At 41.9% G+C, this 288,358-nt stretch overlaps 6 protein-coding genes across 17 annotated transcripts in view; 2 read left to right on the top strand and 4 right to left on the bottom strand.

Moving 5' to 3' along the window:
- Positions 1-4,223, top strand: part of LOC109855550 — a 6,370-nt gene extending 2,147 nt beyond the window's left edge. The window contains exons 2-4 of the mRNA XM_020429951.1: positions 38-339; positions 646-2,228; positions 2,428-4,223. Of these exons, the coding sequence (XP_020285540.1) occupies positions 38-339; positions 646-2,228; positions 2,428-3,396 (2,854 nt within the window). The 3' untranslated portion in view covers positions 3,397-4,223. The remainder of the gene's footprint in view (positions 1-37; positions 340-645; positions 2,229-2,427) is intronic.
- LOC109855546 (CAD protein) overlaps positions 1-11,613 on the bottom strand; it is a 21,101-nt gene extending 9,488 nt beyond the window's left edge. The window contains exons 1-13 of the mRNA XM_020429937.1: positions 11,427-11,613; positions 10,019-10,157; positions 9,158-9,440; positions 8,724-9,040; positions 7,999-8,563; positions 7,667-7,900; positions 6,884-7,528; positions 6,256-6,808; positions 5,779-6,154; positions 5,188-5,614; positions 4,927-5,125; positions 4,668-4,819; positions 4,419-4,523 (exon numbers count right to left, since the gene is read on the bottom strand). Of these exons, the coding sequence (XP_020285526.1) occupies positions 4,419-4,523; positions 4,668-4,819; positions 4,927-5,125; positions 5,188-5,614; positions 5,779-6,154; positions 6,256-6,808; positions 6,884-7,528; positions 7,667-7,900; positions 7,999-8,563; positions 8,724-9,040; positions 9,158-9,440; positions 10,019-10,157; positions 11,427-11,547 (4,116 nt within the window). The 5' untranslated portion in view covers positions 11,548-11,613. The remainder of the gene's footprint in view (positions 1-4,418; positions 4,524-4,667; positions 4,820-4,926; positions 5,126-5,187; positions 5,615-5,778; positions 6,155-6,255; positions 6,809-6,883; positions 7,529-7,666; positions 7,901-7,998; positions 8,564-8,723; positions 9,041-9,157; positions 9,441-10,018; positions 10,158-11,426) is intronic.
- Positions 11,614-12,044: 431 nt separating this feature from the next.
- LOC109855047 (atrial natriuretic peptide-converting enzyme) lies at positions 12,045-28,147 on the bottom strand. 3 transcript variants are annotated; one of them, XM_020428861.1, is made up of 13 exons: positions 27,756-28,147; positions 25,223-25,550; positions 18,969-19,152; positions 16,321-16,534; positions 15,332-15,703; positions 14,813-15,045; positions 14,505-14,711; positions 14,098-14,311; positions 13,866-14,011; positions 13,590-13,764; positions 13,166-13,410; positions 12,848-12,966; positions 12,045-12,700 (listed from the first exon to the last, which is right to left on the bottom strand). In XM_020428861.1, exons 2-13 carry the CDS (start codon positions 25,268-25,270, stop codon positions 12,527-12,529), a joined length of 2,331 nt encoding a protein of 776 aa, XP_020284450.1. In that variant the 5' UTR covers positions 25,271-25,550; positions 27,756-28,147; the 3' UTR covers positions 12,045-12,526. The 3 variants fall into 3 exon arrangements, with proteins under 3 accessions (XP_020284450.1, XP_020284440.1, XP_020284459.1); XM_020428851.1 differs by lacking the exon at positions 27,756-28,147 and adding an exon at positions 26,044-26,582; XM_020428870.1 differs by lacking the exon at positions 27,756-28,147 and adding an exon at positions 26,044-26,576 and having other exon boundaries at positions 13,590-13,761.
- A 569-nt stretch (positions 28,148-28,716) lies between these two features.
- Positions 28,717-36,047, bottom strand: LOC109855144 (armadillo segment polarity protein). Of its 5 annotated transcripts, none has more exons than XM_020429027.1 (10): positions 35,871-36,047; positions 34,648-34,711; positions 34,359-34,577; positions 33,488-34,285; positions 33,081-33,349; positions 32,666-33,007; positions 32,396-32,569; positions 31,986-32,288; positions 30,840-30,936; positions 28,717-29,635 (listed from the first exon to the last, which is right to left on the bottom strand). In XM_020429027.1, the coding sequence occupies exons 2-10, from the start codon at positions 34,682-34,684 to the stop codon at positions 29,451-29,453; spliced, it is 2,424 nt and encodes an 807-aa protein (XP_020284616.1). In that variant the 5' UTR covers positions 34,685-34,711; positions 35,871-36,047; the 3' UTR covers positions 28,717-29,450. The 5 variants fall into 5 exon arrangements, with proteins under 5 accessions (XP_020284616.1, XP_020284641.1, XP_020284632.1 ...); XM_020429052.1 differs by having other exon boundaries at positions 33,488-34,279; XM_020429043.1 differs by lacking the exon at positions 35,871-36,047 and adding an exon at positions 35,015-35,341.
- Positions 36,048-61,689: 25,642 nt separating this feature from the next.
- Positions 61,690-97,741, bottom strand: LOC109855827 (zinc finger protein 729). Of its 3 annotated transcripts, none has more exons than XM_020430466.1 (9): positions 97,598-97,741; positions 86,095-86,970; positions 85,675-85,974; positions 85,072-85,401; positions 84,230-84,837; positions 83,645-84,127; positions 67,695-67,889; positions 64,952-65,117; positions 61,690-62,340 (listed from the first exon to the last, which is right to left on the bottom strand). In XM_020430466.1, exons 2-9 carry the CDS (start codon positions 86,941-86,943, stop codon positions 62,131-62,133), a joined length of 3,141 nt encoding a protein of 1,046 aa, XP_020286055.1. In that variant the 5' UTR covers positions 86,944-86,970; positions 97,598-97,741; the 3' UTR covers positions 61,690-62,130. The 3 variants fall into 3 exon arrangements, with proteins under 3 accessions (XP_020286055.1, XP_020286074.1, XP_020286065.1); XM_020430485.1 differs by having other exon boundaries at positions 85,675-85,950; XM_020430476.1 differs by lacking the exon at positions 97,598-97,741 and adding an exon at positions 87,366-87,448.
- Positions 97,742-98,571: 830 nt separating this feature from the next.
- Positions 98,572-229,628, top strand: LOC109855031 (protein tiptop). Of its 4 annotated transcripts, XM_020428809.1 has the most exons (5): positions 98,572-98,611; positions 99,123-99,825; positions 183,316-183,447; positions 220,158-220,404; positions 222,891-229,628. In XM_020428809.1, the coding sequence occupies exons 3-5, from the start codon at positions 183,381-183,383 to the stop codon at positions 226,570-226,572; spliced, it is 3,996 nt and encodes a 1,331-aa protein (XP_020284398.1). In that variant the 5' UTR covers positions 98,572-98,611; positions 99,123-99,825; positions 183,316-183,380; the 3' UTR covers positions 226,573-229,628. The 4 variants fall into 4 exon arrangements, with proteins under 4 accessions (XP_020284398.1, XP_020284427.1, XP_020284407.1 ...); XM_020428838.1 differs by lacking the exon at positions 183,316-183,447; XM_020428818.1 differs by lacking the exon at positions 98,572-98,611 and having other exon boundaries at positions 98,775-99,825.
- Positions 229,629-288,358: the final 58,730 nt, after the last annotated feature.

The raw sequence follows: 288,358 nt of genomic DNA, 5'->3' as shown, positions 1-288,358 counted from the left end.
TAAAATTGTACAAAAGTTTTTGTTGAATTTTTTTCAGAGATATGAATCGCATAAAAGAAACTCTAGCATCAGCTTACGAGGACAAACTAAATAAAATGTTGCCTCCTTCAAAACACGTTCTGTTACCGGACGTTCTTCAGAAGTATATCGCGCGCAATATCGACTTCACTTCGAAGAGACAGACCGGTGAACCTGTTATCGAACCGCTGCAACCTATTCGCATGTATATTGTACATGACAATATTGAAGTTACAGAACAATATTATTTACCGGAATACAGTAGTCTAAATAGCGGAGTTACATACAGCATGATGGTTCAACCGATCGAAAACCAACCAGGTGAAAAAAATTTGTTCTAAAAATTAAATTATTATTTATTATCAATAATTGTTAATTATTTGACATTTATTAGTTCTTTAAATTATGAATTATTTGCTTATTTTTCCTATTTATTTTATAAACTTTGATTTTCCTCCCACTTGCTTTTCTTTCTGCAATGCGTTCTTTATTTGTTTTGAAGTAAATTATCTGTAAATAAATGCTAATGTTGTGTGAATTTTAAATATAAAGAAGAGAGAGAGAGAGAGAGAGAGAAAGAGATAACGTTTTCTTATTGCGAAATAAGATATATTATTTTGTTATCAGGATATGTTCGACTGCGATGTCTCGATGAAACACCGTACATGAAAAATATTAATCCTTCATCGACAACGGACAGTACATACGATGGCGATGACGAACTTTATGATCAAAATACAAACACAAAATTTCTTCAACAAATCAAGAAAAACGATCGTTCGGGTTATTCGAAGTTTGGCGCGAAATCTTCGTCCATTTTGCAAGATAACGAGACGATATACGAGGATCAAGCATACATCTCGCGTGGAAATCTTCACGGAAGCCGAATCATTTGTGACACGTCGTCTTCGACGTCGAAAGCAATTTGCGAAGAAATCAATTCAAGTTCCGGTTATAATAGTGACAGTTCTAACTACCTTTACAATAAAACGACTACGGATACGTCGAGAAAAGTTTGTTCGACAAACATTCCATCGGATTGTTTCAAAGAAGTGCGTATCAACAGTGAAGGTAAAATTTATTCGAGAGAGAAGCTGAACAGAAAACCGCAGAACAGCAAGCAGTTTCATCTCATAATGGCCGACAGACAATACGATAGCAACGTTTTTTTTATGAGCAGCAAGATGTTCATGAATTACTTCGTCCGTCTTTTCATAGATCAGCTAGCGGAATCGCTGAGTTTTAAAAAACAGAAAGATGGATTGGATTTTGTGGAAAATTCAGTGATTCATTGCTACAAGATGTTAGAGTCGCACATTCCCAAACAACGCAGGATCGACTCTTACGAGATCACACCGACGATCTGGCTACAATGGCCGGAATTCGCCCAGGAATGGTTATATCGGCCGAGAAGTACTTGGCCCAATGAAAACGACGTTAACAAAATAAAAGATTTCGGTTGTTACATAATACCTGAAAACTCTCTGCCAAAGCAAAACAACTCATCGTCGAGTAGATTGCAAAATCAAACTACAAAAAAGAATATTTATCAAGAAATCGAATGGCAGTTGGCATTTCCGGCCGCGGAGCGATATCTGGAGACCTGCATGACGCACTCACAAGTGCAAGTGTACCTGATCGCGCTAATGCTTCACAAAACCTTCTTAAGACCGGTGCAAGAGAGGATATATGGTCTGACGATCAATCATATCAGAAACAAATTGTTCTGGCTGATCGAGGAGAATGACAGACCGTCCTCGTGGCCCGACAATAGGACAGGAGATTGTCTAATCAAACTACTAAAGAGTCTCTACGACTGCATCAGTCAGACCGAGCCGATTCTGGAGGACTACTTTGTTCATAACAAAAATATGTTTCAACAGATATCAAACGCTTATCTGTTGCATAGCCAGAAACAGCTGAAGAGAATAATCGAGAATCCGGTGATGTATGTGTTCAACACGTTGGAGTACATTAACTATAGAGACCAGTTCTTTCCGAAGTTAGATCTTGAGTATCTACTGAAGATATTAACAAATCCGGGTCTGAGCATTCAAGTGCCGACGCAGAGAAAGCCGATCGAGAGAGAGAAGTACGAAAAGACCGGCGGATTGTGGAGCGAAACGAAAAAGAGTCCGCAGATCTATTGGCGAGTGAACGCAAACCGAACAGTGACCACGCGCGCCACAGACAATATCGTCGAGATCTCGGTAAGTTCCTCAAGCGATAAGATTGTTATCGATTCGTTCGCAATGAGCGAGCCGGTGCGGCACATCAGTTAACCGGACAGAAAGTGCGAAGTCAATCCGTGATGCCATACTTCCCAACGAATCTAATCTTATCGTCCTTTTGTTTTGCGATTAGTGGATCAAGAGTCACGGCTAACTCATTCGCGTTTTTCTTTTCCAGGAACGATGCGCCGATTTGGAGGGGCCAAGGCTGGCCAAGCTGTTAGAGTTCTTTGTCAGACATTTCATAAAAATGGCGGACTACTGTCACAGGTATCGTGCTTATTCGCAAAAAATGGTTTATCTTGATCAAGCAGATCGACTCTCGATCATCCTATCGGAGCAGAATGACAGGTACATAGACGACGCTAAAGCTTATCGCGACAAAATTAAGGCTCTGAGGAAGAGAGAAAAAGCAACGAATTCAACGGTGAGATTACAAAACGAACTGCCGAAAACACCGAAGAGAAACATATTGGGACCGATATTTGCCGGCAACTTGAAAGATCGTTTCACGCCACACGTTGCAGAAGTTCATGTAAAACCGTCGAAGGACGAACAATCACATTCTAGTCGTGAAGATTACGCGGATAACAAGATCGCGAAAGCAAAGAATGCGACCGCTAGTTCGTATGACAAAAATCCGTACACGGGAAATCCTGTATCGACGGACCAAAGTGACGACGATGAATATAGAAAAAATCCTATGTCAATGAGAAGCAAAAGTGACGATGATCTATATCCGAGACGTTCTATATCGAAGAATCAAGATAACGAAAATTCATACAAGAGAAGTCCAACATCGATGAGTAAAAGTAACGAAGATCTATGTACAGGAAATTCTAGTTCATATGACAAAGATACGTACACGGGAAATCCTATATCGACGGACCAAAGTGACGACGATGAATATAAGAGAAATCCTATGTTGATGAGGAGCAAAAGTGACGATGATCTATATCCGAGACGTTCTATATCGAAAAACCGGGATAACGAAACTCCATACAGAAAAAATCCAACATCAATGAGTAAAAGTGACAAAGGACATTCTATATCAACGGACCAAAGTGACGACTCGGCCTCGGGTATATCGATAACGCAAAAAGTGGTTTCTTTAACGGACAATTTAACAGAAACGACATATATATGATGTATGTCTTTGTTAAAAATAAAATGTAGATGAGATCTGTTGCGATGTATAAGATATAGGAATGTTTATGTTTTCGACAAACAAACATTGAAACGATTACATTGAAAACGAAATTGATTTTGAGAAACGATAATAAATTTGAGAAGAGGTCTCCCTGATATTTAGTTGATTTTAAAATAAAAGATGAAGAAAAATGATAAATTTTTAGCAAGTATTTTTAAGGAAGACTGAATGTGTTTACTGCCTTGCGCGAGTTGTCGATATTCGATTATCGCGTTATGCAAAAGCGAACAGAGTGATTTTTTTAGCAGTTTAGTAAAATAAATTATGAAATATTGCCGCAGTTAGATTAAAACTAGTAGAGTAAAATAGCAATATTGTAAAATACTTTGTAAGTATATTTAAAACAGTAGAATTACACATAGAACATATTTCGAGAAGAGAGGGAAATATTTTGTTTTTTTGGGGGGAAATATATAAATACATATAAATTTATTAATTTAAATAACGTCACCGTATTTATATTTTAAAAAAAGATATCTGTTAGATATTTTCCTCTTTTCTTGAATCTTTCATATTCCTGTGCGCCAATGAAATTCAAGCATATAAATCTCTAATATCGCTATCTTTCATCTTTTATCATTGATCTATCTTTTGCATCTACTTATTATTTCGTTTATTAAATGCTTGTCACGATTAAACACGATATCTTTTTAATGAAATATTTATATTATAAGTCACGCACATTATCGTCAAAAAATTGATCTAATATATATTACATAATATCGCGCTTCATCATTTTATAATTTAAAATTGTAAAATTTTATTTCAGACTCAAAAATATGAATTAAGTTTTATGAAAGCATTTGTCAAAAATATTTTTTCTTAAAAATCATATCTTTGTAAATACATTGTGTACATAATTATTCGTTTTGTGTACGTGATTGTCATACTTATAAATATATTAATATTGTATTTTAACCAATATTAACAATCAATAAATATATTTGTTTTTTACTTACCTCGATTCCATGCTCAGTATAAAAATCAGCAGTACCCATACTAGCATACAGTTTATAACCCATGTTCTTCAAGTTTCTGATGGATTCAAGTAATTCCATTTTGTGCTAAAAACAATTGTTTTTATTTGTATATTTACTTTGTTGTTAAAAGAAAAACGCATATAATTTTCAAACTTTTAGAAAACATGAAGCATATTATAAATTTATTCTTTTTATAAAAAAGCGATGTGTCTCAATATTTATAATTACCTTGAAACTTCCTATGGAAAGCAAAATACCTCTTTGAGGTATATGAAAACCAGTACTTAACATACCCTTAAGGTAAGCTTCATATCGGTTTTCACCGAAACAAGCTACTTCTCCAGTAGATACCATTTCCACACCCAGCATCACATCAGCGCCTTTAATTAAAGCACACAATAGTATAAACACATAACATAAATAGAATTTTTTAAATTACAAAAACATGCTCATTAGTAAATGTATTAAACATTGATAACATTCTTACCGGCAAGACGAGAGAATGAAAATTGTGGTACTTTTACTCCAACTTTTCCACATCCAGCTAAAACATCTACAGGTTCAACTACTTCACCGACAATTAGACGAGTGGCTGTTGCGACAAAGTCGTGATCTAAAGTTTTTGAGACAAAAGGAAAAGATCTGGATACTCGCACGTTGCACTCGATTACCTTTAACTCATTGTCCTGCGAAAAATAATACGATAATTTAAAAATCAACACGTTTTCGAATAAACTGCAATATTTACTTTTGCAATCAGCTGCATGTTGAAAGGACCAGTGACACACAGAGACAACGCTATTGCTTTCGAAATGCTCTTTATCTTTGCCAGAGTTTGCTCATTGATGTCCTGCGGTGGTGTTACTAAGGTAGCATCGCCTGAATGAACTCCAGCATTCTCCACATGTTCGGACACAGCCATGCACAAGATAATTCCTTCGTAAGCCACGGCATCAACGTCGATTTCCTTCGCTTCGAGAATAAACTTTGATATTACAACGGGATGCTCTTTGCTAACTTCGCTCGCACTTTTTAAATAAGATTCGAGATCCTGATTTGAGTGCGCGACGTTCATCGCCGCTCCGCTCAATACGTACGAAGGCCGTACGAGACACGGATAGCCGACTTCTTCACAAAACTCAATGGCGGATTTCAAGTTTGTCAATTCCTTCCACCTAAAATGTAACACCAAAAGTGCAGCAAAGAGAAAGCAAGAGATATAAGTGTGTTATCGATTTATATATTTTTATATATTTTATAATACATATATTTATATTACTTTATTTTTTATATATTTTTTATATATTTTATTTTATATTCGTATATATTTGATAAATACCTTGGCTGCGATATTGCGATGTTATCGAGCATACGGCTGAATTTGAAACGATTTTCAGCATTATCGACAGACTCCGGTGAAGTCCCGAGGATACGGGCCTGTTGTCTATGTAGATCCATGGCAATATTGTTAGGTAACTGCCCACCCATGGACAATATGATACCTTCAGGACACTCACAATCATATATGTCCATCACGACCTCGAAAGAAATCTCCTCGAAGTACAGCCTATCGCTCATATCATAGTCTGTGCTGACTGTTTCTGGATTGTAATTCACCATGATGGTTTTGCGTCCGAGATTTCGCAATTCGCGCAGACAACTTACGGCGCACCAATCAAACTCCACTGAACTACCGATTCTATATACACCGGAACCTGAACAAAAATATTATGTGTCATATTTACGTATTTAAAAATACGTACATTTATTATTTCAATACAATATATAGCGATAAGAATTCACGAAGACGCTGTACCTATGACCATCGTATATCCACCAGAAAATTCCATATCGTGAGTAATGCCATTGTACGTGAGATAAAGGTAGTTTGTGGTGGCCGGCCACTCAGCGGCCACCGTGTCAATTTGCTTGACCATGGGTCGGATGAAATTCTCCTGTCTCTGTATTCTAACACCTAATTCGGAGCACTTCACCAAGGCGGCGATCTGTTTGTCCGAGAAGCCGATCTGTTTCGCGCCCAGTAATAATTCGCGCGTGAGCTTCGTATGATCGATATTCTCCAAGAGCGAATAATAATCAATAATATTCTTCATCTTCTTGAGGAACCAGCGGTCTATTTTGGTGAGCTCGTACAATCGATCGATCGTATAACCAGCCTTAATTGAAGCTGCGAGAACGAACATTCTCTTGTCGGTTGGTTTTTCCAGTTCCTCGTCATCGATCACCTTCACGTACGGATCGAAACCATTTACGTTCTCGTTAACCATTCTGAGTGCTTTTTGAAAAGCTTCCTCAAATTTTCGACCAATTGCCATTACTTCGCCCACACTTTTCATGGAACTGCCAATCTGCAAGAAAAGTTTTTTTTAAATTGAGATTTTGAAACATATTAAAAAGAGCAATTAAATTGAAGTATCTCGTACCTTTGTGCTGACGCGATGGAATTTGCTCAGATCCCATCTTGGTATCTTGACCACGCAGTAATCAAGACTTGGCTCGAAGCAAGCCGTCGTTTCTCCAGTGACAGAATTACGAATATCCGACAGGCGTATTCCAAGCGCCAGTTTAGCAGCGACATAAGCCAAAGGATAACCGGTGGCTTTGCTGGCTAAAGCTGAACTTCTGCTTAATCTCGCGTTCACTTCAATGATGTAATATTCCTCGGACGAAGGATTCAACGCGTATTGAATGTTACATTCTCCAACGATGCCGAAATGCCTGATGACCTTAATCGCGGTGGTTCGTAGCATGTTGTACTCTTTATTCGATAGAGTCTGACTCGGCGCGACCACGATCGACTCGCCGGTGTGGATACCAAGAGGATCAACATTTTCCATGTTGCACACAGTAATGCAATTGTCATATGCGTCGCGTACGACTTCGTATTCAACCTCCTTCCAACCCTTCAGAGATTTATCGATGATCAATTGGCTGGAGTGAGCAAATGCTTGTTGCGAAAGTGTCCTTAGTTCTTCTTCTGTATTAGCAAAACCTGATCCAAGACCACCAAGTGAGAACGCAGCGCGCGCCATTACGGGATATCCTAGCTTGTTAGCAGCTTCTAAGGCCTGTTCAGAAAGAAATTTATTTATAGAAATAATAACAATAACACATTAATGTTGAAAAAAATCTTGATTTTAATCTTAAACTATTGTTTTTAGGCCTAAAAGTGAACAATGAATTAACTTACAAAAATAAAAAGTTACCTCTTGAACGGAATATACAGCGGCACTTGGTGCAACTTTTTCATTTATCTCGCTAATACGATCCGCGAACAGCTTTCTGTCTTCAGTTTGTATAATAGATTCAATTGGTGTTCCTAGAATTCTAATATTGTACTTTGTGAATACACCGTTCTTCTCAAGTTCCACGCCACAGTTAAGAGCGGTTTGTCCGCCGAATGTTAATAGTACGCCGTCCGGTCTCTCTGATTGTATTACCTAAAATAAATAATTGATAAAGTTATTTCAATATAGGAAAGATTATAGTAATTATTGCAATGTTATTAATTATACAAGCTACAAAGCAGTGAGTTCACCTGCTCAACATATTCCGGTGTAATCGGCAAAAAGTACACTTTGTCGGCCATGCCTTTTGACGTCTGTACCGTGGCAATGTTGGGATTGATCAAAAGAGTCTGTATCGATTCTTCTTTCAACGCTTTAATGGCTTGCGAGCCCGAATAATCAAATTCTCCCGCCTGACCGATACTGAGTCCTCCCGAGCCTAAAATCAATACTTTTTTCGGCTGCTCAGTTACAATTGGAATTAAAGGCGTATAGGCCAGTTTCTGAGCAATTCTGTCCTTTATCGAGATTCGAGAACCCTCGACTTCGGCCTTTACACTTTCCAGAAATACATCAAAGAGACATTCGAGATCTTCAGGTCCTGCTGTGTGTTCCGGATGAAATTGAACAGAAAAATACGGCAAATTAGAGTGAACTAAGCCCTCGTTGCTGTTGTCGTTGGTGTTAGTGAAGAGCACTTCCCAATCAGGTGGCAACATAACTGTATCGACGCAAAATCCGTGATTCTGCGAGGTCATGTAGCAACGTCCGGTGCCATGATGCGTCACGGTTTGATTGTGACCTCTATTGCCGTATCTGAAAGTAAACACATCGCCTGTAATGTTGAGCTATTGTAACTTGTGTTTACACAGAATCAAAATATATTTAAAAAATGATCAGTATAAGGGTCAAGAACTGGATGTACGTGCAAAATATTTTTACGCGAAATTTATTTACACACATGCGTAACACCTACTTCATTTTATATGTCTCACAATAAGCAGCTATGGATAGCAGTTGATGCCCAAGACATATGCCAAAGATAGGTCTTTTCTTGTTTTGTGCAATGACTTTCCGGATGTTTTCTATGGTTGTTGTGCACAGAGTGGGATCACCCGGACCGTTGCTAAGAAATAAACCTTCGAACTGCATATTTGTGAAATCATAGTTCCACGGTACAACGTCTATACGAGCACCGCGTTTTAATAGGCATCTTAATTGATTGTTTTTCAATCCGCAGTCAACTACGCATATATGAGGAGATCCGGCTGGATTGTACGTAGTTGTTTTTGTCTGAAAGAGTAAGATGCAATTACGTAATAATTATAAAAAGATTTTAAAAAATCGCAGAACATTAAATAAATTTCTTGTCCTTAACTACAGAAATATAGAAAAAAGTAATATTTTTACTTGAGAGACTTCCGCAACGAGATTTCTTTTGTTGGGATCTTCTATAAGAGGCATTACAGACAGAGTGTTCGACGATGGTTTTCCAAACCCTATCTTTCCCAAAATCGAACCTTTTTCCCGGATAATCTTTGTTAATGCTCGTGTGTCAATGTCGCAAATTCCGGGTATATTTTGTTCCTTCATCCATTTAGATAATGTCTTGATATTGCGCCAGTGACTGGGATAATCACACACTTCGCCTACGACAAGTCCTGCGACCCAAATGCGACGAGATTCAAACCAACTGCAATGTTAATTGTTAAATTGAATATTTTATTAATTTCTTTATATATCTTTATATATAGATTTATATATATAAATATTATAAAAATTTTCAAATCAAAGATTTTGTATGTAAATATAATACAAAAAATATTATCTTTTTGTTTTAAAAAATAATAGTTTTATTTATTTTAAAATGATATTTTTATTTTGATATAAATCAGTCATTTTATTGGCAGTAATTTGCTGCCACTCTGCTGGCTTTGCGTCAATTGCTGCCAATTTACGACATTGAGTTTGTTGAGTGTATATATACTTATTTAAAAGATCTCCATTTATAGTTATTTTTTATTTACATTTATCATTTACAGTGTTTTGTATCTCGTATTTTACATAATTATAAGTATAAAAACGTGTTTTATATATATATTCAATGCAATTTACTCATACACACACTCTCTCTCTCTCTCTTTTTTCTTTTTCTCTTTCTCTTTGCAAGCTATATAACAGTTAATTTGCTCAATTCACATGCAACTGTTAAAGATTGCAATACTATTACTGTGTACATTCGTTGAGTTAAGTCTTGTTGCAACCACTTACCGAGGTAGGTCATATTGGTCCTTTTCATCATTGAAAACACCATAATTTCCAATCAGCGGATATGTAAGCACCAAAATTTGAGCATGATAAGAAGGATCGGTAAGTGATTCCGGATAACCGACCATACCAGTCTGGAAGACTGGAAAAATATAACAATTTAGGAAAAAAATAAATTAAGAGCAGATGTATCTTATACGTAGTAAATATATAGTATATATTTTATAACAGATATATTTGAAATGATAAAATCGGCAAATATATAAAATATTTAATATTAACAAAGAAGGTCAATACACAAACAATTAATTGTTCCTATTCTCATCTCAGAAATTTTTTCCAAAGCATTTATTACGGCACTGTCATGCTAATTTCATACGTTAGACTTTATGACGATTCGCGTCTGTTGAAGTTACCATGCGATGTATAATCGAGTGTGTGAGGATTTATACGTGAAATCTTATTACATGTGTGCAATCATTCAGCATCAGAAATTTACATCAATTATTTTTGTTACTCTCTAAGAGATATTAAATATCAGGTTTGTTTTAAAAGACTCGCTACTCTTTTTTTCATATGAAGTATATTTACATGTCATATTGTAATTTATCATATTAATTTATAAAATCCAGTGAAATCTAACCAAGAACATGACGAAATACCCGCACCTACTACTTTCGTAACATAATTATTCGTAAGGCTTATCATCGGCAACCGGTAGCTCGAAAGAAAACAACAAATGTAAAAATAGTAACCTTAGCTTAAGTATCGGAAATATATATTATAAACAACATAATTTAAAATTAAAGCAGAGAGAGTACTAATTTTGGCAGTTATAAAATTATTAAAAAATTGTTTGATAACTATTCTCGAGAAGAAAAAGTTATAACTAAATTCTTATTATTTTAATAATTAATTTTAGTTATCTTTAGTTACTTTGAGCAATTTAACAAATAACTTGTCTCTAAAAGCATTCATGTCATTATAAAATATATAATTATATTTTTTGACACCTAGATCAGATTTAATTCTGATAATACAGTTTGGTAGCAATCTTCTTTCATAAAGTAGGTTTTAATTAATAATCGTGTTGCGATATTTTCCGGCATTTAAAGAATTTAAATTTTTTTACACATTCTACTCTTTAAACGATATTCAAAATAAACTCGCAAAGTGATAGAATAGTGAAAGCGGAACGTTCAAGTCGTACAAGATCTACATAAAAAATTAATATCAGTAATACGTCGCTATGCGATATCGATAGTCTTTATCATCTAAAATAAAAGAGACAACACATGGTACGCCTCGTGCGTTCGTTGCGGAAGTTGATTCAGAAAGCGTGCACGTGTACGTATATGTTCACATCTCTAACCCGTGAGAAACATGTGTTCGATTCGATTTACGAACTCACCGATTTCACCGTCGATCGATACATCAGCGCCGAAAGATTTTCCAAAAAAGATACTACCATCTTCTAAAAGAAGATAAGTATTAGTTGCTTGATTAAATTCGGAGGCTGTACAGCCGGACATATTTTATAATTTTTTCTCCGCGTCTTTCTCATACACGTGCTTCGACACACACTGCTTGCGTCGCAAACCAGTCGAGCCTATAAAAGAGTCCAAAGCCGTGCGCATTGTGAGAGTCGAGAACGTCGTTTACGACCAATTGGCGTGCAACATTCCCGCTTTGTTGCGCAGCGCTAACTGCGCAAATTACGTGCCGAGAATCGCTGCGAGGTAATTGGTCCTCTCGTTTGAAATCTATATACGTCACATGCGCCGTTTGTTGGCGGGAAGATTTATTGATCAATGCGTAAGTCATGACGCGTATTCTTCGCCCGAACGCATGTTATATAAGTCACCATCGTAAAACTTGTTATTCTTCATTAACAACTTTTAAGTAATAATCTTGAGTTTCCAATGCTTGCGTCTTGTTGACAAGTTAAGTTTCTTGTGTATGAAATTACACAGAAATGATAAGAAGTGGTATTTCAAAACGTTATTGTTTTAAGAAACTTTAATGTGTAAATAATTTTACAATAACGTACATACGTTAATCTAAATATTAAAATAATGGTGTGACTTAAAAATAAAAGTACAAATAAACTACATGTACGTATAGTAAAGTAACTGTAGAGAATGAGGGAAATAAGTTAAAAATTATGCCACGGTAACGAGAAGGACTCTTCTAAATTAAGAAGATACTTATATTTACAAAAAGAACGGAATTGCACTTTTATCGATAGCAGGGCACATGTGCTTGTCACGCCTGACAAAATTATGTAATGCAGACGCAACATGTGTACTTTTCTCCTACAAAACAGATTAAGTCTATCATTTTATCAAACACATCGCACGATAGTAATCACAATTCAGATATCGGTTGCAGTTGTGAAATATAATAGGGATATACATTTTTTCCATCTAGTTTTTATTATATATTCTTCAAGAATATCTTGTTTATCAGCGGTACGATGTCTGTCTCGGATGTTGAATTCGACGAAAGTTTTCAACCAATAGTAGATTTGATCCAGTCAATATGCGACGAAATTTTGTCGTACATTCGAGGTCTCTCCATGCCGGCTTTAGAGCAAGCTATCCTCCAACTGCCGATACCCATCAGCATCCATTTTCGACCATCTGCTTGAAGACACAGCATTGGACTGCCAGCAAGTTCTTCCTCCTGAATTTTATAAAATGCTACTTTGTGTTATTAGGTCCACTTGTGTGTATTTAAAATTCATTTATATTTTAATAATCGATAAAATAAGGTTTTTCAGAAACGGAACTATATTTTGTGCATACTGTAATTTAAAAAATTTTGACTTACATTACAATCGTCTGCGGAATATGCTTGCTCGGTGCAAACGCTGTTTACCGAGGGAATGCTGATATTTTCGCACTTCTCCATCGCGCTATGTTTGAGCTGTACCCTTTGAAGTAAATCTCCTGTGAAAGAAGCACATAGTTGCATCAAATATATCTTTCTCTTGTATTCAATTAGAACATTAACATTATGTCATAATTTTTAACATACATAGTTTAAATATGTACAATTTCTTTAGTTTATAAGGGAAGAAGATTCTCTAAACAAATACAATTAGATTTTAACAAACAACCAGCTAAATAATGACGATTGCCAACGTACGGTTTCTCGCCCAACCGAGAGTGTTGCAGTGCGATGCGTTGCTCGGTGGGTCCTCGCTGGAGGGCAGACAAACCGGTCTCACAAAGTCCGAAAAGGTCGTTACCGGTCTATCCAACTTCACGAGAACAGTCGTGCCTTCCACCGGTGATTTGACCATGCCAACGATTCTGCGTTCTTGTTGCCACGGTGATGTACTTGAAAGGCGCACGACGCCAAGTCTAGCAGACCATTCAGCTTTCGGTTGACTTGCAAAAATAACGGAAAGACGTTATATAACATTAAAATTAATTATATTTTATTTTCGCTCGATTATAAATCACTTTTACTTTATATTTTTTGTGCTTTTATTTCAATAAAACAAACAGCGTATGCAAAAACATATTTGCATGCATTATTGTATTCTGAGTCAAGATATTAAATTTACCCTTGAAAACAATACGCTGTTGTAAGCAACCAATTATCTGCCACAAGTGTGGCATCGCAAACATGAACTCCTTCCTTGAACAGTGCAACATGCCAAGGCCAGTCGCCAGGTTCTGCCATTTTATTGAGGCCTTGAATGCCACCGTTAGTACGTAAAGGTTGTACTCCACATTCTACTTTTTCAAAAAAAAAAAAAAAACAAGTCAACAAATTTATATGTGCGTACGTCAAAAGTTACAATAACAATTAATAATATTATTATAGAATCTGTATGTACCGAGATCGGAGCAGCGGACGTACAGAACTTCTTTACTCGGACAAGGAGCTCTGACAAAAGTGATTTCCGGTGCTGATGGATCCTCCATGTACACGTACGGGACATCTTCTTCGTCATCAATTCTCACTTCAACGGAAGCTACGCCACTGCGTTAAAAAGTTGCAAAACTTTTAAATTGTGCTTCAACAACTTTGTTTTTAATTGCGCAAAGTAAATATTTATAAAAAAATACCTATACGTAAGTAAAGTGCATAATGAGCTCGCTGCTGTTTGGAGAACATTATCCATTTCCGTTTCCGGTAAGGTAGCGTTTAAGTTGGCCGTGCAAAGTTTGCCGATGGTACCTTTCTCGTTGAACACAACATAGCCCTCTTTGTTATATTTAGCAACATGCGGTGTGCTCCAAGATTGTGATTTGAACGCCTGAACACTCGGCGCCAAAGATACTGTAACAAACATATTTACTTTTTTAATTTAAATTAAATAAATTTAAAACAATTTAATATAACATATAAAAATATATAAAATTTAAATATTTTTCTCGAAACTCAATAAGCAGAACTTTATTTTTTTATTCTCTCATCAAGAGGCACGGCAGTGCTTCGCGCCAAATTCACAATTTATTACAATATTACTTACGACAGTCTTTCTCATCGCTACCGTTCGGGCAATCCGCCTTGCCGTCACATCGCTTTGCATGCGGTATGCAAGTTCTTCCTACTCCGCAATGCATGTAACCGTCTCGACAGTAAGCGCAATTCTTCTCGTCCGAGAGATCCGGACAATCGATCACGCCGTCGCATATTCTCGGAGACAGAGCTTTTGATTGAAGCGCTTGCACGCATCCTGCGATAATTTACATATTAATTAGTCACTGCACTTGGTAAAGAAAAACTTTCTTTAACATTAGCAATACTAACGTATTAGTACACAACACTCAATCGCACCTGGTTTTGGCCTACAGCTACCGGGATCGACGTATTCCGGAAAATTGGAGCAATCTAAGGCACGTTTTATCTTCTCGGAAAGACGATTGCCACATCCTTGCCAGAACTCCCTGCAGAAACTTCTGCAAGGCAATTGCAACAGATCTTCCGGTTGACTCGACCGACACGCAGGCTGCAACACCTGGCAGACGAAATCGTAGGCCAACGAGTAGCATTCCGCGTCCACTAGTTCTCTAATTTTAGTGTGTTAATTAAATTGTAACACAATATTATTTTCTTTCGTAATTTCGAAAGAAGTAATATGTATATAAGATGTATGTGTATGTATTTCTCGCTGTGTATCCTCGAACATTAAAGTTTACATAACTGACATAATCTCTAACACGACTGCGTTTAATATTCTATTTGTAGTAAAGATAAACTTCTCTGAAGATAATGTAAGATATAAGATCTCAAATTACTGGTCCCCAATAAACCGACTACAGGCTCTTTCAAGAATGTATGCTTAGGCAAACCTACCTAAAAGCGATAACATCCTCCTCGACGTCGACCAACGATTTATGTCCCAGTAGATTAGGGTACGAAGTGATGTTATAAGGGAGATGTTTGCAGTAGGACAAGTCCAACTTGCCGCATCTTCTTGGCGGAGGAGCCGTTGTTGTTGGCGGCAACGTCGAAATGGTCGATTGCGAACTGAACTGCGCATTAAGGGCCGTAAGACTCTCCTGTACCTCGAGACTCTTTGCTTCTATTGTCAGATTTGTCAGATACCGCGATGTTTCGGAATTCAGCTCTCGCGAAAGAATATCCACGATATTCCCGGTGGTTATAGTCTGGTATCGCGGATCGAATCTCACGTCGAAGTGCACCACCAAATCGCGACCCTCCACTCTACAAGCATGCAATCATGTATATATGTACGCGTATATATATATATATATATATATTTTAAGAGAGAAATAAAGACAATGTAAAATTCATTTTCTGTAACTTTGGTTGCTGGAATAATGACGGTAATATTTTATTGCGAGTACGTTGTGAGCTGAAAGGAGCAAACGTGAAATCATGAGAAAGCTGCGAAACGATCTTTGCCCGATTTCTCTCCCGCGCATAGCGCTTCGAGCTATTTTCATCGTTTCCCTGATTGGCTACCTTTATCCGACCGTGTGATTTTCTAACGAAAATCGATTAGAAGGCACAAACCCAGCCGAAAGAGAGTTCATGTTTTATACACATACGCAAATATATATGTGTACATTTCGTAATCAGATAATCTCACGATCTCACGTGATATATCAGGTGTTATTGCATAATTTATTTTGAAGATTTTTTTTGAAGGTATTTCTTTTTTTCTGTATTTCAATTTTTTGTGAGATCACGCAATATATAGTTTTTAAATTTATGATAAAAATATATTTATTTCTATTATCTATATTTACAAAGTTTCAATGTTAAATGTTAGAAAAGAAAATAACACAATGTGAGATGTAATAATAAAATTTGGTTACCCATCGAGTGCCAAAACATCTGCCGCAAGGAACGGTAACTTCAGCCAGCTGCGACGGAAGATAAGATTAAGACGATCGCGGTACTCCCTTGACCGTATCCGAAAGGCCTCGGTTGAAGGATCAGCAAGTTCGGCGGTAAAGGAATCACCTTTGATAACTCGAAATGTGGCGAGAAACACTTGATCACCAGGTGGGTCCGAAGTGAGAAACGTGTCTAAGATAAAATTGTTTGATTGTTACTATCAACAAATGATTATAAATGCGTAGAAATGCGTCGTGGAGTTTAACGGCGATACAAAATAAAACGAAATGTCATACACATTTAAAAAAGTTTACTAATTAAAAATGAGATAAAATGCTACGAGAAGAAAAATTTAGAATAGCACAGCGCGCATGTTGTCTGACTATATTTCTCAGCGTATCAGAAACCGGCTTTCTAATATATGTATGATCGGCAAATGATAGAGTTGAATGTGCGGAACGTGCCAACAACGTTGTGCCGCGCCGCGCCGGAGCAAAACGGATTTCGCTCTTCGGAGCGCTATGCTATCATTATACAACGTCAGTACGCGGTCAATTTTCCGCGCGCCAAGTAAAACGAGGCAAATCGGGAGCATGCAGCCACCCGCAGGGATCTCGAGTTTCGTTTAGGAATCACCTTTCACCGGTTGTGTGTGTGTCCCGATTCGACGTGATTTGCTTATAGAAAACACTTTTTTTGACCTTAATATAATAAGCGACAAAATTCTGTATCTTACAAATAACTATTGTTCTTCTCTCTTAATTTATTTCTTTTCATCAAAGAGTTTTCTACACAAAAATTGTTTTTAATAAAACTAAACCGATCTTCAGCCTTTTTGTGAAACAAGAAACCGGTTTTCAAAGCAGTTGTCACGTTGTTCTGTTACTAATTTACAAAATAGGTAATAGTTACGATGTGCAGGATCAAAATGTTTCAAGGACATGAATCCCCACCTTTAAGGTCGAGTATGGACTGAGCGTATAGCCGTCGGCTCGGCAACTTGGACAGACCGTTATAACAGCTGGAAGACCTCAATGGATCGGCACGTTCGTGTGCAAACAACTTCCGTGACCTCTTATTCCTCTCGATCGTAAACACGAATTAAGCGCCGATGAGAATTACCAAGTTTACGCCGTTCATCGTAGACATCGCATGGCCACAACGTGCGTCTGTGTTACTCGGTAACTAGTTAAGTTTATAAGTGCTGTATAAATCGTCGCTTAGTCTCGCGATAGCCTTTAGCAATGTATTTGCCGGATAAATCGCGCTAAAACAAAACATGAGCAGCGAATACGTGATATATATTTACTGATCAAAGTCGAGCGGACGAGGCGTACAAGCAAAAGAGTAGAGAATGAAAGGCAGGAAGAAGACGCGGCCAAAGCCCATTGAGGTCTTTCAGCACGCACGTATAACGGTCTGACCGAGTTACCGAGTACTCGAAGAACCGCTGATGTATATTCCTGACAGAACTTTTTCCTAGATAAGTTAGAGATGTAAAAATGTTTATTCTTACAAAATTCAATCAAAGAACATATACATGTGTATAAATGTTGAACATCGCGAACTACTCTCGAAAATTTCTACAACTCGAATTCTCATCAATTCTTTACTTCTCTAAGTCGAAGAAAAATAGGAAAATAACTCGAAGTATTTTTTGAATATACTAACTACCTTAGTTTATTTCAATTCGAATACAACTCGAATTATTATTTTCAGAATTGATCTCTATATCTCTCGAAAGGAGTCTGTACATTTAATCAGTCGCGACTGATTAACTTCAAAATAAGTAACAACAAAAAGTAATGGATTCTAACGTAACGTGACGTATATACAAGATAACAGTTACTTCCTTCGCATCATTTCGCTTGACGTGATGCGCAATGCGTGTACATGGTGTGTGCATCGAGCGTGATATCAAGGTGAAGTGCACGCGCTTACAAGGAAACGCCATTCATTCGAACAAAGCGATCGCACTTCACAGTCCGCGAAACGCTCATCCACCGTAAACGCGTCCTGGCGAACGATCACGGTGCGTTGCCGGGATCATTTCATGCCTGCTAGGCCGCCGATTGCTGGTTAACCGTGAAATTATTTCATTTATGTCCTCCGCGAGTGTACGTCAGAACGGCGAAGTGAAAGCGGCGAAGCGCTCGCGTGACGAAAATGTTTCGATAATCGACATGCCGCATTTAATAAACTTAATGCAATGACGTATCAGAATCGACAATGACGCAGATCTCGAATAATGCGCGAATAATTCATCATCGCTACAATGTGTATCCAATTAAATCGCCACGTTTACTTTCTAAAAAAAAACTTACAGACCTGAAATGTCGAGTGAATTATTATCCAACTTTTTAAATTACAAAAAGAAGACATTGACATGATTTTTAGACTTTCAGTATCTCTTGCTTTCTCTTTTCAAAAAACTCGCAAACACGTGAATATTGAGAATCTTTGTAAGTATAATAAGAAAACCTAGTTTGATACTTACGCTTTCTTGTAAAACGACAATTTCTTTAGAAACCTCTTTCAAGTATATAGTATGCGCGACTACGTGTTTAAAATATTTTATTCTATATGTACCGCTTGTGAAAGCTGGTTTTAGCGAGAATGTACTTACAGCCGAGGTAAATGGAAACACCCGAGAACAGCAGGAAGAACAAGAAAGCTGCGAGGACACAGCATCCGCAACGATACTGGCCGCCGAGCTTTCTCGTGAAGCGGATATCGCTATCGGACGACAGAATTGAGCTTGGTGTTCCAGCGCGACTGAATCTTCTAGTACTCACTGTACTCACCGAGATCTAGGCAAAAAATGCATTCGTGTTTTGTATTGACAAGTTTATCACAGAGATTTCAATGCTTGATATACAACATCTAATTAAAATCTAAGAGTTTTACTCCTCTGATATATTAATAAATAATAAAAATAATAGATATTAATAGATTTAATACCTACTTTCTAAATTTTCATTTAGAAACGAGCACTGAAACGCAGCACTGAAAATTGCATTAAATTTTTGTTAAAAGTTTGGAAAAACACGATATACTTCCCGTGTATTTCAGACAATATTTTATTTCTAATGAAAGAAAGTCTTAAAGTAACAGCAGAACGTGTTACGAAAGCAAGATTGCTGAAACCATCCAGTAAATAATAGTGGGCGGTATCACTCCGCTGATGAAACGTTCTGCTCCCTCGTGTACTATCAATAAATTTTTGTCAATTTAAAAGAAAAGGGGAAAGAACTTATTACCGTGATGTCTTATTGCGGCACGACTAGTATTAACGATCGGATCGCTTCCGTCTCAGAGCCGAGACAAAGCAAAACGATCCGAGCGGTCGCAATTCAATCGTGAGTGCAAAACTCTCTAATACAAGTTAGGTCATCTTGAGATAAACAATATAAAAGGAATAATTCTTGTTAATAAAAATAAAATACAGCCTTTAAAAAGTGTTAAAAACAATTATCTAAATAAAAATAAAAATCATAACTTCGACATTTTCTATCTTTCTTTGTAATTGAAACTCTATTATGCAACGACGGTATTAACTAAATTGTGTTTGTACATGATCGACACGCATTGTCGCTGTTGCGTGCGAGACGGACACGCGTTGCGGCTCGTACGTGTCTGTCTGCGAATCCACGCGACTTAGTCGGCTCGTAAATTCGCGAGTATGCAAGCGTCCGTGTAATCGTTCTTTGTCGCGTACGCGATGCACTTTTCCTGTTCATTCAGCGCGCAATAAGACATTAAAGCACCACGAGATATGCCTACGCCTTCGTCTGTTCTTTCAAATGCTACGCCCGGCACACGCTCTAGCGCGAAGGATTGCGCTTGCAAATAAGATGAGTAATACTTCGATACGCGCGATCGCAAAGGTCGGTCCAGAATTAAAGTCTAAAATGCGAGATATTTCTGTGAAATATGAAACGGGCGATTCATTTTACACATGCAACACGTCAAATTTGATATCGCGAGTATAGTAAATTTTTTTGAATATGTAAAAAAATAATTTTTCTCATTTTATAACAAAACCATATAATTAAAAAAAAGAGAGAAGAGACATGTCACGCGCGAATATATGTATATAGTAGTAGATACTCCAATAAACGTCATGAGAGTTTCGACCGATTTTCTCACGCCGATTGGCATGCATATGGGAACCAAGTTTAAACACAAAGTGTATTACGTAGCTTCTAACTAAGCAAGATATTATCTCAGTCTATTTTCAATCACTTCCGCAGTACAATACATAAGCGCAACTATTACCTAATTGCGTGATTTAATGCGTTACGGATACACTCTAATAATTGCAGGATATAGATGTGTTATTAAACTAGCAAAAGATTCATGATTTAATGACTTCGGTCTACTTTTATTAAAATATCTAAATTAAAGAAATAATAATTTTACAAAAACAATATACTATAAGCTGTAATAAAACAACGATAGTTTTTATACGTAAAGTTAAAAGCATTTCGTTTGATCGTTACGTAAGATTTGCGATAGTGGTAAAAAAAAAGACTAACTTTAGCGAACAATCGTGCGAAAGACATTACGAAAGGCGAACGAAAGTTTGCGCGTCGTATCTTTGCCTATTTTAGCTTAGTTTGGCGTTCAATGTTTTTGCTACAAAGTCTCACCCACTTTTGTGCAACGTATCGAATGCACGTTCAAGTAAAACAATTGCGAATCAAGTGTGGTATGTAATAATGTTTTTTTGGTAAAATAAGCAAATATTAACAAATGTCTTCGTATAAACTCTCTCTCTCTCTCTCTTTTTCTCAAGTAAAAGTATCACAAACTTCTTTTCCAGAGTTCAAGCAAACGAAAAGGTCAGGAGAACCGATCCTCTGAGAAGAAAGGAACCTTTTCTCGAGAAATATCCAATTAATGACGCGAAAATAATGTGTCATAAAAATTAAATGTTAACATTTAAAAGAAAAAGTTTTTTCGAGAAAAACTTTTATTTAAAAAAATTAAATAAACACGTGTGTAACAATAAATTCGACAAATAAAACTTGGACGATCACATTCCGTGCTAATGTAGCGTAAAATAAAGGTTACGAATGCGGACTTCCTTCTTGCGCGTCTTGAACTAAATTCCTACAAAATGATTACTGCAACGAAAGCGCGTCAGCGCGTTATTTATGGATTTGCGGCGGCGTATATAAAGACAATCATCATTCTTCGGGGAAAGAAAGTTTACAAAGAAGAAAATGCAAATGCAGGTAGATCGCCACGGTTGACCGCAGTTGTAAGTTTCATGCCGATCTCGATAATGGGCCGTTTCGCGCTTGAGACGAACTGATCCGATCTAAGACGCAGCAGATTGGAAAGTAGAATTCAAAGTGGATATTAAACGCAGTGCTTCGGTAGCGATTGCAGGAAGAGATTAAGACACGCTCGGACTGGCTAACGTTCTTCCGTTAATAGGCGCGGTCAATGACTTCAAGGCCGGGAAAAATCGGATCTCGCGTTAGAATAGAAAAGTGCTTTCCACGATTAGAAAATGTCTTGGAAGACTGTACAAACTTGCGCGTAATTGTGCCTCTGGCTCCAAAAACAACGAATAATAATAATAATAATAATGCAATGCATGATAATCGTTAAAAATAGATACCGATCTGTTCTTTCAACGAGAGCTGAGATTATCTTCGCTTGTAATGAGACGATAAGTCAAATTTTTGTTTCGTGTAAAGTCGCGTGTGAAGAGAAATCTCGTGTTTATGTATGTAAAAACTTATGCGCGTTATGGAAAGAAGCGTTTCTACATAATGATTAGGAAGATAATTTAGGTTGATCGGTTATCATTAAAATATAATGAAGCACTTGTTAGAGGTAAAAGTGTGCATTTCAATGAGGTCAATTTAGAAAGAGATCTTTTTGAAGAAAATTGTCTTCTCAATATTTTTTATTTTTCCCACACGGGACAATAATGTATAAAAAATAATTTAATTGATAATTTCTAATTTAGAAAAATTGAATATTACACATGTGCATTAAAATCAACTTAGAAATGTTGCATGTAAATAAAAGTTAGAATCGTTGAAGCACCGTATATAGCGACATGTCATCATTAGCCGTTTTCTTGTTGCCGTTAGAAAACATGTTGGCCGATTGTCAACTGTGAAAAGAGTCAGTGCCAATGACCGGCCAAAAGAATCTATAGAACGTCATTGGAGCTACTGTTCTCTCGTGACTTCCTTGACCGTTATAACCGTTATACCAAACGCCGGGTCACCTTTCCAGAAGAGCAACAGAATCTAGGAACGAGTTTCCGAGCATCATCAAATTACAATCCGCGCTCAGTCACATCGTCCACGTGATATTACACTCCCGGAACGCCGTATTACTCAGCAAAAAAACTACAGTCAACAGAGATGATCTCTATAATTTGTCATGGTCATTTATTACGAGCTTGATATCTTTGTCACAGCAAATGGAGAAAATAAAAAAAAAAATGTTATAATTGTCATTAAATGTACTCAATCCTCAATCATTAAACAAATAACAAGAAAAAGCATCGATATAGATAAAGAAATTATCTAAGAAAAGACGCTTCTCAGTATCCAATCACGGCTAAACAGATCGCATTACCGTCATGAGATAGACAAGATGTGACGAGCGTCGTTACGCGTGATTTGTAAGCGTACCAAGTGCGATCGAGTGTTCTGAAACTAACGGTAAATCGAAGATAGAGCAGATGACGACAGGCCCAACCCAAGAGACCCAACCCACCTAACGCATCGTTCTCCATCCCGGGTTAGCCTAGTTCCTCAATCGTCAACTCGCTGCCGAGTGCGTACGTACTCGTGGCGTATGTACGCGGGGTCATTGGAGAACAAGGTCAATCGGTCTGGAGATGAAAGCCAGATGAATATAAGTTAGACTCGTGGCATCGCGACGAGAAAGAGAGAGAAAGATCAGGCAGCGCGACACAGTTACTCGCGTATAAACGTGCTCGCACTTATGTTAATCCCTTTTAATTAGCAACATCGACGAAGATATCTGGCAAATTAATTTTCTCTTTAATTAAATCTCCACAATTATTTAGTACACGGAAATTTCTCCGTTTTCTGTACGGGAGGTGAATCATTGAAACGAGTAATGTGTCAGCGTTTTCGCGTTGGATTATCTAGTGAGGTTTTAGAAATGTTATTACTGTCATCAATCTTATTATTTTTGTAAAAAAGTGTAAAATACATATTTAAAAAAACATAATGGAAAATACAAAGTTGGACACATCTTCGTCTTTCGAGTAATCTATGACTCATTTAACTTGTTTTATACACTTGGTCGTTTGACAACTTTGCCATACGCGACGGTTTCGCATAATTTATCGTTAGTGAAGGACAGCGCGTCTATGATAATTTAGCACAGCGGTAACAAACATGACCGCAAAAATAATCTGTACGGTGTCGGTTTGCAACATGCAACCCGCGAAGGCGTCTCGATGCGTCTCGCATTTCACTCGTTCTCGCACGCAGCGCTGAATTTAAAGTCAGTGCAGATCAGTTCCATGTCAAACCACGATACGTCTGGATTTTTTAGGGATTTCTTGTGTTCACTAACACAGCATGTATAGTACGTATATTATAATGAAAATAAATATTGAACTTGCAAAAATCCCATCGGTAGAATAAATAAATTGTGTTTTTAATAAAATTTTTTATCATATAAAATCTATCGAAACTTTTACATTTACTCAATAGTAGAATAAGATAGAACATACATATCTGCCAAATAATTGTGCCAAATACTTGCATAAGTTCAAGGTTATTATTACTTTCTCGCAACAATCCCGTTGGCCTTTCGTTGACCTTTCTACACACATCGCCGTTATAGTGCAAGAAAATTGATCAAAGAAATTAATCGAAGGACGGAGAGGCGCGAGTACATCAACACGCGCGACTTTCACCGAAGTTACTGTGCAGTTAATTCATTCGAACAATCAACTCACTCTGGCTGAAAACGGTCTCTTCTAGAATAACAGAATTATAACTCCGTTCAATTTCACGAGCGAAAAAAAAACATTGTAATATCACGCGAAAGTTAATTAAATTAATCAGAATTGTGGGCGCTTTCTCGCGCCATGAGTGATATGTTCCATCAAATGTCAGCTTGAATGCAACGAGTTATGGGAGCGATTATTTTCATCCCGCAATTGTTCCACCGTCTGCAGCGTCCACGATCATTTCTAGATAATAGCTGAAGAGACGGGTATCTTATTCTACAATGATTGTCTGCGAAGTCTATAAAACACCAACCACGGGACGAAAACAACGCTATACACTGAGCAATAAGACTACAGTACGCCATTTCATGTTCTCTGCTCGCACAAGATTTGTAATAAAACTGAAAGGATGCCGGTATATGATTAACCAACCTTTAAGCTCAAAACAAAGAAACTTTTATCTAAGGTATTTTTTGCAATTATTTTTTTAAATTAAATGCAGAGAAGTAAAGAGGTTTTTCATAAATAAAATATGCAAATAAAGCATCCAACGTAGATTTTTTGAACTCTTTGATCTGAAATCTATTTGAATTTGAAATAGAATACTCGAAGGCTTGATAATCAATTCCGCAAAAGTGGAAAGTGCCTCGAGCACACACGATGCTCTCCGTTATTCATATCTTCGCCGCAACAAAACAATACGTTCTTTCTTCCACGCGTGATTCATACTATATCCAGCACTTTGCATTTTCATTCGATTTCTGACTCCGAGTCGCGATGTTTTCGCACGTTTTCGCTCACATTAGGACTCGCTCATTAATTAACGACGCGACGGGATAACGAAGAAGAAAGCATATGCGTGTACGTATCACGAAGGGAAAGTGCGTCACGTATACGTATTCGTCGAATCTCACCTTCGAGTCCCACGAACTCTTCCGCTTGTGCTCCATCGCGACGGTCATTTTTCTGCCTGCGACTTGCACTCGCGGCTTCGTCAGCACTCCTTCAGAACTTGGCTGGTTCGAGGAGTCGCGAGTATCATTTTCGTCTTGTTCTCTCGGGAACGCGCGTATTATCGACGATCGTCTCTGGATGCTGGATGTTTTCTCGGAAGCGACTATTTTGCTGTGCGGCTATTTCCGGTATCCGAGAACTGCAAACTTGGATATTGGTACAAGATGCATTTCCTGTAGTTTTATCTTTCGATATTATCGGAGTTACCAGCGTCTCCCGGTAGCAATTCTGTAAAGAAGAAACATTTAAAAGCGGCTGGTGCAATTGATTTCCAGGAAGCGTTACAGATCGGCTATTTTTTTTAATGAATACGTCGACCGTGTCTATTGTGAAGGAAACGCGTAAATAATATGATCAGTTTTAGCGCCGTTAAAAACTTCCGCTTTCTCACACAAAGCGTTGTTTTTTGCGTACTAATGTGAGAACTAAATACTTTATGATTCCGAAATCAAAAAAATGTAATAAATAAATAAATAACAAAATTGTGTGCTGTTAATTTTTTATTTTTTATCATATCAGCGCCTACCCAATCATCATACCCAACCTGACATAAACGTTTATGTAAAACCTAGAAGATTCTATATGACATAAACGCTAATTTAAACATGTAACGTTTATGTAATGTATTTTCTTATTATGAAACTTAGAGAAAATAAATAACGTGTAGTGACAAATTGGTTCTCTTTCATTCTGGCACCTAAATTGTCAAAGCGTTACGCACATGGAATTCCAGTAGATCCAAAAATGCACTGCGTTTCTCATAAATTTCCGCTGAAATCACTTTGCACGGACAACTGCTCGAAGATATATCACCGATCTAAGTTCTCGCGTGTCTGAAACGCAGGTGCGAAAACGCAACCGAGGAAAGGAGGCGACTGAAACGGTCGAGACGTTCGCCGCCTCGGTCAGGCGAACACTTAGATCGTCGAGGCAGACAATTTCTCCAGCCGCGGTCGGCCACAATTCCAGGGGATTGTCCTGGACGAGGAGAGACTGCTAGGAGAACGGTGGCTTTGCCTGCATGCTCGCGCGCCTGCCTCCTCGCTCGTGGATGCACTTTCACGTCATTACCGGTTCTCCACGGCGCCCGTGCTCACGAGGGCACAGTTACAGACTAGTCCGGAGCAAGGACGCCTGTCTCTCATCTCTCTCTCTGGCTCTCCCTCATCTTTTCCCGTGTCTCTCGCCCATTTCTTCCTTCTGTTCTCCGTTGCATTCCTCTTTCAGCTTCCGATTCTTCGCTTTTTAATTTCATCTTCAGTTTTTTTTTTATTCTGTATTTCTTTACTTGTGTTTCTGTTTATTTCTTCTTTTCAAAAGAATTAAAATTGGCTTTAACCATTCATCAATGGTTTCTCAGTCACTCGAAAAGTATTTGTTAAATTATAATTAAAACTAAATATACTTGAATATATAATAATAAATAAACTAAAAACTGAATACGTCGTATCCTCTTTTTCATCAACTTGTTCCTGTTAATCGTACGCCGCGGGCGTTACAAACGGCATTTGTAACTTTTGATGTGTCGGAAATATAACGGCGAATCTCGAACAGGTGTTCCTCTGAGACATTTAAAGAGACAAGTAACGATGTCGCAACAGGATCGGCCTGCTGATCGACCAGAGACTTCGCAGCAATTTACTCCCACGATCTCAAGCGAGGCGCGACGTAAGATTGTTCTGGAGCGGTGTTGTAGATGCACTTTCACGTCATTATCGCTGATGTCCTGACATATATGTGCAGAGGCACGTATTTAAGCAAGATACTCTTTCGAATCTAACTGATTCTCTAACTACAAACATCGTACAGCACACGATATTCCAATGGATATCTACTGGATATTGCATCTCTTGATAATCTGTTGAAAAACTTTCAATTTCTTTTCCAAAAATTCTTGCTCATATATTTAATAAACTTTACATATTTTAATAGAATATTTTTTTAAACATGTACTGATGAAAAGTCACAAAACAGGTGAATTTCTTAGTCAACAGCGCGTTTGTTGTGCTCGAAAAGAAAACTAGTCTTGTTTTTGTCAGAAAAATATTTCTCTTTCCATTCCTTCTCTCTTTTTCTTTTAAATATCAACATTTTATTAATACATCTTGCTGTATTTTCAAGGGTAACAGGACAAGTTTTGAATTCAATGAACTTAATATATGCGTGTTTCTCGTTGTCCAGATAACATATCGAAGTGTTAAATTAGGCGTAAAAAAACCACCCACTATGACAAATATTGTTGAAATAAAAACGAGTTATTTTTAGGTCATTGATAATGATATTGTTTTAAAAGAAAAGAGAAAAAAAAGAAATGTTGGTTCTTTTGTAAGTCACAAAACCATTCCCGTGACAAAGAATGTGGAAAGATGAGTGGAAGGAACCCTAAAGGAATATAACAGACATCAGATAACGAACCTCTATTTTTAGACTTACCTGTTTACTAAAGAAAGTTCTTCAGTCCTTCAAAAACCTTCATTCTCATTTCTTTCGTAAAAACACAAATTTTATTTTTTAAAAAAAGATAATTTTCTTAAAAAAGATATTTCTTGTGTATTTAGTCAAGACGTTTTTCCAAGACGTTTTACGGTAATTAAGTTTTTCATGAATGTAAAACACTATCCACGTTTGGATAACGGCTACCCTCAACGACAGATGTTCAGAAATAATTGTCTTAACCAGCGATTCAATGTTTAACACGTTTTCCACACTCCAAGAAATAAACTCAAGAGTCTTGTTCGTGTCACACACAGAAGACTTAAGAAACAACCGTTAACGTGAGAATTGTGCTCCGCGCGAGAGTCGACCAGCGATTGATGACCTGACGGTGCCGTACGCGGCACCCTTCTCTTCGGAAGAGGGAACGAAGGATTATGCCCCGCGACAAATTGTGCGTGTCGACGCCGTGTAACGTCTTACCTCGAAATCACTGAATATGGCAAGTGAAAGTCACTATTTTCTTCTTTTAAAATATTAATATCAACACGTGGATATTTCAATATTTGTTGGTCAACACTGCGTATAATTGTTCATAATACAATCACATTTCAGTATTTGATAAAATTAACATTTCTTTATGTATAATTTAAGATATATATAAATTATTTTAATGTTTCTTTTGAAAACTAAGTAAATTTCTTGTCTGAGATTTATATGCAATATAAAGTTTATTTAAAAATATATATATATAATTTTTGTGTACTTATTAAAACGAATGATTTTCATATTCGGTGTTTCATAAACATTTCAGTTTACTTTATCAGAATTAAAAAATGTTTAAGATGCTCTTTATCGGGTGTTCCGTTTATATAGTGCTGAGTTGAGAAGGTGGCGTAATAGAAAAGAATGATGCAGTGTGTATAGTAGGAACTTTATGCGTAAGTAATGCAAGTAGTACTTATCGGTTATTCGTTCAGTTTATTTTTATGGACAAGTAAACGATACATAATACTTGTGTGTACGAATTACATGTGTTTTTCTTAATTCTAATACATCAATATAATGTATACATATATATATATATATATATGTTCGGGTGAATAATTATGTTAGGCGATTACATACATATTTTCTTGGGTTGATATGGATTAGCGAATGTTTCATGTTTTCTGTTCGACGAAACGAACGTGGACTACAGGAAGCTGACAACTATAGCGCGACTAAAACAATCTTTTATATGCAAAGACGATGTTTCGCGACGCGCTAATCCTCGATCGCTAAAGTATTTCATGTGTTTGAAGAAATGAGTTTTTTATAAATACAGTAAACTATCGATTATTCAAACCTTCGAACTTTATTTCATCAAATGTTCAAATACAAAGTTTTGTACTCAACTGGCAGCTTTTAGATAATTATGGAACTTCTACGTCGTCTGTAAATCAATTGTGTATGCAAATGCAATAATAGTTTGGTCGAATACTCAAAGACATAGAAGATCTATAAAAAAAAAACAAGCTGCAGATTTGCAACAAGAATAGCAATAAGCATTGCTTCCTTGTTTGCTTACACTGTGTATATTGTTCGAATAAAGTTGAGCATTATTTAATTTTTGTAGAATGATAATACTATTTAAATAATCGAAGTTATACTGTAAATCCGTATGATATTTTAAAACAATATGATGGCACGGACTCAGAGATCGGTGTCGTACCAGGCCGCAACCTGATTGTTGCCTCCCGGCGGTGCAGGAAGCTCTCCCAAATGATTGAAACTTAAATCACCTTCGTGTGCCACGTCCATAGTGTCCATTGCACCGTATGTTGACCCACCACCTATCTCCAACCCTTGCATTGAATCTACTGGTATCTGGTCATAACCTGTTATACGGAAAAAAAACATATTTCGTGTATCTTAAAAAAAGCTATATTACATATCGCTGAGGCAGTAATTACATCGATACAAAACATTATACTGCACACGAAGCGCAGAATTTTATTAATTACTGAAGCAGAACTAGTGAAGTATGTGGCAGTATTTTAGCGTTACAAGACAGAGTTTGCTACACGTCATCAAAGTGATTACATTTTTTCTAATGATATATCGTAACTAATTACTGTGATAGAACCTTGTAACATTAATTTATTTATTACTCTTAATGATGTTATTAGTTTGTTTATAAAATATATTTGTTCCTAAAAAATATTGTTTGCCTAACAGAAAGATAACCATTATTTAGTATGCGCGAGATAAAAATCACTTAAAATTTACTAACAATATTGTGATCTCTCACAGATATGGTGAAACACAGAATATTTTCTTAGAATTTTCGTGCAATCCCATATACAAGTTAACTTTTTTAATTATAAAAGTCTCTTAAATTTTAATTATGAAAAACAAGAAATTTATAACTATTTTTATACAATACTTCCTTTTGGAGAAAAACATTGCATTGGAAAATTCTTAGTTTTAATTACTTACAAATATAATTCTTCTATGTGACTCCTCCACCATAAAGCGCATATCGGAAGAAAGAGACAGAGAAGTAAATACATGCATGCAAAAAAGAGTAAAAAAATATACAAGCGCGTATTAGGTGACTTAGACTGTAATATTGTTGGCTCTCTACGCATACATTATGCATAAAAAAACTGACTCATGAAATATAACAGTGAACATGCAGTTGAAATCGACTGTCAAGTAGATCGTCAATCAGATAACGAAAACACGAACAAGACATAAATCAAGTGTCACCTATGTTACTGCGAGATACTGTTGATAGCCTGTATTTTAATTTAAGTCCATGGGTTAAGCTGCTGTTAAAATAACATACAATTAAATGCATTATTAGAAGAACATCGAAGAGAAAGATGAATTTATTGAGCTTCCTTGTATTTTTTTTATATTGCTTGTCATTAAATTATATGTACAAAACATTTACACGTGTACACATTTTATGGATAGAGAGTGATATTCATTTTTGTGATCCTATACAATTCCGTCTATTCCCCAATCGAGTAGCAAGTCGATTGTTCGAAAGCAGCATTCGCGCGATGAACGAAGTAGGTAACATTTATAAATTACCTTGTTGTTGATAACCCCGGCCGCCATGGCTGCTGTGTACACTAGGAGGTCCTTGGCCATACATACCGTCATAGCCCTGCTCGGCACTAAGCACGTCCTGAAGAGTAGGTTGCACAGATCAAAACAAAGCATATTTTCTAAGGGAACGCGTGTCATAACAGCCCGAGATACATGGCGGAAATACGCGCTATATTTAGTCTAGTACAATAATAAAAAGGGAATTGCGCAAAAAATAATACTGACAAAAAAAAATTTAGAGTAAACATCTGCAGAAGGGGCAAAAAGGGACATTCTCATGCACATTATAATCTTGCAAACTGTCAAAAAAAGATTAAAATTGTATCTAAGTACGCCTCGTGATCCATTACTCCATACGACTCTGTTGCTTCTTCTTTAATGCTTCGAGTTTTATTTAATAAATATATTGATATATAAATTCGTATCATGAAAATATTAAAACTTCGAACGTAAAGTTTGTTATAAAGCTTAAGCATGAGATTATTTCAAATTCAGTTATGTATGCGCATAAAAGTTAATATAAATAACAATGTATTATAAGGTGCATTTTTACGCGAGATAAGCACAACTGCCCATTAGCACATATCTCTACAATTTCCATTAAATGTAAATGACAAAAAGTCTAAAGCGCAAAACTTTGATAAACAACGAAAACTGTGTGAAACACAAACTAATACTGCAGATGCCTTTTCATAGTGGTGCACTTTGAAATAATTGTATATGTGGCTTATAAACAGCTGTGTGCGTGAGATTAAATTTACACGCGGGGAAAACAACCTTGTATATAAATACCTGGAATTATAACTAGAAAGGGGATGTCTGTGTACGACCAATAAGAAATATTTATTTCAAAACGTGGCACAAATTTACCGAACACAATGTAACCTATAAATGTTTAGCGTGTTTACTTTTACGCTACGATAGGAAAAAATATTTCCATTTATGACACATTACTAACCTGATCTGACCTGGAGAGAAAGAACCGACAATAAAGACGAAACCTTTGATCTAGTTACATAAAATGAAATCTTGTGCTATGTTACATAGTGTTTGCAAGTAAATCTATTTCGCCACGGCATGGAAAGATATATTAGTGCATTAAATATATCGACTGTGTTTTTAGGATACCTGAAGATCTGGTGGCATGCTGAAATCAGCGTTGTTCCACAAGTTCGTGTCTTCGCGGAATAAGGAATTCGTTAGTTCCATGGAAAGTCGTTTTTTGTACTCTTGCGGCTTATCTTCGCTCATACGAAACAGAACTGCCGCCGCGTAAGTAGCGACGCCTTCATTTCTAGAGTGAAGCAATTCTGTCAGCGGAGCGGTGGCGCCTTCTTGTTCTATGATTTCAGCGCCTTCCTTGTCGGCCGCAAGTTCGCAAAGTACGCCAGCTGCTACACGCTGTATATTTTCAATCTCGTTAAATAGTAACTGTGAAAAAATTAGGACATTAAGTAGACGGTTATATTAAATTCTTTTTTGAAAAAAGGAACAATATATATGCATATTTACAAAGTTATATTCGAGAAAATATGTACCTGTACGAAAATTGGAATCACGTTCTGTGCCCGAATAATTGCTCTATTGTGGGATTCTCTGGCCAAAATATGAAGAGCTCCCACTGAACCCTCCACTATCTCTTCCATGCGTACTCCATCTGCATATGCGCCCGATGTCTGTTGGCTGCCGATACTAGCAACAGATGACCGTTGCTGCGAACAAAAAGTATAAATACACGTATGTAAATGCTTACAAAATTGTATTGACAAACTAAGCGAAAAAAATATTTTTCTTTCATTGTTACTCACTCGTTGCGTGTCTTGGAATGCGCGCATTAGAAGTTTCACAAGATGATGTATTGCGCCATGATCGCGTAATGGGCTGTGATTTGCAGGACAAAGAGCCAAATTGCGGATTAATCCGATAACAGCCTTCACCAAAGGCCAACGCGACGGTGGATGAAGTAATTTGACTATAACTTGAATGCCATAATTTGCCCGAACAGAATTCTGTGCCATTTCTGCTTCACTGTGACGCGACGTCAAGTGACGTAAGGCGCATACTGCCGGTTCGGTTATTTCTTCTCGATCGCCGGCATTGATGATGGTCCGTACTAGAGCGTCCACGCCGCCATAATTACATACTGCAACCTGAAAAAAAATTTAAAAATTTTTGCTTTCTGCCAGATAGTAAATTAAAACAGATACGTTCATTTTGACGTACTTTATTACGTTGATTGTTACAAGTCAAGTTTGACAAAATGCCAGCTGCACACGTAACAACGTTTACGTCTGTCGAGCCGAGCACAAGTACGAGGCTCTGCAACAAGTTGTCAAGTCCATCAACCTTTGTGCCAGCATCTGATAAGTTACGAAGTGTCCACAAACAATTCTGCACTAATCTTGAACTCGGATTTGCAAGATGCATAGCAAGTGCTTGCATACCACCCGCCTCCACAATAGCTGGTTTGTTGCTTGCACATACAGATAACACTAAAAACAAAATATACAAATCATTTATTTACATTATTTTATTGATACAATTTTTATTACTATCATAGTTCTCAAATGTTTCGCATGCAAAATATTTTAATTTTGACTTCACCTTTTGTCTTTAAATTTTGTCCTTACCTTTCAACACTCTTGAAGTGGTCCATAATAGCTTCTCGTATTCGTAAGAACGCATAATGCGTACTAGTTCTATCGGTCCTTGTGAAGCAAGAATTATTAGTTTGCTCTCTTGATTTCCGTATGCCAAAATCTGTAAACAATCCGTGACGATAGCCAAAAATTTGACGTTATTTCGTTGAAGCAGAGCCACCATTTTTTGTAAACCACCGGCAAGACGCACGGCCATCTTTGAACCGTCTTGATGCAATAAGAGATTGTGCAATGTAGTTATACCATAAAATAATATAGCTTCAACTGGAGAGCTTAACAATTTGACGAGTGCTGGAATGCCTCCACTTTTGAAAATTGCCAAAAGTCCCTGTCTATGATGAGATAAGTTGTGGAGAGTTCCAACGGCAGCTTTTGTTGACTCCAAGTCATCGCTATTGGAAATAGCGCGCACTAAAGCAGCCACCATTTGCGAGCTGTTCATAATAGCGTGACGAGAAGCTTCTTTCTTCGATAACTGATGTACCATCATAGCTGCTTGAGATACTACTACTTGATCTTCGTCATTTAAAAGCTTTATTAATTCTGGAATAGCTCGAGTGGCTAGGTCAGCGTCATCCTGATAATTGATCAAATTAACGACAGCATGTTTGAGCATCTGGCTTGGTTCGGCCAATCTTTGTACGGCGGTGGGTTGTGCCGAAAACTGTGTTGAAGGAATTTCCACACCTTCTTCAAGAGTTTCAGGAAACATAGCCGCACGTACACGCTGTGACCTGGTATGGCTCAGTTGATGATTTATTTCTGAAACTTAATATAATGTTAACTTAGTGTTCACACTTGTAGTGTTACTATCTAACATAATAATGATGTAGTACAGTACCATCGACTTGGTCCTGTGTAAATCCTTGGTCTAGATCAAACATCAATTGATCCCCTTCCATCTCTTCATCTTCTTTGCCGGATAGAGATGGTGCTTGAGTGACAGCACCAGAATGTATTCCTGAATCATTCATATAGGAGTTTTGCTGCCACATCAGTGTTTGCTCTGTAGCAGAGCCCATGGGTAAGTCACCCGGGCCCTGATAATTTCCTTGTGACACTGAAATCCAAAATAAAGTAACAATCTAATTCCATATGTACTTAAAATGAAAAACTATACTGCAACTCACTCGTTCTGGACTGATTTGTTGGCATTGGGTAACTCATGTCTCCGATAAATGAGCCTTTTCACACCTGCAATAAATAAAACAAAGCTTCATAAGCTTCTCAACACATATACTTTGCCAAGATCTGTCAGTCTCAACACCCTCCTCAATTATTTCAGTTATGCAAAAGAAAATAATACTTGGAACAATGCAAAAAAATTAGACATGAGATGCGTCTTCTATTCATTTGGTCTGCAAAGTAGAAATAAATCACTCACAAGCTCTCTAAATAATAGAAATAAATTTAAAAGTGTCACACTTGCAATTTATTTGCACATACCAACACGTTCGCAACAATACGAAAACGTGTGATACTATAGTGAGTTAGTACATTTCAACGCGGAAAGATGCACTCGTGTGGAATGTGGGTGCGATCGAAGATTAATTTTTCTTTCTCTTTCTTCCTTCTCTCTCGCTCTCACTCTCACGGGATTGTGGGTGTCGCGTGGCCGGCCGCGATCAACGGCATTTCTTGGCACGTCGTGCCGTTGCACTCATCAATCACGCCGAAGCGGATACTCCAAGACGGGGCTCTTCTCTTAGACAACGTGAGTAAAGAAAGACGCCGAAGCGCGTCTCCTCGATATTGCTAAGCTCCGAGAAATGCGATGTATCACCATTTTCTGACAATCGATGGAACTGCATGGGAAAGGGAGGGGAGCGGATCAGAGCAGCGAAGGGAGAGGCATTTGTCATGTATGCGTGCAGCATACATGAAGGAGAAAGAGAGTAAGACAGATATAACAAAGTAACGAGGAACAGAGAAGGAAGATGCAATGTATCGATAAAAGACTGGCTGTCAGACAAAGATGAAATGTAGAACGAAAACTTGTCGAAGTTGAACATTATATCCAAAATAATTCATCTCACACGGAGATTAGCCGACATCGATGCGCATGTCGTGTCCAGTAATCGACTCGGAATCTAGAGTTAAAAGTGAACTCTTTTAAACATTTCACTCTCGTCTAGCGAAACTGGAACGACGCTGAAGTCAAGATTCTTTCACGGAGTTTGAATAAAGACGTCCTTGCCCGTATACAAAGTGATGCGATGTTCAGCCGGATGTTGTAAATTCCTTTCAAAGCGCGCACGAATAACTTTGACCCACCCAGTGTAAACACTTGCGATCTTTCTGTCCGAAGCAAGCTGCAGGATTTCACGGCGTGCGATCACGGTAGACAACTTACCGTGTTACGACGCGATTCCGCGGCTCGATTCGGTTACTACCGAATCCTGGTTTCCTATATGACAGCACTGTCAGCACTCGCTTCGACGATGGCTCGTCGTTACAACACAACAGACTTCACAAATGAAAGATGGCGGAAGGCGACGCCGCATCGAGGTGACGCCAGCGCCATGTGCCCGCCTGCGCCGATCCAGAAATGCAGCAGCAAACCGATAGAAGGACTGGATAGAACGAATGGAGCAAGAGATGAGAGAATTTTTCTCTTTTTCCCTCCCACTCATAGCGTCGGTTGTTTTAGGGCATCGAACCGATGTCTCTTTGTACATACGTTCGCTTTGGAGCAAAATGACGTGTTCAAAAAAAAAAAAGATTACAAAAAAATTGAACTTGCAGTATCTACTGGAATAAGAGAGTAAGAAACACATGTCGTGTATTATGTAATAATTTCTTCACCGAAGAGAGTTTTAAAAAAGATTAATAAGATTTTTTTACAAAACTATTTATTATAACATTAATATTTTGTATACTTATTAGAAAGAAATTTATCCATAAAGTCACAAATAATTTAATAAAAACTATAATAAGTTATTGATATTATAATGATAGTATATACGTCAACTTCTCTCTTCGCTACTATACTTGTTTGTTATCACAGATAGATGGATAACTTCATTTTTTTACGTATACATTAAGCCACGTTTAGATCTGACTCAACATTGTTGTTACTTATGTGTGACAACACATTTTATCTCACTTTTTTGCCAACAATGTTACACCGATCTAAACCAAGCGTTAGAAAGAAAAAATAGCTGTTTATATTTTTAAAAATATTAATTTAAATTACACACACACGTATATGTGTATATTATAATGCGCCTGTATCTCGCAACTCGATGAACAGGTCGACTTACCGGGTAAAGATGCACAAGGGGCAGAAATAAACTGGGAAGTGCAAGAAAAACAACGCGACGTAAGAAGATACAAAGAAACCTTTAAGGTAAAAGTAAATTTATAAAGTAATTAATCGATAATTCACGATTAAATTACAAAGCGACATTAGTTTGTCAATAATTGAAGAATCTCATATTGAAAATCGCGAGTTTCAACGAAGGAAGGAACCGTCATCATCATGCGCGAGCGCGCGACAAGCAGCAATTTTTTAATGGATTCATGGATATTTGTCCGGCCTCGCGCGCGCGCGCGACTCGAAAATTCTTCGATCGAGACCGGCGAGTAAATCGTGCCGGGTGGACAGCCAGAATGCGCGCAAAATAACAGACACTGGAGAGCAAAGTAAAATATACTGGCCGTTTGGCGGGAACACCATTCGTTATCGGCTGCGCCCACGCCGATTAATTTTCGGATGCGTGATGGCGGTAGCGTTCCTTCCGTTTCGAGCGGTGATGATACATTTTATGTCTGCGCTGATATTGAGCGGATAACTGAAAAAAAGTGGAAAAATTTCCTTCGAAATATACGGCGGTCGAGCGGTGAAATACAGCCGCGAAGCGCACGATAAATCTGTGCGGATCCGTCGCCGTAATTAATGATAAATATCGATTAAGTTCTTTTATAAGCGCGAGATCTCGCCACTCGAAATGCGCGGTAGATCAAAACTCGCGTTTTTAATTATTCCAAGCGTATTCGATGAACGATGCGCATCACTATTGTACGCGTGTGATTCTGTTATTGTCGCTCTGTCGATAGGACGTGCATCGATGCTTCTAAAGCTCGATAAAATATTGTGGGAATATCAATGTTTTATTTGAACAATTTATCATACGGTCTACATGCTAAAGGTAATATATATACTTGAACTGTACTTTTAACCAACAACATACATTTAGCATGTACATACATTTGTAAGGTAAGTAGAACAATGTTATTTTGTGAAACGCACGAGTCGTGATTACGAGAAGCAATCTATTAGATTAAACATTAGGCAAATATTTATCATGTACTTCTCATCAAGTATTTATCATGTATTGATTGGTGACAATCCGACTTGTTTATGACATTGCTATTGAGCAGAAAGACTCACCTCTCATCTCTCTTTGTGCGCGTATATTTTCATCGAGCGTAAAAATGTTTGATCGGAAAGACTTAGCGCGTTGTCGGATGTAATTATATACCTGTTAACAAATGAAATATCACCGAGTCGAGGAAAGACACTTTCTGATTTATGAGCGGGGTCTTATTTGAGAGGGTAGAACTTCGCGCGGCGCCCTGATAAGTGTCGCCGATAATATGCTAATAATGATTTGTGGTGATGGGGACTTCCGCGTTAATCTACGTAAACGCCACGGAGTCGATCCGCTCTGGGAATTTAAAGTGTTGGAACGTCGACGGTGAAAAATACCGCGGCATTCTTCATGTCTAATTCAAGCAGATCGTTCATCATCGATGTACGTTTACCGCGTCTCGAGGCTTCTTCTTCTTGGACTCACAAAGGAACGGTCACAAGTGTCCATCGTCGATTTCATCTTAACTAAAATACGTTGTCAATTGCAAAATGTTTGCAGGAACAAAAATCGAACGGGACGTTATATCACATGTATTGGTATATAATACACGTCTTTCCTGAAATTGCAATTGTAAAAGTGTGAATTGTGAGTGGGAAAAATACACGCATTTTTTTGATACAAAACGGCCTATTTATGCGAGCGCCTTTCTGCCATGGTATCTTCTCGTAGATTTCATTTATTTACGATGGTCTATATATATAAGAGGGAAAACGATCTAGAGCCCACGCTTCGCCGTATCGAGCGCATTATTTCCTTTATTCAGATTGGCAAAGTCGCGCGTTGCCTACTTTAAATTCGGTGTGGTGACACGGGATAAAATCATCGCGGTCGTTTGTTATCCCGTATGTGTTTTACCAGGCTTGATCGTTTGTGCATCTTTCGCGTCGAAGGACATCTCGATAATAATATCGTCGGAAAGACGTAACAATGAAAATACACGTCGGTTTTTTAGCTCGTTATTGCAGTTTCGCGCGACGCTTTTACTCTCCATCCGTGGATTGTATAAATTAATATTTAAACACAACAATTTTGTACGTATAACCAATATTCAATTACTACTTTTGTGATTGTTTACAATTATAATTTTTATGAACATAAACAAAAGTAATATTTTGATATTTAGTTGGAAATTTTTTGATTACTCGCGAACTGTCGCCAGAGAAATTCAACAAACATATATCACCAAACCGAGTGACTCTTTCGCGAATGAAGTACACTTTACTACGGTGTCGACATTTCTCTCGTAGGACTTTCTGCGACAAGAACTCGCAGGCCGGCTGACCTTCTGTCCAGTGATAGATGCCTGTTCAACGGTGTCTCCCCACCTACGCGGAACGCGTTGCTGACACGAGCGTTTATGTCTGCATAAATTCTCATTTGAGCTCCGATAATAAAGTAAGCATACGAAGGAAAGAGGAAACGTACACGCGTTGACCGGTTCGGTGGACAAGTCCGATCTATAGATCACCGCAAAGCGCGCATAAGAAATCAGGATCGTCCCGGAAAACTTCTACATTCTTTAATATTTCATTTTATACATGCATAAACTTCTAATCATAGAATCATAGAATTCTAATCACAGAAATTTAGTTAAAAACAAATTTTTTCTCTAAACATATATTTTTTTAAATTATTCAGAGAGAGAGAAAGAGAGAGAGAGAGAGAGAGAGAGAGAGAAAGAGGAAAAGAGAAAGAGTATATTGGTTCCAGAATGAACAAATGAAAGTTGGTGAGGATGGCAGATCCTATCGATGAAAGTCTAGGCATATATTTACTCACCACTGTACAAGGTACACGTAAGAGCGTTTGCGCGCACGCCACACAAAGATATCGTTCCGCATGCACGTGCATACGCGAGTTCGCAGCAAGACGCATCGTGCTTAATTATATGCGTTCTCGGAATCTGCATGGATCCGCCTTACCTCTAATGCCCGTGTACGTGGCAACGCTTCGTGTTTACGCGTTGAAAGGGAAAAAGGGACAGCGTGCCGCGCCTTATTTACTGCTCCCGGCAGCATAATTCGAGAATATCGTGGCGGCCTTATACTCTTGCCTCAAAATTGCAAACTATATAATGTCTCGATCTCCAAATGTTTAAAAGTGCAAAGTTATTAAAATAATACAAGAGGAGATTTTATATTACAATCTGAATTTAATAATCAATTAAAAGAAATTTTTTATGGCTGAGAACGGGTAGATGCTAACATCTTGTTTCTAACAGTCGGTTAATTATTTTTACGGCTTCGCAGTCCTTTCCACGATGAGCGAAGCGAGAGACGGTCATTTTTACAGTGTAAGTCTCGGACGCGGGACTAGGTAGAAATGACCACTGCTCTCCCGTGGGAGACGAGGACGAAGGAGTCGAGGGGGTGAGCCTCCAACGGGCGCGCAGTCGTATCGTCTGGCGCGCTTGATGGAGTAGTCTCGCGGCTAATGTCGAGCCAGGGTGAGTACAGGCCACGACGTGGACGACGAACGATGCCTGATTCATCACCTCGACCGGTAGACGGTGCGCTCACGCTACTCCCAAGACGCAGACAAATCAACGTACATTCGAAAATCGGAAGAGGAAGCGCGCACAGTAGAACCAAGCGGGATACCTCCGTCAGGATCGATTGTAACTGGCGCTCCCGCGGGATAAAATCTGACTGTCCTTGAAGAGGAACACTGATATCGAGAGATTTCAACTATAGATTCCACTGCACGGAGACAGGATTGTTTCTAATTTTTATTTTTATTTTTTTTGATAAATTAAAAATTCAGAGAGAAGAGTGTTTCACCTTAATTATTATATTAATTATCATAGTTTTTACTACTTTTTTTAAACTGTTATCGATACACCAACGTAATCCTACAAGACACATCGATGAAGATGCATTCTATTCTGTAGATAATGTAAACTATATAATATAATATAAACTATATAATATTATGCAATCGGAGATGAGACGCATTTATATTAGAAACCACTTTTGGCAGTAAATTGGAATCACAGCTGTGATCAAAGCACAATCACCGCCCGACCAATTAAATGCAGATAATTACGGCGGATCGCGATCCCCGTCTGAATGAAAATCAGGAATGTATCCGAGCTAAGTACTCGAGAGTATTAGAGTTCATTATCCGCGATCACACACATAACGTCCGAGAACTTTCCCCTGGATCGCTCTCGTGCACTCTTTGTGGCGCAACGTCGTCGTTATTGTCATTGAACGGGAAAATCCTCAGCGAAGGTTATCGAGATCAGTGCACTCGGCACGTCGATCAGACGATTTTGTGCGACACACCTGCGCTTATCCGGCGCTCTCGTAACGCCGTGCGGCAGCTTCGCGACGTGTGGGTGCGGGGCTGACAGCTCCTATCGCAATGGTACGGATAGGTTATTGGAGGTTCTGAAATGGTATCGAACAAGGCTCTGGCCGTGGCAGTACGAGGAGGGGTGATAAGAGGGAGCGGTTTCTCTAAGTATCGTGAAAGTCACACACACACACACACACACACACACATACACATTGTCACACCGACGAGGTTGCCTGTACATGCAAACACACCGCGTACAACGTGAACGCGATGTGAAGTTTTCTGGTAGCTATCAAGTGATATTTTCAAAAAGATCTTGATCGGAGAAAATAAATCTATCCTGAGTTTTTTTTTCCATAACTTCGAAATTTTTTTTTTAATATCAATTTAGAAATCGGCGAATAGTTGCCGAGCGCAGACGCACGCACAGACGTGGATCTCGCGCCACAAGTTCGAGATCGGCTGGTCCTCGGGCCGGTGTGTCGAGGGAAAAGATACTGCAGGACGCGGCCATCACTGATGAGCCAACCCACACCGTGTGCGACAGCGACAAACAGGACAGCACCGGGACAGGACAGGACCGTCTTGCTCGGTATCAGGACTGTAAATCCGGGATTTTATTCGCCCGGTATCGAGGTTTATAGTGTCCTCAGTTCGCCGCGGCCGTGTGTGTCGTGCCCCTCGCGTACGTGTGCCTGAGTTATGCTCAACTGTCGTGCGGCAAGACGTTTGCATATCTCCGCTTCTCTATACGGCGTCGACCGGAGGGAGTGGATGAGGGGAGTGCAGGAAAGCCGCCCTCCTCATTCGCCCGTCGTTCTCCATGGACCCTCGTCGATTTCTCTGTTCAGTCCGTCATCCTTCGGTCTCTCTGTCTCGCAAAACGAGACCTTCCTGAAAAAAACGCGCGGTTTATCTTGGCCCCCGTGCACTCCCTCTTCTATATACTCTCTCCGTTCTGCGGGTATTAACCAGCTGTCCGGCGAATTGAATTTATCGGACGGTCCCGCTTTATCGAACGCCCCCACTTAACGTCTCGCTTAATTAGACACCGGCCGCACCGGTGTGCTTAATGACGTAGAGGAGTCCCGGTGACGCCGGGACGATCGTGGCTTCCTCGACAACGCTCGAGAAATCAGCAGTTTTCACAGCCGAGGAATATCGTTCGCAGCAGCTCGAGTGTAAAATAAAATGAAGAAGGCACAATAAATTATATACTGTTGCAATCTTTACTCTTAAATAATTTTCAAGTAATTTTCTTGGTTTTTTTCTGTGATATAGAATAAAATACGGATGTAAATAAACGACATTGAAAAAACCAATTATAAATGAGGATAAAAACTTTTCAAATAGAGAAAGAGAAAAGTAGTAGTAGTTTATCACTTATCAGAAAAACAAACTTTGTGATACAGAAAAGATATATTTGTTTGAAAATATTTACATATAAATTATATATTCTTTTGTAAAAATTTATTTAATTACACGTGTATTTTATCGTATCAATGTTATCGATTTCAAGTTTACGAACAGGAATCCCGCGTTGATAGAGAATAATTGATTAGAATGCTTATTACGTGTTAGACGAACGTTTAATATGTTCGCGTTTATTGACTGTCGTCGAAACTAGTTTGACCGCGTAGACGTTACCGCCGAGTAATCTCCGTGGGAAAAGACCGGACGAGAGTTGGCAAAAAGGTGGCATCAACTCGCATCTGTACGTTCTCATAGTGTTTTACGACACGCCGGAGAAATGATGGAAAAATAATACAGATTGCCCATAAATATCGAACCTATCGGAAGGACTGGTAATCAGAAACAAATTTAGTCAGTTCGTGTAGACGAAGAAATTGTTGGAGTCAAGAGACTTGACGACCGTTACGGTACGACGATTCCTGTTCACTCCGACTTCTGCCATTTAGTCTTAACTCGGGATCTTGTGATAAGACCGATCGTATCGAACTAAGGCGGAAGTATCTAAGGCAGTTTCTGAAATTATCGAAACATAGTCTCCGATTAAACACACCGTTATATTCTATAACATAATTTTCGAACGATGTCATTATCGAGTTTTTTCTATATTCGTTGCGCAGTTCATCAACTTTGATAACGTCAAACCTCGCCTAGTAATTTCAAGATTAATTCACGTCATTTCACACATGCTTGTTTATTTAATTTTTCTTGATGAATCAATAATCGTTCGAGATTAACTTAAGTTCTCTTAGTTCCTCTGGTTAACTTCTCTGAGTGCGTTCTTAATTCCTTTTATCGCGAATCCCCGCTGCGCATCTTAAAATACTATATGCTAATTGTAAGTAACTTCCAGAAATCTTCATTGTGTGTCTACACACGTGCGCTTCTATGGACGAGCGTTTATATGATAATAATACTTGGAGACCATTCGTACCGAGGCGAAAGTGCATATTCGATAGGAGAATCCGGGAATCACACCGCGATCGTTTGTAATATCGAACTGCTATCGTCCATGCGCGATTGAAAATGGATTCCCGCGATTTCTCGGCAATTGGCAAGACTATACGAATCGTTACGTCAATGCAGCAGCGATGCTAAAGCTTTGGCCGCTGGTGGTTTTACAGCCGACGATGAAATAATCGTACGTGGTTGCGCTACCGGGCGGTTTTAATAAGACGAGACGAAGTCGAACGCCTCGTCGTCGAGACGCATTTACGCGGCAATCAGAGAACGATAATTTTCGCGTTACGTTGACAGCGATTGGCCAGCGGCGGCGGCTCCAGAAGAGAATCTTTTTCTGTTACGGTCCGAAGTCCTCTTCGTTGGCAAGCAACGGCGACCTAACGTCGGTAATCAGAGGCGATGGCAGCGGTATTAAAATTATTGGACGTGTGTATGCACCGCGCCGATTCCTTTGATCGTCCCTGGCAATATGATAGTCTGTTATGATCGCGAACTCGGGGAAACACCGCGATCGCCAATCAGAAAAATTCACAGGTATGTTTCTATAACGCGTGCGAATTAGCGAAGAACAGTTTGAAAGTATAATTATATGTGGAAATCACGGTGTTTACTTTTAATAATAATGTTTTTGTTAATTGCAGTGAAGAGTGAACACAAAATTATATTTTTCGTGGAGGTTTTTATCATGCACCTAATGAAAGTTATAAAATATATAAAAGATCCATGCAAGATGTAAATTTATATTACATTAGTATATCTATATCTTCTAATACTTTTAAATGATTAATAGGACATTTATTTTGTGTTGTTCGTGTACTATTAAATTATTTTCTTTGACAATGTTGATTCTCATTATCTTCGCGTATTCGATTTTGCTCATTATTCGCATTGACATTTTGTAAACTGCAGAATTGATATCTCAACGAATAAATATTAATGCGGCAATCATGAAACGCGTCTCGCTGCTTTAATCTTCAGTTTCTCGCTCTCATCGCTATTCATTTCTATCAAATTCCACCAGCGGCTATTGAGAATTCGTGAATCGATAGTAGTCTGGCAAGACCTATATGCATCGCACGACCGCTGGCTCAATACCTTATAATGAATAGTAAAACATGAACGAGATGGTTATCATAAAACTTTTTAACACGAAACGAAGACAGAAAGATTATCACGCGGAAGCGTAACAAATACACTTGCGATAATTAGTGCGCCCGATTCCAATTGGTGACGTTAAATTATTACACCGGTATTGGCGATTGATTGCGCGCTGTTAATTATTGAAACACCAGCAAATACCGGTTGCACCGCGATAAATTATAGGAGATTAGTAGCAGTCCTGCTTTTCCTGTTCCCGAGTATTTGCTACGATTTGGCTTCGCTGGCAGAACTTCGTCAAGAATTCTACACGTCGCGCTGTTTCGCACTGGGAGTCCTTTAGAGAACCGCGTAAAAATTTCTCGCTACATCTCGGCCGGGATGGGTCTTAGCACGCGACGCTGCGCGTTGCGACGGGGGTTGAACGATCGGTGCGTATATCGGTGACTGCTCGCGCGAGCGCAAGCGCGCGAAGGAAACGAGACTTATAGAAATAAATTCAATTGCAAGAATAATTATCGTCGCTTATCCGCGAATAAAGTAGGATATCCTACGGCAGGCCTCGTGACAGGTACCAATTACCTTCATAAATGAGAAGCATTCAATTCAATTTTCATAAATAAGGGCTATTCAAATGAGCGGGGCAAAGCGGGGCGGCGGTAACTTCGATGGGAAGGAGGAGAAAGATGAAGAAGGAGAAGAAGAAGAAACAGCTGCTGCAAAAGAAGAAGAAGAAGAACAAGAAGAAGAAGAAACTAAGGTAGAGAACGATGACGCGGGGGAAGGGTGCGTTGAAACGGCCGCGCGCGTGAAGGAAAGAGGACAGGGGGTACGGGAGACGAGAGAATCGGTCCCGAAGAAGAGGAAAGGTGGAGAATGAAGGAGGCGGGCTGGCAGGGAGTTTTGGTGGCGGGGAAGTGATCTAAGCGATGCGACAGCGGGGAGTAAGCTGGATATATTGCCGCCTGAGAGCGCGCTGTTTTCAACCAATTATTTCTACTTGTGGTTGCATGACGGGTACGGGCATGGCCGCGGCGGGGTTGGTCGGGGGCGGCAGCGTACGAGAAAGAGGCGAGTTAATGCCATAAATACATCAGCGTTATGGATGCCAGCAATTATATGAGCCCCGGCCGAGGTTGAGCGCCTCTCTTTCTCTCTCCCTCTTCCTTGGTGCGTACACATACATAGATATGCACGCGCGTGTACATATATAAAGTGTACAAATATACATCTATATAGAAATATGTACATACATATGTCGGTACACAGAAATGAGTCGGCATGTGCGTGCACCCGTGTGTGTCCTTGTATGTGCACGTGTGTGCATGTGTGTGACACGATTCTTCGGCGTTGGATATATCTCAGCCTCACCTCGGTTCGCGACTGGTCCGGTTCTCACGTTAGATCTAATCCACCTCCGATCAAATTATTTCCTTCGGTCGTTCCTTCATATCTGATCGCGCACGTGCGTACGCGTGATCTTTCGCGGTGACGAAATCGGCCGCACAACAGAGTGACTTATATATCATCCTACATTGAGATATTGTCTTACCTCGTTCGCTAAATGGTTCATTTACATAGAAAGTCATGTGTATAATAATGCGATGCGATTGCAACGAACATTCGCTCATTTTTTTCGAAATTGAATTTATTACCTGGTCGACAGATCTGCGCGCGCGTGTATTTTTTCTTTTGGAAACGAAATATAAACGCTTCCGCACAAAGTTCCACGTGAAATTATATGAGAATATTATCAGCGTAATGTTATACGATTGCGGCAAGAGAGTATATTCATTTTCCTTTAACTGAAATTTATTATCCGGGACAAATTCGCGCATTCCTTTCACATGAAAATAAATATTCAAAATTCTTCGTTTAAATTATTGAATTCTGATGTATATCATCTGCGCGTCTCTTTTTTATTCCGTCTTATTCTTACACTCTTATACAGGTTCTATAAAATCTGCAAAGATATTTGGTTTCCGTAGAAAACGGCAGATATCGAAATCGACAAAATCTCAATAAACTTGAAGAATCACGAGCATTGCCTGACGGCTGAAAATTACCTCGGAGGACCGTGCGATACGATATCGCGGTCATTTCGGGGCTAATATATCCGGAATCGAATCCGCCCGACGTGAATTTAAGGCCGCCTGTAGGCGGTCACGACCGAATGAATATTTTCGACAACATTGCGAGCGTTGAATCGCGACGGAGACGTCAGACTTCCGATCGTTTCCCGGGGAGCAGCGTGCGCGCGAGATAAGGCGCGAGCCGCGACCGCGGACGAGTATGAATCGTGCGATTTTATTCATGGCACAAATCAGAAGATTATTTCCTCCAAACGGGAGAAGTTGGTCCCGTTCGTAACGCCGAGCCAGGCTGCCGTGCGATCTTGTGAAATTGAATCGTTGCGTTCGCGGCAGCCTTAAATTATACGTCGTCGCCGATACACCCACGCGCAGTACCTGCCACCCCGCCCTGTATACTCACGCCTCAATTCGCGATGAGGGTCTCAATTCGTGCTAGAATAGAGAGCGAGAAAGAGGAGAGCCGCGTCGCGCGTCACGGCTTTCCGGATTAAAACGTTTGTTTCGACGGGATTGCCTATAGCTCTGCAAACCCTTTCATTATACTTCACTACTCCGGTGTGACTACTTCTCGTTTCTATTCGTTTCTTTGATACGCGCGTATATATACGCGCTCTCTTTCATTTGTAGTGTAGCCTTCGGAGAGGAAGAGGCTGGAATGTTCTTGGCTCTCGTCAGACTTTATTTTGTTTAGCTAAAACATTATTACACGCTATTAATTATCCGAATATTAATTACTCTTTTCAGTCATGTCATACGTAAGAAAAAGTATAAAGAAAAGTTCTCGGTTAATTAATAGCTAGTTTTCTCTTTCTCTTTCTCTCTCGACAATATCTGCGGCCTGGTCCGCGCCGCTCGATAAATTAACATCCCCTTCATGTGCTCTTCGCGCGCGAGTGATTGCAAAAATGACCGACCGGTATAACGGACTCTTCGTTCGAACACTCGGCGATAACTCAGCCATTATCTCGCGGGATCTCCCTCCATCGCGCTCGCGCCATAGTGGCTTGCCGCGCTTTTGCCGGGGCGTTCCATCAGTCAATCCCGGCAGAAGTGCCGCTCGATGGGCATAAATTTACGTCTCGCTGGCGCGCGAAACCTCGCGAGAGAGAGCGAGACGAGAGAGCGCGCGAGTTGTTTGTGAGCGCGAGATTCTCGTGCGAGGAGCCTATATTTTCTGATCCGTCCATCGGTGCTCAGGCCTCCATCCGCGGAGGCGATTGGCCGTAGCCGCGGGTGTTCCCCGCTGCTCTCTCTCTCTCTGGGCCTCTTTCCCTCCTTCGTTCCCTCACGCGGCCACTTCGCTTTCCCTCCAGCCCCTCCATGACTATCGTTCTCTATCGGGCCTCTACGCCCCTTCCGAAGATCTCTCTTTTAATTCTCGACTGCTCAATTAAATCAGAGCCGGCTTTCTTGTTCCACCTCTCGTCCGTCGTTTTCTTTTTTCCTTTTTCTCTTACTCTCTCCCCCGCGTGCTCGATTTCCTGACCGCACTTATCGGTATTATCTGGGAGGTGTCGTGCGCTTTTCATGGATCCCGCGGATACTCCCGACTACTATAAACCGTCCCGCGAGCTAGATCCACGATTCCGTGGAAGCGATTCCGTGGTCTCGTAGATAAGTGCTCTCCAATTAGTGCGAAAACATTTCTCCGCTGCTTTTTGCCATGGCCGCACGGCCACAGCGCCGGGGAGAGAGAGAGAGCCTCGATAACGATCTCGGAAACGAGGATTTCGTGACCCCGGTTAACTCCCGTGAACCGCCTTGCTTCTAGCGGTAGCGGGTAAGTAGCTGTTGGTGTACCTGTCGAAATCGGTTACTGCGATGTTCTGTCGCTGTTTGCGAATTTATTATCTTCGGGTCACTTGATTTTAAAGGACTTTCCTGGCCAGTATCTGAGCGTTAAATTGTGTGAAAGATTCTGTATCTACAAACGAGCAAATCATCACGGAAAGTTCTAACAGATCGAAGCAGCCTCTTCGCGCAACTTCGTAAAGCAAAGTGCAATAAAAATTATATAAAATAATTTTGTCTTTTCATCAATTTCTTATGTTAAATCTCTTTTTTTACAAAGACGAAAGACTCATCATCGACAAGATATATACCGACGGTCGGTGGTGCGTCGTAAATCCCTAAGACGCGACCATTGAGCACCGGGAAGACCTGGCTATTAGGGCCATCACCGGTATGCTAAATGACATCGGTGGAGAGCGCTTAGTCGGGCTAAGGACGACATAAAGTTGCGTGTACGAAAATGAATGTTTGCTGGAATTTATTATTGCCGGGCCCAGCTCGTAACTCAAAGGAGGCTGGCGTTATCTTCATCAGGGGCTGCAACGGCCCCGGCCGGAACGCCGCGTGAAGCCCTCGCGATGCTCAGCATCATTCGTATTAGGAACATTCGTGCACACTCTCGCGCCCGTGCGAATCTCCACGCGAGCGGACATTAGTCTGCGTAAGCGCTCGCATATATCTGTGGCTGATGCGTGTCCGTCCGCCATAGTCCCGCAAGAACGTTCTTCGACGCTCGTTCTCTTTGCATCGCATCCCAAAATTTCATCAAACGGAGTTATCGTTTTCCCAGACACGAATTATCACGTTTGCAAATATGTGCAATAAAATATATTTGATACATGTTCTCTTCAAATTTTCTTTTATATCTTCTTAAAATCAATTGTGAACAATTTTCATCATATATGCGTGCGCATATTTTAAATTTATATTATTTATACATGATAGAAATCACAGTTAAATCGTTACTGTGAAAAATATCTATCTTGCTAAAATACGATCTTAAAAATAAATAATTATGTACTTAATAAACATATAGGGATGTATACATGCGAGCGATAGAAGCGTGCGTACTAAATTATGAAAACAGTCTTATGTGCTCGATTCCTGATGTGTAGAGAGATGCTTTTCCACAGGTATTCTGTCGATAAGCGGAAGGGATGCAAGTGGACTTGGCAGCCGCTTCGCGGAAATGCTCAATATTTACGTCGCCGTTCGATCGGCCGTCAGGAACAGGTAAGGCCAGTAGAAAATAAGAGCAGCGGAAGGCAAACTGACATGGGAGTTATCCGCGGTAGAAGAGAAGCGGATGCATCAGGCGAGCAAGCCACAGGTTGGTCGACTTTTGTTAAGATGGCGCCAAAAGTGCTTCAAGGGGTATAAAGTGAATTCCCAATTCGAATACGATTATTATTTTTATAACAATCTTTTTTTTAATAACCATTTTATTTGAATCTTCAATGTATATTGAGTTTTTCCAAAATTTGTTGTATCAAAAAATAGTATCAACAGATTAGAGAAAAAAAGAGATATTATTTACAAACTTTTGGACAAATATGATTCAAGAGTTTTTAAAACAAGCAGAAAATGCAAAAAAAAGCAGACTTATATATATATATAAAACTTGAATATTATTTTAATAATAAATCAATAAGAAAACAAAATTAAAAAAGACAGAATTGATGCACAGTAAATTGAATATTCACACAAAAGATCGAAAATAAAACTTGTTTTATTTACAATTTATACGTGAGCGTTGCATTTCCGAACAGTGCTTAGATAATCAGATTGATCGAACTCTTAAATCTCGACGAAAAAGTCTCAACAAAAAGAATATCTGTTATATCTGTTGACGAATAAGCGGCGGTAACTCACGATAAGTAGATGCACGCAGAAGATCGGTCTTTCGAACAATGGAGACGAGCTTCCATATGGAAGTGGTGCGATATCAGAACGTTACAAGACGCCAGAGTGCCCGGCAGAAAAGGCAACGGCGTCGAAGCAGAAGAGAGAAGAAGTGGAAGAAGTAAAAGAAAGAGAACGAAAGGGAAGAAAGTGGTGGAAGAATAGGCAGCAACAGACGAGAGAACTGGCGAGCTTGAGGAAGGCGAGAGCGAGGCGCGGCGGGACAGCAGGTGCTTTGTCACCGCGCGAGTAAATCCGGCCAGTTCTGGTGCGCCTTCACATGGCACTTTGCGAGAGTCGCGCGGTCCCGCAACCCTCTACAGACGCGCTTTTGTACCGATGACGTCATTGAAATATGGTTGCCTCTTTCTCGGGGGCGCGCGCACAAGTTAGGTGGGGGAAGAAGAGAGGACCGTAGATTCGCGCGGGGCCCGTGCGTCGAGCAGTACGGATCTGCGAGGCGCGGGCCTACGGATAAAAGAGAAAGAGAGAGACAACCAAGTGAAGAGGGGGGAACGTTTTTGTTTCCTGGTGACATTTATTTGGGCGCTGGGGGACGTCGGGGTCTGCGCTTTGCATAAGTCAGGTGTAGCTGTATGCGAGTGCAGGCACCGTGATATAAATCCTGGCGCGAGGAGACTGCCCAGTGGCTACATCCTCCTTCCGTTCTTCTTCTCCTCCTCCTCCGTCTGTTTCTCCTGCACACCTCCTTCGTCGCTCGCTGTTGTCCTTTCTTAGTCCCTCTTTTTCACTCTCGCTCGTATGCCTTCCCGCACTTATCTCTGTGTATTCTCTTCTTCTTCTTCTTTCTCTTCTTTCTCTTCTGTCCTCGTCTTATGTCGCGAGACTCTCGAACGCAGTATGGTGCATCCTGTTCTGCATATAATGTATCCACCGTTTTATCCACTCTTTCTGCACTTCTCTTTACTGAATTCGATCTTTACTCCTCGCGTGTACGTCAGTGCGACATTGATGACTCACGAAAGAATCATTACTAAGCCAACAAGTAACAAAGTGTCTTTTTTAAGTTTCCGAAGAAAACACGTCTCTCTTTCAAAGAGAGAAAGATGTGTTCAGAAGTCCCGAAAATTAACGAGCTGATAAGACGCCGTATCTATTCGAATGGCCGAGCACATTCAGTCGCACAATTTCATGATTTAATACGAATGGATACGGAATTTATGAAGCATCTCCGTGCGCAGGTACATCGTTTGAGTCAATAAGGTTTTAACGTTTAGATAGTACACAAAACACCGGCAGATAAATATTTTTACCATGATAGCGACAAACATTCAAAATTATTGATTAGCATAGTCATTCTATAAAAAAGCTATGTTTGATCAATATCAATTCCTTTTAAAAAGAAAAATTATCTGTATAAGACTATACATTATACATACATATGTACGCATGATACATGTAAAAATATAAAATCAGAGATATTTCAAGATCGTACGTCTTTCCTCAAAAGTCTATTGATAAATATGTTGATTTTTTTATAAATACACACTTTGATGTAGTTTTTTGAATTGAAATTAATTCTAATTAATGTGTATAATTTATACTAAAAAGACATTTCGCGCATACATCCAGCGATTTTTAAGACTTTAATATTTCTCTAGTTGGAAATTATCAGAGTCTTATTTTGATTGTTTATTTTAATATAAAATGATTTCTCTTGAGTATAATTTTGAAAGGCTGGTGAAATATCGCAAAAACTTGATTCCACAGATCGATCGACGAACGAATTGCGGTAATCTTAAATCGATCGCGGAGTGTTTAGTAGATTTACCGAGGAAGTCGACGCACATATAATCCCATCGTAACAGCCGATGGTTCATCGTAACGAACGGTCGCCACGCTACCGCTGCACTCTACGTAATACGTTTCAGATAAGAACGCAGTAACTCTCGCGTCGTAATCATTCTAACAGACGTGCGAGAACCATGCCGGATTCGAGTTTCTTAAGTAAGTATATTGCCGTCTAAAGCGATCGACGATGGCTGCCGAACACCGACGCGGTGTTGAACGAACGAAACAGATGGCCGCAATTAAGCCCCTGTTATTTTGAGTCTTAAAGAACATTCTGAACCACTATTTTTTCATACACGCATATAAAACGTGTGTTTTAGTTTGTAAGGACCTGAATTAAATAACTTCCGACGACGTTTAATCGCGATATTATACAATGTTTTATAGAGTCCAAATAATCAAGATGTGTATACTCTTCCGCATAACATTAAAAAAACACGAAGTCGCAAGTAAAGATTGCTCACTAAAATGTATATATTTCTTCTTGTTTTGCGAAGAATGCTACTATATAATTCAGAAGCGTCTTTTTATAATGACATGTTTGATTACTCAATGAATATAAAATTTCGTCGACGTGTGATAAGCCGGACAGTTCATACGTTTTTTTAATGAGATCGAAACGCACATGTTTTGCATATTATTTGGTGAGATATCGATTACAAGAGAGAGAAAGAGAGATGAGAGGGGAGAAGAGAGAAAGAGAGACAAAAGAGAGAAAGAGGCGCCTGCCTCGAAAAAAGAGGTGCTCGACGATGGCACTTTCGGTCGCGAATAATTTAGACGGGGGAGTCGTTTAAACGTCCAAGCACGTCGCTCGACAGGTGTAGGCATCGATTAGCATAAAGTAACGACGCCAGCGAACACGTAAACACGTCTCGATCGAGCGATCGATGGATCACGATCGTGCTGATCTTTCCAGCGATCATGATTAAAGTGGGTCCTTCGAGTGCTCGACGTATCGAAAGCTGGCTTTCTTTGAGGAACAAAACCCCGTGTATTCTCGGACCGATCGTCCTGTGCGTGCGGTCCTCTTTCACTTGTGTGAAGAGCCCGGGTAACCTTGGCTGTGATTAACACCCAGGCGAGTAGAAACACCGACGTATATATATGTGTCGACCTGCCGAGCAGGTTCAAGGTCTTCTTCAGATCGATCAACGAATTTTCAGGAAATTCCGCACATTAAAAAAATAACTTTTTATATGTTCGTGGAAGGATCCCGACTATGATTATTAAGTAATTAAAAGTTCCTTGTTTCTTCTTAGTTTACTGTATTATTTCTGTACAATTGCTCATCAATATTTATCGCAGACTAAAAACAAATCCTATTTTTATCCTAATTTTAAACCGTTGGATTATTTTTTGGATCCGGCATCTTTCAAAACTCCTCAAAAATTATTAAAAATAATTTATATAAAGCTGAATTTTTGTTACAGATTTACGGTTTTTACTTTCAGAGTGTCGAAAAAAAAGAATTAGAGTTAATTATATATTAGTTCTATTAAATCAGTCCTTACGTGTGTTCAAACATTTGCCACAGTTTTCAAACTGTAACCTCGAACCAGCTCAGGTGGTCATATTGAATTTATGCGCCGCTCGACATAATGGCCTATTACCGGCGCCCATTGTAATGATCAGATCGACTGATGCTAATGGGAATAGCAGGATTTTTTAGCAATCGTGCGTAGCAACCGCGAAACCGCGCGGCTTTACTACCAAGTTGCTGCGGCCTCACGCGTGTACTGCGCAGCACGGCAATCCTTATAAGGGTTGTCACCGTGGTCGCCTGGATAGGATAATAAGATACTACCTTCTTGCTCCTGGATCCTGGACAACGGGCGGTGGCTATCCCGATCGTGACCATCCTGTCACGAAACAACACACAGCCGTGCTCGCGCAAGCATCTTCCTTTTCCTGTCCAGACTCTCCTAAGATGGGTTTTCTTAATATTCCTCGCGTCTTTAAATCACACTCGACATCTTACCAAGAAAAATTGACTCAGTCTCGTTTGACAAATTCGAGATACAAAAATCAAGCATGTGTGTGTATGTTGTTATATAAATAAAAATTAATGTATTTATGTAACAACATGTTATTATGATTATTTAAAAATTTGCATTATTTCGAAATAATTACATTATATTTTTTTTATTGATAATTTTAATTCGATTTTCAAGTGTCCTAATATTACAAATTGTAAAATATATACACGAGTATTTGTTTCGCAATATCTGACAAAGCACCAATAGTCCCGAGAGCGACCTAATCCCGCATGTTACACACATAGGCGAGCAAACATCGAAGTTCACGAGGATCGAACGCACCGGGACCCCGCAGATCGTATCTGGAGAGCGAGTTTACGTAGAAATCCGCGTTCTGCCGATGGAGAGCAAGCACACAGCTCGAGCTGCTGGACTAACTTTACTGTTCTCTAGAAGTCAGCCCCCTCGGCTGCTAGTATCGCACTACGAATCGTCTCTCATGTATCTCTTGCCGCATACATTATCGTTCCGATTGCGGCGAAAACTTGTTAGTGGGAATCGGGGAAATAATTTTGGTCACATTTTGCACGAAAATACTTAGATCTAAAAAAATGTTGATTTGCAAATTACTTTTGCTACATATCGAGGTATCAGCTGTATCAATTGCGAATATTATTTTTTTTTTTTTTTTTAACTTATTACATATTTTTCCTTTTCTCTATCATATTCGCATCGACCGCAGTTGCTCAATTGGCGCGACGCTTATCCGAAAGCCGACGACGTTTATGGGCCCATACGGCGCTCGGAGCGAACCGATCGGTTCATAAAGCATCTGAACCACGATTCTCTGGTAGTCACAAATCAACTCAACTGGATCGTTTGGGTCCAGTGTTTCAGCAAGATCTCTGCGATGCAGAAACCCGGAGAGAACATATCGCTGGAACGTATGGGGGCCCGTGCTACTGCACCAAGACGTACGGAAGAAGACGAAGAAGAGGGACGGAAGAAAGAAACTCACACATGTCCGTGTTTAGGAGCTCGTCGTGGAAGCACCGAATCTTCGTCTTCTTCGTGGTTGCAATGGACGCGGTGTGATACACGTAATGCGACGTCCTTAAATCACTACGGGCCCAAACCCTCCTTTTCTCTCTCACTCTCCTCTTCTCCCTCTCATTCTCTCTAACCTTTGAAGAAGTTCTCGGCGCGGAGTAAAAAAAGATAGATTTATAAGGGACCGCGAGCAGCCTGGCGTTTTGGAGATTCTTCTCGTTTGCAATTCCGGGACGTATCGCCCTCGGTCTGTGCCTTATGCTCTCTCTGTGAACGCCCTATCGATCCGAGGATTATGCGAGATCTTAGGTCCCAACTGCCGTAGAATGTCAGACTCGGTGGTTTTTAAAAAGACGCATGGGGCGCGTCGTTCCTCTTGCATTTAAATTTATCAACGCAAGTCTCAAGAATTTGACAAAGCGTTTTGAATAAATACACAAATTAGACACCCAAATCACATACATTTTTGTCTTGTCTTTATTTCGAGCACAGTTCTATTTTGGAACATCCGTAGTTCACAAAGAAACATTTGACTTTTTTAACAAGAAATTTTGTACAATGTTGTCTACTCACCAAAGGCGTCGTGACATTTAATGATCATTCTCGCCAGAACGCGAGACGCAATTATTGCGGTCGGCGCAGGATGCACTCTGCATGTTGCGTACATGCCTGCACGTATGTCGCGCAACCCCCTGCGGACCCCACTCTCTTCAAGAGGGAGAAGCTATATTGCGCGGTCTTGATATTTACGATTGAAACAAATCAAACGTTATCAAGCATTCCCGACCGGCGATAAAGAACACAGAGGAAACGCGTAGGCATTCAAGGCTCCCGGGGGAAACGTAATCGGGAAATCCTCTCCGGTGGCATCTCGCGCGGTTAACCACGCGTCATATTTGCGGCACGCGTTATACGTTGTTGACGATTATTAGATGATAACAAACGTGTTATTGCATCTTTCAAAAATTTACGAGAATTATCGTTCGTGTGTCTTATATCGGCGTGCGCAAAATGCACGAGTATTATCGTAAATTGTTCCACGATAATAATAAATTAATTTATAGAAGGGATCGCGATATAAAAAAATTAGTAATTAAGTGATGAATCATGTGAGTTACATTATTAGACAATTATATCGGAGCATGTCTGCACTGTCATCTCGAGATTTGTAGACAGTTGTTACGAGATCGACGATGGATTTCCACGATCTGCCTAAAGTGAACACGCAACGTTTGTCCCGAGAACGTTAACCGGCACTCGATAATTCACGATTAGCGTAACACGTTCGGAACAAGATATCGTCGTCGCACATAAAGAGCGCGAAAAGCAAAAAGTCCAAGCTGTTTCGGCGCGAACGCGCTCTTAAATCCTGCAGGAGGAACGGCAGAGATGCGAGAGAGCAGCAAAACGAGCAGGAAGCTGAAAGAGCAGAACGCGGCGAGAAGGAAAAAGACGAATGTACACCACGCGCGCGCATCGTGGTTTTTCAATCGGGTTTCGGCAAGTTCTTTAATTCGTCGTGGATAACGCCTCACCCTCCCGTGGGCTCGCACACGCTCGCGAGTTTCTGCATTTGCATTCTCGATGCACTCGCGCACACACGCACGCCGACAAGTAGACAGCGGGCATCGAATGTTTAATTCAAGATACGCGAGAGACGGAGCCGGTGCGTGAGAATGAGGGAGAACGTTACGTGCGTGCGGAAGCACGTAAGAGAGACGAAACGAGCGGGAGAGAGCGTAGGGTAGCAATTGATGGGACAGGGTGGCGCGTTTGTTGAGCTAATTACTGTAAGGCGAGGCGCTTACTCGCGCCGCTACATACAAACGGCATTAAAGGTGGTGGTCATCAATCCCCGGTAAGGCCGCTTTGCCCGCCCGGCGAGTCGGCCCTTCGCCTTGCCTCGGAGGACTCTTCTGTTCTCACGTCCTTCGGTTTTCTCCCCTCGCGTTTTCTTGAGACGCGACGTGAAGAAAAACGCGACCGAATCAATACATGAATTAGACCTTAATCGAATAATAAACTTTCATAAATAAACAAATGCTTTTTAACTTATCAAAATTTACATATAAAAGATAAATGAATAAAAACCAACTTTGTCACGTGGTTTAAAAATAAATAAATTTAGCCAGTGCTATCTGAAAACACTTTATGAAAAAATATTATTTTATGCGATTTTACTCGGTCAGAAATAACATATTGAGGAAGTACGCACTTATTGGTAAGTGCTAATTTAAATACACATCTATTTTAGTATTTGAATCTAGTCAGAATCGAGATCTTATAATTAAAGTAATATATACAACACCACCAATAATAATTGTTACATTTGCGCAGATTTGAATACTTCTCGCATAGCTTGATTCGATAAATGACTTTTGCGAGATGTGAATAGCGCGCGTTTAATTTTAACCAGCTTCTACGATGTCTGCAATCTTTCCTCGAGGAAGTGGGCATCAATATTTTTGACGCTACGGTAATTAATACCGTTGTTTAATTGTATAAACTACACCAAGGAAAGAGGATGCGCATTTATTTTGCATTTGTTTAACGTCAAAATGGATTATTATTGGTGTTACAACCTGATAGGTATGCGTTGCTGCGGGATACAAATGATGCAATATTAATTGGTCGAGTCTGTCGATTTCTATCCAGCTACACATGCACTAGATTAAACAAATTAATATCCCTCCATGTAGTTAATCGTTTCCTAGCTTAGTTTGTAGTTACTTGTAATTATCTCGCACATTATGTGTAAGTATAAAACATATTATGTCATTAATATCATTTTAACATGTTGTTGAAATATAAAACGACATATTTTAACTTAAACACGTTTAAATTATTGTTAAACATTTGTTCAATAAATTTATTAAATTTCACTCAAATTGGAACACATGACGGTGTGCAAATAATCGTGTCTCGCGTTCGTGAGTCGAATAAATATATCATTAACAATGATTCATTAAACTTTCGGTTCTCGCAATCTGCGGGACCAAGCGTTGCTTGATAATTTTCGAAGTCTCTACCTCAAGAAAGAACTTCATTAACCAACGTCGGCGCTCCGGGATGAGGCTCGTTCGAAAACTGGTGCGTACATCATCGCGTCATTGGTGTGGGTGAACACGGGATCCGGTACCACTCGCCGCGGGCGAGTTGCCCGCGAGGGTGTCGCGGTGTTATAAGGCCCGGAGCGTTTCGAACCAGCGGCGCGGCGATACGACGCGGCATAAATAATAGCAGCTGATAATTAAGACGGCGTTTCGGCGCGAGGCCGACACCCGCTGTCTTCCTCGCGACATGACATCGCGTGTAGAGACACACGAGGCCGCATCCACGAATAAGGCAAGATACACGTCTCGGAGTTGCGACCACGATGGAATTCCAGCGATTCGCGCGGGGGTGCGGGCTTCGTGTATATCAGTACGAGTTCACGGGCTTTGTGTCCGTTTTCTCGAGGAAGAAGAAAGCGACAACGCGATGAATACGCGAGGAAGTCGAAGAAGGAGAGAGCGGGAAAAATAAAAAAAAGATGCAGAGAAGAATCGCGCCATGTGCGAGAGTCTTCGCCGCGGTAGAAAGTATTGCGTGGATTCATCTGGATAAACCGCGGCGCGATCAATCACCCCGGTGATTAACTGCGCTACCTACGGAATCGAAATCGCTCTGTAATTTATGGCGGTTTTTCTAGATAAGATATATAAAGGACGCGTCAAGACTGTGTGACACAGGTGTTCATGTAGAAAGTGCGCTCGTTATTAAACAAAATAACGCGCGATCGTATAAACGATTTCTCAAAATGTGTATAACACGTGTCTCGAACGTTTGGCTATGACACTATAATATATGATAGAAACGTGTTAGTCAACTAGCTCGAACAGATCAACGTCACAAAACAAATTATCGATGAAGAATAATATCTCAATTATCTCGAGTAATACTTTAATAAAGAAACACGATTATGTTTTAAATAAAATGTCATCCGAAATTTTGTTCTCTTCTAAAAAATTAAACGAGAGGAGAAAAAGGATTCAGTTTTTCGCGATCAAACGAGACAAGGACGGGGGTTAACTATCGCACGAGCGCTCGGGTGAGCACTATTGTGAATGCGCGGCTCCCGACGCCATCGATATAACTTTCCAAGTGTAATTGAGGGAATAAAGTCCGCGAAATTTCGCGAGCCACGACGCTGGCGAGGATCGTAAAGAGGATGAGCATGTCCCGGCGTAACCTGAGGCTGCAGAAGGGGCTGCAGAAACGCGACGAGGACACGTCGGGAAATGAAAACGAGGAGCGTCCCGGCGACGTCCTACCAACCCCACGGGGAGCCGGCACGTTATATCTTCATTAAGCAGTATACCTAACCGCCCTGTCGCGACTTCTTAGCACTTCGCAGCTCGCGCTAATTCCACGTTACTATTTCTTTCTACATATCGGTTTCTTCGTTCCGCGTGACGCAATTGCGTAAAGATGTCCGACGAACGAGCGGAGACCGTCCTTTTTCATGTTTAATCGCAACGACGACTATATCTTTTTAAGACGTTTTTTCTAGCAAATTTAATACTTTATTTACCGCTATTAATATCTTCCGCAAAAATACAAGAGATGTTCTCTTCCATGAGCGCAACATGTCAGAAAAGAAAACAATCAAAAAGTTAACTCCGACAGATCCCTGCGTAAATCTGCTCCAATTAGGCGCCATAAAAGGATCAAAAGTAGAACGTATAAAAAAATGTATCCCCTAAAATCGTGTTTTTTACAGCCAATCTTGAGCTATTATTGAGCCGGACAATTTCTCGATATTTCTCAACGAAAGAGAAGGCAACGGTGTGAGAGAAGCCTCCTTAAGATTTAACCGCGACCCTTTGTCCGACGAGTAACGCCCGCGAGTTTCAGGGCCGTGTCGACACCGAAGGGTCTCCCTCTTCACGGCATGGCCGGGTCCATCCGATTGCAAAGAAAATTCCAGGTCCCCGAATCGCCGTAAGATCAGGACACATCGTTATAGGTTCGCGCACTCCTTCGTTCGTCTCGTTCGCTCTCGGTATCGGGACGGAGGGCCCAGTCCAGAAAGAAGACGCGGTCGTAAATATTCGGACGCCAAATAATGCCGGTTCTCTGCAGCAAGCAAGAGAGCAAGCGACCACGACCGACTGCCGCCCGACTGCCGTAATGAAGGACATCCTCGTTAATTAGTCAATAAATTATCCTTCACGCTCACGACGCCCGTGGTCGACCACCTCTCTCCCTCTCCCTCCTTTCCCGTTTGCTCGCCTCGTCCGGGAGCGCTCGAAAGGACCCGCATACTTTACGACACCTATCTCGCGCGACAGCACGATGCATTTCTCACAATCAGCAGCCCCGAAGACGGAAAACGCGTCTTGAGAGAGACGATCTATGAGGTGGTCCACCGCGTCTCTCGAATCTCCGCTGTCGGCTCGCCTCATGTTAAATTCCTCCCGAGGCTTCCTGGCGTCTCGCGGGAATGCGAGCTGTCTGATACCGAGGTTGACGGTCAATCACGACAAAAATAGATCCTCGAGAGACGAGAATCGAGCGCGAACCTGTTTCGACAAAAGTGTTCGAATGGATGGCAATAACGTCAAAGAAAAATCCAAGCAAGAAACGGTATATTGTTAAGAATTAAAAATGAAGTAAAAACATTTTATGTGTTTGTGAAGTGATTTACGGATTTACGGATAATTGAAAACTCTATTCAATTTTACGTGCCTACGTCTACATCCATACGGAGTCTCCTTGAAAAGGTGTAATTGCATTTAGCTTCAAGTTTTACGTTTACTTATGGTAACACGCACGTGCTGCATCACGCAGAGATAGACAGCAGTGGTATACTCGTAATGTTTTGCTCCGTGCACCAAGCGTAAAGATTCGATTCTATACGTGTCCAAGTTACATATCGTGCCAAGTGATCATACATCACTCTAACTACTTCCTGGTACAATTCTATGCCGAGCTCACGCGGCCGCGAGGGACGATGCTTCTCTTCCAAGAAATAGACGTAGAAGAACCGATGCAAACGTATATGATGCTGTGATGTATTAATGATTTGAATTTAGATGTGTATGTGTTTTTTTTAGTCCTCTATATTACAAAATCGTCGAATACTTTAGAATCAAGAATTTTATGAGAGACAAGACTATTTCCTTCAATTTATCTGCATATTTTATTGCCTTGTTTGAAAAAAAAATACTGCACCGGTTTTATTTTATATTAACAAAAATTAAATTCCGTGATCGATCAAGTGCACGGCCTTGCTAATAAATACACGCATTTAATTTATTAATTTCAATATATATTTATTATAGTAATCCGTTTACAATAGATGTACATGTATGTTTAATATTCTCACATGTATAATATATGTTTAACGTTCTTAAACCGAAGTCTCACGGTACGTAACTTGTGGCTTTGGCTTGCGAAAAAAATGAACGAAAGAACGAAACTAATTGCATTTGCAGCAACATATTTTTTCTCAAAGGGAACATTAATAAAAAGTAAAAGCAATATAACAAGCAAAAGAAAACGCATAACGGTGATTATTTTGTAACAAACATCGACATAAACAATAGTTCACGATTTTAGATGAGTAGACAACCGGTGGGAAAGACAAACCAAACATGTGTGACGAGCCTCAGAGCACCGTGAGACTTTGGCTTTACATAATTTGTTTGATTCGTTGGACACTTGTAAAAAAATAGCTTATAAATAAACAGCTTATATCAATATTTGGTACTTTTTGGTTAATTGGCACGTTGACATTATGAACATTGTTGATAATGGTAGACGTAACGATTCGCTTCAAATGGCGATTGAAACATCTCCGAGTGTGCTTTCAACAAATGAGCGCAGAGTTCCTTGGCAAAATTTGTTTCGAACGGATTCGTCGTTCTTTTGTCACAAAGATTACATTCGTATACCGTCATACCTGGATGCAAATTTGTACATAATATATGCTTCCGGAGATTTTCCTGTAAAAAAGAAAAAATTTATAATCTTCATTTAAATATCCATTATAATTTTTCGTAACGCCGTCTGTTAGAACAAGCGAATAAAAATCTCCACTTGTTCTCTCAGCAGCTAACGCAATTGATGGCCGATCAGTAATCGATATTCTCATATTTCTAACGGCTTTTATTAGACAGTCAAGCACGTTTTACGAGCGTACACTCGATCGCTTTACGCGACTCTCCAATTCCTATCGAGTACCGCAAATGGATCTATATATGATGTTCACGCGTTGCTATTAAAATTTCATTTCAGCTAAAAGCTTATACAAAGAAACCTTTCACCGCGATTTCAAGCGTAAAGAACGAAATCTCTGCGCCGCGCCGCGCCTCACGCCAACTCGAATCTCGAGCTTCTCTGTTTGTAGTCGTTCGACAGTAGATGTATCCAGTGGTGACCGGGGAATCGGTTCGCCGCAAAACCGGACGCTCGCGTTTATTGGCTACGCCGTTGGCGCATTTAAAGGCGCTTTACCCTCTCGAGCTAAGTAGCCGGCTGTAGTCGTAAACATCTTTCTACCAGGCGGGCTTATACGAGCCGTTGATGGCAACGGCAACATCAAATTTAATTTCCCATAAGTAAATCTTTTCGCGGGCAGCGCTTCGTGACGTGCACAGATTAAGCCTCGTTCACACCGCCATGGGCGGTCGCGAGATTTTTATAGCGGATCCCACGGATCGTAGTAACATGGAACAGTGTTGTCACGCAAATCTGCTATGAGCGTTTCGTTTAAGCCAACCGATTCGGACTTTCATAAGTGTAATTACTTTTATATTGAAAAACTAGAAGTAGTATCACAAGTGCCGAGAAAGAAAACATTGTAATTGCAACATATACATCCCGATGGATGTACAAAAATCGTCGAGAATAGCGAACAAATATCCTCAGCAAGTGGATCGTAAAACTGCGGAGAGAAACGAGGAGACTTTAACCCAGATCAACGTTTTATCGAAGATCTTTTGATCCGTTCGCTATTTCCCTTTTTGTTTTTTTCATTGCATCAAATATTTTTTGAAACAAATAAACTTTTCAGACAAGTGTCTCGTCATAAAATTGCGCCGACCAGCAATAAAATGTTAATATCATTCTTTAATTTTATATCAACTCGAGATTTGTCGATCGCGGAATGTACATTCGCGAAGAGCACGAAAGATTAAAACTTGCGGAGATAAGCAGAGATTGCACTTGAGTCACGCAAGACATTTACGTAATAAGAGCGTCCAGTATTTTACATGTGTATCAAACTATTAGAATTAAATATAAGTTGAAAAAGAAACGTTAATTAAACTGAAAAAACTTTTATTATTAATTTTTTATATTTTTATATAAAATTTTTATTATTAAAAATGCGAGAGACATGTAGTATTTGTTTTCATATTTATTTATTATTACGTTTTGACTTCTATCAAAACGGGAGAAGTAGGGAGTGACTTTTCAATGACTGTCGACGAACGATGCAGGAAACAGGACGCAAGTTTCGGATTCAGCGTTAACCGGTGTCAGCTTGAGGAGTTGCCACCCTCGAGGAAAGTTTTCCAAGTGTCGATGATGGCTATCCGGAGCGTAAGGGAGAGACGGCTTCGAAGCAAGGGCGGAAGTGTTGGTCGGCAAAAAGAGGCGTGTAACCGTCCGAGGTAAATCATAACGTGGAGGGAAGAAGGAAGGAAGGAAGGAAAGAAAGTGGCGCGCGTAATCTCGTCGACGCAAGGCGAGCCGTCTGCTCTACGTGGAAGAGAATTCCCTCGTTAAATCGTCCCGTGCGCTGCTTGCACGTTTCTTCCTTATTAAAGTATCGTGCAAACAGCTATCATCAGGCCCTAATATTTCCCATAGTCACGACGCGTCTCTCCCAATAGATTACTTTTTCCATCTCCGTACAAATGTCATCGGCAATTTATCGATATTAGAAAACGAATAATCAAACAACGGCAGTTTTACAAACAGAAAGAAAACTTAACTTTTTCAGTAAAAAATTAAAAAGTTATTTTATAGTTAAAAATTTTACACGAAACACACACATATATGATCGATGCTTTCGCGAACACGACTGAGAACCACTGGAATGAGTTTATGTCGCTATCAAAGAGACACGGAGACCTCGTATGCGAGTCGCATCCCAACTCAAGCTTCAAAGGACATTAGCATACCGGCCGCTCAGTATGACTGGGCTGTGCGTGTGTGGGCATCCAGTGAGCACAATTAACTCGTTATCTTATCGCGCCTCGGCGGCAGCAGAGGCGGCGGCGCGGTCCAAACGTTAAGGCGTACTTTGCTTAATTTACGCCACAGAATCACCGGCGGGATAAAAATTGGACTACGTCGGGATTACGGAGAATCAACCTTAGGACACCGCCACTCTACTAAGGGGAGCAAACTTTCGAGTCCGGATGACATGCATACATAAACATCGGACTTGTAATGTGCACGATATAAAATCTCGTATATGTATGCAAACGAATGACGTGTGTGTGTGTTATTGATTAAAATTTACTAAAATTAAAAGTACAATTTCGCGATTTTTATCTCACTAACGTATAAAATCGTACAAAAGGAATATCTAAAACTGTCACTTACCGAAATGTTACAAGCGTAGTCACAAAATCGACACTTGTATTTTTTCTGAACCTCGTGCGTCCGCAAGTGTCGCTTCACGTGGCTCTCACTTTTTCCCTTATAAGAGCAATGCTCATCATAAGTACAGCTGAAGGTTTGCTTCTGAGTGTGCATTCTCAATTTGTGTCTGAAATAAACACGATTACTTTAAATTGGAAATACACTAATGATAATCGGTAATCGTGAGAGTTTCTTGCAAACTCGCGCAATTTTATGGAAGCGATATGTTCTCTTCGTTAATTAGACCTTTTCGGCGTTGAACCACTGACATATATAATTAAAGCATAATGATAAAGATTTACGTATCCGATATACGGGCGCGATTAATACCATTAAATGAAAATTCCCATTGGAATCGAGCGAACGTTCGAAATTTATTGGAGCGAATCGAAGCATTTTATGAAAGTCTGATTAACGCTCAGGCGTTAATACCGGTCAACGCGGCCATTAACGCCAGATAAACTTTCTACGTTGAGGTAAAGTCAGTGTTAAGAGTATCTCTAACCGATGCTGTGCATAACGCGTAGATGTTACTGCGGTAATTGAAAGGAAAGAGATACGCGAGTTTGATGTCGAAAAAAAAGTTAGACGTGCAACAGACGAAAAGATATGTGTGTGTATAAAAATTCTCTATAAATTTTACTAAAATATTTCAACGTTGTATTCAATTTACGAAAAATGTTAGATTTACAGAGTAACAAACTGATTTATTACATCTGCGATAACATGCGAGCCTCACGTGTCCAACATCTGAATCGAAGATATCTTTATAATCATGCCGCGGTCCAAAGTATATACTTTTTCAGAGTGGAAGGTACAAGATCGCATCAGAGGTGTGTCCCTCTTTCTCTGTACTTTACGAAGTTCATCGTCGCAGTCGCGGCCCGGTGATTATGAACGATGTGATATGCGTGCGCGATATTACGAGGGAGCCGTTGACCGCGCGCGGCTACGTGTATATCAGGTTCGAGATGCGTGACACGTTTAATTAAAATCCCGCGTGATTTACTCCGCCGGGAGGAAGCGGGTGGACGAGAAAAGGGGAGAAAAAAAAGAGAGAAAGAAAAAGAGAGAGAGAGAGAGAAAGAGAAAGAACAAGAGAGAACGACGAGTGAACACACGCGGAAGAGAAGCGTCGGTGGAAGAGAGTCCGTGCGAGACACACTCTGCGGCTGCGTTGAGTTCGGCTCACGTAGGTAAGTACTCAATTCGCAATGAAATATCGCGGCGACCATCGCCATGCGCGGACGATCATAACGGGTTGCCCGCACTTAGCCGGCTGCTGCACGCAACTTCCGCTTTCGCGGTCCTCCAACCCCGATCTTTCTCTCACCGCCGCTTCGCCGTTTCTCTCATTCGTTCTCTCGTCCTCCTCTCCCTGTCGCGACATTCGCGTATTTCTTCTCTACTTCGGGAGAGACGTCGGTAGCGCGGGGGAAAAAAGCGCGGCATCAAACGAGGCGAAATTTATTAGAGGCGCTTCCCATGCCACAATGGTCTTAATAAGGCTTAATTTAAATCGAATCTCTCGCTTTCGCACGAATCTGTCTGTTGGAAAAGAGAAGATGTGATCGATCGCACAGATGTTACGAGAGATCGAATTTCGATCGAAGAAAAATAGTGGGGATTTGTCGAAATAGAATTTTCACATATGTACTCTGATTAATTAGTACGTTGCAACATGTGTGTGATATATGTGTATCATGTGATGGACATCCAACAGATAATCCGACAGATAATCATCGAGTCGTAAAGATTAATTCAGATACAGATTATCCCGTCGTAAATGTCCGAATCTTGAAATAATAACTGAGAGACTAAATCTGGAAGATAAAAGGCGAACGTACGAAAATTGCCAAGCGTACATCGCGTACCATGCCGCCGCCCGCGCGCAGAGATGCAATCAGATTTTCGATAAATTACTCTTCAAATTATATCCTCCCCCATTGTCTCTATCAATAATCCGTGAAGATTGATTCTTTCGCTGTCCGCGTCCTCGCAATTATGTATGCGTGGCGGCGCGCGCGACGCGAGTACTTGCGTCCTCGCAATTAATTCTCCGCTTCCTCGAAGGCATCGATCATACGCGGAGCCGTGAGCCGCGCGATTAATGGCGCAGGAATGCGTCGTTCCCGCTGGGGACCTCGATTAAAATTAATGTCAATAATATCGGCAATCCGAGAAGTCGTGCCGCAGCCTCTGCGAGATGGAGCCGTGGATTGCACGCCAACTGAATTGTTAAAAAGACTTTTGCGCGTCGAAGAACTGAGCTTTATCTTATTTCGTTTCGACGATTCGAGTTGAAATATCTATCGCGATAAAAAGTAGATATAATTAATCATTATTGCACTTCTGACGCAATTATCAGTCGATGTTTAATTTCTTCTTCTTCTTTTTATTTTTAACTATTATACGTTTTTTTTTTAACTATTATACGCGTGTTTTTATGTTGAAAGTTTTTGTCGCAAAATTAATAGTTCACGATTTATTCAACATTTCAAAGTTTTCTAGACTTCGACAATTTATTTCGTAAGATATGTCTTTATTTTTTGTCGATATCGGACTCATGTTTTTTTTGTACGTATAAACTTCATATCTGTTTTAAAGTAAGATTCGTAGAGTAATCATATGCGTACATTGCGTATAATTTAGCATTTTGTTTATACAATACTCATCTGTTTAATTTCATTGTGTTTTTACATACCTGGTTAAATCCTGCCTCGTCTTAGCGAAGTACAGGCACTCGGTACAATTGTGTATTTCCTTTTTTATGGTGTCGTGGACCAGCATTTGGTGTTTGTTCAATTCGTTTTTCGTGCGTAGGACGGTAGGGCACCCCGGTTGTCCACACTTGAATTTCTTACCGGCGTGTCGCAGGATGTGCTGTCGAAGGCAGTGTCTGTGTGTGCACATAACATATTGATATTACTGTAACATATATTCCACATCTTCGAACTTACATAATTTCAAAACACACGTGGGTAAGTCTCGTGACTTTCACTAGCAATTCCTACGTTTTACTACTCAGAAGTGAGAAAATATGAACACAGTCGCTATATTTTTCTTTCAGAGACTACCAAGTGTGAAAAAGTAACCTTTAAAATTAAAACGTCTGCATCTGGAAATTTAAACGCTTTTAGGAAATATTGTCTGAGGAAAATCATAATATATCTTATTCTTATATTCCATTTGTAACTTTTTTACTATCAAGAACAATCATATACTTTATAATATACATACATATATAATGTGTGTGCGATATAAAAATGACGTAAAACGTCTCGCGGTGGTGTCGCGATTTTTGGAATACCGGTATCGAGCGGCGCGACCATGTTGCGAATAATGATTTTGCGGCGGCTCGAGAGAGCGCCGCGCTTTCGTTAAATCTTCAACTTGTAATAAGACAGAACAATGGTCTCGCGTATGCCTGGTACGCGTGTGACCATCGGCCCGTTCGCACGCCGCGCGATCCGATCGCAGCTGTTGCATCTTATATCAAGTGTGGCTGGCGAAGCACAGGGCAAGGCACAACCGCACTTTAAATAGTTCCCGTCACGAGGTGACGATCTATACGGTTAGTGAACTTGCCATGTTGCGCTAAGTAAGTCAACAAGACGTATTGAGGGTCGGATCTAGTTGCGCGAACGCAAATCTTGCTTCCCCGCCGCGCTCGCGGAATTCCCCATCTTTTAAGCGCAAGTGAAATACGAGTGCAATACGGCTTACTTTATAATTAGATGGAAACGAACATTCCGCTCTCCGCATCGTTCGAAAGCAACTTGAATTGGCGGAGGCTGGGGCTTAAGGGGAAACTCGTAAATGCGATAAACACGTGGCGGTACTTTTAATTAACGGCTGTCTCGCGATTGCGACGATATAAATGCGCGTCGATTCGCTTCATCGCTTGACGTACTTTAAATCTAACAAATGTCATCAATGTACACCTTAATTGTAATCATACGTAGGTAAATAAAAAAATTAATATTGTATTAAAACTATTATAGCAAATTTAAAAGTGAAAATCGACGCATTTAATTTAATTTTAATTATATTAAACAAATTTTGCAAAAACTCTTCTGCTTACTATCATAATACAGCTTGCTGTTTAACAAAACAGTTTTGTATAATCTAATTGTAATGATTTTTTAAGACAATTTCGAAAGTAATGGACAAAAAAGATCAAAAAGATTCTAAAAAGAATTAGGGTTAACCCGACCACGCAGATATTAAAATCTGCGACGTGTTCGCAGTTGTTATTTTCCTTTACCGCGTATCTCTAGTAATCTCTGTCTTGCACTTCCGTCGACGGATCTCGAAGTCGGTCGTGACTGAAACGAAAAGGCCTCCGCGAAGAACAACGGATTTTTCGAGATGGCAGTTTAACGATATATCGGGAAAAGCTCGGATCACAGTGCACGTAAAAAAGAAAGGAAAGAATGAGACGAAACAGATCTGGGCCGTCCTAGAGTCAAACCGGCCTGTCCAATTGGCTACGCAAGTTGAGTTTTACAATGTCAAGATATACACGCCCTCGCACGAGCCTGCGGATGCGTCCTGCAGGGTCGCACCTGCGGCACAGGTAGTCTCGCGCGAGAGCCGCGTGTAAGGTGTAGCTATGGATACCTGCGGAGAGAAACAGGTATACTCGCTGCACACACGCGTGTTATGCGTCTCTCGCGCGTTTTCGCTTGCGTGCGAAGCGCACCACGAAGAAGCGACAACCGGATAAAGATAAGAGTCCTCGGAGGCGTGTGATCTTACTTCGTCATATCGGATTTCGGGCTTCCTTGGCGAAGATATCTCGCGATTGGCTAATCCAGCCATGTATCGCGGCTTCTGTTCGCTGTGCTGGCACGTTTCTTCGTCGGTATCTTTTTCGTAGAAAAGTGTAGAACGAAATAATCGAATTGAGACGAGTTTTAATATTGCGACGTGTCACGACAATATTTAGACGTGAAAATGTTCGAGATGCGACATTCTTTAGCAATCCAGAAATTTAAGAAAACAAATGCCACGTACAATGCAGATAAACAAATTTGTGGTAAACATGTGGGTGGATAAAGTCTCGCGTTTCGTTGTCGGGTGAAGATTCCTTAAAATATGCTCTGCCGAGATGTTAAACCCTTCCCAATGTTAAGCTGTTTGGCGCCATAATGTTTGGAAGTTTATGTCCAATGGGATTAAGGGTTTTCGGCTCTTTTGACTGTACACGTATTTTAGTTCTCGATTACACATGCATACACATACATATTTTATTATTGATACTTTCAAACAAAATCTAAATCCAAACACATAAGAAAAGTAAAGAAGCTAATAAATGCAAACAATTTATTAAATTCGAACATACATCAAGAATGATTTTCGATAAATATAGAAATTGCATATAAATGGCAAAACTTAGCAAATCAGTAACTTTTTGTATCAGATACATTTCTAATCAAATACAAGTTCCTGAATTTAATTGTAATTACAACCGCCAATTAGTACATTTGCTTCCAGCTTCTTGAGCTATCAAACAAGAAAATAAATGTTGATGCGCGACTCATTTCGTGCAATATTCTTGAAGTTCGCGAGAAAGATGCATAATTTAGTTAGTCATGGAAGCGGCCGTTTCCTATCATATGCCACGGAAGGAATAAAATTCTCGTTACAGTAAAATCAAAGAGACTGCTCGGGACTTGTGCAAACCGCTTCCTTGATAGGAATTAATGACAGGCGTGACTACATCGGAGTTTCTACGTGTAGCGGCCGTATAGAATCGGTTCAAGGACCGCTTCATGAAAGCTGTAATTGCACTGAATTATGACAGCCGAGGATGTATCCGAAGACAAGACTTTTCCGGTGGATCGACGTCGGCGATAAAAATGACAGCACAAACGATGTACGTGTATAAAGTCATATTTTTTCGCATCACACCGTGAGGAATAAATTCCTATCGCGATAATTCACTCCTGAGAAGAAAAAAAGAACTATGCTTGAATTATTTTTTACCCATGTTGAATAATCAAAAAGTCGCTATCATTAAACAAATATAGCGTATTAAACGTGTATTTTTTAAGTTTTAAAAAATGTTTCTTATATTTTATTTACTATTTAAATATAATTTTAGTTATGATAACTTAACAAATATCTATCGAGTCTCAAATGACCCTGCCATTACTAACGAAGAATCAATGTATATAGAAAGAGAGAGAAAGAGCGCAGAAAAAATATTTTTATCTTAGCTATTGATATTATCGATTTTCTTCAGTAACAGACTTACAACCAGTGATATAAAAGCTACTTTATTCTCAATAAAGAGAGCAGTTTCTGCGTGTGTATATGTGTGTGTGTGTGTGTGTGTGGATACTTGAAAAGAAATATATCTGTAATTTATTAAGGCTATATATTACATTCTTAGTACAAGGTCTTGCATGAAAAAATTCGTGCACTACGGACGTTTTTAATTTAAATGACAGAATTGTCCGACGGAATATATATAGTTTTCATAAAGCCGTTTATAAGCTTATGGGCAACATTTATACGAAAGCCTCAGCGATTAATTGATTTCAATCGGCCGCGCAAGACGTCGATCTCGCGTGAGAGAACTCAGATCTATTCAAAAATGTACAACCATCCATATCGATCGTCCGGTACAGCCGGCGCTTGAATTATGACGTTGAGAAATCCCGAGGCACGAGAGGTGAGCGTGCAACCCCGCGCGCTGGAATTCCGATAGAACAATATTAATATCAGCGCGCCGAGATGAAAGCGCGACGCGTGACACGTACGCACACACAGCGAGAACTAGCGATAATAACGAGATGAAGAAAAACAAGAAGAAAGAACAAGTCTTTTTCTCAGATTTTTTTCAGAGGAATGTTGCGAGCGTGACAAGCGGTCGTTAAGAGGATCTTCGGTTGTTCCGATTGGGCAAACGAACGGCGGTCACCGGCGGCGGATGATTTAGCGCGACGTTCTCCGTCATCTCTTGAAATACGTACCGAACTGCCGGCTTACAGAACCGACCGCCATTTAAAAGTCTAATTCACGTCGGCGCGTGATCGTCGTTATATCCGCGTCAATAAACGACCGCGGTGACGCGCGAGGAGAAACGATCGTCTTGCGGGTGAGGTGAGCGCGATTTCCGGGCGGTCTCTCGCGGGCCGCCTCATCTCTTCAGGGTCACGCGATCCCTTCGGAGGATCGGATCGTTGCGGCCGTTAACGGCCTGACGACTTTATAGCGCTCCGCGCGAGTTTTTAACGCTTTTTATTCCGCCCGAGTCCTTGTGGCAGTAAAAGCGCGATGACGGGCGAAAGCTAAGGTTTCACTTAACTTCGCGCGCCCGTTGATCGGCATTTGTGGCCGCACGTAGCACAAATGATCTTTGTGTCGTTCCAAAGTGCGAGCTAATAAGTTTGATCGATTTACAGAATACAATGAACAGATATATAAAAATAATTCTCTAGTATTTTTATCTTTCAATACTAAAAATAGGTTAAAAGTTTGAAGTTTTAAATGTGTAATAAAATATATTGAATCTCTATAATTAATTAGATTTTGTCATCAATTGGATATTGCGTTATGATTTGCGAAATTGATACTAGCGTTGTTAATTAATTTAATATACTTATATTTTTGTTTCTATCAAATTGACATATTTATCTTATTTGTCAAACGTCGATTTCCCGCACGTCGAAACATTGCGCATCATTGGCGAAGAATTCAACGAGCTTCTCTTCCTAATTACGCGAGTCGTGTAACCGGTTTATCATCTCATATCAGAAATTAGCTCGAACAAATCTAATATATATGTTTGTTGCAACCGCGTGCCGAAGGCACGTAGGTAACTGTGATACCCCGTAAAAAGACGCGAGTAACATTTACGGTTTCGAATAAACGGTAATAATTTTACAATCTTCCCTCCGTCTATGTCGGTACTTCAGCTTTATGATCGCGGAACCTCATAAGACGATTAAGATCTCGGCATCCGCAACTTGTACGAAGTCCACATTTAAAAGCTATTAATCAGCAGCAGTTTTGTAAAAAGAAATCAGAATTATTTTAATTCAGTTACGATATTTCATTTAAAACCTAATAAGTACATATCTAAAAGTTATTTTTATCTCATTGCAGTTAAAATGTGTAAAAATTTATAAAGAAAAAAACGCTAATCTTTGCTCGAGAACGTATCACATATTTGAGGTGATATCCTCAGCTCGCGGATCGACAAATAAAAAATCGCGACATCGCTTGCGTGTGTTGCTCGTATCTAGTCCGCGGCTAATAAATATAAATCTCGTCGATGCAGGCTGATCGAAGCTATACTCGAACGGGATGAAAGAAAGGGAGAGAGAGAAGTGAACGAACGACGTGGGAAAAAAGCGCGTAGCTCGTAACGTTGGTATAAGCGAAAATTCGTGTAATTAAAATCAAGTAGCCAAGTATAGTAAGCTCGCTAGATTGGCTCGCCTTCGGTCAGGATTGCTCGTCGGATTATGGCGATCGCTGGCGTATACATCGCGCAAGGAGAGAGAGATACAGTCAGGCGGGATATAGTGACGTATAGGTTAATATAGCTCTCTCCGATCGCTCTGGGATGGGAATGGCAGAGAACCGCGGCTGATACTCGTGTACTACGCGAGGAGGTGGGAAGCGGATGGGAGCGAGCGAGCACGGGCATTAATTAAAAAGGTTGCGCATTAAAATGATTTGTTTTAATTGGCTGAACGCGCTGAGGTATTTATGGCCTCGCGGTCCTTCGCTCGGTCTGTCGGTCTGCGGCCTCTTACAACAACTACGTCGACTTCTTCTTCTCTTCTCCTCCCTCGACCCTCTTTTTCCTCACCCGCCCCCTTATGGCCCTCTTCCTCCCTTGTCCGCTCTACCCCTTTCCGCCTATCTGCGTCTTCCTGAGCGCTAAGTCTCCGCGCCCTAGTCCCCTCCGCCCCTGACCTCTTCGATTATCTCGAAATCGGACGATCGTTCATCCGGACCGACGCGAGAGCTAAAAGCTGATTCTCTTCTGGCGCGCGGAGAACCGAGGGCGATTCATAAATATCCGGCCACGACAAGTGGATCTTTATTACCGCGGATGATTTATGCATGACTTCGCCGTATTGTTCGACTTCGACTCGACTGTGTCACTGACGTATCTTTGCGCTTAGAAACGGCCCGTTTTTTCGTTGCTTCGCCTTCGGCCGCGTTCGCAATTTCGGCGACTCGGACGACCGACGAAACTCGAATGACGAGGTATAAATCGGGAGATATCGCGAGAAGGCGCGGCTAATTAATGTCCAAGTCCCTGGAACTCTACACGCATGTCCTCGGAACACACATTTATGATATATAACTTGTGCTCTGTCGTATAGTTCTTTTTTAAATCTTTTAATTTTCTATGTAAATGTCGCAGCGCGCGCTTAAAAAGTGAACGACGACGCGTTTGTGAGAGAACGTTTTCATTGTTATGTTTCTCTTTTACTTTCGGCACTTTAAATCTCACGCGAATGCTTCTTCAATCAAATTTTGTTTTTCGTTTTCTTTCTTGAGATCAAAATGAGTATAAAATATTGTTAAAAGAATTCCACTTAATAACAGCACATTGTCAGAGCGTTTATTGCGAAAACCACAAAAATCTCGCGCGCAACATATATTATAATCCTCTTCGGTTCTGCCTCGTCGTAACGAGAAAGTCAAGAAAAAAAAAGAGCACCGATGGAATCTAATGAGCAAGGAGGCAGATCCCGATGGCTCCACGTCGAGCTCGTACTTCGCCATGATCAAGATCAGCCCTCGACGAGAGAAGAGAGATACGACACAAGAGAAGTGCGCGGGGGAGGGAGACGCGAGGCGGGAGGATGACGGCTGCGGGGAGAGAGACAAATGCAGGTGCAACCTGCACCGGTGCAGGACGGACGTACGGACGTACGAGCGGACGAAGGTGGGATTGAGTTATGACAGCGTTTGCTCCAGGGGGCCGGCTCTGGACCCGGCGAAGCGGATATTCTTCTTATTCTTTATTTCTTCGTCTGCGAGGGCCCCGCCGTAGGAACCGTCGGCCATGCATCACCTTCGGTTCAACTCCGGTCCGGCCTCCTCTTCGGCATCGTTGCACGACCACACCGCCATCACGGCCCATCACGATCCCACCTCAGCCATCGTCCTGGCTGGAATCGTCGATTCCACCCACCTTAGCAGGTCGAGAGTGCTCGGCCAGCTCCAAGTATTTACGTTTCGTGCATCGTCCATCTCGCTTCTTTATTCCTTCGTCTTCTCTTCCTCCTCTTCCACCTCACTTGCATCTTCTTCTTCTTCTTGTTCTTCTTTTCCTCACCGTTGTCGTTCTTTATAGTCGAATGAAACGATCCGGACGACTCTCTTCGTTAATTGCATCTCAAGTGACGCTTCGCGCGAGGCCTTGACCTTCGGCAGTTTTTTCTCTCAGGGTTCGGCGACAGAATCACGACAGTGTTCCTCTCTAATGCTTTAAGACTTGATGCAAAAAAGCTCCAATGTAGCTTAAGAATATAAAATCTCAAAGATATATTTTCTCCATGTGTAGATTTACTATAGACGTACATTTGGAGAAGCGATTTCATTTTTCTCTGAAGTTTTTTGTTATTTATTATAAATTTGTTAATAAAACGGAATAGTGTTTTTACATATAATGTAAATGATTTTGCAAATATTATTTAAATTTAAATAATGATGAAATTTGAAACATCATTTTAATTTTATTTTAATTTGAAACATTGTTTTTCCCATCAAGATTTATGTATATTGCACAGTTATAAATATATTCTGGCTCTCTCTCTCAAAAAATATTTGCCAAATATAATATCAACATTTTATTCGAATTTTATTTTCTACCGAGAGAGCTACCCAACGCACTCATTTCGTCATCTTTGCTGCCATCGCTCCGCAAAACCGGTTTAATCAATGATTCACGGGCGTTACTGAAACTGTATATATATATATATGCTCGTTTCGCGATAAACTAAAACTTGAAAAGATGAATCACTCGATTAATTATCAATTTCCAAAAAATTTTTACATACGTATATATAAACAAACAAATAAAAATTATTACACCGATATTATAATTGTCAATCTATTTCACGAATCTATTCAATCTTTATATAAAAGTATGTTTTTCGAGCTAAAAAGACGATTATGTATAATTGCATAATTTTAAACAAACTGAGTTTTCGTTCCGTATGCCGGTTGTCCGCATAATCGCAACTGCTTGCAAAAATCCACGTCTCTGAAAGTATAACGATAACGATTCTCTGCATAATCGTAAATCACGATGCAAAAGCCGTGTCAACGCGCCGCGCATGCCCTTTCAACGAAAAGTAGGTTTCATTAGTGCACGCGTGACCGCGCGTCGGAATAACTTGGAATTAACGCGAGTCTCCCAATCAAAGACGGCCGCGCCGGAACAAACAAAACGGAACTTCGTTCCCGACGATCCCCCGGGGGAGCGGTTGGTTAGCAAAGCCAACCCCGGCATTGGCGTGCTGATGCTGAAAGTCGAGGCGAGAGCTCCGGCCTTGCCGCGTCAGGAAGATTAGGGGGTTGCGCGGGGTAGCCGTAGCGTGGCGGGACGGAACGCGGAACGGGGAGGCGAAACGGAGGGGTGGTTAACGCTTCGCAGTCGGGGCTCAGAATAAACAACAATATTATAACACGAGCTTAATTGCGCCAGAGGGCTCGGTAACGGGCGCATAAATCGGAGCAGCGAGCGCGCGCCCGCGCGCGAATGCCCTCGAATCTACCCCTCATGTCGTCTCTCTCATTCTTCCTCGATGGTTCTCTCTTTCGTTCTCGTTCTCTCTCTCTTTCTCTTTCTGTTCGTTGTTGCTACTACCGCTTTCACCCCGCCACTCTGTGTCCCCGGGACACGTAGCAGTTCTCCACGAGTCGCCTCCGGAGTAGGATTCATTTACAATAAACATGTCCCCCGCTAATTTCGTCGGCGGAAAAGGAGGAATCTCCGGAACAGAGAAGCGTCTTAAGTACGAAATATGTTGACGGTTCCCGCTGTTCTGCTTCGAAATGACGATCGCTTTCGTAAAAACCAGGTCCCGAGCCATGATCTTTGTCTCCAAAGCCATCGACGACAACTACTGATTTAATGTATGCTCGCGGTCAATCTTTGTTTCTCTTTCTATCACCGCTTCTCGGCCTTTTCATAAAAAATGAGTCAACTCTTTTTTTCGACAATTTCGCTGAAAAGATCAACAATTTTAGGCTTCCATCTATTTTTAATGTGATATTTTGATGGCCCGCCTTTTTAACAAACCCGCGATGACGATGGGAAAAAGAATCAGACTAGATCGACGGTTAGCAAACTGTGTTTTAAGATTCACTCGACCATTTTGAACGGCGATTTCGAATACGTAATACGATTTCAATACGTAACAGACAAACGTATTACACATATGAGACAAATTTATTATACAATATCAATTTTGATTCAAATATACTTGTATCATACTTCTGCCTCGGTTCTTATGCAATGTATGTGGTATTTTTATAAGAGCCTCTACTCGACAGTAAGCCACGTTTTGTAACCACTTCTCTAGTGTACATCCCACAAGTGCGGATTCCGCGACGAGACGTCGCAGCGGTGGCCGAAAAATTTGGACGCGCGAGAAAAGCCGGCGTTACGACGCTTGTGGCTTGGCGGCGTTTCAGCCGACCATGGATAAATGTACGAACACATACGGAAAGAGGAGGCTGAAGAGAAAAAGATGAAAAAAAAAAAAAAAAAAAATAACAGAAAACACGAAGGGCTAAAATGATACAAAGTGCACGTAAGCAGATTCGAATTACTCGATTACGCGTATAATTCGTATCTTGACACTTCTAACTAGTTTAATGACGCTTATATAAAACATCTGATAATGTATGACATTTCATGGCAATATTTAATTTAAAAAAACCAAATCTACACAAATAATTTCCAAAAAAGCGTATTTTCAAAAAAATATTCTACGAAAAGCAAAACTTCTCACACAAACAGAAATAAAATCCAATGATAAAGCAATATAACAAAACGATGTCAGTCTGTTAATTCATCGTAAATGTAATACAAAGCAAATTGCGTAGCAAAAGCTTTCATGTTAATGCCGGTATTACGACAATATTACTAATTATCTTTTGCGTTAGCGAGCAAATTCCTCAATTAACATCGACGGAACGTCGAGCGGTGGAAAACGACATTCCGAAAATTTACGCACCACGGCTATTTTATACCATACCGTCCCGAAATATTTTCGATCACGCGCTCTTTTTACGATTCCCCGGGAACCTTCGTACCCATTGTGCCCAATGGATAATCCAGCGACGGAAAGAAAGATAAAGAGCCGGGGTACAGAGCGATGCAGTCGGTGGGCCGAGGAAGGAGAGAAACGAACGGAGACAGAGGGAGAGAAAAAAAAAGAGCAAAAGGGGGTGAAGGGAGTGTCGCAGCAATCGAGCAGGGAGAAGAGCCACGCTAGAAGGAAGAGAACGCGACGGAGAGAAAGGGTGGGAAGGGCGAGAAGAGGAGGAGGCGGCGAGCCGGGGCAGCAAGGGTGGCGGCAAGGGGATGAGGGTTAGGACGGTTAGCGGCCGGCGGCTATATGTATGTACGCGTCCTCGACCGCAGGCCTGTTTTATTTTATGAATCGCAATATTTCACGCGACAACTGGACTCGCGGGGCGGCCACCACTAAACTGTCTGCATACGGGGCCGTGTGCTTACCGCGTGCCACACCATACCGTACGACGCGCCACACTACCGCACCACCATCGCATCGCAACGCGACCACCACTGCCGCCGCTGCGTTGCCACTACGTCGACGAGGACACACGCGAGGCATCGGCTTGTCGAATTGCATAAAGATCTAATAAACGTCCGAAAGACGTTTAAAACTCAGAATACGTCATTGCTTGAGTTCGCATACGCTCAAATGTCGCAATTTTTAGTTTTGAATGAAAACAAATAAATTACACTGTTTTTTTGAATAAATTATGATGGCTGTAATAAGTCATGTTTTAGTAGTAAATTATTTTTGTTTTAAATTTAATAAAAACTCAAATTATTAAAACAAGTTTAATTTACGTTAAAAATTAAAAAAATCGTTTTTTTAACAAAATAAATGTAAAAAGTGTAATTCTTTCTCTCTCTCTCTCTCTCTCTCTCTCGATTATGTGCCAACGAGAAAAAGACCGGTCGATGCATTCAAACGCAACGAAATACGGCGCAACAGCGTCTCATTGTTTCGGCGCAGGAAAAGAGCGTGCGGAGATCTCTTCCCGCCTTTCTCCCTTTCTACGTGAATCCTCCGGTAAAGCTTCTCGCGCCGGAACGGTCGCGCACGAGCGGCCCTATGGGATGTGTCTACGGGGTGATTCGTAAAGACAATTCTCGCGCGCCGTTAACGATGCTCGGTGCATCGTGTAAAAGATAAAAAGATATTATTGAGAGTTTATTGTGAATTTGTATAACTGTAATTAGAAAATTAATAATAAATCGAAGATATATAAAGAAAGTAAAGAAGCAAACGTACGGCATTCTTTACACATTACATATTTGCGTCTACTTTCTACAATCTTCCGTCACACAGCGGGTTTTCCTCGATATCGGAACTGTCGTCCGACAGGATGTCAATCGACCGCGACAGAGGTTGTGCCAATCTCACCCAGTATGCCTATCTACGCGGTGTTTACCTGACCAGGTACGAAGGAGGTAGACGCGCCATTACTGCTACGGGAGATAAAAGATACGTGCGCGCGCGCGGTCCATATATGTAAATACCTCTGGGGATCTCGCGTACACGTCGTGAGGCCGTGGAAGAGAGGGTTGCGGATAGAAACCGGGAGAGAAAGAGAACCGGGGGAAGTGTCCGGTGGGCCTCCGTCGTCGGGCGGAGAAAGAGAGTGCGCGGGGGTGGACGAAGGAGCGAAACGTACGGTCAGTAGCTCGCGTATGTAACATACTATCTTGAATATGCGCATACATCGCGAGCTGGCCACGTATTCTGAGAATCGGTTAGGCGATCGAGTGCGCGCGCGCGCGATCGCGCGGGAGCTGCCCGTTTCTCCCGCCGTAATTACCTTCTTTCTTTCTTTCTTTCTTTCTTTCTTTCTGGATTCCCCTTCGTTCGCCACCCGTAGCGCGACGTCGTGCTCTTTTTCTATCTCCGCGCGACTCCGCTCTCGCGGACTCCGCCATCGTCACGTTCGCCCTGGCTCTCTCTCTGCTTGCCTTTTATTCCTGCGCTGCTGCGTCGTCCTCTCGCATACAGCAGCTACGCGAGCACGCGTCTTGTTCTACAGGTAACGAACCGAGCGAACCGAAGGAAGGGGATATCGTGCTATCGTCCGAGCAGAAACGATCGATCGTGAGGCACCCGGACGTTTCGTAGCGAGTTAATTAGATTATTCGGACTTATCGGATTGCACGGAGCACACGACGAAGACGCACGTAAAATAAATAATAACGTAACAATTCAGATGTTTATGTTAAACTGTCGTAATGAGCAAAAAACTACATAAATTTTGAGAAAAACTAAATGTAAAAGAATAAATAAGAATTTTAAATGTAGAAAACTGCACTGTATTAATATCCCTGAACTAAAATAAAATATGATCCAACTTTAAACAAATGTCAAATATTGAAAGCTTTGTTTTAAATTGCTGAATTAATTACATTTCTTCAATGAAAAGTTCAAAAGATATAAAAATTGTCTTAGGAGCATAATATGCTTTTTCTATTCTTGTTGCTCTTTCCCATTTCTTGCTGCGAGACGAAATAAATCGTGTAGTTAGTAGCACGTTAGCTCGCACGTATGACATACTATCTAGAATATGCGCATACATCGTGAGACACATGCGTATTCTGGGAATTGCTTAATGCGCGATCCATCGCTATGTAAGCTCGTCTTCTCGTAATTGCTTTCTTCCTTTTATTTCCTTCTCTAAACCTCCTCTCGATTCATTACAATTTTTTTATCCTCTATATACCGCAGCGCTGACCTGACTGATATGACTCGTATGTCTTCGACTGCATATGCGTATGTGTTTTTAGTGTGAAAAAATTTTTACAATTAGCGCGTTTTTACAAACATAAAAAAAGCAAAAGAAACGTGCTAAAGTTCTGTGCAAAGTTTGCACGTAAAAGGCATATTTCGAGAGTAAAGGTCAAAGTATGAGACTTCCTAATTCTTCCTGTACATGGTTTTTCTCTCGCCGTCATTGCGTCTCTCTATACTACAGTGGCGTGTTACTCTTCCGCGAACACGCCTCATCTTGGAGCTAACGAACGAGCTTGCCAACTGGCCCTCGTAAGAGATGACGCATATCCTCCTTCCTGGCTTTCCCCTTTTCTATTACAAGACGAAGTGGAAGCGACAAGAAGAGGTGGAGAGAGGGTTCTCTAATCAAGGTACCTTGCTGGGAACTTCTAACTCCTTTCGCTCGGAACAGGATGTCGAGTTCCAGGTACGTCGATCTTATGTTCCGAGCTACAGGAAGCTAAGCTCTAAGGAAGATTATAGGGTGTCTGCATAGAGATGGTCCGAGTTTGCGCAAAGGTGATACCGAGAGTCTTGTCGGGATGGCGGTGGAGAGTGATTTTCCAGGATAAGCCGGGCAGGATCGTAAAATTTGTCGATTAAATAATTTGAAGACTCGTCGAAACTTCACAAAACTAGTTTTGACTTTCTTGAAGCGCCGCCATGTAATCGCGGTCTCTATCGTAAAATACCCGCGCGCGAGATAGAACGTGTAAAGGTAAAATTGTTTTAAAAAACTATTTTTAAAACAAAACCTGAAGAAAAACCTCAAAACCAGAAGACAAATCAGATTTGCATAGAGAATAAATAAAAAATCGCAAGAAGATCGGAGTGTGCATTCGGAGTGTCTCGAACACAACGACGATCAAATGTAATCCTTTGAAACGATTTGGAATCAAGGCATTAAGCGAAACCCTCGTGGTTCGAACTGCATGTCGAGACTTCTGGCCGGTCGTTCGGTTCCTGAGGCGCTGGATGTGAGAATAGAACGGTGGCTGGGTGTTGAATAGGCGCTGTTACAGAAGGTAATGCGTGTATATGGCGAGGACTTGGACGAGAGAAGCAGCGGAGACGGAGGAAATATACGGAGAGGAGACCGAGGCGGCGGAGCCAAGGTGTTAACATTTGCTTTATAGCGACCGCTCTACAACCGGGCAATGGTTTAATACTTACTGTCGGCAGCGTGCGCTGCACGAGCGACACAAACATTACCGAAGACGCCGTGAAGGCGCCCACCTGCACACATGGTATTAAAGAGACACGAAGTACAATATATATCCGCCGTAATGCAAGCTCGTTAAACACCGAAATGATCCATGCACTAGCAACCGGACGCAGCACGTGCGCGTTCTTCGCATCTATTGGCAGTGTGTTGTTTTGCCATTGACACTCAATAAATTTGTAAATGTATTTTCGACGAAGTAAAATTATATTTTTTCTATCTTTTTAAATAGAGAAACATGCTTTCTAGATCACTATATATTTTACGGTGATAAACAAATATTTTTATCTTAATATACATATATAAATGTGACGAAATTATTTTATTAAAAATTACAGAATCAAAGATTCGTAATAAATCTCTGTAGCGTTAAAAGATAAAAGTGCGATAAAAATATTAAGTTCTGTCGACCTGTCAATCTCTGTGTATAATTTTATGGTACTTCGTGTTAATGTGCGTGAAGATATCGCGCTTCCATATGTTGGCACCACAGAAATATACGATGCGTACTATCGCGAGCTATATAATGGGAAGACTCGTTAAATAGTGAAATGACCGGCGGGTTTATACACATTGCTATGAGATGTTAATACGACACCCTCTTCTCTCTTCTTTCTCACTCTTTTCCGTTGTTGGACACAAGCGCATGCATCTCTTCTTTCTCTTATTTCTCTCCTACTCTCTTTCCAACTCGCGACACCTTATTCTCTCGCTTCTTTCCTCGCGCGTTTTCGATCTGCTCCATCTAACCGACTCCATCGGGCCACGCTCCTTTATTTTATAGTTATGCAGCGAAGACACTTTTACTACACAACCGCGCAAACATTTCGCGGTTCTAGCTCGTGGCGAGCGTTTTTATTGCCGTGGACAATTTTACTCCTGAATACGCTATCTTTTATTTATTACGAGCCGCTCGTGGCTGCGGAAAGAGCGTGTAACACATCGAAGAAAAGACAAACTCAAAATACGCAAACATAAAAAAAACTTTATTTTGATGGATATTTCAAATAATTCTATAAATAACACACGATTCCATAAAAAGATTATTAATTTGTGTGTGATTTCTGTACGTTCGTAAGTTTCGAACTACGCGGACATCTGTTTAATTCTCAAGTATCTTTCCAAGAGAAAACTGTGGCTGTGTCACTTCTGACATTTTACTAAATAATCAAAAAATTGCTTTGCATACAGCGTATTACATATATTTTTTAAGTTTTTATAATGTTTATTTTATTAATTATTATATATTAATTATTAATTATTATAAATATATATGTTTAGTCATGGTTATACTTTAACAAAAACTATTCATCGATTCTTGAGTGACCCAGCCAATGAAAGTCTAAAAAACCGATAAGAATAATTAACAAATTAAGTTGTACTCACTTAGTGTAAAAAGCTTCTCCGCATTCTCCGCAAATGAAAGTTCGCGCACGGCCAGTTTTATCCAGCTTCGATGATTCCGAGGATTTGCACAGTTTCTGATGAATGATGATGTCCGATCTTTTCGCGAACGAGACCGAACACTTCTTACAAGAAAACGGTTTTTCTCCAGTATGTTGCGTGATGTGATTTGCCAGTGAAGCTCTCGAAACGAGTTTGTTGCATATCAGACAGCAATATTTCACACAATTTGTCTTTAATTTGGCTATTCCGTTCGTAGTTATAACAGGTCCGTTATGGAGAATCTTGTGATACATAAAATCAGATTGTGAATTCGTCGAGTAGACACAAATGTGACACTTCCATTCTTTTCTCTCGCGTATCATTTCAACCATGTTTAACTCGTCTTTTTTCACACACTTGCCCTCACGTGTGTGTCCGCTGACGTCTTGTGACAAGGCAAAAAGCATGTTGCATTGAGGACATCTGTTCAAAAGAAAATGTGCGCATCTCTTTAAGTACTTTTTAAAATATTTAAAAAAAATTGTTTTTATTGTTTAAATATTTTTCACTACAGTGTGGAATTACCTGTGGCATAGTTCCGGATGATGATCGAGTAGATGAGTTTTATGTTCTATGATGTTAGGTTGTTTTTCGTCGCAATGAGGACACACTCTCTCCATTTCTTTTCCTGACTGTCCATTCTTATTCTTGTGTGCTCTAACGACTTCTTTGTGAATAAATGATCTTCGGTGTTCATTCGCCTCATTTCTAGTAGCGAAGTTTATTGAGCAATATGAGCAGTAGTACAGTGCCAGTTGAGTGGTTTCGCTCTTATTTACATCCGCGTCATCGTGTTTGGTTTTGTGCGCGAGCAACTGATGACGTTGAAGCGCGAACTGAGACCGAAAAGCTTTAGAACACCAATTGCATTTAAGATATTGCTGATATGCATCCGAAGCAGTGTGGCTCTCGTGACCAGTTTGCTTGATGTGCAATCGCAGCTGCAAGTTGTATTGAAATTGACGGTCGCAAGTGGTGCAAGACAACACTAGGTGACGACCAATTACTACCGGCACAGAACCGTTCATCATCGATACTACGTCACGATGAGCCGTACTCAAAAGATGAGACTCCATTGCGTTATTGTTTTTGCAGCAAAAATTGCAAGAAACACATCGCAAATCACTTTCATTCTAAAAAGAAAAAGAAAAAAAAATCATGTATATAAAAAGTAATTTTGCTCGAAATATTTTTTTCATATCTGTTATCGTTTGAATGATATCCACTTTAAAAGAAAACAATTAGTTTTTTTTCAAAAAGATGTTTCATATCTTTTAAAACTCAAAGGTTGCGTATTTTAAAAAATATGTCTTCTAAACTCGCGTGTTTTATGCAAATCGTTCATACTTTTAATTCGACTTACTCACCATTTTTATGGTCTCAATATGAAGATTGGAACGCCAATGGAGCAGGAATGTTTCCTCAGTGTTACAATAAAAACGACAAGACGCGCATTGAAAAGGACACTGTCGAACCACGTACGCCATGTTTTCCAGCAGGAAACGGCGCTCCCTTCGATTGCGTGGATTTACTCCCGCCACACGGCAATGGTAATGGGAGAGCAAATGTTTACCAACTTGGAGCTTCCTCACGCGCGCGTGGCACATCTCACAATTGATGTACAATATTCTCTGGCTCACGTCATATTTTCTTTTTCTTTTTTTTCCTTTCTTTATCTCTGGCTCTTCCGGTATTTTCTGACAATATAGATTAATTAACCGGTCTTTATGGTTTAGAAAGTTAAAACTTTTCTTCGTGTCTTTTTACGTATATGTTTTGAAGTATGATATTCATGTGTTATTGTGTCGATATTGTATAATTGAACATAAAAAAATGACTAAACAAAGTAAAAAATCTAATATATGAGAGATATACAAGGTATTCCGCAATATACGCTTTTATATTATATATCTTTTATATCAGTAGAGCAATAAAAATAAAAAAGGTTCGTAACATGTCCTTAGGATTACCTTTACTGCTGTCTGTCGGGCAGCCAGTCTTCTACTACGCAAATTTATTTCACTCAATGGAATGATATCTCTGTCAATCTCTCTTATACTCCTTCTGGCGTGTAGATCGGAGAGCAGATGCCGATTGTAGACCACTCGTGAGGCAAGCTTCCTACCGCAAGGATTACACCAATATCCCGATTCGATATCCGTTCGCGCACCCGGCACCCATTTCCCTCGCGTGTGCTCCGGCGGCGGCTGTCCGGACGTGTCCTTGCTCTCATATTCCTCATCCTTCTGTAATGGTCGATATCTTTTTGTCTAACACATCATCATCATTGCTTGCGTCTCATGAGTATGCACTTATAGAAAAATTTCAAATTTATAACAATTAATTTTTCTCTAGAATTTCATTTTCTAAAATTAAGTTTTTCTTCTTACTTGCGATGTCTCCGCAGGTTTCCATTTGCCGCCGGTGTACGTCGGTGGAGGATGTTCTTGATGATCATCCTCGAGATCCACGTCGTCCTCATGCATATGTGCCATGTCCTGCGGCAAATCGTCGAGCTCGGGCTTCCACTTACCGCCGGTATGGCCTCGCGGCGGACGCTCCCGATTTTCACCGTCGTCAGAATCCGAATAAGAATCGTCTTCTTCTAAATCGTCGTCCTCCAAATCTTCCTCGTCGTCGTCGGAGTCTTCCCCGACGCTGCCCTGTTGAAACCTAAACCCGAATTTCGGTATCTCTTTGTTCTCGCTATTCAGATTCAGGTCTTCGAGAATGACACTTGTGTCTTCCAACCAGTTCTGCTGATCGGACTCCATTCGTTGAACATTTTCTTGTCTTTTTCGATCGGTCTGCTTGAGAGATTGGATGCATAATTGATCAGTTGGATCATCCAAGTCGCTGACAGCGGGCAGCATGCTGTGAAGTTTATCCTTCACGCTGGATTCGTCGGAATCCATCTGACTTTTCTTTTCGTCTTTTTTTTCTCTATCATCTTTCTTAAATTTTTCCAACAATGTCAAAGCAGATTCTTCGGCGTCACGTCGATTATTCGATTTCGCGCTACTCTTTAATTCTAGCGAACTGAAGAAAGCGTCTGCGTTTAAGATTTCGGGATAGGACACTGTTGTCGGCGTTGAAGGTGACTCGTGAAAGGTCTCTTTTTTATCGTCAGGCGGTCGACAGCCCGAGCGCCGATGCCGCACGTAATTGTCGAGGCCGTGTATTGTCATACTGCATTTGATACAATAGTGCGTGTCATCGTCATCTTCGTAGTCTTCCATTGGCTCTGATTATAGGTGACAACAAATCTAAAATAATGAGAATAATGCTGCTTACGTAATTTAAAAAAAAAAAAAAACTACAAAAGAACTACTTTTTATAACGCACAATAGTGAACACTTATACATCGAATTACATTAAGATAAAAAAAACACTTTTTAATTACTACTATATGTATGAATACTCTAAAATTCATGGAAAAAGATGCATTCTATCGCACAAAAATAATTGCAGCTTTTAAAAATACTATTTAATTTTGAATTTCAACAATATATTGTAAAAGCAACAACGATCACGCAAAATCGACGCTATTTAATTATTGTTTCGCTGTGTTTGCTTATTCGACAACAGGAATTTATTTGTTCGCGATTTCAGGCATATGCATCCCCGAAGTAAATTCGAGAACCCGTTTAGTCCGTCATACCCCGATCACGCGTCACGCAACAACCGCGTCATGGACAGCTCGCTGAGGACAATCGCGTTAGCGGACCGCAGTGGGCAAATTGAAGGTCCGATATTCGCGCAGCAGAAGGGAAACAAGTTGACGCTTCGTGCGGGCCGGGGGCAGGAAGATCGGTCGATGCCGCTTGGCCGTTATTCGGACGACGACACTTCGCCTCCCAGTCCTGGCCGCCCCTCTGCAACCCCCCGCCGCTCTCTCGTGGCTCCTACCCTTCCTCCCTCCCGCCGCGCGTTTTCCCTCTTTCCCGCACCGGCAGCCCGTGTGCGTCTCTCCACGTCACCCCCGCCCTTGTTGCGCCCTTTCTGTTTCCCCTTTCCGAAGTCTGCGAACCGGCAGCGACCTCGTGGCTCCGTCTCTCGTCTTATTAAGCGGAGAAAACTAGCGAATGAAATTTCCATCCGGCTCCGAAACATGCTCGTCGGTACCGTCTCTTCTCCTCCTCCCCTTGTCCTCTCCTTTTCTCTGCCATTTCTCGCCCTTTCCCCATCCCCCTTCCCTCTTCGTCTGATCGAGGCTAATATCCCGGATCCCGGTTTCGTCGACGTTCGTAGTCTACCTTTGACGTGACTAAAATTCGATTTGCGTATAGTTGAGAGAAGTTGCAAAAATGTTTCCGCTATACGGCAAAACCAACTTAGCGCCCGGGTTAACCGCGCTTGATCGGATGTCGCGTATCACGCGCGGCCGCATAACAGAAGGGATGGAACGAGAACCCTTCGTGGATTATTCCCTCGTTGCCGATACACCTGTGCGAGAAGAAGTAAACTTCAAATAAAATTCTTCGGAGAATTTTTTGTAATTTTTGTTTCTTCGATATTCGAGGGAGATGTAACGGAAACTACTGAAGTAAGGAAAAACATATTGTAATCTTATATAATACAACCGTAATATTCAATAACGAATTTTCCTGAATGCAAAATACCTTCTCTTCGCGATTCTACAATATGTGTGGTATTTCACATTTTTCTCGAAAGAAAACATTTGCAAATCTATATATATGTATTTTCTCGTCACTATATGGTGCGTGGAGAATACTGACTAAATGTAGCAAATTCTAATAACGAAAAACACGATGATACGACAAATTAGATCCTTCGAAATCCGAACGCTTTCGTAGAAATCCGTCGTATCACGTATGTAACACGTGTACGACATTAATAAAGAATACGATTGCGCGCTGCGAGTATTATGGAGGGTAGATAAATTGTACGGTCAGTTTCGCCAAGATTTACGAGTATTTGTCGGAAAAACAAGGACGAAGCCGTTAATTGGGCAATGCTCGTGAACACCGCTGAGACATCGATACGTCAATATAATATCCATGGTTGACGCATCGTGCGCCACTATCAGCTAACTGTTCATGTCGTCGTTGATCGAGGATCGTCGATGACTAATCCCTAATTACCGATTGCAGCGCGGAAAAAGGATGCGCACCTGCTGCTAACAAGATTCGCGTAAACACGAGATAGCGCCTTAAAACGAGCTTACAATCTAATCGAAAAGAAAAAAATCGAAAAATCGCGGCAAGTAATGTGACGACTTTGAATGTTTTTGTAACATTTTGTTGCATGATAATATATCACAATTGTAAAAAAATCGCAAATGTAACAATGCGTAATTAAGTTTATATAAGATAGATGCCTCTCATTGCATAAAAAAGATCTGCAATATACAGAGAACAACAATTTTCCTTTTGTCTGTATTCGTAAGTAATTAACACAACAGGCTAAAGATTACCATAATCTCTAAGGAGAACAGCATTACCGTGCTTTCAATCAGCATGACTAATCTGAATGATCGAAGGATCTGACGACCTCTCTCTTTCTCTCTTAACGTCCGCTATAATTGACAATAATCAACGCAATCCCTAATACAATAATGTATTTTGTACAACTTCGTCACGGAAGCTGAAGCCTGTAGAAGCGAGCGGAAGACGAAGAAAAGAGGAGAAGACGACAGATAGAAGGATCCTTGCGGGACTCGTCGAACGAAATTAGACGATCTCGATCCGAAGCCGTAAGCGGCCACGACTCCATTCCCGCAGACTCTCTTAACCTCCTTTTCATCGCTCTCCTCTTCCCGGTTCAGGAACGATGAGATCTACCGAGTGATCGTATGAAATCGACCGGATCTCCCTAATGTAATTCTGCTTGACTTGTTTGTATTTGTAAGTAGAAATGTCAACGTTCGTTCTCTTTATCTTCAATTACAATTTCTAATAAGTCTTTTACTACTTTGATCTTTTGTTATTAAAAACGGAATTTCATTAAAAGGACATGTGAGAGATAAATGTTCCTCAATTGTTTAGTTTATCATGTTTCATTATTATCATTCTGATTTTTTTTAAATCATTATGGTTCAAATATTATATTTGCGTTTCTTTTCTCTCTCTCTTTCTAAACGAAATTTAATTCTACTTTAGAAAAACTAAGTGACTTCTCGGACAAAAGCCTGCATTATCGGGTAGATGGACTCTTGTATTCGAAAACTGGTTACGCTGCAGGTAGCATTCAATGTTTCGCGCGTTTGCTAAGAAGTGACGAGTACACCCTTTCGACTTCGGGCATCCGAGGCATACCAACTAGGTAACCCTTCGTAGGGTCAACGAAGGACCCGGAAACCGTAGCAAGATGAGCTTGTCGTATGCGAGCGTCCAGCAAGCAATGTGGGGTGAGGGAGAGATGGCTTGCCCGAGAAGGGAGATGGACCAGAGGTAGACGCAGGGGGATGCAAGGTCCGGGGAATATTGAGCCGCTCCGTTAATGTTTATAACGACGTTAGACGATGGTGTCCCCAACGGCGTGTGTGTAGGTGCTACGGAATAGGGATAGAGAAAGAAAGAGAGGGAGAGAGGTGGCTTTGGCCACCCTTCGTCGTATAGCCGCTGTCTCTTTTTCACCCCGGATCCACCGACTCTCACCCGCCGATGCCATCTCTCTATCTCCCTCTCGTTCTCTCCTCTTCGCAACGGTGGCGGCAGTGGCAGCGCCGGCAGCAGGACAGGAACTGACATAAGCGCGCGAGTGTGTATGTAGAGCACGTACTCGGGGGCTCTCCAGTTCGACGGAGTGGGTGGAGGTGGGTGGTCGTGGGGACCCCTGTGTGGGTGGAAGTGGGTGGTTGAAGGTGGCAGAGAGGAGGTGGTAGGTGGGCTGCATTCTAGCAATGGGATGAGGGAGCTTCTGTCTAATCGATGCCGCGGCGGTGCGCGCTCGCCCCGCTGGCTATTACGCACCTTAATGTCCTTTTCCCTCGGTCCCCCTTCCCGCCGCCCTCGTCCGGCCAGCCACCTACTCGACGGCCCCCGCGTCGTCCTCCTCCACCTTCGACGCCGCGCCACCCGCCGCTATGCCGCCACCGCCGCTCCTTCTCTCGCTCCCTCTCTCTTATTCCGCGGCTTCTCACGGCGGCTCCCGTCCTTCTTCCTCGTCCGCCTGCCTTCCTTCCTTTCGTTCTCTCCCGGCACCGAGAGAGGCGGCCATGACACGTGTCAATCTACCGCAGACGCCCGATCGATACCGACGGACCTCGGCTTCTCTCTCGACGTTCCTCCGCCTCTTCCTTCGCCCTACTGCCGACAACTGCCACCCCCTTCGTCTCCCTTCTCACCCGCCCCCTCCCCCCAGTAGCCGCCGCACACCCTGCAACGAACCTTCTACGAATGTTGGCGCTGTATGCTAGGCTAGCACTCAACGTCTGACCTGCTGTCTCCATCGGGATCCTCGGTATATCCGGACATGCGAAGCAACTTCAAATTCGGTCCAAATGTTTTCGATTGTTTGACCAATCGGAACGATCCCATCGTCCGAGATCTCCCTCGCTTGAGATCTTTGATGAGACAATTGCATTTTGTAGCTGGGATAAGAGAAGATTTCTTACGTGCAAGGCGTTTAAAGATATTCGAGTTTTAAAAACCAATTTGATACTGACGAGCACTATGATTGTGTTGTTGACGTATTTAATAGGATTACCTGAAGGATTCTAAGTTAAAAAGATGTTAAAGAGGGGGTCAATAACTTCGTGAAACAAACTTCTCGCGTGGCCAGAACTTTCTCGTAAAGTGCACGATTATTATTCATAGCGAGTCTAAAAAAACAGAATTGCATAAACAAGTTACTTCAAATACGTTTGGATCACACTTGCGAAGGTTTGTGACAAACTATTAAATGATGTCACACTGTCAAAAGTTTACAATTACGAGAGAATATTTTCTTGATATTTTTTCATAAGTACACAATGTAGAATAAAAGCCGTACTATGTTAAGTAGAGGTATTTATGTATCTTTTTTTCATTTTTTATATATAATGCACATTAATTAACCCTGTCGGTTTTAATACACAATTTACTGACTGCAATCAACACATTATAAAGTAACGTCTAGATTTCTCTGTCTATAATCCTTGTTAAAAAAAATAAAACGCGCGATCTGGACTACCCTCGCAATCCAGGAACGACCCCTCGATCGAGTCATAAAACTTTTATTCCGTCTAACGAGCGCGTAACGCTTTTTTATAACGGTGCGAAGAGAAAGAGAAAGAAGATGCATTACTAGATAATAATTTAACTATTTAAGAATTTTTTAAACATTAAAGTGTTAATGTTTATAAATGCAAATATTAAACAATACTTTTAACAATACAAATTCAAAAGCATTATTTTCCAAAATTACATTAACAGATTATAACATTCAATATGAACTTCAAATGCGATATATATTATAACCAAGTTCTTGACAGCATAGATAAAAGATTAATAAAGCAATAGTTGAATAAAATTCCTGTCTTTCTTTTACCGTGTAAATTAACTTTCATATCTCACTTAAATTGCCACTTTGCAGTATCATAATTAAGCGGCGTGAAATAATTTTTCTTTGATATCGAAGTGTTCCTTGCACAAGTAGCTGGATTAATTACGTTAAGAGAATGTCGACGTGCGTGAACGAATTACAGTGCGATAACGTTTCTTACAAAAGTGGGGAGATAAATTAACGTCTTCCATCCACACCAGCAGTCCGCGCGCTTGCGTTTCTGGTACTTTACACTCGCCAAGTTCACAATATTATCGCTCGCATCACTATGAAAAATTGTACCGTGTCGCACACGAGCTCGGGTAAAGTCTGTTACAGCCGTAACTTTTTAACACGGACAGAAATATGTTAGTGTCCGAGAATCGAAATAATAAACCACAAAAATAAAAGATAAGAAATAATCAATAAAAATGTAAGAATTTAACGCGGTTATATAGTGTTTTCTCCCTACATGCTTTATCTGATAAATTACATATCGTAGATATACCTATAGAGTAAGAGAGTAACTGCTGTTCAAAAATTATCATCTTAAAACATATGCAAAATTGCATTTTTTACCGGAAGAAAGAAAGAGCATGCGTATAAGAAAATCTTTTTTTTTCTCTCTCTCTCTTTCTCTCTCTCACTTTCTCTCTTCTATCTTCTTTCAGTTAAAAAGTGTAATATTTGGTAGGATGTTGCATCCTACCAAATGGTTGGATTAACTTTGTACATCTTACAGTTTCATCCAAAAATAAAAGTTCAAGAAATTTAAAAAACAATTACACTAATTAGTATTCTCCAATAAAAGTGTTTTTCTCTCGATGTCGAGATGTAGCTTATGAACTTTTAGACTGGAAGTTAAAAGTGACGCGATAGACGAGGTCTATCAGCATTCTAAAAAAAAGCAGTCTTAACAAACGGACCGTGGGGGGTTTGTCTGCGACTTCTCCACGTCGAAACATCGCGGCAATTATTTTCAAACAGGCCGCCTCCGGTCTCGGTCAATCTTCTCTCATCCGGCACCCGAAGGTATTCTAATCGCCGACTCGATCGCTCGCTCGAGCTATTTTCGAGAACTACGTGAAGGTTACTTTGTTGAAGAAATGCGACCTCCGCATCTCATCCCGCTTCTAGTCCCTCCTTTCGAATCCGACAAACCTTTCTATTCTCTTCGCCCTTCTCGCTTACCGACTTTCTTTTCGCCGCTCGAGAGAAACGAGTGCGGGATAATTCATGGAGGTCTCGGGGAAAAGGTGGAATTTGAGGGGAAAAGAAAAAAAGGGGAGAGGAATCCTCGCGACGCTTCCTTCACGCGATGCGTTGGACGGAAGAAAAACCCTCATCCTTCGTCTTCTTGTTCAATTGGCGCGCGTTACTACAAGTCTGAAAATTATTCCTCCGTGAACGATTCTTTCACAAATTCTTCTATCATCAGAGTATTTGCTTCATTACAAATTTAAGAATAAAAAATATGTAACATCAAAAAATTCTTCTTGACAAAATTGACAAAACTTTAAAAATATAATAGAAAAGAGAAGAGAGAAAGAGAAAAAAAGACAAGTAGAGAGAAAAAAAGAAAAAAAGAAAAAAAAACAACAAGTACACATGCTGAACATGATAAAAAAAAAATAAATGTAAAAGCCTGTAACTCGCGCAGATGCAATTCAACTCGGCAACAAACGCGGAGTATTTAAACGGCGGCAATCGACGTCTGTAAACTATTTCGTATACGCAATTTTTTCGGCCGAATTTATGGCCGCGAGAAGCGAAATGTCGATAGTAGATCTATTTTCAAGCGTGTACACGCGAATCGTGTACGTTGCGTTCGTCGTATAGTGTTATGCGTGGATCACGCACATAGAGACACGTACACAAACATGACCACCTACGCAAATGTCAGTTCGCTATTCGCTAGGCGATACTTATTGCGCCGTTGCGTTAGGAGTTTTTTAAACATTGAAAAATATGTCGCATCGCGAATGTGAACATTCTCAGAATAAATTCTTATTAATAACTTCCTCAAATAAATGTTTAACTTGTTTTTTTGTCAGTTTGCGATAACTTTTCTCTCTCTCAATGACAAAATCGTATATTATCCAAAACACCGGCGTTACATCAAATAAATCTCCTGTCATTGTCTGACAGATTGACGAATCAGACTGACGGTCTACATACGCTTGCTACATTCACGCGAAATTGGACATATTTAAGATCTAAAATTGTCGCGTTATTGTCGAGAGATAGGCGCTAGCCGCCGCGATAGCTCTTAAAAAAGACATACAGTATTAGTTGATTTTACGAGGCGCACTTATTTCGATCCCGCAGGGAAGCTGGTTGTACAGACCAAGTACGTATGCACACATAGTTACACATGGAACCATACGCGCGCACGACGGACTTGTGCAGTGACCCACATTGTCGGTTGCATAACGGGACGCCTTTCGAAATATTCGTAAGTTTAGTATCTCCGGATGCGTCCACCGACATTGGTAGCGCGCTCGTAAAAGGAACCCCCGCAGTCAGCAAAAGGAGACACAGATGCATTTCACTCCTTGTACATGCACACGAAACCGTTTTTCAGCCGCTCATCGCTGACCATGACGTTGCGGAATTGCACAAAAAGGTTTATTTTGTCGTTGATTAACAAAAAAAATATTGTTTTTAGGAATACTTGTAATCGTGAAGATAAAACAACAAATATATATTTCAGAGAGACCATTCTCTACTGAGGTTTTAAAAATAATTTTATGTTTCAAAAAGACACCAAAAATATTAAACTAGAACGTGCATGCATAATCATAATTGTAGTTGTCTTTTTTTGGGAAACGCGTTCATATTATTTTTTGACTCGTACTGATCGTATACAATGCTGTGAGTTGTGCGCTGGCTAGATAAAGTTTGCTATTGGTAAGACGTCCGAAGAAATATTAGCCTGGACAGAACGTTCCGCGCAGAGAAAAGTTATTGCAAAGTTATGAGAGCAGTCAAACATACAAGTTAATGATTTATTGAGGAATTTATTTCATGAATCTAAGGTGACTGCGAGATACGTACTTTCTTCGACAAGCGGACGTTGTTGTCGACACACTCGGCTAGCCTTTCACCTCTTTGAGCCAAATACGAATTCTGTATTGCGAATGAATCTTACATTGCAACACTCGAGAAATTCGTATAGAACTTATATGTTTTGTACGAGATGGTCTCTTAGAAACTGAGACTTTCTTTTGATAAAAATAAAATAACGAAAAATTATGTGCCCGCTTCAATTTTAATTTTGTAAATAAATAATATTAATCAAACATTTGAAAATAAAATATAAGTTATAAAATTAATAATATTTTTTCATTTTTTATATCTTATAAAAACTTGGTGCTAGAAAATTTCTGCAAGTGGATAAGCGAAAGTTTTTACATTCGGCCGTGATTTATGCCTCCATATTTATTGTCTCTGACTACTACTTTGTTTGTCTCGCAAACTTTGCCGATATTTGGTCAAGTTTTGCGATCAAATATGGCATGGATCTCAGTCGGGAAAACGGTTTCTAGAAAGAACAAGCGAATGTTCACTCCGCAGCCAAGTTGCCCGATGAGAACATCACCTAATAAACGATCTCGTAAATGTCGCGTCGCGAACGTCGCCGTCGTCGAATTGGCTTGATGCGAGTAGGAACCTCTGCTGTGAAAACGACACGACTGTCGCTGAAATAAAGTATTCTTTGTAATATCCTATTTGTCAGAATTTTAAAGATGATCCCAAAAGCTAAGATATATAAATGTTTGCCGACAAACAATTTTAAAATGAAACTTACGCGATCTCACAATTAGAAATAATAACTCGAGTGTGATTTGCTCTTATGTATGCAGTTTGTGTTCACAAAACAAATATAAACGTTTGGAAAAATTCTATCTCTAGTGCTTGTATCTATATTTCAAAACTAATAAAAAGAAGAATTTTTTCGCTATGTAAAACAAAGAATCATATCTATACGTGAGAATTCACGTCAGTATAAGTCTCAGTTATATGATAAAATTACAAGAATATAAACTACGAATAAGTTAACTATTTTATATAACTTTCCATGAAAACATAGTTGCATATCTATCGACATATCGCCCCTTAAAAAAGTAATATTGCATTGCGGGAAAGAAATACCCCCCTGTGTGGAACTCTTTGGTCTCCGCGAAAATGAGAGCCAACGCCATAATCGTAAACCAAGGTACATCTGCATGCGCGCGCTAACGAAAAGCCCATAAGTACGACTATGCCCTTCTGCCCGGGAATCCGAGTAGAAAGAGTGCTAAAAAACAAAAAAAGAAGAACAAAACATCCATGGCTAGCATCGTTAATATCCGATCCGCGGAGCAAGCTCGCTGCAAGAACGACAGACGACCGCCGGTAAATTGGGCGTCGGAGCACTTTTAATTGACAAGAATGTTTAGCAGTAATGAACGCGTGCGCCGAATGGTAGGAGCGAAGGATAAGCCAGCGTATGCCGACGATAGCAATAGCGGTGTCGTCGTCGTCGTCGTCGTCGACGACGACAAGAGGAGAGAAACAGCACAGTGCCAGGGCCACAACTAGATAGAGACGCGGCAGCAAAAGCATAAACATCCTCGGCCCCCGGTGGTGGCGGCAACGACGGCAGCGGGGGTGCAGCGCGCACGTTCCAAGCCGTGGGCGTTGCCGTTCGATTCCTACCACAGCGGCAGGGATGTTCTATGACGCTATAGATCATGCGAGCTCCGCCTAGTAGGCGGGAACTGCCCGCCAGTTGGTACGGTTCACTCCGCAACACCGCTGCAATGTTGCCAGCGCCTCCACCGGTACCCGCCAAAACGAGTTTTGCTGTGCCAGAAATGTGCATCGTGGACTTCTTTAAAAATAGTGCTTTTTCTGGGATTGTTTTGGGGTTTAAAAGAGATTTGGGAAAAATCACAAAGAAAAAACAAGTAATTGAAAAAGAAAGAAACGGAATGATAAGGTCAAAAATGAAGAATGAATCTTCTTAAGAAATCATAGATTAGAAAGTGTTTTTCATAAGAAAACTCAAATATATATAATTTATTTAAGATTGTAAACACTTGTTAACAATTCCCTATTTTTTGACAGTCGGTAACAATGAAGAATCACACATAACGATCGATATTCAGGTTTTTAATAAATGTTTCCTAGTACTATAGTAACATCCATTACATCATCTATATATAAATCAAAGATAATGTTATGTCGCTCACTATATCAAAATTACGCTTATATACGCAACGTGTATGAAGACAATTTGTACTTTATATTTTAGAGGTTAGGTTTAAAAATACTCGAAATATAATCAATAACAAAGTTCCTTAATCCTTTCCTGAAATACAGTTTTATTTCGGTAACAGACAACACTGATCGAGTACTTACCCCGACCAGTAGTAGCTTACGACGCGAAAGTTCCCGAGGAAATGAACGAGAAACTCCTAGGTGCGGCTTGCGTCACCGTAGCACCGTAACTGCACGTGCAGTAGCGCCTCCTGTGTCGATGATAGGAACTATTGTAGCCAGAACAGCGTTTCCCCGTGCACCTCCCTCGCGCAGGCCGATGTAGTAGAGAACCCCGCCTCCTTTTCCGACCTCCCCCTGTATGCGCGAGCGCGATTGTAGTCCCATAGATTTGTCATGGGGCCCTGTCTCATATAGAAATCGACTTTTTTCTTTCAGTATCTCTCATAGTTCTCTTCGAAATATCTACGAGTTGCGAAACGTCCTGTAAAAAAAGCGGGAACGTGGAAAATCGCGGGATCCGTCACGAGGGACGCGTGGGTGCCACGTTGCGGCGAGCAGCGCATCCGCCAGCGTTCGGTGCATCCACAGACGAGAGTGGCTGGCTTTTGCGCCGCCGCTGCAACAGCGTAAGTCCCCTCGCGCGTCGCGATGTGCATGTATGGATAAACCGAGAACGAGACGGAGAACGAGGCGCACGATTCCTCCTCCCCCACGGCTTCACTCATTCACTACGCGCACTCTTCGCCGTGGTGCATGGTCCCACCGTCGTTTCTTCCCGTGCCCCTTCCACTCTTCGTCGTGACCACCGCGGCCTCGTCGGCCGCTTCGTTCGCGAGCCGCACGCCGCGAACGCGATCGCGACCGCGTACATGAGAAAGAACGAGGGCGACGGAAGGCGGGAAGGAGAGGTCGCCGAGCGCAAGTGATGCCAGCAAGGAAGAACGGGCAAGCGAGGAAACGAGAACGAGCGGCGGAGGAGGCGGTGGAGGAGGAGGAGGAGGAGGAGGAGGAAGAGGAGGAGGGGGAGGAGGGAAAGAGGACTACTACTACTCCTGGAGTCTCCCCCACCACACGGCCTGCCGCCGCGACGCCAGTCCGTAGTCAGTCAGCGCTGGACCGCCGCCCGCTCGATTTCGCGATCCACGAACGACGGTAGCCTCCACCTCCACCTCCTCCCCGCTTCTTTTCCGTCTGCTGCGTTCCGAATCTTTCTTTCTTTCCCTCCCTCTCACTCACTCACTCACTCGTTTTCTCTCTCTTTCTCTCTCTCTCTCTCTCTCTCTCTCTCTTTCTCTCTCTCTCTCTCTCTGTCTCACCCTATCTCTCTGTTCTACAAATCTTTTTCTTTTCTTTCGCTCTTTCTGCCACCGCGTTTTCTTGCTTTCTATCACATGCATGTGCATTCGCTTGTTTCGTTATCTATCCAGTTTTTTCATTTTTTTCAATTTTTTCTGTTTTTTATTTAAAATCTTTTGCATTCACGTACGCGGAGCGGTTCACACGTTTTGTAGAGGCTATCACGCGATAATCTGGATTTTACCGATCTATTCGCGAGATAGCTTTGACGCAATTTCGATAGCGGTCGTCGGAAGCGAGGATCGCGTATCGGTATGAATGGCGTCCGATCGGGAAAGTGACGAGTGAGACTGATGATTACTTACAGAGAAAAGTGTTGAGCCACAAGGATCGGTGCACAATAGAGATGGTCCACGTTTTGGAGTGATTGCTCCGATATCACGAGACAAAGAATTATTCATACTTCAGTGTGATAATATTGGCAAAGAATGTAGTGACGAACACAATAAGCGCGGGAATAATTAATATTTATTTGCCAATATATATATGTGAACGTGCGGGGTCATCAACATTGGTTGCTCCGAAATACAACGCGAGCATAGATGAAATCGCAAGAGTGAGAGAGAGAGAGAAAGAATTAAAGAGATCCTGGAACTTCATGTTCCCCGGTCGCACTACACGTGTTTTTGTCGTTTCGGTTTGCAATTAGTTCCGCGTGAACGTATCGCAGATACACAGGTGCTGGTAGGCTCTGAATAGAATGACGACAATCGCAACAATTACGTCATTGACGACGAGCGGGTCGTCAGCTATCACAATGAGGTAGTGGGACACGTGCCCGGTTGGCTGACCACAAGTGTGTAACAGAAGAGAAGGCGAACTATCCTAGGTAGTTATTTCGGAGGAAAACACTTTTTGAAGTAGTGTCGGTGCTCTCAACTGCCTGACTTCTTGGGGACCAACCGATTCGCAGCCAAGGCGAAGAGAACTGGAGGCCGCACGGATACTCGAGCACTCCCGAAGGACGCAGATGCCCCGAAGGAAACAGCACGCACCGCAACGCATGAAATGTGAGTGGACAGATGCCAACACAGATTTAGCAGCGACGGTGGAACGTGGAAGAAATTTGCCGATTAAATCAAACGGAAAGGCGATGATCCAAAAATCCAATAAAGTTCCTCAAGTTTCTTCTTCGAGTAAGAATACTTAAGTAGTTACCAATGCATCTTTGTAAAATAAGAAATTTGTTGATTACTTAAAATTTAATCGGATTAAAATTGTTGATTGTTTTTATTGTGTAAAATGAAAAAATTCAAGACTGACAAAGTTCGACCAAGACGTTCCACTGTCGTTGATTCGTCAACAAAACTCGTGAAGCCACCACGTGGAATACCACGTGGAATGCGGCGTGATTTCGAGAATAATCGCGGGAAATTCCACGCGCTGGATTAGCCATTTATCTCTACCTGATATGATTTACGTTTTGCTTAAAAAAATAGTTGACACGAAACTTTAATTAGCGTGACACAGCGAGATTGATTGAACTGCTAGTCGATGACTATCATAAGTATTATTGTGCCAAGGAAAAAGTTTTGATGCGCATGACAGCAATTTATTGTATTTCTGTACAGCGTGTGTTTATGGATTAATTAAAACAAGAAAAAAAACAAAGAAAATGTCTAGACGATCGTAAGAGAGTTTTCATAAAGTCGTAGAATGCCTTTTACGGCCAATTTAGCGTTCACGCGTCCTTCATTGCCAGAGTTCCTAAGTTACACCGCTGTCGTACATGGTGGATATTATCCCACGGAAAATGTTTAATGTAAGGATTAAAAAACATGAAATATCTTTTTTGCGTTGCGGTGATGTGTACTCAACACAAAAAATTTTATATAATTTATTGGCAAGTTATAATTTTAACCTATTAAAACATATTTCATCTAAAATATATATGTATGTACATGTGATATGAGATATTTCTCTGTATACATATTTTTTCTATAAATCTATGTTTCTCTCAATCGCTGATAATAAATTAAGAATTGAATAAAATGCTATTTTGTTGTTTATAGATGTAATTTGTACAGCTTTGTTTGTTGAGTAAATTTGGTACACGCGAAATGCAACATATAAATTTATGCGACTTAGTGAGGTCAGGACTTTTTAGAATGCTTTTATAATAGGAAAAAATATCAATAAAACTCGTTTTCTTGAGTACACCTTTGTATTTTCGGATTTTATGAGCAACTTGTGAAATGTAGATTTGAAAAAATATATAAAATGTTTATTTTGGGTACAAGATAACATTCTGAGTTTAGACAAAAAATAGTGCCAGATATATTAGATGAGTGAAAATAGAGTCATTATATTTTCTCTTAAAATTTGAGTACTTCCTTCAATCTATTCTGTATATAGAATTACATAACTATATATAAAATAAACAACACTAAAATACGCAATAAAAAAGGAATAAATTGTTGCTTCTTTCTATGAGACTTGTTCGAATAAAAGTCTTATCAGCTTCTTTTTACAATATTTTACGACATCTATTGTCCGAAAAACTGAAAGCTTACTATCTTCACCTTTGTTGAGTAAGGTCGAAGACGCGCACGCCATTGCGTTGAATCTCCCGACAGATGGGTGAAGCGGCCGAGGCCGCATCAGGCTGAGACGATTTGTGCGTTTGAAGCCGTGACGCGCGCCATGCTGTCTTTCCCACGTGGGGAGTCATGAGGCGTAAACAAACTCGCCCTCGTCGGTGGAGGTACGCCATCTTGGTGTGAAGTTCTCTTGCCGGAAACATTTACAATTCACTCAACTTACCTAAACTCGGCCAGGCGCCGATAAATCTCGTGTGCGCGCGTATCCCAACGCGATGCCGGCGTACATAAATTTGCGGTAGTCCACGAAGTTTTGCTATGTGTTACGGTTTTTCGCATCTCCAGTTTCAGGCATCTTCGGCAGCTTCCTAAGTATCGAGACGATCCGGTCTTCTTCCTGAGGTAATCGTTGTACTTTACGTACACTCATTCGGGGACTGTTCATCCCAAGTCATGTTGCAATATTTTATGAGATTGCTAAACAAAATAAGGGAGAAAAGAAAGCAAAAAAGACGATTCGACGCAGTGTTGTCACGATACAAGGTTTAAATGAAACTTTTTTTGTGCAATTTCACTCAATGTAATACATTACATGGTAAACACAATCTCCTCCCAAAACAATCAAGTGAGCACCACTGATCTATTAACAAGTAAAACATCAAGTTTTTACGACATGTAGATTTCTCTTTCCCAAATTTTACGACTTGTTTAGTTATTATTTCTAGATAACATACATTTACAACCAAGATTTATACGCTGATATTTCTTTCAAATTTGGAAGTTGCTGATCAACAGCTTGTCCGAACCGAAGAAAAATGCGAAAGTTTCTAATCATGCAAAACGATGAAGCGATCAGCGAAAGTAGACATGCACGGGTTAGGAAATAACAAAATATAGCTAGCAAAGTCGTCGAGCTACAACGCGCTGCTAATTTCCCCGTTTAATTTACGATATTCCGGTGAAAGCATCTGAGAAACGTTGATTCCTATGAATCGATCTATCGATCGTGCGATCAAGCTTTTGATATGGCGAGAGATCTAATTAGCAATATATTGTGAAGTAATCATCGCCATGTTCTTGCCAATGAATATATTTTATTTTGTACAAATATATTGGCAAGTAGTAGTAATGTACAAAAAACCGATATTTCTAATTGCTCTAACTAGGAGTAAAGTTAAAAAATGAATGTATTGTATGTGTGGCGTATTGCGCGCACGCATATATTTGTGAATTTATGGTTTTTATAATGTTGGAAGTTGGTGATCTATTTATGTTTATAAAAATGTAGTTTTTGACTGACGAATTTTCCGATAACGACTGTTGCAGTTCAATCAATATTAATAGAAACATTCTGCGATTTTAATACATTTTTAAACTGTACTGTGCATTTAAATAGCGTTTATATAGCTATATTATAATATTAGTTTAGTATTTATAACATTTATATCTATACATTAATTAAAGCTATCACATCAATTTATATTAGGGTTACATTTGCATTGATAAGTGCGCTACAACGCGTTCTTTTGATGTCTTAAAATTATTATTGGTTTGATACGTTGTATTTTTAAATACTAGAATCGATCATAAGCCACAATTTTCCGAACTACTTGTTAGGACTTGGTGAAGGAGATATACAACATTTACTAACATTCGCATTCGATGCAACAGGTGCAGCCTCGATGCATCCTTCGGGCTTCCATGCCCGAAATTTGCATCAGCAATACCTCATCACGTCTTCATTGGTTTGTTTGATCGAAAAAGAGTAATCACACCGTGCTTAACATCGAAAATAACGTCAATACGAAAGGACAGAACTGTTTATTAAGATCTCATTTCCTTTGATCTTTTTGTCGAAATGCACTAAATCTTTTTATTTCGCAATTAGAAGAATAAAGATAATAAGCATGTCTTTCTCGCCTCGACTTTCCAGCTTCATTCATAAAGAAGGAAATGTGCAAACTATTTTTGGCGGTCGCGGAAAGTTGAAAACAGCGGGGCAATGTAGCACGATGCTCTCGTCGACGAGACTTATCGTGGACTACGAAATCGGGATAACTAAATGAAGATGATTGATTCGCCGACAGACATATCTCATTTATTCAATGTGCTGAAGTCGGACTCCAATTATATTTAGAATGTCTCGTCGCGCCGCTATCACTTCGTTTGTCGTCCTCTATCTCTATCTCTCTCTTTCTCTCTTACGTAGAACAATCGATTTTTGACCGTTCCTGAAAAAGCAACACTGCATCCGATTTCGAAAGACTTTACGAGACGTATCGATTTGCCGTATGTAGCCGCGGGCAAACCGATCTAAAAACTTGTTTGTGATCCAGACCCAAAGTTCACGTCTTTTCTTTTGCAATTTTAATGAGACGCATTCCTGACTCACACGCGAATCATCTAGACATTTCCAAATTAATACTTCACCTGCCACGTCCTTGAAAACAGTAGCTCACATTTCTTTGTTATTAGTTGCACATCAAAAATTCTTTCAATATATTATATCAAGACAGTTGAAAGTTTTTAATGTTTTTTTACGTAGTAAAAAGTTTATTTAACTTCGTATATGTGTGCGTTTATGTAAAATTATTTCTGAGTAATAAGTAGCTTTATAAATAGTGTGTTTTGTCTTTTGTTTCATAAAAACAAATTGATATTTTTCTTCTAAATTTTAACCTGTTTTGCTTAAGATGCGCTAACCTATTGCATAAAGATCGAATAACAAGTTGAAATTTGTTCATGCAAATCCCATGAAGTTTGGCTATTATTTCTAGAATATAATTTTCCCACAATATCTTTTTACTATCTTTTAGAATTTATATTAATTATTTATTCTATAATTTTGTATACTTTGACTCAATAAAATAGGAAAAAAATATATTTTATGACGCAAAAATAAAATATATTTATAATTTAATGAGAGAAAGAGAGAGAGAGAGAGAGAGAGAGAGAGAGAAAGAGAGAGAGAGAGAGAGAGAGAGAGAGAGAGANATAATTTAATGAGAGAAAGAGAGAGAGAGAGAGAGAGAGAAAGAGAGAGAGAGAGAGAGAGAGAGAGAGAGAGAGAGAGAGTAATAAAACAATTTATAAAGACGTTAAGAAAACGCAAAATTTAGATTTAGGAGACTATAACATAAAATGACATAAGTTCCCTATTCGAACTGAACATATACCTAAACTACTAAAGTACTAAATGACCACATCCGGAACCTTTGCACATTAAGAAAATAAACGTCCTGCTGCACTAATAAATGCTCCGAAAAGAATTATCCAAGCTAAAAAAAAGATCTTCTCGAAAATTTTCGTCAAGAACGTTTTGCTGGTTGATTTGTAGAGTGCGTTGTCTCCATTACGTTGTTTCCGTTTATCTGAGATAAACAAATTGCTGCAAAATGCATAGTTGTTTTATTATGGACATGCATACGTACCTGCGTTCCACATAAGAATTTCATTCGTTTAGGTGAAGCCCGTCTGACAAGCATAGTTTTCAGCATAGTTGACACCTATTGCGCAACTTTCACTCAAACAAGGCTGCCTGTAAGACCATAAACTATCCTTATCCTATAAATCCTTCAGATCGATGAAAAAGATGTGATTTTTCGGTCGCATTTGTGAGCAAGGCAGGAAAAATTTATTATTTAGTTCAAAATGGGAGAAACTTTCGCATATCGTGTTTCGTTTGTAATGCTTTACGTTTTTGTGTTAATGGAGATTGAATTGTTACGGGTAAGAATAAAAACAAGCAATCTAATATATTAATTAAATCGAACAATGCATAACACATTCGATACGGATCTTAGCGTTTTCATTTTAAATTAAAACAATTTTAAATTTTGTGTTCTTTACAATATGTAATTTGTGTAGAAAATATTCATGAGTTTGTAAAACTATTTGTTTTACGCAAAAGTTCTTTAGGATGTATATTGAAATAAAATGTTTTAGGGAAGAAAGGAATTACGTGTAATTAGGATTAACGTATATTTATCCACTCTGCAACGTATGAAAGGCTAAACAGACAGCGTCATATTTAAGACGCGATTAATTTTATGCTTTTTATAATGGAACACTGGCATTAATTGTGTGAAAGTCAACAGACATACCTAATGCAATCTTTATAAAGTATCCCACGCGCTTTTATTACTGTTATATCATATTCAGTACATTGTGCACATACACGTGTACTTTTTATTTTTTGTTGCAAATTTGACCGTAATATATAATAAATTCAAATTTATAAAATAAATTAAATAATATTTACGTACAAATGATAAAAATTGACATGTAATAGCAAGGATAAAACTGAACATACACAGATTGAGAAGTGAAATGATTTTTTTTTGCGGGAGAAAAAGAGACGTGAGAATGCCGTTAGACGCGTTCAGTTACTGCTGCAATCATGCACTTTTGTACGCGCCTGGCAGAAGCTGGTTCTTAAGATTTTTGCGCGCGGAAGAAACGATGACGAATGGAAGAGCTATCTTCGGCAGATATTAAAGACGTATCCGCGTGCGAAACGGTTCGGCGCTTAGATTTCCGCGTTATGCCCATAGATCAGGCACGGAGTCAGCTTTCTAATCGGCTCCCATTATTTCCGGTGATCATGATTTACACGCAATGCCGCATCGACGGGCAAATACGCCGAATACGATATATCTCGAGATAAATGAGACTTCGCTCAAGAACTCCGTGCTTTTCATTTTATAGTCCTTCGGCCGCGACGATATCTCGTGACTAACATTTGAATTTCGCCAGTAACGCAAACTATAAGTGTGATCGATGACGGCCGCTCAAGAATTCATGCGGCAGAAACAGACACTTTACAAGTTTCATTGCGACGTCATACAGAGTCGGGTCATCTGGTACACGTGTACTTAAACCACGAGTTGCGGTTATCATGTTTATTGATAGAATCTCTGAGGAACAATAGACAGACTGATGTGTCCCACATCATATTTGTACGATATGCTGATTTCGTGTATGAGAGACTTGCTAACTGTACTCGAGAGAAAAGTATTCTCATTTCAAAAGAACTGTAGGATTGCACGATTATAACGTGCATTTAATCTGCGCAATATTTTTTACAATTTTATTTTTGGAAATGCAATTATTTTATAAAATATATCGCTTATGCGAAAGAAAAGATGCGAAAAATTACAATAATATAATCTCAATAATTAAAAATTAATAAATAAACAATTCGATTTCTTTTATAAAAAGCAACGTTGTTTCGTAATCTCTGCGTAAGAAGAAACTCTTTGAGTCACCGCTGCGCATCATAACACACGCGTTCACAGGTGTTAAAAGTATCATTCCTTTGCGAACAATGCGAATAAATTACGATGTTATAATTATCGACGTGGAAAATATGATTCCGTGGACATTTATCGTCGATATCTCGATTTGAGAACGAGTCGGTTAACGGCCTCAAGACTTCTCGTCGTCTCGCAATGGATGCGCGGGCACGAAACAACAAACGTGTGCGCGTTTCTCGCACCCTATTTTCGAGACTCGTAAAATCCGTCGTATTCGACCGATCCGTCTCTCGATTTACGTCTTGGTCGACGACGTCGTTGCTTACGCTTGCTGCCGCTCATCTTTCTTATGCTGGATCTTTTTCTCGTTTTCTCTTTCTGTCTCTCCGTCTCTCTCTCTCTCTCTCTCTCTCTCTCTCATTCTCTGTAAGAAGCGCTAATAAATTAGCCGTAGAAAAAGACGGTTGCATGACAGATGTCCGATGGCTGCCATAAAGGAAGTTCTGGTGACGCTTGCGGGTGATGGTAGTAGGTTGACATCAAAGCGCATCCGCACAGCTTCATGCCAATTCATATGGATCCGTAGTTTTATGTTTACCAGGTGATTTGTTGCTTCTCCATTCGACTGACAAGTACGTCAGAAAAGTCACCGTTATTCGCCAAGGAAATATGTTAAAAATACATGTGCTATTCTTATGACGCGGTAGAGTGGAAGTTTTGAAAGAACTGAAATCTTCGTAAGATTTTTCACACAATAACTCTAGCCGATATTTACGATTTTGTAGACATTGTGCTCGAGCGATGTTAGAGCATATTAGAAACGGTTCAAAAACCTGACCTAGAATATCCTAATTTCACCCTTTTATTATTAAGTTCGAGAGCGAATGTTTTTACGCCGGACTAAATACTCTTCTCTTTCTGTGCTTACAATATTACGTTAACTAAATTTTTCACTAGATCGCACCGCAAAATATTGAATAAAATTAATTATATAAGTTATATACATATTACAAAAATAACTGTTTTTAGATTAGTGGAGCGTGTACATAAATTTGTAATGCTTGAAGAGAAACACATATTGATAAAAGCTCTACTTTTATCCGGTATGTCTCTCGATACGTCAAAGGCAAACGTTATCAGCGATCATTCTCGTTTGAGGCTGCGAACAACTCGCGCTGATCACCGAAGAGGAATGCGCCGGTGCTTTCGCGTAAAAGTTGACAAGCCATGCCACTCGAAAACGAAACACCGTTCGAGGGCGCTGGCAAGACACGCTTAAGTGACTTTCGGTGTTTAGCCTTTGCACGCAGCGAGAGCCTTTTGCCTTCGCGACAAGTCCCGCGGCGCGAGACCGGCCGCACGGAGGAAGTAAGTAGATGAGAAGGCGAGATGTGGTGGTATGTCGGAGAGAGTTCTCTCTCTTCCTCTGCCTCTTTATGCGAGCACTCCCTTCGTCTCTACGTGCCACCCTCCGCGCGGGAGGCGCGCATCGTAATTCAACGCTACCAGCAGATAGCTAAATCACAACGACAAACCGCCGGTAAATGCGCGAAACAAGACTCAATGCCCGCAAGATACGCCGCGAACTGGAAAACACGACCGACCCGCAACCGTCTCACGCTCGCCTCTCACGTTTGTCGCATTTTTCCAGAGTTTGAACAGAATTAAGAAACATACTCGGGATTTAAAATTGCATTATTGTTCAACAGACGGTACATACACAATAAATACACGCGTGTGTTGTTAGTGCCATCTAGTAGTCGCTAGCGGATTTTACAACTTGGGGAAGATTCAGTCGAAGTTCGTCGAAGGTAGTCGTGCATGAAGCCAAAGTAGCGTCATGAGTTCCCTTTTATCCCATACAAATGAATTTCTTTGTTAGTATGTATTGTTAGTAGTGTATTCTTCTCCTTTCTGAAGTATTTTATTTCTGTTAATTTCAAATTCTCAAATTTGGTAGAAATGAAAAAAATTATTATTAAAAAATCGCGCGTATAAATATAAAGTTTATATATTTGGAAATATTTGAAAATAATTTAAAAATAAATAATATGTATAACACATTATACATATGTAAATGTAACATTTAAATGTAAAATATAAAAAGTTTGTTTATAAAAACTACCCCCAACGTGATAATAAAGCATGCGAATAATACTGCCGGTAATGCGCGAAACGAAGATCGTGGTTCGCGATATTCAGACAAGGACGCTTCAGGGTGGTGGAAAAGAGCACGGTAGAAAGAGAAACGGGGACGCGAAGGAGTTGGTTAGTCTTGAGGGGTGGCAGAGAGAGTGGGAAAGTAGAGAGCGAGCCGCCGCACGTCGGTGGCTTTTGAGATGAACTTCACAGACGAGCAGACGCACGGTCAGCACGCACGCACAGCGGCCTCTAACGATAAGTCGCAGAGTCTGACAAAGCCGGGTTCTGGGTATCCTCCAACCCGGGTGAGCGGCTTTTGAGAGTGATTGCATTTGACATTCGCCCTGAGACCTCGCGCGTCTGGAGACTTATTCTGTATCGGACGCTAATGCACGCAACGTCGACTCGATGAGACTCCGAATTTTTCTATCGTGACCCATCTTTGATGTAGAATATTTCAAAGAGGGACAAATTTGAATAACAACGCAAGCTTACAAAACTTTTTCAAAGAGAGAAAGAATGTTATATATTACAATGTTTTTTTTATACTTTTACTTTTTTAATGTTTTTAGAATATAAAATAATTGTATTTGAGTTTTACTCCAAAATAATAATATTTGTATTAATACGTCTACAGCGATGATGTTTTTGCCAGTAATCTGACTTTTTGAAAAAATAAATCAATGAGTGGTTTAAGTGTTGACAAGAGAGCCATGTCAGAATAAGCTTGTCAAAAGCTTTCTCACAAGAAAAAGATACACTCACACTTGCACTGACAGCGCGATGTATACAGAGAGAAAGAGAACGGTATACGTAGCCAAACCTATAAACGTGAACCCCTATGGGGAGTCCGAAGGGTGAAATGCGCCTCGCGTCTAAAGTACTCCCTACACACGCACACATACGTGAACACATTGCCACGTACAAGGTGTGCTTCAGAATTTTCTAATTAAAGAAAACAATAGTAACGTTTAACTGTTTTTTTTAGAATGAATGAAATAAATATTTATGTTTGAAACATATTGTACAATATTGTACATAACCGTTTTGAAAACAAAACAACTTTAGATATTTTAAATATAATTAATAATAACATTATAAATATCATATGTAGAATTTGATATAGTTACTGATGAACTACATTTCACAATTTGCTTGTATGTATGCGTATGTGATTTCTCATTTTTCTTCTTTCTCTTTTTTTCTTTTTTTCTCATTAACCAAAACAGAATTTTTCATAGCTCGAATAAAATCTTTATGTTTGAATCTCTAATGAGAAATTTGTATATGCAACAGAATTTTGAAAATGTCAAATATCTAGAGCTTTTTTAAATATCAAAAAAATTTATGATGCAAAGGTGTTTTACTTCAATATTTATTTAATTATTGGCGATAAGAAACGATATCGAAATAAAAAAAGAAATACAAATGTTGAGATAAGGCAAGAACAAGACAGTCCACCCATGTATGTTATTTCATTTACACTGACGCGACTTTTCCGACACCTTGTACACGCGCGCGTGTACGAAACGCGTGTCGCAACGGCATCGACAGCACGGCTACGACGGCGAGCCGTTCGGCCGTGTATAGTATGTACAATCTAGATACTGTTTCGCGGCGAGGAGGCCCCGAAGGGGAAGTAAGCAGTATCTCTCGTACGCCCCTGCGTCTCACCGTCGTCCTCCTCAGAGGGCGACCTACCCCGCCGACTCACTCCTCCAGAAGCTGTCGGGTGAAAGAGGGGCGCCGCGGGGGTGCGGTACAGGGAGGGGGCCTTCTCCGTCCGTCCGTCTCGTCTCGACTCGTCTCGCGTGACGGCCTCGTCAGCCGTCAGCCAAGCTCCGTCCGGATCGATACGCCTGCCACCCTTACGACCCCAACTTCCTCCACCTTCTACTGCGAAAAGCAATGCACCTACCGCCCCCGCGTCCGCGTTCCCCCAGTGTCTCCCTGCCTCGCGTTGCTCTCACCTCCTCCGCGTAAACCTTCTCTCGCTTCCCTCGCCTCTTCCTCTTCTCGCACTGGCTGCTGCCTCCTGCCAGCGCGCGCTGAGTCTAGTTGAGTCGAGTTGAGCCACCGGCCGGGTCAGAAGACGTCTGCTGCCCGGGCGAGCGACAGCTAACCCCCTGTCCCCCCCGAGGACCTCTCCTTGCCGTACCGACTCCCTCTCCCCCCCGGGTTCGGCCACCCAAACACCCTCATTTTACCACCCGCTTTCCTCCGTCCACCTTCGACCAACCAAGCACCCTCCGCCTGCACCCTGTAACCCCCCCGGCTGTCCTCCACGACTCCATTCTACCGCGACGTGCCGCGAGATGGACAGCCTCGCCTCTACGTCGAATCCGCACTACACACATACACACGTATAGACACGGATCCGTTCTCGCGTATACACGCGCACACATACACACGCGCGTGTATCGCGGACTTCGTCTCGTATTCCGGCCTCGGTGTTGGTGAACCGCCACCGACGTTCTCTACGACCACCTTCTCTCCCTCCGTGTCCCCCTTTTCGTTTCCCTTCCTACGAACGCGCGTATCTCGAGTCCGCACTTTTCGCGAGTACTCCCTCGGTATCGAGCGGGTTCTCTTCGGTACAACGCTGCCGGAAACCATCGCCGCGTCATCGGTGCCGCGGCCTGGATGGACAATGGGTTCAACGGACGGCTGTCTACTTTTCGTGGACCGAGACGACGACGTCGTTGATACTCTCCGTTTCTTCTCTGCGCTTTTTTAAAGCTCACGTGCTTTAAGAATTACAATCCTTTTCGCGAGCGCAAAGAAGCGAATAATCGAGAAGCGTGTTTGGATTTTTTTTATTATGTCCTGGGCTCTGGAAATTGTCGGACTATGATGACGATTAGTCAGTCTCGCAACACAGAGTTAGAAGTCGAGTCGAGCGATAGGCTCGATGCGGGCAAACGAAGTCGCTCCGCAACTAGTTTTTAGGTCAAGAAAATTAATCCCTTTAATCTGGAGATGTGTGCGATCTTCAAAAAACGAAGTGAGAAAAGTCATCAGAAATGCTCAAGATTTATGAAAACAAAGATACAAAGATATCTTTGTTTGTTTTTTGATCATTAGTTATATAATAGTTGAAAAAAAATATACAATTATTGTGAGGAATCGTAAAGTCTATACACACATCAGACGTAACAGTTTTACTCTTTCAAGATGCACAGTAGAAATGTAAAAAAAAACGATTCTATGAATTCTCTTACATATTTCTGAATAGAATTCTGATCTTTCTTAAATAAGTGACGACTTAATGTGCATCAAAGTATGCTTTTTATTGGACGCAGATAAAAATTTGTTATATCGTTCACACATTAAACACGTACCTCAATTACAGTCGTTGCTTTTGAACGGTATCTAATAAGGCAACATTTAACAGTTCACAGTTTTTTTCTCTCTTTAATAGCGGATGTATTAAAATGTTATTTATAATGTACATTTGTAGTAACAAAAGAATTGAATCACAACTGCTCTTTGCACGCGACGCATCGAGGCATTATGATTCTACTTTAAATGTGTGCTTCCGCATTTTTATTACACGATATCGTTTATGCTCAGTCAACTATTATTTTTTCTGATAAGATCGGTTTCCACACCCCATGTTTACGATGACGTTTAAGTAATATTCGAAATGCACAGAGCGGGTATAATTTGATGATGGAAGGAGGTAAAAAAGTAGGAGATATATACGTGCAGAAAAGTAAATTCTCTCTTCTCCTCTTCTTACAAATGCTTGAAAGAAGTGTGAAAGCGTCGTGTATAGACCGAAGGAAGCAACCACAGTCAATACTGCCAGCAGTCTATAATTTATACAGTAAAAAAAAGCGATATACAAGCGATGTATAATTATTCTTACGCCGTATGTTTATATAACTAAAGTAACACACTGCACACTTTATCGATACAAGCAATCGATTTCACTTCATAAAATTATAAACGATACCGAATATGGAATGTAAATGCACGATATATTGTATTTTGATATGTAACCCTTTAATTTCGAATAAAAGTGTATTACTTTTGAATAAAAGTATAAATACACAACATATCGCATATACACAAATGGTGTTTTGTGTTCAATTTATATACATAAACAGAGACGATTGATTGTTCGATGTGTCGTGGATAGAAAGGGCAAATAAAACGGTAACATAAAGTTCATTTCAATGCCTCGCGATTTCAAAGCGAGACGAGACGGGAAATCGTGCGGATGGAAAATATTTGTGAAAATTGTAAAGAGGTGAATAGACTTTTCTGCGATTCGCGCATTAAGCGCATTATAACGCGATTATTGCCGCGAGCTTATAATCGCGTTCCTCGAGACAATGTATGCGACAATGAACGCCATGAGGTTCTCGCCAGAAGTAATTAAAATTATTCCAACTTTATTTGTGTGTGTGTGTGTGTGTATTTTTTGCTCTCTTGTAATATTGAAACCGCATCGTTAGGAGGTACGATTTCCTATCCTCGATTTCTTTCCTGTCGAGCACCTCTTCTGTGCAAAGACAAAGATCCCCGATAATGAATCATTAGTAGTCGAGAGTCAATCGAAGATTAATTAATCGTTCGGATTCGAGAGCCAATTAAAGTTTCCTCGACAACAAACCCAGCCGGTCGCAGCTACTGGACGGTATAATGCGCCCCCGTATAGATTCTCGCTTGTGTTTCTCACTTCATTCCTTCGTTTCCGGTTCGCGTTCGCGCGAATTCATATAATGACGCCGCGCTTAATACCGGCAATTAAGATCCTTCGAACTCCGAACATCTTTGGCGAAGATTTGCGTTTATGGTTTGTGCGCCAATGCAAAATGTGCCTTTTATTATTGATTTAATCCTCGAGTGTCATATTGGGATTAATTAAACGAATAAATTAAACTGGATTGACAGAAATAAACAAGAATCGATAATTACACGATAGACACCATATCTTCTTTTAACGATTTTCAGTTTAAGACTTGTTTATCTCTAGTGTTACTAATAATTTTTGTTATTATATAGTTCTTATTTTAAAATCTTTTCATACACGTAATTTTGGCAATCTCCAATCACTATATATTTTTATTGTATTCGACAGTTACCACTGAAGAAGATCCAAACCCAGGATCGAAACGTTTGGTTTTTTAAAAATAAATCTACATTCAATACCCGAACAGCTTGTATCCCCTCGTATTGGCCTTCTATTATTTACTTTGAATTTATCACGAGGACTTTATCATCTTTTACCAATAATAATAATTGCGTAAACAGTAAAAATAAACTTGATCAAAATATTTTGATACGTATTCTCTATCTTACTAAATTTTTTATTGAGAAAATAGTTGTACAAGACAAATATTGGCTTACCATCTGCTCTCGGAGCATGCAAAATACATCTAGCAGTAAAAACAAATATTACACGACTGCGAGTTCAACCAACAATGAATTTTGGCTAGGATTTTTGAAGCGACAATGGTGACGAAATGAGATGAAGAAAGACGCAGAGAGGAGAACAAACGACAAGTAGCGTGAAAAGAGAGAGGTGGCGTTGAAGAGTGGAACATATTTGGCACGTTGACAGTTCGGCGCACTTGTCGCTCTCCCTGCCAAGAGAGCAAGGAGATCGGAGGGTACGGGAACAGTGGATGGCGCGAGCGGGATTCGTGGGCAGGATGGCGGACGCGGTCGGCGATTGACAGTGACGCGGGGCGACGTTGTGCGCTTAGCCAGCGCACGTGTAAGCGTGTCTGAGGCGTGTAACGATGACGGTCTCCCGCGCAGACACCGCCAATCAATCAGCTCATTACACCGATTCAATCGACGTCGTCGACCCTGACGTCGGCTAGCGCTCGATAATCGTCGCGTCGCGTCGCACTCGCCCTCTTCTCGGACTCCTGGAATTCTCTCGCGCTCTCGTCACTTTCCGGGTCAAATTTGTCGTCACTCGTTACGCCGCGCGTTCGCTTCCGAGCGATGATTTCGCAAATTAGCTATCCACAGCGGCTTACAGTTGTTATCTATACACGGTCTTTAATAAACGTTGAACGTAAAATGTGCTTATTTGAAAAAATGTTTTGATGAAAAACGATGTCGCTTTTGCGGGAGTTTCTAATATCAATCTCAGAAGTTTTGAATAATTTTATTTTAATTTAAATGTGAAAAAATGCAAATACCGAGATATTGAAAAGAGATAGAAAAGTGCTTCGATGACGTGCGAATGGCTATTTTACTGACAAATCGCGAATGATCAGTGGTGTCTGGTTTTTTACCGGCATATATACCAAAAGTTCAGCAACGAAGTATTGCCAATATTAATAGCATTCCCAGTCTTGAGATACAACCGATCGATCCTGTGTTCCACTCCAACGCGCACGACTAAATCTAATATTGTTTAAAAGTACCGCCACGCCGGCGCGGCGCGGCAATAAATACCTATCAGCCGCGTTCGGTAATTAATAACCTAACCTAACGTCCGCATTCAAAAGCCACCGCGTACAGGTCGAAACACGGTCGGACTCCGTGGAGGGGTCAGCCCGGAACCGTCTGTGTGATCCTCCGTGGCTGGTATCCACTTTTCTTTTTTTTTTCTTTCCCCGCCATGACATACGCTGAAAATTATTGCCGTCGTCCGCGCTGTCCCGTCGCCCTCCTCTTGCCCGGCCATCCGCCAATCCTCCCCCAGCCTTCTTGCGCTCCGTGGACGAGTCGGAGGCGATCCCGGACTCCCGCGATACGGCACTGACGCCATCGTGGAGATGGGTGCCAGAGCTATCTAAGGGGTGATTTCTAATTTATGAGACTGGGGCGATGTGATGAACAGACGTCATAAAGCATGTCGCGCCCCGCGTCTGCAGCCTGCCACCCTCCCTCACTCCCTCTTTCCTGCCGCCAACGGTGCTTCTCGTCCTCGACCACCCCTGTTATCGCTGCGCCTCCCGCGCTCAACCTCCCTTACACCTCCCTGGCCCCCTGCACCTCTCCCACGGCGCCCACGCGGCTCTCTCTCTCTTCCACCTTCTAGCAAATCCTCCTTCCAACTACTGACACCCCCGGCCTGTGATTTGTGGCCTCTCGAATTCTCCTCGCGAGCTCTTCTCCTTCGCGAAACTTGAAATTCCGTCCTTCGCTTCTCTTCCACCGCCCGCTTCTCTTCGTCAACATTTATGGCCGGACGTTCATCGGAGACTCGCTCGGATCCTTTTCGGTGATCGAATGAATCTTTTTTTAGTCGACAATTCTGTACATTCTTTTTAAGATGGTAGTTTGATTCGATTGCTGTGTAACTTGATGAGAGTATGTGATAAGATGTTCAGGATTATATACGCTGTGAAGTAATGGATCGATATTTAGAGAGGAGAAGAGTTTTTTTCTATATATATATATCGGTATTTATATATTTATTCTTTCAATTGCTGTCCACCGGTTAGCTGCTACCACTGGAATGAAATAGCGAATAGAAGAAGAAAAAAGCTTTATTTTCTTGCGAAATCGATTTATTGCTCTGCATATGTACTCCAATGATTTTGGAGTAAGTTGTTAATATAATATATATTATAGACACACATGTAGAAATTTTATATATATTGTTAATTTGCTATAATTATCACAATAGAATTATATGTGTGTCTTTATATAATTGTTTTTCTTTATATAGAATATAATTGTGTGATACTACTACAATTTCACTAATTGTTCACTAAAGTTAGAGTAAATTTTTTTTTAAATAGAGTATCAAACTTGTGCAGATGAGCATTTTCAATGAGAATAAAAAAAGCATTGTGTGCCAGATATTTTTTTACATCTCGTGTTGACGCGCAGTTTCTATTTTTCAAAATTGGAATCTTTTCAGAAAGCGTCAGACGTCGTGTCAATTTTCACCTTAATTTTCTGCCGATCCACGAGACGGGGATATATTTAATGTCTGACCTTAATATCCATGTCTGGATATACCGATGTATATCATTACAACTGTCCATCACAATTGACCTGTGATCAAGTGCTGCTTGCATCTTATATACATATATATATATATGTATATGTATATCAATGATTAGTAAAATATTGTACAGACATATTTCACTGAATTTTGCGCGCGCAAAATATATCTATTTTTCTCTTTCATATAAAGTTTCAACCGGATACATGTATATTGAATTATCTTTATGAGATTCCAATTTTTCACAACTGCAAACACGCTAGTTTGATGTAGATCGTACTAGATACAGAAAATATTTATGTTTTTATATAAATGCAATATAACATATAGACGGTTAAATTAGTCTAAACAAAATATTGACATATTTTGAGTGACACCCGTTGCTCTTTTAAAACTCTTGCAAATTGTGTTTGTAAAGAATACACATTTATAGGTGGTATAGCTAAATCTATCGCAGACACAAGACTGTCCTATTATCGTGAAAGGTTGCATGCATTATTTCGCGAACGATCATTGCTGACTGCCATCTAGACAGACCGCCAATAATACTCGCTCTCGATTAACAACTAACCTGGAGCCAATTTAGGAAAAATCGAAGCCAGACACAGCAACAAGATATAAAGCAGTAAATTGCCATAGTTTCGGAATTGAACAGACGACTAGTATCACCACCGTCACACATATCACCACGAAGTTATACTATTTGTGTTTTTTTCTTTCTCTTTTTTTTGTATTTAATACTGACTTATAGTAAATTTTTTTATTATGGCAGTAAAATAAAAATCGAAGAGACAGAGAAGACTATATGAAGATTCACAATTAAAGAAAAAGAGAAGGAGAAATCTCTTTTATATTTAAAAAAATGTGTCGTCTGTATTTATCGATCTGTCGCGGCGAGAGAATAGAAGCGCACAACAAATCAAATATCGTTGGTAAGGAGTGAAATAAAAAAAAGTTCTTTAATATAACATCGGAGATCGCTACATTCATTCTCGAAAGTTAATTCACGCTTCATCTGTACAAGGAATTGATCGGGATACACGCGACGCCAATAGACCGAAGAAACGGAAACGACATGGCGTTTCGTCCAAGTCACGGCGCCGCACCTGGCGCGACTTTACGCCCGCGAAAATCTGCCGAGTAATCGACTCTCTAACATGGCTGTAACATCGTGCAAATTGTCGTGCTATACCGCGCGCCAGCGCCGGCCACTCGAGATGCGATGAAACGATCACGATCAGATCACGGTCCAGGTATCATCGAGAGGCAGGTAGTCGTTGGCACGGCGGGGAAAAGAGGCTGAAAAGGGGGAAGAGGGAGAAAGAGGGCACGAAAAAGACGTTCTGGAGGGGGGGCGGGCAGTTTGAACGTGCGGCGCGGCCCACGGAACCTTTGTGAAAAATCGTGTTATAACCCTAATTTAATTTTATGGCCGGCATTACGGCGGATTGTGTTGTATATCGGGGCCCGAGCATAATGGCCGTATATGGCCGCGTATAATAATGGTGAAAGAGCAAGCGAGATGGCAGAAGAGGAGAGGTAAAGCGCAAACGACCGACGGATGGAGAGAACGAAAGCAAGAGAGAGCGAGAAAGAGAGAAAGCCGATGATGCGGAAGAGAGCGGGAGGGAGAAGGCAGGAAAGGGGGCTAATAATCAGTTGTAACGCGAACCGTCGTAAACCGCAAAACAACGAGAATCGAAGGAGAGTGCGGAGGAGAGAGAGAAAAAAAGAGGAAGTGCGGCTGGACAGCAGCGACGGCGGCAGCGAACGGTAAGAGGGATTGTATGTTTATATATTTACGGGGTTATAGCCGAGGAGTAGGGAATATCATTATCTCCAACTTTTTCGTTTACTTCTTACCCCAGACCGCCTTGCCCTCTCGGTCAGGTTCTAGTTTCGTTCCCTCGATAGCCGTCAAACGTGACCACTTGGCGCCGCCAATCGTAAAGCTCTCCCGCCAATCAAACCTCAACTCGTCTTGTTCGAGACGTTATCCTCTTGCGAGCTACGTATAATTTATAATTACACAGCTTGAGAGCGCAGGCAAAGAAGAATGCAATGTTAGCCAATTTCCCGAATGAGAGTTTTTTGCCTACAATTTTATCTCAATAATTTTATGTAATGAGCTGTTTGTCTCCTTCTTGTAACAATAATCTATATTTAAAAACGTTGTTTTCTTTTGTATGTAATAAAGGAGCTTGAGAACCTTAAGAGACTAGGATACGTGCGACAAATTTTATTCTGTACCGTGTGCTCTGCTATCTTCTTTTTCTTGTAAGACGCAATGCGAAAAGCCAGCGTGTTCTTGCGAACTCTCGATTTCCAGCGCATCGATCGTGGCGACCGTGAAAACAGCCGATAAACTCGTCGTGTTGTGACTTCGGATTTTTGCTAACCCTTCGTTCATTCACAGATGTAAAACATTAAATGTAAGTTTTTTTCTCAAATTCTTGTTTTTAGTCATATTTCGATTTTCATATAGGTATAATTCATCAGAATTATTTTTTAGAATCACTTTAACAGAATCGCATTTGAAAAACTACAAGTTTCTGTTTTCAACTTACACAATTAATATAAATAATTATAAATTCACAAAGAGAGTATAATTGCATTTGATTACTTGGAATTGACAAATAGTCCGATGATAGTCGGTTTCGGTGCTCAGGATAGAAAAAAGTGGTGACGGTTCGTAACGTCTTCGGGACGTCTTCTATGTGACCTTCTAAGGGCATCATCGCGTCCGACCGAAGAGAAAACCGTGCTACGAAATTACTATAATACGTCGCTCGTATCGGCGTCGGGACAAGAGAACTGCGTATATTCCGTTATTATTATTGATCGGCTCGGACCGATATTAAAGTGGTCAGAGGACCATTCTCTATGTTTACGCCGGTTCATCCAAAAAACCATGAAATTACTGATAATCGACTTAAGCGGCCGCCACGCGGCGACGACGCGCCCTTAACAATAACCCCTCTAGCGCTATAATTACTCCCTTCTTCTTCTTCTCTCCCTCTCTCTTTCAGCATATTTCTATCTACGCGCAAATTCACTTCCTGACTTTCACTATCTCTATCTTCCTTCTGGAAAAAGTAAAAGGAGTAATTTTCGCGCGACCATTTTTACGTGTTTTTTATATTATGTTAGTATTATGTTGTGATTTTAACTTTTTATTGTTAATATTAACAAAATCTATCACCAATTTAATCGATTCATTAACGTGATAAATAACGCAATTATTTATTACGCATACGTGCTTATTTTACCGTATGTATATATATAGATAAGCGAGAAAAAATGTATAATTATATCTAATTTTGTATATGAAAAATATCTACATATACTACTATATTCTTTATATCATAAAATGTTATTTTTTTATATTCGTTCTAATATCAGGATTATTTAAATATCTCGACTTATATGAGCACTTCCAAATCTGAGATTGATCGATTTTAATCAATCACAAGATAAATCTAATACGATTTGAGTAAATTTCAACTGCGTCAAGGCAGATACATAAAAAGAGTCTCTTTATTTATTTATCGAAAAGCAGAAGATTGACACAGTTTTTCTGCATCTATATATAGCATCGAAGATCGAAACCGTCAAAATAAACTGGTTTTTTTAATCTTATGACCGGTAAAAAACCAGTTATACATTCTTAATGTAAATTTCTAGAGAAAAAACGTAAAAGAGGACGGTAAGGAAGAAAGAAAGACTATAGAGAGAAAAGTTTGACTTGAAAGAAAACTTCGCTATTTCACGGTGCTCGAATGCGGGGCAACATCGAGAGAGGTCGCTTTTTCCTCGATCACGAGGGAGCGACTTGGAGAAAATAAAGTGAGCAGGGCAAAGAAAAAGAGACACGACCCCGTAGCGGGGAAAAGAACGTCGTGCGTGTACATGCGTTATTCCTCCACGCGTAATTCCTGCGAGCGAACAAGGCGGCGGTTGCGACGGCGGCGGCGGGTCAGGCCGGGTGTAGGCAGGAGTTCGACTTCGGCTGCCGGCCGCCGTAAAAACGTCAATTAAAGTGTTTTATTTGATCCTTCGTTAGAACGTTGAAATGGAATTTTGATTTATAGCTGCGCCGCGCGCTGTCTCTCTCTCTCTCTTTTTCTCCTTCTTCTCTTTCTCCGCTTGACTCGATGCGTGTATATTACAAGAGTGGAGAGAGAAAGAGAGTAATAGTGCGCATACGCGTAAATAAAATAAATAGAAGGCTATAATTAGTCGGAAAGGGTAGGAAGAGGAAAGGAAGAAGCAAGTACCGGCCGGCCACTCCACCGCGATCGGTATACACGACCGGTTTTGTGAGCTCGGTTAAGTTCGACAAACAAATTCCTCGACTCGTTTTACGCCGATCTTCCGAAAATTCGAGCCGACAAACAAGAACCTTCGATGTACCTTGACACTCGACCCCGTAGAATCGAACTTTCTTTCGCGTCTTTAGTATTCTTTCGATCGTTAAGTCGTTCTAACTGCTGCTTAAATGCAAATTTAATAAAAAAAAAAGTTTTTAAGAAATCTTTGTTCTAAACCTGTATATTGTTCACAGATAACAAATTTAGTATATTGATTAGTGGAAATATTATCTTTTTTAATTTGACGAAATATTTAAATAGATTTAAAGTATCTAATCGCGACTATTAAATAAAAGTTAATCCACAAAGATTTTATTAGATTTCTGTTTAAATTCATTTCTATTTAAATTTTCAGAACGCTATCTCAAAGATTATTAATTTTTTTCTAATATCACAATCTTCGATTTTTAATATTTGATGTTTCCGCAATTATATAGCATCGACAATTTGAACGTTTGACGTACAAATCTTCAATTTATCTTGATTTTAGTTAAATTGTTATTTAAGATCAATTAAAAACATATACATATATATATGATATACGCGTAGAAATATTTACACATATCAACTTTTATATTGTACAGTAAATATTTGCGTTTTGTATAAGTTTAAAAAGTTTTATCAGTAAACAAGAAAGAAACATTTGTGAAGATCAATCACTGCGAAATGTATAACATGTAGAAAATCGATCCTCTTGCGTATTTTGCACCATCGGAACGTCGAACGTGGCGCATTCCCGTGAAATTCTTGCGCGCGTCCGTTGCGGTGTCGCTTGTCGATCGATCGATTTATTATCGCGCGAAAACGGCACGCATTCAGAAAGACCGGGGGACTGGCGAAATAACACGCGCCGATCGTTGCGCTCTGCGCAAGCGAATGACCGAGTTAAGTGAAGAAGAGTCGCACCAGCCGTCCCGCCAGCCGGCCGTCCAAATGTTATTGTTTATTGTGGCCGAACGACAGCTTGATTTATCATGTGAGCCGGCCATATCCATGTGTGAAATAGTGGCATAATCCCGTTGATTTGTGGCGACCATTGTTCGCATCGGCACTCCGCTGAAGGTATTTTTTGTCTCTTTTTGCTTTATTTCGGATTATTGTCTCTTTTCGCGTCGCTTCGACGATTTCCGCTTTTCGCGCATCGTTCACGAGACGCGTTTAAAGGTCGCATTAAATTGAATGGTTGGTTACACATCCTACCTCTCCCCCTTCTTTCTCTCTTTCTCTTTCCTCCGGATAAGAACTCTATCAAATACGTATAAGCAGAAATCATATGCATTTGTAATCACATTTTGTGGAATTTTAATCTTAATATACTTTTGTTTTTTGTTTTTTACTTTTTGTTTTTTTGTTGAATTTCTCAAATTTTTTGAAGAATTTTGAATGTGAAATACGCGATGATGAATATTTCTCTTGTGAGATATTTTATGTATCTTTAACTACAAATGATTAGAAATACACAGTTTGTGCATTGATAATCACGATACTACATCGAATCGTTGTTAAATATCATCTTGATCTCAGACCTTTAAAACTCAAAATGTCATTGTCACTGTAAAGAATGTCGACGTTCGTCTTAAATAACGTACGATCTAAGGTTTTTTACAAAAAATAATTAAACAGTCAAAGTCAGGGATTTTTTTATACAACTATGATTTCTATCGGCGAATGTTATTTTATTTACTTGTTACTTTGTCTAGACCGAAAAAAAAAGTTTAGTCGATTTGAATAGCGTTGGAAATTTCAGCTATATACAAAATAAGATGACCGCGGCGTAAATTTTGTCGTTTTACGAGGTGTTAAATGTGAAAATGTTTTCCTGCCAAGACAGACACACTTCCTGTTTTTGCCTGAGAGATTTTCTATCGATTTCTTTTTCCCCGTTCATGTCATCGCTCTCGCGGCCGCGATGTCGCTGCTTAATTCCCCAATTAGTATTCGCGTACTGATAAATTGTCGAGATAACGTGATAATGATAGAGCGACGTCGAATAAAAGGAAGTACGCCGTAATTTCTCGATGATAGATGCCGGGACATTATCGTCACGGGATCTCCACCAAGAGTTCTCCGTTTCGATAACATAAACGCGTAGATCGCGCACAAAGTACGTTCTCAAAGCACGTTTATGACGCGTGTCGAAATCGATACGCAATTAAAAAGCATCTCGCGGAATTACGCGCCACGCGCTTTCAGTCGTCAAACTCGAACGGATTTACCGCAACAATTTTTTCTCCGTGTAATTTTTTCTTCTTCTTGCGTGCGAGAATGCGACTGGCACGCGGAAAATAATATGCGAGAAAGATCGCCCGCGATTAACGCTTTCACGGCCGAGGAAGTCGGGGAGTTTTATAAAGATAACGTGTCCGGTTTCACGATGACGCGAGGGGGAGTCAATAAACGCGGCGAATGTAGGCGTAGCATCAAACAATTTATTGCACGAAAGATATATAATCATCGCGTATTTATCACTGTATGTTTGAACACTCTCGGCGCACTCGGTTCTTTTTACGAGGCTGAAAATGTTAAGTCTCACTCATAAATAAGCGCGCGAAAAAGATTCTTGGTGTCCAATAATATTTTCTACTGCGCGCGTGTCGAAGTCGTCAGCTCTATTGTCTTGCAAAAATATATAGATGGAAAGCTAAATTAAGTTCCATATCGCTGTATTTTTCAGAAGGTGCAATTAAAAATATATGTTTCTACGATTGTTTTATATTCCTTACAATAACATTTATATAAAAAGAGTGAGACGCACAATCATTTTAATTCATAAATAGTTAAAATTAAATTTTATGCCAATTCTCTTAAAATCATGTTTACGAAAGATACGAAGAGATCTAAAAGTCTGAGTGACAGACTATATTACTCACTGGGTCTCTCGAATCTCTCGGTAAATATCTTGTTCTCTCGTAGGTAAGTAGCCGCGTGGTCATCAATAAGCCGACCTACTATGCCTCTTACGCGGACGAGTATTATGGCGCGAAACGGCGGGCGGTCCCTTCCGTTTGACGAGAGCCATTCATCCTCATCCACCTACGTTGATACCCACACATCCGGACGCGGCGGTAACACGCACGCGCGCACGCGTGTTCTTCCATTGTGCATCCATCTATCACGTGTCAGAAGTAACGCGGCTTAGGTGGGTCGATCGGGGCCGAAGGTAGAGAGGCCCTGTATATATCCTACGGAGCGAAGTCGCACTGGCAAACTCGTCGATCAGACCTGTCGCTAAATGCGCGGGGAAACACTCGCGTGTAAGCAAATGCGAGTAAACAACGGTGGATTTATGACAGCTGCCGAAGCACGATTTCACGATTAGATTGGCCTTTTGACAGCTTTTATCAGATTGAAGGTACTATTATTTTTATTTTAAACATCGCGATTGAATTGAACAAATAAAAACGGTCACAAAAACTCAAAACTCAACTTTAAGAAAAATTTGATATAATATTGTAAGAGAATATATTTCATACATATAATTAAAATTATTTTAATTATAATTAAAAATAATTAAAAACAAAAGTTTCTATAAGACGCTAGAATTGCAGAGATTTTAATAATGCTCTATTAAATATCACGCACAATTTCAGTAACATTAATTTTCATTCAATACTCTCGTGTCTAATCGTTTCTGCGAACATAGGAAAACGCAGTAGCATTTGCGCTGCGTTAACGGGATCGCATATTCGACCTTAGCTCCCGGCGTTGTCCCTGACGCGGAAGGGGCTCTAGTGGCAGGAAACTCAGGGCCCTTTGGCGATGACCTGCCAACGGCTCGCGCATTAGCTCGACAGATAGCGGTGCCTAATCGGGCCTCATAAATTACCAAATTAATATCCCGCGTTGCCGACGCCAGGCTATCCGTCAGGTGTCAGCCACGGTGCAGATAGCAGCCGCCTCCACCCTACTGTGTGCTCTCTGTCTCCCTGTACTATACTCTAACGTCATCTTCCGCGCTTGTTACTGACGCGGACGGACGTTCTCTTAACGAACGCCCGCGCCGAGACCGACGTGACGACGACGCACATCGCAAGAAATATGAAAGTATTCTTGACCGATAACGGAGTTAGACGTCGATCATAATTACGAATATTGTACACTCCCGGGATACCGCTTTACTCCGCGTTGTGTAGTAATTCTAAAACAAGCTTGAAATACGTTAATTGGCACATTGTGAAAAAAAATTATAAATTTACATTTTTTAAATTTTTATCTTGTTTAATAACATAATAATACAGTACGTAAACAGAGTATATAAACAGAAACGATTATAATTTCTAACTGAACGCTTAGGAAAGGGGAAGGAAGTAATTATTCTTTTAGTTTTACCAAATTTCATATGAGAAATTTTAATAGAATTCAGTTTTAATTGTACACAAACACGGAGTAAGTATCACTAGACAAAAATAATCATCGGCCAACACGTACAGTGAGCTCGTGTCACGCGGACTTGAAATTAACGGCGAGAGTAGTTCCACGCTGGACCGCGCGAAGGCTTAAAGGTTTCTATCAATCTTAAGTTGCCGACGACAGGCTATCCGTCCAAAGCCAGCACAGCACACTGAAGTAGCCACCTCTACCTCTGCTTTCTATATACTGTATGGTCCAACGTCATCTTCCGCCTCTGTCGGTGACGTTCGAAGTTCTTCGAGCGAGCACTCTCCCGTTGCACGCACATTATAGTATTGAGAGAGATGCATGAAAGCTTCGCCGAAGTTTCGAGATAAAAAAAAATCGCTCTTGCTGTTTCCGATGCATCGCGCTCCGACAAACGAAGGATGACGGACAAATTACTCTTTCATTAATGACTCGTCTAATACTCGATACGCGCCGAGCGGCATTAACAAAAGGTGCTTAAAGGTACCCGTCAATCTCAAGTCGCGAACATCCGAACATCCATCAGCTTTCAGGCACACGCTGCAGAAGCGGTTTCAACGTATCAGCTGCTGCCTTCCTACGAGAGGGCTCTCTCACATTTTCCACAGCCAAATCAATACCGACGTGTAACAATATATATTCAATCATCTTCTCAAGTATATTTTCCAATTGGTAATTTTCAATTTGTCGATATATTAGAAATGGATTTAATAGTTTTTATTTTTAAACATCGCAAATCAATATACTTTTCTCGCGTGTACATATAATTATTAATCGCATTCAAGAAAAATGTAAGTCTTACTTACATTCTACACATAAATATGTATATGAATATAATATTTTTAAGTAGAAAACGAGTTTGATCGCGCTTGAACCACGATATTTATATGATGATTCTATGGAATATCGGCGACAGAAGGATACTTAAAACGTTCCGCGTCAACTTTGAGTTACGATTGATAGAAAAAGCATCTCGTGTGACCAGGAAAGACACTCGCGCATGCACGTACGTGGACACGGACACGAGGGGACCACCCAGGGTGTCCCGATGTTCTACACAAACTAACGGCTTTCGTAGGTATGCGAGCGGGAATACGTCGTCTTGTCAGCCAGCGTCTGTTCCCCTCACATCATTCGTTCCGTTGGAGTCGCCCACGCATAAACGCGTAGAGAGAAACGTCGTGGAAAGGTGTTTGGTAGGTCATTAGACCGCTGTTTCAGGATATTTAAGAAACTCGAAGTGTGTAAGCAAAATCTTAAGATAGTGTAAAACGGTTAAGCCACAATATTACTTAAATGATCTATACAAGTTTGTATCGATGTTATTTGATAGAAAAAGTCCGCTGCAAAAAGTATCTTGAACTTGGGTTAAAAATAATGCAAAAATTGTGAAACGTTTTATTTTTTATGGCACATGTTTAATGTGTCGTCAAAGTTGTGCCTTTTGGGCACAAAACCACCGACGAGATTCGAGTCCGGTTTCGTGGCCGGTGTTACCACGCCACTACCGATTTACGGAGCTAACTCCTGCCTCTGGAATTTTGTGTACAGGCTTTCCAAATATGTTGCATTTTGCGTTGTAACAACGATATTTGTCCGTTTCATTTGTCATCGGAAACTGTTACGTATGATAATGATACTATAAATCGATGACAATAATTAATTTTGCATATCCCGGATAATCGAAAGACACGGGCTCAGATTGAATTGCTGCTGTCGTTGCCGCAAGTTTAAATCATTCAAAGTTCTATATGTATGTGCGCGTGTATGTATGTGTGTATCTACGTGTGGATTCGGATCGTAAAATGTAGATAATTAGACGCGATTATCATCTAACTCCTCCGTTCCTAACGGTTACACTATATTTTGTGATCGATGGCTAATTTCGTAACGCGACTGTCGAACTGTAAAGCTAACGAAGCCGGTTTTATGAGGATTGTTTATGGATTCATATTTGTGAGTCAGCATTTCGCGAAGCGATATTGGCGTTAAATATTACAATCCTTTCACTTCGCAATGCTTTACATTACTCGCGCTCCGAATGTTACATTTAATTTTCATTCCTAATTAATTTTAATAATTTCACCGTACTAACTTGACACTCTTCAATTCTGATTTTTTTCGAAAAGATTCATCGTCATATCTCGCTGACATTATTTAAAACACATCTACTTGTTTAGTTTCTTTTTAATTATTCCATAGAATACGAGTCAAAAGTAATCTAGTCATAATTTTCCGAAAAGTATGTTCTCCAAGAGTTAAAATGCACATCTTATTTTAATCTTTTGCACGCGCACACGAAATCATACCGTTGGAGGTAGCCAAAGCGGAATATAGAGGCACATTATGGCGAAGAGTAAGGTGAAGGAAAGTGGGAGGTGAAGTTGGCGGTAGCCAAAGAAAGTCGGCAGAAGAGACAGGGAGAGAGAAAAAGAGAAAGAGAGAGACCCGCCACGAAAGAAGGGGCAAGAACCGCTTACGAATTACGCGACGAGCAGCCAAGCTACACAAACCGGCTTCGGGCTACCTCTATGCGACACGGCTGCCAATTAGCGAGCTGACATCGACCTGACTGACCACCGTGCACTGCCGACCAGTGGTTTCTTCGGCTCCTTCTTCGAGATTTCGTGTCCTACCATCGCCACTATCATCACTACCACCTTCTTCTCTTCTTCCTTCTCCACCTTCTCTTCACCACCTCCTTCTCTGCCGAATCTTTTTCACCTTTTCCTTCTTTATTCTCTTTTTTTTCTTTTTCATCTTCTCTCCCGTCATCGGCGCGCGTACTCGTTTTGTTGCTTCGCTCTTTCGGACCCCTTTCAATTTTTCTGTCTTTACGCATCCCCTGCCTTCGCGTCACTGTGCTGTCGCGTGTGATCAGCGAGGTGTTGCGGCGCCGAGGCTTTTTATGTGCATACCACGGACGTGCACAGCTTTGAAATGCGGGGTCCGTTTCGGGCCCGAACTTCACGCCCCGAGTTCGATAGCTGACGTGATCGAACAATGAACGCGCGTCTGAATAAACTTAAACGTCGGTTATTTTTAAAATATGTGTGTTTACAGCAAACTTACAAGATTGGCTTATTTATTGTACGTTTATTTCTTTCCTCCAGTTGCAACTTTGATGGTATTCAAATTGATGTTTTTTTATTTTATGCAAAAGACCGATGTAATATAGCAGAATTTGTGTTGCGCTCGACCCAATTTAGACTCAATTTTTGCATTTTGAATATTCGTTACAACTCCCCTCCCCTTTAAAATATCTTCATTAAATCCACCAATTAACGCAGCCTAAAAGTTGTAGTTGTAGTAAAAGTGATACTTGTATTTTAGAAACTTCAGGACGAAGTCACCGCCATATTTTTTGTTAAATATGCGCAAAATGCAAATCTCGGGTTGCTTGCGCTGGAATAAATTATAATGCGCGATTCCAAAAGCAGCAGCATCCATACGAGAAGAATTCAATTAAAAGTCACCCTTCAGTCCACTCCCGAATCAGCGAAAGGTCCGATCGGAGTCGGATCAAATAATGAGCCGCGTGGTATAATTATCAACCGCGTTTGGTGCGCGTTGCAAGAAAACGCTAAAAAAAAATGAAGGAGCCGTCTAATAAATTGTTTCCGGCGTTGGTCGGAGCTAGCTTGAAAATTCGCGATATCAGTAGACGACGCGATCGGGGCCGGATCGACGAGTTTCTCGGTGCGACACCTCGACCGATAAAAATGGTAATGAAAGAAGATACAATCGACGGGTGCCGATTGTGCGCTCGTCCAATCGATTCGCGTTTCTTCTCTGAAGCAGAAGTCACTTTATGAATATTAACGACCTCCGGTTTTGCGACGGCGGTACGCACGGCGCTACTCCCGCGATAATTGTTTCCTCGCTCATTACGTCGTGCGTGAGGTATTTACGCGATTCGGCCGTGGCTGCTCGTCCGTAGTAAAAGGGGGCACACAATGGGCATAAATAAACTTAATTCGCACGAGAGGCGCATTCGCACCTTCGCTGCGACTTTCGTGCAACCGACGTTGCGCCTTCCGGGAACTCGCATCGCAGCAACGCGCTTAAGTAATTGACCGTTACATATGTAATTTACAATGCGTGTATACTGTCGACCGTACATGCGCGCTTCGATGTTCGGCGAGCTTCGGAATTTGCCGCCAGCGCGCTTTTAAACCGTTGGATCGATGCGCGCTTTTTCGATGTGGTTTTCTTCCGCATGTGTCGTATATCGATGCGCGCGGCGGCGTGCGTCGTCGCGATCGGTAGCGATGCACTGCGGCAATAATTATTACGTATGTCAGCTGGCATTATGTCCGTGGTCTGCTAAAAGAGGAGTGAGAATAAAAATTTCGCGCGCAGCCGTTATCTCCCTTCCCCGGCTCTCTTCGTTTCTTCCCCCGCGTCGACTTTTTCTTCCTTCGGTTTTTTCGATGCCGATGCAGCTGCACACTTTTCAGAGGAGAGTCCGCGTCACGATGCATTACGGAATGATATTTGCTAATTGAGCACGAAGATAAAACGACAACAGCGCCCGGCTAATAACCGACCCCGGTCCTTCTCGTTCCTCTCATCCTCCACCACCTCGTCCCGGGTTCTCCGACTCCCGGGGGAGCGGATAATCATACGTTGAACCATGTCGCACCTAGCTGCGACACTTCGGGATACTGCGCGGCTTCTGTCCCCGGATATCTCCGCGTTTTATCGCTTCGTTTCCTTGCGCGACTCGTCCGTAACTAGCTTCGCGCATGAATAACGCGCCGGTTCATGTGCGATGACCGGCTCGCGAAATGCACAAACGTGCATTTCAAAAATAAATTCCAAGAAATATGCTGTAACAAAACTTAATTCGCTTCAAATACACACCAAGTCATATATTGCGTTATATCAGTGAGAGTTTTATGTAATAACTACTTTCTTCAATATCTTTTAACCATATATTGCAATAATGGCATTTAATAAAAAGACACTTGTATACTTTATGACATCAAATTATATCGTTCGAATAACATCCTTGGTCTTGAAAGCGATTTTGTTCCTGCGAATGATTAGTGCCCACGTATCGCAAGAGCAATGTTACTGCGACGGAACACGCGATGGATATCGCGATCGTATGAATCTATAAATTATTGACTTAAATAGGTCATGGATCGAACAAGACGCCGAGTGTCGACGCTAGAAACGAGTGAGCTGCACAAAGTGAATGAAACGGAAGTTGGCGCGTGCGTCGTTATCGGCACGTTGTTTTTTGTCCTACAAGCTCATCTATGTTGATTAATTATAATTGCTCTACTGAGATATATATGTACGCGCAAAAGTGTAGGCGTAATCGACGTCTATTTCGCGCGTTTTCGCATTAAAAGATGTCACACTTTATGAGTTTTAAGTGAGAAATATTACATACATAGATATTTTAAAAAATTGAAGATTTATAAATTACAGATAAGCAATATTTTACATCGACTTTTTAAATATTTGTCGTTGGTGTTTCCGATCTCATTTTGAGTGAAATGATTATTCTTAATGTTTGTTGTAATATATATATTTAAATTTCTTTTCACATTTAAATCTAAAAACACTTTTATCAGAAATGCACACGTATCGCGGCCTCTTATTCTTCCCTCGAAAAATGCAAGTCAAGCTTTCAGAATGCATTACGGATGCATCAATCGAGCGATGGTGTGACTTAATACCGTCTTACTTAACTATGCCGTCCATACTTAAACCGACAGGCGCCGAGAGTCGCTACGGTCCTGAAGCGGTAATAAAAATGAGAGGAGCGAGAGAAGCGTGTTGCTCGATCTGACGGCTGATGGAGACGTCTTCGTTCCAGACAGACGCCTCGGACGCTCACGACGTTTGATCGACAGTTTCTTTCCTCCTTTCGCATGCGTCGCGCCCGATCGAGTTCTCTGGCTTCCACCTCTTTCTCTTTCTCTCTCTCGTCCCACTTTCGTCGTCGTCGTCCTCCTCCTTCTCCTCTTTCTCCACCTTTTCTTCCTACTCCTCCGCGTCCTCTCCTCGCACAATCTTCTTCAGTTTCTTCCGAAGTCCAAAGGAGGCACTTTGCGCCCCGCGTCGTCATCATTCGTGTTTTTGTCGGGGCGCCTATAAATAGGTTTCATCGCGCAGCGCCTCTGGACCAGCCGGGGCCAACTTCCTCGCGTCGCATGGTCGTCATAAGATTCAAGGTCGCATCACTGACGGACCGGAGATCGCCCTTTGTCTCAAACAAATCTTTCCGCAGACTTGAGTTTAGAGCATTAATGTGGCACGGGATCTTATTAATTGCTCAATAATGTGCCTTAATATATTGTTTTTATATTAGTTTAATTTCCTATCTAGTGTTCTTTTTTCTGTAACATAATATTACCTTAACTTGTCAGTTTCTCTTGATTTTAAATTATTCATATTTTAATTAAAAGACAAGTTTCCTCTTGTGCGTTTGAGGAAAACGACAATTGAAACTTTGATTTTCTAGAAGAACAAACCCCTATTTGGTAGGTTTTTGATCTTCACTGCATATATGTTGTATAGCTTTCGAATGAAGTTTGTCGAGTTTCAATTGGCTGGTATTTGGGAAAAGTGACTACTGTTGTAGAATTGGAGATCGCGCGAATGTGTCTTGATAGCTCCATAGTTGAAATTTATAGAAGGGAACACTCTTGTGGATTTTTTTACGTAAAGAGTTTTTTATATGTAAAATAAGATAGCAATGAGTACACGCATTCATAACGTGATATGATACTTTGATGTTGTTATTTTTGATTCACTGATTGCAATTATAATAGGACATTATACTGTTACATCTTATCTATTTGCTAATTATGAATCTGATTAATCAGTAATAATAATTCACACTTATTATAAATAATATTTTTTTATATTCACACTTATGTGTGTATATTCTACTTGGTCGCTTATCGATGTCCTAAGCGTTTATTACAAACCTTGCATAACGACAAATTGCAAAATAACTTAACACACTCGAGTTAGGAAAGAGATCTAATGCTTCCGTCATATGATCAACACTTTCTATTTTACTATCATATGGAAATACGATCGTGAGATTTATTATTATTTTAATAGGTAAACGTTCAAGCAATATAATTATATCATAAAAACGTGAAAAAACACTTAAAAGTAGGATGAAAATATGCAAAGTGATTCACTTTTGTTACAACACACACGTTTCTAATGTTATTACGAAGAACAAAAACTACGTCTGACGAGAATAGCAGTTTACGCGAGGCGAGGCTTAAACGTCGGTTATTAAGAATTCACTTTCCTCTCTTTCTCTCTTTCTTTCTCTCTTTCTCTAAATTTTCAACGAAACGACGCGCGCTTCTATCCCGCGGTGCTATCTGCCTCAATGCTACGACGTCGTCTTTCAACCTGTCGTGAAAACGGGAACGTGATGCTGCCTCCTGTTTCATTCAAAATCTTTCCAAAAGAAAGACAGAAGAGATCCGTTTCTCTCCTTTTTCTCCCTGCTGCTCAAAAAATCAGGAATGCTCGATAATCATCGATAAATCATTCGTCCTGGTATGCGTGCGCTCGTCCACGTACATGCTCGCGGTCTTACCTGTGCGTATCCACTACGTGGGTCAATCTTTATGGCGGACATAACTCGCCTGATTTCACTGGAGATTATCTCGTTATTTATTGGAAAGGTGGACACACGATGTCTGCGGCTGCCCGAAAAACCTCCTCTTCATCGTTTCCTCGGCTCTCCTTATTTATATCAAACGCGTACATCCAGTGACAGATAGAAGCCGATCACGAATGATTCACGGTGACGCGGGGCTGTAAGTATAAAATCACAAGCGGCTTTCACACGCGCGCACAGCAGAAAGAGAGAAATTTTCCTCCCGGAGAGCTCTCGCCCCAGTTCGTTATAATTATTTTTACCCGGTCGTAAAGTTCGGTAGAATTATTACACGAGACTCTCGTGAGCTTGTTAAGATTTCTGAAATTCAGTGCGTGCAGGAAAAGATTTCAATTATGAAACAGACATCTCTCTCTCTTTCTCTCTCATTTAGAAAGTAATATTATAAAATTTGAATATAAATGTTTGCTTGTAACATTAATCTTACGCAAGTTGCAGTTCCAGCATGTGTAAATCACGATAATTAGAATGTGAAATCGTAGCGAAACAAACAAATCATCGCGTTCGATTGACATCTGTCGTGATGGAAAGACCTCGGAAACCGGGTATGTGCATTGCAACAACGACAGCCTCCCGCTCGTACTTGGGTAAACATCAGGCGTTAATTCTCATAACGGAAACTTCCTAAACGCGAAGTTACGAATACAGTTCTACGAGCCGCGTAGGAGCAACACGGAGATGAAGGAAGCGCGGTGGGGTTGGTCTTAGTGTGTTATACATGCCTAAGGCGCCGCCGCGGCATCTTCGGGGGTAGATACGGAATGAAGCAAAAGGATGGACGAGGGACGAGCAGCGGAGGCCGCGAGCGGAGAATGCAGGCTGCACAACTTGATAATAATAAACTGAAAAAGGAGCAAAGGGCGTTATTTTAAAAGGGAAATGCAGCGCCGCATTTTTATGTCTTCGCCAGAACTTTTCATCTCCCGTGCCCTCGCTAAAAGGTATTGCGGGAGGGGGCGACCGAGGGCCGCGAGATGGGCGATGAGGAGGGTAGTCGACGCGGTAACGGCCAGGCCGGCTCGTAGAAGACAAGATGAAGAGGAGGATGTAGGAGAGACAAGGCAAAGGCGAGGGGCCGTCAGGGGAAGCTGAAACGCGGAATGAAACGGCAGACTGCCGCTGATGAAATTCATAATTTAGATCCAATGCGCTCTCTGTACCTCGTTTAGAATACACTGCTATTTATAGTCGAAATTTTCCTTCGGTACGATCCGCCCCGCCCGTCCAACCCCTCGAAAGTGCGCGCGAAATCATCCCTCGCCTACCGCCGCTTTTCCTTCCGTCTTTTCCTCAGATTCACTCACTGCAAGACGACGATGCGCGCCACGTGGATCCCCAAACCACGCTACGAGGAAGATAAATGTTCGCGGATTGCGCTACGATAGCGAGTTATCGACGTGTATATGATGTTAAGGGGAAATATTGATTATTCCGCTAAACATGTTCTCTCTTTAAATAAAAAGTTTTAAAAGATAATAAAAACCTAACTATATATATAAATTTCAAGATTAATTATAGTTGGAAGTGTTACAAGTAAACAACTTTTTAATGATTCAGTATACGAAGGTCAGAAGCGACTCAATCATAGTTCTTTTGAAAGTTAAAAAATTGTTTAATTCTTGTAAAGTAAATTCAAAGCCATTCGTCGGTTTATAAAAACTCTTTACTGACACCAGAGAAGAATAAAATCGGTGCGTTCCGTACGACATTGGTAGTGAGGGTGCAAAAGTAATTGAACGTTGGCGAGACACACGGCTGGCGCGAGCACTCGAGTTCTCTCAAAACCAAGGCGAAGAGGTATTCTGCCGCGCGCGGCGAACGCATAATGCCGGTATCCGAACCGTAATGCACGCTAAATAGGCGGATAGCGGGGCCATACGTTAGCCGCGAAACGTCATATTATTCCACGTGTGACGGCTGGGTGGCACGCATCTTGAGGCACTGCCCCTTCCGTTTATCGTTCGCTGTCGCGTTTCGCCCGGCAGTTACTCCAGGTCCCTAATAGGATGTAATATTATACGGAGAGTCACGTCCACTCGAATCCGCGGGCTTTAACGGTGACTGGGCACGAAACGGCCTATGCGCTCGACGCCGACTATCCCGACAATGTGGCCCCGCCGCACGATCGCGCTCACCTCGAAAGAGAGAGGAAGAGAGAAAGAGAACGCGCGACTCAAACAACTCTGAGGGCTCTCCTCGGAATCCGTCGATACTGAACATGATTGAAAGGAGTCAAGATGAAAATTACGGATTGCGTTGGCGCGCCCAATACGAGTTTTGCGACTCGCGCGTATACAAGATGAGATGACAGGTGTCGCATTAATGGATGTTCCTTCGATGACTTTTGTCCACTGACTTAAACAGATAACTCGCATTTGAATATGAAAGACTTAATTTTATACGCAGTATTTCAGAAGTGAAAAAAAAAAAAAACAAACTCCATTATTATTGTGATAAAATTATCATGATCAAAAATCATTTCGGGCGTACGCATCATTTTTGCGCGAAGTCATTTTTTTTCCAAAGTTGCATTTCTTGTTGAATCTTTTGGTTATAACTTCATCGGAGTTAGTTACACTCTGCTGAAGCGTTGATTCACGTTAGATGACCTATTCAATGCGAGCTGCGCTTAACGGACCGCCGCGTTCTATGAAAAATCATAACGGCCGCGGTCGCGCTCGCGGACGCGATGTGCAACAACGCCCACGCTGCGCTCGCGTGCCGGCGCGTTAATTGGTTGCGTACACGGAGTATCGGATGGAATCCCGAAGCAATCGATACGCGGCCCTATCCACCTACGGGCGATTACCAGACCGGCCGGCGAACGGCGCGGTCTCTGGAGAGAGAGAGGAGAGGAAGCATTGTAAATTGACCGTAATTGCGTTCAATGTTACGCGCGCACACGGACGGATCAAAGTCAATTGCTCGAAGTGACGGTGTGCCGCAAGAAACGCAGCCAATTGGCTTTGCGCACTCGTGCGATCATCGCGAGAGATCTGCTGCTAGTCGTACAAACGGAAACGGAAAAGTTCAAAGAAAATAAAAAAATTATATCATTTTATTGTTATTAATTTATTCTTTATCTGTTTTAATGAGATATATTTATTAGTACATATTTATTTCTAAATTACTCGCAACTGTTAAAATAATTTGTATAAATTTTTATAAATTTAGATAATTTCAAGTATTTTAAAAAATGTTTATAATAACATTTTCAGTCAATATTCTCGCACTATTAACACATTATATTATATATGTACACTATAGTAATTTTTTGTAAAATACATTTTCTTTCTTTCTTTCTTTCTTATTGTAATCGAACTGTTCTTTCGTTCTGAGATTTATCTAACAATAACTCCATCGATTTCAAAACGATAACCATCTCTTGTCGCGGAAGTGATAGGACACTTTTCTTAACGCGAGTCGGCTGTGAATGCCGCGCTAGAGATAATCCGTGAAACAAGTTGAGTTAGCGAGTACAGCCGGGACGAGCGTATACAATAAGCGTCGAATGCCCATTGGTTGACGTTTCTAAACCCGGTTTGGAGAGGAGAGAATCCCAGATCGAGAGACCTGAGTATCTCGAAGTGAGACGACGACGCGTCGATCAAACGGCCTATCGTATCGGTATTGAAAGCCGCGGTCTTTTTCTCCGGTAGGCAGCTTACCGATCATTAGGAAGCCGAGTGTCAAAGTGTCCGGCTTGTCACGGCTTGCACGTCCAAGGCGATATCGTCGCATTTACACGTCGCTTGTAAAAGGTAAGCGCGTGAGATTTGCGGCACGCCACCGGAAGATGAACCACGTCCGATGATAGCTCGGTGTTGCGTTGTTGCAGCAGCGTTAAACGCACAAAAGCTTGGGAACTGGTTTTCGTGCGTAAGGACATTTAACTGCAAAAAATAGCCAATCAGTTAATTACTGATATTAGCAAATAGCGAATGTACATATACACCCGCTACATATATATATATTTCCGTCGATAACCGCGAGCTAAAATAAAATTTTCCCTAAACGATAGTCGGCCGTGGACAAGAATTAAACCCGATTGTTACTCGATTGTTGTGCCAACCATATCATATTTTGTTAGCGGGTGGGGGAGAGGGAAGTGGACACAATTCTTTTGACAGTTTCAAATTGGTATATCTATCTGCGCGTGAAGCCTATTGGCTGTTTATACTGACGACGAAACGCAACATACACATATGTATATATGACTATCTATCCGCAGAAATTAAAAACTGAACTGACATGTACAGTAGAATGCAATTTTAATTGTCATCAACAGCAACGTATTTTAATATTCAAAAGTTAAAAATAATCAAATATTCTCGCGCATAGAATGATTATTGCTGTTTTTATCGAAAAACAGTCCAAAACATTCGGTTTTAATTAAATAAATGACCAAAATACATATTCTAAACGACGTACAAACAACCTATGTTAAACATGACAGATTGTATGGTATGAATGACTTCAAAATATCTTGGTTTGTATGACTAAGAGAGCTAACTTGCAAAGACAACCGCAAGTGGCCAGTGCACGCCGCACTTCAGAAATCAACGCGCCGCCCACGCCAGTTAAATCGTTTCCGGATAACAAGGCCGCAACCGATACTTCCGTACGTCAGTTCATCATTTTCGCTCTCTCAGAAAAACATTGCGTTTAACGATGTGGTCAATGCGAGTAAATTCTTACAAAAAACAGATNNAGAGAGAGAGAGAGAGAGAGAGAGAGAGAGAGAGAGAGAGAGAGAGNGAGAGACAGANAGACAGACGGAAAGAAAAGGAAAATCGCAGATACATAAAAAAACGCTAGCAAAGCGGGAACGTGACACGTGGATCGTATGATATAAATTAACATGCAAATTTTCACGCAACACTGCTAACGCGCTCTCATATAGATGCGTACTGTCGAGCCTTACTATTGACCTTCTTCTTTTACGTGCGCGGGAATTACTCTTTCGTCGGACAAGCTATCAATCTTGCGGTGAGACAACGATAGGTTGCCATTACGGTTTAAAACCGCTTGCCGCACCGCGCCACGCCTTGACTCGCTTCGCCTTGCTAATCTCGACAATTGACACGAAAAAATCGGCTTGGCACCTTGTACGAGAGTTGCGCTCGCGCGATCCGAGCCGCCCGATCACACGGCGTGAGCGCCGCAGCATTACTAACGAACCGGTAACCGACGATCGAGGCAGCCAGCGCGAGAAGTCAGTGTAATCTGGGATGGGCATATTATAACTCAATTATTCATTCGACGATAATGAGCCGCTGACAGTGGTGCAGTCGGCGCGGCGCTCAATCTGTTTAATCTGTGTGAGAGGCGGTTTTTATCTCGCGGCTGTTTTCGCCGGGGATGATTCAAGTGGGTACCGACGCGTCGCGCGAACAATGCATCCGGGGAACATTTTCGTACGGGACGCGACACGGCGGATTGAATATGATGTACGAGCAGGTCCGTTTGTAACACACATATAACCCGACAAGTCGCGCAATTCGATAATATCAATTTTTTTGCTGTTCCCGTTGTATGAAAAATTACGACGCGAACGTCAAAATGCACACAAGCTATTTGAGAAAACGCTGTTGACCGGGAAGATGAAGACTTTGAACATCGGTTGAACCGAGAGTTGCACGAGACAAATTACATTCACACTATGTATCGCAACAAAAGAGTACGACGCAAATGTTAAAATACATAAGACGCGCGATAGCGTTCCGCGCTCTGGGAAGATAAAGACTTTAAACGGCGTTGTGATCGCGCGGGATAATTGCAGTCGCATGACTTCTACTATAAATCTACTTCCACATCGAATCGCGTTACATACACGCCGCATGTTAACACGCATTGCCGCGATTCCAATCTTTCTCCTCGATGGGATAGACGTGATCGAAGTTACCGGTCAGCGCCGCGTTCTATTCTGAAGCGCTCATACGTCAGCCTGTGATTCCAGATTGAATCGTGTCTTTTTTTATGTTTGCATTTTAGCCAAGACTCCGTTCTAAGATTGTCGTACGAAACATTTTCTCTGTTCATATAGACACATTCTTATTTTCTGTGTAATATATTTTTTAATGATTTCTTTTGTGTAATTTTGTTAATTAGACGTATCCTTTTCGGAAAACGATTGCCTTTTCTGACTTGTAATCTAAGTAATCAAACAATTGCTCTGCGTACAAAACTATATAGCTTACTAAATATATTTACTTTATTTATTATTATTTAATTATTTAATGATATATAACTTAACAAACATCCACCGCATCTCGAGTGATTCAGTCATCGCCAACAAAGGATTAAACAAAATTATAATTATGTACGTACACATAGCATTTCTATCGCATTTTGCGGTAATTATCGCAGCGAATATTTTCTCCGATAAACAACCTGCTAATTACTGTTTTTCTCAGCCGTCTAGCCGTTGCAAAGACGCCTGGATGACAGACGGAACCTCGTAGATGTACCCACGATAAATCTTGTGACCAGGTATACGAGAGAGACCCTCGCTTGAACGATAATATTCACTGTGCTCGTTCCCTTCCACCGTGCTCTTTTCAACCCTTTCGGTTAGCGTATATAGGCATTGCTTTCTTCTCTGCGCTCGCTTTATCACGCGCACTCGCGTCTTCATGTCTTCTATATTACGGGAGGAGAAGAATCTTCGGACGAAATTGAGGAGAGGTATATATCGCGCGGCGAGGAGCCTACGGAGAATCGGAGAAAAGAGAGCAGCTCGAAAGATGCAAGAAAGGGTTGTTGGAGATTGGGCAAGGCGATAACGCTCATAATGAAAGGCATTCATTCCACTGCGAGGCCGACGACGACGGTGAGCTTGAGTGACGTGGTTGCAGACAGCTGCCTAAACCTGATCGGTCCGCACGCACGTCCATCCATCCGTCCGCTCACTCTCTCTCGCGCACGTGTGATTTCTTTTATGATATCGTATAACCGGCCAGGGACCAGCGGCGCGGGCGCTTCCTTCGATTCGGGCTCATGGGACAATCTTCATGTACTCATCTTACCTATATAACAAATATACGAATTGCACAAATCTCATGGCTTTAGCGTTCAATTATATAAGAGAAATAACAAGCAAGAGTCAAACGTTTTTTTTAAGTGTGAATTAATACACATTATAATTTAAAGTAAATTCAAATTCGAAATTCTCGCATGTAGAAACAACCTTCTTTACTCATTTATAAAGTGTAAAAAACTTTATAGCGCAAAAAAAACCTTTGAGAACATAGACTTTTCGTATTTGCGGTCGCTTTATCTGTATGTTACGATTACGTAACTGGTTGATTCGTATCTTCCACAGAGGAAGATGCTGTTGCGCGCGCGCGCGCGGTAATCGCTTGTGATGGAATTAGTTTCGAATAATTCGTCGCGACAGGCAATTCCGACAAATAAGCGTCACATCACAGAATAGATCACCGGATTTCTGTTTGTTTTCGCCCGCGCGGCGGAAATCGACGTCGCGATAATTTTTCGCGTGCGCGGCACCGCTCGCCCGACAGTTCCCATTCAAAACGGTATACACAGTAACTCGAAATTAATTAATGGCTCGAATTCTCGCGCAGCGATACACGGGAAATATTAAAAATAATATTTCATCGACAGGGAGGCGGTCTGATACACGAGATTTTCGGCTGGCAATGACATATATACACGATGTATTTTCTAAACCGTCAACATGCAATGTTCAGTAATGTCTTTTGAGATCACCAATGCAATTTTACCGCTTTGTTTTATCACATTACTGTCATATCCTCGAGAAATTATGTTCATCAAATTAATAATATCAAACGTATTGCCGAAAATTAGAGACCATCTGAGATTTCATTGAATAAACATTTTTTTTATTTGCATGTGTGATTATAAAAGAAAAATTTAATTTTTATTTATATTCTCTGGAAAGAGGAGCAAAACAATGACTGTATTCATGAAAACAAAGATAAACATTAGAAGTTTTATTATTACTGCATTTCTCTCTTTCACTTCAATTTCGAAACGATAAGAAACCAGAAGTTTGAACTTCGATACCGCGTTTATTGGAAAATTGAACTTGTTGAAAGTAACGACGAGTTTTTTTTAGGAAGCTTGTTGAATTAATAATAAGCTACAAGAGTTGACAGTATAGCAGTCGTCACAAGGAGTACTACGTACCTGTTTCCAGCTCCTAGACGTAGGTAAGCTACACGCGTTTGTGTGAGCGCGGCACCAACACACAGCGACGACAGTCGCTCTCACTCTCGTTCGCTGTTTATGTCGGTTATAAAACGTTTTACGATATTTTCATCGGAGTATCCTTTTCCTCTCGTGAATGCTTTCTCTGGTGAACGTGGCGGCCTTCTCGCTCCACCCACTTAATAATTAAAACGAACCTCGAAAACTTGAAAACACGCGGATTAACGTATGTCATCGTGTTATTTGTGATGTGGCACACCGTTTCATAAATTGACACGAAATAATATATCGTGATCGTATTTGTTTAAGGAGATATCGTGGTTAAAAATGACATTGTGCGAAAAAACTTATATATGTATTTATATATGTGACAGATAACAAATTTATTCTCAATGAAATTAATTCTCTTATAGAGACACAAATAAAACACAATGTTGATACATAATTTAATTTGATATAATTCTTAAAATTAATTATATTAATACAGTTCTTCCAAAACATTAACTTAAGTAACAAGTTCACGATGCGCTTCGTGTGTTTTAAGGAAAAATAAATGTCCGTCTTACAGCGCCGCATTATTTCACAGACGCGGTATGTTTTTGAGAAACGGGTTCCTCCCGTGTGGAAAGATGCCACGAGATGACGATTCCGTCATCGCGACATTTAGTTAACCCACCCACGATGTGCAACTCGTTTCTCATACCTATAATAAGCGGCGAGCGATAAATCTCTCAGCTCCTTGGACCTCCTCGAAGTGCGCGCTTCGTAAGCTATGTCGTATATGATTTCTAGTAGAAATTAACAAAAGCGTCGTTTCGAAGGACGACGCTTTCATGTTCGTTAGCGGTTGAATTTCGATTGCAATCTAAACTGGATCGCGTGTTTCCAAACGTAACTAACATGACTGTCACTCGAAACAGGAAGCTTCAGCGTTTTGAAGGCCAATGAGCTCGGGATACTTAATGCGTAACGCGCATATACCTCGGTCTCACCACCTGTCTGGCAGGCTTTTCCAGCCTCGCGATTTAAAAGGGTTGTGTGAACTCCGTCGAGCTATAGGATGTAATCTTATATACCTACTTTATCCGCGCAGGTGCTCGTTTTATTTGCGCGCTGATATCGAATTAGCGAAAAGGTAAACGTAAATGAAATTCGGCCTCATCAAAATCATTTGCAATTTTATTTGAAGAAAATATAATAATCTAAACAAGAACCTAAATAAAAAGATGAACAGTAAGTGAGAAAAAATCAGTATTATTAATTAGAAACTGTTTAACTTTAATTTTCAGGTTTTTGATTGTCTTATTGCAGACATACGATATTTCTTTTGTTTTTTTTTTTAGAAGGATTATCACTTGACAGACGAATTGACAATGTCGTTCAATGACAGTGACCTTTATTCGTGTTAATTAATGCGTGCTCGCGTGCCACGTAATCCTAGACGGTCATAAAGAAGACGCTAAAGGACTGAGTGCAAGTGCTGTGTAAATTTGCGAGGGTTAACGCCGCTGTGTTACCTCAATGGACAATAACCTTGACTGGTGATATCAAGGGCTCGCTGTTACTGTCTTACCGCAGCTGTCCTCTCATTCGCTAACGCTGCTGCATTGCTGGAAACGTTCCAGTGTTTTTTTTCTCTTCTTGGTTTCTTTTTCATCTTTTCCGCATGTGATCTCTTTTCAACACCTTGATCTCTCTCTCTCTCTCTCTCTCCCTGCGAGTTTCTCCCTTCTTTTGCATCATTCTTACTAAGAAAGTTTCCTACAAAGAGCAAGCGTGACACTAACCAAATTGGGTCCTGCTTCTGCTCTTCGCTATGTAACAAGTCGAAACCCTTCGGCCCTCTATGGCTGGCCATAAATATCGACGGTGACGTTTAGAGAGAAAAAAGAAACTGACCGTTGGAAGCCGTAGATGACCCCATATATGACCGGCAGTCAGTTACGGCGCGTCGGAAAGAATCAACTACCGTTCGTTCTTCACGAAACTGTGTACCGTCTATTACATAGCGTCAGAAGACACCGCTAGATAAATTCATTTAACCGCAGCGTAATTATCTAGCGATATTGTCTATCCGCGTAATCTTGTTTTCTTTTTGTTTTCGAGAAAAGATTCTATTATAGTGTTTTTTATTTGCGTGTTATTAAAAATTATTTACAAGAAATCGTCGACGCAACATATGTAGTGAATTTCTTCAAAGCATTTTATTATTATTATTATTATATTTTTCGATGATGCAAGAAATTTGTAGCGACTTGCATTGTTCCGATTGAAGTATAGCTTTGACGTGGCGCCAGAAGAACTCTGTCGTGACACTTTCGGCGAGACCATTGAAACGCTCGAAAGGTTAAAGCGTCGACCAAGCCCGGCGTTCCTTGCATTTGTCCGATGCATCCACGGTGACGAGATAAACGATAAGCAGCGTCGCGTTGCGAAGTTCGAGCGACGATGCAGTGATCGATAGCAGAAAGAGTTATACGCCGGCGACGACGACGACTACGAGGGTTACACGACCGAGGTCGCGTCTTAATGATTCGAAGAATCAGCATGACGAGGCTGTGCTCTCCGTCATGCACATCGCTTCGGTGCATCATACACACGTCTCGTTGAACGACGCCGATTTGTTATTCTGCAATGTCGCCGCAGAAGCAAAGAAAACCGCTTTCACGAACTGATTTAATATTAGATACAATATCGATTACATCTTACACAATGTCGCGCAATTAAAATCAATAGTCACACTTTGACAATTCTGATTTTAACAGAAGTTTGCGAAAAGAAAAAATTGATCATTTTTGACTTATAATATTTTATGCCAAAACCGAACAAGAACCGTCTTTAAATCACTTTGAATACGATATAAATTTTATGCTGCATAAATTCTAGCAAACGCGATGTTTATATGAAAGATAGAAAAATCAAGATTATAATTCACACTGTCTTAATTATATTTTTTGTCGTCTGTCCGAAGATACAGACGACAAAATTTCTTGTGACGTGACTTGCAGTAAAAAATTGTGTTTTAAATTACAATATTCTGATATTTAAAAGAGAGAGAGAGAGAGAAAGAACATATAGGTACTCATGTACATATTAACATCAATCTTGACAACTGAAAAAAGTATTCTAACATAGAAGCGTATGATTCTTTAAGCAATGTTAAATAAATAATCACATAAAATTATTTTTATTAAATCATACACTCGACCTTTAAATGTTTTACATCTTTTCTCTGATCTCCATTTAATATTTGTCATTCGCACAGAAGAACGTAGCACGATGATTGTAGTCTTTTGCACGATAACTCCAAGTCGGTAGGCCTGCACGCGGATACGTGTCGCTTCAGAATCGTCGCTGAATAAGCGACAATTTGTATGACAATTCCTCGATGGTCTGGTGTATTGTGCCGGCATGTGAAAGTATGGACGTAAAGGCACGCTGCCATCCCACTGCGGCGGTTCTTGCTATTCCTTCGGTTCTTTCTCTCTCCGTCATCACGGGAACCACGAGTGGGTGAAAAGAGCTGCCGGATCGGGCATCGGAGCGAGGAAAAAGGACGGAGGAGAGTTCCTCGAGAGATCACGATCCGTGAAGCAAAAGCAAAGGTCGATCCGTGTGCTGCAGCACGACATCGTACCACGACGAGGACGGTAGGACGAACGTTTATTAGAAGCCGAGGAAGCGCCTCTGTGACAAATGGCGTGGTTTCATTGTTGCGCGCGAGGATCTCCGGACCCGCTCGGCAACCGGAGGCTCCCTCACGCGACGTCGTAAATCTGACCGACGCTGACGGACAGAAATCAGAACGGACGGCCGCGCGCGTGAGTTTCACGGGTGAAGCGGGCGAAAGAAACAGCCGCTGCTGGCGAGGAGCGAGCGGCAGCTAGAGTTACGCCGACACCGGCCAAATATTTACGAGCTGGGTGCAATTGGGAGATCCGCGCAGCACCGGCATCTGGATCCGATGCAACGCGTAACCGTTGTAAAAATTTGACGGCTCTTGTTGACGAGATCCACTCGTGAAATATGTCTGCGGAACGTCAGGCATTTTCAATTGCACGAACCGTTCGAGCAGAATTGTGGCAATGGTGTGTGACCAGATATACAAATACTCAAAAAGAAGTAAAAGTTTCCAGAAGATGTCATAAAAATCCCTTGAGGCTCCTTAGGAGGTTTGCGAAATTGTATATCATTCTGAGTAATATTGTCCGAAGCAGATATTAATGTCGTAATAAAATTTCGGTGAACCGGATATTTCAGCGTTTTTTTCACAAAAAGTGAAATTCTCGAGATAATCATATTCTTGTAAATTTCTGTTTTCTTAAGCTCGATTTCTTTTGTTATTAATATAATCCTTTATTATACACTTTTCTAGTTTGTGAAATTTTGACTCCGCTTCGCTTTTGACTAAAACAACATAAATTTCATTTTCCAATCATAAGTGAAACAATTTTCTATGCGCAATACTCTACTCAGCATTTGTTTTTAAATGTGGATGCTCGAGTAACCTAGAAGATAAAAAAGTGTCGACGCGAGAAGCACAGAGGAAGGGGGAATATTTTAACCCCGCGAGGAATTAACTTCTACAAGTCATTCCCGATCCTTGCTTTCGAGCCGAAAGGTTAACATCAATTGCCAGCGGCTTCATAAAAAGTCGAATATCAATTTCCTCCTGCTGCGAGAAGGGCGATGACTAACAGAAACTCAGAAGTAATCGAAGAGATAGAGTAGAGACGATAGAGAAGCAGAGAAGACGAAGAGAATGGAAGGTGTCTTATTGTTGGAAGATGGGGTAGGAGGAAAGGGAGGTGGAAAAGGACACCGGTAGTGGTGAGCGAGAAAGCGTCAGGAGCGGAAGAAAGGGGGAGTTCGTTAAGCGGCGATCGACCGCGGGTCTGTCAATCGGTTCGAGGGCCCCGGAGAAACGAGGGGAGTCCAAGATGGCCGACCGGCAGCGTGTACACCGGGGCCCCTGCTTCGCCTCAGCATCAGCGACTTAGCATAAATCACTCCCGCTCCGCTTCGCTCGCTCTCCCGTTTGCTCGCGCGTTTGTTCGCTCGTTCTCTCGCTAACAGCCTACAGAAATGCGACCACACCGCAAATACGAGTTTGTCTTTGCGTCTACGTGGCTCATTCCGCGACTATGATCACATTTTGCGGCTCGTTGCGGTCGCTCGCGAGGGTTTGCGAATGCGTTATCTCGGTCCTTACACTTCTTATGTCGATGTGGCGCAACAAACTCTGACAACATTAATTAAATTTCAACATTAAAGCATTGCGCTTATACAAGCCGGATTTGGTTTCTAGTTGAATAACAGACACATCGACGGTCATGAGTTTACTGGCGTAGATAAAGCACAATATATACATCTCGCTTTTTAACAATGTTTTCTTTGTCAAGGAATTGGAGCAGAATGTTTTAAGATAAAACATTTTAGAATAAATGGATTTAAGAGTCCGTATAAGCGGTATATGCACCAATAACTCGGTACTATATAAATGCATATTATTTGCGCAATCGCCGGCAATCATGATTGCGCAAGTATCGACGCCAGACTGTAAAAAAAAAAACGCGGAGAGAGAAAGGATAAGCGCAACGGGAAAGGAAAGAGCGAGAGAGAGAGAAAGAGAGAGAGAGAGAGAGAGAAAAAGCGAGCAAACCAGTCGGTCAATCAATCACGGGAATTGATCTCGGTGGCAAGTGCAGTCACGATCAGCCAACCTGAAATATGTCGGACGTAAGAATTGATTTCGTAGAACGTGCACAGTCCGTCGTGGATTCTCTATCCTTCTCCTCCTCCTCTTCCTCCTTTTCCTCCTCCTGCTCTTTTTCCCTCCCTTCTCGATAGCCCGTCCCTTCTCCCTTGCATTCTGCAATGCCGTTGACACGCACGATCACTCGAAGGAGTTGGACGAGATGGAAAAGGAGAAAGAAAGAGGAGGAGGAGGGAAGTTCCCTGTGATTTTTCCTTCTTCTGTGCGTTGGTGAAATACTTTCTTCGGCAACTGGCTCGCTTCGCATAGATCCGATATTACGACTGCAGGAAATTCAGGGGCGGAAAAGGAGGCGGTGGAGGAGGAGTAAAAGGTGAAAGAGAAAGACAGACAATCCACGACGTTGCGGAGAAGAAGCCGAGGAAGAAAGAACGAGCGAGATCCGCGAGGAGGGTCGGGCGAACAGAGCAAACGGACAGGTCGCTTATTTATGGCGACCATACTTCAGATATATGAACTGGTTCCCGTCGAAAGTTCGGGACGCCGCGTCTTTCCAGTTCAAAATGTATAGAGAGGTGTCCCGCCGCTCGCCTTCAACGGGAAGATTTGCGAGGGGTCACCCTATCATACGAGCTTAATTCCGTCTTCCTACTGTCGCGCCAACGGTAGGAACGCTAGTCTCTCTCGGTGTGTGGAACTACCGGTTTTATGGCGGGACGATGGGACGACGAACGCTTGAATATTTGATTACAGTAACCCCGCGTCTCACCTTGGCCCACGGGCGGAAGTGACCGCGGTGATTTAAGCGTTACTTGAAGCGTCATTGTTGCATCGCAATTTCTCATTGTCTCGTGAGAACAGCCGTGACACTTTGAATGCTCTTTGAATGTAATCTATAGGATGTTGTATTTTCCGAGACCTTTAAACGATATAAATAACAAATTTAGAACAGGTTTTTGTTTCTAGCAAACACGAAATTTTCATATGAAAATAACTACAAACGACTATTTGAAAAAAATTCTGCCATATAAGACATAAGCAGTAAAAGCTAAAAACAATTTCTGTTTAATTAATCTATGAAAATAAAAATAATTATACACTATCAAATATATAAATTATTAAATACAAATCTAAGTCGAAATTTATATATATCGGTGGTGGCTTTTAAATGAAAATAGTGTTTTCACGTTTCTGCAATTCCGCGATAAAATTCAAACTGTGTGTGTTTCTCGACCGAAACCAATATGAACACAATGCAGTTCAACCATCACTCTTGCGTGTCAGCGATCACGCAAATCCGCGCGTACGACAAATCGTGCCGCCATGCGATCGTGTCCCCCTCGTCGAGGATCGACGAATCTCCGTAGGATCACAGTGGCCAGGAGAATCGACCCCTTTGTCCTGAGAGTATCCCTCGTGTGCAGCACGACGTCGGTTAATTTATATTTATCCTCTTCTTCGGTATATATTCGGTGGAATCCTGCAGATCGTTTCCGATATTCGAGCAGCGTGTGGAAGAGAAGCGTTTAACGTACCGGGAAGAGAAGCCGGGAGAGGGAGAGAAAGCAGCCGCGAAAAGGGGCGAGTCGACGAAACCGAGCGGAGAGGAGAAAGAGGAGAACACACGATGGAGTAGATAAATAGATGGATGGGCAATATTATAACTCACCGGCTGTCATCCTGTACGGCCGAGTCAGGCTGCTAATCAGACCCCGGCGCGCTCTCGCCCCTCGACCGACCCTTCACGAAAAATGGATTTATTGCCGTTCGCCTCGACTTCGGCACGCTATCGAGCTCTCTGATCCATAGAATGTAACCATCGTCGTACTATTCGCGTCGGATCCTCCCTCCGAACCCTCCCTCTGGCCTGAGTCTCTTTCCCTGGGCCCTCCCTGCCCTCTCGATCTCTCTGCCGAAAACCGCCTCCTAGAGTCCTTCGGTTTTAATGTCGCGGAAAACGTTACGCTCAAAAACCTCGATTTCACATTTCTTTTTGCACGACTGTCGCAGATAAACGCAGAGACGTAACGATACTGTCAATCATCGTAGTGTGAAAAAAATAACATATACAAGTGTTTTTTGAGGTTAAATAAAATACTATGGTTGAAAGAATTAAAACAATATTATAAAAAAGATTTCTATAACAATTTGTAGATATAAGATTTATCACACCAAAAAAAAAACAGAAAAATAATAATACTAAATTTTATTTATTTATCTATTCCGCGACATAGTCGTATAATTTTCAATTAATTACATATACATATTTGTCTTAGCAAATCAGGAAATCGCTCTGTTGTTCCGTGTGGCGCGCGTTCCCGGTGCATTCTTATGCAGCGCGTAACCCATTCTCTCTTTCCCGTCACCCTTCAACGGGCCTCTCATCTCGCGCCCGACTTATGTGCACGTGGGTGTACTCGGTTTCCACGAGAACGCGCTGCTTTCACCGCGGTCGATGAGGACGAGAGGGTTGGATCGCGTGTAGGTGAGAGGGAGGCAGCCGCGGAACGACAGGAGGAAGAATGGCGCGGAGCGGCGGACGACGGGACGGAAGGGGAAGGAGTAAGGGGTCAAGTGAGGACCAATGCATCAAGCAAACCGTGACACTCGCCTCCGCATGGCGTGCATAGATCATGCCGACCTCGTCGGCGTGCGACGAGGACGGCGCGCAGCAGGAGGAGGCCGTGCAATGCCGAGAGAAAGAGAGAAAGACGAAGATTCCTCTTCTCGCGTCTCCTGTACCATCCCGTCCCTTCGATCACCCTTCCGTCTTTCTCTTTCCCGTCGCGACTGTGGCGGGAGAGCACAGATGTACGAGCCGAACGAGATAGACGCGAAGAAGAGAGCAGAAGTGCCTGAGACCCCCGGTACGCGTGAGCATGTGCACGTGTGTGTGTTTGTGAGTGTGAGTGCGCGCGAGCGTTTTTTCAACGAGATTTATTACCGAACTCCTAATGCTCCGGGACAAGGGAAAGGGGCCCCGGAGTCCCTTCTCCACCTCCGCCTACTCCTGCCGTTGCCGTCGCCGACGACGTCGTCGTGTCGACAGTACTTCGTACCTTCTCGCCATGCTTCTGCTCGTCTCTGCGCGTCGCTTAATCCCCGGCTGCCATGCTATTACGAGTTGATTTACATTCTCGCGCTAACAAGGGTTGGGAGGATAGGGCCCGGAGGATTTCATGGTCTTCTCGATAGGTCGTCGATACGCAAACCGGACGGAACGATTCGAATATAGTTCGAGAATAGTCCGGAATAGGCCGAAATGACGCGTCGATCTATTGGTCTTCAGGCGCGAATGATCAGATCACTCGTCACTTCAGGAAATTCTAGTAATTGACTTTGATCGCACATCGTCAATTCAATGAGAAGCTTGATGAGAATACGATCTCAAAAGATAATAGTTACTAACGATAAATCATTATGTTTAATTTATTATGAAAAAATAGAGTAACAATATTACATAAATAAAACATTAATGTATTGATTCTTTTCTTTTAATAAAGATTAACTATTGTTTTTGACTCTGACATTTTGAAGCTGGCATAGCATCCTTAAAAAAATCACAATTTTGATACGAGTTCTGTGCGAGCTCGTTCTACAGTTTCTGATAAGTTTTAGATCAATTTGATCTAGAACCGTTAGAAACGGTAAAGAGATCATATATAGGCTCGAGTTACGCCGGTGTAATAAATGTCTTTGCTAGAAAATTTACGACTACAAACGGCGTCATAAGTTCGAAATAAATCATTATTAAGTAAATCGCATTAGTGTTTGCAAATTCTACTTTTAACTGACCTAACTTTAATGAGATCATTATAAAAGGATTATAATATTGCGATGTGCGTGTATCGGAATGCAAGTGCGTCTGATTGCGCCTATATAATTATTATAGGCCCAATAGATCAAAATATCCGATTACTGTTCGATCGAAGATTAAAAAAATTCAACCAAAGAAGTACGGAGCTGCACTTCGTGCGGCTAAATGTTATGAGAAGCGGGAAGTTGGTTAAATAGAAGCTGCTACATCATTGTCAGACAAGAGAACGTTCCTACTGAATCATTTTACATGTAGGATATCAAAGAACGCCATGCAATGAGTACAAAATATATTTGTTATACAAATGACGAAGCATATATTCGTATGTAGGTTAAATGGTTTCAACAAAAATGTTTAGGAAGAATTATGAAAACAAATAATGAAATTTCATTTTTTTCGTTTCAATTTCAAGTAAATTTTATTTTGATCGATTTTTAATTTGAGACATTAATTATTTTTGTATATTATTTATGATATTGATACTTTTTATACTAAAACTATAATTTAGTAATACATGTTTATTTGCGCACACAAACGCATTTTGCAAAAAATTGTACAATTATCAAATTAATAATCTTATATTGAAATGTTATATATCATACCTTCACTTTGTAACTTTCACTAAACACTTTTCGCAAGATGTTCTCGATATATTATCACACCATTTATTGTTATTTACACATGCATTGCACTTAGCAATTGTGAATCTCATTTTTATCAAGACACTAAATAATCTTCAAATAATCAGACGACACGAACACGCGCGCGTGTCCTTACGAAGAGATCGCGAATGGCTGGACGTGAGAGAAGACGCGAATGGAAGGACCGGGGCAAGACTCGGTTGAAAGTAAAAAAAAAAAAGTCTCGTTCGCGGGACACATCGCCGCAGAAGACGAGTAGAGGGTGACTCGTGAGGAAGAAAGACTCTCGGGAACTCCAAAGAGTGGGATGGGGGCGTGGGTGGAATGGACGAGATGGTGGGGTACCGGAGAAGCACGGCGCCCCGCTATTTCTATCAAAAGAGTAGTGGGGATATTTCAGGGCCGTAGGAAGGGGACGCAGAATGTCGCGCGGCTTTGGCGCGGCAGGGACGTGCTAGAAGGGGTAGACAAGTCGTGTTGGAGGGGGCAGAAGTGGGGAAGATTCTCGGAGCCGTCAGTGCGCCACGTGCTGCCGTTGTGAGTGGGTCTTTGCTCGTCTTCGTTTCGCCGGTTCATGCACGTTATTCGCGTAATCGTGATTTTTTGCCGATAATGAAACGTCTAACTCGAGGAACACGTTGACAATCAAGTGCACAAATCGTTGTAACGATGATCGTTTCTGTACGGTGACGAATGAGTCGAATGTGGGAGCGAACGTTCTGTGCGTTCGACACAAGTGATCCGAAGAACGTAAGAGTTGAGCAGTGAGTGTTAACAAACGCGATATTGTCGACGATCGCTCCCGATCGTTACGTATTATACAAATCATCGTGGGAATGATGTAGTGACATGGTGTTCATCCCAACGACTCGTTCTTCCTGTTGCAACTGCTTGACGAAGATCGACGCGTCACAGATTAGGTGGTCGGCGGTGATATCACGCCGATACAAACGTATTCTGCTCGGTGGAACCACTACTTCGTGGTGAGTGTGCTATGTGATTCATGTTTTCGTGATATCATGCGATGATTGTCACGATGCTCGATAACCGAAAACTCGCGCAATCTGTCAAAAGTTATGCGCGAACAAATCCGAATGTTTTGAGTGTGTCCCTTGAGTGTGTCTGTGGCACGAACAATGAAGCTATTTATATATGGTTTATGATATTAAAGTGATAAGCGATACGTTAATGAGTATGTTTATTTTGAAAAACGAACAAATTAGGTTGTGAAGTGTCAATGTCTCATACATATTGCTTCAAACTTCAAAGCGTATTGTTTTTGTTCAGTGTCTATAAATGAATTTTATATTTCACAAATTGGAAGAAAAAAAACCCATGCACACACTTGCGTTATTTTGAGTAATGTTAGGAGTGAATGGTTTACTACCGAGGAACATGTGGTTTCTACGAAAATTTGTTTTGAAGAGAGCAAAGTGTCATAAAATCTTAGTTTAATTTTTTTTTTTTTAAATCCTTCAGTTTTCTAAACTTGTTTTGTTGAATTTATTTTTGTGTCACAATCACTTATATTACATTTATTATAAAAGAAGTTCGTGCAAACTTGTTCGCACGTAAACAATTCTTAGGGAAATTAACGGGAAATTTCACTTTTCTGTGACGAAGAAAACCTTGACGAAACATGAAAAGTACATAAAGTTTTCGCTTAACCCTAACCAGACAAGCTTGGAAAAAAACCGTCGCGACACGGATTCGCGTGAGCGCATGGCTTGCATAAACAAAAGTGCTGTGCGCGCAGCAGGTGGCGGAATCGCGTGTAATCCTCGTGCACATTCGTCTACGGACCGCGTCATTTCTAACCCTCGGAAAATTAACGTCGCGCCGCATTAACCTCGATCGAGCATGCCGGGCATCGTCAAAGTGAAGTTGCGAATTAAATCGCAACGCGCGCGATTCTATTTTCGCCGTGTCCTCGTGCCGCGGTTCGGATTTTCTCTCTTGCGCGCCCTTCTCTCGTCTTTGCCTGTCTCCCCCACTCTCTGTCGCTTTAACTCCGATTCTGGAATATCCGACGAGCTGTCAGAATAAGAACCATCCGATTTCTTATATAGCAAGTGATGGAATAGAAAGAGTGCAAATCTTGTAAAATGTGATATATCAATGTGTGCGTTACATGATATGTGAGATTATTGACATATATTTGACGGGTTAATTTCGATTTAGGTCGAATTTTGATTCGTAAAAATGTCAGTACATGACTATAAATGTGACGTTATCGAACATGACGTACGTCAATTAAAATAAAAATTACGTAACATTAAACTATTATTAGAACGAATAAAACGGAAGAGACAGTTGTAATTAGTACACCAGTAAAAAACATTGTTTACTAATATCACAATTTATGGGTACTTGTGTAAATATTTGACAATCACATTTTTTCCGTAATATGAATAATATGTAAATGTCATTTTCGTGTTCTTTTTTATTTATTATTTGTGTTTACAGAAAATGCCAAGTGATAGTTTATATTTAATCAAACGAGTTTTTTTTGTAAAAAATTTGCATGTATAGTAATATACACAATATTATAAATTTTTATGACAGTTTGAAAACCCCAAACCTCTCAATGTCACGTAGAGTTTTTTTTTCTTTTTTTTGTACGGTCAGATATATTGTCTATCTCTATAATAAAAATAAACATAAAAATATGAATAGGAGTAATAAAATAATCTCGCGCAGATCTTCATTGCGTGTGAGAGCAAAATAAAAGTTGTTTCGAAATTTATCTTTAATTCGATGTGTGTTTTAAAAATCCTTTTGTCTTCAATTGTCCTTGCTTCGTATTTGCGTCGTCCATGACGCGGCGCACGCAAGAGAGTGAGCATAGCTTTGTATCCTCCATCTGTGTGTATGTGTGGTTTACCCCATATCCGCGCTAATTGTCAGTTCATCAATATCACGCCTGAAAAATGCATTTTTGAGCGAACGCACTCCGGGGGCGCGCGCTCGAGTGGACGCTACCACCCTTTTGCTACGCTTCCCATAGAACGAGAGAGTGGGAGATGGGAGAGAGGGACCGCTTCTTGACACGCTTTCCATCTTCTGTCTGATGGATGCGGTAAACGCTGGCGTTGACAGTGCGTTTTAATTGCGAAGTCCGCGTTACTGAAGCCACCCGAAGTGGGCCCCCGAGCCCCGGTGACGGGATTGAAAGCGCGTCATCGACGAGAGAGAGATTTTTCGCCGCGTTGCTGTACTGGATGCAGCAGCGCGATGGATCACTTCGATCGTGATCTCACCGCGACGTCAGACCGCGGCCTTCGATTACGGACGACAGTTCGGCCTGGTTTTTACCGGGTAGTATTTATTTTGCTCTCTCGCGAACCTGCACACTGCAAATCGCACGCGGATGCTCGAACAGCGAAAGGAACACGACGCGTCTCTGTCGTCTCTTTATCGTTAACCTTATTTCGGGCCGAGAGAGTCCGCGACGCAATTAACGGGATGCACACAACGAGTCGAATAAGGCGCGGGCAGCGCGATCGGTGAGAGCCGGCCTGTCAATCTTCTCGCTCCATCTTTGTAGAAGTGGTGCATTAATGCGCCAAGATGTTGGTGTGCGCGCGCGCTACCTGCACACGATGATTCGCAGTTATTCGTGCGGATATCCAGTGTTATGCTTTTTCTTTCTACCAGTGAGTAATCTTGAACTCAATTCAACAGTCGGACACAAATATACTTTGTGCGAAAACGCCCATTAAAATTTGACATTAAGAATTTTAAGTAAAAAGAATTTAATTGAGATTTTGCTTTAAAAATTATTGCGTCAGTGTTTATGGCATTCCGTGTTTGAGATGCATCGAAAGATTGAGAATTCGAAAAAATATAAATCATGAAGGAAAGACAACTTCCATCTGCGTATGTGTTATTTTAACTACTGTGCTTACACTTGCGCTTGACGTTTGAATGTAAACGTTAACGCGAATTAGTTTATTATTTTTAGTTCCGGACACCTAAAGAGAGAAAATTCTTTCTGAGTTGTGTGTGCGAGCAAAGTATGCTCGCATATTGCGTTTGTATTAATATAGATGTTTGTTGCATGCACGTAAAATACGACAGGTTGTGTTTTCACAAGTATAACATTTAGTAATTTCTGTCGATTTAACACCAAAATTGTACGCGTATAAAAAAAATCAGGTTTAGCTACTTGCGGTAACGCATGTATGTATGCACTCGATTAAAATTTCCCAGTGATTTACATAATAAAGTTTTTTATACACGATATAAAACAAAATTGTTTTATATATTGGTAAGATAAAATAACAAAAAGTATAGTATTTTGTTGAAATTTGTTTGCTACTTTACGGAAATTATATATAAAACGTACAAGCATGTGTTATGACATGTATATCTTATAAATATTTTTTACATGTTTTCATTGATTATATACTGACCTGCTATAAACGATTCGTTTTATTGCACGTATGTGGTGGCAATTGCTGGTTATTTACGAGACGATCCGATGTGACAAACATCGTACTGGATAAATTCCCTCGCGTGTCTTTCATCATTAATTAAATAACAACTTTTTAACAGACAAGCACTTAAACAGTTAACCGGCTTTATCGCAATTGGATATCGAGAGTTTTCTCAGCGATTAGAAGAAAAATAACCGGTACGATTCATTAACGTGCTTACATAAGTACTCACATAATATGTATACATAAAGTTTTATTCTTCCTGTATCAGTCATGCAGCTTGAAATTCATCGGCTCGAAATAAACCGGACATGACGTCATCGGATAACGATGACGGATTAAATCCGTCATTGTCATTATGAGATGGTCCCGCTCTACACATGTATAACGAGTCATTATGAATTCACGCGGGAATCGACAAGACCTCATCGAAACTATTGGTTACTGCGTCTTGCTAGTTCTCGGTTTTATTTATGAAATTATTCATTTTGTTATTATCCACATCACGTAATTATTTCCATGATTTTTTTACGATTAATCAAGCAATCCGACAGGATAAGTGTAGACTTGAATTAAAATCGAAATGCAAGTAATAACTAGCAATTAATAATGAGTGTAAGACGTAATTAGAAAATTAACTTTCTCATAGCCAGTATTTAACTTTCTAAAATTTTTTTACTTGAAACAGATGCTTTTCAACATGCTATTATTTTCTGCGTTTTTATTCTATATTCCGTCGCTCAATTTACTCCGTTTGGTCGCCGTGAATTTCGACAAATCGTTGTCTAATCGCGGAGCGGCGATCGGTTCGCGCGAGAATGCAGAGTGAAAATTTGTCGTCGTCGTAAATCCACGTCAGCGCGTAGTCGTTCTTCCACGGAGGTTCGCGTTGCATCACGTTCCGTCCGCGTTTGCGATAGGGAGTGCTACGAGTCTGTTGATTTATGAGTCGGTTTCGTAAGCGTAATGATGGGAGGATTAAGATTCCGCTTTTATGTGTCGGCGGATAACAGCGGATCGAAGGTAATTATTGCGCGTTCTTTTTTTTGTCGTGAGACAGGCTTCATCAAGGTGCCGTCGTTATAATTTAACACAAGAACGACTGCTAATAATATTGCGAGAAATATCTGTTCTTGTCATCGTTCCGATTTCGCGTTGCTCGCTCACACTTGGATTCAGTCGCGAAGGAGATAAGCGAAACGTTTGCATCTATAATCGCGAACGGATTAAATCTTTTTTTAATAAAGTTAAACAAATTAATTTTCTTAAGAAATCTTATATATTTGATGCAAAGATTAAGCGATGTCATTTAATATACCTGGGTTTCTTTCGAAACGTAAACTTTAAGACAGTGAAAAATTTCAGCTATAATAGATCTGTGCCTTGACATGTATAAATGAACAGATGGCGTGATACATCAGATTCCGTCAATCTGGTTTGACAGATCTATTCTGACAGGTCCGACGGTGCCAGGATCTGATCTGTCCTGTATCTAAAAAGGTACTCTCTCTCTGATTTTTAAGAGCGCGGTAGAGAAAACGAGTATATAGGAAGGATAAGGGAACACATACATAGAGTGAGAAGGATAAGAGTAGAGCGGGGGAGAAGAGAAAAAGAACAACATCTTTCCGTCCCCTCTTCTCTTGTAGCTATTTGCTTGTCAACTCGTCTATCCATCCATGAAGACCCGTCAGGATGCTCGCCGGGATATAGCAAGCTCGCTCCCCTTATTCTCCCTGAACGGATTAGTAATAAAATCGTTGTAAGCTCACCTGCCAATGTCGCTAGGATAAAAGGTACTCTTTGAAGTTCGCCCGGAGAATTTCAAACGCGAACAAAAGAAGCTCTCCCGCGCTGAACCGACATGACATTATGAAACGTTAACGAGACACGTGTGTATGCAAATAAGTAATAATTAATATAGATATCGTTAAAGGTGTTCAGCACAAAAGCGTGAAAAAATTATATTAATTTCACTTAAATTACAAGTCTCTTCCGCGAAACCGCTTCATAATTATTAAAGCCGTGTTAACATCATGTACGTTCATGAATATTTTACATGTATTTTAAATTAGAGGTGTTCGCGCAACATTCGCTTCAAATTTTACACGGAAGAAATATTTCATATATTTTATGCGTTTTAACACATGATACACGCATCAACATGTTTTAAGAGTTAAGTTTAATATTCTAATCAGTTTCCAATCATTTATTTATCCGTCCCTTCTTATCATATTGATGAACTCTCTGAAATCGTCGGTACAGGCGGCACAACTTCCAGATAGCTAATGCGAAATGCAAAAGGGAGTAGTTTTACCGCGTGCATGTAAGTGTGTGCACCGACACGTGTAGACACGCGTCTAACGAGAACGCGAGTGCGCGCAAATGCGAGGATCTGTAAACAGACTTCTCTCTCTCCTTCGTTTTCGTATACGTGAGAGTGCGATACACAGGCCGATGTGGATACACATGCGCGAGAAAAACACATACGCACTTACACACAAACACACTTAAGCACGTACATGTCAATAGCACACCCCCGCGATCCAGTACCGCCTATTGAAGTCCGCGATGACGGGGCCCGTCTGTCAGCAGATCAAAGCTGAAGTAAGCTCTCTTTGTGATGCTTTGCTGGGTTGGTATTTAATTATGTATGAGATCGATATTCGGGCCTTCGGGGGCTCTCTGTCTCTCTCACCCTCTTCCTCTCTCGCTCCCTCTTTTGCGATCTCTCCTTTCTGCTTTTCGCCCGTTCATTTTCCTCATCTTCTCTTCTCAGCTCGTTGATCGCGACCAAACTCGAAGCTCGGCCAAGCAAATCTATACCTTCAGCTTGGTTTTGTTGTGCGATCATCAAGAGCGAGAAGGAGAAAGAAAGAGAGAGGTAGAACGTGCGAGTTATTTACAAAAGTATGTGAAATTCACCAATGCGACTGCGGTAAATTTGTTTGAAGTCGACTTTTTTAGAGAGAGTTGTGGGATAATACTATATTGTCTCATTTAATCTCATTTACGTATTTAATGTAGTTTTAAATTCTATAAAGATTTCATTTCCTTTTGTATTGATAAAAAATTAGCATTGTGAGAAATGCGTTGCAAATATTTAATTATATTCTCAGAAAATATAATTTTCGGTAACAATAATAAAACGTTTATGTTTGTTCTTTTATACCTAAGTTTTTAGCAAATTTATCGCGAATTACAATTTTCTGAAATACGATAACGCGACAGATTGTTCCGGCTTCTCTCCCAACTCTCTCTTTTCTGCTTCCTTCCAACAAAATGATGAAACTACGACTAATAATAAACTTTTGAAGAGTTACTTAAAATTATTCAATCTTCTTCAATTATATTGTTATTTTTAAAGTAGCTTCATAGTACTTTGAACAGACACGAGACGATATAAAGAGAAAATACTAAAAAGATAGAAAAAAGAGAGGAAAATATGAGATTGATCTTTGATGAATAGCTTATCACACACACACCAAACGTAAGGAGGGAGAGCGGCAACTTTACATGTTGTTTTTTTGTTTTTCTTAGTAACAATTACATATATATGTGACCCTTTTTATCAAAACCTCCAGAATGAACTATCAAATATCATCAAACTATCATTAAACGAATAGTTCGATGGATGTAATTTACATTTCTCAGTAGGGGGCCATTTTCATAGTTACGTATACTTTCCATGCGTTCGCTCCTTCGTAAAGGTTTCTAAGTGCCGAATGAATACATGTCGAAAAGTGGTACGAAGCAGTCTCGAGAGGAAAAGACGAGATTATTGCCAAGGTAAACAAACGAGACCGCTAGCTGTAAAACCGGCGAGAAACGACGCTGCCCTGCCAGCCTTGCACGTAATGTTTCAATGAAAGCAAACATGTGTTCGTGTCGCTCATGTGTACGTATACCTTTGTGATACTCGTCTTAGTGTTTGCTAATAAGCATAATGAAAAGTCAGGTCTTAGTGCAACGATACAGATCTCTCTTTAATGGTTTTCATACTTACCAACATTCGTTGCATTTAATTAAACGTGTCTTGAAAGCCGAAAATACTTTTAAAACTTAACACTTGGAGAAAAGTTTTTAAAACGTTTATATTACGCATAACGTATTGAAAATACTCTCGACGAACGAGCGATCTGTTTTCATCGCAATACATACATCACGGAAAAAATGTATTCAAAATGTGCCGCCGTCCTTCGTGAAAAAAAAACCAACCGTGATGGCGCTAATTTGGTGCGACCGGTGGCGCTTCAATAATTCAGCATCTCTGTTGCACGCAGGCGAACTTCTCTTTCATCCCTTTCTCCTCCTTCCTCCCGCGCGCTTTTTCTGAGCGAGCGAATCCATTTCGCTCGATTTCCATTTTCACGCACCGATTGCGCGTGTGTGCAATCGCGCCGCACGACGAATGGCCGCGAAAGGTTATCGCTGCACTTCGAATTACGATCAATGTGTACCTTTCGATCTGACGACTCTGTTTTCGCCCGGCGCGCGCTCCAGCGCCGAATGAAAAGTGCAGTCGGCCCGGCTCTCGCTCGTGATAATCTGAATAAAATGGGGGCTAATAAAACGCTTTTGATTTACACGCGGTTCTCACCCTCGCTGCTGTTCGATTTTTCACAATGTTGCCTCGCACTCTTCACTCCTCTTGCATTTCTCTTTTTTTCTTTCCCATCTCCATTCGTGATAATCGAACTTCGCATATTAACTAACATTGCTCCGCTTCAGTTTTTAAATCCTGCATTAACGTTTTTATAGTCGTTTAGAAACGGAATAAATTCTTTAATTTACTTGTAATTGGAATAATTAAATCAATATTTTTCAAATCCTTTGTACAATCTGACAATTGTATTGGAAATTTATGTGGTAAAGATAGATATAAATATTTATTAAAAATATATATGCGTTTTATTGTTATCTTTTTCTCTCGCTTCTCTCGAAAAATTGATAATATTTTCAATACAAAACACTTCTCTCTTTTTTTTTTTATGCAAACATATATCGTTGCTACGTCTCATTGCGGATTTTATTATTTTGCCTTTATCATCGTCGCAGGGGTGATATCGAAGGTTTATTTTCCGTTTCATACGATCTGTTCGTTAGAGCGCCCTCGTCGGGGCGATTCAAACTATCGTGTGCGAGTCTAAACGGAAAAGCAAACGCTAGAGGCACGCTGATATGTAGACACACGCAGTGAAGCATAACGAGGCATAACGCGGTCAGGACGGGGTCAGAGTAGTAGGCGGCAGCGCGGCGTTTTGATCATTCGCACAGAAAATTGTATTTTCGAAATCAATTAATATCCGTGCGAGTAATAATACACTGGCTAATGATTGCGCAACTGTACACACCAGGCCGCGAAGCCCCGGCCGCTCCATCCCCTTCACCCTCCGGTTAGTACCCCGACGATGACCCCCGGGCTACTTCCAACTAGGCTCCGCGCGCCGGTTGTGATGCGCTGTGCCGGCCAAAGTGCATTTGACAATTTTTAATTATCGATAACGAGCCCCCGACCACGCAACGGTACGTTCGCTGAAAAACAATGCGTCGACGGCTAACTGAAAAGCCAGCCGTCCCCTCCCCTGTGACCGTCTCCACATCCCGATAATTCAATATTAATTCTATTACTTGCCGATGAGCGGCGCGAATTTTACATGTAGCTTACCGATGTTTAATTTTTATCCGTCCCCCGTGGTCCGTCGTTTAATTCAAATGGAAACGTGATGGATTGCTGTTGTGGTTTGATAGAATTTCCGACGCGTTATATTTCTTGTCAAATTGTGAAGTTTATGTAGAAAAGTATATTTTGTGCAATTACATAAACGTGCTATTATACTTTTAACCGGAGAGAAAGAAAAAAAAGGAATAAAAACTTACATGTTAACAGCACGCGCGCGTTATACAACTTTATAAATTTAACACTACAACTCTACTGCTATGCGTTCGTATGAATGCACGTACTTACAATTGAAATACATTGTAGAAGAAAAATAATGTGGATTAATTAATAAAGTTATTATACCGTTAATTGTGACATTAACGAGTACGTATGTATTTCTTTCTTTCTGTGTTGATTAACATAATTATAGGTTCGCTTTAATTATCTCTTTTGCTGCACGTATAGTAGCGCAGCCGTGTAAACAAATGTATACGACTGAATAAGAAGTAAGTGTGTGTACGAGGTGACAATGCAATGTATCGGAATCATACGCTTTACATGTGTGCGTGACATGTATAAGCTATTTCAATTCTGTTTTTCTCGGATAAGATACGACTTATACTCTTTAAATGCAGTAAACCGTGTCATTTTATTGTTAAGCTTTAAAATTGATAAATGATAGAATGTTGCGCGCGTGCATGTGTGTGTGTGTGTGTATTGCAATACCATAGTTTAATAATGACATGTCATTAATAATATCAAAGATACAAGATATCTAGATTACAGGATTGATTTTAACTGACATCTCAACCCTATAAAACTATTCTTAGTTTACAAATTGAATTAAATGAAAAGGACGATTATATTATCATGACAAGTTCACGAAACTTCTTTCGATATTAAAATTTCTGCTTTTTGTTATGTTTTAGTTTAACTTTCTAGTTTTCTTGTAATTATAATTTTTTGGTAAAATTATTAAGATCAACATTTAGCTTCTTTTACCGACAAGGTTTAACAGTGGGATGTCTGATTAGCGCGAAAGAAATGGCGAGCACAAAAGCGACGAATTGTGTTTGCGTTCCTTCTTGTTCGCGGCGGGAAGTTCCGCAAAATTTCATGGAGAAATCGCCGCGTCTTATATGCGGGAACATTTGATACAGGACGGCTGCAGCGCGTAGCGGGCGCCACATCGATCAAAAGAGCCGCCAAGTTGACGGGCTCTTCGTCGTAACTTACGCGTTACACGAGAATTTACATAAAACTGGCGCCTACTACTGTCGCATGCTTCCGGTGCTTTTCTCTCCTTTGTCTTTGTCGTGTTTTTTGTGCCTAAAAAATTACCGTCTCTCTTTCGGACTTCGAGTGCTCAAGTGCATTTGCCTTTCGTATGTTTGTCACGTTCTCGCAACCGTCATCGTCGCTTGCTCTCTGTTTTACGTAACGATATTTGACGCAGATCCTTCTTGTTATTTTGATGTACTGCTTTTTGACGTCTTGCCGAGTTAGTATAGAGGCATTGCCAGTAGTTCCGGTTTCAGATACGTATCAAGATTTGAAAGTAAATGCGGAATATTTGACGTAGTGAAGTTTAGCATTTATATACGTGCGTGCTACTCTCTGTTGAAGAAACTTTTAATTCCATATCTTTGTATCTAATTATTGATATTATAATTTTATTTCCATTAGATAAATCGCTGTCGGCGATCAACGTTATATCGATTTGTCATCGGTCTTTTCGCTCACGTAGGTTGAACATTTTTAACGCACTGACGTAAGCACTCGACGAAACCACTTTCTTCGTCACAGCTTTCCCGTCCGTCTACGAACGTAAGGTTGCGTAAAAGAGTTTAATGCACAAAAACGAGAGTGGCGATTTCGTATGCACGCGTGCTCGCGAGAACACGCACCAATATCATTGTGGCACCGCGTGACGCGGTGCGATACATTTATTAATTAATTAATAGTGAGTTATAATTATCACACTGCTGAGTTTTCTAACCGGTAATTTTTTATTATCTATTCTCTCTCTTTCTCTCTTTTTGCTTCTCTGTCTCTCTATCTTCGAACATTTGCCTTGCCCGATGGCAAACAACGCCATTCCTTAACGGCACTAGTCAAAATTTTAAGTAAAACCAGGGAAAAGATTACGTTTTGCCATCGAAAGAACACGCCTGGCATACTTCACAATGGACGATAAATCTACGGCCGCCTTCACGGCGTAGGAAAAATTCCTTCGTGAATCACTCACTAGATTACTCACATCACTGCCTTCCAGATTTCGCATGACAGAAGTGTTTCGCTATGCGAAAGCGGGGAATTGCGCTGCCAACGCAACGCTGCCCGTGTCTCTACGGTGACTTCGTCATAAATCATTCTCGAGCTGATCCGCGAGCGCGCTCAGTGTACTTGCAGCGAATATCGCTATTTTCCTTAATTTTGGTTGATGGTCACACTGAAAGTAACGTGGCAATTTCTCGCTGTCTTAAAATCTCACTGACAATGTTTTTTTTCAAAAAACGAACAAACAGTCATTTGAGTTATCTCACTTGCACAAGACAGCATGTCTGCGTAAACGTGCGATAACGCAATGAATCACGCGTCAACTCTGTGTAGTCAAAGTCTCTCTTACGAGTTGTGCGTAAACTATGTGTTACGTCTTTGAGATAACATAATTGACCAATCGTGTTGTATTTTATCAGTCTAAGAAAGAATCGATAATATTAGCAAACAATATTTAGAATATATTTGTTTATAATGTAATTAATATTTGTTTTTAAATAAATTTAACTATTTTGTGTGTGTAAAGTGTGTGTTCAACTCTCCGTTGAAAAACAAAAGACATTTGATATTTGTAACTACTTCACATGTTTCGTCGTGTCTGTACACTACACACTGATGACTCAATCTACGTGTAAGATTATAATATCCACCTGTTTCTTATACGGAATGATACGATACGGTCTATGCGCTCGCTGCGCATTAAGCGTGATAAGTGGTTTTATAGTGTATTGAAGGAACGTAGCGCGCGAAATTGACAAAGAATTACAACGTACAAAATCATGAATATTTATTTTTCCATTGTTAAAACCTGTTTTCAGAATAGTGAACTAAGAAATTGTTCTCACTTGTAGAGACACAATCGAATGTTTTATACACATTTAATGATAATTTAATTCACACCTTGGGAGCGTGAAATAGCAGAAAATCGCAAAACAACACGTGACATCGGCTAATTTCCGAAGTTATCGATTGGTTGTTGACGGTAACGTTAACGATTGTTGAAAGATCGACCGGCTTCTATTGCGCTGCACTGCGCACACGCGTAGTAATTATCCCGCGCACCACCGATATGGTAATTCTACTCATAAAACGTCGCCAAGACGTTGCAGAGTATTCATTCACGCTTTTCCTCGCGGTGATCGTACGCGACGGCGCGGTTACGCATTTCGCATATATATATATATATATATGTNTATACGAACAGGGAAGCGCGCACTGATAACACCGGATAATAATTGCGCGCGTTATGTCAGTGCGGTGCATACGGCGCCAGGAGTGCAGCCCATAGCGTAGATCACGCTTCCTTCTTCTCTCTCCCTCTCTCACGCTTCTTCTCCATGTGACGGACGGTATTCTAAGGAGAATCTAGAATCTTACAGCGACGTGAAGGAAGAGAGAAGGGGAATGTCTTGAGCTGGTGTGTACAGTATCAGCCAGAAATTACAGATCGCAAGAAACACGTACGTTACGAAAAACTAGATATCGTAAAGTGTGCGTACAATGTTGAAATGTATACTCGTGAAAAAAACAATTGTGATTAGTAAGAGAGAATGTTTATAGAAATATAAATTATTTATACATTGAAAAAGTAAAATATTGTTCAAATATACTATACAGTATACGAGACTATTCAAAATACACAAAAAATATATCGTGAAAAGAGATAAATAAATGAAATTTATTTATTTATTAAAATCGATTATATGCGATCTCAGACTTTCTGTCGACATTGTAGACGAGCGTGCCTACATGACGCTACTACCGCCTTCAACGATCCTACCGGTGTGCTTTCAGCGAAGCGCACACGTGTTAGCCCGGTGTTGCCCACACACGTGTAACGGTACCGAAGTCGCGTGTAAGCCGGTGAATCACTACATGACGACGCGACGCGACGTGTACGCGTGGGAAGTTTAGAAGCGAGAGGAGAACGATATAGAGTAGTAGCGCATTACCTTCCCAGGGACGGGGACCTCACCTGAGTACGACGCCGATGACGGTGACAACGGCGACAGAGACGACGTCGTCTGGGCGGAGCTGACGACGCCACGAAGCGGTTGCTCTTTCCGCAAGACAGGTTGTAATGGGGACCCCGTGGGTTTAGGGAAATGCGCCAAGTACGCGAGAGCGCGTAGGTGCCGCTTCTCTCTATGTGTGGCATTATGTCTTTCTTTGCGCTCATCAATTCTCCAGTCGATAGTGCGTGGTTTAGGACCGAATAAGATGTACGGTATTTGTATTGTGAACCGAGTCTTTTCAATTGATGATGAAATTTCCGCGCTCGCATGTCTTTTTTTTTTTTTTGTTTTTTAATATTTGATATTTATTAATTTATTATGCGAGAGATCTTCAGATGAACATTTTTTCGCAAAGACGCTGTTTTGTATCACTCACATACACATTTGCTACAATTCATGGAGAAATAATATAGATTTGGATGATGATTTAAAAATAAGCATCTAATCTTTTATATCGAATGACGCAGTTTATTAAATACAAAAGCGTTACGCGCGACTGTATATTTGTGACTCGTTCTATTACGTAGTCGGACGAAAACGCGTGGACTGGTCTGGCTTGATTGATTGGTTACTTCGCTGTTTGCTCTGGTTCGCTAGCACCAGGGGAGTCAGCTTGGAATTGTCACGTCGATCGATTATTTTTGACAAGGTTGATTGATAGGCGAGCAGGATCGATCGATTGACGAACATTGTAACGCAGACCTCGCCTCCGTTATTGCGTCGCCGATAATAATTCCAGGTGATATTATTGTCACCTTCTACTCGCCTTTCCCACGTAAAACGGTAACTAACCCGGTGCAGCACAACCGAGGCTTACAATGCAAACTTGTACAATAAAATTACCGTCCGATAGTTATCAAAGTACTCTGAATACGGATAATCGTATCGGAGTTTAATTAAACGAGTTATTTTCTTTTGTACGTTGACACACTTGTGACAATCAAAACATTTTTATATTTTAGTAGGTACGATTAAAATTTTTTAGTTATTGTATATAATACAATAACTATTTAAAATACGCTAAAAGTTTCAATACATTATCTTTTTTTCTTTGTCTAAAATCCCTCTTTCTCTCTCTTTTAAAAAAATGTATATCGACCAAACTTGTTCATATACACTTAAAGAAATTGAATTATTTTTTTCTACATTTAAAAAAAAGAAAAGCAAAATTTAATAAATAATTAGTAAAGGATATTGTTTTACATAAAAAAACGTGTGCAATTTTGTTAAACATCCCGATATTGTATATTTTATAAATAACATGGAATACGTGTGTGAATTTTGCAGTTAGATTTTTATCGGTGGTAAACAAATGCAAAGTGAGTAGCATATTTCAACACGTAAGCGCAAGCATAATGTCAAGCCCGTATAAATTAATCACTTACAATTAAGATGATCGCCACATTCTGCCGCGGCATTAAAAGAACTGACACATGCAACGTCTATAAATCTTCATCGTGTTGCGGCACAACGACTCTTTTGTCTTGAATTTTTTTTCAAACTATGAGTTCTCGAGAGTACGATCGTTCGAGTTTACGGCACCACTCGTTCTCGGTCGATCGTTCGACGACTCGGGCGATCGACTCATCGACCGTGTAACCCAATTCCGCACGACGACGAGAGAGACTCCGCCGACGTCTTGAGGCCTCGTCACGAGGTGCTATTCGTCATAATTTTATCGATTACCAGGCGGATAGCCGGCGCGACCGACCGGTCTCTATGCATCCGACCGGTATGATCGATTCCGCGTCGATTCGTTGCCGAGTACGATTCCAATTAACCCGCTTCCACGCATCGACGATCAGATACGATCCGCGGATTTCATAATTTCGAGTGTATCTCGACGCGTGACTATCAATAATTGTAATCGATCTCGTGACGGCTGTTTTGACGTACTCGGAGGCGGTTGTAAATTTCCATACGATTTTCCTAGGATAATGGCGTAGGAGGAAACATTCGCACGAGGTCGCGCATCTGTGATGCGATGCGATTACAATGACAACGCGTCCGAGAGACAGCATAGTTATTACTTTCCAGTGGGCCTTATTCTGTATGCAGATTTGCAGTTGTCATCGGACGCGAATGATTTATTATTTCATTATACGCGCTCCTACCAGTGTGAATTACTCGTGTAACGCGATTTATCATAGAGTAAATTGTTGTCAATGGCGTTTTTGCTGATAGTGTGTCCAAGTCACAAACGGTTTCCTCATCGCGCGCCTTCGCGTCTATTAAACAATCAAATCCCCAAGAAAATGGCAAAAATTCTCTCTGTTTTGCCGCAATTTAGATCGTCGTCGCCGAGGGCAGTCGGAGCGTCTAAATCATTTCTGCCCGTCGACCCCAGCGGCAAGACCGTTAACTACCGGCCCGCTTCTAACGATCGACGATTGCTCGACATTGATATAACGGGTCGGAAAGACTGCGCACGTCGTCCACGACAACGACGACGCATTGATAATAACAATAAAAGACGGTTCGCAGTCGTCGGCCGGCAATCGACGATTGGCGGCTCCAAAGAGGGGGACAACGCGTCTCCTCCCGGAGGCACATTTCTCATTAATATAAACGTCGTCGTATATTACATGCCACCTATTCTTCCATCCTGTTCGAAACTCGTTCGGCGCGACCGATTGCATCGAGGCGATCGACTCCTCGCGTCTCTGCTCTCTCTCTCTTTCTTTCTCTCTCTCTCTCTCTCTCTCTCTCTCTCTTTCTCTCTCTCTTTCCTTTGCTCTCCCAGCCGCAGTCAATCCGAACCGCAGAATTCATTAATAACGCGATCACCGGACTGGCCGTATATCGCGCTGACCGGGGGAACACGTATTGCGTCGCTGCGCCGATGGCAGCTGATGAAGTGTGGCCGCGCAATAACCGTGCATCTGCATGTAAGAGCCGGATTGATGCGACTGCGTGCGATCGAAGGACGACAGTCGAAGTGATCGCGCCGCATCTGAGAAGACGCCCGATCCCCGTGGTAATTATTTCTGATTTAATGTCGCGAGCAGGTGTCGGAATAACTTGAAAAATATGGTTTTTTTCTATTACACTACGGATATTTCAGGTTTTTGATAAAAACAAAAGAACAATATATCGGTTCCCGTAATTTTTAAATATTCCGCAGTAGATATTTTCAACTCACAAAATTGTTATTAATATAATGACAATTTGTAATTTCACGCATTTTTATTAATATAGCTTGAGAAAAACTTAACTACTATGTAAACGTCAAATGAATCATTTTGGTTTAAAAATAACGCAAATCTAGTCGGAAATTATTCTAAAATTGATATATTGCATTAAAATTCATGTAACGTTTAAAAACCGTATTCATGCCGCTTCCAAAATATGCGAGTACATATTTTATAATGGAATAAATCCGCGTGTGCGATACCACGCATCGTTTACGTGCGTAGAACCGTAGACTCGTCGTAAGGTGTAGCACATCGTTGCAAATCCTGACAGATGCGCGGCGCAAACGAGAGAAGAAGGAGCGATCGCGCATCGAGTATCTGTCGATATGCATTATGAAAGTTTCAAGAGCTAAGAGAGCGCGCTCTTTCGCGTTTAGCTACGCGGAGGATATAAAAAGACCTCTTGCCGACGATGCATTACATAATGTGCGCCCGTTCATAACCATCGCCGCTTAAGTATGAATGGAGGAGAAGCCTATGCTCCGCGTTCTTTCGCTTACTTACACATAGATATATCGGTCGTACGCTAGCGTAGCCGATCTTGACCTGGCTCAAATCATGTAAATCCTAGTCCGCCCGTATACAACGAACGGACTTACGCTCGTTCGAGTGCACGCGCGCGCACGTTTTCAATAATTAAAATATTAATGAGTAACACACCGACACACCTGCCGCACGCGCGCCTGGCCGCTAGTTAATTATTGATAGCCGATCCGCGTATTACTTCGCGTTAACAATTAACGATGTACAACCGGGAAAACAATTTATTTGCGCGCGGACCTCATGAAAAATTCATCCGGCGCCAATAATCCTGCGCGTTCGTGATCGAACGCCGCGCGAGCTCGATTTTTGTTCGCGAATTCAGATCTGAATTTATTATCACGCGTACTTACGCTGCATAAATGTTGAATCGGATTTTGGAGTATTAATTATATCATTATTTTAAGTTGGGGAGGGGATATCTCTTTGAAAAGAACAAGAGAGAGATAATATATTAAACACAAACTGTGTATTAATATTATTTTTTTGCGTGCACGCACACTTACATTCATTTTTCGAGGTGTTTTTTATACTAAATTGATGTTGCACATAAAATACACAATTGTGATGTTAATGCAAATCATTGTTTAGTAAATATGAAAATCTTCAATCCTAACCAGAAGCAACTGAACATGACTTTTTTGTAAACTAAACATTCATCTCTGATCAAAACGAAATTCTCATAGAATATGCTTCTCATTTTTCTTTGACGAGGGTAGATGATCTGGTTAGTTTATGAAAAAATGTTTAAGAGGCTCAGGTGCAAGTACTCTACGGTACGGCGTCCGGCTTGAGAGATCGAGTTGCTCGATGTCTTCTCAAATACCTACGGAAACTTAAAACGGCTAAGCCGACTTTTACGCCCCTGATGTTACCACCTTTATTGTATACGCCATCTCATTTCCTCTTCATTTGCAAATAATGGTTGTTTTGTGTGACAACATACATTATCGAGATTTTTTTTTCTTTTGATTATCGATCGGCAAGTCCGTGTGTTTATATAATACAATTGTAAAAAAATGTTTATATTGTACGTAGAAACTCACACGGAATAGTTCTTCTCTATTCAAAGATAAGACAGAAGGTTATTAAGTAATTAGCCTAACTAACCTTGCGCATGCAAGCAAACCATTTTGTCGACGATTGACGTGTGTTATTGCTCTTTTATTTTTGCGCTGCGGGAAGATCCACGAAAGCGACTCACCGAAGAAGCGAAATCAAAGATATGATCGATCTTACTACGTAGATGAATCACTGGAGTGTGACTTTGCAATAAGATGATGAGAGACCTCATCTGTAGAAGGTCAAGAACAATTTAGAGTTTTTCATTTTTGTTTTTCACGCTAATTGAACCAACTTCTAGTTAAGTTTACAATATCAATTACAGTAACGTGTTGAGTATTCGCTTTTATACTTTGCTGTTTATAAAACTATACTAAATGAAAAAGTCACGTGTTTAAAATAAATTTAGAAATTAAAAAGCGTATTATACAATAATACGCGAAATTCTACTGTATATTGGTCTTGTTTTTTTATTTCATATAGAAAAGAATTATACATATAATGAGAACACGTGTAAAACATTACATCTGTCATAATGATTAAACGCGTTCTTGACATCAAGAAATCTAACATGAAAGTATTGCGGTTCGAAGATAGCAACGTCTATATGAATTGAGGAAATGAGTTTGAAGCAAATCTATTTATACATATATATGTTATCATAATATACATATGTCACATAATCTCTTTAGCAAACTATAATTTCCGGTTGTTTGATACGAACTTGTCTATTTTGCAGTAAGTTCTGTTTTTATCTTTAAATGTAATAAGTAACTTTTGACTGTTGGTATATGTTAACCGCGATAGTTTTTTGCCGGTAATGCCTAACAGAATTCATTACTCGTTAAACACGTGCGGTGCATCACAAATTAGTGTCGCGCCATCGCATTGGTCTAAAGACGTTACTTCTCTCTCTCTCTCTCTCTTGTCGGTGAATGTGAGAGACGCTGACGCGAAGCCGCGACGATTAATATATTCGACCTCATTGGAATATCTTACAATAGTTCAAAACAGTCAATGACTTATCGACGATAGCGGTCGGAAATGAGCGCGGGTCGCCGGACTATCGAAATTGTTGTCTAAAAAAAAAAAAAAATACTGAGATCCTGCTAAATTACCTATGCTTTGAGAATCTGCATTACATTTGAATAGACGGTTAATGGACGGCGTAAACCACATGTGTACGAGGCAGCTGTAAATGCGATTTAACGGTAAATAAGCGTTCCGTGAAAGCACTTACGCATAATTACAGGTACATGCTTCTCACACGTTTATCTATGCTATATCTTATTCATTGATAATAATACAAACTACTATTCGAATAAAGATATACATTGTCGGTATATAATAGTCGTACGTGATAATGATTCTAAGCTTGTACTTTTTGACACAACAAGTATTGTTTCTGCTGACGCAAAAATAGCTTCTTCGAGCTATTAAAAGTAACAGATGATTAAAAATTGATGTAATTCGGCTACATCGGATTAATAAGTTTGTGTATATAAGTAAACTTTATTTGATTGCACATAGCTATTTATACATAAAGTAGTTTTTAATTATATTTATTTTATTTTCAACAGTCCAATGTATATTAAGATCTCAGCTTAGGATTAATAGTTTATTTATTACATAGTTCGATGTGAGAATTATTATCACGAGTTACCGTCTGCGAAGGCACATCTGCAAATTACAAGTCGCGATTCTTGGCGCAGATAAATGAAGATCTGCTGCCGCAAAGGAGATCGTCATCACAACGTAACTTCGTTGTCTTTGACGAAGTAAAAGTTCCTTGATTTATGAACGTGATTTCCATCCGAGGAGTCTCGCCCTGACGGCTCAGTGACCAGCCAAGGTCTTGACGTCCCTACGGTTCTGCAGGATTGACAGCTGCAGAGAGTCATCTTCTACGTCGTCATCGTCATCGTGGATACGACGATGATTGGCCGAACGTGCATTTGTTCCGTGACGCAGCAGGGGCGATCGCAAGGTTCGCGCAGTCATATGGACGCCTGTATACGTGGCTATGTTTGTGAGGGATAGGGGCGGCACTATGCATCAACCACTGTCTCCTTTTCTTGTATCTAACACGGAGCAAGGCACTATAAATAATCTTTTCTTCTGCCGAAAACTCCGAAATCTATTCGATTCGGATTTGTCAGCTTTTTTTTACAAAAGTTAAATTTGAAAAAGTGTGAAAATATTTGAGAAAACTAGCAAAAGAGTATAGTATAAAAAAAAAAAAGATTTCTTATAATAACAGAACATTTGAGAATTTAAGAACCGAAGTGTCCATTCTGCTCTGAAAAATTTCTGTCGAAACAAGAATATAAATATTTCTTTTCGTTCGACACACGCCACTGTGTGGTTAACCAAACGATATTCAGCAACGAAAGTTTGCGTACAGCAGCGTTGAAACTTTGAAAATTCAATTTTCTGGAATCGCTTTGTCGTAACCAACAAGTCGCGACGAATCTCTCCGGCATCGTCGTTTCACGAGATGAAGTTTGCGCATAGCTGCCTTATACCCGCAGCGTTGCTTCGTCACTGGCGGCCTTTGGGCCGTGCCGATGCACAGCACGGAAAGAAAGAGAGCGCCCGAGGAGGAGTATCCGTGTGCAGCGGCGGGAATAATAAATAATATAGGTACGGGGAGATTGATGGCTGTACCATGACTGACGTTCCATCCATCACCTCTTCGCTCTTCACGCAAAGAATTGACCGGGTATACGTCCATTGCCTTTTCCCTCGTCTACTTTCTTTCTTCCTCCGGTCTCCTCGTCACCACATCGCTACTCTCACTATTATCGCTCTCGTTTCATTACTCAGTCTGTCCTGTGCCCAACTCCTCCGAGAACTACCTACCACGATTTCTAGCTTCCTCTACACATTTACGATGACTACACTATTTCCAAATAGTTATTTGGCGTTCGCCTATTAAGGCTTCGTCGAAACGTTATGGTTCCTAATTCCCCAGCGATCCAGGAGGATTCGTTTTTATTACCCTCCATTCCCATGATTCTACCTGCCAGTATCTACTTGATGTTAACACACGAATCAAGCTTTCGCAATAATTCGCACGATCAAACAATGTAAAAAAATTTCTCCGTACAGAATAATTACGATTAATTATGATTATTGTGTTATTTGGTCTGTTTAAAAGATTTAACTTTTATTTTCGGTAAAACTCGATTTACATAGTTTACCTACATCAACGTCTATTTAAGTGAATCTTGATGCCTCTGATATTTGCGTCGCTTTTCTCCACGCGTCCCTTCATTAAGTGGTTATCTGTCCACTTTAAAGCACCGGACGTCATCGACATTCGTCCCAAGGGGTTTGCGCAAGATATCCAGGGAAGACTCCGGCGCGTTATCCCGGCAGGGCGGATCGGCCACCGGCTACCGACTAATCCATCCCCTTCGGCGTATGGTGAGTGGCCTGGACGGATCAATCGAAAGGCCGGTATAAGTTTCCGCCGTTGTGGTTCGGCGGTACCGAGGTTAGCTGTCGCGGTCAGTTTCGAATTGCGGCGATGTCAGTGACAGCTGTGCTCGAGGGCTACGTATTGAACTCACGTCCAGTCACGCTCCTTTATACCTACTTACCTTGCTATCCTCTTGTCCTTCTCTTTCTCTCTTCCTCCTTCTCTTTCTTCTTCGGCAAACCTCTCGCTCTTCGTTCTCTCACTCAATCGCTCCTTCTCTTTCCGCGCACTGTCCGTCTGTTCCCCTCCTTTCTTCGTTTTCCCCTTTCTCTCTCACTCCGTTCCTTCCATCTCGATTTCTTCGCCTCGTCTGATCTCTCGTCCGGAGGCTCGTCGGCCACAGCCGACCAGTCAAATAATCGTCCACGTAATGGGACACGCGCACAGAATCGAGCCAACCGGTAATAATAAGGTCGAGGGCGGCCTATCCAGGCCCATCTACGGCGATTAGGATGTACCACGAGACTCTGCAATCACCAGGGCGCGCCGGGGAATCTTATCCCTTCTTCTACCCCTTCTTCCTCCATCTTCTTCCTTCATCTCGTCGGCGACGATTAGGTATCGTTCTGATCAGTGACCACGATGAGGAACCAACTCGCACGTGTTATTAGCAGCACTTTCGACCAAATCTACTCTAAAGTAATGATCGCGGGATCGTAGATTACTCGGTCCAGCATACGTGATTTTGGAGCTAATTATTACGAGAGGTCTGTTGCTGAAATTTTCTGCTCTGCCACATTTTTCCGTAAAGCTTCAAGTTTTGATAATGAAGATCGCCAACAAATAACAAGCTACAGACCGAGTTGTAGAATTTAGTTTTATTATAGTAGAACTCTGTCTATTTCTACGACAAAAACACGTGGTAGTTAACTTGTCGATTTCAATGATATACATCGAATGTCGATATATTACGTAATCTTTTCCATTATTTTCTAGCTCATAGCGAATAGAAATTGTGGTTCGGTTTTCATCTCAGTAGTAGGAGGCGGCTACTCGTTACTCGCAACCCTCGTCGCTTGAGAAGCGCTTGACTTTTGAGAGGTGGAGAAGGACGATAATGGTCTTAACCCTCGGTGCTCTTACCCCATGGAAGCTTCTTGACCCGAGAAGATACGTACCTTACTCTCGAAATCGTGAAAGGATCTTTCAGGCACTCGATCCGCGCCACGACGGGATCCTCGAAAAAGTGGATTCGGCTTCTTTAATTAGCGCTCTTGCCCTCTCACGGGATGATACCGAGAGTCTCTCCCTCCTAAGGGCATCCTACAACCGAGGAAACTCGGAAAGTGGAAGGCCTTCTTCCCCGACCGGCACGTTCTTATATACTTGCCGTCGCGAGAAATACAAAGAAAAGGATCGCATAGGCAAAGAAATAAGAGAGAGAGAGAGGGAGGGACAAAGAGGTATTCCCGGTGCATGTCGGAGGGCTGTTTTACTTCCCAATTACTCGAAACACTCGGCTATCGGTGCGAGTATTAAAGAGGCTTCCTCCCTCTACTTCTTCCGCCATCTTCCACATATTCTCGCTTCTTCTTTCTTCTTTCTCTTCTCTTTTCCCTTACGAAGACCTTCAGCAGTGTCTTAAAGGTTATTTTTCCGACGCGAGCTTTTCACGCGTACGAATGTACATTCGCCGTTTACATAGTTTCGTCTATACAAGTCGAGAAGTCGGGATAACGACGACAGGAAGCGCGAGAGCGATATTACACGAAGAGTCGACGATGCTTCGGGGCTGGCACCACCGACAGTCGTTACGCGGGGTAGCGGAGCAAGGATGGGATAGAGCGTCGGGACGCTTCGGGACGGCCACCTAGGGACGCTTCAGCGCAACGAGCGCCTTATCTTCGCTACACCTTTGCCAGCAAACGCAGCGGACCTATCTGGTCCGGTTACTACCGACTTCATTCTCCTTCTCTCTCATTTTATTCTTCTCCGCCTCGGAATATTCGCCAGCTAAATAAACTACTCGCACGAATATAATTATCAGCCGGCAAGTTTACTTTTTGTTTTTCTCCAATGACTGATTTTCTTTTTTTGTTTTTTTCGCAATTTTTCTTTTATAAGAATGAAAACAGTGAAAGAGAGTGATGCTTAAAAACGATGATTGAATTAATTTTATTCTATTATAAGGTACAAATCATTTTTCTGTGTATTTTTAAATGATTATATATCTGTTTTCTGAAAGTCAACTAGAGTATTCTTTTTCTCGTCGCGAAGGATTAAAGTAGAGGCCATTAATCGTATCAAATTGCCGTAGACGTCGCGTGCGTGTTTCACCTGCTGACCGTATGGCTTCTTTATTTCGATAGCAAACGTTCTTCTCTGTATAGTTACAAATTAGCATATGCAGACTTTCTCTCTTTTCGAATTATCTTGCTTTACAAATATCTCAAGCATATCGAGTTGAAAATCTTACGTTTGCACTAAATTAATATGCGCTAATAATATGTATGTCATAATATGTATATCATTACCGTCAAGTCGAAGGAAAGCGTGCTCTATTAAGATCTATAATTTAGATATAAATTATAAATGCATTTGATTGGCAAAAACTGTACATATTAAGGAGAAGCTGGTAAATTTATGTTACTATACAACTCTGGTTTTACATTTTATCAATACGAACGCGGTTAGTCATCAATTCTGCTTTGCTCATTCTATAAGTACAATATTTTACAGAGCCCTTCCTTATTCTCTCCGATGTAACACAAACAGACATACATTGCAATATTTCTGTATGTGACTTGCAATTCAGTTTCTAAATGTAAAGCTTTTATAAATCGCGCGAGAGAAGACCGTGCACATATACTACGTACGTTACTTCCTATAAAATCTAAATTAGAATGTGTAAATTTCGACCTGCGTCGACTTTGGCGGTACCAAGATCTATAGTTCGATATATCAGTTAGTCGCATTGCACATCTTGTCTACATCAAAATTTATCTAATTCATTGTAGAAGCTACATTTACCGAAGATGCGTTCGTTTAATATAGCTTGTCACCGTGCAGTGTTATCGTTTCCGAGATGAATATCCGTCTGCTCGTCAAGTCGGTCTTTCTCCTGCGTGCGTCCGAGCTTCAACTCGACGTCAGCCTGAAACACGATCTGAGATAGAAGCGTTGATACTTTGTTTTACGCATCCCAGAGCGCGACGTCGTTGCTCGTCGCGATGAGCGACGACGACGACGACGACGCGTCGTTCTTTGCGATGAAGCGAAGGAGGACAGTCTCAACGATGTCTGACGAGAAGCGAGAGAAAGAGAACCTGACGATTTATAATCGGTGACGAATGGGCGCGATCGCAGAGCGTTCTCGTCTCTTCTCTGGCGTTTTATAAATGTCGCGCAGCAATAAAGACGCTCGATGGATTAGCCGCGGGTCTGACGTGCTCCGAGGCAGCGGGTTCTATTCTGGTGAATTGAAACCAGGCACGCGCGTCCAATGAATCAATCGGATGCCATCCGCCGCACCGAGTCCTCTCACCCTTTCTCTCTGCATCTAGCGTCTTTGATCTGTCGCGCGTCCTTAACGCCGTTGACGCTTCGCCGGAGTTCGCGACACTATTCTGGGGATCCCCGTCACTTCTTTTTCATTATTTTCAAGAAACACGTTTAAAACGCACGATGACTTTAAGAGACATCGCATGCCACGCATCAAGTATGCCGCTATTTCGAGCTTTACCCATCGTATCGCAGCTTTCATATTCGATTCGCGTCGAAGACGATTCGCGTTGCTGCACGTTTGTATTTATCTTGCGCAAAAGATGTTTACATTCCGGTAAAAATAACGGAAAAATGTTTCTCAATTTTTTTTTCTTTTTTTTTGAGCTTCATGCATTTATGTGTAAATTGATCCGATCAAAAAAATTTACGATTTAGGAGACTGTCTTGACATTCAATTTGTTGTGAAAATGCGACACACACAAACATATTCATAATATTAGAAAAATCATATATTTAACGAAAACGTATTTTATTTAACATAAAAAAGTATATATAGCGTTACATATCGATACAATAATATACACAAGTGAAACAAACCAAAAGAGTCCGCATACGAAGTAACGGTTACGATTGCGTATAATCCCCTGATGCGGCAATTTCGAAGAGAGTCAACTGATTATCATCCTTCATCAAGGCACGCGCTGATTTTATTATCGTCGTTAGCTGCGGAACTTGGGGACGTGCATGTTCGGTCGAGTATCTCGCAGACCTGTATGTAGAGCCTTGGAGCCAGTTGTTCACGTCCCTCGTCGAGAGCGTCTATTGTTCTTTTTCTTCGGCGATAGCACGACACGAACACGGCATATCCCCAATGTTCTCAGAATTCACGTACGCGTCATAAATAGTACCCCGCTCGCACTTCGCTGTCTTCCGGTCTTTCTCTCTCCTTTCTCGCGCGGACCGACGTTTTCCAATATTCCGAACTGCACTGATTCCATCTGGGGTCCCTCCGAAGCTTCTCCGACGTCGTTGTTCTCTCTTTCTCTCTCTTTTATCTCTGTGCTTCTTCGTCAAGTCTTCTGTATCGATCGACGCGTGTATATGAGTTTCTTTTTACGCTTTCGAGTCGCCTTACGGCGTGCTGCGGGCTGGCGAATATTACGCAGATGTGACGATAATAAGTAACGCGACCGACATTGCCCCTTCCTCTGGACACGCTGCAAGATGCAGTACTGATATCGCTAAATCCCAGCTTTTTATTAAGCTACTTATAAATCAATCTTTGTCGACAAGTATGTAACAAAGTATTGTTCGTGGCATCGATAGCGCAATATAATCACAGATTATTCTCCGCATCTCTTTTGCGCCAATTTTTGCATTTGCCAATTTCTGATATATACTTCTGTGTAAACAGTTCCAATTTTATTTATCTTACATTTTGCGATTTTTCTATTTATAATAAATTGCAGCCACTTTGTATAAACACTCTTAATTCAAAAGTTGTTTCGAAATATGCAGTGAAATATTCCTTGACATTAAAAACACATACAGAGCTGTCCTATTTAATAGTTTCAAAAAGATCCACTCGAGATGTGTCTCTCTTCGTCATACGAATTCACTCCGTTGAATGGAATTGGCGCCAAACATTTTACGAGTATGCGCGCGCACGTAACCATGCCTGGCATAGAACTGTTGTGCGTCGACCTTTACCTAACAACCCTCCCGCATTATAGCCACCTCGCTTCCTCTCACTGCAACCGCGCCACGGCATCCACCCTCGTCGCCAACCCTGACCTGATTTATGAGATTCTGGAAGCGTCTACTCTACCGACGCGCGCGTTTTCGGTCTCTCTCTCTCTCTTTCTCTCTTCCTCTCATTTCTTGTCTCCTTCTCTGCCTTTTCCCCGCTCTCTCGTTTCCCTTTCTGCTTTCTCGCAGACAGCTGGCTAGTGTTTCCACGAGCGCACGTACAACGGAGACGCTCCCGCACGTGGAATTCTCACTACATTTCGTTCATTTCCGCGCTTTTGTCCGCGCGCTCGCGAAAAGCGAAAACTTATTTCGGTACATATCTTGCGATATGTATCGAGAACAGCGTCCTAATTAGTCGACTGACGAGCCCTCGATTGCGCGTACTAGATACAATTGCTTTGGCATCTTATCAATTCTTTCTCAGTCAAAACATGTCTGGCACTCACGGATATCTTTCAGCCGGAACGAGCGACGGCATCATCTTTTTCATTGTCGCTACGCATTGAAGCGCGTTATTCTCTCTCTCTCTCTCTCTCTCTCTGGCTATTTCGATGGTCGGAGAAGTCAAATTGATATTTGCGAAACATTTGCAAGGTATTTTTAGTATGCCGTGGTGATATTAATGCGATCTACAACGTGGTGTTGTCGCCTGACACTCGCTTAATGACGATTAATGTGTATCAAAGACAAGTACATAATCCACTTCACATCTGAAAACGTTTCGCGGAGATCGTGGAGATTGCGAAGGTCTGAACTTTGATCAGATCGACGTTAGTTTTGATGTAATTAAAGCGACGTCGGGTTCGAATAAACTTTTCAACGGGAAAGATTAAACTTTACCTTTTCGCCTTCGATTGCGTCAGTCAGCGCGATAAAATTCCGTGGTTACGAAAAATCCAATTTTTAAAACAATCTTTCGCGCGCGCACTTTTGCCACGGTAGTTCAGCTGGAATCTGTTCGTCAACAAGTAAATTTTCTTTACCCCGGGGAGAAAAAATTCGTGCGAGGGTTGGTGGGTGTCACACAAAAGCCGAGTGATTTGTGACGTTCGCCATTCTTTTGACCGTACGGCAAGGTTCACCCTCTCCGCACCCCCGCCCCGCACTTCCCTTCCCTTCTTCGCCGTCTTGCTCGTAGATATGGCCGAGTAATATACGAGCCCTGCATCTGTTCCCCGAGTGACGCAACGTCCCGCCATAGATCACACCCAGGCTTTTAGAGAGTGAAGGCTGTTAAGGAGAGTGCGAGAGAGACAGCGACCCAGGGAAAGGAGACGGAACGATACGCCACGAGGAGAGAAGAAAGAGAGGGCGAGAGTGAGATTGAGGGAGGAAGAGGGAGGGTAAGAGTGACAGGGTGACGTACTGTTACTGTTAAACTCGCCTGCACGTAAAGAAGAGCATGAGCAGGAGTGCGGCTGCCTCTCCAGCGTGTCGTGGCACGACGGGGGTCGGAGGGGAATGAGGTGGAAGTGGTTGGCTGGTAGAAGACCATGGAAGGTGGACGCAGACGTCGGTGTGTTGTAAAGGGACGTACAGACTTGAGATCGTGAATCAGGGAAACGAATGTAGTGTGCTCCTAAAAACGTGCACTTAGTCGGGACTTATTAACGCGATTCTACTAGCGATTGTATTCGAATTGATCGCGCTCGATGAAGAATTATCTTAAAATGTTTCGATCGATTTAAAAGAGTTATATAGTCTGTGTATTAAGATATACGCAAAAAATCCGACAGAATTCTTATTCAATTCGTTTTCACTTTTTCTTTGTGTGTGTATGTACACTTTCAAAGTTTTTGAAGAACAACATTGTAGTCGTAAATAATAACAGTTACTCGGTGCAAGAATTGCTGAAAAACAATCGCGCGGAACATGACACATCCGAGAATTCTTTCAGACATCGAGATGTCGATTTTGAATTAGATCAATCAAACTTGTTAGCATAATACTGTAGAAAACAAAGAATGACGCTTGCGCTCACGAGTTTTTCATAACGAATGTAAGTAGCGAACTCGCGTAGAATGAAGAATATTAAAGAACATCACGGTAAATCATTTGAACAATATATATTGACCAGAATGTGGGTTAAGGAATTTCCTCGACTCGCGTGAAGGGTCGAAAGGTGGGCGTAGAGAGCGGCGAGAGGTTTCTCAGAAAGAAGGAGTGACGAGGGACAGAGAAGTGAAGGAGGGCGATGGCGGCACGATACAGTACGCCCCTGGCGCACCGACGTAGAAACCATTGAGCCGAGATATACGAGCGAGAGTTTGTTTGCGCTTATGGCCTACGTCTGGAAAAAGGAAGGTAGAAGGGGGAGGGGAGGGAGGTTGGTTGGCGTTTTATCGGGGCACCCTTATGCCTATTATGCCTTCGCGCCCCGCTCCGTCACACTGTGCGGCATCCCCGCGCCTGCCACCCCCTCGACACCCGTTCGGAACTCTTCCCCCCTCCGGCTGGGTGACGCGGCGTGCGAATTAAAACGCCTCATAAATATCTGAAACAAAGGCGGCCGCTTTCGAGGGCGTACGCCGGAAAGATATACGGCTGGTTACGATGGTCGGTACCGGGCGGTTAAGGGATGAGGAGGAGTAGAGAGAAGTAAACTGCGACGCGCGCGGGATGCGATCCTAGGTTTGGCACCCTTCGCAAAAACGCGTCGAGGAGGGTGGCTCTCTCTGTCTCTCGAGGATCAGGAGAGCGTTGCGTCGATTGGGAAACTCGCCATGAAAAAGCGTGGATTTTCTTAGTAGCGATCAGTGTTTGGCGGGCAATATATCACCTTCGTATTCAATATAAACTGTCTTAAAAGTTGTAGCTTTTTTTAAACTATGTATACCAGAAGTTAAACTAAGAAGAATAGAGGTTACAGTATTGATTGCTGATACTTTTTGTTTCTAGGTTTTTGACAATAAAATTATTTGAAAAATTAAAAATTAAAAGTTTCACGAAATTACATTTTTTTAAGTTTTAATGTACAATATGATAAAAAAAATAAATAAATTGAAAAACATAGTAAACATAAACGTTATTAGAAATAAATCTATAGATATGACACAAATTTCTTTTGTGCAAAATCTATCCAAGTCATATTTTTAAGTTTTCATGTTTTTTTTTGTGTTTTTCCATTGTTACGTTTGTTTACCGATAATTTTACGACAAAATATCTCTCACACTAGTTTTTCTGCTATTTACTTATTGTGAGAAGTGAGAATGTTGTAATGCGAATACATTGAAGTTTGGGTCGACACCACAGCGATAGAGCAGTCGGTTACGTTTAGAATTGTTACTATTCAATAATTCATGCTATGCTGTCAGTAAGGACATTCAAATTTTCGAACAATGTTGGGCAAATCTATCTTCGATTTATATGTTTTAAACTACTTCTATACTTCTTTGTATTCTAAATTATTTTTTAAGGATTCTTCAAAGTGGCACTTCTTAATGTAAATTCTTCTATTACTTTTTTATTTGAATATAGTGTAATATACTAACACTTTGTTAAAAAACATTTTGAGAAAATGATAAAAATAGAACAGAAAAAGATCAATTTTTCGATCAATTTAAACGTTCGTGAAAGGAAACATGCACTTTTCTCTCGACTGGAGACCAAGTTGGACAGTCTGTCACAGTGAAATAGTAAATTTAGAAGTTCACCATCAGATCTATAGAATTTTAACTACCTGTACGTTTTCGATCCTATACGTCAGTTTTATGCTTTCATCCATCCATCAATCTTTTTTTCCATTTTTTCTCTGTCTCTCTTTCGCTTTTCTCCTTTTTGCTTTTTGTTCCGGTTTTAGCTTTTTCTTTCATACTGCGTATTGAAAAAAAAACTAAAATACTAAAATTATCCATAAAGAGCATGCTAGAGAAAATTTCGGAGAAGTACTTTCTTAGACAAGAATTTCATGCGTTTCTATACAATATATTTCTAAGTTATAAAAATCTTATATTGTAATCTTGTTGTTTGTTCCGTTTCAGGTAAGTAGTGGTCTCCGATCGTTAGAAAAGCGAGCGGCTCGGAGCCGCCGCAGTGGACGGAAGATATGCGAAGCAAGCAGCAGCCCAGGCCTTCTTTCCGATGGCCGCAGCAGCGCGGTGATAACCTTACCGGTAAATATTCATATGTAACATCTCAACGCACGCACGAACGCACGCAGGCACGCACGTGCTTTTGTTCTTTTACTTTTGCATCCTGCACTTCTCACGTCCCGACGAGAGATACCGCTTCTTCGCGTGTCACATAGCGGTATACCGCTCGCGGAAAAAAAGCGAGATCAATCGGCGATTAACCGATGCAACTACACTCGTAATGCTCGTGGAAATATTAGTGTAGGAGACTGATTAATTGTATGTGCTACATGTATTTATTATTTGTAAAATTACGCGTTGCAAATACGCATAGATTCTTTTGATATTAGCAGTTTTTGTTTCAACACGTGCAACTGTAGATTCAGTATGATTGAAAACTATACTTTTATTTAGTTATGAAAAACGTGAATAATATGCAATATTTACATACATTGATTTCAAAATCTTTTAATTTATTGGGAATGAGTAACGCTTTGTTGACGCACTTATGTTATTCTAGGAATTGACCGATCGTCAACTGATCGGTCAGATTTAATAATTGCTGGTTTAGACATTATGTACAGATATCTGTATGACGGTTATAAACAAATGTGATTCACTATCAATTGTAACGATCGATAAGTACGTTCGAGTAACATACATATATGTAGATATATATATATATATATATAAAGACATTTTGGGCAAGTAAAGTTAGTTCATACGTGTGTGATGTGTCCTTCTATCGAACTATCCTTCACGATTATGATGTTCTTAAGTAACACTTGATTTATTGCCTTGAAAGAACTCGGTAAATCATGATTTCTGTCTCTCATTTTCCTCTCAATCTATGTCTACATTAGAACGCGGTATCGTTTCTTAGAAACAACGCGTGGCATTTATTTCCACATCTTTACTCAGCCAGTTTATGATTAATTAACTAATATCGATTAAGTGGCAAAAATATAAAAAGTCGCGATACAAGTATTAGATGTCATATGACGCAGTACCCTGAAATTGTTTACATGGCTTTCAACTCCGGCTCTCATTGCACAAATGACATTTCATTGTACACTGGTCGTTATATTTCATTACGGATGTTATCCAGTAAACTTTATTGCAGGATTCATAAATTTACATTTACGTGGTTTAATTCTCCGGCGTTAGTTGAGAGATGGACACCGTTTTTTAATCGACTCTGGTGCTTTTATTAATAGTTTATACGATATGACGATTCAGAAGAAAAGTAGAATGACAATAAGAATGAATGGAGACAAATTTAAATAATGATGTGAGGCGAATGAAAAACGGCGCAACTGGTTGTACTCTTTTCACTTGCAAATTTGATGTAACTCATACGCGGGATTCTGTATGCGCGAAAGTCGGTAGCTTTACAACACCAGAATTTCTACGACGGGAAAGTAATTAACGAGACAGGAGAAACTAATAAATCGAACGATAAATCGAAAGCGGTATTGTGCAACTGGCCGTACAAAGGCAAAGACAATCCAAGCAACTGGTTGACTCGTCTCACTTGCAAATCCAACGTGACGCCGTAACTCATTACGCCGCCTGAAACGTCGTCTAGAAATGGAGCCGCAAAGAGATAACGGCTGACTTTTCTTGATCTATCTGCACTGTGAAAACGGATAATCAGCTCTCCGATTTCTCAGATCGCAAATCTTGTCGGAAGTTCGCGAATTATCGTTAGTTTAAGATGCGAATAGCACGGCATTAGAACTTGCGACAGTAGGTGGTACGATATTAGACCTTTGTGCATTTATCTTGAAAAGGACAACGCGGATATTAACATCAAATACTCGAAAACTCGTAAAGTGTTATTATATTGTAAAAGAAATTTATTAAAATTGTTATTTGAAATGGCAATAACGTTGTCTCAAATATATTGTATTCGTGTGGTTATTGTGATTTTCGTGTGACTCGCGAAACATACACGTACCCAAGTACTTATAATAGAGAAGGTTGGAAGTAGGGTCGCCTACTGTTCACTCTAAATCAATTACAGCGTCGGTTTCTGTCCTGTGTCATTCTTCTCTATCGTCTAAGTACTTGTAATACGATATCATGTGGGCAAATAAATCTCTCTCATAATAATTTTACTTTGAAAAATATCAAGCGTGTTTAGTAGAATAGATATGTATATATATTTTTGCGAAGATATGTATATATATTCTAGATTTATAAAAATAACTTTGGCGACAAAGTCGAAGAAACGGTGCAGTGCTTTCGTTCTCTTTTCGTTTTCTTTATACGGAACTGTATCTAGAAAACATATCTTATTCGCAATAAAGCATTCTACGGCGCATATTTTTCGCTTTACGATCTACTGTGTTGCGTTTGGTGTATTTGTTGCTGAATCTACAGAAGTTCGATATCTTTGGACGTCGCCAGATTCGAAGAGATTTAGTTGCAACAGTGTCTTCGAAAGTTGGTCGACTTCCTTTGCCGGATATAATCTCGACTAATGTACCTCGTAGTTGAACTCTTTGTAAATGCAGCTCACGAAGAAATTCGCTGCAGACGAACTTCGCGGAAGAATTCTTTTCGCAGTCGCTTTTGAAAGGGATGCTCGTCGATAGACGTGCTTAACGAAAATATCGCTTTCTTTCACTTTGATTCGCGATAACAATCGATCAACAACGAGAAGAAGTTAAGAAATATACGTGTCATTGAGTGTTGTGATTAAAGATAAATTGCACGGATGAACTTTGAACGCAATGTTTGTGGTAAACTGCATTAATTAAAATTCACAAATTCAAGAAACAGTAATATTTATCTGGCTATATAACACCTGTGTTGTTACGCAATGCAATTCGCGGTCTGCAACATTACGATGCTTAATTCCCGAAATGAAGTACGTTTTTTATTTCTTTGCCGATCAAAAGGCCATTTGCGAAAGCCATTATTTTTGCAAGAATTATATTTTTAAAACAACGGCGTTTTAACTTTCCCCAATCAAATTGCATTTTGCGAAATTACACTTGCTGCAATATGGTTTTTTTTTTCGTCATTTAATTCTCGATCTCGATTTGGTTTGTAATTACCTCGTTCGGTCTGAGAAACACTTTTAAGGTGCATGTCGAACGCAATGTATTTAGAATAATAATAACTATCGTGAAACATATTAAAGTGAAACAGACGCCATGGAATTTACGAGACGTATCAGCTTTTTTCTGATCTCACGCGACGCCCCGGAGCGTACGCACTTAATGTTTAATAATGTCGCGGAGGCGCATCGTCATAAAAAACGCGTCTTTCACGGCAAGAAAATTAACGTGCCTTAATCAACGAAATACATCAGACTGGTACTTGAAAAGGCCACTCGTGCCCGGCCTGTACGTCTCGCAATCGAGATACAACCGTTGTCGGCAGCGGTAATAAATTTCGCGCGAAACGTGTCATCGCTTCGATAAAACTTACAAGGACACGATCGGCCGGTTCGGAAACAGTGTCGGTATCTCGTATGTACGCCACAGATATATGTACTACGATTTCATCGTCGTACCCTTGTCCACGCGATTCTCTAGCGCGGTAACGACTAACGATGCACCTGTCTGGCATTGTGTGTGCGGGTAACATTTTGCGTACGCGCATACAACGATTCCGAAAATTAGCGATGCCGGCCGGGATTTATTACCACGTGCTCGCCCGGCTCTCTCATCGTCTGAAAAAAAAATATATGGCAGCCGTGTTCATCACTCGATTATGGTACATTTACCGAGCGCGGAAATTCCTCTTTGCTATCGCACAACGCTGCAACCGATTGGGGTTATCAGTCATGAGCTGGAATTGTAGTATACGAGTCTTTTTCCTGTGGTTTTTTTGACATCAAAAACGCGTAGGCCGCTGCGTTGCTCGAAAAAGATCGTTTTACCTGTAATTTGATATTGTCCACCACGGTTTTGCATATGAATACATATATATCTTCTAAAAACTAAATTTATAAAATAATAAAAATGTGAGAAATTGTTGGCTTTTCTTAAAGATAAAATTGTATTTAATTATTCTTTTTTTAACGAACATTTGATGAATAAATAAGAATCAAATGCAAATATGAATCTTAGACTTTTGAGATGCCAAGTAAATAAACTAATTTTTGTTAACTTTGAAATTTCAATATTATTACTTTTATCGCATGACAGATTTACATATCATCATTATTTTATATATTTGTACGTATAATATCTTTACTAGTACAAAAAACATATAATTTTACTCTTTCCTATCATATTGGAAGAAAGATAAATTAATGATACCACATCTGTGTATATATAAGAGATTTTCTCGGGAAATCGCTGTCAATCCAGCACGATAATTTATATTTCCGTTGATGTAAATCTTCCGACTTGACAGCTGCGGGCCCAACCGTAAACATATCCAAGCGGTGCAGCTACGCTTTCACTTTACAGAAGGCCCATTAATTCTAATTTTGCGTCATTGATGGTGAGTTTACTCTTTGCCGTTCATATTTTTTTCGAGTGTCAGTTTCAACCAGCCCACATTTTACCAACTAGCTTATCAGCAAAAGAGAGAGAGAGAGAGAGACAAAGTGCATTAACTTCAATCAATAAATTTACAAAACACATAACTTTTCTCTCTATAAAGCCATAAATCTATCTACGATTTATGCACTCATAAAAAAATCTCTCTTACCTAAATGTATTTCTCGCACAATTTACTATAAAAATAGTATTTCCTCATAATTATTAATTATAACAATTAATATACGTAATTTGCTGTCTTTTTAAGATAAATTGCAAAAGAATCTTGATGAAAAGGTATTTAAGAAATATAAACTTCACACTTTGATATTTACTGGTAAAACATATCGGCGTATTTGCGCGCCAGTAATATAAGATCGCGAAGAACGCGAGATGGAAGCGGAAATGGGAGAAAGTACGAAACCGCACGCGTGCGACGAGAGCGCAGTGTCGAAAGACAACCTCCCCCGCACCACCCTCGGCCGACAATCGTCTCGCTGGACGATAACCCGCATACGACGTGACAAGTGAAATTCTGTATCCACGAGCCGGTCGTGGCGGGAGATATCGGTGCACGTCTAAATGAACCCCGTTGTACCTTCTGCTTTGATTTCAAAGAGGACCCCTAACAGCCGAGGAATATTCATTTAAATATCTGTCAATACTCGAGCTCGACGCGGTCCGCCGCCTACCCTGGGGATGGACTTATGTGCTCTGGCTCGACTCATCGTGTTCTCCGTTGCACGCATATTGCGCGCACGTTTCTCTCCTGTACATGTGCACGCGCACACACGCGTGCGCCAAGCCGATGTCTGATCTCTGTCGCAGGTATTCTCGATCCTCTTTCTGATCGTTCGGCCACCCCTCGATTTTGCGTCTCTCTACGTCACTCGATTTTTACAAGTCAAGTTTTTACATGTATAGAAGCGGCAGACTTTTTCTATCGGATTTCGCAAAGTACGTGTTATTGAAATTTAAACATTAGTGATTCATTTTCTTAATAAACTTTTTTTTTGTTTTACATTTAGTAGTCGTGTAATCGACAATTATATATTTTCCATTTATTAACGTGTAACAATTCTCCAGTCATAAAATTCGTAAACTGCCATGTCAATGGCAATTCCGAGGGAAGAAATCGCCGGTTAAATCTGTATGCGTGTGGACAGATGGGTATTAAAGTCAGGAGAAGGTAACACGGGAGGAGAAAAAGCAGGCGGCGAGAGAACGGGTGTAAAGTGACTGGGAGAAAAGGTGATTTTGCACGACAGGAAGCAGCTTCTTGGCGGGTAGGTGGGTGGACCAGGATGGTTAGCATCCTGGCCAGAGGTAGATGGAGCAGGAGCACTTTGCGTGCGTCATTTAAGAGAAGCTTAATGCCGCCGTAAAACGCGCTAACGGCCGACTCTCGTCGCCCCGCCGTCTTGCACAGGGACCGCCATCGTTCTTCCGCTTCTGAAGACCCTGAAGCAGCGTGCTCGCGATCGCTTCTTTATCGCACTTTCGAACTGGTCGTCCTTACTCGGCCGAATGATGCACTAAGGAGTCTCTACCGCGACGATACTTGGTAAGGTAACGTTACTTTACCACCGCACGTTATTTCCGTCCACGTGCACTTTCGCGGAGATTTGCGAATGACGTTCGCATAAAACGAACGTGTGAGATGCAATTTTATATGCAATCAGAAAAAATAAATTGAAAAATATTCGTTCGTATTGAACTCTGTTGATATATATATATATAACGAAATAAAGACAAGTCAGCGGTATGTTCTACATGCAGAACGTGATCATTGTTGTATTAATAAATAACGTATCTGTAGCCGATCGAGAATTTTATTGTTAGCAATCACTGCTTAATATTTATTTATCTGTCTGGAATATATAAAACAATTCATATATATCATGTAGTTTATATGTACACGTATCATAAGTTTTTATTTGCATAACTATATTTTTCTACTGTAACATCCAACATGTATAAATGTCTTTACATTTTTCTATTACAACATTTGAATTATTATTATTTTACATAATTATCAGTGACAAAGATGTGATTGATTAATTGTCTTGCGTTGATAATTCGTGTACTAAGTTTCTTTTGGTAACTTCTCTTTTTTTTCTCTCTCTCTCTCTATCTATCTATCTATCTATCTATCTGTCTATCTCTTTCTCATTGGCTTTTCGTGTTTTATGATAGTCATAAAACGTCGCATGAATTTTTCTTATTATATCTGGCCGAGAAACGGTTCTCCTTTCGCGCAGCAACATTTGTTGCGTACCGCGTGACATCTTCGCTTGTAATATAGAAAGTCGAATCTCGTTAGCTGTCACTTGTGATAAAGCATGACTATATGTCAACACAGATGCATGTAATAAAAAGATTGTAATCTCTTAGATATTTATTCTGCGATTATTTTTCAATGTTCACTTTTTTCCATTTTAATTGTACTAATTTTATTATTCAGATCTTAAAATTGCGTATATACGTTAAAATAAAGACAAATTTAAGCCAGACTTAATATAAAAGAAATGCCTCGCTGAAAAGTTAGAACCAAAATAGAGAAATTTTCAACAAATTCTGCAATATACAGTGGCGGATAGTGGTCGTATCGCAAGAGATGAAGCGGCCACGCAACGAGCGGCACGATTTCGGAAGAAAAACAGAACGAACCCTCGGGGATGACATTCGTAGTATATTCGCGCTCGTTACAATTCTTAACTCTGGCTAGCCCTACTAGCAGCATTTTAATCCAGCCGACCGCCGTCACTTCGCCCCGAACAATCGGCCCGAAATTTGTTGCAAGCGCGCAAGCAAGAATTGCGGAACGCAAAACGCAACAAAAGAACGAAATATTAGTCGGTTGCGATGCGGCTGCTGCTGCTAGCCAACGAGGTGGTTTGTCGGAGGTAGTTCGACGGGGGTTATGCGGAGAGAATTGGTACATAATATGTCGCCTGTATCGCATTTGAATGTCCCTCCAGCTCGCTCGCACTCGGCTTGAGCGAGTAATTAGGCCACGCGTCCGAAGAACTGGCTATCCTCGTCTTTTGATATACATATACGCAACGATTGCTTAGATCGAATCGCGATGGTTGATTGATTAACAACGTCATCTCCTGGCGAGCGCACCCGACAGTGATATATCGTTCATTTATTCGAACATAATGATCTTGTGTTTAATGCGGAATCGCACAATGTTCATGAGCGACGCGCTCTTATTGCTTAATATGCACATCGGGAATTAGTCTTACGGCGGAAATTAATGCGCGAACGATTTGTAAATAAACGACGAGCCTTGGTTATTCATTGCCGTGAGAGTGTCCGCTCGCGTGCACTTATTTACATGAGACGCGGTTCGCGATGGCTTGGCTCGAATTGAAACCTCGAGAGCGGCTATCGCAATTACAACGCGCGCACGCTCGCGATGTGTTTCCTCTCTGTCGACCTTAATAGAGATCGGGGCTCCGAGAAGAGCCCACCATCGTTGAATTACGTAAGGCAGAATTACTCGGTTACAATAACGCGAGGAAAACTAAATATCGAAACGATTAACCGGAGGCGAGGCGTCGTGCTGTCACGCTCGAGCGAGCGCACAACACGCGCGCGCGATGGGAAAATCGCGATTTACGCCAGGGAGAGCGCAAAAATCGGTCGAACGTGCGCGACTTTTCACGCACGATCGATTTTCTCATCCCGCGGGTACCAACGAGACGTCGTAACGCGCCGTCGTACGTCGGAAAGACCCTATCGAAAGTTCAGGATAATCGAACCAGCTGTATATGACTAAGCATTACCGAGAAACGTTTAATATCATGAATCGCGGTGAATTCGCACAGTGACTCGATCTGACGTCTTACTTAATGGATTGCTTTGTATCTTTTCCTCTCAAATATGCATATTTACTCTGAACATAGCGACTTTATAAGTTGGAAACTTCATCGATTGCGTGGATAAAGTTGCAGGAGATTTAAAATTTCAGAGAATTGCAGAAAACCTTAATAAATTAATTGTCATCAAGGCAATTCGGTAATAATCTTAGCATTTGTTTTTACTCATCATCAAAATAAGTATGTATGATTGTGAAGTGCCGACAAGTCATATGCACACGCATCGACAGAACATTCACTTATCATCTTTTCATCTGACACGAAGCAAGCGCGCTCGAGCGAGCAGCATAGTCGAGCAGAATCGGTTGCTGCCACTCGAAAAGCCAATGCTGCACTCTGACGGACTGACAAGGCCACATTCGTACGTCGCGCTGCAGATTGGGAAATTTATCGAGGACACTTTCATCATGTCGTTTTCTTGAACGCAAGAGAAAGCAAGATTTTCGTTCGAATGAGTCGTACAAAAGGAACAGCGAGTTTGTCGCATATTATATCGATAACGAACGACCTTAAACCTAGGTAGCATGCTTACCACCCATTACTGATAACTTTATATTTGCGTCATACTTCATATCACGATGACACCTTGATCTTATTCACGGCGACTCGAGAAGCAAACGTACGTAGTACAATATACATATAGATATTATCTCTTTTCAAATGATAACTGGCACCATGAAAGAAAAACATTGTCAACTTACAAAAAAGTAACTTGCTCTTTAATCTCAGCGCTAAAGATGATTGCTTATTCCAATTATTTTCTCAGACGGAATTCTAAAAATATTTTTTTAATATGTTATATAGAAGATTATCCACGTGCGCAGAGCAAAGTAAACGCAGAACATGTAATATCGTTTGCTGTGTTGGCCAGGAAGTATATGTGCACGTGTGCGTTCTATATAGATAAAAAAAAAAAAAAAAGAAAAAAAGAACGAAGACGTAGACGGGGTTTCTTCTTCGCGGTGGACTCGGGAACGGCGGGATGCTTGTCGAGCGCGGCTGGTTGCGCGCATCTCGGTAGTGGACGCGTATATCAGCATCGCGTCTTCAACGTCATGGCGTTCCAACTCGGCCTTGTCAGTCCATCCCGCCGCATCCGACGGCTGCTCCTTGAGTGGCAGCGATTCATTCCGCTCTCTTATACTTGCTCGCTCCGCTCTTCGCTCAGCGTGACAGGCGATGTGAACGCACCGGGTAGGATGCACGTGCAATATGTGACTAGTATATCTCGTCATACGTGAGAGACGGACGCCGGATGTCGTCGATGAATTTCGCGAGCCTAACACCACATGGCTTGTACGCTCTTCCGCGGCCGTGACAAAACGGCAACGTTTTGTTCATCTCTAAATTAGCGCGAGATACTGAAACACACGAACCGATTTATTGTAAATTCCTCGGCTTGCATCCAGACCGTCTTGGCTACATTGAATACGACATAATGAATCAATGCCTCGTTAAATGGCGTTGATGCATTCTAGTGTTCCGTCAACTCGCGATAGACTGAACAAATCGCAACACAGTTCCCTGTTTTTCCGTGAGCTATATAGAAAAGTGTTTAATTTTTGTTGAAATTTTAAAAAGTCCCATTTACTCAAGCTTCGCTCGTTGAAATTGAATAATCCAATATATTACAAATGTCTAAAAGCAATCACGTTTTTATTAAAGTGCAGTATTAAAATCATAGTTTTGATATGCGTGGCACGCGCATTCGTGTATAATTGTATCTTCATTTCCATTTACATTGTTTATGACTTGAATTTTCGCTCGCGCGATGTTTACGCACAGCTGCTTCAATCAATTCTACAAAATAAAGCTGACGTTTTAAGAAAAGCAGCGAAATAAATTTTACTAATGATGATGTTTTTGTGAAGATCGAAGAATATCTATAACGAGATTCATTTCCCGAGATCGTGATGCTAATTAGGATAAAAACAGAATTATGTTCTCCGATGATGAGTTTATATGATATATACACACGTGACGTATATGTGTGCTCCAGGCTGGAGATCTTAAATTGTGTGTATGGTTAGCTCATTATATATTAGCAATGGGATTTCCGTACGTGCCTATGCGTTTATTGCATGTGCTTTATTACATGTATCTACGTATTTATTACACGTGTTTATTGCATCGTTCTACGCTGTGTTCTATGGAGCACGACTTTGAGCAATTAAGAAATTTTTCACTTATCTTCGTGCGTTAAATCAGAACTTAACTCTTTAACTTTTTTGAAACATTTTACATTTTTATCTTTTGGCAGGAATTTTTTACTTGGGATTTCTACTTAATTTTATTATAATTTCGCGGTTTAAATGCTTTTTACTCTTCTGTCTCGGTAAAAAAGAGGAGATTTTTGACGATAAAGAAGTTATCTACAGAATTGTTGCGTAAACATTATTATTGTCTGTAGCTTAATTAAGACGAATCAAAGATGATTCGATGAAACATTTGTAACTGTACTTATACGTAACGTAATTGACACTCTGTCGATTCTTCTCCGGCAAAAGCGGGGACCACGGGTGGTGTTAGGCAAACTTCATTCTCAAAGAAACCCAACGACTTCTTATAAACTCGTTACTGGGGATCGCTATATTGTTCTCGAGGATGGGAGTATTTAGACGAGACGATCGGCGACGAGTCGTCGGAGAAGACGCGGGGGCGACTCGAGCAGTTGAGCGATGCCGGGTCGTTCCGGCGGGCGCCTGGGTTAATAACGGACCACTTTCTTCTCTTCAGACAGGGAAGAAAAATTCATTGGTGTTTCAAGACTGTGGTTAAAATCGAGAGTTATCCGAAGACAGAAAGAGAAAGAGAGAGAGAGAGAGAGAAGAGCGGATGATTTCAAAATTTTGAGTGTTAATAACTTTTGACAGACGAAACACAAGTGTTTTTCTGTTTTGTACAATACGTAACTTCTGAAGAAGACTGACTGAAATATTCTTTTGAGCAAGGGATTATTAAGTGAATCCTCTTTTCACAGAAATTCGCGTAACTTAAATTTCATTGCTTTCCATATGAATTCACTTCTTTAGAGATACCGAGCTGACGAGATTGAGGAAGACGCGCGCGTGATCACAATTCTTACGGGTCGCAACACCCACGGGCTTGGATTTATGCGAAGCCGCGTGATAAGAACGAGCCGGATAATGCCGGTCCTCCTCCACCTGCCAGCGGGCGTTCCGCCATCATTTTTAATTCCCTGCGGGACAACCGATTTCGTTAGATCTTATCGCCGCCGGTGATTCCAGGTGAGCCCACTGAAAAGAAGGCACAATGGAGTCTCCGTACTTGACGCCGAAAATGTGTGCAGGTGGTTTCCTCGTTGGAGAAGTCACGGCATTTGTCCTTGTAAACCAGCGGGAATTTATCGAATCCCACGCTAATGTTGGGAGATGACGCAGTCTTTTGTTTTCTCGCATTACATACCGTTGCTTTTAAAACAACACGGAGTTGATACTAAATAAAACATGGATCATCGCATGTGATTTTAATTTTATGTAAATGATAAGCTTGTCACGCGTCGGAAACCTTAATATTACAAATGAGAGACTTGTGTCAGATCTAACGTGTCACAGATTAAAAACGTGTCTGCGTGAAAATAGAAAAAAGATTTTTTTAACGTCAATCATTATTACAGAGTCAAATTTGCATACACAATATGCGTTTACTATGTTTTACGAAAAGATCAAATTTCCCAAATGGCAAGCAGTTATTATTGGTTGCGATACAGTTCTTGAAGGATTACCTCCTGTCTCTTCGTGAGCGATGAATCATCTCGTAGATGTAACGTGAATTAATTACGCTTTACGCTCGGTGTATTTTTGTTCGTTGGCTTGCTTGTAATTAGGAAAATTGCACAGTATCACTTTGACCTATGCGCACGGTTACTTTAGTAGCGGGAGACAGTGTTGAGATGCGCTCGATTCAACCGCGCTCGCGTATCGGCGTGAATTATTCCGACTGTAGGCAGTTTGGTTACGTCTGTCGGAGTCAATCGGCGAATCGAGTTGGGGAGTGAGAAGAAGCCATCGAAGAAGAGACTTCGCTTTCGCTCCTACGTGTCGCGTCGCGTAATTAACATCCTCGTCGCGACGACCTCGATCCGTCTCGATGCACCTGGCTTTCGTCTCGCGTTGTAGTAGCGGACGATGATTCGAGGTGACGAGACTGAAATTAATATTCGGAAATGGGACCAAGGTTGCTTTTAACTTTTAGCTTTTCGTCACCTCCTCGCGTAGTTCTCGACGAATTATCTCATTTCCTTCTGCTGCACTTTTCTCGAATGCTTTTTGTTTACGCGCGGCTTGCTTCGGCCAACGGTGAGGCAGTGCGCCACGCAAGATCGAATTGGCGTTTAGTTAAATCGTCGAATCATTGATGTTGCTGTTTTAGTTTTTTTTGAAACGCTCTTATTCATTGTTGCTTTGCTGATAATTATTGTCTTTATCGATCGATCTATCGGATCTTAGCTCGCATAATTCATTTCACATCTACATTTTTCTCTTATAGTATTTGCTTTATGTTTGATTTATCCGTTGCAGCGGCGTACGCAAATAGAGCTTCCCTTTGCGGATAAATCCTGATCTCTCTCGTGACAGTCGCGTGTCAGGCCGGGAACGACGTTGAAGCGAAAGGTTTCTCTCAGATTTGCGATGGTCTCCGATTTCGTTTCTTCCACCTCTCCCCTTTCCTCCTCACACACATACACAGCCGCGTATTCTTTTTCAATTTCTGGAAAGGAGGAAAAAAGGCGATACGTATACGTACGCTCGGGGAAGAACAATAAATGTTACGGGTCGTGCGTTGCGGAACCAGCGCCGGCGATAAATCACGTTAGCCGTGTGCTTAAATCAACGTCTAAATTCTCTTTTAAGTCACACGCTGTACGTTTTATAAAAGAGCATTATTGATCGCCCCTCTTCTTTGTACGCTCATGTACGCTCTGAGATACGTGCGTACGTACTTTCGCCCGTTTCTTATCTTCTCTTTATCACTGCATCTGCCTCATTACTATTCTATGAGCATTCATTATTATCCTGTCGCTCCTATTTACGTTTCGCATATATGTATACACGTTCTATCTGGCACGCGGATTAGGCTATAAAAGTTCATGCTTAATCTTCGCGCGATTTTCTCGATTCAACAAAGTATATTGCACAAAATGTGCTTAAAAATTGATATCTTTTTACAAACACACTATTTTTTAAACCTACTTTTATTTTTTATTTCGTGTAAAAACATTATAAAACAGACACTTTACAAATATTTATGATGCGTTTGAATATGCTTGCGTCAGTGATCTTCGCAGTCGAAAATAGATAGCACTGTTTATTTTTTAACATCATACACAAAAAGAACGTCGAATAGCATTCGATATTCTTCTAATTTTAACTGAGAGGTGGAAATGTACATATGTATTTCGTGTACTTTGCGGTAGATTGATATTTACGCCACGCGAAAGAGACGCGCATATTTCCTCTGAGCGGCAAAACGGGTGGCATTTAATACAGCCTCGGTGTGTCTTGTATTAGCGGAGACGGGAGGGAACGTAGAAAGAAAAGGCTGACGGGAAGACGTGAGAGTTGAGGGCGAAGTGGACCGTTCGTCCTGTCCATCACGTTGCCAGCGTCAGATTATCGTTCTGACACTTTCCGAGTTACTCCGGCCGCACCGCGCGCCCGTCGTCTCTCCCGACTATCCCTGGTAGACGAGATCGCTGCCGCTGCTGCTTCCACCTCGTCATCTTCTCTCTGTCCACCGCGCGAGACGGACTTCCAGACAACGTCCGACTACTCGAACAAAACTCGGAAGTAAGAGAAAGGAATAAGAGAGAGGATAAGAAGAAGTACGGGTGGCAGGGGCGTGCACGTTTGAAGTTGGGTCTACCCGTTTGACCGGTGTCGATCAAATTTCCGAGGGCGAGATCATTCAAGGCCGTCGACGAGATCGAGACAAAGCCCTCTTCGCTGCCTACCATGTCACGACACGGTCCTTTTTCTTTCTTTCTTTCGCTCTCCTAACCCGTCCTCTCGTCCTGTGTTTCATCCGCGTCCCAGGAGCATTCTAATTCCGAAGTCGAGCCAAAAGAGAATTCGCTTGGCGCGAAGCGACTCACAAGCCGCGAGCTTACAGATTACGGTGAATTTCGCGCTGACGGGCGAATACGCTGGTGTGGAACATTTGGTACATTTTGTTCGGTCTGTCCGATATACGCGATACTCGATCCGACCGTCACGGGCGCGCGCATTGTCATAATTATGTAACAATGCGCGAAAGAAAATATCGAATACATTCATCGGGCATACTGATAAATTTTTAATTGAAAATCGTGCGTACGCGGCACCGGGAATTTAAAACAAAAATCTATTTTCGCACGCGCGCGCGCCTGCCTTTTGGCGCACTGTCATTGCCGCCACTGCTGCTCTGGCTGCTGTGCAGTAAAAGCATGGGAAAGAGGAGAAATTTAATTCTGTCGGTTTATCGGTTGTCGATACATTTTTCGAGACGCATTAAAAGGCACTAGCTGCACAAGCCCGACGAATTATTCGCGATGAGCAACCGTCTCATCGTTGCGAGAGAGAGGTCGGATACGCCGCAGCACGCGTGTGACCCCGGCCACGCGCGTCATTCAATTAATAATTCAATCATCGTTCTCGATTGGATTACCTTTTCGGCGAAAAAAATAAAAAAAACCCCGGAGAAGGGGGACAGAGCGCGGCGCGCCCGGGGCGTAACGTAACGAGAGGCTGTCATTACGCGCAATAGCCCATGCATTTATCAAATTATTTCCGTTTTGTATCGACCTATCGATCGGGAATAAAAAAAATTTATCAACGATGAAATTCTCCGTATTTGCGCAGCGCATCGATAATACGGAATCTGCCGTCTGTCAATGCCTTTGAATGATTCAACAGATTGCGTAATACAGATGATCTACGTTATTACAAAAAGTTCTTATATTATTGTAATTAACAGCGTTTATTATGGCAAATATTGTTATTATAAAATTTCTTATTTCTATCACATATTCGACCTTCTCGTTATAGAAGAAGTAAGTTTTCAACGAGAATGCCCATTGCGAGCCCGTATCGTAGACCGATCGGATCTTTTCAGGTAAGAAAACTTGGAGATGCGATTTACGATAGTCAGTTATGAGACGCGGTTCGTATCAATTCGTGAGTGGCGCGCGCGCAAAATAAATACGCCCATTCTAAATACAATACATGGTTGCTAATTATTGACCGTTAACTGATAGAGGGACGCGTTCATTATTACGCGCCTATTATTAGATAACGCGAAAGTGTTACGTGAACCGAGAACATCAGTCCCACGTATTAAAATGCAAACACTACGTTCGGTACGAACGGTTTAATGCCTTCGGTTTGAGCGCGTTGGCGCTCAGGTAATTAAATCGAATGAAATTACGAACGATTAATGGTCCGGACACGCTCCCGTGAGTCATGCGCGAAATCACCGAGTCCCCGACAAAAAAGTATTTCGAGCGACTTTGTATGATTGTCTACGAGCACGCAATCAGTCGTAATAAGATAAAAACTTCCGTCGTATTCCGCTACTTATTTTAGCACATTGTGCACATGCGAGTTTTCATGTAGAGATTATATTTATTATGTACACACAGTGTGTACATAACATTTATTGTGTTACAAAATTTGGTTTTGCTCGTAAATCTTTAATTTGTGGGAAAAGATTTCTAAAATGTAATAGCAGTCATTTGATATATAGATTCAAGATATATTATATTTATGCAAAATGTACATATATACGTATATACCTATTGTAAAATTATAATTACATCGTACGAGGCACGACGCGTTCCACCCCCACTCAAGGCGCACCATTATCGCGAAATACTGCAGATGCATCTACGTACACGGTTGCATTCCTGGACATTAGCATTGCCACGTACCGTGCACGTACACATGACGAAACCCTCGTGTGTAGGTTAATGCTCGTACTCGTGAGAGTGGTGCGACATCCCCCTGATGAAGTTGAGCCGCGACGTGTAATAAGGGTCGCGAAAGGCGGGGTGGGGAGACGAGTCGACGGACGGACGATGGTAAAAGGTGGGGCTGGATGAAGTCAGGGACGGATCGGTTCTTGCAGCAGCTTCCGGAAAAATGTGCACATTCGAAATATTTCTGACTCATTGTTTTTTTGTCTATAGTTTGCTTTATTCATTGCAAATGGTCTTACTGCATTGTTACTTCTGACATATTTACTCGTTAGAGAGCAAGATTAAACTTTGCAAATTATATACATATGTATATATATATTACATATTAATATAAGAAAGAAGATATACAACGTGCTGAAGGACAGTTACAGAAACTCCTTTGAAATTGGCAAAGCATGGAAGATGCACCTGAGTCCGAAGAGGACCCTACGTCCCTGGATGAGGTTGACACGCGAGGTGGACCTGTCGAGGAGGAGGGTTGAGACTGGAAGCGGACGTGACACGGCCGTCTTGTGACCCATACCCTACCACCGACACCACTCCTTCCCCGTTTCCTGACCCCTTCTCGCTGACGTCCACCCCCGGTCCACATGCCACGACGGCGACCGACCGCCGCTAGTCCAGCTCTATTGTTGTTATTATTAAAGGGGGTAGTCGGGGGAAGGGGGACGGCTGCCGGTCGGGTGAGAGGGACGATGACGGAAAGGAAGGCGGCGTCTGCAGGTGACAGATGAAACAGCCGACCTCTCGCTCGCACCCGTTTTAGATCTCGCTCGTTCTCCCTTCATCACCGTCGAATATCTCGCGCGCGCGAACACACGTATACCGCGTGCACGCATACCGAGAGACGGCTTTCTCTCTTTCGTTACTGCAAACTCACGTTCACCCTTCACGTACCACACCCCTTGCTCGGTTGGAGCTCTAGATCGTCGTCGTCCGAGGTTCCAGCTTCCTTCAAACTGTCGGACTGAAGCGTTTCGACACTGTCTTCGACGGATGCTTTAATCGATCCTTTAAGCAATCACTTTGGACTTTGTCTTTCTCTCTTTCGCTCTCTCTTTCTGTTTTTCTGCCTTTTTCTCGGCTTTTCTTTTTCTCTTTTCATTCGTGCTTGTTCTTTTCTTTTCGCTGCGACAATGCGCCATTTTTGTTGTGCCTTTTGTCGGCTTCAGAAAATTCCTTTTTCGCTTTTGCACAGTGAGGAACTATCAGCAATTACATAAAGCGCGCTTTTAACTAAGATTATTGAGACGTGCATCACGTCCGATATCAATTTAGATGAAAATATATCTTGCTCTAACTCTTGTTAAAAGATTAACCAAATATAATATTCATACAGAGTCTACACAAGAGACAATTTAACAGGTTCTACCATTTAAACCTCGTGATAAGATTATGTAATAATAGCGTCTTGTTATCAATTTAGATGCAAAGATAATTCGCGAATCAATAATGCGACTTACGTACGACAAGCCTTTCATCGACAAGTCCGATCTTAGGATAAACGTGCCAAGCCAGCGTTCAAAGCCGGCTCCGCTCATCTATTCGTAGTTTACGTCTATATTACGTACTTGGATTGTGCGTTATTGAGATTAGCGCGAACTCTGTAGCGCGTTGCATATAGGATATTCAGTATCTGCTCCCGTCTGCGCGAATGTACGTCCTTCGTTACGGATGACTGGCAGAGAAGTGATTCTGACATCCATTGAGACGCCAGTCGAGAATCACGTGTACGTATTGGCTCGACGTCCTCGCAACCGCGGTAGCTGAAGTTAGTTCGCGTTTTGTCCGCATTTATGTGATCGAGACAGTCAGTCGCGCGTCAATTTGCCGTTACCGAGTTCTCTTCGCACTCTCCTCTCCCGATCCCATTTGGTATCTATTCGTGTCGTCGCCGCGCGGCGTTCGTTGTTCGCTCGAATCTGGAGAAACAGGAAGAACAAGAAGGGAAGAACATGATAGGGCAAGATAGGAAGGACTTCGCACTTCGCCGAGATTAGTTTCATCGCGGGTAGCTTTCTTCTACCTCGAACGACCCGTTGAAGTGGACACTCTGGAAAACGCGAGGAATGCACATCTCGTCCCGTCCGGTGTAGGAGGAACGGCGTAGTTACATACGTATGCCCTCCAAGCCAAATTCCCTCTTCTAGCTTCTCCGTTTTACTCTCGAATAACTCGACGTCACAGCATCACCACCCTTGTAATCACACTCGCCGCGTTTCAACGTCTTCGCCTTCTCTTCTTTCCTCCTGTCCGGTCACGGTGGTGCCCGGAGATCCAACGGAAACAAAACCAATAAACCGCCGTGCAGAAACGATATTCTGAAGTTCCGTGGAAGGACTGACTCTCCGAAGTCCAATGGCTCGTGTCACTCCCTCCTTTCTCGTTGCGTTGACACCTTGCCATTCCGTTCTTTCTATCCCGGCTCTTGCCTCATACGCGGGGTTCAAGACAAAATCCTCCTGCCCGGAAGGTTTTCGCTCGCTGAATATGCAATGAAGCTTACGAGTTCGGTTTCATTCGTCCGTCTGTCCGTCAGCTCGCTCGACCGTTTCACCTACACCCTTTTTCGGGGAACACTTTTCGGAAGCAACAGATATTGCCATTCATCGATCCTTTCGGAAACATTATGCTTCCTTCCGAAAACCTGCGTTCGACTGCGGTCGAACGAAAGTTTAGCGTGACTTTCTCTCAACTCTTGTCTTTACATACTTTTACATAATTCTGCTATCATCATAAAATCACTTTTTCTGTATTATTTTGACACTATAACAAAATAAATTTGCGTGTTTTAGAAATAGTTGATGTCTACTTAGATATCTGATTGCAATGTTATTTATAAACATTGATTACATAATACACTACTGGAAATTAGTAATTAGATATTAGTTATCACATACTGAGACTAACTTTATTTCTAGAAATTAAAAAATAATTGTTTTATACCGATTATTAATATAGTTTATGTCATAAAAAGATGCGTCTTAATAGATTTTGTTTTACTGACTGACATCGGCCGTTAATCAGTTTCTACGGTATAGCTCGATGCTGTTCTCTCGAGCGACCGAGTTCGCACAATGGTTCTTTGGAAGCAATTTAGGTCCTGCAAAACCGTCAGCCGATTTTCGAGGGTCCGTCCGTGTCCATCCGTCCGTCCGAAGAGACGACGGTGGACGCCCAGGCGTCGTCGCCGCTCACGGCATTGATCTGTCGGACGGCAGTCTTGATATCGACGGCGGGGAGGGTCCGGAAAGGCGGCTAGGAGGGTGCCTACTCCTACGAATCTCCCCTCGATCGACGCAAATGTAGGTGTATATTGTACGTACTGGCACTCGCTTCCATACCTATCGAGCTCGATCGGCGAGAGGGCGGTAGAACGTCTGGAGTTGTTGAAGTGGGGGGATGGGCAAAGGTGAGCCTTGAAAAGGATGGGTCAGGAGGAGAGGATGGAGAACGACCGTGTCCAGTCGTCATTCCGAGAGACGGCTCGTCACCCCGCATCCGAGACTGATTACATCTCCTCCCGCTCCTCCTACCTTCCTCTCTTCCCTGCTTTCCTCCGTCGGGACATTCGTCTCTCTCTTTTCCCTTTGCCTTCACCTCCGTTTTGAACCGATGCTCCTCTAGCGCGAGAGAAGAGACGTTAATCGAAGCAAATTGAACACGCCGCGGTTTTGAACGCTCAATTAAGTTCCCCTTGACGTTTCCACCCTTTTGCAATGTGAACTACGCGCACCCTATGTTTCGATGTAGTTTACTGTGGCATGCAGCGGCATGTGAATTTTGTGAGAAAGTTGGAAATTTGATCAATCGTTCCTAAATATATATACGGAAATGTGTGCTATACGCTTTTACTTTCTTTTTTCGCTGAATACGAAGCTTGTAAAATCAAGATACGTAATTCCCAAAACAAAAGTAATGGAATAACAGCCAATGAAGTGGTTCTTAATGACAGCCTTGGTTTATAGTCTCAGACGAAATTCTACGAACCCGACGAAAGATCGTCATTACCGGTAAACCTTTCAAATTGCAAATAAACCACTTATTTTTGCAACTTATGCACACAAGCTACACTAGAAGAGTCGAATTGAAATTGAAATTTTGCTTTATGTATATATTGTCTACAATTCTGAATAATTTTAATTTAGATTATTGTCAAAATGAGCGAAAAAGTTTATTATAAAGACTAACATAATTTGTCCGCTTGTAATTATTTTCTTTTCCTCAAAGTAGTTATCAACATCAAAAGACTTGCAATGACGAAAACAAAAAAATAAATGAGAGAAGGAATAAGAGATAACTGGTTGTGTATACAAACTAAGGAACCGCTAGAAGAAGAGGGGTTCTCGGGTTAGGTTGGTCGGCTGACCCGGTTGACAATCGATTGACGGCTGTCGCCAAGACCTCCACCCTTGCCTCTTTCTGTTTCGACGACCCCATCAACGCGTTGAACCCTCCTTCGCGCAGAACCTGTCTGCTCCGACAGGTCGAATAAGTTCCCCTAATTATCTTTCTTTATGGAACAGGAAATCGAGCCTTCCGACAATTAGCCACGTTTCATATTTCACGTTGTAATTTCTAATTCATTATCGTTTTTACTCCGTTCCATTCTATTGATTTCTGCCACGTAAGTTGAAAACATGTACTGACGTGACATGTGGTATGCAGATGACGTCCAACTGATGTTGACAATTATTAGTATGTCCATCACACTTGAATATTATAATAGAGCAACAGTGCTACGAGAGGTGAATGTTTCATGAAACGACGTGCATCCGGTTGTCATGTCCGGATGAGTTTTTGCGTCACGCGACACGAAATAAAATTGTGTAAAAATAATCCTAGTTCAGTTATATCATTGCGGAAAAGATAGGCCGCTGGAAAAGATTTTTTTCTCTCAGTGTCGCGCGACGAGTGCCAGTACAATCCATTTCCCTCGTTCTATCTCCTGAATTTAATTAAGGAGTTGCCAATGGCCGCCGATAAATTGTAGCTTCACCCGCATTCCCGTCGCAGCCGTCGAAGCGCGCGAAGCTCGATGACGAGGGAAGCGAAGATGGGAAGGCAGTCGCAAAGTAGCGCCGAGGTGTAAAGCAAGACCGCGCGAAGCGGGGTGAGTGCGTTGAACGGGAAAATGTACAACGAACGACCATCCCTCGTGGCGGTGGCGTGAGGAGGATACGTATCTGTATGGATGCATAATACGAAGCCGGCACGTACACACCAGTTCACCGGCTGCATGCACTCGTGGATATATACACACACGAACTTCTACTGCGGGCCTCTCATCCTGAGGAAGGTTTGCGAAGGACGGCGGCGGCGGGGTGAGTATAGCGGGCGGTGCTGGATATTATTTGCCGAGGACAGTGACAAACGCCCGTCAACGTCACTTCCACTCGTACCCTCAGCTTCCACCACTACCACCGCCGCTGCCGCTCTGCTGCCTTCTCCCTCCCATCTCTCCGCCGTTCCTCTCAGGAGCCAGGAACGTGACGAGCATATCTAGCTCTGGACCAACTCGTCATCTCTGCCAGCCATCAGAAGGCGCCTCTGGTGACTGCGATGGCACCACTACTACTAGCCCGCCGCCGCTACCAACACACCGCCACATTGCCAACTCCTCGCGCTCTCGCTACGTGTGTGTGAAATCGAAGAAGGTGAGAGGCGATGTAGCGCGGGTGGAAGGTCTGGTGGAGAAGAGGAGGAAGAGGTGGAGGCTTGACGTATCGCGGCCTCACGTCATCCCGTCTTACTCGACGCTGTCCGTCAGACGAACGAACTTCTGCTGCACGGAGAATATACGAGCGCTTCTCCACGATTTTGCTCTCGTGAAAAATCGTTATTGCCCGAGTCCTCCGAGATGACGTCCCTTCCGCGAGTCTTCCGCTCGAATTTTCGGACAATTTTTTCTACTTATCGCTTTATCAGACGATTTGTGTTCATTCTGTCCGCGCGATCGTCCGATTACTCACTTCTTTCCTTCTCGCTGCAGTATAACATCTATAGATTATATCATATAATTCTCATTTGAAAATAAATTTCTGATTAATTTCGCGCTGTTTCACACTCACTCGCAAAATTAATTATAATAAGTATTTCATTTGCATAATTTTAATTAAAATTTTTGTAACATTTGTTATATCATAACGCTTTTATCAAGACAGTATAAATTCACATCTGCTATAGAAATATAATATATATATATATATATATATATATATATACATATATATATGTGCACCATAAAAAAAAGTTAATGTATATTAGCATCTGGAACAATTGCCTGTCTATTCCATATTTCTATAATCACATAATCACATTTGCTATAGATAAAAATAAAATCTACAATATAGGTTTCTTGTGAATAAATTCTTTATGGAGAGCAATTTATATTAAAAATGTTAATCGTGTGGGAGATGTTTGCAAATGTTTGCGCATATTATTGTAATTACATTAGACCTGTTTTTGTTATCTTATCTTCGAGCAAGTACGTATGTATATGTATATACATGTATGAATGTACTGTAATCCAGCAAACTGGAAATATAACTAGATGAGTGCTCTAGTTGGTCGTGCGAGAAGAGTGGGGTTAGTTACGCAGAAGGGTGCACGCTTCAGCACCGAGACACACGGCAGGGGGGTCCGAGAGGGTAGGAGGAAGGAGAGAAGAGGGGAAGTAGGACCGTACAGAGGGGAAGGAGTCAGGGGCGTAGGTAGTCATTATGTGGAGGGAGGTGACGTCACTGACGGTGACGGATGGCTACACGTCAGGCAAGTATAAACCCCATGGTACCCAATAAATTATTGCAACTATAAATTACTTCTGTGCTCACGATATAATGCTACGGCTACTGCGACGGACGTTGTGTGCGTAGGACGTCGTATGTGCGGACATGTGTGTGTGCGTGCGCGTTATGTGGATTTGCGTGCCGATCCTCTGTGTATGTACGGTCGTGACGATACCAGCTCGGTGGGGCGAGCAAACAAAGGTGGTACGATGCCAGACTAACTAGGCTTGGTATGGGCATAGGTAACCCTCCCTCTCCCATGTACAGGACTTTCTTTCTTTCCCCCCGATGCTCTCTTTCGCGCTCTGTTTCTCCCATCTTCCCATTCTCTCTCTCTGTCTCTCTCTCTCTCTCTCTCGCTCGCTTCCTCGCTCCCTTTTCGCGGGGTACGCGTGCAAACGGGCTCCTCGATTTACGAACGTTTCTGACCACCATATCCTGCTGCACCGACGTTTTTATTCGCGTTATGGGAATATACGCTAAGCCGACGAAAGCGAGAAGTCTACAGGATTTACGAGAGCGTTCCCGCGCGAAAAGCTTTTTCTGCGATATTGATGATTCTGGACGAAGCGATTCACGTTGCCAAGGAAACAAGAGAAAATAGCGCTGTCATTATTTAAACATATAGCAATATTTGAAATCTCGGCGAGATGCCCAAAATGTATTTACTCAATAATAGCATTTTAATCGATTAAATTAATTGATCCGTTTGACCTGATTGCCGTTCAATTATCTTTGTTTGCGATAAAGTCAGAAATAATTTATTTCTTTGCTCGACGCTGAATATTAATGCGACTCGTCACATTAATATTCCCAAAACTAACATCTTCCCTATTATATTTAGATGACCCAGTTGACGCTCTTAGCACCTGCAGTTCAGAATGATGCATTCAAGAAGATGACAAATTCGAATCTCGCGGTGTAACAGCAAAACATTTTTAGAGTTTATAACGCATTCCTAGATCTTCGTAGATATGATCGTTTTTTTTTTTTTCGCACCGTTTCCAGAACTCTCGGCATTGCCTCGTCGCGATGGAAACCGTTGGGATAACATAATCCCAATATGTAATAAATATCGTCACGTCGGTCTCGTTCGACAATATTGGTGCGTCTGTCTCTCATCTGGATGCCTTTGGGGGTCAGGAAAGGGGGGCAGAGTGGGATCCGGCGGGGTATGGGAGGGTGGATATTATGGGCGAGCGAGTGAGTTATACGCCTTGCCGCATGTGTGTCGCATAAATCTGTTCCAACCTCGGTTCCCTGCCCCCTTACGACTACGCTGGAGCTGCTCTGGCTTCGAGCGACGGAGGACTGAGTGACTGACTGCCATCTCTTCACCCCTCTTGGCCATCACCTCTTACCGCTCGTGCAGCGTATATTTCCCTCAGCGAACTCTCTACTTCTCCAACTTTCCCCGTTTCCAACTACAGCACATACTGCCGAATGCCTGGCGCACTGACTGCAAGAGTGCGCGTAATTCGCGTTCGTTCAGTTTAAAATACGTGTTACTCAGTGCGCTGGAGGGAGAATTGGGCAATAGGAACTACGCGGTAATACACACCCTCTGCCCATTTTTCACGTACCGTGGCGCGAGAATTTTGTAGACAATTATCGTGTAAAAAAACTTTTATTAACAGATAAACACGAGTAAGTCAAACGATATATTTTGAGATTAGTAATACAGTATGAATGTTTATTTCTCTTGGAAAGAGCACTCAAAATGTAATAGATAAACTAATTTTTACTTATTACATTTTGCAGTGTCTACAGATATGTAGTATCAATGAGTTGCACATGTAATTAACATCGCAGAAAAGTTGTTTCTTTTGTGACAATTTGATGATTCATCGGCCAAACTGTCAGGACGATAGCTGATGGAGTGCTTCGTAAATCGCAGTCCGCGGCATTAGTAGAACTATATTTAGGCGGCTGTCCACCGATGAAGTGGCATTACCCTAAGTATCCGGTGACGCAAGATAAGTTATAGACTCCGAAACATGCAATTGCGAGGAATACGATGCAAATATCTCTCACCGCTCGGAAAACAGACCGAATAGAAGTGCAATATATAATATATACGCGGCAATACCGAAAGCTCTTAACGAACGCGTAACTTTAAAAGTATTCGGTTTACGCACAAGTAGCGTTACATCTCTTTGACTGGCGTAAGAGACAACGAGTGCTCGAGAGAATGACAAAGATACAATGTTCTCTTTGTGCAATAATGAGAGATATTCGAACAAAAGTTATTTGCGTCTTCATTTACTGAAGAAAACTGAAAACATAATTGCTATTAAAGAAACGTGCGCGTATATACAAATGTCGCTAGAGTTACGAGATACTAAGTGCGAGTTAAGACGCGAGTTATTTGCGTTGGGGAATCGAAGCTTGTCGGTGGACGTGAATTAACTGAGGTCCGTGTGAGAGAGGAAGATTGAGAGATGCACCTGCCGTTTGTGTCACCCATCCGTTACTCGAACGACAAGAACGCTTCTCTAATTTCCATTCACACTAATCCGTAACGGGGAACTATACGGGAGGAATCTTAGGAATTGATGCATATAAATTAGATAACGAGCATGCACGTTAATTAACGGTCCGCCCAGACACGAACGGCTGAAATAATCAAATCGCTTAGATAGCGATCGTAAAATCCCGCCGCCGGCAGTGCGAGAGAAGACTTTGAACCGTCCGATTCGACGCAGCCGTGAGAAAACACTCGACCATCATCTGCCTCGGCGTGGTTTACGCGCAACATCGTACGAAATCGCTTACTGCGCTTTCGAGCCGTCAAGGCGAGACGAACGCGCGAGCGGTGCGCAAGAACGATTCGGCCGAGGCGGCAAGACGAAGTCTTGAGAAGAACGAGACGAGAGAAGACGAACGACGAACAGACGCTCGAGGGGAGAAAAGATCGAGAGGCGCACCTGTCCTTCTGTACATCAGCCGTCCGTCATCCAGGCGACAGATCGACTCTGTCGGTGCGCACCGTTCTCCACCTTCTCTCCGCAACCGAGCGCTCGCGCGTACCACGTGGCATCGCACTTATTTACGTTGACACAATATTTATTAGGACGGATCGGTGAGTCGGCCGTTCGCTCATTCGCGCGCGCGCGCGCTTGCCAGCCTATTTCGGGACTATCTTCCCCTTTTTTGCTCGCACCGACGACGACGACGACGACGACGACAACGACGACGACGATGACGACGAACTAGCCAGCCGTTTCACGAGAAACATTCACTCTTCTTTGGGATTAAGACGCGAACTGGTCAGACACCTTATTTTCCTCTTACTCGTCAAGACGCGCCGGATGCGCCGCCGCTCGCTTCGCCAATTGCATCCCACGTTAAACGTTCGTCACGGAAGTTTTTATTTCAGGCTATGACGGCGATCAGACAGGCGCATCGTTGGTCTGTACGAGCTTTATGTCACATTTTCTAACTGCGTGATTTCTGCAACATTTCAATATTCTTGCGAAAACAAAGTGTTTACTTTTTCTTATGAATTTCACGCGTTTTTCAAATATATAGTCTTATTATCTGAAAATGACGGTTTATCTAAAATAATATATTTTATTTTACTTAATGTATGTTTTTGTTTATTTTAATTAATGTGATATTAAAAAAAGAACAAAATTACTTTATTACTGATCTAATTATATTAATCTAAGACTCTCTTTAACAAATATTAATTTTATGCCTCGCGAACAATAGGTTTTAAAATAAGAATTAAGTCGTTGTGCGCAGCACAATTCACTCTTTGTACTTTCTACATTGCCCGGAAAGAAGTGGATATTCGAGGTTCGCGCGGGGCCGCAAACGCCACTTCGCGAGAGGATATGACAGGGGCTGTGTAAACGCGGCGATAACCGGATGGATCGACACCAGCTGCTCTATGTTTGTTGCCGGTTCTATAAATAGGCCAGTCGGCCCTTTCTCCTCCTCGCGTTCGCGCTTCGCACCCACCACCCTCCTCGTCGCCATCGTCATGCTCTTTCTCTTCCTCGCGATGCTTGAGAGATGTTACTTCGCTGACAATTATTGTTGTCACGGCCTCCGCTCCGGCAGTCGGTAACAGGACTGACACTTCGAAAGGCAGCGTGACGGAAAGCGCAAGAAAGAGCGGCGGAGAGGACGACACCGAGCGGCTTGGCAGGGAGAGATAGAGAGAAAGGAGGCGGCAGGGTGACGAACGAGGGGGGAGGAGAAGAGTGACGGATATCGTGATGAAGGCGTCCTCCTGTCACCTCTCTCCCGTTCCCGTTCTTCGCGGCGCCCTCGCCGCCAGCACGTTTGCACGGCTTCTCTCTTCGGACCACGTCCGGTTCAAGATGCTGCCAGAATTGCGCGCGAAGGTCCAGCGGCCGAAAAGAAAGAGTCGAATCCATATGAGATCTCATCTTTCGCAGTATCTTTCAAGACAGCTGCGCTCGTGTCTTAGTCGCGACTGCTGCGAAGGCAATTTAATCACATTGGTTATCATCTAATGAGATCTAAAAATGATTTTCTGAGCGAAATTAATATTGCCCGAACGTACAATGTTACATTAACATTTTATATTTTTTCACTTTATTTTCTACAAACGATTATTGCGTCGTAATACGAAAGAAAATTTTCAGGTGACAATAAAGTCATCGATGTAAATGGCTATACTTTGACAAAATGTCACGTAATGCGATAATGAGCGTTTTATTATATTGATTCTTCTGAAAGATGAAATTTGTCAACAACAGCAATGTGATTCTACTGTCGATAACTATATATGTCGTTTCGGATATTTATCAATCGCCGCGCGACGTCGAGCAACATTGTGCGCGCCGTTAAAAGTCAAAGAGAGAAATAAACGCGCGTTTCTTTGCGTCGCGATTCTCCGCTTCGGAATATTAATCGCGTTCTTCACTGATCCTGACTTTTGCCTAATGTAAAACGCCATGAGGACGGATGCTACTAACGAAGAGCGAAACGAGTTCGCGGATTTCGCCTTCCTGAGCAGCGGGAGCAGCGACGCATCGATCATCACTGTCGCCTGTTGCGCGATTGGACGGACGGACGAACGGACAGACGGTCGGTCGGTCGGTCGGTCTTACCGGACGTGCACACCATCCATCCATCATTCAGTCGTCGTACCTGCATCAACGAACGCATCTTCGGCGCCTCCGTGTGCGCACGAGCATTAATACCATTCCACGAAGAACGCGCGAGACGATTAGCCCGATCGGTCTGCTATATTTCGGGCCGCGTCGTAAATTATTTCGCGCGGCCGCATTAAATTTATCGCTTGCGATGCTCGAGACCAGTTTCGAGACGAACGAGTACCACTTAACTGGTGACTTTTATTTGCAATCGAGATGCGATTGACGTGCGACCAAATTTCTCGCTCTTTATATCAGATAGCTGCGACAAGTTCTAGAATCTTGAAACTTTGAACTGAAAATTGATACCTCTATCCAATTTCGTTATAAATATATCTTTTATCTGTAAAAGAACTATATACGAGAAGGGAACATAATTGTAAGATTGAAATCAGCAAACATAAAATGTTCAATCCCTATACATATTTCAATATTTTAATGTAACAAAAATCCTAGATGTTCGATTTGTTGTAGAAAAGTAACAAATAATAATATATAAATAAATAAATACACACATATATACACCTTAGTTATTTTCGTGCAGTCTCGGTCTCAATATAGTTGACAGATATAAGTTTCATTATGTATTATCCCGCACGCTTTTAATCGCTACATTCGACAGATGAAGTGAAGATTAGCGTCTTCGAAGAGATGAGAAACGCAGATTGACAACGTCAAAAATATCTTTCACAGCTTATCCGCCGTCTGTCGTGGACTCCTTACGTGTGATATAACACCGCGCAAGGACTGTCACTAAAATATGAACGTTAATAACCCATACACGCGTTCGAGCAGCACGAACACCGCGCGTCTTGCCAAAACGCCGATCTTTTTTTCGCGGGATACAGCTTTTGCGTCGCCGGACCTTCTGTCCATCATTCACCGTCAAGCCCAAATGTCTTTGCTCTGTTATCCCCCACTGCTTCGTGTCTCTCGTGTTTCTCTTCTTCTCACTCATCATCTCGGATCTTTACCGATGTGTGCGCTACTGCGACGTTGGCGCGACGTCTAATCGCGCACAGAAATTTCACGTCCGCGCCAGAACGAATTAATATACGAATCTCTTTTGAATTGCTCACTCTTGTTGTATACTATCGCAAACTAGATGATGTTTCAAGAGAACATACCAATCAAAGAAGTAGATTTTAATCCGCGATATTTTGTATTTTTAAGTGCGCGCAAACGATGAAAATAATTGAGCGGTCATTTTTATTAATTTTTTGTCAATATCAACAGACATAAAAATTATTGTAGAGAACAACAGTTTTTATATAAAACAAATATTTATATGTATGAATGAATTTCCTACATCATATATACAAACTAGTAGAAATAATAGAGAAATAGTTTTTTCTCAAACAGAGTTGTATTATTAATACTATTAAATGTCACCGATAAAATTATGCTTGAGCTATTAATTGTACAAATGTTAATTAGATACGCTATGTTCGTTAATAGTAAATTATCAGTTATTAATGGCGAGCTTATCGACAATGTAAATCAGTGAAAGGATAGACTTTGATGTTGAACAATTTATGTTCGCGATGCGCGCACACACAGTAACTTCGCTATCATTCGGTAAGAGCGTACTTGTGTAGCGAATGATCGCCAGCGTGGTGATAAAGTCCTCACCGATCGGCCTCTACGATAAATAATCACTCGGTTGTGTGATACCTTCACCCCCGTCGCGGTAATTTATCGCCACGTGCAAAGCGTGTGCAGTTAAGCGGGTTATCATCGGTGAATACCTCTTTCAGCGTTGCGTCTTATTCGCAGTGTGCGGGATATGTAATATTGTACGAGAGACTTGTACGCGTTCTTTGGAATCAGGTGTAGTAAGAATAATATATATCTTAAGGATATTGAATTTTTCTCACCAAAGTGTCTACAAATATCGTGACACAATGCAAATCGGAAAACGACAATCAAAGCTACCAAGATTTTCGTTGAGGCTGCTTGTTTGAGACTAGCTTTGGCTCATGACGAGCACCAGTCGAATCAACGGATGGTAGTCGAAATCGCGCATCGGCAGACGTCCTTACAGACGTCAGATTTCGTAGCGTTCGATCGGAACGAAATGAAAAGCGCGAACGAAGCTTCGTGGATTGCGGCGCGTAATATTCGCGGCAACTCGCGCGCGCGATTTTGTTACAAGACGGCACGACAATTTTGCAGCAGAAACACCGGCCCGGGGAAATCCAAGATCTCCGAGCCCGGTATTTCAAGGCGGGGGTGACTTGAAAGGGTAGCTGCTAGAAAGCGGACGCGCGAACGAGGGAAAGAGAAAACGAGAGAGGGAAAGATTTCGAGTACACGTAGAGAAGGCGACGGCAGCAGGGAAAAGCAATCGGGCGACGCGGATTCAGGGTTTTCACAGCTCTTGTCGATCGCGCGAGATTGAACGAGGCGTGTCCAAGTGCCGCGACTTCGGAATATCCGTGGAAAATTGAAGGAGAGCACGGTCTATGCGGATTCCGCTTCCAACGGACCCACAGCTAGGCATTGCTTCCGTCGTGTCGATCGCTTTTTAAACGGTTAACCGATGGCTTTCTATCACGGCGTTTCTGCATACATTTAATACACTGACATTGCTGACTAAAAATTTGACCGTATTTAAAAATACGCCTTAAATATATATTATTCGAATAAGTTCAAGTTTGTAAAAACAGAAAAAAACCAAAACATATTAAAAAATATATTCAACTTATTTTAAAAACGAGATATCGGATAATTTATCAGACAGATCCTGTTCTTTTTATTCAAATTTTAACTGCGTTACTCTGCTTATACATTTTTAATATGGACATATACGATCAATGTTGTCAGCAAGTTCTTTTGACGGGACACCTCGGGAATTGTACACATAGATGTAGGAATTCTGATCGGGAAACACGTTTTACGATGACGCGAGTAGCAACGTGAGGAACGTAGCGATGGCTCGTAGTGGAAGGGGAAATTCGACAGACTGATGGAGTGAGTGTTGACTTAGGATAACAGTCGCCTCATCAGTCAATCAGTCAGGTAGACAACGGTAGGAAGGTACTCCGTCTTCGGTTGGAGCCTGTCGTCTTGTTCTGTTCACGTCGTCCTAAAGAACACCTAAGTGAGTCACGAATTTGACCACCTGACATTCAAGGGACTCGAGATCGAGGGCCAAAATGAAAATAAAAAAACAAAAATGGTAGGACTAGTTGAAGAGATCGAATGCTAAAGAAGTCTGTTTGTGGTCTCGATATCAAGTGCATTGATCTTGATTCTTCTTAAAAAAATATTTCTTAATTCATATCAGTCTCTAAAGCCATATTGACAAAAAGAAAAACTAGTGAGTTTACTTGATAATAAAAATGTAAACATTTTCCTTTCAAATTCCTTCAAATCGTAAAATTATTCAAATAAATGCAGGTTAAATAACGATTAAATATTAATAGTTTTCAAAAGATCTTATGCTGGTTTAATTATTAAAATTCGGATGTGCAACTCTGATTATTTTTATGTGTGTAAAACATTAAACAGACATTAAATTAACTAATCAAATATTATTTTGTTCCTCATTATTAGTATCGGTTGCAACCACATTTAAAGTATATTTTACGGATGTCTCAGATTATAACCGTCTTTTGTTCATACTCACGAAACAAAAGCGACATTCTTCTGAGCTCGCAGCCGCGACTCTCCCAATCGATTCGAAAAATCTGGATCATCACTTGAGGAAGTCGTAAATCAACGTCTTGTATTTCTCGAATACGGATTGGGTATGAGGCTTTCAAAGCCGGTCTCCTCGGTAGGAGGAATCGCGGGGTTGGTGGCTGAGGGGGAGCGAAAGAGACACGGAAAGAAGGACAGAAGGCACGCGCGAGGGAAGAGAGGAAGAGAGACGCGGAGGAAGGAGAAAACGGATTCACCCGTCAGTCACTCTCTGGCAGACCGCGAGAGAATCACAATGCGAGGGCCTCCCTCTTCTCACCGTCCCTCCTCGTCCTTCTGTCCGCCCGTCCGTTCGTCCGTCTGTCTGCCTGTCCATCCGTTCGTCTCTTCGTCTGCCTCCTGTCACTCTCCCCGCCAGCCTTCCGACGGTTCTCGCATCAGAAATTCATCTCCTCTCCTGTCCTCCTCCGAGTTCTCCTTTTGTTCCTTCCCTGCCGCCGCAGCCGCCGGCTTGTTATTATGTACTGTTTTATTGCCAGAACGTTGCTTAAAGTTCGACCCGATTACTTGCCTCGGTGGGCCGTGGTGGTGGCGTCATTGCCGCAGTTGCGATCGCGGGATATTCGCTCGAGATAACCATGCGCGCGAGTAGTATTACTTATCAAAGATCCGTCTCAGAAGGCGTCCCGACAACTTCGCTCGACCGACGTGCAAGAGACGAGAAATTAACTTCTTGCTCCTTCGTGAAATCGGCCAGCAAAGATCTCTTCTGTGTGATGTATGCAGCTCTATATTCTAACACGATGGTTATGTAATTACCGGTATCCACCGACGGCCTGTCTGGCAATGAAGAACGAAGCAAAAGCGGCAGCGGACTCTCGTTTATGTGGTAGCTCTCACATAGTTGATTGCATCTCGCGCGGTTTCATAGTTGATTGCAAACATCTAAATAACACATTGCATCGGCAGAAAATATAAACTTATCTTTTGAATCGGGCTTATTTGATATCTACGCTTAATATAGATTTCAAGCAGAACGACAATAAGACTATGCATTGTATTAATTAAATGTATATAGATATTAAATGTATACACAATATATATACACATATATACAAAAGAGTATTTTTTAAATATCTTTTTTAAGATATGTTTAACGTGTTACTTTAGTTAGTATCTCTTGTTTTTATTTTCTTTTAATCGCATTATGAGCTATGTTTTTAAATCACACTTATATTAATTATCTCAACTATTTTATGTGGCTTTTACAAGTGCACATGTTTTATATAACAAACAATTAAACAGACACCTCTCTCTTGCGGTATAAATTTTATTGTTTGGCGTAGATACTAATTAATAGTAAACTTAACCATTTAGTTCGTTGATTGCGCATAAATCACTTAGGTACACAAACTGACACGAGGGCGTATACTTATGCGCACGTTACAATTTACACCTTGCTAATAGCTGTAATTTATGAACATGCACTGAAGAATCTCTCTCTCAATTTTTTTATTTTGTCATTTGTAAAGGCGCGTTTTATTTTGATGACTCGCTCCGCCTTCGCGCATCTAGAATAAAATAGTTTTTTGGAAGAAAAAGTAATCTTAAGAGAATACGTTCGAAAATTGAAAAACGGAAAATAATCGATTCTTAATTTTAATCACATTAAATTAAAATTCTAGAATGTTTATACGTTGCAAACTTATTATGGTTTATAAGACTAAAGTGTGTTTACTTATATATCTAAATATAATTAATTTTCTTTAATTAATCCGGAAACGATAGATACATATTTAATTAAAATCGGCGTTCCTTTCTCTCACAAAAAATGTCGCGACTATGTAAAAGATTAGGATTCACTAACAATTAGAGCAACTGCCGATCGTCTATGTGAATAGCGAGCGTGACTACCTGACTTGTTGTTCAGCCTTACGGCTATAGCTCGCGGAATAGCTAATATCGTCGCGGCACCAGTACCAGTTAGCCATTGGTACATTACCAGCATGTGCATGCCAATATATGCAGGTGTTAGCTATGTATATCCCGTAGCTCGTGCGCAGGTTTGTCGTGAGAGTAACCGAGGGAAGGCACGACAAAAGAGCAAGAGAAAAGCAGAGAATGCACAGCGACATACATTTGTAAAAGAGAGTGGAAAAGAAAAGCAGAAAAAATCAGGCAGATCACCTAACGGACTAGAAAGCGGATGCTCCTCCGATAAGACTAATTATTGTTGTGGACCAAAGTCGTAGGCGGATATTGGCGCAGAGCCATCGCAAAGATAGCGCGCGATCCACTCTGTGCACTAATACACCACGCTTCTTTCTAACGTGTGTCGGTTCGAATGAGTCAAGGACAGGAGGAACGCCGTAGATATCGGCCGGTAGCATCTCGCCGAGTGTCAAGAGACTCGGCCGCTTTTAAGCTCAGTAAGCCACGCTCATCGTTCTCGATCGGCGTATCTCACCCGGCGACTACATCCAGGATATGCAATCCGGTGCGGTCCTTGTTAGCGGTCTACCAATAGGCCCGCACGAACTCCGCTCCATGCGAGTATTTGCATCGTACAGAATCCGATGTCGGCATCCTATCGATCCTGATCGCCATACTTTCGAATCACGGAATCCTTATGATCTTTGTCATTAAAGTTGAATAGCATGTACTTTGTTTTTTTTATTAAAGGATTCCAATGATTATTAATAATGAATGATATACTGCAACTTCATAATACAGTAAACAAACTGTCTGTATATATAAAATTGTTTAAAAAAACCTTAAATACACAAATTAGCTAAATAATAAGTTAATCGTATATAATAAGTGAGAGATGTTGTCTTGTCGCGCCTTTTCAAGTTCGATAATTTTACTATCTACTTATCGTCATACATTATATATGAAGATTAGAACACCATGTGTTCTTATGAAACGAAGCAGCGGTCGTTGAAATCTCTCACTAGAAGACAAAGGTGACGTCGCAGAGCTACGGTTGCGATCGAAATTTCGGAACGGCATCGCTTCGGAGTTTAATTCTATTTCGTGAATATGAGATGAGAACAGATCGCGAGAAAGGAAACCGAAATGAGCGACACGCAAATGCCAAATTCTACAGAACTTCGACAAGCGAGGGGAACCAAAAGGGTTAAAAGACTGTGTTCGTGGCGGGCGGGGCTGTTCTCTGGTGGTCCGCCCGCTCGCTTCCTCGACTTCTTGTATTCCCCTCTTCGATACGTGCTGGATCCGAGCGATCCTCCTTTTATCTCTCGTCGTCGCCCCGTCGTTTTCTCTTCGCCGTGCACCTATCGTCCTGCGGCTGGTCTCGACCGGATCGGCCAGCCAGTCGCCTTCCATCGAATGGTCCGCGCCGGGGTCCCGCAGAGTCCGCTTTGCTGTAGAGACAATGGACAATGGGGACATAAATCTGCGTAATTAGTTGCTGATGCTCCCGCGGATCAATGTGCGATCTCTTTTCTCTCCCTCTTTCGTGGCCTGTCCGCGAACAAACGATCGTTTGGTTGGTCACTCGGCAAAGTAGGACGGTGCTCCTGGTTGTCCCCACCCTCTACAAGGGGAGGTGTGCTGACCACCTTCCGCCTCTTTCGCCCTGCTCGCGTTTAGCAGGCGATTGCTCGCGACCGAGGACACTCGGCACTCCCTTTTTCAAAGAGGATGTGCCGAACAAGATGGCGACCATGTGAGTTCATGTCGAGCATTTTGGGCCCGTCGAGAGCTTATTTTTATTGATTGTCAGAAAGCTGCACATAGCAGTAATTTGATGTGATCTTTTGACACATGCTAATTTAATATGCAGATTGTGTTTTGAAAAAACCGCACAGTAATTAGTTGTCATAACATGATATTAAAGAAATGTTAGAAAAAAATTGTGCGATGTAATTTTTCCAAATATCTTGTGACTATCGTTAGATCAAGTCTTTGACGCATAGTTACGGTGACAACATCGCACCATTTATTACGAAAGGTTCAAATGGAAACGATTTGATTAAAACTCATAATACAGATGATGGAACTCCTTGTCCCACCAGACAATACTCGTCGACGACAACGACGTATCCGACATAGCTCGCATTTTCTCTTTCTTCCCCTTCTCCTCATCTCTTTCTCTCTCTTCCTCTCTTTTGGGGATCGTATTCGTCGCCATCGTCGTTCTCGTCGCCATCGTCGTTGTCGTCGTCGTTGCCGTCGCGAAAGGCTGATAAATGAACCGATAGTGCCATTGTGTTACTCGCCATCTAAACCTTTATATCATTCCTAGGTACTTAGCTTCGTCATTTCTCAGTATCTCCACTCGTAGGTCGTATGTTCTTCTCTGCTCTTCTATCAAGATACGGCGAATGACAGAAGGATTTGATTCGCGTCCTACATCAACGATCTCCACGAAGAAAAGACGATACATGATATCGGTGTCGTCAACTGATACTTATTCGCGTTTTATTTCTTCAGTTTCTGACTTTCTTGATCGCGAATCCTGAAATACAAGTTTGCTTATCTGTCACGTAATGGGATTATACTAGTAGCAATCTTTTGCTCTCTGTAACAGTCATTTCATACTTTTGACACATCTTATCTTTGTAAATGCAATAAAAATTCAAATGATAGGTTAACGAAATATTATTTAGACTGGTAAGTTTTATATTTTTTTTATGATGATATTATGGTAAAATATTGGCATTATTTGTTATATATATATGTATAGAACACGTAGTTATTTTATAAAATGCGGCATGTTAATATAGAGTAGCTTTCCGCATAGCTGCTTTTGCGATTGATAACGACGATTAATCCGTTTGTTTGATGATTTGTTTTAGGGGAGGACGGCGTCGAAGGCTCTGCGCCCGGTACAGACCTCCAAGGTGAGGAGGGCGATTGTGTAGACGAGGATGGCCCTATTAGCCCCAGCGAAAGGGGCTGCGCGCCCGCAGGAGCAAAAGAGGACGACGACGGCGAGGGAACGGACGAGGAAGACGACGAGGAGGCATCGCCACCTACACCGCCGCCTTCCGCTACCTCGAGGTTAAACCCTACTATCCTGAGAGACACAGGACCTCCGGACAGGTAGATATTTTATTTATATAATTTTTCTATATAATTATTTTATCTTTATATAATGAATGATTCATTTGAAAGACTGTCAATGTTGATTTGATTACAAATAATTTAATTTTATTGACTTTCTACATTTTTCGGTTTACATAATCCTTAATTATTATAGAACTTACTTAATTATTAGATTAATTTTTTTATTTAATTAATTATTTATTATAGGGTAAGTTTATTAAGAAATTTTACATATATATATATATTGAACTCTTTATCAACTGTCGTAATTATACAGTCATTTGAATTTACATATGTCTTGATAAATAAATTTATACTTGATTTATATATTTTACTCGATTAACTCAGGCACTTTGCTGAAGACGATCCTAATTTCTGGGATCAAAACGTCTAATTTAAGACAAATAATAATTAATATTTTCTACCATGCTATGATTTATTGGCTCGTACTGATTCTTCTATTCAATTTTCAAAACTTTCGTAATTAACTACAACAAAAAAACTGATTACAATGAGAAAATAAAAAACTATCTAGTAATACGTAATGTAAACACTTAAAGATACCATTTGTAGTTTACAAGTTTAAACTGCCATAAATAGTGATAACTTTTATTCGTCAGCATAAACTTATCCCTGTATATCAACTTTCCTCCGTCTCTCCCTTGCACATTTATCAGCGCCTATATATATTTATGCCTATATACATACGCTTCCGCCTGCGTGTCTTCACACACAAACACGAGGAAACGCAAAGGAGACGCTCGACATCAAACATTTCTCGTGTATAACGGACCGGCACGTGCAAATCAACCGCAAATAGTCGGACAAGAGAGTAATCTTTCGGCACGAATCACGCTAGGGTCGTAAAAGCGACACGCGTAATGGCGAACGTAACGTAGAAGCGCGTTCCTAAACTTCGATCAACATTGTCTGTTGGAAACTCATTAGATGGTGCTTTATCGTAGAGTGGGGAATGCTTTTTATAATAAAGCGTGTAAATCATCACGAGCCGCGCCGACGCGACACCGCGAAGCTTTGATGTTCGCCGTAGTCAGGCGCCCCTCGTGTGTACACGGTATGTCATTGTTTAAGAGCAACAAATCGTCACGGATTTCTCCGTCTCTCCTTCTCTCTCTCTCTCTCTCTCTTGTGTGTACGCGAAGTAAAGCGTCGGCGGCAGGGTTAAGCAGCGAACGAACAGGCGGAGCGAGAGTGAGGCCCGGATAGGGATAAATAAGCCGGTGTCAGAGTTGATATCGGTTGCTGCCGCGCGCGACGTCACACGGCTAATAGAGATAGGCACGTGTTACACATCGTCCCGGACCGACCGACCCCACTAGTAGCTGCCTCCGAAGCGGGGGCGGCGGTGGCGCTCCCGCCTCTCTACGCCCGCGCCTCGCCGCGCCGCACCGCACCGCACCGCGCCGTCCCGCCAGCCCTCAAAAACTTCCCCTGCATGCGTGGCAGTGGTCCCCTTTCATCTCGCGGCACGCATTCGGCATTCAGTCAGGAACAGTCAGTTACGAGCGAGCCGTCGACAAGCCTGGAACGACGCGCTGCGCCGCGCCGTGCATCAGCATCGCGTCGAAAAGCCGAGGGTTCAGCCTGCCATCACAATAGCCGTTGTCTCTAATCGTTCCAGCCACGTGCACACCACCGATAGTCGATCTTCGCGCGCGTTGATGACGTTGCTACAGGTATCGATCGCTTCTGTAAACCGCAACTTGGACTAAACCGCGCGGTTTTTTGTTGCCACGCGGATGACTAACGTTCATCATCGCAGCGTGTAATTAATCGTAATTTGTCAAGGGTCCGTTACGTCGCGAGTATTATCGTTGAATATCCAAGCTGAGGCACGCTCACAACCGATGCACGTATATCAAACCAACAAATAATTTATCGTAAAGTGTATTTTCGTTTTCGATGTCGATAACACGCGGTAATAGTCTGTTGTACGTCTGTCGCGTATATTTGCACGGTACATTTATGGTGTGGTGCGTGCTCCCCCGTGTACATGCTAGCAACGACAGACGTTTTCAAGCGTGAATTATCCATCGCTGTTACCATCGTGCAACACGCCAGCGTTCCTAAGCTCTATCTATCACGCGAGTCTTTTTTTCCCTGCTTACTTTTACCGATGATTCCGGGTATCCGTCGTTTCCATCATATAGTATGGCGAAAGCTGTTTGCGTAGTAATTCCCGTGGTGGACGGTTATGAAATATTAACATCACGGCGTCACCTGCGTTATGCTTGAGGATAGGTTACAAGAAAATTATCGCACGATTATCATGATTAATGATCACCATTCGGCTGCAAGTTTCTCCAAATGGTTTCGTACTTTTCGCAAAACTCTGATAAGATTTATTTCATTCATCATATCCACGTCAAATCATAAGAAGATCTCAACAAAGAGACACGCGCGTCCGCGTGCATTCTTAATATTTATTTATACCGAGCATCGGTGTCATTTGCAATTTTCAGGGAGCCAATGAGTCCGCGCTGTCCCTCGAGAGATTCTCGGGAATCGTCCGGTCCGGCGACCGGAAGTCCCCCACCACCCGCTACCAGAAGCAGCACGAGTCCGGTCAGTCCAAGTAGTATCGTGCCTCTACCCCTTGGAAGTCACCCCTTGCTACCTCCCCATTCTGCAGCGGTCATGGCAGCGTACCTGCATACTCATCAGCGTCTTCTTCAAATCGGCACTTCGCCCTTGTCGCGTAGTTCGGTGTCGCCTCTAGTTTCTTCCTCATGTTCGCCACCAGCAGCGACGCCCGGTCTTCTGGTATCACCCAGTAGTATCGGAGAAGTCTCGCCGTCAGCGACACCACTGCCGGCTGTGCTAGACTTCAGCACGAGGAAAGTATCCTCAGCTGAAGAGGACGAGGAAGAACAGATATTAAATCTCAGCAAACCGCCAACGCCTTCCTCGACAGAAACGAATAACGGTCCGTTGGATCTTTCAGTATCCAGTAGAAAAAGACCCGGTCCTGAAGACTCCCCACCTCCACCACCGCGCAAATCGTCAAGATTGGCTTCCTCTACTAGTTCTGCGAGTCATCAAGAAACGGCACCAGGAGTTGCACCATCCAGCTTTGGTAGGCCACCCGTGGTGTCCCCTTGGTCGTCCCCGGTGGTTGCTTCACACTTTCCGTATTTCGCTGCAGCGGTAGCGGCAGCGGCTACTAGTCAGCAGCAGCTTTCACCGAAAAGCACAAGTGGCGTGGTGGATCATCATCAGCTTTGGAATGGAAAGATGAAGCCGCCGGCAGTATTGGAGAAGTCGTACCAACCTAGCGAAGCTACGAAAGCACTCGAGAAGATGAGCGAGCTAAGTAAACTCGGTGGTGAGGATCTTTTCAGATCGTCTTCCACAGGCGGTGCTGCCGTAACCAATACGCCGGCGACAACATCCAGTAGTCGTCATAGCGCTTGGCAATCTCATTGGTTGAACAAAGGAGCCGATCAAGCGAAAGATGTTCTGAAATGTGTGTGGTGCAAACAGAGTTTTCCTACTTTAGCGGCCATGACAACACACATGAAAGAAGCAAAGCACTGTGGCGTTAATATGCCAGTACCACCTCCAGCACCGGGAATTCATTCGCAACAGACTACCATGCAGAATATACCACCACCTCAACCACACCAACCGCAGACTTCCACTAATAACACTGGCAGCAATAATTCGGCGACACCTAGCAAACAAAATCCATCCGATTTGAATCTCTTGATCAAGGAAACTATGCCTTTGCCAAGAAAGCTAGTGCGAGGTCAAGACGTCTGGTTAGGCAAAGGAGCCGAACAAACACGACAGATTCTGAAATGCATGTGGTGCGGACAGAGTTTCCGCTCGCTGGCTGAGATGACTTCGCATATGCAACAAACGCAGCATTACACAAATATTATCTCTCAAGAGCAGATAATATCTTGGAAGTCGTCGGACGAAAGCAAGGGTTCTAATACTACCGGTTCCACTGGTGGTAGCGCAAGTGTCACTAGCGGTGGGAGCAACGCAGGAGTACAACCGGGCGGAGGATCAGGACCTCATGGCGGAAACAATGGTGGTCCTGGTGCCGGCGCTACAAGCAGCCATGTTAGCGCCGTGCTCACTTGTAAAGTATGCGATCAAGCTTTCACTTCTTTGAAAGAGCTGAGTAATCACATGGTGAAAAATTCACACTATAAAGAACACATAATGCGTTCGATCACCGATAGCGGAGGACGTCGTCGACAGACGCGGGAGAAACGGAAAAAATCACTGCCCGTGAGGAAATTGTTAGAGCTGGAACGTGCGCAGAATGAATTTAAAAATGGCGACGCTGCTACAGGTATGACGCATAATCTCGGCAAGCACGCTGGCAGAATCACCTGCGAAAAATGCGGAGAGAAGATTGAAACTCCGCTCTTTGTTGAGCACATACGTCAATGTATCGGCGCAGGTACAGTAGGTGTCAATCAAAGGAACTTTCTGAAGAATGCGCTAATGTCCAATCATTTACCTGCGACGTTACCACCAACCGAGAGCGGACGTAAAAGTGTCAGCGAAGAAACGTCTTCGGTATCGTCAAGGCACCATCGATCTCCTTCCTCCGCTAGCGACGCGACCACACCCGGAAAGGACACTCCTACATCAAACACCAACGAATCCACTGCTGCAATAGGTACGTCGCCGTCAGTTTTGAACGCAATTGAGAAACTTATTGAAAAAAGTTTCGATTCGCGAGTAAGGCATGGAACGCCCGGTTTGCATCATACTCAACCAGGTGCACCTATGGGCACTAGTATTCTCAAGCGTTTGGGCATTGACGAGAGTGTGGATTATACGAAACCTCTGGTGGATCCGCAGACGATGAATCTACTCCGATCCTATCAACAGCAGCATCAACAACAGCATTATAATGTAAATGCCGTGGCAAGAAGAGAACGAAGCGGAAGTGAATCTAGTTCAATATCGGAAAGAGGTAGCGGCAGAACGGATACGATGACACCGGAAAGACGCTTAGATCTTTCTACTACGAGTCACGAAAGACATTCGAGCTCTCTGCCTCATCATCATCGCGTTACTCCAGAGAAGCAGACTGCCCCATTACCTAGTCGCCATCATCCAGCCACAGAAGAATCCGGAGATGAAGAGTCGTCTACCGTGGTAGTGAAAAAAGAGCCGAGAGACGAAGAGACAGAAGAAAGAAGCACCGTTGAAGAGGAGCAACAGCAATCACAATCGACAAGGGAGGTGTTTGTGAAGAAGGAGATAGTGGACGACTGCAGGGACGACGAGGATCAAAGTTCCTACAATCACCGACGAAGCAGCATCCACGATGCACCGGAGGACGGGCGAGAAGTTTTGTCACCTCGCATGAATCCACCTACACCTCGACCGACCAGTCAAGTGGAGCAAGTCGCGCGTAGTCCCTGTAGAAACAGCACTAGCAGTCCTACAAGCAGCGACCGATCGGTCACGCCACGCGGAACGCCGGACACCAAGGCATCCAGCAGTCTTGGAGCTCTTTCTTCTATGTTCGACAGTTTATCCGGAGGTGGCAGTGGAGGTGGTGGTGGTAACGTCGATTCGCAGGGACGTAAAACCAGTAGTCATCCCCTCGCGGCATTGCAGAAGTTATGTGACAAGACGGAAACGCGAGGTTCCAGCGCTAGTGGAGCTTCACGATCTGGAAGTAGTTCAGCAGCTGCAATCGGTCCAGGAAGTAGTAGCACCGTGGGAGTGTCGGGTCCAGGTCCTGGACCGACACCGGGTGCCATCTTGGCTTTCAGTTGGGCTTGTAACGATGCTGTAGTTACCGCCGATTCGATTATGAAATGCGCATTTTGCGATACGCCTTTTATATCAAAAGGTGCGTACAGGCATCATTTGTCCAAGATGCACTTCGTCAAGGATGGCGTTATCCCGGATCCGCTAACCATTGGTAGATCGGCCGCAGCAGCCGCGGCTGCTGCAGCCGCAGCGGCGGTCTCACAAGGCACTTCTGGTGGACCGAGTCGCAACTCGTCGTCGCCACCGACGTCGCAGCGCAACAAGTCGCCGCCTCTTCCACAGGCAAACGGTAGCCCGTCGCAGTCAGCGGCCTCGCCCCTCGAGGAGAGCCCGCACTCCAAATTTCTCAAGTATACGGAGCTGGCAAAGCAGTTGTCCAGCAAATACGTATAGTCCGAGCCCCGTAAGTAGCGGTGCCACTTGTACATAAGTGTATCTATACTGTTATCATACCTGTAACTAGCGATGTGATTGAAAAGAATTTTTTCAATCCTTCTTTTCTTTTTTTCTCCGCGAACATCCGCCGCGCCGAACGATGTCGCCCGCACAATCGACGTCTTCGAATTTATGCTTAAAGAGGCTGTGTCGTGGCTATACCGAAAATGACAAAACACGATCGATTTTACACGCACGTAAAATTATAGACGTGTGTATAAAATAGTTGAAACGGTGCGTATTATTGTCGTTCATAAAACGAGATTAATTACACTAATATTTGTAGTTATGATTATCGATTTTCTTGATTTAGATTTCTGTGTGGATTTTAGATGTTACAAAGAATTTTTCAATGACTGTTAAGCGTGTGAAAATATTTAGATGTACAAATTGGTCGCCGTGAAATGGCTTGTGCCGACAAATAATTTAAACAAGTGATCGACAACAATTGACATTTTACTTTGATGATTCAATGTGCTTTCGATTTCGAGAAATTTCAAAATATTCAAGTTTATGAGTCTGTAAAATCTAAATTTGTACATCTACTAATTTATATGCGTATTTTTTTACAAAAATGTAAATATGAAAAATAACTGCCATTATTTTCACATACTCTTAAGAGTTCAATTCATCGTAATTATGTCGATTTTACTCCTTACGAACCTCTCTTTATCAATATTTTACAGTCACTTTTTCGCGATTAAATACAAATAGACATAAATTTAATTATAAATAAATTTATAACTGTATAACGCTATCATACGCTATAAACAGTTATAAATTATTACTACAGGTGGTAAGCCTCGCCACTGCGCTCTTTCAGCCTAAATGTGGGTATCTCCGTCGAAAAGACTTCGCCGTTGCGACGATATTATTACAGAAATTTCATTTACTTTTGCGGAATAAATGCTATCAACATAGCTTTTTTCTATTTTTGATGATCGTTTTAAAATTGTCATCGAGGACACATCGTATCATTCCTGGGTTGACAACACGAATAGCGTGCGCAGTACGATCCTTTGAAAATTAAAACTTGCTTTACCGAAGAGAGGTCTCAAATTCCGTTTTATATACTCCTCTACTTTTTTACACTATTAATCCTTCTCTTTTTTGTTCGCGTATTTATTCAAGTTTTTAATTGTTGTAAAAAAAATATGATCTAGTAGATTTGCGCGCGCAATCGTTTGGAATGTTTTCTTCTCTCCATATATCGCATGAAACATTTGAAATCTCGAGAGGGAGTTTTCCGTTTCTCGCGGAATTTTTCCTCGATCGTAATCTCTATGGGAATAAAAGTCTAAGACAGAACGCGCGTAACTTCGTACAATCGACATTTCGTATCGTTAAGACTTTTCCCGCGTCATGGTTTTGCCTTCCGTTTCTCGTATTCCTCTGTCGGTCTTTATGAAAATTAACGAATTCTATTGGTGACTCTTACTTTCTTTTGTGTCCAATGAACGTATGACGATGATATGCATGTTGAACGAGCGTTAATTAAATTGTGATGCCACCATATCTCGCGGCACTGCTGAGTCACGGGGCTCGGCACGCGGCCAAGTTTGTGATTTTATAAATACTTAAGGACGTTTATATATATATATATATATACATACATATATATATGTATACCGTGAGATAAGGAAGATCGCGTAAGACAGAAAGAAAACTGCAAAAATCGGTTAGAGTAGAAGAGAGTGAGAGAGAGGGAGAGAAAGAAAAACAAAAAAATAGAGGAAGAAAAAGAAAACGAGAAAAAAGAAAAAGCTTACCTATCACCTGTCATAAGATCGTCAGCATGTATACCTCTAGATTGTAAGGCCGTAGTTTCTTAGTGCATAGGATACGTTGGGGTTAATCCCTGTATAGGAATCTCTTTGTTGATACTTATTACTACAAAAATTCGGTGAGTTTTGCTCGCGGAGACGGACAAGAGCCGCCTCGAATAGAGCGTTACGACTGCTGCAAATCGAAGATGTAAAGATAAACGAGCGAGTGTAGAATCCGAAGGATACAGAGACGCGGTGCAATAGCGAAATATGCGATTAATTGAATAAGTACGTGTGAATTGAATACGTGATTGGAAGAACGGAGAGTGAGGGAGAGAGAAAGAAAAAAAGAAACAGTGTGTGTATGTGAAAATGAAAAAGAGAAAAAGAGCGTGTGTCGTCGAAGAACGTTGATTTTTTCGACGTGACGTATATGTGTAGATCATTGTAAATTTTCTTTGTTCAAATAATATTTATTGCGCCGAGAGAAAGAGAGCCAACGTGTCATTTTACATGTAAAATATTGTCATTATTATCACTCGAATTATCGCGAATATTGTGTATATTGATTATAATTACAATTATTATATTACGATGATGCGTGGCGGAGAATATAGTGATAAATGCGGAGTTACGGGGCGCAAGTGGATCAATCGAGAGGATGAACGATGATGACGATGATGGTGATGATGAGAGAGTGCGTGAGAGTGTGCATGAGAGACGTGAAAGACGGAAAGATAGAATGACGGGAAAAGATAAAGAATGCGGAATTTTGAAAGCAAAGGAACAGATAGAAAAAGAGAGCAGCGTGTGGCCCACAACAACCGACGGCCAGAAAAGAACGGAACATACTTGTATACGTATTTCTTGTAAACTCTAATTCTTCCATCGCGGACTTTAAAAGTATTTATCGACATAATAATATTAATATTATTATTGTAATATTATATACGACTGCTGAGAGTGTGATGAACGTAACATAAGAAGATTACGTGGCTGCGACCGACATACAACATACACGTACACGACATACCTTACATACGTAAAAAAAAAGACACGCACACGTTTGTCGCAGCAACACTCGAGGAAAGGAACAGCCAGCCGTACGAATGATACGCTCGAAACGTACCTACCTACTTACAAACACGCAACCACAAAGATATGCATCATGTATACGCGACTCTTGAAACCATTTTACCAGATTTGTCATTATTTAATTATTTCGGTTGTATTTTAAAATGCAATTAAAGCTCAAATAAATATATATGTTATAAACTAAACAACCGTACTTTATATTTTACTTCCTGTTCCATTTCGAAATAGAACAAATCAAGCAATAATTTTGTGTAAAATAATGTCATGTCAGAGAGTAATATTATTTTTCGTAAATACTTTGAGATATGATTTTTGTTTTAGTTGAGGTATAATTTTGTTTAGTGAAGAGATTTATGTATATTTAAAAATTCTTTTTTTTTTGTTTTTACTAAAGAACATTGTGTCGAGTTTATGTAGCTTTTTTCGACATATGGAAATCTAACTAACCATCTGTAGCTAACAAGTTCTCCAATTGTTGAAGAAACGAACTATCGGGAGGTAAGTCTAAGCGACTTGCACACAAGTTGTGCAACTACCGAAGATTTTACATACTTGTTTTACAGACAACTAAAATCAGATGCACGTTCTAGGTAATTCTTGGTAAAAAGGATATTTTCTGATCGCGGTAAGTATCAATTTGAAACAATTTGTCACCAAGACAAGTCTTTAAGTCAGCAACTGACCGTTCGATCATTAAATGTCTAACTAATAGCATGAAGATTTTCGCTATCAGCGCGCGATCGTTAAGTGTGAAACCACTTTTCGCTTTCTTTCGACGAATGCCTGCATTAATTAGAAATACCGGTATTCGTCTACGTTTACTTCGTACGGCTTATCTCCTCGCTTTCTCGAGAAGATGGCACTCGAAATTTACGCCCGTGAATGCAAAAAAGAGAGAGAGAGAGAAAGAGAGAGTGTGTGTAAGAGAGAAAGCTACAAGATCCTTAATATAGCGGAGAGTCCGGAGTCCGCGTGCACGCTCGCTAATTCGGTGCCATACAATACCGCATCGAATGTACCGCATCAGTATCAAAACTCACCCCCGCGTATGTTAGCCGCAAAGAATAGACACGCTCGGCGGATAAACTAGATAAACCGGCGACTCTGTATACCACATTACGAGCGCACAATTTCGCTTATCAGCTTGGAGACGTTTCGCGAGATATCATCTCCCTCAAGGCCGCCGCTCGCCTTCGGACTCTCCATTGAATCCAACGAATTCCCCGATCATTCCGTCCCTCTCCCGCCTTACCTTATCCGCGCTAGCTGGATTCGCGCGTTGTTTTTTCGTCTGTTTTTCTTTTCGCCATTTGCGGTGCATAATGACGACTTCGAGTCGCTGGATGGTGGTCGTCAGCCAGCAAATCACGGTGAAGGTCGGTCCGCTGAAGAAGTCGAAGGGAAAACGGTGACAGAGGGGGACATCGCGCGAAGATACGGACAAGGAAGCGGGAGGGAAGGTGAGTAGGGAGGTTGCGGAGAAACCGGTCGGCCACTACTCGTTCTCTTCATAAGAGATACACCGCATGCCGCAGATACGCGGATACTTTTATTTTAACCGTAATGCGCTAATGAATTGATACAGCGCCGAGCGCGGCTTCCTCCCGTCCCGCGCGCCTCTATTCTTTATTTTACTCCGCTTGCTTGTTCCGCGAGGTAGAATCGGCAGTTGTGATGCAGTCGCGATCTTCTCTGAGCGACTTATTCCGGAACATCGACTAATGAACGTTCAGTTCTGAAATAAAGCGATTGGCAAACATTTTCAGATGTGTGAAACATTTCTTCGATTATATTTGGTTAGTACGCTTTCTGTAAAATACATTTAAATTATATGTATTTTAACGTAACAAAATACATATATATATATATATATATATATATATATATATATACATACATACATATGATATATAATTAAAACATAATATTGTAGAGGAGAAGATAGGAATATGAGCATGTATAATTCGAGATAGCAAGATGTAATTGTGATCTTTTAGTAAAACATTTTATTATATAATACAGTAATTTAATATATTAATATATAGTAATTTATTTAAAATCATTTGTAACATATATGTAGAAAAAGAAATTTTAAATTATAAAATTCAAGCATGTGGTATAATTAAAGTAACTCTCGAACGCTCGAACGTTTGATTTATTACACAGAAATATTGAAGATGGTAAAAATATTTCGGTGAACGTTTATAGACTTATATAAAATATTTAACAAGAAACACTTTTGACAAACGTTTGCCCGAATTCGAAGGTAAAACCGCAAAGCGAGCGGAGTTTTAGCAAAGGAAATCGTAAAAGAGGATTTGTGAAGGGCGAAAAAGGGAGTCGATGAGGCCAGCAAAATCCAAGAAGAGAATGAGGGGAGGGAGGTAAGACGGATGGGTAACGGTAACGATAAAGAATTTAAATCTTGCTCTATCTTAGCGAGCGCCCAATAAATCCTCGATAAGACTTGATTCCACGAATCGGGCTATTAAAGTCGCTGCGCGAACGCTCGATCACCGGAAGTCGCCCGTTACTACGGTCAACGGGGCATAATTACTCAAGCATAATGATTGCGGACCGCCGACCCGAAAGAAGGCAATTGAATGATATTCGCGGGGCACTAAAACGCTGCGTTTCGATAATGCGTTTGCGGCGGGAAAGAACGACGGTTATCGTCGCGCGCGCAATTGCGCGCGAAGATAGCCACGATATACTGTAACAAAAACCGTCGATCGAGCGTACACGCTCTTGGTAATCGCCAGTGCATTCAATTTGAATCGGTGCATCGCCTCTGATTTCCCTATCTAAATCGCCGGGTGCATCAGCCGGCGCATCAATTGGGCGACGTTATCGTAAACATAGAACGTACATATACACACGCCTGATCGGGGCTCGAATTCGATCGATCGATTCGAATAATAATTGCGAAGCGACTGATCTCTTCGGACTCCGAGGCAATTGGAGGTGAGGGGAATAAGTCACCCGTTCAAGACGGGAAACGATGAAGAAGTGTGCCTCCTCGCATACGGTGAACGTCGGAGAAAAAAGGAAAGACGAGAGATCGAGTAAAGTATATATAAGATAGAAGGACGAGAAGAGAGGCGTGAATGAAGGACGGAGGGAAGGGAAAGGTAGATAACTGATGAAGAGAAAGAGAGAAAGAGAGAGAGAGAGAGAGAGAGAGAAGAAAGAGAAGAAGAAAAGAGAGCTTACGGACTTCACTTACCTATTGCCCGGGGCTGGTAATGAATTCGTCTAATGGGTCGTAAAGAATGCGATCTTATGGAGCGGAGAGGATAAAATAAAATATCACCGGAGCGGCTACCGATTCTCGAACAGCCCTAACCCTCGCCTTAAAGAAACGAGCCCTTATTCCTGCCAATGGTATTTAAACACTACCGCTGATACGCAATCGCGTCGATGAGGACTACTGTAATGTAAGAAACTCGTTTTTGTTATCTCTCGATGCAGATGAATATGTAGACAATATCAATATTGCTTCAATATTTTTTATAAATATTTATAACAATGCAAAACCTAACTCTCTAATATTCTCTGTGTGTGAAAATTTATATAAAGTTATTCTCTAAGATTCACCGTCAGAAATTGAAAGATCGAATCGGTAATTCTTCGGCGATTGGTCCACCGATGAACCCGCGCAGGTCTTCTTTTCTCGAGCTTGCAGGATCGTTCTTCTTTGTTTTCTCTATACCCTCACATTCGACCATCGTCTAGGCGAATGTCCCTCCTCTGTACTTTCCGTCTCATCCTTGCATTGCAATCCGCATCCGCGTAAGCGCAGTTCGTCTTGAACACATCCCGACGTTTCTGTTCTTTATGTGCACTACGCCAAGAGCTATGGGGATCCTAGTTACTATCTATACCGTCGGTGACTTCTCTTTCCCCTCACTCTTTCTCCGTGTTCACAAGTACCACCGTCGTTGCCGATTCCCGTGTCCCTTTCCGCCACCGATGGGTATATATGGGTACCGGATATCCATCGGAGTCCAACGACCCCCCTCGATTTCCCCGCTCGTTCTCTGTATGTCTGCTCTGGCACACATACATGGTCTCTTTCCCTGTTCCCCTCTCTCTCTCTCTCTCTCTCTCTCTTTCTCTCTCTCTCTGACCGATAGTCCCTCCCTGAGCATTCGCGATGTTCGAAAGCGAGAGCAGAGGCATTAGAGAGCCACCAAAAACCAGGAGAGATCCGACGATAGCCCAAGATTTGTAGCGGTCGTGGCCGGCCGATAACCAGCGTGCGCTGGTTGTCCGTGTGCGAAGGACCGTTCATTCCATACCCACTTCATGCCCGGCCACGTCGATGACATCGAGGCTTAATCCTTGCCTAGTGGTCATCCTATAATACGTAGTTATGTCGCAGGGGAATCGACGACTATCGTGCAGCCGCTCGTGCGCCTGACTCGAATCTCCAGCCCTTGCGAATGTCGTTTATGGTATTCTGTATGAACGACAACTATATATCAGAAGCAACTAAGTTTCAGAAAAAAATAAAAAGTGCACAGAAGAAGCGTATGTTATTCAAATTCTTGCACATTTTTATACGTAATATATACTTATTATCTATATTTTTGTCTATATAATGAAATATCACACAAATTAATTAGATACAAACGATCTCGCTCTTATAAGAATGGCGACACAATACGTGTGTCTTTCTCTTTTTGTCTCTGTTTTCTTCGAACATGTCATAGTGTAAAATTCATAAGGACTTATGACGGATATTATCTTCGCTACCTTACATATCGACATCGGACAGCGGTCCGAGTTCTCCGCGTCAATACGACAAAATTCAGAGAAGGCGCGCTGACTGCCGATCCGATTTCAAAAATGGCAAAGACAAGAAGACCCAGGTGTTTTTTCGACGAGTTCGTCGTTCGAGGTGGCTGCGCACAAGGATTTTAATCCTGTTACTACGTGACTCCGGCGGCGGATGATGAAGATGTCAGTTGGCCGAGAACGCGTGGGAGAGCCAGCTGGATATGCCGCGCTTGGCCGGTGGGTGTTCGCACTCTCGTCGTGCGTTCTGTGCACCAAGTTTCTACCCATCTTCTTGCTCTTTCTTTCACCCTGTCCTCTCCCTTTTTCCCCTCCTCTCTTTCTTTCTCTACCTTCTCCCTTGCCATTTCTATCTCTCGGCTTTCTACCTTTTTTGCTTCTCGTTCCCTCCTCGTCTCGTTCCAATTTAGTTTCGTAAGATACGCGCGATCTGTACATCTACTTTACGACGGTCGCACGTGCATACTAAGAGGGCCCCCGCAAAAAGAAGTTGCGCTTAAGGGTAAGGCGCGCCTGATCAGGTAAGCTACTATCTGAGTAAGACGCGACTGCCTCGTTACATTTGTTCTTCACTTTACACAGGTCCTGTGTACCGTGAACAACAGGCTTAAGTTCACGTAGCAATAATAAAAATTCCGCAACGACGCATACGCCGCGGAATCGTGCGTGGCATTTGCATTTCAGATTAGTGAATTTTATGTTCCGGTCGTCGCGCGCGCTTCTTTGTCATATGTAGAACACGATTCTCGCGATCGATCGACATATCGGTCTCAAATTCAGAAAGATCTTTGATCCTTTTTTATGAGACAACCGCGACACGTGTCGACATTAAATGTTGTATATTTCGGAAGACGATACTAATTAAAAAAAGAAAAAGAACAATGTAGATATGATATATTCTGAAAGCGCAAAAAAGCAAATATGACAGTAAGATGAAGAATCTTTTGTTTAAGAGCAAGCAATAAAATCGTCGAATAATCGCGTCGGTCAACGAAAGAGAGAAAAAAACTTTCGTGGGCAGTGATTAACGATGCTTTACGCTTTACGCTTGTCGGTGCGTCGCCTTGTCAGATATTCGGGTTAGCATAACATCGTAAAATACCTCGACGTAAGCACAGATACACCGCGGGACGGGCACTTTGCGCGATATCTGCGTGTAAGCTACGCGCTTTCTACATCAACCATGAGATCGAAAATCACGGCGGGATTGCTGTAAATAAATAGCTGACTGACGACCTCGCAACTTCTCTTCGTTAAACATTTGCGTTGGCACTGATGCAGAATTCATCGCGAATATTTCGTTGAACTTATAGGAAACGCGATAAAATAAACGGTGTGTGTAACAGACAACACTATGATTCCCAATAGCTACTATAAAATTTTATAGCACAATTATTGAAGTAGATTCTGCACATCAGACGTGTATGTATAAATATTATATTTTACACTGCGATTTTTTAATTATCAAAAACTTTTGCTTGTAATCATAATGGCAAATGTAAAATTTGTATGTAAAATTTATATATCACAAATATAATATACACACATATATATAAAGAGAGATATAAAATTTCATAAATCTGCTGCTAAAAACATTGTTTTACGCCAGTGATATATTTTTAAATAATTATATTGTGTTCAATACCATTGTTAATATAATATGAATATTCTGTAGTATAAGTAAAAATCAATATAAAGAGCGCAAATAAAATAACAAGCAACGGATGCATATGGAATTACTACTATGCAGTTAAAAGTTGTAATCCTCTCAAAAAGAGGATGTGTGTGACTTTATATTTCGCGGTATTAATAAAAAAAATATTGCCATAAAAATGATCGATTAGTAATTGTCGAGATACAATCTAGGCTCGACTCTCGCGGAACTCTCTCGTTGGTGCGTTAAAATTAAATAAGTATCCGAAACTTGTCAACGATGCACGACAATGTGATGTTACTAGTAAATGCGTCGTTTTGAGTAATTATCAATCGTCCCTCGTATATTAACTGCATATATAATTCACAAGTTTCATGAGTCGTATTAATGATCTCTGGGGAGAAAAAGGAAAAGAAAGAAAGAACAAGAGTAAAAATCTAATATCATCGCGCGCGCTGAAGGAAGAGATCCAAGTGGAAATGGGAACGGGTTAAACAAAGATATTATCGCGTAACAGATGAGACGAAATGCAAATCGCCATTCGTTCCCGGCGATATCCTGGCAAGCGTATATCATCTGACTCATCGCCCGAGTTCATGACAATTTGATCCGAAAGTGCGCAGGAAAAGAGAGAGAGAGAGAGAGAGCCGCTCCCTTCCGGCGCGGCTCCCGGCGATAAATCCGCGGTGTTGAGGTCGCGGTGTCTCGAAACTGGTGCAATCTTACCACGAAGGTCGCCGCGTTCGCGACGACCTCATTATAAGAGACTGTTCGTCGACGAGGCGACGCGGGTGTCGCGCGGGGGTAGAAAGGGGTACGAGAATCTGTCAGGGCTGCCACACTCGAGCACAGATTTACAAGGCTGCCGCTGTTTTACGACCCCACAAAGTGCCGCTCGCTCGCTGAGCACTCGCGCGCACACACAGCACTTGCGCGCACACGTACGAATATTTTACACAATGCGGACGCATGTGCGAGTACTGAAGAATACCGGCACGTTCGCGCGGCTGCGTACGAGCGCAGGCTTATAAACACGTCATTCTATCGCCTCGCCAACCGCATTATTCAGAACTTTACAATAACGCTGTTTCGCGTCTAATAGGTCCGGTCGCGAATTATAGATTTTGTCGGGCGATTTGCGTCGGTTTCCCCTTCTTCGGCATTGGGATACCAGACAAAAGTGCATCGACCGCCTTGGATGCGCGCTTGAACACGATTCGAATTACTCTCGCGAGACATTTATCTTTCTCGTTTACGATGATTTTCAAACTGAAAAAGGAAGGAAAAAGAAAAACCGAAAAACACAATGAAAAAGGAAACACGTTGGACACCACTTGGTGGCCTTCTGTAATTGAAATTATACAATAGATAGGCGGTGTGTTATACTCGAGAGCGCGCGTTTGAATAATTCACGAGACAGAATTACGCAGGTTTGTTGTAAACAGTAATTTATATTTTGCGAAAATAGATTTCGTGACGCTGTTTGTGAAATGCAAGTTGCGATCTGGCGTAATAAATCGCGGGTGTTTAAATGCGACATATTTTGCGATTATTCGCAAATTCGTACGTCTATTGCGAATTGCATATGTTGGCAAATTTATTTTATTATATAGGCGCAACTAAATGATAAGCCGAACATCCATTATAATGAGCCCGTTACCTGGCTCGCCTTTGACGTCAAATTTTTCAGGAATTATCTTCCGCCGTAGTCATCGTGACAAATAACACGGTTGATCGCGAAAGAGCCGCATGATTTACGGCCTGGGAGCACAGCGGCGATCTTTGTAGTCATCTGAAATAACATCTCGAAAGCGGCTTCTGATTACCGAGCATGTTTTATCGAGCTCCCTACTTGCGAACTTAGGCGATAAGGCTAATGTCAAGTCTAACGACCACTTACGCATATCAAGTAAATTCGTTTGAAAATTACGAATCAAGTGTGCTCATTTATCGTGTAAACCCGAGGATCAACGTCCAGTTCGTGGTTCGATCTTGTTCTTTACGTTTTGAATTCATATAAAATTAATCCCTGCTATATATTATAACTGTGTTACATATCCGCGCAATAAATAACATTCTTCTATTTATGAGGTGTACGCTTCTCCGCGCGGAGGAGACTTTCGCTCGCGCTTAAGCCGAACGAGATTGAGCCTCGTTTAGATGCGTACATCTCGACGCACTTAATTCACGGATTTATGCACACTGCATATATTCGCCGGTACCAGTTTTCGCGCAGGTAACGCTTAACGAACGCATCCGATGACAAGTGGACGTCAGAATGGCGCGGGAAAAGCGCAGATTGCGGAATGTATAAATTATTTCCGGCGAGTGTCTCGTGTTCGTTTCTCGTCATTCAAGCTGTGTAATAAACTTCCGAACCCGCGTCGTGTTCACACGCTCAGAACTTATCAATTCTCCGGAGGCGCGACCGTGATTTTTGCACGCACTCGAGACTCTCGGAGGAATATAGAGCTGGCTTTGTGGATTCGTTATCAAGAGAAGGAGACAGAGGTCCCTGTCGAGCCCGCAGGTGTCAGGACGGTGTTTTATTGCGGTGTAATCGAGCCGACGGAGAGACGCCGGAAATGGTCGCAGATAGTCGACGGCCCAGGAAGCAGTCGTGGGACCTCACACGACGCGACTGTCGAACGTCTGGCTTGGTTTTCTATCAGGCTGACAATTTTCTTGCGCCATAAAAAAATCTTGAATATAACACATATATTTCACCAGTTCTTCAAATAATGTAATCAGCTTTAACGACTAATGGCTCGCGTAACTCGTTCTTCATTTCCGTCACCAGATAAAAACTATTTATTACATAACGAAGAAAAATGAAAACGAATGGAAGAAATAATTCTAATTTGTGAGCGCTTATAAGCGAGTATGATATATAATGGCTACGAATACGCTAAGAGTAAATAAAGTAAAGCGACTCTTTGATATCTATGACTATAAGTTATTCTCGTGAGATGCGCGGAAGACAGGACCAGCTCTCACGTTTACTTTGCACATAGCGCGATTCTCAGAGGCAGGGGAATCAAGTCAAGAAATACGGACATTTATCCGACGCTACTCTAAGTTATTACTCGATAACTTGTTTATGTGTGTCCCGATGTGCGAGACAAGGAGCAAATGTGAATACCGCGCTTACTTTAATCGATACGTACACGCTCGATATTAAGCCGGTCGATTAAATCAATTACGGGAAACGCTACTGGATTTAGTGCTAAACCGAACGCCCGACGCGGGACGAGTTGCTCGAATAAATTAACTGGATATAATCGTCGAACCGTTAGTCGTATAGGCGTATAAATAATATCGACAATATTCTCTTCTACGAAGTTTCCAATGATAAAGTGCAAGTCTTCCGTGGCGTTACGACTTATAAATAATTTCAAACATATATATTCAAGCAAATTTTGCAGTATCAGCGAGCGTTTAGCGCGAAGTAATTAGCATTGGTTTAATAAACACTACGTGCTCGATGACCGAGAGAGACATACATTTTGGAAAATTGTCAAGCGTCTAAACTTTTTGTGCTTATGAAGTATTTTATATTTTATTCAATTATATTTTATCTTTCTAAAGAATTTATATAAGTATTAAATAAAAAATCACTTTAGAGATGTTCTAAGTTCATTTCTTAGTTATCACTTGGAGATGTTCTAAGTTTCTTTTTCATATTGTAGAACAGTGAAAAATCCAAAGCGATAATAAAAAGATGAAGAAAAAATTACACCAATAATATTGGAAGAACCACGGAATTGTACATAATGATACACTTCCGCGTTTTAGTAATAAATCCGGCAATTGTACTCGTGCGTTCGCGCTTACAGGGAATAGTCGTATGATTTCGTAATGCTCGGAAAATGACCTTACCGTATCAAGAAATCGAGAAAATCGAGAAGCAAAAGGTATACATATAGAAAATTGAACGTCTCTCTTTCTCTCTCGCGGTAAGTTAGTAAGACGGAGATACGCGCGAGAGTACAACGGGGGCGGCGGCACGGGCGAGAAGGAGAAAGAATAAGTGAGGCTACTATTTCGCAGTTTCTTATAAATATTCATTCCTCCTTGCCGATGAATCAGAGGGGCTCGAGCCTCGCGCTCCAGGCGGTAAGTCGCGTTAAGAGCGCTAACGAGCGACCCCTCCAGTCGCGCGGGAGAGAGTTTCTCTCTTCTCACTCTTCGCAGTCGTCACCGTCGCTGGGCAGAAAGGAAAGAGGCAACTTAGACAGAGAGAGCAAAAGAGGGAAGAAGGAGCAATAGAGGGAGTAAGAGGTGGCCCTTCCGCCTTCCCCGAGCAATTCCACGCGGCAACCGCGCGGCGCGCTGAGTTGTGCGAATTTGTTTAATTAGAAGTTAGGCTGGCGATACATTAGCAATGTAAATACTCCCTTTGCCTCCACCATCTCCTTCTCTACCATCTTCTCCATCTTGCTCTCAACTCGTCCGCCGATCTCTTTCTTTGTCGACTGCGCGGCCGGCAATCTTGCCGTCCTCCGCAAGAGCAAAGTCGGCGTTTCGTCTGCTGCCGGGGACACACTGTGATTTAACGTTTCTGTTTTGACTCCGCTCTACGTTGATTTCGCGTACGTCGGTGTGTTACGTATGTGTTGCCGAGCGCAACGAGCGCACGGTGCAGCTATACGTACGGAACCGTTATTATAATAATGATTTATGACGTTTATATCGTCTTAGTGATATAAATTCAAAGTTTGTTGCGACCGACGGCTTCCCGACACTGGCCCCGGCATTTTGTGTAGGTGTACGTCCGGTTGCACGCTCTGATATATACGTATATATGTGTAGCACTGGTCTCGTACGTATAACGTCGTACGTGCCAAAGCACGGTCGGCAATCGAAGGCTGGAGGATCCAAGCTCGAATGCGCTAGAAACTTGGATGTTGAACGTACGATAGTCCGTGCAATAAACTACAGTTAACGCAATACATACATCGTGAGAGCTAACAATAGATAAGATCGTTCAATTTAAACTCTTGAAAATAGGAAAAAATAGCAAGATTTTAATAATTACATTTCAACTTGTATTATATACGTAAGATATAAAATAGAAATTTACATGTAATCTTATTTCATTGTTTTTACCTATGTGTATCTAGTATAGTACCTAGTGTACGATATATAAATTTACACAGAAGTGATTAAAAAATTCGTAAAGCTATTAAGTTCAGATTAACCTAAGCTCTTGCCAAGTTGAGAGCCACGGGAGGGGGGGTCATGGATGTACGAGAGGAAAGCAGTGGCATCACACTCCGTCCAACGTCATCTAATTATGTTTTACGCGGGACAGTGTAATAACTTCCAAGGTTATGCCTCCGCTTTACATTTCTTGCCGGCCAACTCGGAGGACTCACGCACGCGATGAGATTTTCCTCGACGATTCTCGGAGGCAAAGCCGAGTGCGGCCTTCAGAGACGAGTCATTTTTTTACAAAAGCGTTTATTCTTGAAGAACACCGGTAACGTCTCCACGGCGACCAATTTTCTTTTTCCAATATCTCATTCCGAAGAAAATATCTTTCTTCGGCGTAACTATAAGGCGCTCGTGCGACATGAAAGTTCGCCGTTAAATCTAATCGTCGTTTTTGAGTAAAACTCAATTGACTATATCACAGAGATATATTTCATTTATTCTGACGCTTCGAACTGGCCTTCTCTTTTTGCAATTGTTATGACACCGTGCGCCGCAATGGAAATATGTTTTTAAAAGTGTCGCGCAGATACCAGATCCATTACAAGCCGTATTTGATGAAATTTCACATGAAATTATTACGGATAAAGAATATACGGAAAAGAAAAGGGTGACAAAAGTGTTTGTACGCGCGAGCTTTCTCAGGATTAAGCATACATTATAGCCGCAAGTGTGTACTCGAGTAAACGAGCACGATTAAGCATGCGTAGGGATAATTTAAAAAAAAGCTACGAGCACGAAGCGTGAACATGTTAGCTGTTGTGACGGGACACGTCGTGCTGCAGCAGCCACCAATTATGCTAAACACTCTTCCTATCCTAAAGCAGGAATATCTCAGGATCCTTATGTCGAAAGTGGTTTCCTGCGTCGGAAAACTGGTTCTCGGAGTTGCAACTCGATACTCGAGCTCTTTCAAATATACCCCCCTCGATATCTCTCTTATCTTCATAAAATCGAGATTTGTTCCTGCGGTTAGCTGCTGTACCATTGAGTTCGTCATCAGAGTCAAAATAATACACCATGCAATATCTATACAGAGCATAAACATTGATACGAGCATGTGAAATGTAGTATTTACTATTGTAGTAAATGCTTTCTTAAAATACATGTTATATGATAACGAGTGTCAAATATGTAAATAGCGTAAATTCACGTTTGCATCTTAAAGCGATTGAATTTCTATACGGTCAGATGTTCATTACAGAAATAATTACAACAAAGTATATATATGCTCAATTCAAAACTAACAATTAAATATATCTTTAAAAAATATTTTTAAAAAATATTTGAAACATTGGTTATAATTAATATTTACATATCTAATAATTATTTCTTTAATAAATGCCCGGCCATTAAAACATTTATCTTACAAGTCGTTCTTAATTAAACCGTGAAATAAAACTTAAAATTACATAACAATGTGAATTGTTTCAACGTATCTCGCGAATTCAATATTTCGATATAGGTAATAAATTTGCTGCGTGTCTAAAATCTCATTGATTTACAATGAGAGAGAAAGAGAGAGAGGGAGAGAGAAAGATGGGAGAGAGTAAGCTCCGCCGCAAAATAACGGCTGCGAAATATTGCGGATTCGAGACTCGACACGGAGGCTGCGCCCGTAGAATAGAATATCCGCACGCGCGTCGTCGCGAGACAGGACATTAAGGAACATTAATATTTTGGCCGGTGAAGCACATTGGCGACTGCCCAAATGTCCTGACGGCGCCTCGGCTGATCAGGTACCGGCAGATTACGGAGGGCGACGCAATCATCCGTGCGTCGACTGTCGATGTCGCGTCTCCCGCCGGCGAAGGACAGACCGGGCGCGAAAGACAACAACGCGGCGACAATACGCGGAGGGATCGCGGTGTAAGCAGGAAGAGTCGAAAAAGGACGAAGAGAGATCGACGGCGAATGTGGCGCGCCGAGAGTCTCCCCTTCATTGGTTCGCCCGAGATTAACACTCATAACTCATTCGGGACACGGAGTCGTGCGTCACTCCTAGCTATGCTATAATTGCCGACATAAATCAATCGCCCGATGAGATCATAAACCCGGGGCGATACAGTGCGCCAACAGATCCATATAACGCCAAGTGCAGGGCTGCATGTTAAATGTCAATTGATGTCGGCCTGACGTATCGGATTACTGCAAATGCTGCTGCGAGATGACGCGATGAACAGTCGCGAATTCGGCGCTGACGTTTCCTAAAACCACGCCTCTTTCGTGGCGTTCTTAATTTTCCAAATATCATGATCTTTTAAAAGACTCTTGGAACAGTGCCGAGTGTGCCCTCGTAAAGTACAAAAGACGCTATAAATACAGAATATATGCGGTACGTAAATTGTACTAAGTTGCGCTTCCACAAGTGTGATACAATGAAACTTTATTCATTTAACAATTTCACTTTTTTCCTCACGTAATATTGTACGAGCGTAGTGAAATAACATCTTTGCATGTCGTTTGCCGATGTATCTTAACACCGACGCTAACCGCTCATCATGCATTCTCATATTTCACCTAATGCACCGTCATCTCCTGTTCGCCGGGCTTGCACCTCACCATCAACAAACTCGGTCGGCCGTTATTATCGTAAAAAGCCAATGCGCATCTACGCTACGTACACAATTGCTGAGCGAGGTGAGAGAGATCTTACTCGACAGCGATTCAGCGAAGCGATGCAGGTAAATAACTCCTGTACATTACGCCGGTCGCTCAATGGGAGATGATTGGCCCAATTACAGGCAGCGTAGCAGAAAATGAGGGCTTCTCTACGTGGTCCCACATCCGAGGATACTACCGCTATCAGCCTCCATTGGCTCGGCGGAGGTGGCTCTCTTCGTCGGCTTCCTCGGCTGCGAGTCCCTCGCGATCGAGTCCTGATGGGGTCGCCCGGGTTCGCCTTCGATGACCAACCGATGATTGCTCACGTCACTTCCCCGTTTACCGATAAGATCGCACCTTATAGGTCAAACCCACCCACCGATCCTCGGCGCTCTTCTTTACTCCTCGCTTTCGTTCTTTCGTCCCTCTCTTTCCCTTCCACTTTTTACTTCTTTCCCTCTTTCTCTCTCGTCATCTTTCTCCAGACTTGTATCCGCGCGAGAACATGTGGCGATCGCGCAGCCTCCAGGGAATTCAATAACTGTAGATCATCTCGATCACGAGTTAACGCCGTGCCGCGCGCAGTCGTTTTACGAGCGCCTCGCGATATCTCTCATACATATATATCCACGTGTAGGATATATAAGGGTTCTTCCGTCTCTCTCTCTCTCTCTCTCTCTCTCTCTCTCTCTCTCTCTCTCAGCTAAAACGAACGATCGCTCATTCTCCGCTGATTGGGATTCCGAAAATTACGATACCGTGCCGCGATCATCTCTTAAGATCCTCTCGCAAAATCCCATCGTAAAGGTCGGAGAAAAGTACTGAGATTAAGCGTGACAAATGTACGCGGCGGTCGATTACATTGTTTAACGAAGCCTCGTTGAGAAAAAGACTTGTCGATGTATCAATAACGTTGTTGCACGCCGAGATCACGTATATACTGATATTTAATGATACCTATTCGACACAACGTTTCCTTCGATACAGCCTCCGCTCTTTGCCACATTAATTAGCTTTTCGCTACGTTCGCGCATTGCTTGTGATTACAACACGTAGCGATAAATGACATGAATCATCCTATTACTGAGCAAACGAGTACCTCTATTAGATCTGACAGTTTTCATAGATTCTAACATTTATACAAACGGTCTTTTGTTTGCCACAAAACGGAGTCAAATGTTGCATAATGTAATTCGATGTAGAAAAAGCTTTAGAGATGAATTTAGCCTTTCGTTGTTCCTCCCGCGTTCGCTCGCTGTACCTTCGACCCTGGAATCTTGTCGGTGGATGGGCGCGCGCGGCTTACGTGGCCCGTTCGCGAAGTCTAAATATTGAGACGGTGTTTATTTAGCGGGGAGATATATGATATGACGCGGACAATATAATGCATTGTATTCAAATACGGGAGCTCGCGAATCGTGACCGGGAGCAACCGCGGCGAAGCGCAGCTTCCACCATCACTATCATCTGCGGCACCACTACTATCACATCGCCCACAAGTGGCCGTCGCCGTCAAGCAGTTTCGACCTCTCCTCCTCGCGTCCCTCGCTCTACCCCACCCATATAAATAATATTCCGCGGTCGGATTCTCATAGGATTAGACTCGCGACCGAGCCTAGTCGTCGTCCTCGTCGAATCGCAAAACCGCGCACTTACGTGCTCACGTACGTATCTCTTGCGGTGCGAGCAGGAGCTATATTACACAGTGATGTACCGAACAAGGGAGCAAGCGTACCTGCGTGACAGAGAGTCCGCGCGTACGTTACCAGTTATCTGCGGTCCATATCAAATGCGACCGAAGTCCTTCCACCTCGCTCCACGTCGTGTGTATTGTAATACTATATGTACGCTCTGTTTCTTCTGTCTCTCTCGTGCCTCTTCTTTTCTTCTTCTAGTAGCTACTCTGCGACAAGATAAAAATGGATTCTTTCAAACTTTCTTCTACGACCGCCTCGCGTAATATATTCACTAGCGAATTCACTAATGCATTATAATTTTCTCATCGGTAGTTTATCAGTAAACAAGTAATGTGCAGTCAGACGTGATTTAGAAAAGACGAAAAGTGCTTAGAATTTCTCTCTTTCTTCTCATGCGGCACACAGTTACAAAAGAGGATGCAACATCAAAATCGAAATGCCGCTATTTGTGATCCGAAGACGATAGGAATGGGCGTCGGTGGTCCTTCTACGGGTGGGTGGGCCGGCATTATACGACTCGTACGCATGCACGCGTGCATTACGATCAGTATGCGCAAGGCGAGCTAGCACACGGCGACGACAACGAGCATGACGAAGTCTTCCGCAACGGCGCGGTCGCGTCGCGTGGCCCGCCTGCCTTCTCTCATTTTCGAGTCCTCGACGATAAATATGTAATGCCCGTTTCCTGATTCATCGGCGTGCGTGTCGTTACCGGATGCTTCTCGGAAGTCGGCGTGACAAATAGTTTTACCGGATGTCATAAACCCGGACAGTTATTAATGTCACTTTGCATCAGCGTATGGATCATGTATTTTTACATCTGTCAGCGAAACTTTTAATCTACAATATTATTTTATTTGTCTTTTCACTCGTAAAGCAATGAAACTCGACTTCACGCTTTATATTTTTTGCGAATTGATGGAAATCAATTTGTTTTTATTTTTAAACGCGTCTTCGCAATGTCATATATAGGTAGAATAGAAGAGAGCGATGTTTCAACAATGGAAATGTTATTGGCAAAAATATAGTATTCGGTTGTTTACAGATTCGAAATAACATACTCGTTAAATACAGATACGATAGCTTATGGATAAAATCAAGATAAGACCAATCGAACGATGACATGTCGTTCATACTTGGCGTCTTCTCGAAAAATCCTGAAATCTGCCGAGAGTGCTCAGTCGCAACGGCAACTTCTTGGCCACTCGTCCTCGTAAGTTTCTGGAGGTGACGGGTGGCCGTAAGAGGAAGATGGCGTCCGACAAGACGTAATATCGTTCCCATCGTCGACTCACTCAGTGTCGTCTATCCCGCGTCGTTCTCCACCACTGGACCCGCGCCCCATTCCGCCACCTCATATATCTTTTGTTTCTCAATACTTTCGTCGAGCAGTTTGTTATTGCCCGATGTAGACTAGATACGTGCGCCAAGCGAACGAGATGGGCCTGAGAGCGAATATAAGCAACGAAGAGAGAGAGGGAGACATTAAACGGCAGAAAGAGGACGCAAAGCGAAGAAGAAGAGGAGAAACGGCTAGGCGTACCTACTGACACAAGCTACCGATAGCTACCGGAGCTGCTCAAACTAACAAACTCGGGCTGTACCTCGAACTCGAGGGAGCGAACGCGCGCGGGAGTTGACGAGGCGAAGCGGCTCGGAGAACGAGAGAAACAGAGAATTCAGGACAAAGTTTCGTCATTGCGAAATGACACGAGTGGTCTTTATAGCGGCAACGCCAGCTGAGAGAGACGCCTCCGCCCTGTCGGCGTCCTGCTCCTTCTTTCCCCGTGTATTGACAAAAGTGTCGGTCGGCCTCTCCGCCTCTCGTAGTTTCGTCGCGCCATTCCCCGATATTACCGCCCCGTCGAGGCCCTTCGGCGCGGGGTAGGATGAAGGTGATTGCGACGAAATCATTGCGAGAATAGAAGAGGTGCCGCAGTTGGGAACTCATAAGACGTAAAACCGCCTTACCGACGGAAGAGGCGACAACGGCGGCGGCTGCGAAGGAACGTCAGCAGCTCCTCTAATCGAGAAGAAAAGAAAAAAGAGGAAGGAACAGTCTACTGCGACGGCTGCTGCTGCTTCTGCTGCATTGAGGAAATATCCGCGAATCGCGAAAATTATCACGTTGCCGTCGCGGATCCATATCGATCCGATGTCTGTTTATTCGTTACGCGTTCCGGGCTAACGAGACAAACAAGTTTTCGCTTCATGATTAATTTATGACTACTCCTGATTTGTAGATATACCAACGGGTGTAGCAATTAATTACTCGAGTTGTGTGCTCGAAGTAAACTACGATATTTCTCCGATTTATACGTGTATAGAGAATTATACGTGCACGTAAATATATACGCGTGTACATTACTTTTTCTCTGATAAAACTTAACGAGTATGCTGAACCCATACACGTCTGGAAAGCACCGTTTAACGGAATCTTCATGTGAATTCTTTGGTCTCCTTCATTTGTTTAATGCTATTCAGCTTTCAACGTATACGATAACGTCGAACGTGTAATCTTCGTATTAGGAAAATAAAATTTAGAATCAAACGATCGCATTTAGAGTTAAGTGCGTTGGTAAATAGGGTTGCGAGAATATGGATCATTATCTCTAACTTTTGCCTGCTAAAGTAATTTACTTAACTAAAACAAATCGCGTAATAATGTCGGTAAGCACTCAGAGGCAAAATTGGATCAATTAATATCGCTGATTCGCAGCGGTTGCTTCATCTCGCAGCAATAATGATAAGAAGGGAATGAAATGCGGAAGAGACGGCGGCGTGGCGCGGTGGCGACGGCTTCGCCAAAAAGAGCACAAGCGTCCAATCGCAATCTATCAGAAGGGGCTAGTGACACTTTCGATCGGGTGTCAGCCAACTTCGCTCCCATCACTTTGACGCTCATCTGCCCGCCCTCACCTCGTCTCATCTCGTCTCGCCGCGGACCTCGTCCCTCGGGGTCCGTGGAGTCTGCGCTAGTCAACTCTACGATGATAAAGCAAATAGATAATGTCCGAACTTTAATTAAAACCGGACGGCTGAGTGACATATTTGATTACCCGAGAATTTAATTAATCGCCTCGCGGACCTACCCGGACGCGACAAGGGCGCGCAAAAGCGGAGGGGAGACGGCAGCCCGATAAGTCGCGGGGTTTGTATTGCAAAATTATCATCTCGTTGTTCGTTTCTCTGTTTTTTTTTCTCCTTTCTCCCGTCCATCCTCGCTTCTGGAACGGGCCCGGCTTCAGCTAACGAGAGGCTAATTAGTCGTGTGAAATTACTCGCATTCACCGCCGCGATAAGCACCAACACTCGTGCGCACGTACGACCGTGGCGGCTCGCTGAAAATGGCATATCGTTTCCTTTACGCTCGTCCCGCTTCTCCTCTTTTCGATCGCGCACGAGAGAAGCTACTTCAAGCACGATTATCATTTTTATTGTTATTCCCCGCTGTCGGCGCGGAAGAGCCGAGCTGCCGTGCACGTTGTTGACAACGCGCAGTTACTTTATATTTAATTAATGGCTGATGCGCTCTCGGACTGGTACCAAGGCTGAACCTTTATCCGAGAAACGAACTCGGCACATAAAACGATAAAATACGAAAGAAGAGTAAAAAAAGACAGCTAAGATAATTACTGTCTCGTACGATTCGATGATACGTATGTGATAAAGCGAATTTTTAATAACGCTATCAGATGGATCCGTTTATGTTTCAGCTGGTGATAATTAAAAACGCAAAAACACAATAAGAGTTGTTTTCGTTTTATTTTTTATGTCGTTTTTTATTATCCTTGTCTATAGAAAAAATTTATTCTGGAATTGAAATTAATGGAAATATTCTTCTTTCTCGTTATGTTCTAAATATTTTTTTTTTTTTTAATATGCACTGTTATATTGTAATATAGCAAGTAGGAAAAGGCTTGGCTGCGTGCGCGGTAACGATCAGGAGTTTTATGGCTTACTGTCGATTTCACGCGAGAAAATCTCAAGGTTACAAGAATAGTTCCCCGAAGTAAGGTCACGCGTGCTGTATCCTGCGGTGGATCCGTATGACCGTAGTCGCCACGCCGCGCGCACGCGTAAGTGACTCACGGATGTGCACGGAGGCGCTATAAAGCCTCCCGGGTAACCGCGGGACCCTCCGGCGGTCGTTAAAGGAGAAAGAAGCAATGCTCACGTGTCTAATAGATTTCGCGGTGTTATTATTTCATTGCGTATGCAGCACGTGAGCCGGCCAATAATGTCTAGCCTTTAGCTCGAGTGGATCGAGACCGGACAAAATGGTCGTCGAACGAATTGGATTGCGCAGATTCCGGCAGCTCGTTTTCTACATTCTGCCCGCGCAACAGTCTCTGTACCGAGGTGCTTCCTCCATGCGGATTACCGATTAGCGGATTACGCGCGCCATAGCGCATCAATGCACCTGTGTCATGCGTTTAATTGTAAAATATTGACTTTACCGTACTTCAATTATTAGTGACTTTATCAATAAAAAAGAAAGAGAGAGAGAGAAAGATTCTTGTATATATTTCACCATTACAAAATAAAAGAGACTATATATATTAGAAAAAAATTAAAAATATTATTGATATGTGAGCTTAAGCACGCACGAATTGTAACATAGTTATGTTCTTTCTTCAGATACGGAAGTTGCATTTTTGTATTCTGCGTACAGATGTTCAAATTCTTCATATAAATTATTTTGTTAATGTAACTTTCTTTCTTTCTTTCTCTCTCTCTTTCTCTTTCTCTTTTGCATTCCACAAGAATAAGAACGTGTTTCAATACTTGTTGCACAAAAATATACATATTGCTCTATTTCAACATAGACAAATTGATGCGTATTAGCTACTCTTACGCTTCGCGCTGAAAGGGATCATCGGCCAGCTCCCTAAATTAGCAGATTCTGGTATCCATCGGGCGTCGTCAAAGTGAATCGCGGCGCGAGATCGTTAGCCGCGTCACGACACGCTGGTGATTTACATTAATGATTCATCCGACAGGTAAAAAAAACGAGGGTTACAAGGCGCTCTTCGCGAAGTGCATTACGCACTCCGAAGAAAAAGGATGCCGTGTACGAGAGCGCGGCCGAGAGTCGTCCGGTCAACTAATCACGTGAAATAATTACATTTTGTTTTGGCGGCGGTTGCAGCGCAGTGGCTGCGATGTGGCTGATGGACATCAGGCCGTCACGCGAGGGATGTCTACGCTCACACGCGCATTAAGACTCCCCGTCGGAAGTTTTCGAGACACAAGACGGTAAGACAGATTGTGCAAGTGAGATAGCTACAGGTAAAGGGTGCGCGCAAAAAGGGCGAAGCAGGAAAGACACCGACGTACATGTACGTCCGGCGGAGGGACAGCGAAGAGATGCTGAAAAAGGTACTCGCTTCAAGTTCTTGCGGCGAACCACACAAGGAGAGCCGAGGTGAATCCCCATCAACGCTCGTCACGCCAGCTCAAAATACCGGAGCTCGCAATATTCATGACCGTATCGTCCACGGGCGAAGCGGCTACGCAGAAGATCTGCGCGCGTCTTGACCGCGCGAATCTCGTTCCAGTGATATGCGCGACGAAACGAAACGTGTTGTGATATATTCTAAGTTTTCTTATGTACGATAATGCACTTCTGTTGACAGGCTTGTCTAATTTCTGTTCAAATCAATGCTGCCTAAACTCGCTTCGGAAGAAAAATCAGTTTTTTTTTCTAAAAAAGTGTGTTTTCCTTACACTCTCCCTTAAAACTCAAAAGCAGCACGTATAAAAATTGTTATGTGTTTCCTAAAATCATGTATTTTACAATTATATATCAGTTACAATCACATCCGTTTTGTGATCGTGTTTTCTTGTCTCTCTCTCAGTGAAAATATTATATAAGCTCGAAAATTATTTCCAAATTTAAACCACGATTGATCAAATTGCGGATTGTTTCTTTTTTTGGAAGGTACTGGCCGCCTATGTAATCTTAAATAGTAATCTCGACGCGCGGTCTCTTGTGCGCTATGACCTCGTTTACGGTCTCGAGTTTGTCGATCAGTTGGAGAAAGAAAAGAGGTTGAAAAAGAGAAGGCGATAGACGCGCGAGCAAGAATCAGACGCTGGACAGAAGAAGACGAAGAAGGAGAAGGATCGCCGTCAGGCTTTCAGCGCCGGGCTTCGCCAGGGCGTGCTGATCGTAAATATCGCGTGGCGCATCAGATATTTCGGAGGGAGCGACCGAGAGTTATGGCGGCCAGTTCGGTCAGACGAAGCGCACAGAGTCATAGGCAGTGAGAAAGAGAAAGATACGTTGGGAAAGGAAAGAGAGAAGAAGAAAGAGATAGAAAGAGAGAAGGAGAGATCTACTCTATCGTAGTACGATGGTAAGAGCGATGGGAAGAAGAGGAAGAGACGAGCGAGACGAAGAAGGACGATGGCAGCTTCGGTATAGCATAACTTCAGGTATATCCAGTGCCAGTAAATTATACGCAAAGTGTACGCGGGGGCCCTCTCTACCCCGCCCGGCATCGACCCCTCCCCCGTTCCGGCAGTCTCCATCCTTTTCGTCCTTCTGCACCTCCTCCTCACAGCTACCCACCCTCGACACCCCAGAGGCCGCGCCTGCCTCACGTACATCATTATGATTGATCGCTTCACCTTACTTTGTAATTAAAACTAGTTGCCATTGTGCCCAGCTCCGTGTGCTCGTTCGCCCGCTCCGTCTCTCTCCTTCTCTTCGTTTCTCTCCTTTCACTCTCTCTCCCTCTCTTGTCCACATTTACATACACAGCGGCGAACCGGGAGCAACGGTGGCAGTGTGCGCCCACCACCAGCTATCGTGCAACCAGCCAGCCAACCAGCCAGACTAGCGACAGCAGCGAACCAGCAACGTCGGTCCTTCGTCGTCATGAAGAGCAGAAGCAGGAACGGGGAACGCGTCGCATCGTTCGCTACCACGACGGCACCGCGAGACTAACAGTTATCGTGGAGCAGACCCCCACCGACGAGATCCTCGACGATCCTGTCGCTCTTTCCCCTTTCCATTCACCATACTCTCTACCGGAGCATGGTAGCTCGCCGTTCCTGAGTCCTCTCTCCGCTTACCCCCGTCCGACTCTCATCCGCCCTATACTCATCTCCTTCTCCCTCAGCCCGGACCAAGTCACCACCGCCACAATCCGGTGAGCGCACCCCTGTCTCTTCCCGGGAGCCATGCGTCATAGTTATCTATGCTTTTTGCAACGGAGACTGATTTAGAGCCGTCTAAGGACCCCGGGCCCTACGAAAATTAAATAATTGCTAATTTATGGCGTGGATCGAGCTGCTTGGCACCCCGAGACACCGGCTCGTCCCGCTCGTACGCTCGACAACGCACGGATTCGTTGCGCAACGGTTTCCAAGAAAACAACGCGGAAGGGGCACGACTCGGCAAACAAGGGAAGCAAGAAAAGCGAATTCGATCTTCAGGCTTAATTGTTTCGAGCAATTAGTTTGAGAGACTGCACGCGACTCCTTTTCGCGCAATCGGACTCTGACAATGTTGAAAAAAGTTCTGGCTCACAATATCAACAATTAAGTAGTTATCAAAACTATAATGTTATAAACCGAATCTTGATAACAATATTGTAATATTGACATTTTGTAATTTTGTAAACATTTAATGCAATTTTTTTACAAAACTTCTTACATTAATTTGTGCATTAAGTCTCTTAATCCGTAACTGTATATGATAAAACGCAAGGCGGCACATTCGATCGTTCAATGCCGAGTGTGTCTCGCCGCGATATAAAATTAGATTCAGTGTCATATAATAAAAGATGACTGAGAGATCTCAGAAATAACAAAACGTTTGCTGGCGTGCTAGCGTGTGCAGCGGGACGGAGCCACGACGAATTAACGGACGCGTAATTATAAAGCGCGACGCCGGGAGATCACGAGATTCGTCAAACGACGAGAAATGCCAGACGCATGTTGACGCTCCTCCGCGTGCGCGCTCACAGTATGCAAATTAATGGTGACGCGCTTTAATTCGGCAATAAATAGGGGTCACCCTTGCAGCGACCATCGCTTACTCCGTTCTTTTTTATTTTGCAACATGGGAAAGCTTCAGATTTATTTGACGCGTTTTGACAATATTTATAGATCCGGTTCGCCCTGACCGTGCACATGCGACGTCGGCGCGACTTAACGAAACCTTTCCTTTCTGCGCGCGCGAGCCCTCTCTTTCTCAATTTCTCCTCGCTTTCCTCTTTCATTCTCCGTTGTACTCCATCATAGTCTTTTCGTCTTTTCTTACTTTCTTCTCTCCTTCTCCCTTCTTTTTCTCTGTCACGAGGACATAGCTTAAGTGTCTCCTGCGGTAACCCAGTTATGTTTCTGCATCGAGTTTTGTTCCACAATAACGCGTTAAAGTAATTTTTAATTTTTATACAAGTACTACTTAAAAATTACATCTCCTGCATAGATACACGCGTAAATTAAGCATTTCTATTTTATTTATTTTAATTAATAAATTATTTCATGTGTATAAGTCGTATAGATCTTAATTAATAGCAAGTTACAAGCAATACATTTTGCACTAGTTAAAATATAATGCAACAATGTATATTTTTCTCAGTTCACAATGACTTTATTAGGGGAACTGATCATGTCTGAGTAGTCAACTAATCTGTAACGAAAGAAAGATAAAAAAAACCATGAAAATTTATCGCTCAAAAGAAAAGGGGGCCACGGATATAAATCTCAGGTATTATAATGGGATCTGTCTATTATTAAAGAATGAGTGATTTAAGAGAGGGGTGGAGCGCCCGACTAAGCTGCACTGCCGAAGTGGGTGGGTAGCGAAAGGATCGTGAATTTGATCGGCAATTCAAGCGTCTATCTTTCTTTTTCAACCCTTACCATTTGATTGCTGTACTTTCTTTCTTATATGTATATACACTCTGTATGTATAATTACAATACATAAGTAAAAAGTTTTTCTAGGAAAATTAATCAAATTAATTGTGACAGAAAGTGACAAGTACTTTTATTTATTAACAGATGTATAAAGATATTGTACAAAGAAAAAAAACTAAATAACATATTTCATGGATGTACGTTTTGAGTTCTTGATATCGCTGTTAATAAAGGTTGATTACTATCTATTTATCGCCATCTAATTATTCTTTGTTAAGTACTCAGCTTCCCCTCGTTCCTCTCGTTCAAGCAGCCTTGCGGAAGTTGGATTGTGCCTGCTAAAACGACGATCGTTCGAAACTATCCCAGCCTATATAATTTTCGTTATAGTTCTGAGTAAGTATATCTTATGCAATCTGATCACTTAATCAGATTGCGAGTTTTACAAAGTTTATTTACACTTTTACATTTGTCGAAGTTTTTCCATTTTATCTAAATCTTTACTCTCTTTCTTTTAAATGATATCTTTGGTTATAAAGGATAATGCAAAAAGTGATACAATTATTGTGTATTTTTTGCCAAAATAAGTGTGTCACAGTTTAAATCCAAGAAAAAGATAAAAGACATCTGAACAGTTACCAGGAAAGTATCTTATCTGTCTTCGGTAAAGTAGTACCGGAAACTACATACCCTCGCCCGAGTAATTCTACAGTAATTCCACAATGTCGTAGAACAGTCAGCTGCAAGAATCCTATTGATTTTAATATCAATCCGTACACAGTTTTCACGATTACTGTTGGCTAGTCGCTGATAGATCATTGCAAAAAGATACAAATATATGTCCATATTTTTATACCTACACTGGTTTTTCAAATAAAGCAGACCTTCTCTGAAATACTGTATATAACATATAAATGACATATAAATAACTTTTCTACGTAATGCTATCTCAAGTACGTAAGCATTTGCTTTGCTTTCGTAAGTTTTGCAGAAATTTCTTTAGTAAAAATAAAAAAAAACAAACATGTCCTCGTGGACTGATTTCAATGTACAGTAATATCGGAGTACGAAAAGCAGCACCTTCTTTGGTTCTGTCGATGCGTCTATCCATCGGTCCGTGGGTCTCGCTGGGATATTTACGACTGACCGACTCATTGCCGCTGAGTTGAGCGAGCGGTCGCCACAAATCACGCCGAGAAAGCCGGCCTTTCTCTGCTCTGGGAAACGCCTGGCATTTTTCTCTGCCGGGGATAACTTTGACTTATTGGTGACAACGGAAAAGAGAGACGGAATGAAAAAGTTAGGGCGCGAGCGAGAGGTGAAAGGACGAGAGACATGGTATACTGCCAGTCCAAAAGGAAAAAAGACACGTACGAGAGTGAAGAGCAAGATGAGACAGTGACGGAGGGAGAAAGAGAAAGAGAGAAAGAGAGAGAGAGAGAGAGAGATAGAGAGAGAGAGAGAGAGAAAAAGCAACGATGTGGAGAAGTGTTGGGAGAAACGTTCCCCCGGGGGTGGAAACCAAGCTGGAGAGAAGAGGGGCGGAAGAGAGAGCATCGCAGAGGGTAGCGCGCGTCTGAATGTCAGCTGCTGCCAATAAATAATGTCGTACATTGACGTACGGCCGGCAACTAATCATCCATCGTGCGGCCAAATCAGCTAGTGATTTTTCACGCGTCACAGCGCGCCGCGCGTGTGAATCGTGCCGCGGGATTACGCGCCGCGTGCAATCATTTTCCTTCGAGACCGACAGAAGTTACAATGCGTTTGAAAAAGTACAATGCCGACTACTGCCCGACACGCGCACAAAGTGTTGCTTCTACCTTCGCTTTGATCCACGTTGCCAATTATTCACATCCTGCTTTCTTACAAAAACGACAGCGTACAATATAAAAAAAGTACAATGAAAAAATCAAATAAAATTATTAAATTTCCAAACACTTACGTGTAATCTAAAAGTAAAAGTTTGTGTGAATGAATTTCTTCAACGTTGAGAAAATTCTTGACTTGAGACAGAACGTAAATTTTCCGATTTCAACGCCGCAATGATGTTTGGAGATCGGTCGCGCGATATCGGTCGGTGGGCGACTGGTCACGAGACGATACGCGGAGAATCGTTTCTGGGGTTCGGCGATGCTCGCTGGTTGGATGTCGCTGTCGCATAAATCACGGACGGTATCTTCTGGCGCGGCGGTTCGCTCATCACGCCGAAGTTCTTGTCGCGCCTTAATAACGCCCGGGCGTTTCACCCGCGCCTCCGCACCAATTCCTCCCCCCTTTCTCTCTTGGCCTGGTCTTTCCCAGTCGTCCTCGTCGTTGAAGCAGTACCTTTCGTCCTTCTCTTCGAAACCGACCGCCTCTTCTCCCGCCCGCGAGACGGCACCGACCGCGCGGCGCGACTCTACGCTTCGCTACAAATCCTGATTATATTCTGCAAGTGACGTTATACCGTAAGGGTGCGATGGCGTGTTGAAGTCTGGTTTTTGTTTCCCTCCGTGTCGTTCTCTACCCACGTCTCTCCCCACTTGCTGCCACGAGTCTCCTCTTCACCCTTCCACGTCAACCGCAACCAACCTCCTCTTCATCCCTTCGAAGGTAGCGCGTTGCTCTTCCAGCGTTTCTCCTCCGTCGCATCCTCCTCTTTCGCTCGGTTTTACCTCTAGCTTCGACATCCTCATCTTTGTTTCTCGTTTCTCCCCTTTCTCTATCCGCCACGGCAGCGGCAGCAACTACCCTCGCGAAACCGGATGGAGGCTCCTCTCATCTTTACCCGGGCGACTGACAGCCTGGACCGCGTAAATCAATTTTCAATTACGGCTCTGGTATACGTATAGGAGGCAGGCGGGTAGGCAAGCAAGGCAAGGCAGGTTGGTGGTCGGTCGGTTGGGTAGGTGCCCGTGCAGTCGACCGAGGAAGAGGAAAGTCGACGGACGAAGAGGGAGTCTGCCGCCTCTCTGTATAAAGCACGTACCACGGGGGAGAGAGGGAGACGAGTAGAAGAAGCACGGGGTTAGAGAGGGAAGAGTGGCTGGAAGAGACGACGGAAGTAAGAGAGCATGAGATAAAGAGAACAGAAGAGTGAGAGAACAAGAGTGAGAGAGAAGGAGAGAGGGAGAGAGAGAGAAAGAGAACGTCGACGCGGCGCGCAGTGGGTACGTACGTATTATTATACTTCGCTACAGTCATATTTATAAATCAGCGATATAGCACGACGAGCGGAGACGTGGAGGGATGGAATTTATAGCTTCGTTCTCTTTCCTCCACTGCCAGTTTCTGCCCCTCTTGACTAGCGATCTACCCCCTTTGCCTCCTTCAGCCTCCGCTCATTCTGCGAGCTACCCCTTCCGATATCCCCCCTGTACACTCTCTCGTCTCAGGTTGTCCTTCTTTCTCTCGCGTTTTCTCCTTATTCCGCGACTCCCTCACTACCAGTAGCCTCTCTCGACGGAGAGTGCGCGGGCATACAAACTGCCAAGCCGGTACGTATGAGCTTAGGTCGACATTTTCCCTCCTCTCTTTGGCAATAAATCTGCGAGTCTTTTGAGCCGACGGCACAGTCCGGAGAGAGAGAGAAAGGTGGACGGAGGAGGAGAACGAGGAAGGTTTCCAGAGCGCGGCTCGCCGCTCCTAGGGTACCAGAGGTCGCCCTCGTGTTCTCTCTCTTTCTCCGTCTCTTTCGTTCTCTCTTCGACCCCCACAGACGAGCGCTCTCCCTCTCTCGCGTCACGGGAATGTATATAATTAGCAGCATTGTGCTTCCTCGGACAGATTTACGGGTCGTATCGCTACCGCGGCTGCATGCATAAGCGCGTTAAATAAGTATTTATCCGCCCCGTGGGGTATGGCGATGCCCGAGGTATCCGCCTGATGGATTTGCCGCTCGAACGCCCGAAACTGCATTAAACGCGTCCCTACTAACCGCGAGCCGTCCCATCCTCCCGTCGCCCATCCGAGCCGAGCGGAGAAAGAGCAGAGATGCAAAAGTCGAGACACAAGTTTACATTAATGTCTCTCGCCCGTGCGGAACGGGATCACGGTCGTATATATATCGTCGCGGAAATTCGATTTTAAAAACTCAGTTACTCTCGACGTAGATTGCCAAGGACCATTCGTTGCGCTTCTCGGTTAGTCGTCCGCGGAGGGAATACTGCTCTGTCTGCGTATCGAGACAAATACTACGTTACCGTGAGCGAGCGACGAATCGCGAAGTGCAGCGGAACATTCCGCGTTACGATGGGGACGTTTACATATTTATAACGCCGAACCAAGTGGCGTTCCGCAACATGCATAAATTATGCAAATGTGCCAAATGAACATTCGCGAAGAAAGCGTGGCTCTACAAAAAGAACCGTATCGACACGGCAGTCGTAAAGCGATGAAATCGGGACAAGGGGGTGGCGAACGGGATGAAAGGAAGGTATACTCTATGCAGAGAGTACGTTTACTCCGTGAGCATAGAGGAAAACTAATAAGTAAGATCTTCATATAACACATCAAATCAGTTGCCAAACGAGCATCACACGTATTGCGCAAAACAAATTCTGTAATATATAACGCCGAAAGAGTACGGAACGAAGATGGACATCCGCCTCTCGGAAACCGGCCGCGTCACCACCGTCCGGTGACGGTTCACAGTTTGCAGAGGGCTCAGACTCGCAGTAGCTCCGGCTGCGCTTCCATCGACGCCCGATCGGACCATTTATCACTCGTGAGAGAGAGCAAGAGCGCGCCGTTGTCGCGCGCGCGTGCAGTCAGTGCATATAACGCGGTCGGGCCACACACAACGGGCGAATGAACGAGCGCGCGAGAGCGCACTTCCAGCCACTCGACGAACGGGCCGAGCGTGTGCACTCGCTCCGACACGTATGACGCGTAAGCGTGTTCGCACGTCCGTGTATATACGCACGCGCATACACACGTGTATATATATATATATATATATATATATATATGTACGCCACTGTCCCGCATGGACTTCCGTCAAGTTTCAAAGGGTTGACGGATGATCGCCACGGGACGGAAAGACGACGAGTTCGGATCCATCATATTTTCTACGTCCCACTGTTGGTCTACCCTTCCTTGTCTACCGGTGTGATCAGCCGCAAACCTACCTACTGCCCGTTACCGAGTTTGCCTCTCCAGAAATGATCTTTAAGCTTCGTGTTTGCCTCATATCCGCGTGGATTTCGCGTTTTGAAACTAAATAATATTCACTCGGGCTGTCTCACCGGACGTCCTATCTTCTGAAATCTGAAATGAATGAGTTATCATAAATTCGGAATATGAATAATTTTATGATATTGTAACAATAATTCAAAGTTGTGATAAGAATTTATATTAGGTATATTTATTTAGAAGATACCAGAATTTTTTCCTCTAAATTAGAGCATAGATTGAATATACCTTTGTAACTTTGCGCAAAATGTTGAATTTGCTAATTAATCTAATTAATTAGAGAGAGGAGGAACAATTGTTCATCGTTATTTAATTAACTAATCAATTCCAGTAGTAGTCTGACTGAATCGGGGAACCATAATGACGCTATAATCGCGCTCGCCAAAGCAAAGGTACAATTATTGTGTTCAATAATAATAGTTGTATTATTTCGGTATCGATAATCGCACGAAGAATAGAAGAACGGTAAAAAGATCTCGTATTATCAATCTTGATTCGTACGTGTGTATCACCTGTTACGTTCTCGCTTTTTTTTTTGAAGACGAAAGAATATTGCCTCTCACTGTGCTCTCGAATTACATGCGTGCGAGTAGTTTTGGCCGCGAAATTGGACTCTTGTTAAGACATAAATGCTCTTTTCTGGCCGATGTACGGTGTCCTGAAAATGATTTTCCGAATTGGAAGCGTTCCAGAATCGGTAAGCCCCGGCAATAGGCATCCTCTCAGGCTCGACCAGTGAATTCGCAGCTCCACGCCGGCAATATATCACAACGGCGTAGATTGCAATGATCGATTCTATTTTCCGAGTTCGAAAGCTATTGAAATGAATATCGGTGACAACTGGTCGATATATTAATTTATCGTGCTATAAAAGTAAATTAAAAAAGGAAAGACATTATCGGTACCTTCAAGAAGTGTATCGCCATAAAAATGCATTACGCGCTCGTGCAGAACGCGCTTTATACTATATTTTACAGAACGCCGGAAATGGAACTAATAGTCGCTCGTGCCCGTCCGCAACATTCCGCCCGGACAGCGCGTCGACTCCGGATCAATCTCATAATTTTAGCGACAAAGTTGTCCGGGAACGTGGAGGAGATACAAGGAAGCGCGCGGCAGTGGCGGCGGCGGCGGTGGGACGAGAGAGAAAGAGCTGATAGGGTAGATACATCGCGGGATAACGGCGACTATCGAGGAGAGCATAGCGTATTTCCACCATCCTCTCGTCCGGCGGATTCGTTCGACGGGGAGAGAGGAGTTGGAGGTTCGGAGGTTCCATCGGTTTGTCTCATTTCCGGGATCCAATCTCTCGGCTCGGTGCCGGGCCAACCTGCAGCCTCGCTATCCACGAACCGCTCGCTCGTACAATCCTATCCCCCTCGTCGTTTCCCTCCTTTCCTCTCCCACCGGTCTCACTGCCGCCGACCCCTTTCCCTTCGGTAGCGACCAGGAGCCGGCACGCCGCCACCCAACGGCACTTTAGAACTGCTCCCTAACCCTCTCTCTTTCTCCGCGTGTGTGTATAGGTATTCTCTCTACTCGAGATACGTTCTATCCTTTATCCAAGCCTAATGTGCACGCTAGAGTCGGAAGGAAGAAGGAGTATACGTTGTTGAGAGACGGTGAATGAGAGGAAGAGAGAGAGAGGTGACTTTATCTCGTGGCGCCCAACAAGGCGACTCTCGCGTTTCAGGACGAGCGCCAAGTGTATCGCCGCGAGTTTATGCGAAAGCCGAACTGCAACGGGTCGAGTTGGATCTGCGCGAAGGACGGAGTAGCGGCAGCAGGGAAGGAGAGTCTCGAGCAAGAGTGAGAGAGGAAGAGAAAAGAGAGAAGACGGGAATGAGTCGAGTCGATCCAAGTCGACTTGGAGTCGAGTCGAGTCGGGTCGAGTCAGGCTCCATCCCGGTTGTCGTGCGAGGAAAACTTTGTCCATTTTCATCCCGTGGGGATCCGTCCACCGGCGCTATCTCCGCCGGCGCTGGAGAATTTTGCGCGCGATCGTGACGAAGACAACGACGTCGAAGGATAATTCCGCGTCGTAAAGAACCGCGGCACCGACGCCCGGCGCCGTCGTCGAGAGGAAAGCCTTCGAAATAATGAACGCGCCGGCCAAATAGACGGAATGAGCGAACGAAGAATCTCAAGAGAAAGAGTATCAGGATACGCATAACAGATTTTCCTAGACCAAGTTTGAGATTATGAAGAAAAAGATAGAAGCGTTAAAAAATGATAAAGTTGTTTGACTTAACGAGTTTTTGCTCCTGCAATATGTCGAGAAAAATTTAATTTTTTTTTAAACACTCGCGATTGAAACAAATTATATGTGAAAATGTACGTTAAATAAATGTGACGTACGCAAGTTGCTTTGTAAGAAATAATATTGTAAAATAAATTGAAAAAGAGAGTCTAATTAAATTAAACATTGACAACAAAAACTAACACAAAAATTCAAAATCTCTATACACCCCAATAATTTGTACTTTTATTCAATTAAACGTGTATTAAAAATCTCCACCCAGTTATTATCTCAGTCGATGCTTCTCTCTTCACTTTATTGTTGATAATACGAAATGATAATTTATAACAATAAGTCCACAATAAATATTCGAATATCTGTTTTTTGCATAAGTTTTTGTGAGCTCGTCATGTGGCGCGCAAATGTCAGCAGGCAAGCAACGGATTCAATGGACCGGCAGCTCCGTTAAAATCGATGAATTACGAGACAACGCATTAGTGCAGTCCGCACGATACTAATCAGCGAAATTTCCGTGCGATAAATAAACGAATGAAAGCGCGTAACCAGATACGCGCGCGGTAATGTCGATGCGATAGAAACGCCGGCTCTCGTAAATCGACAGATTTTTCAGTAAAAAGGGAAAAACAAATAAATGAACGAAGAACGAAAATCAAAACCTGGGACACACCGGTAACGATTGCGCCGGGATATGTATATGAGGCCGGCGGCTTATTGGTGGTTTCGAGGTGAATTCGCTCGTAAATATGTATGCGTAATATTGATTCGACATAGACGCATAAAGATAGACTAAAGTGGATTTGAACATGGAACCGTAATTTCGGCAAATATTATGTTTGTGTTTGGCGCTGCCCGCATTCGAGTCGAGCAAAAATCATTTTTTAATCCGTATCGGAATTTTATAATTGTATGCGCATATATCTCCGATGACTTTTTCGCAATATTCGCCAAGCACTTTATCATCCTACTTGGTAAAGCTATGAATTAAATGTTTTTTATTCTTTTCTTTCAACAAACTTACGAATTAATTATTAAAATATAATTTTTTACGAGTTTAACAATTTTTTGAATATTATAATGTTATGTGTTTTCTCTGTCTTCAGCTTTTCAAAAGATATAACTTGATGACGAAGAAGACACGCAATGTTCTTGGCGACCAAACGAGTAAGATTTATCGCCAGAAATGAGAGAAGAAAGGATAAGATCCAAACGGGTAAATGAAGAGTCACAAGGCGTCACTTTGAAACCCTCGCGCGTTGTTATTTCTGAAACATCAGCCGCGTCTGATAGCCAGGATGGGATCCGAGTAATGAAGACGCAAATGCGATCACGGTGGGAGATTTTCGAGAACCGAAGAGACAAGAGAGGTTTAGAGCGAAAGAGAAGGACGAGGCGAAAGGATCAAGTGACGAAGAACCAGGGGGATACGAGCAGAGGAGGTCGCCACAGCTGGCACGCCGAATGTAATGTAACGAGGCGCTGCCCTTATCTCTTTGCTATTATCTCCGCTCGTTTTCATCGCTCCGACCGCGGCGCGGCGTCCCGGCCAGGATATACAAAAGTATTATGTAGGCACTTACGGTATCGCACGGCGGGACGGGTGCACAACAATACAAGCTGGAATACGTCCCGTCATCGTTCGCGACGGTGCGAGAACCGCTCGTGCGTGACCACGAGCATCGACGTGTTCTCCAATGGGATCGAGTCGCACGACTTGTCTGTCTTTCCTCTTGTCTCTTCCGTGTCTCTCCCGCGTGTTTCGTGACTTTGTCCTGACGCAGAGTGGCCTAGACTCGGTCCCGCTACAAGATATATGTATATATATATATATGACAAATGCGAAAAGAACTTATTGTGTCCTGCCGAGACGTTCAGCTGCGACGTCGTTCGTCCCGCGGGCCACGCGAGCACGTCAGGAAAGATGCACGTCGCTCCGGGAGCGACATCGGAACCGCACCGCGACATGCCGTGGCAGGTCTTCCGCGATCCACTGAATCCTTACTTGATGGGCGTACGCGAGTAGTTTGCAATAAGAGATTCCAAGTATTTGTTGCGGTTAAGCATAATCGATAGAAGGAAACGTGAGGAGGAAATAATGACTTTCCGGAACCAATTATGGTTCCACTTCGTAAGCTATTACGTGTTTATTACCTCCTACTCTAACCTTTATACCTCTCAGATTCTACCTCGTATTTATCTAATTTTCGTAATTGTGCAGAAATTCTATTTTTCTTACGAGCTAATAAAGATTTTTTACAAAAATAGCTTTGCTTTAAGGTCTTTTTATATAGTTTCATACACACAGAAAGTTCACGTAACTTACTTTTAAACAATCTTTGTATCGTTTTGAAAGAAAAATATCAAAAATGTTAGACGTCATAAAGTGAAGATAGTGTGTGAAATCTGACAGTATAAAAATATGGTGTGTGGCGTATCGAAAATATGTTGGCACAAATAAACTTGTCTCGGATATCATCGCTCACTCGAGAAAAGAACTCATTTGCCAGTCCTGCACCTTATTGCTAGTGAACGAGGAATTATCTATGGTCCTTCGGAATTGTTCTCCGAAATGAAACGTATTGATTACCCGTGCTCAATGAACAGAAGAGCTCTCCTATCGACCGACGCATCTGCCTCACTTGGTTCCTTTCTTCGTTCGATGACGACGATGACTTGACGTTTTTTGACAGAAAAAAAGAGAGGAGGAGGGCAGAGGGGAGAATGATATCCTCGTCTAGAATGGCCCGTCCGCCCTTGATGTCGCCGCAATGAACGGAACGATCGACGTGGAATAATCATGCACCGATGATCCTGAATGCCTTCGATGACAATGAGGCGTCGACCCGACTCGATCACAACTCGTTTATGTTCGTATTATCGATTTCAGAAACGTCTACAAAAGATTCTTAATTATGATACCATAGATATACGTCATAAACATCACGCTATCGTCTTTCCGTTATCTACTCACGATAATTGCGAGAATAAATGAGTTGTGGAAAATAATGCGGAGCATTTTTTTCAACTATAATTCTTACATTAAGAGAGTTGTACTTTTACATAGGCAAATAAATATTTGAGTTTTGTTAGTGTAAATAAATAAAATGTTGTTCATAAATGATGTAAGCGAGTAACAATTGAACTTTCGAAAAAGAGTTAATTTGTCAGCCGCTTCGTATTTTAGCAAAGTGCAGCAACTGGATCGAATAGACGAATCGCGGGGCTATTAGAGCGTCTGCCGTGAGGACGGGCTGAGGGATTGCTTCGACAGAGCGATTACAGTGGTCGACGTGTTCGAATGGAAAAAAAGGGGGAGAGAAAGAAAAAAATCAGCGATACCAAACAACGGGTCGAGTCTACGTAGAGAGGCTGCCGGTGGGGTCGCGTTTTTCCGGGGTGAACTAATAGACTCTCGCCCGCTCGCTGAACTCCGCGTGCACCCTCTCTCACCCACTCTTCCTCTTCCTCTCCTTCTCGCTCGTTTCCTCTTTTCCTGCCTCCCTCGCTCTCACGCTCAAATAAAAGTTTGCCGTGACCCACCACCACGACACCTGTTGAACCGTTGGCCAGAGCTGGTTTTCCGGCCAAAAAAATCGGCAATTAGCGTATGAAGCCTGTCCATCAAGGTCGGCTGAAAAAGAGTTACGATGACAAAAAGAGAAGGACGCGAGAGCGAGAAAGGAAGGAACGTCGGAAGGACGAAGCGCACGAGACTGAAAGCCGTTCATCGGGATTCGATCGCTCTCGTTCATGTCGACGCGTGTCCCATAAGTCAAAAAATATTTGACTGCCAACGAAGTAGAACGTACATATAAATTTGCTTCGCGCGATACTTGCGTGCTATCCGCGTTTATGCGTGAATAAAGAATGACGTTACGAACATTCATCGTAACCCATTGTAACGCTTAAAACGAAATAACGATAACGCTGAATACCTTGATGTCGAGGACATAGAATAAAAAAAATAAAAACAAAAAATCAAAAGAGAACAGTAAAACCGGAACGTGAATAAAATAAAACCAGCTGAAGATAAATTGTCGGAAAGAGAAAAACGCGCCATAAACTATCAAGAGTAATACGAGTAAATAATAAACGTCACAAAAGGGATTATCACGAAGTATAGGCAAAATAAAATACCTTTAGTTGGCTAAGGGTTTATAAATTGCGGTTAAATAGGAAGTGCGTTCCGGGAGAAATAATAGCCGCGCAGTTTGCGAAACTACAACGACGCGGTGTATATTCGACGAGCAGTAAATTCGCGAGCGTCCGCAATTTGGCGCAATCTATAGACACCGCTATCTGCATAAGGGACACTGCAGTCTGATTATGCATTCGGCCGTTGTGAGTAAGAGCGAGTGGAAAGGAAGAGTCCGACGGTGATTGACGGTTGACAAGATTGACTGACGGGCAGACGCGACCTAAAGGGTTGACGAATGGCCCTCGGTGGCCAAGCGAGCTTTCTAGCCGCAACTCGGTCCAGCGGTCCGCAGGAAATGCATCACGATCCGCGTCAGGTGCACGTCGATCTCCCATTGTACACACCGACCGTGTGTCGTTATCTGTTTATCGCAAGTGTCCACGCTGGATCACGCAATTCCCAACCATTTCGCGTTTACCCGCAACGCGCAGATACAGAAGCGATACTTGTTCCATGTTTATTTTATTGACCGATTGTATAGTTACGAAAACACGACATGGACTACAATAAAACAATACACTAAACGACTTGGATATCTATTTCGAAAGAATGTTAAAACAATACCTACATGTTGCATCTCTCGCTCTCATATTTTGTAGAAATATTTTAAAGAGAAACAATAACAATGTTCTTTTCTTTTTGAATAAAAGTAAGAAAAATTGAGAAACAATGGCCAAATTAATTTAAATTTAAACAGCAAAAAAATTAAATTAAGCAAACAAATTGGGAAATTTGTTACACTTTTCCAATTTTCTCACTACATGACAACAAATCCAGATTCGTATATAGTGAGACAGTATTAACTATTTCGCGAGTACTTGAGACGATTATACGTTACGGCACGGAATTACGCAGTATCGATCTTTCGTTCGAATGGTCTTTGACGTACGAATATCTATTCGTCGAGCAACGCGAGAGAGAACCAATCGTCGTACGTTCGCAACCTCGACGGCGATTCGCCAAGAACGGAGGTCGAAATGGAAATTTACGAGGCAGATTCCAGGATAAATGCTGCAGCGTACCGAACAGCTTTTAGGGCAATGGGTCGTGCGTTCTTTCGGAGAAGGAATCGGTCGTGCCCGCATTTTACGATTAACAACGTACTGTTCTTTCGACTCCTTCTACTACGCGTTTCTTTCGCGGACTCTATAGTAGTCGGACTGTCAATAGATATCGCGCAAAATAAGTGTATGTATGTATCCTACGTTTTTATGCACTCCCGCAAAATTTCAGGGCGCACAAAGATCAAATGTTCGTGAGCGATGAAAAGAATCCCGCGCGTGTACAGGAATCTACTATATTATTTCATCACGTTCGAGAATAGAAGCTTCCGTATTTCACTCGCCAATCGCGTCGTAACTTTGCTTGTTTTCCCGTTAAACCGGCGCTGTTACGTATCATAAGATGAATGTTTGATCTAAATCAGTAACCGAGTACGAGATCTGATGTAGCATATTTACTTCATCTCGTGTAAGGAAATGTTCCATTTGGCACACGTTCTAATTTTTCGTTCTGTGGTAATTACATTCGTTAAATTTGTCCGGCATTTTTATTGAACTTGATAATTTATTTCTCGATTTAAATGATATACATGTCTTTTTATAATTTCCGATTAATTAGGTTATCAAAAACACGAGTAAAAAAACAAAAGCGTTCTTTGCAAAATTGTCAAAGTATTTTTATCGCAATTGAGAAAAAAGTTAGTTTTTGCTATTTGCAGTTTACTTGCATCATATGGATTGTCATTGTGCGTTCTCCCGTGCGTTGTAAGCCTTTTCGAAGAATCATAAGCAGCCGCAATATACCTCGCAAAGACTCGTCCTAAGAAACGACGCATTCACGTCCCGTGTACGTGTTTACCCGTGCGTGTGCACAACGAGCGACAGCGAAGGATCCATCCACCCCTTCCGCGCGACCCTTCCGTATTTCCCAACTACCCCGGGAGCTGCGGCGCGCCGGAAGGCGAGGGGTGTTGCGGGACCGCACGGGGCGGTATGTTTATTGCTCGAAGCTATCTCTTCTGGCGAGGGTGGCTGCCGCGTCACACGAGGTCATTTTCATAATTCGGCCGTTCGTATTCTCCGCGGCCGCGCGGCCCGAATCGAACAACAGCGTGCGGCGAGGCCGCGAGAACGCTTCTCGTTCTCGAAGTCTCTATCTCTCTCTTTCTCTCTCTCTCTCTCTCTCTCTCTCTCTCTCTCTCTCTTTCCTTCTCCTTCACGTTTTCTCATCGCGTCTGCCTCTTACTGTTCTCCTCTCTTCCTACACCCACCTCCATCCCTTCACCGCCACCTTTTCAAACCGTCGCCTCTCTTTGGTTGACTGCCTACCCTTTCCCCTCTCCCTCTGTGCTGCGTTCTTTCCCTTCGGCACCCATGAGCCTCCTTGTCGTTATCTAGTGCCGTCTTGATGCAACACCTTTCTTCTTCTTCCTCACTCCTCGTCCTTTTTCCCGCGCCCGTTTCCACCATCCGTGTGCACGCCTCTGCACTTCTCCTATCTTTGCCTGAATTCCTTCCCTCTCTCGTATCACTGCAATTGTCCTCGGTCTCCTTGCGTAGCGGCTATACCACCGCTTCTCGGTATATGGCCTCGTATTGATGCGACACCTTTCTTCCATCTTTTCCTTTCTAAGTCGCGAATCTTCTCTCTACTTCTGTTGTTTTCTTTTTTCCAACATGTTGCGGTTGTAAGCCTGCTTTCGATACACACTTGTGTCTGCGCGATGCAGACATCTTTCTTCTTCCTCCCAGTTTGCTCGCGCGACTGAAGAAGCAAAAGAAAGGAAGCGGGAGAGACGAGGACTGGCTCTCAGCATGGCGTCAGTGTCTCCGTTGATCTATTGCTCTCTGTATACTGGATCGATGCGGACCAATCAACCGCCACCAGTCGACCATGTCGTCCCCGATGACCGGAAGAAGAAACGCCTCTTCAGTTCTCCAGACTCGGCAGGTTTGTCTTCCAGTCCTTCCACATTCAGCGCTTTCGGACGCGACTTGTTTCACCGTTTTATTTCCGAAGTTGGATGATTTATGTCACCTATATTTCGACTCGATTCCTCGTTTTTCCCTTCTTTTCTTATCGATGCAGGAGATAACAGAAGGGGATTAAGCGCCGCATGCGATAAGTTCCAAGTTTTCGATACGTGTAGAAATATCAGTCGTACTTAGGAAGTTTCTTTGTTTTCGTCGACGGAAAACCTGTTTGGAATTCGATACTACAGCGGAATACTTTATGTGTTTCGAGCAATGCCTTTAACCTGTGGTGTATCATGTCATGAATTTCCTCTCGTGAAAAGACTTCATAAAATTCTGAGGAATTCGTTTAACCGGCTGTTTGTTACCCTGTCGGCCGACCGGAATATTTATAATACGTTGCATCGATATAAAAGAATGCCGTTTTATAGTTTGGAATATCAAGCGATTCTCTTGATTTCCATTATTCCAATAAAGCGAATTCAAACATACGTATCTACGCTTTTAGGCTACATTCGTTTTCGTGTTTTAATCTTTTGTCGTATAAGATCGAATTCGGGATTACGGTGTGCGTTTCGCCGCAGATAACAACGTAAGTAATGGAGATTGTTCTAAAACTAATTGAGATATGCACTTTGGTGCGTTGCCGCAATCAAAGTCCTTATAGCACTTTAGGATCGCGAGCGAGAAATACGATCTATATTTAAACGACTATACCAGCCCGCTTTTATATTTCCACGCGAGGGAATAGGACCACGTAATTAATGCAGTAAATAAGATTTTTTTTAGCGTGTCTCTGATAGAAGAGATATAATACGTATTTTAACACGTCGCGATCGATAATATTCTAGATGGTCTAAGTGAGCAGCCACCGTAGAAAGGGTGCGGGCGCGTGGTCGACATCGCTTATCGTCAGGGTCGATAAACAATCCTGTCGCGGTAATTCTAAGCTTTTTTCGCACCGCGGGGAAACCTGTACGCCTGAATCATACCCGCGGCGAGATTATCCGTTCGCGCTCTTCTCTTCGGCATAACGTACCTACGGTATTTAGCAGGTGCGACGTGAGATACGTCGACAACGTCGTAAGTAACGACTGCAGTCGCGCTGAGAAGAAGTTAACTTCTTCTCATGCGAGTCGGTCCGGTCGACCCGCCTTCGTCGACGATCCGTCTCTGAAAAAGACGAGTTTGCATCGTTATTTCGCGTCGAGAAGAAATATGCGAAGAGTTTCTATGTCAGAAAGGTACGAATCAATTTGTTATGCGCGTACAAGATATTGCCATAAATTATAAAATGCAAATGCTGCGTTATTCGTTACGTCAAAGTTCAATCAACAGTCCGTCAATTTCTCACGCACGTATGTTTTTTTTAAAGAAAAGTAATATTTAATGAATAATTCCTGCGTTCTGTTTCTAATCTCTTACGTACGCTTCGAAAGTAAAAAAATATTTGATTGATTGACTAAAAAACATTTACGTTTAATTGAATTTTCTCCACTCTCTTTGCTGTGTGTTTAATTCAGAGATATTCTGTTCTCCTCGCGACAGCCTCTAATCCACATGTTAGAAATAACATCCGTACAAATAATGTACACGACCAAAGTTATACGTACACGACCGAAGAGTTCGCAACTTAAAAGGGAAAGAAAGAGGGGGAGGAATAGAATGAGAGAGCGCGAAAGACTTCTAGCGCTATATTAACCCTAATGGCTCACGAGGATATAAAGCACATCCCGCGCATATACTAACTCGTTATTATTGCCGCATAAATAACGCGATAATCCTGCCGTGGCGATGGAAGTACGAGGGTTCGGCTGAAGCTGCCACGGAAGCTGCCTTCGTAGCAACCCCCTGTCGACGGCAGCGAGCCAGCCAGTAGGAACGACGGATTTTGCAGAATGATACTCGACTCTCTCACTCTTTCCTTCTCTCCCTCTCTCTCTCTCTCCGAGAAGCTGACTAGCTTAACGAACTCCGGTGTTACATGCTACGATCCTTGCTTGTATATACAAACGCGTGTATACGCGTTAAACGCACTTTCAACGTTATTTTATCCTACATAAGTAAAATATATGCTTAATATGTAATAAGCATAATTATCTTTGCTATTTATTACAAACCGTGTTTTCTTTTGTCAAATGTTAAAGCTAAAATATTTTGTAATATTAGAATATTTAAAATTATGTAAATATTTAAGAATTAGTTTTAGAGGTAAATAGTATTCTTTTAAAAAATTATAAATATATGACAAGTAAAAACGTGCGCAAAAATATACACGAATACACTATATAATCAATACTTACTGTAATCAATCCAGACGTGGTGGTTATGAATGTAACAAGTTAAAAGCATACGAAGCGCTCATTCATTCCTTAGAATAATTGCAGCGACGAATTCACGATTGGACATCGGGGAGAAAGTCGGGTCGCGCTTTAAGCTTTTGCGGCGCTTTCTTGATATCGCCACAATAAAAGGCAAGTTGGACGTTGGGGCAGAAAGACAGAGAGCAAATGGGAAGGAAACAGGTAAGAAGAAAGACGGTGAGACAGAGAAAGACGCTCCCGTCGAGGGATGCTGGAGGGCTTGTTGGAGGTTCCTGCCTTAGCTGGCAGGGCGTGCGTCAATAAGCGTCCATCAGCCGTAATGGCAGTGAGCGCCACCTCGGATGCATTTAGATGGCTGTTTAGCCCCGGTTGTCTCGGTGTGGCCTGAAATCTCCTTCTTCGCAACCCCTCGCCGCTGCCAGTCGAGTCTCGACTGTTGTATAACCCCGTAAGATCCAACGCCGTCGCCACCTCTCAGCTTCCATCTTTTGTAGCCGAAGCTACCGGGCACGCTCGAGTAATTAGACAGTCCGGTACCATTTTACCGGTCCTTTTAATTAATTTGTATAAATTCTCGAGCAGACACCACTCTGAGCCATGACCTATCTGCATTCTCACAGAGCTTCTCGTCTTTGAAGCCGACCGATGAAACGAGTCGCTTTAGCGTAGAAAGTGCGAGATATGAACAAAAGGTTACCACAACTTTTTTCTTTTATTTGTGTGACAAAACATGAAATAATTAAGTCATCATTAATTTGACGATAAAGTTGTATTTGGTTTTATAATATAATTTTTAAATAATATTTCTTTTAAAAATAAGAATAAAACGCTTCTAGATTTAACTAGAATAAAAATACTTTTATTATACTTACGTAGTAAAGGTTAAAATTTAAAATAATTTTATCGCCAATATTCATGCGCATTAAAGTTTATAGCACAATTCGTAGCATCAGAATTTAAATATAGTTTGCTCGCTTATTTGGCGCTTCTCTGGCTTTTTTTTTTTTGCTTCTATTTACATCCCGCAGTTTTGTGCTCCAGCAGAGCAGCGATCATTCCATCCGCCTTCGTAATCTAGCATCGTTCCAAGTACGACAAATACGACAATCCACGCCTGCCTGCCTGCCACAGAGAACGAACTCAGTCCGCTATCTGGTCCTTGTATATACCGGCGTGTTTTGAATGGTTCTCTTTTTCGTTCATATGTCAACGTGGTGTATATCGTCGAAACCGATGGAACGTCCGGGCCGCCGCAATCGTCTTCTCTGCCTACACTCGCAATCAGAATGGTCGTAAAGTAGATATCGCGAACCGCCGAAAAACCGTCCCAAAAACGAGAATTCGGCCCCGTCGCCCGTCTCGCGCTGTATACGCTTTTGCGTATATGCGGTGTATGCAAAAAAGCCGGTCGAGGGCTGCAGGATCTTCGTCGCCGCCGAGAGCTCGGGCTCGGGGATTAAGGACATTATTAACGGGCGTACCGTGGACCGACATACTTACGTCCGCTCGGAATGTCCCGCGATAAATACAGCGGTGGCTGCCGAGCGACGGCCGAGGGGGCGAGCGAGAGGGGGAGGTTGGCGTTTAAATAAAATCAGCATTTTATGTTACGAGGGCCGTTCCTCGATCGAGGCGGAGCACGCCCGCGTACACGCTGCGCTAGCCGCAACAACGATCGTCCGTCCGTCTGTCTGGCTTGAACGACGCGGTTAATGGTAATGATCCCTGGTCTGAACCTAATGGTATTTACATTTACTAGAAATCAATGGCCGATTTGGGGTGGCCGCTGAGTAGACGAAAACACGATTATAAATCACGACGGGACGGAAGAGGCAGTCACACACATGGACTGTGAAGAGAGAACGGTGAGAAAGAAAGCGAGAGAGAAACTGAAACTTTTTCGCTCGCTTTTTCTTTTATCTCACTCGTCGTTCTCTCCACCCTGCTCTTCGATGAGGCAAGGAGGATGCACCGCGATAAGGCCCGGGCTAATGAATGCTGACGCGTTGCACCGATCCCGCAGTCACCAAAAAAGAAGTTCGTCGGCCCTTCGATGCTGCAAGCTCGTCGTACACGCTCACACACGGACCGCGTGTACCGCGCCGGGATTCGGTCGGTGTAACTCGAGGTAAATGTGTGTCGTAATGTATGCTGTTGACGGGGCCGCCCTGTTGGACGGTCGCGCCGACACTAAACAATCTGATGGACCGCGATATCCTGCCACCGACGCGTCATCAGGACAAATCTACTCTGAGATGGAGCCGGACGAACACCCGGAGCATTGTCTCTTTAATAAATATTGCCTTGTTCGTAGATTAGCGAGTATCTGAGTATTTTTCGAATATATGTCCTTGGACGATTCGCGATTAAATAGATATTTAACGAACGATATAAACATGTTCTCTCGTGACGGTCGGTGAATAGACAATTGCGAAGATAGAGCGGCGAGAGGCGGGATAACTCGAACTCCCACTGCAAGTTAATTCAGAATTATCGCAATCGCGCCGGAACGTTTGTGAAAGTGGGGATGTCGCGGGGAAAGGCAAGGTCGGTCGCGCGATCGAAGGACAGGGCTTTTCTAGCACCCTCCGCGTGTATCGGGGTCTCTTCCCACCGCGTCGGAAGGAGACGCGGTAAAATTTTCATCCTCCAACCTCGATATCGGTACTTGAAATATACAGGCGTGTATAGTAGACCACGCCATAGCTACGAAATATTAGACAAGAGGTCCGCGGCTGGGAAGGTATCGGATGGGCAGTGCCGGGGCTGGATACAACAAAGTTGTGGCTGCAGCGATGATTTAGTCCCGGCCTTAATGGAGCTATAAATACTAGCTTTTCGATAGCGGAGGATGAGGATACCGTCCTGTACTCAGCAGGATCCCAGGTCTAGATTTTGCGTCGCGGTTACTTCGCAGATTAGAAAGTAGTCCAAAAATCGCGAACGATTACCATGTATTTCGCGAGACCGCGAAAAAATGCGCTTTTGTGTGTGTGTTAGTTAGTTTTTTTATTTTATTGATTATTTACTCTACTCGGTGTAGCTAAATTTGTAAAGATCGCCTTATCGTCTGCGCAAAAGTTATGATTATTACTATAGTTTCTAATTTTTATATAATGTAATTCCCTTGAGAGAGCATATACACAGGTGACGAATGACAAGTACAATAATCGATCAAACTTGAAGTTTTTTGAGTTAGCGTCTTTTTTCGTAATTAACGTTTCGATTTGATTACATCACTTAACGTAATATATCTAGGACGTGAGAAAATTCTAATTTTAGTGATTAATTTCCAAGTGAAATCGATCAATAATGTTGCAACTTCAGAAAAATAGATCAGTCGTAATTCGATAGGACATTTTTTTTTATCGCAAATGGCGCTTCACCACCCATTTGAAAAGATCCTGCAAGCGAAGCTCGGCTGCCTCGTCAAGCGCAAACATTTTGCACTTATCTCAGCGGCCGTAAATATTGCTCATAGAATATTACGGGGCCATAGATCTCACCCTGTGTCATCCTCACCCTCACGCAGTGGCGGTATTCGAGCCTTTATCGAATAAACGACCTGCATAATCACCACCCCTTCTTTCTCGCAATCGCTCTTCTTCTCATCGATCTCCTTCCCGCGCTCTTCTCTTCATTTATTCGCAATATCGCGCGCATGCAGACCCTCGATACAAATCCAGGATATTAATTTTCTGTCCTTACAAGTTGGAAGTTTCGCAAAATCTCGAAGCTACGTTTTACGCGTTAGACGTTGCATTTTATGACAAATGTCAACAGTAATGTATCTCGGAGTTTCATCTTCAGTCGGAAAAATTAAAATCTTATTTGCAACATCGCGGTTACATGTGTTGCACAATTTATTGGTTTCTCATAATTACGATGTCATCGCAGTCGATAAACTTTCAACTTACCAAACGTCCGAAGTCTTTAGATATGGGATGAACCTTTACTAGTGAAAGAAAGGCAGGAAGGGAAACCAGTGGAAAGAGGGTGGCGACCGACAGGAGAGCAATTAATGGAGAGATTAAAAAGTCGAGGAAGTCGAGTACACGAGACGCCTGGATATAGTCGGTCGTATCTCGCGCGTAGTAACGCAACGCGGCGCGCGTACATGTGCGCGTCTACAGGAGAGTAAAGGCGAGGAAAGATGCTGCATGGTAATTAATGGCGGAGCGAGTTTGTCACAAATCACGTGGCCCGTCCTATAATTCACTGAGCTGACGTATATTTAAATAGAGCCCGATAGACCGAGAGTACCTTCGTGGTACCGTGAGCATGCGCCTATTCCTACGACGATACGGCTGACGAACTGCGGCTTCCGACCTTACACGTTCATAATCTTTACATAAGGAACTTTTCTAATGTTATCGTTGATACACGCGAACTAGAAAAAATCATAAAAAATTTACAAATTTAGATGTCTCGTTAAAATATATTGCGTTAATATAAATGTTAATAATTAAACTTGAGAACAATATTTTTTATTAACAAAGAATTGAGTTTATTAGTAAAAACAGCTTTTGAATTTTAATTTCTTGATTTGTTGATATACTTATTGTATATACATTTGCATTACATTATCGAGAAGTTAATTTTATCGAGCAACAACACCGCAAATAGTTTCTTTAAGATTTAGCTGCATTTAATATATCGCTGTACAACAGGGCGGGACTACATTGGGAATAAAAGTTTTAATACAACAAAACCGCAAAATTCCTCATTGGCGGTTTACCAATTCCAAAGTCGGCGGTAAATAATTGCCGCCCATACGAGCGCGTAACATGCCGATACTCGTCTCGCGAGAGAGAAAGAGAGAGAGAAAGCCTCGTCCGTGAATTTACAATAATGGAAATTACACGGTCGAGTACTTTGCATAAATTTCTTGCAAGGAACTGCAGGGTTACTTTTGACAATGTAAGATATTGGCCGCGATAAGTACGACTTATCCGTGATTGCGGCGTACTGTGAAGCAACGCGACATGAAATGTCTTTGATTACAAACTAAGGACCACCGAGACACTTCATATTTTAGAGTCTCGCGGATGTTCGCGCGCTGTTTAGATACGAGATTTGCCCATCGCGGCGAGAGATAGTATTGATATTGAATGTATTTTGCGGGTTAGATACTACACTATGGTATTAGTGTTTATTGCTACCGGTATCCTCTGGAACCTGTTCAGTCCTTTTACCCTGCGCGGGTCGTGAATTAACCATTTTTGAAGCAGAAAGAAACGACAAAGATCCTGAACGACGGCAATGGATTTCGAAGCGATCGATTAAATCGATGTGTTTATAGCGCGAGATGCCTGTACACGCACCGAGAATGACAACGACTCTTCTCATAAGAATGGCACTTGATGATATGGCGCTCGATAATCTCTTGAAGGAGTAATCAAAAAATTGTCATGTGTTATTTCGATACGACAGTAAATGTATAGCTATATAGAGCTGCATGTATAAAAGAAATTTCATTCAGTCTATAATTAAACTGACTTATTACTTAGCGCGTAATGATGAATTACGCTATGTTATTGTACGAGAAAAAAATGCAACGTAAGTATAACAGTAGGCAATAGCAACTACTACTACTTGTCGCTGTGCGCTATTGTAACAACCGTACGGTGCCTGATACAGGCGTAACATTGTGATAAATCGGCTAGGCACGAAAGTGATTGTAATAGAACTTACAGGAAACAGCTGTTACAATGCATGTCGTTAGGTAGTACCGTCGCTATACGATCGCTGCAAGCTAAGTAGTTTGTTACTCTTAGACTACTACAAGTCGAGTATATATACAATAAACAACAGCGATAATTGTGATAAAATCTACTTTATCGCTCGCATTAAGGGTACACGGTAATGCCGCGATTACAACTTACACGCGCAGTTATCTTTAATCTGGGACTGAATCATTTAAGACAGCCACGATGTGGACCGGGTCTACGATGCGACGTAGCTTGAGACAAGCGATGGTACGAATTTTCACAGCGGACGAGCCAACGACACGTGCTTTAAATTCACCGTCAAGAGAGATCAATACAACGGTACGTCTCAAATTTCTGCATGCAAATAAATATTTTGTGTTCATATTTTTTGCATTTTTTTGTATCTTGCAAAGGTAAACGTTCGATTATACCAGAATTACACGAAATGTTAATTAATATTTTTAATTCTGTAAGTATTTTAATTATAAATTATTATATAATATAATCATCATCGATTTCAATTTTCTTGCCACACGATAAGTCTGGGTTACTCCGTTTCCGTGAGTCTTCGTGCTTGATGAGGCGTTCGCGAGCACATATTTTCGGCGGCAAACATGATAACTCCTATAGACAATAGAAGGATAAGTCCAGAGAGAGGCAAAGAGAGAGAGAGAGAGAGAGAGAGAGAGAGAGAGAGAGAGAGAGAGAGAGACACTCCGTAGGCGGGCGAACGCGAGATAACGCGGTACCGCCCGACACACATCCATCTCGCACAGTCTGTAATTATCCACGTCCAGGAGAAATAATATACGAGTGTAAGAAAGAGAGAGCGAGAGAGAGAGAGAGAAGAGAGAAAGAGGATGAGCGCTATTGCAACGCGGGAATTGCAACCATAGCCACAAAGTCTTATACTGTGCTTGCTATGATCCTTCCTCTTTCCCCACTCTGCGTAGTGGAGGATCACATAAATCCAGCGGTGGTAGCCTCCTCCATTTCGATCTCTTCCTATTACCTTTACACAGAAGGACTTCACTGTAACTATTGGCTTGCATTTTCTTGTCTTTTCCTTGAAGATACAGAATTCTTATCTTCGTTTCTTTTAAGTAATATAATAATAATAATAATTAAGTTTACACGCACACATTATATTATTTAAAAGAAACAATATTTAAAATAAGTTTGTTATTTGAAATAAAGTATGTTTCTAAATTGAGAAAAACTTATTGTTTTATAATAAAATATTAATAAATAAATAATTCAGAACGCATTAGATAAATAGAACCCAACTTTAATGGCTTGAAAAAGCTTTGGGAGTTTATCAAAAAAGTGTAGTTCGAGAATCGTACTAAACCAATACGCGTGTAATCACCACAGTCTAACGTCATAGCAATTTGCGTCCATTCGATCACTTCACTCATCTCATGGAGAATATGCCGTATCACAGCGTACAAAGCCGCGGTAATTCCAGCAATCATGGATTTTCCTGCTGATTGTCACCGTTAATTTCCCAACGACAGAGAGCGACGGGTCGTTATCGTTTCATCGGTCACACCGGCAAGTGTGAGACTGTTTCCATGGAGGACTAACGACAATAGTGTCGAGAGGCGCCAAATCTTTAAAAATCCCACAGGATGCAGGATCCCGCATCCTCCTGGAGCGAACGCGCGCGCACTCTCAAACGGCCTCGATCAACAATCAATCGTGAAACGGCCGCGATTATTTCATGTCAGTTTAATTAGCACACGGCGCCGGTACGCCTGATAAAACTCAGCGGAGAGAAGCAGCTAGGCGGCTATCTCACGGGAATCTGATTTATGGCGAGTGACCATCGCGCACACGCGAATGCGCCGCGCGTGCAACTACGTGAACGTGATAACGAAGCCGAGTGTCGGTGTGGTTGTACAAAACGGAGGAGGGAGTCATTGGAGTATTATAAGTGTTGCGAGATGCAAAGAACGAAGTTCGGACTCAATTGACAGAGTAAAAAAAGAGAAAGAGAGAGGCGGTCCCAGAGTCTCGGAACGTTGCTACGACTCTGTGACGAATCAAGGGGAAACAGGTGAGGATCTCGGGTCGCTGACCTGTCACCTCGTCCGCGTCACTTTTGCCAAGGCTCATTCTCGGGTTCGCGACGATATTCCGCATTCGCCCGCTTGGCCGACAAAGCGTCGCTACAGTTCGAACGTCATGAGTTCGCGAGACGGATAATAAGAAGACGATCGACAAAGAAAGGCAAACACTCGCGTCGGCTCGCGCGGTGATCGAGGCCATTCGTGAACGCGCATTGATGGCGAAGTTCTTGTTGAAAGAATGATTACGGCGACGTCTATGCGAATAAAGAGCCTTTCAGAAATAAGTAATCTTGATCGCCAGTCTATCATTTATCAATGCAACGTCTCGCAGCTGTAGTGCAACAATGGCTGTAACTTGCCTGTGATTACATTTTTGAACTAAATCGTTATAGCGAGATCGCGAGAGAGAATCTTACAACGACGGCCTCTCGTTACTATATATATAATCAACTTTTAAAAAAATACAGCCATGTCATTTGAGAGAGAACAGATATAAATAAATTATAATTTGTTTGTTTTTTTTTTTTTATATAAACTCTCCAGCAGTATTATTCAATTAAAAAATGTACTTAAACAACTAAAATGATCTGTTTAATATCTCTTATTATTTTGTTCTTTAATCAAAATTGTTGATTTTGTGGTTTTGATTAAAATTGTCAAATGATTCAATTTTGTTAGATAAAAATAAACATCTCGGCAAAATAGTTATAATTTGAAAACGATATCCATAGTATAAGTATCGTATTAATAATAAAATTGTTCAGTATATTGTATTACAAATCGAAAACAAATTGAAGGTCCTGGAATACTGCGTATCCTCGTCCTATCATCTTCCTACTCGCGCCATCTCTTAGTCCGCCAGTCAACTAAGGGGATCCTTTCTTATAATATAAAAGACATGTAATACAAAGAGAAACTGATATGACGATATGATTTTCTTCGATCACCCGTCATTGAGTTCCGAAGGACAGCTGTCACGTTGTAGATGACAAAGTGCTCTCTTGCACAGTCATCAGGAAGCAATAAAGTAGAGCTACGCATTATCGCGCGAGAGGCTCGAGTGTTTTCTCAAGATTCACAGATGATTTATATTCCGCGTGTTTCGTCATTAACTGTCATATATCTGGAAACGACTAGATTCTCATGGTCAATCCCCTTCTCGTCGTTGATAATGCGCGTGCAAGCCGTATCTGGTTACGATGACATTTAATGCATACAAACCGCTAGCGATAAAATTAGCATTCGAACAAGAAATGGCGGCGCGTTGCTTATTGAATGATTAATTCGCCTACGTATTACATTGTGACCCCTTTGAATGCACGCGTGTGTCGTGCTACGTTCATTCGTAGATTGCATTTGCCAGATTATCGTTGATACGACAATCAAATCTGTTCCAATATTACAAACGGAATAAACTGGTTTCGCTGCCAGTTCGCGCGGAACTCGACGGACTCCCACAACTCGCCGTTCACGCGGTAACTGTTTGTACTCATTTTCTAGGTTGTATAATGGCCGAGACTCGCGAGGTCCTGACCCATCCACTTATGTTCCCATTGTCATGCACAAATACACGGGTCGTGATCTCGGTCGGAACCCTCCTCGCCGCGCATATTGTTCTGCAGACTCCTCGAAGGATTAGGGTCAGCGATCGCCCACTTGTTGCCCTTAATTTTTTTACAGTTACGCTAGGACAACTACTACTCGGTCAGACTTCGCCGTGCATTATTAAAATTTATATTGATGAAAAACACACGATTTTCAGTCACGTACAATATGCCGCTGTTAGCTAATATTATTGCAGTATTTGACTCACTTGTAATGAGTTTCCTTATGATGATTTTAAAAGAAATCGTTTTAGACTTGCACTCGAGAGTGTCACACAATATAGCTCTTACATATAATAACTTTAACAATTAATCATTATGAATAAATATTGAACAGTTGTCAATTATTCTTATAAATATATTATGAATGTGTTATAATGTGATATAATTATCTTACTTGTTTGATGATTTAAGTGAAACAATTAAATGTTTCAGAATTTCTGATGCGTGTTATAAAATTGACTACGGAAATACTTTTATTAATTTTCTTGGCGAAATGTTGCGTTTTTTTTTATAAGAATTATGCTTAGTTTGTTATATCTAAGTTATGTACATTACTGCGTATATTTTTTTCTTACGTTTTCTAAATATTTAAAATGACTCATTTATTCTTTTCGCAGAACTTTGTTACACTTGTGAAGAATTTTTTCAGTTAGTCTAATGCCACGTCAGCCTGCCTGACGTAATAAAGTGATCTATCCACCTCGATCCCCCCGAGGGATGAAACGACCACCGTAGAAGAAGATCGAGGAAGATCGTGCCAGGCCATGTACCCGGGTCTTTCGTCCGCTCTCTTCTTACGTTAACTGTCTTCCTCGCCCTTTCGCTTTCTCTCTCTCTTCCTTTCTTTTTCGCTGTGACTGAGATGTCAATCCCTACCCCTCGACTTCTCGGCACGTAACCTTCCTACCTACTGCATCTACCCACCTACCAAACTACTGATCCTCCAGAAAAAAGAGGAAAGACAATTTGTCGGTCTGGACGATGCGTATCTTACGCAGCGTCTTCGTTTATGTTCTACGTAATGTGCTCTCATCTCTCATCATCATACGCCTTTTCAGACAAATTATAAATGAAAATAATGTCGCGTCGCGCGACGATCGCTTTTATCGCCGAAAGCTCGTGCAATTACCTGCTAACTTGTACAGCATTTTAAAGTTTATCAAAGCGCACTGAAAAATAATCACAATGTTTTCACGTTCGTAACAGCGATCCTTGTTATCGTAACGATCTAAAACTCGACTGAAGAGATATCGGATCGAATAAAACATTAAAAATAGATAGTTTCGTAACTGGAGAAGAGAAGCTTTGACTGAGTAAGATTGTAAAGAGATAAAGCACAAAGCCCACAAGTCAAGATTGCAACGTGGAGCTGTTACCAATAGCGGTAATGAAAGTAGAGGTTAAACGTAGAGCGAAGATTCGTTCTCTCCACGGTGGTGTGTTAATCCTCGACTATCCTCGTCACGACGGAACAGATACCTGGAGGAATCTTCTCGAGTGAGTTCTCCATTGAGCGATCTCGGAACGCTCGAGGATCGCGCTGCGGAGAGGCCTTGAATTTACCAGCAGTGATTTGCCAAAAAAGAAAGAGGCTCGCTGCGCGAAAGCGAGAAGACGCAGGAAAAAGGGAAGAAGACGAGTGGGGAAGAAACGACGCTTGTCAAACGCGACCGCGGACACCAGTGCGCCGCGGATATAATAAAGATGGCGATATAGGAGTCATAATGTAGTGGTGTGCTTGCGATGCACCGATGCACCGGCGCGCATTCCGACGCTCCCACAAAAGATTGAGAGAGGAGCAGGAGGAGAGGAAAGGCCGAGAAGCGGGCGAGACAAGACGGGGAACAGCGGGGGCAATGTCGGAGAAGGCAGCGTCGTCCTCGTCAGCCTCTCACTAGTCTCACTCACGCTCGAGGCTCCGAGACAAGCCCTTACTAATGGAGGAAATAAATTTCGGATTAAATCGTAGCCCGGCTACTTTATAAGGCTGCTTGCTCTCGCTCGGATGGCGAGGTGAGGTGCATGTGTGACGCCATGGACTTCTCCTGACATCCATGGACGGTCCACCATGTTCGTCGAACAGCCACACGCCTCCTACCCTTCTCTCCTTTTTCTCCCGCCTTTCCTTCTTATTCTCTTTTTCAACCCTGCTTTGCGCCTCGCTCTGACTCGTTCGTCTGTCTTTTCTCTGTTCTTTCATCTTCCAATTTTCAAGTGCACGTACATGTGATAGACGATTGGTGTCCATGTGAAACAGAATATTCGAGTGTATATGTGAGATACAGCAGAGAGAGAATGTGTGTGGCGGAAAAAGGAGAAGGCAAGTACAGGACGAAAGAGGCGGAGTACCAAAGGGGGGAAGGTGGTGGTTAGTGGGGGAGGACGACGGGGGGAGTGCAGGAGGGACCACGCTGCGCTGTCCTCCATAAATCTATCAGCCGCGGTTGTATAAATACGACTCAATGAGGCGGCCGTGAATCACCCTGACGTGCTTCATAAGTCCCGGGAGTTTATTAAACCGGCGGGCATTTCTCATGTCGGGGGATAAGATCAATACGGCCGCGCGCGGCCACGGTTGCCCCTAACCTCCGCGGGGTCCCTCCCTCGTGCCTCGATGTCTCTCCCCCTCCCCGCTCGTCCAGTTTCATGGACCTAAATAATAAGGTAAATAATAGAAAATAATCACCGACTATCGCGTGATCGTGCCGCAGGACTCACCGACGTGGTACATGACGCTTACTTTATTCCAGAACATAGTTGGATTAGGGAGGCATGGTTCCTGGAGAAAGATGGAAGCTACTTTGTGCCATTCTATCATATATTGCGATTGCATTAAACTCGAAGTAATGCGCGCCGCCGAGATTGTTTCAAGAGCAATCGCGTTTCTCCTCTCGAGCGTCAAAGTCTCGGTTTGAAAGTAGCAACGAGGGAATTCAGTCCTTGTGACAACGAGCAAACGAATGCGAGCGAGCGCTCGTCGCGCGCGAGCGCGAGCTGTACAATTCCAAACACATAAATCCCAATTGACGCGTGCCTCAGTAACGAGGATATAACGTACGACGGCGTCCTCTGAAAGACATTCAGTCTTATGAACGACGTAAAAGTTCAGTCTTATTACGCCTTTACTTCGTTTGATACGAGGTCTCGATTCTTTTGTGTTATAAAACACATCTTATGTATTGTCATTTTTATAGTACAGTGTCACTTGTGTGTTATGTATAAATATAAATTTTACAAAACAACAAGTATATACATATGCATATCCGATTATAATTACAACTTTGAAATAAAACTTTCTTATGCGTGTTCATACTTGCGGCAAGTCTTGATGCGCAGATATTTCTAATTGCTACGTGGCATTATACCACCGAGGTCGAACGGCTTAAGGCGGGTTGCGTAGAGAGACAAATGGCTGGTGAAGACTCTCAGGAAAACAAGAGGCGGCTATGTAGGTGATGGCGCAGGTCGGAGACTATATTCCTTACCCGGAATTGAGGGTTTAATCGAATCGCTGCACGGAATCGCGCCCTCCTTCCGATCGTAACGCGGTCTTTAATTAGCGACCGATAAATTCTGACTCGGTAACCTCCCCTTTCTTCGGGGTGTCAGCCTCTTTCTCCTATTTCTTTTCGTCTGTCAAGACGCAAGAGTGTCCGGTCGGTTAAAACCGCGAACGTGAAACACAAACACAGGCGTTTACCTTCGATCTTTCTCTATTTTGCAGTTATATTTTTCGCTCGTGCCATTTCAATAATTGTGATTATAAAACGATGCAACAAACGCGGTTTGTTCGCTCGCGCATAATATAGATGCATTCATTGTGGGCGTCGCGCTGCACAGCCGTATACAGTTGTTTCGGCGTCCGATTATCTACTCGGCAGCATCGGCAAAGTTGTGATTTAGTATTTTCCACGCCGTTAATTTATTGCCAAGCCTACCACGTTACGGTTAAACATAGTTCATTACCGCGAGCTGTAATTAAAGCATATAATAACGAGTCGTAACCCTCGAGGCCTTCGCTCTTGTAAATCTTATGGCCGACAACCCCGCTCGCTCGCCAGCCCTCACCTCGAGCGTCCTACTTTGAGATCCACGAAGAAGGTGGAAAGACGAAGTTGGAGACCGTTGGCAAAAGAAAGATAAACGGAATGCGAGAGAGAAAGAGGGAAAAGGAGAAGGAATCGCAAAAGAAGTTGAGCAAAAAAGCGCGAAGGAGGAAGTTAGCAACCTCGTTGAAAGCGAGGAAATAAATTAATGAACCCCTAATCAAAATGGTCATTCCATTTTCTCTGTCTTTTTTGCTTACATGTTGAAGTTCCTGAACATCGGATACTTATCGTGTGTTCATATTACTTATTTGAATCTCATTTTAATAACATGCGACACACTTTAGTTACAAGGAACGATTTAATTTTATATAAATTATACAGGGTTAAAAATGAAAAAAAAAAAAAAAAAAAAATAGCGGCACAATTTAATGTACTGACATTTTAATTTTTATTATATAGTGTTTTAAAAAAGTCGCAACAATGATCCATATTTTAAAGTGTCACATAAAAGCCTAAAATACCTGCAAAAATTTCATTAAAACCTTTTAACAGCTCGTTGGAAAATTATGTTGAAATTTCGATCTTTTGTAAAAAGAAGTAACATCGCTTTATAGTCCGAAAAATTCAATTCTCGTCGTTTAATCTTATTTTAGCGCGCGCAGTAACTAAACATGCATATTACTGCAAGCGTGACAATTGGCCTTTGTGTTACGACCGATTTGGCATTTTCTACTATCTAGAGCGAAAAATGAAATTAACGTGCATAAACGAAGGAAGCGCGCAAACGCGCACATGACTGTATATACTAGATGTATACATATACCGTTCTCCGGATACGCACATCCCGTAACGCCATACAGAGATACAGAAAATCGCTAGTTGGCGATTTACCTCCGTCCTCTGGGGCTTTAACGCGATTCGTGCTATCCATGGATGAACACGCTGCGACGTGTTGGCACGAAAGGCGGGGGGATGTCTGGGATGGTGGCTGGGTTCGGAAGGAGGATGAGGAGTAGATGGAGGTTGAATGTTTCTTCTAGGAGCCCGCCGTGCGATTTATGGAGCGAAGTGACGGGAGGTGTTTATTGTGCAGCATCTGTTACGTTACTCTGGCTCTGCAGACCCTCTCCTCGCGCTACCTCCGGCTCTAACTCTCTCACTCTCTCTTTCTCTCTCTTACTGCCACTCTTTCTCGCTCTCATCCTTTTCCGCCGCCTGTTTTCTTTCTCTTTCCGCCGTTCGTTCTCTCGTTCGTTCGTTCGTTCCTTCGTTCGTTCGTTCGTTCGTTCGTTCGTTCTCCAAGCTCTCTCGCAGGTTCACGCCAGCCCGCCGTCATACATACAACAGACGCCCTCGATTTATAGTTTTGAATTAGATGGAAGTAAAGGAAAGGTCGCTGGTTGCCGTTGCGTAAATTTCAGCAACACCGAGCTTTCGACCTCTCGTCTCGTACCCTCCTCTTTCTCACTCACTCACTCACTCACTCACTCACTCTCTCTCTCTCTCTCTTTCTCTTTCTTCCTAATTCCCCGCGCCGTTTCTGCTTGCCGCTTCCGGTTTCCACACTTTCGATCCGCCGCACGAATTCGCGCGACAATTGAAAAAGCTAATTGTCTTCGCTTAATTAAAATCCGGTCGTTATCTCGCGAATGCGTTTAATCACGCGTATCGCGCGCGAGCCCGCACGTCTGCCACGTTAAAATTCCGTTCGCGCTGGGCGCAATTTTGTAGATGTAGCTTAGATAAAAACATAATTATGGAACGTAGGAAGAATACACGGTATTCCGCGGGAATCGTCTTCGCCGACAGCAACGCCGAGCCGAGTGGTAAAAGCGTAAATCTGTCCAGGAGAGAAGCGCGACGTAGGAAAACAAGTTGTCAGCGCTTGCTTCCACCTTCTTTATCTCGACAGCGGACGAGTATTTACAGCGGACGAATGTGTCACCGTATCGAGATTAGTGGCGACGTCGCCGAGTGTGAAGAACCTCAGATTTCTCGGTTATTTGGATTTTCGATACGTCAAAAACTTGTCTGAGCTCAAATCAGTTGCGCGCAATGATGTGTCGAATTTTATGTGTTTTATAGAAATAAAAATCTTAATCATTAACATGAAAAAATATTATCGTATTAACATCTGCTATTAGAAATCGTTTAAAGTGTAAAAAAAATACAGAACGGTAAAGTATATAAAAATATTTTCACGAGAGCAAATACGCAACAAGCGTTTCAGCGTCACGCAATATGCACTTCTTCATGCAGGCGCTACATTGTTCCATTTATAGTTTTTTTTATTATATCGCAATATCATTTATTTACGTTAACACTTAGTGTAATAAAAATTAATTACATCGATGCTACAGTCAATAGAGTACATTCAAAGGTTATATGTCGCTCCAATACAATAGAAAACATACACGGCTGATTTTTCTATCTCTCTGTCGGAGCTGATCGACGAATGTCGCCGTGTTCACTTGTGTACTGAAAAAAAAAAAAAAAACACCATCACATTCGTGAGTTGTAGATCTAACTCGACCGGATGTCATAATAATCAACAGTCCCGAGCCATGGGTTATATTCGAAGAAGATCTTAATGCGTGTATAAGGTTGAACCACCTGGGTGAGGAGTAGCCGCGTCTCTCGCCGCTTGCGTTGCACTTTTGCGAAACGCTAATTGGTCGTCAAGACGCGAGAAGACATTCTAGGAAGACGACGATACGTACACACCGCGTTGAGTCACTGCGTACATTTTCGTTGGCCGTTCATTAACGTGAGAAAGGGTAATGCGGATTGACATGAGAGACGCATACCGCGCGAATTACGCGGATGTCGCGATCCGCGCGGCCGTAAACGCGTCGTTGAAACGCACTTAAGGCGTATCGTGACGCGCGGACGGCCATTCGATGGATTTCAGTCGCGATAACATTCTGTCATCGTACCACTGATCTCAGCATTCGCGAATACACACATCTTGCGTGTTGTCACCAATTTGATCACGACGGATGCCCATAAACGCGAAATCACATCAATAATTTTGTTTTATGGTGATGCAAATAGAGTTGATCTACTTGAAGATTAAAAAGCTATGCGGAATCTACGCATGCAATTTCTATGTAAAGATTCTGCGAATATAAAGTTATAAAATGAAAAATATATGTACAGACTGAGGTTTTGATTATGAATTTTTTAGCACATATTATCACAAAAACAATAGACGAGCCCTTTTATATTGCAATTGTGTTTCCAAACTAGTGGCCGGCATTTCAATTTGAAAATCGGAAGCAGCGAGATCGGTTCGCGCTGGTCCTCTTTGCAGCCTCGCGGTGGCGTCAAGTGCAGGCGGCGGCATGACGTCAGTGCGCGACAGTCAACAAAGACCGACGCGAGAACTACCGTGTGGACGATGGAGATGGAAGAGAGAGAACGTCGCTCGTCGAAGTCCGCGTTCGTACAGTGCGCGCATGCATACGAGCGTTCTCGCGAAGGGGGCGATGACGGGAGAACGAGGAGCGCGAGATGGGATATGTAGAAGAGGGACGCGCGAGGGGGCGACTTGCCAGGGAGAGACGTGTCACTCACTCAGTTCGTGTCACTTACACAAACAGACGTACATCACGGGCAGGCAGGCAGCTAGCTACGTGTTCCCTTTTATGTTCCCACACGCGCGCTCGCA

Source organism: Pseudomyrmex gracilis, unplaced genomic scaffold (assembly GCF_002006095.1).
Source record: "Pseudomyrmex gracilis isolate BER0280 unplaced genomic scaffold, ASM200609v1 scaffold_3, whole genome shotgun sequence".
NCBI lineage: Eukaryota > Metazoa > Arthropoda > Insecta > Hymenoptera > Formicidae > Pseudomyrmex > Pseudomyrmex gracilis.
Note: the sequence above shows the minus strand (reverse complement) of the source record. Positions and strands in the feature narration are given on the sequence as shown.

What these genes read in the sequence shown, in the direction of transcription:
- LOC109855047 (XM_020428861.1), bottom strand. Translation starts at nt 25,270, where the DNA reads ATGACCGTCGCGATGGAGCACAAGCGGAAGAGTTCGTGGGACTCGAAG. An exon ending in TAGCTGTAGGCCAAAACCAG is followed by an intron (nt 14,712 to 14,812) that starts GTGCGATTGAGT and finishes AAATTATCGCAG; the next exon opens with GATGCGTGCAAGCGCTTCAA. An exon ending in CGTCCGCTGCTCCGATCTCG is followed by an intron (nt 13,765 to 13,865) that starts GTACATACAGAT and finishes TTTTTGAAAAAG; the next exon opens with TAGAATGTGGAGTACAACCT.
- LOC109855144 (XM_020429027.1), bottom strand. Translation starts at nt 34,684, where the DNA reads ATGAGTTACCCAATGCCAACAAATCAGTCCAGAACGA. An exon ending in CACTTCAAGAGTGTTGAAAG is followed by an intron (nt 33,350 to 33,487) that starts GTAAGGACAAAA and finishes TTTTGTTTTTAG; the next exon opens with TGTTATCTGTATGTGCAAGC. An exon ending in GCATGCCACCAGATCTTCAG is followed by an intron (nt 30,937 to 31,985) that starts GTATCCTAAAAA and finishes CCTACTCTTCAG; the next exon opens with GACGTGCTTAGTGCCGAGCA.
- LOC109855827 (XM_020430466.1), bottom strand. Translation starts at nt 86,943, where the DNA reads ATGGAAGACTACGAAGATGACGATGACACGCACTATTGTATCAAATGC. An exon ending in AACCTGCGGAGACATCGCAA is followed by an intron (nt 85,975 to 86,094) that starts GTAAGAAGAAAA and finishes ATGATGTGTTAG; the next exon opens with ACAAAAAGATATCGACCATT. An exon ending in ATATTGAGACCATAAAAATG is followed by an intron (nt 84,838 to 85,071) that starts GTGAGTAAGTCG and finishes TTTTCTTTTTAG; the next exon opens with AATGAAAGTGATTTGCGATG.
- LOC109855031 (XM_020428809.1), top strand. Translation starts at nt 183,381, where the DNA reads ATGCGAAGCAAGCAGCAGCCCAGGCCTTCTTTCCGATGGCCGCAGCAG. An exon ending in GCGCGGTGATAACCTTACCG is followed by an intron (nt 183,448 to 220,157) that starts GTAAATATTCAT and finishes GATTTGTTTTAG; the next exon opens with GGGAGGACGGCGTCGAAGGC. An exon ending in GACACAGGACCTCCGGACAG is followed by an intron (nt 220,405 to 222,890) that starts GTAGATATTTTA and finishes TGCAATTTTCAG; the next exon opens with GGAGCCAATGAGTCCGCGCT.